General features: G+C 53.2%; 11 protein-coding genes and 1 long non-coding RNA gene across 23 annotated transcripts; 6 read left to right on the top strand and 6 right to left on the bottom strand.

Annotated features, from left to right (window-relative positions):
* Window positions 1-3928: 3928 nt before the first annotated feature.
* Window positions 3929-8260, top strand: GMFG (glia maturation factor gamma). The gene is made up of 7 exons (XM_014860221.3): window positions 3929-4068; window positions 4493-4589; window positions 4676-4725; window positions 5488-5537; window positions 7145-7227; window positions 7724-7797; window positions 8085-8260. The coding sequence occupies exons 1-7, from the start codon at window positions 4066-4068 to the stop codon at window positions 8154-8156; spliced, it is 429 nt and encodes a 142-aa protein (XP_014715707.1). The 5' UTR covers window positions 3929-4065; the 3' UTR covers window positions 8157-8260.
* Window positions 8261-14170: 5910 nt separating this feature from the next.
* On the top strand, window positions 14171-26620 carry LRFN1 (leucine rich repeat and fibronectin type III domain containing 1). Of its 2 annotated transcripts, none has more exons than XM_044759940.2 (5): window positions 14171-14372; window positions 16824-16856; window positions 19043-19097; window positions 19487-20929; window positions 24736-26620. In XM_044759940.2, exons 4-5 carry the CDS (start codon window positions 19524-19526, stop codon window positions 25640-25642), a joined length of 2313 nt encoding a protein of 770 aa, XP_044615875.2. In that variant the 5' UTR covers window positions 14171-14372; window positions 16824-16856; window positions 19043-19097; window positions 19487-19523; the 3' UTR covers window positions 25643-26620. The 2 variants fall into 2 exon arrangements, with proteins under 2 accessions (XP_044615875.2, XP_044615874.2); XM_044759939.2 differs by lacking the exon at window positions 14171-14372 and adding an exon at window positions 14379-14669.
* A 5799-nt stretch (window positions 26621-32419) lies between these two features.
* On the bottom strand, window positions 32420-34131 carry LOC106843266 (interferon lambda-1-like). Its single transcript, XM_014860214.3, has 5 exons — window positions 33961-34131; window positions 33660-33731; window positions 32800-32943; window positions 32614-32697; window positions 32420-32518 (listed from the first exon to the last, which is right to left on the bottom strand). Exons 1-5 carry the CDS (start codon window positions 34129-34131, stop codon window positions 32420-32422), a joined length of 570 nt encoding a protein of 189 aa, XP_014715700.2.
* A 31484-nt stretch (window positions 34132-65615) lies between these two features.
* Window positions 65616-67077, bottom strand: LOC106843265 (interferon lambda-3-like). Its single transcript, XM_014860213.3, has 6 exons — window positions 67068-67077; window positions 66780-66961; window positions 66393-66470; window positions 65988-66122; window positions 65801-65884; window positions 65616-65714 (listed from the first exon to the last, which is right to left on the bottom strand). The coding sequence occupies exons 1-6, from the start codon at window positions 67075-67077 to the stop codon at window positions 65616-65618; spliced, it is 588 nt and encodes a 195-aa protein (XP_014715699.2).
* Window positions 67078-69609: 2532 nt separating this feature from the next.
* On the bottom strand, window positions 69610-71539 carry LOC123281260 (uncharacterized). Its single transcript, XM_044760040.2, has 2 exons — window positions 71359-71539; window positions 69610-70942 (listed from the first exon to the last, which is right to left on the bottom strand). Exons 1-2 carry the CDS (start codon window positions 71497-71499, stop codon window positions 69941-69943), a joined length of 1143 nt encoding a protein of 380 aa, XP_044615975.1. The 5' UTR covers window positions 71500-71539; the 3' UTR covers window positions 69610-69940.
* Window positions 71540-80300: 8761 nt separating this feature from the next.
* On the top strand, window positions 80301-81762 carry LOC123281312 (interferon lambda-3-like). The gene is made up of 6 exons (XM_070499188.1): window positions 80301-80310; window positions 80417-80598; window positions 80908-80985; window positions 81256-81390; window positions 81494-81577; window positions 81664-81762. Exons 1-6 carry the CDS (start codon window positions 80301-80303, stop codon window positions 81760-81762), a joined length of 588 nt encoding a protein of 195 aa, XP_070355289.1.
* A 4764-nt stretch (window positions 81763-86526) lies between these two features.
* Window positions 86527-95970, top strand: LOC106836106 (interferon lambda-3-like). Its single transcript, XM_070499532.1, has 5 exons — window positions 86527-86574; window positions 95133-95210; window positions 95481-95620; window positions 95707-95785; window positions 95872-95970. The coding sequence occupies exons 1-5, from the start codon at window positions 86527-86529 to the stop codon at window positions 95968-95970; spliced, it is 444 nt and encodes a 147-aa protein (XP_070355633.1).
* A 17975-nt stretch (window positions 95971-113945) lies between these two features.
* NCCRP1 (NCCRP1, F-box associated domain containing) lies at window positions 113946-117322 on the bottom strand. The gene is made up of 6 exons (XM_014848716.3): window positions 116956-117322; window positions 116334-116396; window positions 116198-116249; window positions 115502-115597; window positions 114785-114923; window positions 113946-114657 (listed from the first exon to the last, which is right to left on the bottom strand). Exons 1-6 carry the CDS (start codon window positions 117251-117253, stop codon window positions 114517-114519), a joined length of 789 nt encoding a protein of 262 aa, XP_014704202.2. The 5' UTR covers window positions 117254-117322; the 3' UTR covers window positions 113946-114516.
* Window positions 117323-126936: 9614 nt separating this feature from the next.
* Window positions 126937-130088, top strand: LOC123281335 (uncharacterized). The gene is made up of 2 exons (XR_006520771.2): window positions 126937-128341; window positions 128500-130088. It is a non-coding gene; the product is annotated as an uncharacterized lncRNA (long non-coding RNA).
* PAK4 (p21 (RAC1) activated kinase 4) lies at window positions 129611-172880 on the bottom strand. Of its 7 annotated transcripts, XM_070498471.1 has the most exons (11): window positions 172723-172871; window positions 158366-158472; window positions 141126-141199; window positions 139651-139906; window positions 136123-136578; window positions 135478-135906; window positions 134262-134395; window positions 133845-133971; window positions 132593-132718; window positions 131123-131257; window positions 129611-130591 (listed from the first exon to the last, which is right to left on the bottom strand). In XM_070498471.1, exons 4-11 carry the CDS (start codon window positions 139852-139854, stop codon window positions 130436-130438), a joined length of 1767 nt encoding a protein of 588 aa, XP_070354572.1. In that variant the 5' UTR covers window positions 139855-139906; window positions 141126-141199; window positions 158366-158472; window positions 172723-172871; the 3' UTR covers window positions 129611-130435. The 7 variants fall into 7 exon arrangements, with proteins under 7 accessions (XP_070354572.1, XP_044616292.1, XP_070354571.1 ...); XM_044760357.2 differs by lacking the exon at window positions 158366-158472 and having other exon boundaries at window positions 172723-172880; XM_070498470.1 differs by lacking the exons at window positions 158366-158472; window positions 172723-172871 and adding an exon at window positions 150292-150494.
* An 8617-nt stretch (window positions 172881-181497) lies between these two features.
* On the bottom strand, window positions 181498-195599 carry ACP7 (acid phosphatase 7, tartrate resistant (putative)). Of its 2 annotated transcripts, none has more exons than XM_014848697.3 (13): window positions 195378-195599; window positions 193921-194216; window positions 189313-189513; window positions 188819-189001; window positions 187819-187942; window positions 187529-187591; window positions 187317-187431; window positions 187117-187224; window positions 186961-187018; window positions 186804-186871; window positions 186621-186692; window positions 183496-183633; window positions 181498-182433 (listed from the first exon to the last, which is right to left on the bottom strand). In XM_014848697.3, the coding sequence occupies exons 2-13, from the start codon at window positions 194039-194041 to the stop codon at window positions 182368-182370; spliced, it is 1317 nt and encodes a 438-aa protein (XP_014704183.1). In that variant the 5' UTR covers window positions 194042-194216; window positions 195378-195599; the 3' UTR covers window positions 181498-182367. The 2 variants fall into 2 exon arrangements, with proteins under 2 accessions (XP_014704183.1, XP_044616293.1); XM_044760358.2 differs by lacking the exon at window positions 195378-195599 and adding an exon at window positions 194973-195176.
* Window positions 195600-230589: 34990 nt separating this feature from the next.
* FBXO27 (F-box protein 27) lies at window positions 230590-240786 on the top strand. 4 transcript variants are annotated; one of them, XM_044759890.2, is made up of 6 exons: window positions 230590-231094; window positions 231622-231993; window positions 232312-232423; window positions 232507-232602; window positions 235592-235727; window positions 236391-237251. In XM_044759890.2, exons 2-6 carry the CDS (start codon window positions 231642-231644, stop codon window positions 236532-236534), a joined length of 840 nt encoding a protein of 279 aa, XP_044615825.2. In that variant the 5' UTR covers window positions 230590-231094; window positions 231622-231641; the 3' UTR covers window positions 236535-237251. The 4 variants fall into 4 exon arrangements, with proteins under 4 accessions (XP_044615825.2, XP_044615826.2, XP_044615824.2 ...); XM_044759891.2 differs by lacking the exons at window positions 230590-231094; window positions 236391-237251 and adding exons at window positions 231277-231416; window positions 238705-240786; XM_044759889.2 differs by lacking the exon at window positions 230590-231094 and adding an exon at window positions 231277-231416.
* The last annotated feature ends 27200 nt before the right edge of the window (window positions 240787-267986 follow it).

The raw sequence follows: 267986 nt of genomic DNA, 5'->3' as shown, positions 1-267986 counted from the left end.
CGGCGTCCAGGGGGGTGGGGGGGTGCGGGCGGGCGGGGAAGGGGCGGGGCGCACGCGGCGTTGCCACGGGCAACGGGCCCGGCGGAGCCGGCGATTGGGCCTCCGGTCCCGCAGGGGGCAGTCTCGCTCCGTCTACCTTCGCGGCCCCCGGCTAAGTCACAATTCCGGAATCTGGTGGTCAAGGGACCCGTGCCGCCCCGCCTGGTGCTTGGGCCCCGCGGTGCTGCCGGTTCCGAGGCGGCGCTCGGGCTACTGGAGTCGCTGTCTCCGCGCATCCCTCTCCGAGCCCGCGGCTTCGTCTCTCTGATGGGCACAGGATCGGAAGAGACGACGCCTGTAAAGCGCTGGGCCAAAGGAAGCCGTCAATCAGTGGGAGTTGTGGCTGGCACTGTTGTGTGTTCATTCCACAAACTTTCCTGAATCGGGGGCACGAAGCAGAGCGGGGACCCCCACTCAGAAGGCTCTAGAGGGGCAGAGACGTGGCTTGTTAGAGGAACTCAAGGAAATACCGTCGGGTGGGGTGTAGAATTCAAGGCAGGGAGTGGTGAGACATGAGCTGCGGCCCGCTGTCTGGCCGCTTGAGGGAGTTTGGGGTAGTCTCTTGGGCCCTAGGGAGCCATGGAAGGGCTTCAGGCAGGGGAGAGTCTCCATGAGTGGGGGGTTTGGAAAGATGTCTCTGGCTTCCATATGGAGGACAGATTGAAGGAATTCCAGTTGGTGATGGGGAGTCCAGGGAGGCAGCTGGGGTGGGAGGGGGGCGTCTGCACCAGGGTGGGACTGTGGGAAGGGGAGGAGGTGCAGGTGGGAGAGAGGCACAGGAAGTGGAGCGAACTGGCCCCGGGACTGGCTGGCTGCAGAGGGCGAGACAAGGAGAAATCCAAGAGGAGGGCCTCTGGCTGGGAGATTGGGGGTTAATGGGGGAGAAGCAGGTTCAGCAGCCTGGGCCCCCCAGGAGCCAGGTCCAGGAGGCTGCACAGCCCCTGAGTCTGGAGCTTCAGAGAGAAATTGGGGCTGGAGACGGAGATTTGAGGATCATCAGAGATGGTAATAGAAGCTGTGGGAGTTAGTGACCTAGACTGGGGAGGGTATGAAGAATGAATGGAGGCAAGGACCCTCCAGAACCCCGACATAAGGGGACTCGTAAGGTTTGAGCCAAGGAATCGACACTCTCAACAAAGATTGAGAAGGAGCAGCCAGAGAGAGAGAGGGGAGGAAAGCCAGAAAGACATGGCGTCACAGATGCTGTGAGGAAAGGCCATTTGAAGCCAGGTGGGGGGATATCACAACGCCCCACCCCCCCGCCCAATTTAAGCAACAACTTTCACACCATAGAGATTGTTCATGCTCCACAGATGCTGGTTCATTTATTCATTCGGTAATATTTCTTGAGTGCCTACTATGTGCCAGACACTGCTCAAAGAGCTAGAAACTCAACAGTGTGCAAAGCACACAAAAATCCCTGCCTCCATGAAGCTTACATTCTAATGGGGGGACACAAACAAACAATAAATACAATGTAACTTGGTGACAAGTGCTATGGGGAAAAATAAAGCAAGCTAAGGGGATAGAGAGATGGGTCAACACTATTTCAGTTAGGGAAAGGACTCTTTGATGAGGAGAGAGTTGAACAAAAATCTGAAGAAATGAAAGGGTGGACCATGAGGGGGAAAAGGGTTTCAGAAAGAGGGAACAGCAAGTGCAAAGGCCCAGGGGCAGGATCATTCATGAACCACAAAGAGGCTAGCATGGCTGGAGTGGAATGAGCAAAGAGGAGAGTGGAAGTTCCGAGAGATAAGGAGGAGGGGTGGTGGCAGACAGTTTAGAGTTGTAAAAGCCACTGAAAGGACCCAAATAATACAGGAGCCATAGAAGGGTTTTGAGAGAGGAGGTGTGTCATCTGACTTGGGTTTTATTAGGATCCCTCTGGCAGTGCTATGAAGAATAGTGTTGGAGGGCGGGAGCAAGGAACAGTGGGGAGGCTGCTGCGAGAGTTCAGGCAGAAGATGGAGGTGGGAGGACCAGGGTATGGGCTGTGGAGGGGGAGAAGTGGGCAGGTTCTGGTTATACTTTGAGATTCAGAGCTGACAAGTCCTGATGTCTATGGTGAGAGGAAAGAGAAGGGTCGAGGATGACTCTAAGACATCCAGGTGGAGACATCAGGTTGGCAATGGGATGTAGGGTCTAGAGTTCAGGGAGAGGCCCAGGCTGGAGAAATAATTAGGGCATCCCCTGTGACAGCCAACAGACTGAGGAGATCAGGAGGAGAGGGAGGTAGATGGAAAAGAGAAGGGGGAGGGGGCCAGCCCAGTGTCGCAGCGGTTAAGTTCACACATTCCACTTTGGCGGCCTGGGGTTCGCCGGTTCGGACCCTGGGTGTGGACCTATGCACTGCTTGTCAAGCCATGCTGTGGTAGGCGTCCCACATATAAAGTAGAGGAGGATGGGCACAGATATTAGCTCAGGGCCGGTCTTCCTCAGCAAAAAAAAAAAGAGAGAGAGAAGGGGGCCAAGGACTGAGCCCTGGGATGCCCCACGGTTAAAAGGAAGAATCAGGAAGAGAGGCTGAGAAGGAGACACCAGAGGAGTCAGAGGAAAACCAGGCCAGGGCAGCATCCTGAAAGCCAAGTGCAGAATGTGTTTCAGGGCACAGGGAGCAATGGATGGTGTCAGAAGCGGCTGACAGCTTGTCAGATGAAGACTGAGAATTGATGTTAGGTCCAGCACCCTAGGGGCCATTAGTGGCCCCGACAAGGCTGTGTTAGTGGAGAGGGACAGGATTGCCAATCTGCTGGGAGAAAGTTAAAGAGAAAATTTGGAGTTTTTTGTTTTTTTGTTTTTTTTGGTGAGGAAGATTGGCCCTGAGCTAACATCTGTCACCAATCTTCCTCTATTTTGTATGTGGGATGCCACCACAGCATGGCTTGACAAGTGGTGTGTAGGTCCACGCCCGGGATCTGAACCTGCAAACCCCAGGCTGTTGAAGCAGAGCGTGTGAACTTAACCACACCACCACCAGGCCGGTCCCAAGTTTTTAGTTTTTAAGATGGAAGAAATGAGACCATATGTAGGCTGAAGGGAAAGATCCAGTAGAGACAGGAACATCGATGAAGCAGGGGGAGGGGTATGGCTGCAGTGACGTCCTTGCGTGGCTGAGAGGGGGTGGGGCTCAGCGCCCCAGTCGAGGGGGGACGAGAAAGACGATGGAGAGAAGCCAAGAAGCTGGCACAGCAGGCCGGCCACTGCGGGGCTCAGACATCTGAAAATTCTCTTTCGTTTGCTTATATTTTTCTCACCGAAATGCATCGAGTTTTCCCATAAATTACTTCCATTTTATTTCTCCTTTATATGACAGTTAGGACACTATATTGATTTTTGAGGGAATTTATGTGTACGAGTGGCTTACGTTATCTAGGAATTTCATTTCAGAATTGGAAAGCAGGCAATACAGAAGGCTGTTAATAAAAAAGGGGGTACTGGTCCGACAGGCTGGAACCCCCACTGTAGTAGGGCCCATTCTAAGCCCCGTGAGGTTGAACAACTGCAGGAAAGAATTTGCCATTCTGGAGGCTCCTCTCTCATCTCCATTTCCCCATCAACATCATAGGCGGCAGTTTGGCAAACATCTCTAAGTTCCCCCTTTCAGCTCTGGAATTGAAATAGTTCAGTTGGGGGGAAATCCAGGAAGGCTTCCTGGAGGAGGGGAGGAGCTAAAGAGCTCATTATCCTCTACTATGTATTGAGCATGTCCACCATGCTGGGAGACATGTAAAGCTGTTTTCTCCTCACCATAATCCCGAATCAGAGGGGTAAAGTTACTTAGCTAGGGTCACACAGCAAGGCAGCATTTGAACCCCAGCATTTGCAAAGCTGGGAGGTGGTGGCAGATGAGGGGAAGGAAGGAGGGGGAGGAGCCTTCTGTGACAGTTGTCCCAGAATGGGCATAAACAGGATGTGGTGTTGGATGAAACCTTTCCCCTGCCCCACACTCCGCCCCCCACAGCCCTGGTCCCCACCCCTAGAAGACAGCGGAACTGAGAAAAGAAGAGGCTTGTGGACAGAAAAGCCATGGTTAGGGGTCGTATGGGAAGGGCTAAAGGCTGGGATTGGGCTGGGCTGGGAGGGCATCTGGGTAAACGTTGGGGTCTGGGACAGACAGACGGAGGTCAGGGGCTGGGGAGGGGACCCCACCGTAGCAAGGGACCTGGCTGGGGGAAGAAGGTGGTGGTTCCGGGTTTGGCCCCAGGCGAGCAGATCCCTGTGTCTCTTTGACTGTTGCCCAAGGGTACCTGGCGAGAGGGCTGGAGTCCAGCCTCTGCTCTGCAAGGGGGCAGCATCTGCCCCGAGGAACGGGTGCCTTTTCCCCCTGTTCCAAGGGGCTTCATATGGGCTCTCAGGGCCCTCCTCTTCATTAGTCCCCGGGAGAAACTGAGGTGTGGGCAAGGGGCAGGGGCTGAGGCCGGGCCCGCTCAGCTCTTCTGGGCTCCTCTGGCAGTCCGACTCCCTGGTGGTGTGCGAGGTGGACCCCGAGCTAAAGGAAAAGCTGAGGAAATTCCGCTTCCGGAAAGAGACCGACAATGCAGCCATAATCAGTGAGTGTCATCTTCCGCCACGAAAGGATGGGAGGGGGCGAGGACAAGATGGGAGGGCGCCTAACCTGTGTGCCATCCCTCTCCAGTGAAGGTGGACAAGGACCGGCAGATGGTGGTGCTGGAGGAGGAATTCCAGGTGAGGGGCTGGGGTGGGTGGGACCCCCAAGACATGCAGCGGGACTGGGAGACCCAAGGGGCTAGGAGTCTGGCATTGGGGGCCAGAGAGACCTGGAGGTCGAGTCCCAGCTCAGCTGTGACCCTAGGCAAGGAACTTGGCCTGTATGGGTCTCTGTTTCTTCCTCTGTGAAATGGGGTGTCCAGGGCTTTCACGATTTAATCCTTGCAATGCATCAGAAGAAGGCCCAGCACACAGTATATGCTCAATAAAATGATGATGATGACGACGCTATTTTATTGGCGCTTAAATGAAGAGTTTCCAGATAAATTAACAAAAAGCTAGCAGAAATCTTTTATAAAAGGGTCACCCTCCCTCTCCCTGGGCCTCACCATCTTTATCAGTAACATGGGGATGGTAATCATAGTGCTGTGGGAAAAATGTAGAGGGGGTCCATGGAGACTGAGGCTGACAGGAGAGAGGGACTGGCTAGGAGCTGAGCCCCCTCAGGTCCTCTGTAAGGAAGTGTCATGAAGGGGCTGTGATTTGAACCCAGATTCGAATGTGAATTCTGCCGCTCACTCTCTGTGCAACCTTGGGCAAGTTTCTCAACCCCTCTGGGCCTCAGTTTGCTCGCCTGTAAAATGGGGATAATAAAAGGACCTACCCTGCAGGGTTATGGGAGGTAATCCGTGTGCGCTTCTCAGTCCAGCGCCTTAGCACATAGTAAGGGCTTACTCAATGGCAGTCTTTTCTTCTCTCCCTTTTTTTTTTTGGCCCCAGAACATCTCTCCAGAGGAACTAAAAATGGAGTTGCCGGAAAGACAGCCCAGGTATCCTGGGGGCAGGAAGGGGCGGGTCAGGCCACCGGCAGAGAGAGGGGTGAGGGTGGAGGTACAGGCTGAGGGACTGCGTGGCTTCTGGTCCTGGTCCCTGGCTTGGAATCTCCATGTTTGAAGCCAAGAGGTCACCCTCCAGCACTTTTTGTTCACGTACGAATATATTATTGCAGAATTTTACCGATAGTCATACGAGATATTAGAGTTTGCTTTTTTTGTACAAACTTTGTCAGGTTTGGGTTTCAACATTGTACTCACTTCATTTCTTTAAAAAATGACATTTTCCTGCCTTTTCAATGCTTTGGGTAGGAAAGGAATTATTTACTTGACCCGTGTATGAAAACTGGTCTGTTTAGATTTTCCTCTCAACTGGGGTGAATTTGGGGTGCCCGAGGATTTTGAGCCCCAATCACCCCAGGCTCTAGAGCTCAGGCAGGACCCGCTTCCTGGGCATCTGACAGGGGCAGTCACATGGGGTCCCCTACCCAGGAAGGAGCCTTGAGCGTGGGGGTTAATACTCTGCAGCTGCCTGATGTCCCAAAATTCTTTATAGTTCTTTTTTTTTGAGGAAGATTAGCCCTGAGCTAACATCTGCTGCCAATCCTCCTCTTTTTGCTGAGGAAGACTGGCCCTGAGCTAACATCCGTGCCCATCTTCCTCTATTTCATGCATGGGACGCCTACCACAGCATGGCTTGCCAAGCAGTGCCATGTCCGCACCCGGGATGCGAACTGATGAACCCCGGGCCACCGAGAAGCGGAACGTGCACACTTAACCGCTGCACCACTGGGCGGGCCCTTCTTTATAGTTTTATCTTTGAATTTCTGTTTTGTGTGAAGTCCGATGGGACAACGGAGCATGAGGTGGGGGCTGGGAACCTCCCTCCCCACATGGTCCAGGTCCCACTCTCCCCTCGACCCAGTGATGGCTGCTGCCCTCGGGCCCCCCCCCCCAGGCGGTGGTGGGGGGAGCCTGAGTGCAGATTCAGGGAGGGTCAGGGTCAGGGTCAATGCCGGCACACACCCCCTGCACGACAAATTCCAGAGTGTGCCTGTGAGCATCTGCACTTCCCCGTGAGTGTCCTCTTGCCCAAGACAGCGTGACTTTAAATAGCAAATTTAAAAAGACCGTGATCAGTCTGGAGAGAGACTGCAGAAGGAAGAAAAAACTTTTCTCCTGCTTTGGAACAAGCCCCCCATTTCGGTTTGCACTGTGCTTGGCAAATTATGTGGCCGGCCCAGGTCTCCGCCCAGAGCTCCAGAGCCTGGACGGTATGGCCCAGTGCTTGAGCACATACTGTAGCACTGATTTCCTGGGTTCAAACCTTTCCTGTAGCCATAGAGCCTTGGGCAAGTGGCTTCACCTGTCTGGACCTCAGTTTTCCCATCTGTAGTATGGGGATAGTAATAGCACCTACATCAGAGGGTTGTTGGGAGTGAAATAAGTGCGTCCTGTTATTATTATTATTTGTGATCATTTATTGTGTTTGAGGCCAGTTCCTGGGGCTCAGCTGTTAACCCTAGGACTGTGGCCTCAGGTGTCGGGCGCTGGGCCTCGGCCCCAGGATGGCGTCCTGAGCTCGTTGCCTTCCACTGCTGCAGGTTTGTGGTTTACAGCTACAAGTACGTGCACGAGGACGGCCGCGTGTCCTACCCCTTGTGTTTCATCTTCTCCAGCCCCGTGGGTGAGACGCAGCTCTACTTGTCCCGAGAAAAGGGTCTTAGATTTGCTGTGTAAGAGCGTGCATGTGAGTGCGGGTGTGTGTGACCGGTGACTGTGTGAATGCGTGCAGGCACCTGTGCATGAGAGAGTGTGTGACTTGGTGAGTGTGTGCCATGTGCGGTGTGCGTGGCGTGTGCATGCTAGGAGGGGAGCGGGGTGCAGGTGGGGGCTCAGATTCCTCAAGAGCCCACCCATCCTCCTGAGTCCAGAGGCCATAAGCAAACCCACCTCTTCCTTTTACCTAGAACCCCCTGTCTGGCCCCTAAACCTTCTCCAGGGACCCCAGAATAACTTCAAGCCCCCAAGCAAACCTGGACACTCTGAGTATCGCCTCCAGGGACCTCCTTAGAACAATCTCTAGGACTCTTAGAAAACTCCAGGGCCTGCAGGACATACCTGGGGCCTTAGAGAAGCCCCCCGGGGCCCCCCAGTTATGCTCTCTTCTCTTTTCCATGCAGGCTGCAAGCCCGAACAACAGATGATGTATGCAGGGAGTAAAAACAGGCTGGTGCAGACGGCAGAGCTCACAAAGGTCTGGGCCTACAGCCGAGGCTCCCAAGTGTTAAGGAGGAGTCTAGGGGTCTAAGCTCCTGAGTCTAATAGAGGAGCGGCTGGGAGCTGGGCTCCTGGGTCTGAGGGAGGAGGGGCTGGGGGCTGGGCTCCTGGGTCTGAGGGAGGAGGGGCTGGGGGCTGGGCTCCTGGGTCTGAGGGAAGAGCGGGATGGGAATCTGGACTCCTGGTCTGAGGGAGGCGAGGGCTGGAGTTCTCGGTGTCCCAGTTCCTGAGTGGATCCTAATGCTGAGGCCTCTCCCTGCCCAGGTGTTTGAAATCCGCACCACTGATGACCTCACCGAGGCCTGGCTCCAAGAGAAGCTGTCTTTCTTTCGTTGACCTCTGGGCTAAGGACCTGAATTCGTGATGTCTGAGTTGGGAACTCAGACCCCTAGGACCTCAACATCCCAGACCGTGAAGAAATTAAAATGCAAGAACTCAGAGATCCTGGGTTCTGGCTGTTTCTGTTCCTCATGGTGGGCGCTAGCCGACAGTCCCTGCAGTACCAGCCGCGGGCCAGCAGAGGGCAGGCAGACCAAGAGGATGCCCGCTGAGTCCAGGCCGGGATGGAGGGTGGGGGAAGGAGGGTACCCATTTCTCGGAAAGAAAGGGAGGGGCCTATAGGTTTCCTAGACGGAAATGGGGGAGGCCTGGGTCTCCTGGCAGAATTGGGGGAATATCTGAATCTACAGAGGGGCCCTGCCCAACGGGAACGAGGACACCTGGGTCTCAGAGTAAAGGAGGTGGGACGCCTGTCTCCACTCCTCTCCCCTTCCCACCCTAGCTCCAGGAGCTGGCAGGCATTAGCTTGCACCGAATGCTACTTCCCTCAGTGAGCCCCCAGGCAGGAAGGTTTTAAAGGCAGCAAAGTTGTGGAAGAATCAAACGGAATAGCTTCAGGGGCTCCGGAGTTCCTGGGACGGTAGTTGTGTGGTTGGGTTGGCCCGAGGGCCCAGGGCTGGGGGAGGCGAAGAGGATCCAGGACTCTCAGTGGAACCCTGAGGGGTATGAGGTTTAGGAGGCAGGAAAGGGACACCTACCTGCTCCTGTCGGGAGATTCTTTTTTCTTCTGTCATCTCTGGGCATTTGGCTCTCTCAGGCTCGCCATCTCTGTTTCTGAGGGGCATACATACAGTGCCCACCGTGTACCAGGCTCTGAGGATTCTGAGATGGGCATCTTCACAGAGACGAATCACTCTTTCTGTCTCTCCTCCATGTCTCTGATTGTTCCTTCCTCTGTCCCCAGATTCAGGGACCTGGGAGCTCCTTCCCCTCACCCCTTTCCAGGTTCCCTGTAGAGAGGTGGCCGTTGCCATGGTAACAATGACACAGTGACCTTGGGCCCGGGCTGCCTCTCCCCCAGCCCTGGCGTTCCTGGGGGAGGGTCCACCAGCCTGGCTCCAACCCTTCCCCAGCCCTCCCAGCCAGCCCACACCAACCCCTCACCAATCCACTCTGCCCCGACCCTTGCCCCCTTGTCCCCAATCTGGACATCCCCTTTGCAAGAGGATTCAGGATAGAATCCCTTTACACTGGCCCACAGAAAAATTCCCGCTGCCCACCTTTTTGGGGGCAGTGGGGTTGAGCTTCTCTCTGGACACTTGTCCTGGGGCCTGCCCCCCATCTCTCAGCCAGGCACATCTCTGCCCCTCGCTCTGACCACAGCCTCAGTCCCTGGTGGATGGAGATGGAAGAGGAGGAGGGCTGGGCATAGGAGAGGTCACTCAGTTAAGAGGTCGAGCAACTCCTGGACTGCAGAGGTGAGAGAAGCAAAAGGACTTGTCCAAGGTCACCCACTTACATGATCAAACGATTAAGAGCTAACCCTCTGATTGAGGGCTTCCCGTGTGCTAGGCACTTCTAGAAGCACTTTACAGGCGTTAATTCCTTTAATCCTTACAATATCCAATGAAGAAGGTACCGTTATTATCCCCAATTCACAGATGTAGAAACTGAGGCACAGAGGCCAAAAATAGTTGCCCAAAGCCACATGGCTACTGGCCTGTACAGTCAGAAAGTTAACCCAAGGATATCCTGTGGTCAATGGGCACTCTGTCTCTTAGGCAGGGGATTTAGGAAATCATCTCCTTCCTCCTCCTCCTCCACATCCCCCCTCTTCCTCCTCCCCTCTCCTCCTCCCCTCCCGCATAGTTGAGCTCCTGCCTGTATCCAGGCTCATGCCTGCAAACAATCCAATCAGAAAAAGGCATGCACAAAGACTTGCCCAATCAGGAGCAGGGAGTTTGAAGGCAGGGACCAATGAGATGGGTGACTCCGATGGATAACCCAATGCAGAGTAGGTTTGGCTAGAGGGATTGTGGAGGGACCAATCAGAGAGCCCAGAACAAAATATGCCATCCAATGAAGAGTCAGCACGATGGGGCGTGGCCTTAGGTTTGGGGCTCCTCTTTCGAGGGGCGGTACAAACTGGGGACCACCTCCTCTCTTTCCACCCACCTCAATTCTGGGCGCCCACAGATCCAGGCTCCCTAATTTTTGAGTCCAGGTCCTAGGCTTTCCCTGGGGCGCTTCTCCCTGCTAACCTTGAGTGTGAGCAGGACTTACCTTGGAGAGGTGGGGACTGGACTTTAGGGCGGAGCTGAGAATGGAGGACCCAGACTTGGCGTGAGGGGCCAGTGCTGAAGCTGAAAGCTAGACGCCTTTGGGGTGGAGCCTAAAGTGGAAGGGCGGGGCTCGGACTGAGGGCTTAGACCTGGGGGCGGGACCCAGGCTGGAGAAGTCTGAACATTATCAACTGCTCTTTGGGGTGGTGTCTAAGGTAGAAGGGTGGGGCTCAGGCTGCAGGGGTGGGACTTGGGCCTGAGGGGCGTAGCTTAGGTCAGAGAAGGCTGGAGTTTTTGCTTTAGGGCAGAGCCTTAGAGACAGAGGGTGGGGCCTAGATTTTGGGGCGGGGCCTACATTGTGGCAGAATGGATGGGTCGAGAGGCTGTATTGGCAGGTCTGGGGCAGTAATTAGGGCCCGAGGGAAAAACAGTCAGACTATCCGCTTACACCTGGTGCCCTCTTTTCGGGGCCAGCTCACATTCCCTGGCCTCATAGGGCACACCCAGCCGCTGGGGTATACCCTTCCTCTTCCAGTGACCCCAGGCTGGGAGACCACGTTTATTCCTGAGTGCGGCCCCTGTGGTGAGTGCATAGGACCTAGCTCCCAGGCCCTCTCTCCAGGGGCCTCAGAGCTCATGCTTCCTGAGGGCGCCTGGGGGTGTCAATCGCTATTATGGACCCTGGAGAAAATTGAGGCTCATGCCCCTCCCCTCAGGAGGCCTACGTGTCAATGACTGGACAATCAGCAATAAACAAATAAATAAGTACACAATAAACAGGTAAACAAAAGCAAACCAGATCATCGCCAGGAATGAGAACTGCTACGAGGGAAAGAAGATGAGGTGATATGATATATAAAAATGATGGGACCTGTTGGGGCTATTTTTTTTTTTATTGAGTTCAAAATAGTTTACATCAATGTGAGATTTCAGTTGTACCTTATTTCTTGACTGTCACCACGTAAGTGCTCCCCTTCACCCCCTGTGCCCACTCCCCACCCCCTTCCCCTGGTAACCACTGAACTGTTTTCTTCATCCTAGTACTTGTTTATATTCCACATATGAGTGAAATCATCTGGTGTTTGTCTGTCTCAGACTGGTTTATTTCGCTTAGCATAATTCCCTCTAGGGCCTTCCATGTTATTGCAAATGGGGTTATTTTGTCTTTTTCCTGGCTGAGTAGTATTCTATTGTATATGCATATATACCACATCTTCTTTATCCATTCATCGGTTGATGGGCACTTGCATTGCTTCCATGTCAGGGCTATTGTGACTAGTGCTGCAATGAACAGAGGGGAGCATATGTTACTTTGGATTCTTGATTTCAAGTTGTTTGGATAGACACCCAGTAGTGGGATAGCTGGGTCATACGGTATTTCCATTTTTAGTCTTTTGAGGGATCTCCATACTGTTTTCCATAGTGGCTGCACCAGTTTGCGTTGCCACCAGCAGTGTGTGAGGGTTCCTGTTGGGGCTATTTTCTCGTCACCTCTTTAGAGGTGGACTTCTAGAGAGGAGTCTTCCTGCTTCCCCCTGCCCACGTTTATTAGGAAAAATTTCAAATATGCAGCAAAATTGAAATAATTTTCCAGTGCATACATATATCCAGCCCTAGATCTACCATTAACGTTTTACTGTAGTTGCTTTATCACATATCCATCCATCTATCCGTCTTATTTTTTTATAAATGTCAAAGTAATTTGCAGGCATCAGGACAACTGGAGATGGGAAAGGAAGGCCTCACTGAAGAGACTGCATTTGAATTAGACTTGAATGAAAAGAAAGAATCAGCTGTGGAAGGGGAGGAGCCTGCAAAGGCCCAGGGGCTGGGATGAGCTGGTGTGTTGGAGGAATAAAAAAGTCATCATTGGGGCTGGAAGACAGGAGTGGCCAGGGTTAGAGTCAAGAGGCCGGCAGAGCCAGAGCTCCTGGCACCACAGACGCTGTGTGAGCGAGGCCATCTCTGCCTGGGCCCAGGCTCTTTGTTTCTCCATCTCTGTGTATCTCTGTCTCTCTTATTATTGTCTTTCTTCTCACCTTCTCTGTTTCTACTCCTGTCCATCCCAGGCCTGCCCTCCCCTTTTCCCCCTTCACCTCCACCCTGTTCTGCCACTTACTCTCTATGTGACCTTAGGCAAGTGACTAAACCTCTCTGTGGCTCAATTTTCCTCATCTGTAAAATGGGGATAATAATGGGACCGCTCATCTGGCTGCCGTGAAGGCTGCAGGAAGTCATATAGGAGAAGCCCTGAGATTCATTCCTCGGACACAGTAGTGCTGGACGTGTGTTCACTGTTGCTGTTATTCCTTCTGCTACCTCTGTCTGTCCTCTGACCCTGGACCTCCATGACCTGGCAGGGAGCACCAGGAACTGGGGTGGGGGTGGGGGATGGTGCTGGGGTGGTGGTGGTGACGGTGGAATCTGGAGACTGGGGGGGACTGTGAGTGTCCCCGGGGGATATCTAATGGTCATGAGTGGGGTCAAGTTTCACTAGAGGATGCTCTGTAGAGATGCCCTTGATCTGGGGGTGAGGGCAGGCTTCCTGTGGCAAGGAAGAATTTAGGTAAGGGGCTTGGGGGAGGACCCTGATACAGTAGGATCCAGGATGGGACGGGTTTGGGTTTCCAGGGACCTGAGGGATGGCAATAAGACAGATTTGGAGGGGAGGCCTTGCCGAGTTTGGGGCCCAGAGAGTGTCTGAGAAAGAGGTGGAGACTAGCCTGAGAGACCTAGTGGGATTTGGGGGACGGGCCGGGGGGTCAGCTATTGGGTAGGTGACAGCAGAGGGGTGGCAAAGGGGACTGAACAAGGAATCCTGGGCTCCACGGAAGTCATAGGGAGGGGGGAAGGTGCTGTAGGGTCCAAGAAAGAGAATAAGACCAACAAGGAGGAAGGGTGCTTAAGAGAGTAGGACTGGTGGGCAGGATGGGAAAGAATCTGGGGCAAATCAGTGGTTCTGGGAACCAAGGAATGCCTTAGGGGGAGGATGGTCTGGGGTCTAACGGGGGAAATGGGGCAAGTTTAGGGTCTCCCATGGAAACAAGAGACGTATTTGGGCCCTCTAGAAGTTACACATGGTCTAGAGCCCCTATTGGGGGTCAGGGAATGGGTTGCGGCTCTACAGAATAGATGACAGGGCAGAGGGTCCCCAAGAAGGAGTGGGATATGATTTGTGGTTCTGGGTGGCTAGAGAACATGGCCTCGGTCCCCAAGGGGGGTAAGGCATGATCTGGGGTCTTCCTGGATGTTGACCTATGGTCTAGGTCCTCTCTGGATGTTGGGGTATGGTCTGGGGTCCCTGAGGGATGGGGTGTGGTCTGGGGTCCGCCTGAATGTTGGGGTATGATTTAAGGTCCCTGATGGGGGTGCTCTGGATCCCCTTGGATGTTGGAATATGGTCTGGGGTCTCCCTGGATTTGGGGGCATGGTCTGGGGTCCCTGGTGGGGTGTGGGGCAGAGTCTGAGGTCACCAAGGAGAGTAGGACACGGTTTGTGGTCCTGGGTGGCTGTAGAACATGATCTGGATCCTCACAGGAGGCAAGGCATGGTCTGAGGTCCCCCTGGGTATCGGGACACAATCTGATGTCTCTGTCCGGGAGATCCGGGGTCCCCAGGCCAGTCGGGGCGTGGTCTGGGGGGTCTCTGGGGAAGCCGGCAGGGCTGGAGGTGGGGCCGGGGAGAGGTCGGGGGCGGGCCGGCGGCTCCGCAGCGGAGAGGGGTCTGCGGCGGGCCCGGGGCGGGCATCTGGGGGTGCAGCCGCCCCTCCCGCCCCTCCGGTCGGCGCGCCCTCCCCCCTTGCGGCGGCGGCGGCGGGGCCCGGGCGGCGGGCGGCGCGGAGGGCGGAGCTCGGCGGCGGCTCGGGCGGGCGGGAGGCGGGAGGCGGGAGGAGGCGGCCCCGCGGCCCGCGCCCCCTCCCCGGCCCTCCCCCCACCATGGCGCGGAGCGCGGCGGCGGCGGCGGGGCCGGGCCCGGGGCCCCCCCGGGCTGGGTGAGCGCGGCCCGCAGGGGCCCGGGAGGCGGCGGGCGGGGGCGCCGGTGTGAGCGCGGTGTGAGCCGCGAGCGTGCGAGTGTGTCCGCGGCGCTGCGGCGGGCCCGGCGTGCGCTCGCGCGGCCCTGTGTGTGCCCGGCGCGGCGTGTGCGGCGCCCCGCCTGGGTGGCCATCCGGGCGTGTGCCGGGGGTCGAGCCGAGGTGCTGTGGCCGGCCGGGCGTGTGTCCCCCCGAGTGCTGCCCCTCCGGCCGTGGGTCTGGGGGCTGTCGCGCGCCCATCGGAGGGGCTGTGTGCAGGTGTGTGTGCGTGGGTTGTGTGCCCAGGTATGGGTCCCCCCCCCCCCCGCGAGTGTGCGCGCGCGGCCAGCTGCGTTGGGTGTTTGGGTCCGGGTTCCATGTCCATCCAAGGGTCTGTGGGGCCGGGTGTGCCCGCCCGGGTGTCCATTTGTGTGTGTGTGTCTGCGGGTTGTATGTCTCCGAGGGTGTGTGTCTGTGTGTCCACGTCAGGTTCCGGGCCGGGGGCTGGGGCTCGGCGCCCTGTGGCTCCAGGCCTCCCTGTGGGTTTGGGGGAGGGGAGTTAGCCGCTCCCTCGGGCCATGTCAACTGGGGGGGGGGGTCCTCAGCGGTCCTTGGGGGAGACGGCCATGTCTTCCCCTTCCTGGTGGCTGGGTGGGGGGGATGGGCGGCCGGTAGGTGGACAGATGGAGGGATGAGAGGCCGAGGGATGGACAGATGGGCCCGAGGGGAGGGCCGCAGACCCGGCCCTTCTCCACCCACCCGGCCCCAATCCCCCCCACCTGCCAGATCGCCGCAGATGGGGCCAGAGTTGCCTGCATCCAGATGGCCAGGCTGGGGGCCCTTTGGGCTGCTGGTGGGAGGGTCTTGGACTGGTTCTCTAGGGCTCAGCCCCCCAACCCTCTGAGATTCGACCCGCTGAACTCTGACCTCTGGCCCTGGCTTGTGCCCTGGTTGCTGGGAGGGAGGGATGTGAGCATTTCTGTGGCCTCGGAAGTAGGTGGGGTAAGGGTGCCTGGGGGCTGGGAGGCATGTGTGTCCGTGACTGTGTGTGTGAATCTGTGCCTCTCTGTTGACTCTGCCACTGTGGTTCAAAATTTTGTGTGCATTTGTAAGTGTGTAAATCCCTTCCAGGGCTGTTGTGTGAGCATATGTCTCTTATGAGTGAACATCTCGGAGTGTCTCTGCAAAGGTGAATCTTTTTGTGCCTGTGCGTGATCATTTGAGTATGTATCAGCCTGGTGAGTGTGTGTGTATGCTTGTGATTCTGTGTATGTGTGTGAGGTGTGTATCAGCTAGTGTGTGCATTGGAGCAGCTTTTGGTATAGGAATGTATCAGCTTTGTGACCGTGCATCACGAGGCTATGTGAAGTTGTAGGAGTGTGTTTGGGCATTTAAAAGCATGCACCTGTGTACCTTTGATTGTGCAAGTGAGTATCTGTTATATGTGTGTGCACTGTGTTGATGAGTGTGCAAGGGGATGTCTGTTACAGATGCATGTACCTGGTTGTCTGCAAGGGGGCACACGGGTTTCTCTGTTGTATGTGTGCATGTGTGTGTGTGAATTTGCAAGGGGAAGTCAATGTTGTGTATATGTGGTTGTGTGCAGTTGTGTCAACCTTAAGGGCATGTATCTGTCTATGTTGTGAGTCCATTTAAGCATCAGTGTTGGTCTCCAGGGAGTGGTGGTGTGTCTGTTCAAACACATATGTGCAGGGCGATACCCTCACATGGGCTGTGTCCCCAGCACAAGGCCGACCCCAGTCATGGGCCCAGTGAGATTGGGGCCTATGTGGCATGACCTGTGGTATGCTGGGGTCCAGCCTAGGGTCCATGGACAGGAGTGTGTCCACATCCTGGGCCAAGAGCCCATGGAGGGTGGGGGGCACACAGATCATGCTGGTGTGTCTGTGGAAGTCCAGATGTAGAGATTGGGTTGTGGGCCCATGTGGGTTCTGGCATGTCCACACATGTTGTTGTGGCAATGGTGTGATGACAAGGATGGGACCTCTGGCTCTTCCCAGCTCCAGGGACTGCTCAGGTGTTTGGAGTCGGGGGCCTGGGGTGTGAACTCTGGAAGGAGGAGGCTGGGAGCCTCGCATCCGGGGTCTGGAGGAGAAGGAGGCTGGGTCTTCAGAAAGGAATGGACTGAGAGTGGACTCTTGAGTCTGAGGAAGGAGGAGGCTGGGGTCCTGGCCTCTTGAGCTCCCAGAGGACAGAGGGCTAAGGTCCTGGACTCTTAAGTTTTGGAGGAAACAGCCCTGAGGCCCAGACTCCTCGTCTTCCAGAGATGACTTCCTGGGTCCATCCGATACTCTGCAGAGCCTGAAGCAGGAGGGCCAAGAGAGTGATCACACCAGGGACTTCCTTGGCTGAGACGGTCTCCTAGGAGAGGAGCCAGAAGGATGCTAACAGGGTTGTTGTGTTCCTTTGCAGGTACTGGCCCAGGCCCTGACTCCCTGAAGAGAGGTGAGTGGGGTCCCTCGGGCTGGGGACAGAGATGTGGAGTGAGTGGGCTTGTTCTGAGCTGGCAGGAGGCCTGGAGCCCTGCCTCATGTGAATTTCTGTGCAGGACATGGCAGTGTCCCGAGGGGCCAGATGCCCCCTGGGCTGGGGGGTGGTGACAAGGTCAGGAGCATCATGTTTGGGTAAGGGCTTATGGTGGAGACAGGGCATGGGTGGCAGGTGGGGGTCTCAGGCCAGGACAGCGAAGGTGGTAGGGAAGTAGCGGTTTGGGCGCCAGAGTTTCATGACGTGAAATGACCCCTGCATTTGGAGAGTGGCGTGGACCTGCTTTATTATTTGGTGTGTGTGTGTGCCTGCATGTGGGAAGATGCCCTGATAGTCCGATCCGCCGGTGGCTGAGAGGGAGTCAGAGAAAAGGATAAATTAATAATCGGAGCAGCTAACATTTTGGTAGCATTTACTCTGCGGGAACTATTCTGAGCGTGTAACAGTGTATCATCTCATTTAATCCTCACCACGACCCTGTGAGGTAGGTGCTGTCGTATGCCCATTTTTATGGATGCGCACACTGAGGCACAGAGGGGAAGTCACACAGCAGGGAATGGGGGTGTGACCCCGGGGCAGTCGGGTCCAGATTCTGTCCTGCAGTGCTGCACTGCCTCTCTGTAAATGTTAGCTGTTTTCATTGCTATTATTACTCTTTCAACTTGAACCCCACCCCAGCTGTGGGAGGCGAAGCTCTGTACTTCCGTTTCCTAGATGGGGATGCTGAGCCCTAGAGACCCCACAGCCGGGCAGGTGCAGAGCTGGGCCTCCTGGCTCAGGAGTTCCGCCTTCCAGGCCAGGGTGTTCTGGCCAGCACAGAGCAGTGCCCCAGCGGGAGTTCAGGACAAATTAATGTGGGGGTGGGGAACTCAGAGGTGGTGGCACGGCCTGACTCTCTTTTTCTCTCTCTAGCCCAATCAGTGTCTTCCTCCCTCTCTCTCTTTCTTCCTTGTCCTTGTCTCTCTCTCACTCATTCTCTCTTCCTGTTTCTCCCTCTCTCCTCTCTATGTCTCAGCATCTCTTTTCCGAGTGTCTCCTCCACTCTCAGTTTTTCTGTCTCTCTTTGCTTCATTCTTGCTCCCTGTCTCTTCACCTTTCTTTCAGAGTCTTTCTCTTTTTATCTCCTTGTCTCTCTCTCTCTCTGACTCTGTCTCTCTGTTTCTGCCAGTCCATCTCTCCCTCCCCCTTATCTCTCCCTGTCTCTTCACCTCTCTCTCTGACTCTCTTGGCCGCTCTTCTCCGTGTCCACCCCTCCCCTCACGCTGAAGGATCAGGCCCGCATTAGATCACAGCCCCCAAACTGTAGGTTCCTGGGAGGTGGGCCAGCAGGGACTGGGCTGGGGGTGGGGTGAAAACAGTTCCAGGGACGCCCCCTTCCCATCCTTTCCTCTTCTCCCCCCACCCACCCCGTGTTGTGATGGGAACTGACACATCGTGGGCTGCAGCCGCCGCGGGGGAATCCCTGCCGGAAGGTTTTGCCTGGAGCAGAGGCATAGCGTGAGTGTGTGAATGCGTGTGTGAGTGTGTGTGTGTGTAGGCATGGATGGGGCCTTGTGTGTGCCCACTGATGTGAGCGTGAAAGTCTGCCCCCTGCTTGGGAGCTCAGCAGAGCCCAGGATGAAACCAGGCTCAGAGGAGGACCTGCCAAGGCTGAGCAGGGAGGCTGGTCAGGTGTCTCAGCCCCTCCCACCTTCAGTCTCCGGCCCCCCTCCCGAAGGGGGTAGGGAGGTTACCCTTAACATTTATTGGATATTGACTGTGTGCCAGGGCCTCTGCTCAGTGGCCCCATGAATGAGCTCACGGAACCTTTGCAAGAACCCAGTGAAGATGGTACAATTATCATCCCATTTTACAAATCAGGAAATTATGGCCTAGTTAGGGGAAATCATTGGTTTGGGGTCACGGAGCTAGCAAATGAGGCAGCCAGGACTTGAACCTGAGTCCGTTTGATTTCCAAGCCCTGGCTCTTAATACCAGTGCACAATTCTAGGCCTGGCACATATTGGACACTCGATGATGATGGTAATAATTACTAACATGTATTGAACACATTTTATGTGCCAGGCACTGTTCTAAGTACACTATGCATATAAGTCCATTGAATCCTCACCGAGGTAAGGCCTGTTTTTCTCTCCATTTTACAGATGAAGAAACCGAGATTCAGAGAGGTTCAGACACTTGCCGGAGGTCACACAGCTAGTAAGTGTCAGAGCTGGGGTTTGAACCCAGGGAGTATGGCTTTGAAATTCACCTTAAACCCTACTCAGCAGTGATTTTTAAAAATATTTAGCAGGTCCTGGAAGGCCCAAACTGGGCCTCTGGTTGGGAGATTGTGTGAGGTCTGGGAGCTCCTAGGGGAGTGGCAGAGGTGGGGGTAGGACACTCAGGGGTGGGGCAGTGGTAATTTACCAACCAGCATGGAAGTATCATCTATTAACAACAAATGCACGCCAGCTGCTAATCAGTCCTGTCACTGTCCTATAGGACCCGGTTGTCAGGAAGGGAGGGGTCTGGGTCAGGACATCCCGGGGGGGCCAGGCTGGGGGTCAAGCCTGATGCCTGGGGTAACCCTTCTCCTTCCCTTGCAGGTCTCACCTCCCACCCCTCCCACCTGCGCCCTGCACCATGGCTCCGGGCCCCTTGTCCTCCGCGTCCCTCTCACCGCCGCCCGCTGCGCTGCCCTTCCTGCTGCTCCTCTGGGCGGGGGCATCCCATGGCCAGCCCTGCCCCGGCCGCTGCATCTGCCAGAACGTGGCGCCCACGCTGACCATGCTGTGCGCCAAGACCGGCTTGCTGTTCGTGCCACCGGCCATCGACCGGCGCGTGGTGGAGCTGCGCCTCACCGACAACTTCATCGCGGCCGTGCGCCGCCGAGACTTCGCCAACATGACCAGCCTGGTGCACCTCACCCTCTCCCGCAACACCATCGGCCAGGTGGCCGCCGGCGCCTTTGCCGACCTCCGCGCCCTGCGCGCCCTGCACCTCGACAGCAACCGCCTGGCCGAGGTGCGTGGCGACCAGCTGCGCGGCTTGGGCAACCTCCGCCATCTCATCCTTGGCAACAACCAGATCCGCCGGGTGGAGTCGGCAGCCTTCGACGCCTTCCTGTCCACCGTGGAGGACCTGGACCTGTCCTACAACAACCTCGAGGCCCTGCCGTGGGAGGCCGTGGGCCAGATGGTGAACCTCAACACCCTCACCCTGGACCACAATCTCATCGACCACATCGCCGAGGGTACCTTCGTGCAGCTTCACAAACTGGTTCGCCTGGACATGACCTCCAACCGCCTCCATAAACTGCCCCCCGATGGGCTCTTCCTGAGGTCGCAGGGCACTGGGCCGAAGCCGCCCACGCCGCTCACGGTCAGCTTTGGTGGCAACCCGTTGCACTGCAACTGCGAGCTGCTCTGGCTGCGGCGGCTGACCAGAGAGGACGACCTGGAGACGTGCGCCACCCCTGAGCACCTCACCGATCGCTACTTCTGGTCCATCCCGGAGGAGGAATTCCTGTGTGAACCCCCGCTGATCACACGGCAGGCGGGGGGCCGGGCGCTGGTGGTGGAGGGCCAGGCGGTCAGCCTGCGGTGCCGCGCCGTGGGTGACCCTGAGCCGGTGGTGCATTGGGTGGCCCCCGACGGGCGGTTGCTGGGGAACTCGAGCCGGACCCGGGTCCGGGGGGATGGGACCCTGGATGTAACTATTACCACCTTGCGGGACAGCGGCACCTTCACCTGCATCGCTTCCAATGCCGCCGGGGAAGCCACGGCCCCGGTGGAGGTGTGCGTGGTGCCTCTGCCACTGATGGCGCCCCCGCCGGCCGCCCCGCCGCCCCTCACCGAGCCTGGCTCCTCTGACATTGCCACGCCTGGCCGACCTGGTGCCAACGAATCAACCGCGGAACGGCGGCTCGTGGCGGCCGACCTCACCTCGAACTCCGTGCTCATCCGCTGGCCAGCCCAGAGGCCAGTGCCCGGCATCCGCATGTACCAGGTCCAGTACAACAGCTCGGCGGACGACTCCCTGGTCTACAGGTGGGTGCTGCAGGCCCAGGACCTCCTCCCACCCCACGGACCCTCCCTCCCATCTGCCCACTCCCTGGGCCTTCTTGCTCAGTTGGGGTGCTAGATGGGCATACACATCTTGGCCCCTCATTTGCCCTATCCCCTTGTCTCTCTTTCTGTCTCACTGTCTCTTTCTGTTTTTCATGCATTTAGCAAATCTTTGTTGAGCACCCACATGAGCCAGACCAGGGCTGGGCACTGGAGTTACAGCGGGAATGTGCCCACGTGATCCTTGCCCTCAGAGGGATCCAGGTCTAAATCACTGCTCATCCAAGTTATTAGTTAAACACTGGAACGTGAAATATACATGCACATATATATATATATTTACAGTTACATTTATCTTTATAAATTATATACCAGTCCTATTGTATCAACACGTTGGGTACATTATAGAGAGAGAAAACAAAAAGTATGAGAAAAATATATAAATGTAAATTATTTCCACCCTCTACTGGGTTAGAAGCCCCTACCCTGGTATGGACAGGCCTGTATGGTGTAGACAGATATTGAAGAGTTCTTTTCTCCCATCCTCTCTTATTCTCTTGCTCTGGCCTGTGTCCCTGACTGTACCTTCTCTCCCTCCTGCCCTTCACAGGCACTGAGCCCCTGCTCTGTGCCAGGCCTGGAGCTGGGCGCTGGGGACACAAGGAGACCAAGAGACCAGTCCTGCCCTCGGGGAGCTCACAGCCCAGTGGGAGGCAGATGGTACACGAGGAATTCTTGCCTTGGCCTTGCAGGGTCGCTCCATGTCAGCAGGTTTCTGAGTATGGCTCACGGCCACAGACCCGGCACACAGTGGGCACTGGAGAAGGGGTTGCTGGCGCTGTGGACGTCTCTCCTTCTCCCTGGCTCTGCCTCCCTCGTGCACATTGTAGAGCGCCTACTGAATGCTTGGGCCTATGTTTGACTTCATTTGAGGTGCCAGAGGGGGCGGAGCCATTTCCCCACCTGCGGGGAGCCCCAGTTCTTGGAGGTGCTCACACCTGCACCAAGAAGCCTGCCTCTTGGCCTCCGTCTCCACCTGTCCCAGTGTTCTTTGGCCACAGGCCTGGCACATAGTAGGCGCTTTCCCATTGTTGGCCGAATGAGTAAATGCCTCTCTTTCCCCTTGTCTCTGTCATCCTCATTTTCTTCTCTTTTTGAACCTGGTCACCGAACACTGAGGAAATGCCTACAGCATGTGAGATTCCATGCTCGGCCCTGGGCCTCCCGAGATGGATCAGACACTGGCCCAGTTTTATGAACATTAGTGCAAACCAAACAAAACCTTTCTAAGGTGCTTCCAAGGACGCTTCCTCCTTCCATCTTCCCAATTCTGCTCTGGGGCAGCGAGGAGCCCCCCTCCCATTTTATAGTTAGGGAAACTGAGGCTCAGGCTGGGGCGCAGTCTCTTGCCGAAGGTCACACAGACAGTGGCAGGACCAGCACTCCAGCCCTGACCCTTCTGACTCCTGATCCTGCCCTTTTTACGTTGAACACACATTTATTGATCACCTGCTGTTTGCCAGGCAGGGATGGAGGGGAGATGGATAATACATTTCTGGGCACAGTTCTGGGTTCTGTGACTCCCCACCTCTCTGTTCCTTCTCTCTCTGACCCATGGCCACCTCATGGGGGGGCGGGGCAGGCTCACAGGCCCCCAGACCCAGCAGGTATGCAGATGTTGATGGCCCTCCGTCCCCAGTTGGGCGACAGACCCCGGGACTCTTCTCTTCCCCTTAGGGCCACAGTTCCGGTCCTCCTCCACTGGGGGCTGCAGATGCCTGTGCTCCGGCACGGCGGGAGTTAACTTCCTCACTGCTGCCGTGGGCGGAGGTGACATCCAACCAGGAGCCCTCGCTGCTGCCTGCTCGGGTCTTGCAGCCAATTAGAGACACACGGGCCCAAGCTTTCTTAAGGAGCCAGCTCTGTCCTTGCAAAGTGGGGAGCCCCTAGCAACTGGTTATTTTGGGGGATGGAGCAAGAGGAATCAAGGCTCTCTGAGAGGGGAGATGGGAGGAAGAGGAAGGCGGACAGCCAGGGGCCCAAGGCTGGATGGGGAGGGGGGCAGTGGCCTGTGAAATGGCAGGCAGGGGGAGAGTTTGAGAAGTGGGTGGGTCTCTATAAAGGGGGTGGGGCCCTTCCTTGAAGTCTTCCCTTTGGAGGATCGCTCTTGGTGGCAGGAGGAACCTCCTGGAGGTGGGGGAACTGAGATGGGCTTTGGGACCAGAAGGTGGCCTGGCTGGAGGGGAGGGGAGGGTTCTGAGAGTAGGAGGCTTTTGGAGATGGGGCATGGCCTTTGAGAGGTGGTGGCGCCCCGCAGATAAGGAGGTGGTCCTTGTCTCTGGTGGCCCACTGAGAGATTGGCAGGAGAGGAGAACTTGTGAGGTCGAAGTGCAAATCCACAGGGAAGTGGCGGTCCCAGTTAGCCAAGGCTAGACCTGGCCAACAGCATGGAAGGGATGTGCGGGACAGAAGAGAGACAAGGCCTAGCGGGAATGGTCTTATAGATGGGGAGGGTGCAACTGGCAGTAGAGGATGAGTCCCAGCAAGGGTTCCTGGCCAACACTGGGTGGGATGTGAGCTAATAATGATATTATTAAGTGCCAGGCTTGGGGTATGTTAACTCCTTCATACTTGACACCATCACTATGATGTAGAAATTCTTAATATCCCCCTTTGGGGGAAATGAGATACAAAGAGGTTAAGAAACTTGCCTAAGCCCCCAGAGCTAGCAAATAGCAGAGGAGAAACTCAAACACGGGCAGTCTGGGTCCCAGACTTTGTCAGCTTAGTCACTTCTCTGCATTGCCTCTTGTTTGACGGCAGGAACGTGCAGCAAGAAAGGGGCATGCTTGCTTGGCGACATGTGACCCAGTTATGGCTAAAACTTACCTGGGCCGTGTTTTGGTGACTTCTGGCGGTACAGGGCAGTGCATGCACATAAAGAGTGGTTGCCTCTGATATCTGGACAAGGAGCAGGACATGCAAAGAGTAGACATGGTCCTAGGCACGGCAGAGGAATCATCCCAGTGGGCTGTTGTGGGGTGTGGCTTGGAAGCCACCTGTCAATCAGAAGGAGAGTGGCCTGTAACCTTGGCCCCTTCCTGGGTGGGAATATGTAGTTGAGGGGCTTGGAAATTGTCCCCAAAGATAGTCGCAGCTAGGAGACGTGTGTACCCCAAGGTGGGACCAAGATGGGGGGGAGTGGCCTGTATCATGGTTTCCCCTAAAGGGAGGGGACATGTAGAAAATAGGAACTAGAAGAGCATCCGTCGTCCCAGAAGGAGAAAGGGGGGTGGCGTGAGTTGACCTCAGCGTCCACTTGAGTGAGGGTGGGGCATGCAGGTTAAGGGGGCGCGGCCTGCAGCATCGGTCCCCTTAAGGGTTGGGGATATGTAGATCAGAGGGCTTGAATGGCAGTTATCCTAGTGGGAGTGACACTCTGCTAGGGGGCGTGTCCCTTGAAGGCAGCGCTTAAAAACTACAGCACTCCTGCCATCCCCGGGAAGAGGGTATGTGGATGAGGGAACATAGATGGCAGACGCCATCTAGTAGGGGACGAGACCCAGACTGGAGGTGGGTCTGAGGGCGGGGCATGTAGATGAGGGGCGTGGCCTGAGGCAATCGTCCCTAGAGGGTGGGAATTTGTTGCTTGAGTGGCTGCTGTTGTCCCAGTAGAGGGTGAAATACCGGCAGGGACGCATGGTTTGGTCCCCACGGGTGGGCCATGCAATGAAGCGGCGTGGTTCAGAGTAGAGCCACCCCCGCGCTGACCTCGCCCCCTCCCGCAGGATGATCCCTTCCACCAGCCAGACCTTCCTGGTGAATGACCTGGCGGCGGGCCGCGCCTATGACCTGTGCGTGCTGGCTGTCTACGACGACGGGGCCACGGCGCTGCCGGCCACGCGAGTGGTGGGCTGCGTGCAGTTTACCACGGCTGGGGACCCGGCGCCCTGCCGCCCGCTGAGAGCCCATTTCCTGGGCGGCACCATGATCATCGCCATCGGGGGCGTCATCGTCGCCTCGGTCCTGGTCTTCATCGTTTTGCTCATGATCCGCTACAAGGTCTACGGGGACGGAGACGGCCGCCGCGTCAAGGGCACCTCCAGGTCGGCCCCGCGGGTCAGCCACGTGTGCTCGCAGACCAACGGCGCAGGCGCGCCGCAGGCCCCGGCCCCCCCGGCTCAGGACCGCTACGAGGCGCTGCGCGAGGTGGCGCCCCCGGCTGCTGCAGCGCCGGCCGTCGAGGCGAAGGCCACGGCGGCCGAGCCGGCTTCCGCGGAGTCGGAGGCGGCCCTTGGACGCTCCCTGGGCGGCTCGGCCACCTCGCTGTGCCTGCTGCCGTCCGAGGAGACCTCCGGGGAGGAATCTCTGGCCGCGGCGGGCCCTCGGAGGAGCCGTTCAGGGGCTCTGGGGCCGCCAGCTTCGGCGCCCCCGACTCTAGCTCTGGTTCCTGGCGGGGCGCCGGCCCGGCCGAGGCCGCAGCAGCGCTATTCGTTCGACGGGGACTACGGGGCGCTCTTCCAGAGCCACAGTTACCCGCGCCGCGCCCGGCGGACAAAGCGCCACCGGTCCACGCCGCATCTGGACGGGGCCGGCGGGGGCGCGGCCGGGGAGGACGGAGACCTGGGGCTGGGCTCCGCCAGGGCGCGCCTGGCCTTCACCAGCACCGAGTGGATGCTGGAGAGTACCGTGTGAGCGGCGGGCGGGCGCCGGAACCCCTGGGTGCCGCGGAGAAACGCCCGGACGCCCGGACGCTGGGGCGGACTCGGGGGAGAACGCGCAGCGCCCAGACCTCGGCCTGGAGGGGACGCGCCCTGCTCTTCCCGGAGGGGCGGGGCCGCCTCGGGCTGCGGCTCGAGGCCACGCCCCGCGCCCTGGGGGGCTGCCCTCCCCCCGGACTCCCAGCCCCCTCCTGCCCCTCCCCCCGCGCGCTCGCGGACCTCGCTGGAGCCGGTGCCTTACACAGCGAAGCGCGGGGAGGGGCAGGGCCCCCGACACTGCAGCACTGAGACACGAGCCCCCTCCCCCGCCCGGGATCCGGGGCAGGGCGAGGGGCCCATTTCTTGTATCTGGCTGGACTAGATCCTATTCTGTCCCGCGGCGGCCTCCAAAGCCCCCAGCCCCGCTCCACTCACCTACCTGGTCCCGTCGGGTCTGGCTTGGGGTCCCCCTTTCTCTGTCCCCCTCGTTTGTCTCTGTCCCCCTCTCTGTCTGACGTCCCACTCCTTCCCCCTTTGTCTCTCCTCGCTCTCTCCGGTCGTCTCTCCCTCTGCCCTCCCGTGTTTCGTCCCGTCTCCCTGTCTCTCCCGGTGACCTCTCCCCACTACACATTCTCCCGGGCAGGTCCCACTGGAAGGACCAGACTCCCCCCTATTCCTTCCTCTCTCCCCGGATAAATCCCCACAAGAACAAAATCCAAAACCAAATCCTGTCTACCGGAGCCGGGACCCTCCGCCGCAGCAGAATTAAACTTTTTTCTGTGTCTGAGGCCACTCTGCTGACCTCCGTGTGTGTCCATGTGTCTTGGGGTACGGGGTGGCCCAGACGGCAGCACAAGGACTAAGTGAGACTGAAGGACTCACTGGGACCAGGGACCCTTGCAGTTTCCTATCCTCCGAGAGACTTACAGGTGGGGACTCATACAAATAAAATGATGACAGCTAACCTTTAGTGGGTGCCTCCTATGTGCCAAGCACGTAATTGCATCCTCACAACCACCGGAGACATCGATACTCTTATCTTGTTTTGCACGTGAAGAAATAGAGGCCCAGAAAAGTTGTCACTTGCCCAAGGTCACATGACCAGAAGGTGGCAAAATTGGCATTTAAAAGGCAGGCAGCCTGACTTCTGACTGTTTTAACCCTAGCACTCAGCTCTGCTGGTGAGCAGTTGGTGACGTTGGTTCCACGCACTGGTTGTGCTAAGCACAGCCTACCTTTGGGGCCGGCCAACTTTGGTCCCATTTTGCAGACAGGAATCCGAACCAGGGAGAAGGGAAGTCACTTGCTCAAGGCACCCCATTGAAGGAATAGTGGAGCTGGTGGTTTGTGCTGGGTATCTGTTCCTCCCCACTACGCTATGTCGCCCGTGGTGTGTGTGTCTGGAGGCTGGAGAGTGGCCCCAGCGACCTCAGTTAGTTGAGCATGGGCATCCAGAGCCAGCCTGGGGCGGGGGGAGCTCCTTGGTCACAGTCTGGAGTCTGAGGGATCCCAGGTGGAGAAGGAGCGTGTGTGTCCGGGGACCAGGGGATGGTTTTGGGAGGGGAGTTGCTCAGGTGAGGCCGAGGGCTGTGGCAGGCGGAGGGAAGGTGGTTGTGGGGGGGAGGGGGTACCCCGGCCCTTTGCAGTGGGGACCCTGCAATGAAAACTCCTTCCTGATCCTGGGGAAGCAGGAAGAAGGCTTCTTGCCAGCCAGGGGCCCCCTGAGGCCTGGGGAGGAGGAGAGAGAGACAGAAATAGAAGCAGAGCAGGAGGGAGGGGGATGGGTCCGGGCAGACGGGGTGGGAGGCAGCAAGGACAGCGCCAGAGAAGCGCAGGCCAGGAGGCTTCCTCGCCCGGCGGCGCAGCCACGCTCAGCCGGCTCGGTCCTCACGACTCCCGAGTGCAGACGGCTTCCCACGCGCCCGGCACCTGCTCGCAAACCCTCGCCGTGCGTGAGTCGAGAGCGTGCAGCCGGGCGCCCGCGCCCAACGCTGGCAAGATGTAGTTCCTCGGAGAGGGAGCGCGGTCGCGTTTATACTCTGCAACAGGCGTGGAGTGTGTGCGCCCACTCTTCTCGAGAAGGAAACTGAAGTTCAGAGAGGTTGAAGGGCTTGCCCCGGATCACACAGCCGGTAAACGGCAGAGCCGTGATTGGAAGATTTACTGCCTCCCGATCCTGCACGCCTAACCATCTGACTCTATCGTCTGCTTCACCTGATAAAGCTTTACTGAGCCTGTTCCGTGTACCTGGCCCTGCGCAGGGAATACAGCCGTGAAAAGAGACAAATAAAGAAAATCCGAAACTCCTGCCCCGAGCTTATATTCCAGTGGGGGAGACAGTGAATAAGCAAATAAATAATGAGTGTCTGGTGGTAAATAAGTGCCATGTAAAGAGTGAAAACAGGGTGATGGGGAAAGGGAATGACTGAGAGTCCTCTCTTAGATTGGGGGCGGTCAAGGAAGGTTGGAGGTGAAGAAATGCATTGTGGGAAGGGCCAGGGAAAAGCATTCCTGGCAAAGGGACTGGCATGTGCAAAGGCCCTGAGGCAGGAGTGTGCTTGGTGTGTTGGAGGTAGTGTGTCTGGACCAGAGTGAGGGGGAGAGTGGGAGGAGGGCAGCGGGGAGAGGCCAGCAGGGAGCAGATTCTGCAGAGCCTTATGGGCTGTGGTCAAGAGTCCAGATTTTATTCTCAGAGTTATGGGAAGCCCTTGGAGGGTGTTCAGCAGGGGCGTGGTTTATGGTCTGATTTCCGTGGAGACCCCAGCTTTGGAAGGGGGGTGTGCCTGCCTTCAAAAGAAGTCAGGAACTGCCATCAGCACCATATCATCGGCATATTTGGGGGCCATGTGGTCCCTGGGTCAGCCCGTTGGATGACACCCACCACCCTCTTTCCTCTGTGACCCCAAGCCCTCCATTTGCTAGAGAAGTATTTATCAATGCCAATGACGTGCTTGTGTTTTTTCAAAGTTGAGAACTTTAAACGCAAGGATGGATAAGCGTGGCTGGGCCCCCGGGTGAGGAAGCCTCCTGGCCTGCGGTTCTCTGGTGCTGTCCTTGCTGCCTCCAAGGAACAGATCCACCGGGTGAGAGAGGGCGTGGGCCCTTCCAAGGGGAACGTCCGAGCACCTGCTCTGTGCCTGGCCTGTGCTGGGCACTGGGCACCCAGCAGTGACCAAGACAGACCACCCCCCCCCCACCCCCAGCCCTCCTAGAGCTCAGGCAGACAGATGGCCATAGGGCTGCGATGGGACAAACAGGAGACTGGACTCCCGAGGAGCCACCTGACCCCGCCCAGAGGTTCAGGGACCTGTCTTAGTCAGGATCTTTGGGTAACAAGGGACCGGAACTCAGCTTAACTGAGTTAGGCGTAAAAAGTGCACATTTGGAGCTGATAAGGAGACAAGGGAAAATTACGAGGAACTTGACCTTAGAGACTGGAGTCCAGTCTCCCCTCCACCAAGACACTCTTGATTAGGCCTTGGCGTCTCCAAGCAGAGATTTACAACCTTATATCCATTACAGCACTCCTGTTCAAGAGGGTCATATGCCTGAACTCAGATATGTCCTATAGGATTCAAGTTTTTAGGATCAAATATTAATTGACCACCTTCTCTGGGTTCTGTGCTGGGCATGCAGAGGTGGATTTGGGAAGGTACATTTGGCTGCAAGAAACAGACAACCCAATTGCCATGACTTAAAACACTTGGTTATCTCATTTAATAGGAAGTCTGGAGTAAGGGAGTTTGGTGGTTTGCTGCCATGGCTTGTTGATATCACCAATGACCCAGTTTCCTACCCTTTTGTTCCACTTTCCTTAGAAGGATAGCTTCATAGTCTAGGCTGGTTGCCTCCTGGTCACAAAATGGCTGCCACAACTCCAGGTCACACATCCTCATACCAATGAACAAAGCAGGAAGGAAAGGAACAAATGGAAGAGTTTTCTTTGTGTCAGGGAAGAAAAAAATTCTAAAATAATAAGACTAACAGCAATAGACATATATATTGGGCTTAACCTGTGCCAAGAACTGTTTGAAATTATTTACATAAATTACTTCATTTAGGAAGCCCTATGACCACTCCAAACTGCAAGGGAGCCTGGGGAAGCAGATGTCAGGCAAAGGGGGAAAGAAATTCATGCCCCGGGCTGGGCACCTTGCTGTCCCCACCTGTGCTGGGCTTCTGTCACTCACAAACCATCCAGTACAGTGGGAGTGGCTGTGGGGCTGTGTGTGATTTCTAGTGCATGGCTGTATTCCAGCCTTTTGTCTCCTAATTGAGAAAACACTTGAGAAGGCAAAGGAGTGAGGGCTCTAGGATTATGGGGATGCTTCTGACACGGCCACGTATAATGTGACCGAAACTCACCCAATCAGAAACTTCGCTGGGTTCCTCTTGGTAATGAATTTATTCAGACACACCTGACAGTGGATTGTGACGTGCTGGTGGCTGTCACGCTTTTCCATTTATCTACTGCCTCATAAAAAAACAAACGTAGTGGCATAAAACAAAAATTATTTTATTATGCTCCCAGATTCTGTGGGTCAGGAGCTCGATAAGGGCACAGTGGGGATAGGGGACGGCTCATCTCTGCCCCAGCTGGGAGCTGGAATCATCTGGACGTTTCTTTGCTCACACATCTGGCTCCTGAGCTGGGATGACTACAAAGCTGAGCTCAGCTGGGAGTGTCAGCCAGGGTAGGCACATGCGGCCTCTCCACCTCGTTTGGGCTTCTTGAAGGATGGCGGTCGGGTTCCAAGAGGGAGAGTCCAAGAACATGGGTTCCAAGAGAGCCGGGAGGACTTGGCGTTGAGAGTCACATGACTTGACATCCACGGCACCCTAGTGGTTGAAGAAGTCACAAGTCCACTTTGGATGAGAGGGGAGCATTGAACCCCACCTCTTTTTTTTTTTCTTTTTTCTAAGATTGGCACCTGGGCTAACAACTCTTGCCAATCTTTTTTTTTTTCTGCTTTATCTCCCCAACCCGCCCCCCGTACATAGTTGTATATCTTAGTTGCAGGTCCTTCTAGTTGTGGGATGTGGGACACCACCTCAACGTGGCCTGATGAGCGGTGCCATGTCCATGCCCAGGATTTGAACCCTGGGCCGCCGCACCGGAGCACATGAACTTAACCGCTTGGCCACGGAGCCGGCCCCTGACCCCACCTCTTGACCAGGGGAATGCCCAACAATTTGTGGCCATTTTTTGAAAACCACAACACATGCCATGCATGAGCTGGAGATGCCAGCAAATGATTCAACAGCTGGCATTGTCGTCAGAATCAGAATGCACACGGGCTACGCATTGGTGCAAATCCTGGAACAACCACTCCCCTCCTGCCCTCTGTATCGGGTACTAATTCTTTCGTTTCTGAATTACGGGAAAGTCTAGGGGGTCCTGGGGGAGGGCTGGGACAGCATGGGTGGCATGGGTTTGCTTGGGGGGACTTGGGGAAATAGCTATTTGCTAACTGGTATGACAGTATTTCAATGTTTTAATAACAGAAATAGTACTACCTTTGGGAACCCATTGGATATTAGTCCTGCAGGCGATTCACAACCTTGGAACCTCCATGGACTATTTTAGGCATCTACCAGGTCCGTCTCCCACCTTCTTCCTGCTGATAGAACTCGAAGTTTGCTCGGTGTTCACCATCCCTGGGGCATGTTCCCAGGGGAGGGGCTTCTCCCTAACCTCAGGGGAGAATCTTGACTAGTTTCATGCTATCTTTGTAATTACATCTTCCTTGCCAGTGATTGGTTCAGGCTGGGGAAATGACTAAATTCTAGCCCATGAGACAAGCATGCCCATCCAATGAGGAGTTTCTCTGAAAGGTTCGCCTTGCTTTTAAGAACCATGGAAGAAAAATCAGGGCCCCAGACAGACATTGTGGAGCAGAGGCAAGCTACCCACACTAGGCCTTGTCCAAATCCGTCACCCACAGACTCTGTGAGCATAATAAGATGGTGGTTGTTTCACTCTATTACGTTTGAGGTGGTTTGTTCTGATCTGGAGGATATTGTTTGTGTGTGACAGCTGGAGCTGTGGCTGCCCTCTTGAGGCCACGAGGCAGCCAGCATAAGAATCAGCCAAGAGAAATGGAAAGAACTTGGTTCCCCAATGACCTTACTGAATGAATGAATTAATGAGTCCTCAAACTGCCCTGCCAATGGACTTTTTGTTATGTGTGCTAATAAATTCATTTTTGTTTTACCCATTTGTGTTGGGTTTCTGATCCTTGTTATAGGATAAAGCATCCTGATTCATATAGACCTCCACCCATCCTAGGAACACATGGAAAAGACTTCACACAGACAAGGAAAGACAGGGACATATAAACATGTGCGTAAATACACACACATCTGCACACACATGGGTCTGAAGATGCTATTATGCATCCTCAGGTGGACTCAGGTTCTGGCAGGTACTCCCTTGCACACATATACACACGCACACACTCACAGAAACCAGGCACACACAAATGTACACAACCAGTCCTGAATTTGCCTGCACCATACAGACATCCACACTCGGTCACAGACCCACAGTCACACGCACACTCAAGGAATCACTTATTATAGGAGGGTCCAATTGCTTCCTGTTTATTTGTGCATATTGTATAAAAGTAAGAAAAACCCATTTCTTTGGGGTCTGAGCCAGGACTGCAGCTCCATAAATAAGGGGTGAGAGGAAATAACTTAAGGTGGGCGTGGGGCTTAGTGCATAAATAAGGTCTGGGGTCCCAGACAGGCTGGGGGTGGGTCCAGGTTCTCAGAGGCACAGGTCTCCGCTGGCGACACAATTCAGGTCCCGTGTGAGGAGGCGGAAGAGGTTGAATGTGACAGAGGCCTCGAGGCAGCCCCAGGACTCCTGGGAGAGAGAAGAGAAAGTGGTTCCCATTGCCCGGGCCCCAGCCTTCCCCCTTACCCAGGGCTCTGGCGTCCATTCTCCTCCCAGTCACTCACCTTCTTCTGGACCTCGTGGAGCTGGTGCAGCCACTGGTGGAGGCGGCCCCGGGGCCTGGGACCTGCTGTGGGCCGAGCAGGGACCTGTGGGCAGAGGAGGGTGGTGTGTGAGGCGGGGCCTGGGCCAGAGGGGGACAGATGGGGGGTCAGAGCCCACACACACAGCCTGGGCGCCCGAGCACTCACACAGGCTTGGAGTTCAGAGTGGATGTGACGCAGCGTGAGAAGCGGCCGGTCCAGGATGTCCGCCAGGGACGAGTCAGCCACCATCGCCAGGATCTTCAGTGTCAGAGCTAGCTCGGCCTCCAAGGCCACGGGGCGCTCCCACACCTGAGGACAGGTGAGAAAGAACAGGTGAGGGGCAGCTGGGGTGGAGACGTAGGAAGGGTAGGCGAGAAGGCCCAGTTTAGTGGGGACAGGAGGGGAGCACAGGGGAGGAGGGCAGGTGACAAGGGCACTCACGATGGGTCAGGGCAGAGGGAACACATGAGGAAGAGTGGAGATGAAGACGAGAGAGGGGAGGCAGGGGAGAGACAGGTGAGGGGTGAGGGAGAGGCGCATCGTGGGGGTCACAGAGGTTTGCAGAGACAGGAGGAGAAGACAACAGGTGAGGGGGACACTTGGGTGCGTAGGTGAGAAGGGTGAGTGAGGGAGGAGCGTGTGCTGGGAAAAGAACCATGGAAGAGAGTGGCCGAGGGACAGAGGTCAGAGTCAGTGGCAAGGAGGACAGGGAAGAGGGGAAGAGGGAATCGGTGTGGAGAGTGGACAGTGACAAGCTGGGCAGGGCAAGGCGCACGGGTGGGGGACTGACCGAGGGGAGAAAAGAAGGGAGAAGGGAGTACGTAAGCGTAGAGGTGAGCGGGACAGGTGGGGGAGACAGGGAGGTGCAGACAGGCAGGGAGATGATCAAAAGGGACCAGTTGAGGACGGACAGAGGCACAGGACAGGGGAGGAGAGGCCAGAGAGAGGGAAGCAGTTGAGGGGCCACTTAACGATACAGGGAGAGAGGCCAGGGGAGGGTGAGGCGGGCATGACTCCCAGCTCACCTGCAGCTGTCGCAGGTCCCAGGTTGTGGGGAAGACAGGGGAACGGCAGGTCCAGTTCTCCAGCGAGTTTTCCTAGAGAGCGAGAGCAGAGGTTAGCCCACAGTAGGAGTGCTGGAGGCTAGCCCATGGCAGCCAGGATGAAGGTCTAGCAGGAAGGCGTCAGAAAGGATAGAGGTTAGTCACAGCTGAAAGGCTAGAGGCTAGCCCACAGCAGGAGGAGAGAGGTTAGCCCACCATAGCAGGACAGCAGGTCCGCTACAGTAGGAGGGCTCCAGGTTAGCCCACAACAAGAGGGACCCACCAAGGCATCTTTGGCCTTCTTGAAGGCCTCCAGCTCACTCGGAGACAGAGATTTGAACCTGCCGATGTCGCAGCTCCTCTGGGTGGTGGCAGGCTTGGAAGTGGGGACGGGACCTGCCCTGGCCAAGCCCAGCCCCGCGATCACCAGCACCAGGATCCGCACTGCAGCCATGGCCAGATCGCAACAGCTCCCCCGGCTGCATGGCTCGGTTTTTAAGGAGGCCAAATGAGCAATCTGTGTGTGGAACCGAAAAGGCAAATGGAAATTGCAACCTCCACTTTGACTTAAAACGCACGAGTGGGTGGGGCCGGCCGCTGAGCCAGGTGAGCTCACAGGTGTGGGCGGGGCCAGGTGAGAGGAGAAGGAAAGAAACGGAAACCCCAAGAGGGAGCCTGACAAGTCCCTGAGCCTAGTTAGGAGTCCCTGGGACTTTGGAAAGCCCCTGACTGAGGCTGAGGCAGGTAGAGCGACAGGAAGATGTCACAGAAGGGCAGGGCTGGGCCCGGGGTGGGTGGGTGCGGCTGCCTGAGTGACAGACGGAGTTTCCTCCATTGATTGAAGCGTGTTCCACGAACTCACTCGTCTTACGCTCCGAACATTCCCGTGACTAGTTATTTTCGTGATCAGCCCCATTTTACTGGTGAGGAAACTGAGGCACAGAAGCCCAAGTGCCTTGCCTAAGGTCCCTCACCTGGTTAATGGCAGAGCTGGGATTTGAACGGAGTCCCATGTGCTTACCTCTGCTTCTATAAACAGCCAAAGTCACAGACGCCCAGCTCTCCTTTCTCTCTCTCTGGGGAGCGTGAAAGGGGAGGGACCTCCTTACTCGTTGGGGGCAAGAGAACTTGCTGGGGCCGGAGGGGCTGCCTGGGGAGAAGGCAGTGAGGAAGGCTTCCAGAAGGCAGGCAGAGTCTGGCTGCTTTGCCATCATCACCCCCCGCGGTAACAACAACTGTGCAGCGGGTGGGGAATTGTTGGGACGTGCACGGACTTCCTATTTTTCATTCCTTTATTTTTTTCTTGGCCCTTAGGCGCAGAAAGTTATTAATCACACTCTTCAGGTCATAAGAGAGAGTCACGACCCGCCCACGAAAGACCCTCTGAGGGTTTACCCCACCCCATGCCCTGTCCCCACTCCCATCCCTGCCCCTCAAGGCACCCCTTTAATACACTTGATACAGAGCTGCAAAGATGTATCTTTATCATTTGTGATTTCGTGTGCGTATATGTTTCTAATTTACATAAATGAGATTATGCTATAAATCTAGTTGTATCTCCTTTTTTTCTTTTTTAATGTAACAGTCTAGATCTCTCCACATAGGGGTGTATATCAAGTTGGCTGTTTCTGACTGCTACACTGTGTTCCATGGTGTGCCCACAAGTCAGTTGTGCTTACCTAGTCCCCCAGTGATGGACACTTAGGTCGCCTCCAGCTGCCCATCACCACAAGGCTCACGCATTTCCTTTCTAAGCGGTTTTCTAGGACACGCACCCAGCTGGTGTCGCCTCGCACCCCATGCCCCCTCAGCTCATTTTTTCGCTCGCTTGTAGATTTGGTGGGCTGTTCCCGCACGTGGTGACAGTTTCCCACCTTATGTGCCTGTATCTTTCTGCTTCTCCACCTGAGGTCTTTCTCCCGTCTGTGGGCAGAACAGACTGGAAGTGCTGAGATTAATCCCCCAGGGGCCATCTTCAACCAGCCAGGGAATAAATACTTCTGCCTCCCCCTTCCTCAGTGGGTCACTACTGAGGCATGCTCTCCATGATGCCTCAGGGCCTCGGAGGGTCCCCAGGAGGAAGGCGCTCTGGTTGTGCACAGCAGTCACCCTTTCTGGGCTGGGACCAGGGTGAGGAACCAAGGTACCTAGGATGCAAAATTTAAGGAGGCCCTCACGCTCAGCTTCCAGTAAGTGTGCTGGATGCCTCGCTGCCTCGCTCTGGTCCAGACTCTGCACTGCTTATTGGCTTTTTCCTCAAATTTCTCCACTCACTTGTGTTTCTTGGGGGTAGCTCCCAAATAAACCACCTGTACCCTTGGCTCAGAGTGTGCTTTTGGGAGACCTCAAACTGAGACATATCTTCAGGGTCACAGGGCATACCTGTCCTTATATTGTCTAGTCAACACTGTCCAATAGAACTTTCTGCACGGGTGGAAGTGTCCTATGTCTGTCCTATCCAATACCGTAGCCACAAGCCACATGTGGCTGCTGACTGCTTAAAATTTGGCTAGCGCAGGGGCTGGCCCCGTGGCCGAGTGGTTAAGTTCGCGCGCTCCGCTGCAGGCGGCCCAGTGTTTCATTGGTTCGAATCCTGGGCGCGGACATGGCACTGCTCATCAAAACCACGCTGAGGCAGCGTCCCACATGCCACAACTAGAAGAATCCACAACGAAGAATATACAACTATGTACCGGGGGGCTTTGGGGAGAAAAAGGAAATAATAAAATCTTAAAAAAAAAAAAAAATTTGGCTAGCGCAACGGAGGAAATGAATTGTCAGTTTCTTTCTCTTCTCTCTAATTTAAATTTCATTGCTCTACGTGACTAGCAGCGCAGTTCTAAATTCTCGTCTATTGCTCTCCCAAACCGTGGCATCTGCTTCCTTCCCTCCGGAAGTGCTCGAGTATCCCCACAAAGGTGTGGCCTCCTCGACCCCGGGATCTGATTTAGACGACGAGGTCCTGGACTTTGACTATGAGCCTGATGCAAAATAAATGAGACTTTTGAGGTTGTGGAAAGAGAGGAGTGTCTTTTGCATATGGAAAGAATATAAGTAATTTGTGACCAGAGGGCAGACTATAGTGGTTTTAAAATATGTCTTCAAAATCTTCAACCCCTTCCCCACTGAGCAGCGGACCCATCCCTTTCCCTTGCATCTGGGTTGGCCGTAGAAGCCCAAGTCGCCGTCCGTGCTGCGTGACCCCTGAGGCTGTGTCAGAAAAGGCGAGGCAGCTTCTGCTTGGTTCTCTTGAGATTCTCAGCCTGGGGAAGGCCAGCTGCCATGTGAGAAGGATGACTGCCTGGAGACCACCACGCTCCCACCTCACTCGCATCGACTGCCAGCCACGTGCATGCACCATGTCAGACACCCAGTTCGGCTCTCAGATCCCCCAGAGGATGGCTGGGGCTCTATCACCTCTAATCCCCACCCTACCAAGGACCCCACAGAGCCATTTTTACTCTACTGCTCCCATGCCTCTGGCGCCCAGAGAGCAAAAGAATTATATATGCACACAAATATTCCTCTTATATACAAATGTGTGTGTGTGTGTGTGTGTGTGTGTGCCCGCGCCTATGGTTACCATTACTATGTAACTAATATTCCAAAACTCCAAAAATCGTAATTTGGCCACTGTGTATGGTGACCAGCACTGGGAATGTGTAAACAGAGCTCTGATTATTGTCCTGGCAGTAACACTTTAAAAAAGGAATTAGAGTCTCATATTATAATATCCCAAATGTCCAGGATACAAGAGAAAATAATTCATTATACTTGACATCTCAAGAACCAGAAAGGGGCCGGCCAGTGGTGCAGTGGTTAAGTTCGCATGTTCCGTTTTGGCGGCCTGGGGTTCGCTGGTTTGGATCCTGGGTGCGGATGTGGCACCACTTGGCAAAAGCCATGCTGTGGCAGGTATCCTACATATAAAGTAGAGGAAGATGGGTATGGATGTTAGCTCAGGGCCAGTCTTCCTCAGCAAAAAGAGGAGGACTGGCAGCAGATGTTAGCTCAGAGCTAATCTTCCTCAAAACAAAAACAAAAACAAAAACAAACAGGAAAATTTTAGATAGAATGGGAAAAACCAATAAATAGATTCCAATACCAAGAAAACACAGACATTGGAATTACCTGACAAGAATTTTAAAGCAACTGTTGTAAAAATGCTTCAAGGAGAAAGCATGAACACTCTTGCAACAAATTAAAAAAGAACAAGTCTTGGCAAAGAAAGAGAAGACATAAAGAACCGAATGGAAACTTTAGAACTGAAAAATACAAATAACTGGAATAAAACTCATTGGAAGAAGTAAATAGAAGACAAGAGATGAGAGAGGAAATAGTCCATGATCTTGATAATAAAGCAATAGAAATTATCCACCCTAAACAATAGACAGTAAATAGATTGAAGTCCGAACAAAAGAGAAGTAGATTTTAAAAAATTAAAAAAGACTTTTGGGACAAAAGGAGCCTTGGCAACTTTTGGACAATGAAAAAAGTTCTAACATCCACATCATTGACATTCCCAGAAGAAAAGTAGAAAAAAAACTAGGTCTGAAAAAAATATCTGAAGAAATAATGGCTGAAAACATTCCACCTTTGGCAAACTATATAAACTTACAGGTTCAAGAAGCTGAGTGAACCCCAGACAGAGTCAATGCAAAGTCATCCACATGCGGGTGCATCATAATCAAACTTCGACACAGATCAAACCAAGGACAAAGGAAGAATCTTGAAAGGAGCCCGAGAGAAATGGCACATTACAGTTTATAGGGGACAATAATTTGATTGACAGTGGACTTCTCTTCCGAAACCACGGAGGCCAGGAGGAAGGGGCGCATTTTCAAGTGCTGAGAGAAAAGAACTATCAACCCAGACTTCTTTATCAAGCGAAACTATTCTTTGGGAAAGAAGGTCAAATAAAGACATTTTAAATCAAGAAAACTAAGAGAATCTGTTATCAGCAGACCTATGTTAAAAGACTTGCTGAAGTTCTTCAAACAGAAATAAAATGAACACCAGAGGAAACTTAGAACATCAGGAATGAAGAAAAGCTTACGGAACAAATAAGTATGTAATTAAATACAATAGACTATCCCCCTCTCGAGTTTTAAAAATAATATTAGATGTTTGAAAGCAAATTATACTACTGCCTGATGTTATTCTCAATGTATTTAAAAAGATATTTAAGATATTTATGTATTATAAAGAAGAGAGGGTAAAGGGATCTAAATAATGATAAGGTTCCTACATTTCATGTGAGGTGGTAAAATGTCAATACAATTACAGTGTGATCAGTTATATGTGTATTGAAATCACAGAGCAACCAATAAAAAAAAAAACACTTAAACAAAGAGATATACTCAATAACACTATAGAAGGGCAGCCCTGGTGGCCTAGTGGCTGTTTGGCACACTCTGCTTTGGCGGCCCTGGTTCAGTTCCTGGGTGCAGACCTACACCACTCCTCTGTCAGTGGTCATTCTGTGACGGCAGCTCACATACAAAAAGAGAGAGAGGTTGGCAACAGATGTTAGCTCAGGGTGAATCTTCCTCAGTAAAAAAACAAAACAGGGGCCGGCTCTGTGGCCGAGTGGTTAAGTTAACGCGCTCTGCTGCGGCGGCCCACGGTTTGGATCCTGGGCGCACACATGGCACCGCTCATCGGGTCACGTTGAGGCGGCGTCCCACATCCCACAACTAGAAGGACCTGCAACTAAGATATACAACTGTGTACAGGGGGGTTTGGGGAGATAAAGCAGAAAAAAAAAATAGATTGGCAACAGTTGTTAGCCTAGGTGCCAATCTTTAAAAAAAAAAAAAAAAACAAAATGCTATGGATAAAGTGAAACAAAACAGGAAAAATATTCAGGTAATCCACAGGAAGGCGGGAAAAAGGAAACAGAAAAGTGAAAAAAAAAAAGGAACTGAAAGAAAGGATGGCAGACTTAAGTGCCAACATGGCAATAATTACAATAAATGTAAATGGTCTATATGTAGACAGAGATTGGCAGAAAATGTTTTAAAAAATGATGTGTCTACAGGAAATCCATTTCAAATATATGGCGCAGGTAAGTTAAAAGTAAACGGATGGAAAAAGATATAAGAATCAATAGAAAGTTGGAGTGGCTATACAAATAATAGATAAAGTAGGCTTGAGGAAATTCCTAAAGAAAATGATCAGAGACAGAGAAGGACACTACATAAGGATAAAAGATCAATGTACCAAGGAGACAAAATAATCCTAAATGTTATGCACCAAATAACAGAGCTTCAATACACGTTGAGAAAAACCCAACAGAACAGAAAAGAGCAATAGGAAAATGCACAATTATGGTTGGGTACTTCAATATCCCTCTGTCATAATGACTCGACAAAAGATCCACAAGGATTTAGTAGACCGAACAATGCCATCAACTAACAGGATCTGATTGATCTTTGAAAAACATCCCACCCAACCACTCTAGAATATGCATTCTTTTCAAGCGCACATGGAACATTCAACAAGATAGACCATATCCTGGGTTATAAACCCAACCTCTACAAATACAGAAGAATTAATACAGAATGTATTCCCTGACCACAATGGAGTCAAACTAGAAATCCATACAGAAAGACAACAGGAACATCTCCAAACACTTGGAAATTAAACGATGTACTCCTGAACAATCCGTGAGTCAGAGAAGAAATCTCAAGGCAAATTAAAAAAAAAAAAAAAAACACTGAACTAAATGAAAATGAAAATAAACCGTATAAAAATTTGTGAGATAAAGGACAGCAGTGTTTAGAGAGAAATTTATAGCATTAAATGCTTAGGTTGAAAAAGAAGAAAGTTCTCAAATCAACAATCTAAGCATGCACCTCAAAAAACTAGTAAGAAAGAGAATAGGGGCCGGCCCTGTGACCAAGTAGCTAAGTTCAGGCACTCTGCTCTGGCGGCCCAGGGTTTTGGCGGTTTGGATCCTGGGCGCAGACATGGCACCACTCATCAGGCCATGCTGAGGCAACATCCCACATACCACAACTAGAAGGACCCACAACTAAAATATACAACTATGTACTGGGGGGATTTGGGGAGAAAAAGCAGAAAAAAAAAAAGATTGGCAACAGTTAGCTCAGGTGCCAATCTTTAAAAAAAAACCAAAAAAAGCAAAGAATAAACCCAAAGGAAACAGAAGGAAAGAAATAAGAAAGATAAGAGCAGAAATCAATGAAATAACCAGAAAAACAGTAAAGAAGATTAATAAAATAAAAAATGGGTTCTTTGAAAATATTGATGATTGACAAACTTTTAGCAAGACCGAAGGATTAAAAAAGAGAGAAGACACAGATGACCACGATCATGAATGAAAGAGGAGATATCACTACAGACCTCACAGACGTTAAAATGAAATAAATACTACAAGCAATTCTACTTGTACACATTCTATGACTTAGACAAAACGGATAAATTCTTCAAATACCACAAACTACCAAAGCTCACCTTAGATGAAAGAAACAAGGTGAATAATCTTATTAACTGTTAAAGAAATGTAATTAAAAAGTTTCCAGGAAAGAAATCTCTGGGTCCAGATTCACTGTAGAACGCTATCAACCATTAACTGAAGGAAAAATTACCACCAATTCTTTACAACCTCTTCCAGAAAGTAAAAGAGGAGGCAAGACTTCTAATTCATTTTATGAGGCCAGCATTATCCTCATTCCAAAATCAGACAAAGACAGAACAAAAAGAAAGAAAGAAAGGGGAAAAAAAAGGAAATTGTAGGCTAGTATTCCTTGTGAACATAGACAAAAAAAAAAAAAAACACCTAAAAATTTAGCAAATTGCATCCAGCAATAAAAACACATATAAAAAGTCAGTACATACCCAGAAGAATTGAAAACAGGGACTCAAAAAGATACTTGTATGCCTATGTTCATAAACACAGAAAGTAGATTAGCGGTTGCCTAGAGCTGGGAGCACGGGAGAAGGAAGAATTATTGCTTAAGATGTAGAGAGTGACTGTTTGGGGTGTTGAAAAGTTTTGGAAACAGATATGGGGGTGATGGTTGTACAATATTGTGAATGTACTTAGTGCCACTGAATTGCACACTTAAAAATGGTTAAAATGGAAAATCTTACTTTATATATTTGTTATTGCAATTGAGGGGGAAAAAGTTAATCTTACTGGAAGAATAGTCATCCAAAGCAAGTAAAGATGTTTTATATTTTTAAAAAAATCATACACCATGACAAAATGGAGGTTTATTCCGTGAATACAATACTGGTGCCATATTTGAAAATCATTCAGTGGAATCTACCATATTAACAGGCTAAAGAAAAAAAAATCACGTGATTATATCGATCAAGGCAGAAAAGGCATTTGACTAAATCTAACATCCATCTCTGATTAAAAACTCTCAGCAAACTAGGAATAAAAGGAAACTTCAACTCGACAGATTCTATGAAAAACCTTCAGCTAGCTTCATAATGGTGAAATACTGAAACCTGTCACCCTAAAATCAGGAACAAGGTAAGGATGCCCACTCTCACTATTCTTCTTATTTTTATCGTGGTAAAGTACACACATCATAAAATTTACCATCTTAACCATTTTAAGGGTACAGTTCAGTGGCATTAAATACATTCACATTGTTGTGCTATCATTGCCGCCATCCATCCACAGAACTCTTTTCATCTGGCAAAACTGAAACTCTGTACCTAATAAATGGTCACTCCCTATTTGCCTTTCCGCAAGACCCTCGCAACTGCCATTCTTTCTGTCTCTATGAATTTGACCACTCTGGGTACCTCATATAAGTGGAATCACACAGTATTTGTCCTTCTGTGACTGGCTTATTCACTTAGCATAATATTTTCCAGGTTCCTCCATGTTGTAGATGTGTCCGAATTTCCTTTCTTTCTCAGGCTGAATAAAATTCCATTGTATGTGTATACCACATTGTGTTGATCCGTTCATCTGTCGATGAACACTTGGGTTGCTTCCATCTTTCGGCTTTTGTGAATAAGGCTATTATGAACATGAGTGTACAAATATCTGTTTGAATCCCTGCTCTCAATTCTTTTGGGTATGCGCCCGGAAGTGGAATTGTTGGATTATGCAGCATTTTTAATTTTTTGAGGAGTCGCCATACTGTTTTTCCACAGTGGCTGCACCATTTTACATTCCCACCAATAGTGCACAAGGGTCCCAATTTCTCCACATTCTCATCATCACTTGTTACATTCTTTTATTTTTTTACTAGCAGCCATTCTAATGGATGTGAGGTCTCACCACTCTTACTTTGTTAAGTACTATGTTTAGTCCTAGAAGTCCTAGCCAGTGCAATAAGGCTGAATAAATAAACAAACAAAAGGCATAGAGATTGGAAGGAAGAAGCAAAACTCTCTTTGTTGATGGCATGAATGTCTATGCATAAAGCCACCAGGAAACTATAAAATTTCCTGGAAGTAAAGAGTGAGTTTAGCAAGGATGCAAGCTACAAGGTGAACACACAAAATCAATTATATTTCTTTATTCCAGCAGCGAATGATTGAAAACCAAAATTAAAAATGCAATATACCTTCCAATCACTAAACAAACCCCACTTAGGTATAAATCAACAAAATATGAATAGAATCTGCGTGTCAAAAACTACAAAATCCTGATGAAAGGCATCAAAGGAGCTCTAAATAAAGCTGGAGACATACTGTGTTAATGGACCAGAATGCTCAGCCTTGTGAAGATGTTAGTTTTCCCAAACTGCTCTATAATTCATTGCAACTCCTATCAAAAATCCAAGACTGCTTTAGTATATATACACAAACTTGTCTTAAAATTTATATGGAAAAGAAAAGGAACCAGAACAACTAAATTATATTCAAGAAGAAGAAGAATGTTGGAAAAATCACACACCTGATTTCAAGGCTTATTAGATGGTAATCTGGATGGTGTGGGACTGGAGGAAGCAGACACAGAAACTGATGGAAACAGAAGAGGGAACTCATGAATGGAGCCGCATGAGTATGCCCAAAGGAATGTGGACAAAGATGGAAAAGCAATTCAGTAAAAGAAGGAGGACCTTTTAACAAATGGTGCTGGAACAACTGGACATCAACAGGCAAAATATGAACCTTGACCTCAACCTCACACCTTCAATAAAAATCAATCAAAATGGGCCGTAGATCTTCAAGAAAACTGTCAACTTTTAGAAGAGAACACGGGAGCAAACCTATGTGATCTGGGATTAGGCACAGTTCTTAGATTTGACTCCAAAAGCATGACTATTTAAAAAAAACAAAAAGGATCAACTGGACTTCATCACATTAAAAACTCTTACTCTTGGGGCTGGCTAGGTAGTGTAGTGGTTAAGTTCGCACACTTTGCTTTGGTGGCCAGGTGGCCCTGGATTCACAGGTTCGGATCCCAGGCACCCACTTAGCACTGCTCATCAAGCCATGCTGTGGCAGCATCCCACATAAAACAGAGGGAGATTGGCATAGATGTTAGCTCAGCAACAATCTTCCTCACACACACACACTTTTAGTCTCTGAAAGACTCTGTTAAGAGGATGAGAAAATAAGTAACTGATTGGAAGAAACTATTTGCAAACCACATTTCTGACAAGGGCTAGATCTAGAATATATTTAAAAACCCTCAAAATGCATCAATTAAAAAATGCAAAAATCCGATTAGAAAACGGGCAGAAGACATTGACATTCCACCAGAGGGAATATTCAGGTGGCAAATGAACACAAGAAAAGATGTCAGTATCACTCACCACGAGGGAAATGCAAATTAAAATCATGATGAAATACCACGACACACCTATTAGGATGGCTAAAAATAATAAGGCTGATAGGACCAAATGCTGGTGAGGATTCGAAGAAACCAAACTCTGGGAACGTAAAATGGTGCAACCTCTCTAGAAAATACTTGGTACTTTCTTAAAAAGTTAAATGTACACTTATACCCCATGACTCCATAATCACACTCATGGGCGTTGATCCTAGGGAAATAAAAATCTGTGTTCACACACAAATCTGATATGAATGTTCATAGCAGCTTCGATAGCCCATTGAACTATTTAATACTAGCTAAGCTAATTAATATTAGTAGCTTGCAGCACTCAAAACTAGAAATGATCTGCATGCCCTTCAACAGGTGAACAGTTAAATATTCACTGTTGGCACACCCATTCAATGGAATAGTACTCAGCAATAAAAAGGAGGGAACTAGCGACACACACAACAACTCGGGTGGATTTTAAGGGCATTGTGCTGAATGAAAAAAGCCAGTCTCAAAAGGTGACATGCTATGTGAGTCCATTTATATAACATTCTTGAAGTGACAAAATTATAGAGATGGAGAACAGATTAGTAGTTGTCAAGGGCAACGGAAGAAGAGGGAAGTGTGACCATAAAGGGGTGGCATTTGGGCGTTTCTTAGTGGCGAGGAGACAGTTCTGTGTCTGGATTGTGGTATTTATACATGATAAAATGTCACCGAGTTAAACACAAAAACACACAAAAAGAAGGAGTGCATTTGAAAGCCGGTGAAGTCCGTCGGGTCCGCAGTCTAGTTAATGGTTTTGCGACAATGTCAGTTTCCTAGTTTTGAGAATGCGCTACAGTTATGTAATGATGGATACAGAGAACTTCTCCGGAGTATTTTTGCAACTTCTTGTAAGTCTACAGTATATTAAAATAAACTTTTTTTTAAAGTTAAAGTTGATAAAAATGTACTAAAAGAAAAAACCTGATCCCATGCGTATTTTTCCATTCGGCTCATACATTTTTTCCCCTTTCGTTTGTACCTCCCTCTCCACCCCTCCCTCTCCCACTCTAACCCCCTTAGACAACCACTGGGAACTCACAGCTTCTCTGTACACTCATATCAAATGCAGATCCACAGCACACATTTTTATTTTTGGTTTTAGAAAAGTGCTGTCAATTATCCGGAGTACATTTTTCTGCAATTTGCTTTTCTTGCTTTGCAAAGCTACTGGAACCTATCCTGGGATCGGGGTAGGTCTCCTGGGAGGAACGCAAGGCACAGGTTCTCAGGTGGGGGTGGGAGGAGCTGAGTCAGGGGACCCTGCCCCACCTCCCGAGGTGCCTCCTGGGCCACCTTGGGTTCTCTGACGTGTCTCTCAGGACCCCCACTGCAGGGCGGGAGATCCTAGAGGCACACACAGGGGCATGTCCTCAAGGGCAGAGAGTGGGAGATGGGCAGAAAGGGGCTCTTTGGTTCAGCTCGGGGGAGAGGAGTTGGACTGCCCACTGCTGGGATGGACTTCAGATCCCACCCGCAGACCCCACCCCCCGACGACCTCCATCCTATGCTGCCTTCTCGGCAGCTCCTTGCCTGCGCACATCTGAGACGTCCCATTGCCCCCATGTCTCTTCCTGGCCCTGAGAGCCATCGAGGGGTCCCGGGTGGGAAACAGGAAGCCCCTGCTAGCAAAAAGGATACAGAAGAGGGGACAAGAGGAGAATGAGTGAAGGGGGACAGATGAGAAAGACGGAAGGGCAGGATTAGCGGTGGAGGGGGATCTGTGAGGAGCGACTGAGGAGGGGGCAGGTAGGAAGGCAGCTGAGGGGAGGGACCACGGGATAAGGAGAGCTGAGAAGTGGGGGGCCAGGTGTTGGACAGGTGAGGAGAGAGAGTTGGAGGGAAATTGGGGGAGGGAGGGAGGCTGGGGAGGAGAGCCAGGTGAGGGCGCCAGGTGAGGGGGCCAGGTGAGGCAGGAGAGTTAGGACTCCCAAGGGACTCTCTTCCTCCTCTCTGACTTGCTCCTCGCCTGTGCCCACCAACTGCGCCATTCAAGTACGTCTCCTCACAGTCTTTCTTCAACCTGACCTTGTGGGTCTCCTCACTAGTCACCTGTGCCCCTTCACCCAACCCCACTGTCCTGCTTGGCTTTGCCCCTTACACATCCCATCTTTTAAGCCTCTGCTCACCTGTGGCAGCAGGTCCCGGGTTTCAGGTCCTGTGGCGGGGCGGGAAACACGACCCACCGAGTCCCTAAGTATTCTGTCATCAAACATTAATGAGCCCCTGCTGTGTGCCCTATGACCAAGTGTTTACTGTCTCGGTCCCTCAGGCGGGAGTGGGTCTGAGAACAGCAGCAGGAGGAGGTCTCAGCCCACAGCACAAGGGAGGGAGGGTGCACTCAATAGTTAGAGCCACCACTGTTATCTCCCAACCGGGAGAGTGTGAGTTCACGAGGACCAGAGACAGGCGTGCCTGGAGGGGGAGGCTGGAAGTGAGCCTATAGGGGAGGGACCAGTGGGAAATCATGAACCCCGAAGGCTACGTTAGAATGCTTACCCCATACTAGGCACTGTTCTCAACATGTCACTGTGTTATCCCCTGGATCCTCAGAGGAGTCTTAGGAAGTCAGACATCTTTTGTTTCCCATTTTCCAGATGAGGAAACTGAGGCACAGAGAAGTAATTTGCCCCGGGCCACACAGCTGGTAGGTGGTGGAGTCAGAGTCAAACCCTGGTCTGCCTGACTCCAGAGCTTGCCTTCTCGACTCCTGTGGGGGAGACTCACAAAGGTGGTGGCCTCTGTTCTCTCAGATGCCTGGCGACTGGAACCTCACAATGCAGCAGTCTCTTCCAGGTGGTGGGCCTCTGAGGGTGCCACCAGGACCAGGACTGGACCTGTGGTCCTACCTATTGGATGGATGGACTGAAGGGACGAGGACATGGAAGGGAGAGGGGAGTGTCAGGGCTGGGCCATGGATTGGGGTGGATGGATGGATGGATGGGTGGGTGGATGGATGGATGAGTGGATGGATGGATGGATGGATGGGTGGGTGGATGGATGGATGGATGGATGCGTGGATGGATGGGTGGATGGATGTTGGATGGATAGAGGGATGGATGGATGGATGGGTGTGTGGGTGGGTGGATGGATGGATGGATGGATGGATAGAGGGATGGATGGGTGGGTGGGTAGATGGATGGGTGTGTGGGTGGGTGGATGGATGGTTGGATGGATAGAGGGATGGATGGATGGATGGGTGTGTGGGTGGATGGATGGGTGGGTGGGTGGATGGATGGATGGGTGTGTGGATGGATGGATAGAGGAATGGACAGATGGATGGACAGACATTGGTCAGGGGAGGTCGGTCGGCCTCACCTAGCGTTGCCTCTGACTTCTGGTGTGGAAGGCTTGGTGCTCCTTCTCTGTGGCTGTATTTCTCTTGGAGACTGTCTCCCCCATGGGGGACTCTGGGTTCACCTTTTGACTTCTTGGGTCCTGGTCTCTGGCACTTTGCCACTGTCTGTTTTTGTGGCTCTGGCCTCTGTCTTGGTTCTGCATCTCCATTTCAATCTGTTTCAACACCTTATAAACATCTCCATGGCTCCTGGGGCCCCAGCGGGCAGGGTTTAGCCTTGCTCAGTGTTTCCCAGCCTTGGCCGCACATGAGAAACACTGGCAGAGTGGATAATACTATAAGAAAAATAGCGAACATTTATTTGGTGCATTTCCTATGCCAGGCACTGTTATACTTACATTAACTCATTTACTCTCGACTGTGACCTTATGAGGCAGGTATTACTATTGCCCCCATTTTACAGATGAGGAAACTGAGACTTCAAGAAGCTGCTTCCAAATCTCACAGTTAATAATAGGAAGAACCAGGATAGAATTCAGCACTCCTTAAACTTTAACATGGGCTCGAATCACCTGGAGATATTGTTAAAAACATAGATTTCTGAATCAGTAGTTCGAGGATAGGGCCTGAGAGTCTGCATTTCTAATACTCTCCCAAGGTGATGCCAAGGGTCTGTGGCTCACCCTTTAAGGAGCAAGAGTTTTAACCATGACATGTTACCTCTTCTTGGTATGGATCAGCAGTTCTCAAAGTGTGGTCCTTGGACCAGGAGCATCAGCTTCCCCTTGGAACTTGTTAGAAATGCACATTCTCAGAGCTACTGAATCAGAAATTCTGGGTGTGGGGTCCAGGAATCTGGAGCAAGACCTCCAGCTGATTCTGATGCACGTTAAAGTTTGGGAACCACAGATAGAGTGTAAGAATTAAGACCAATCAAATCTCTGGGACTGCAGCCCAGACATCAATATCTCTAGAGTTTGCCAGGTGATTGCAAAGCGAGCAAAGGCCGTGAAACCCTGGACTGGCTGGAGGGACAATCCCAGCTGATGTCAGTAAAGCAAATACGCCAGCTGAATTTGGAATTTGCCATCAGGGTTTGGGCAGCCCTGGGGAAGCCCAGGTGGACGGTGTCCAACAGATGGCAGACGGGAGACTGAATGTGAAAGAGAAACAGAAAGGAGGCTAGAGCCGCGAGCCTGGAATTCTTCTGGAATGAGAACCTTGGACTGACAAATGCTTAGAACCCATTGAGTGGTGGGAGGGGAGGAAGTTACCACGAGTCACCCCTGTTTTCCTAGTGGGGGGCACAAAGTAAGGGGGCTGATGTTCTTAAAAAAATTGGGGCATGATGGAGGCCTTTCTTGGAATCTTGGGGGACACATGTATGGTTTTGGGGTGCCAGAGCAAGGATGATGGGTGTGGATGAGCTGTTCAAACACACCCCATAATAAATAATGACAGTGGCCCAAGAGATGTGCTACATGCATTGTGCCCATGATTGTATAGACACCCCCCCAACCCCCACAACCTGCCCCACCGAGGACCCTGTGCCGGAAGTGTTGTTCTTCTTCTCCTGTTGATGAAACTGAGGCTTCCTTGTAACCCTCAAGTCATCCTTGACCTCTCTCTCTCTCTTTCTCCCACTCTCTGTCTCTGTCTTTGTCTGTCTGTCTCTCTGTCTCACACCCTGGCCCCCCGTACTGTATCGATTCATCTCCAGGTCCTGCTGGCTGACCTACTGCTTCGACCGTTCTATCCCTTTTCCCCGCTTCATGTTTTCCGTGTGGCACTATTCACTGCTTGATGTTATATATTTATTTGTATGTCTGTTTATCCCCTGCGCCCCAACCAGCCTGTGAGCTCTATGAGGGCAGAGACTCTGTTTGTCTTGATCTATGTTGGATCCCCAGGACCTGAAACCGTGCCTTGCTTAATATGTGTTTTTATTCATAATTTCAAATTTTATTTCAACAGAGACTAGCAGCTATTTTTTCCTACTTTCATGTAGAGTTGGTTTCTTTTTTTTTTTTTTGAGGAAGATTAGCCCTGAGCTAACTACTGCCAGTCCGCGTCTTTTTGCTGAGGAAGACTGGCCCTGAGCTAACATCCGTGCCCATCTTCCTCCACTTTATACGTGGGATGCCTACCACAGCATGGCTTGCCAAGAGGTGCCATGTCCGCACTCGGGATCCAAACCGGCGAACCCTGGGCCACCGAGAAGCGGAACATTCATGTAGAGTTTTAAAACTCTTTTTTCTACAACTTTATCAGGTGTATCAGGCGGGGTTCTTCCAGAAAAACAGAATCAGTAGGAGATACACATATCTCTAATAAAATCTATCCATATAGCATCTATCTATATAAACTTTATCTATATATAAACTCTGTCTATAAACTATCTGTCCATAAGCTCCATCTACCTATAAACTCCATCTAGCTATACATAAATTCCATCTACCTGTAAACATTACCTATCTGTACATAAACTCCATCTGTGTGTCAAGTGTCTATCTGTACAGAAGCTTCATCTACCTGTAAACTCTACCTATCTATCCATAAACTCTATCTATAATCAGTCGGCTATGTATCTAAACTCTCCAGCATTTGTTTGTTTGTTTTGCAGGGAAGTTTGGCCCTGAGAAATATCTGTTGCCAATCTTTCCTCTTTTTTTTTTCTCCCCAAAGCCCCAAGCACAGTTGTATGTCCTAATTGTAAGTCCTTCTAGTTCTTCTATGTGAGCTGCCGCCACAGCACGGCAACTGACAGATGCATGGTGTGGATCCATGTCCCGGACCGACCCCTGGCCTCTGAAGCAGAAAGCATGGAACATTAACCACGAGGCCATCAAGGCTGGCTCCCGCACCAGTTATTTTTAATCTTTCTAATTACGGTCATTAGAGTGGATGAGTAATGGTATCTCACTGTGATTTTAATTTGCATTTCCCTAATGACTAATGATGACGAGCATGGTTTCATGTTATTTGCAATCCACGTATGTGCTTTGGTGAAGTGTCTGTTCAAAAGTTTTGCCCATTTTTATTCGGTTCTTTGCCTTATTGAGTTAAGTTTTAAAAAATACATCCTGGAGAAAAGGCCTTTATCAGATAATTGTTTTGCAAATATATTCTCCCCGTCTATGGCTTGTCTTTTGTGTCTTAATTTTGCCTATTTTTTGTATATAGCTTTATTGAGGTATAATTGATATAAAATAAACTGCACATATTTAACTTTACAAGAAGATCAATTTTGACAGATGACTACGTCAGCGAAACTAGCGCCACAATCAAGATAGTAACGTGTCCATCAACCCCTCAAGTGTCCTCGTGCTACTTTGTCATTCTTCTCTCCTGCCCTTCCTCACTTATTAACCCACTCCCAAAGTAAGCCAGGAAGAGGCCACATACTGTATGACTCCATTGATAGAACATTCTGGAAAAGGCAGCGTGACTGGGACAGAGGTCGGCTCAGACTGCAGGGCACGTCCCAGGTTGGCCCACCTTGGCCCCAGAAATCACTCAGGCTGAGCTGATCCTTCCTCTGTGGGTCATGGTGACATGAATGGAGATCATCAGGTGAGGGAAACGCCCATTTTTCTCTTATTTTATTAATTTTCTCTTGCCGCCATAACAAATCACCCCAAATGTAGCAGTTTATTATTTTATTTTACAAATTTATTATTTACAGTTTGTGTAGATCAGAAATCTGGATGTGTTCAACTGGGTCCTCGGCTTAGGGTCTCCCAAGGTCAAAACCAGGGTGATGTCCGGGCTGCCTTCCTTACTGGACGCCCTGGGAAGAGTCCACTTCTCGGTCCCTCCAGGTCGTTGGCCAAATCCTCCTCACAGTGGGGGGACTGAAGCCTCTGTTCCGGGCTGGGTGTCAGGCAGGGATGGGGGTTTGCTCCTGGAGGCTGCCACGTTCCTTCTCGTGCTCTGCCTGTGGCCCTTCCAGCAGCACTGGGTGGACTCCCTCTCACGCTGGGAATCTCTGACTGCTCCTCCTGTCACGTCTCCCTGACCGCAGCCCCAGAAAGGTCTCTGCTCGAAGGGCTCACGTGATAAAATCAGGCCCCCCAGACTCAGGACAGTCTCCCTATTTTATATTATTGTCTGAAACCTTAGTTACATTGACGAAGTCCCTTTTGCCGTGTACCCTGCTTCTGTGTTCTCATCCGCCCACACCCCCTCTGGCCTTCCTTCATTCTTCCAGCCACCCTGGTTTTGCTCCGACCTCCCTCAGCCTCTCCAGGAATCAGCACATGGACGTTTTGGGGGGACATTCTGCCTCCCACCCTTCAGTTCTTTCTCTGCTTTGGATTCGAGCTCTTTATCAGGTCTGTGTGTGCAAATATTTTCTCCTAATCTGTGGCTTTTTACTTTTTAGCTGTATCTTTCAAGAGAAGTCTTTAGTTTTGATGAAGTTCAATTTATCAAGATTTTCTCCTATAGTTTCTGTTTTTTGTGTCCCATCTAAGAAATTTCTGCTCAGCCCAAGATCACAAGGGTTTTCTCCTAGAAGTTTCATAGTTTTAATGTTTATCTTTAAGCCTACGATTCATTTGAGTTAATTTTGTCCTCAGTGTGAAGTATGCTATGAGAGGATTTCTTTGGTTTTTTTGCATATGGATGCTCAATTATTTCAGCACCTTCTGTTTTCCTTTGAATTTCCTCGGCACTTTTTGTGACACTCAATTGACCACATCTGTGTGCATCTGTTTCTGGACTCTAGTCTCCTCCATTGATCTTTACATCTATCTGTCGCCAATGCCACACCACTGTCTTGATAGCTCCAGCTTTGTTGTACGTTTAGAAATCAGATGGTGTGGGTCTTCCAATGTTTTCTTGTTCAAAATTGTTTTCTTAGCTTTTCCGTATAAATTTAGGTATCTGCTTAGCAGTTACTTACGTTAAAAAAAGCCCTCTGTGATTTTGATTGGGATTTCATTGAATCTATAAGTCGATTTAGTAAGACTCGATACTTCACAATTTCGAGTCTTTCAATCCATGAAAATGGTCTATCTCTCTGTTTTTCAGATCTTCTTTGATTTCCTCCTTAATATTTCTTAGTTTTCAGCATACAAATCTTGCATGTATTTTGTTTGATTTATTCCCAAGTGTTTCGTATTTTTGAGGCTATTTTAAGTAGGACTCATACATTTTCAGTGTTTAATTGTTCATTGGTGGCCTATAGAAATATGGTTGATTTTCAAATAATGACCTTGTTTCCTGTGATATTATTAAGCATTAATTCTAACAGCTTTTGTGGTAGATCCTGCAGGATTTTCTATGTAGACAATCATGTTGTTTGTGAATAAAGACAATTTTATTTCTTGCTTTTTGCTATGTATGACTTTTATTTCTTTTTCTTGCCTTCCTGCACTGACTAGAACCTTCTGTACAATGTTGAATAAGACTGGTGAAAGTGGCCATCTTTGCTTTGTTCCCAGGAAGTTTTGAAAAACAGAGGATAAGAGAGGGGTAATTTATGGAGGCATGAGATAGGAGGGGCCAGGGTGAGGCACTGGCCCAAGTTGGGAAGAAAGTCAGCTCGTCCATCACGACAGGAGAACAAGAGGACTGTAGGGGCGGGTAAGAGATTGGTGTAGATGGTGAGGAATTGCTACCTGGCAGCCTCTGTGAGGCAGATGGCAAAGTAATCTATTTGGAGAGAGAGAGAGGATGTGGTGGCATGGTGGCTATGAGGAAGCAGAGAAGATTTGAAAGAGCTGGGGTGAAACCTTCAAGAAATAGAGGTTTGAAGAAACAGTGATGTCACAGATATAGATGGGAATAAGTGGAGGAGCCTGGTTCCCAGATTTCAGCCCCAGAATATTCATCTTCCACTGCCCTCGGTGGATACTGACTAGAAGGACACTTGGCAGCTTCCTACCAATGACCGTCTTGGGAAATGGAGGAGGCGGAGCCGTCCCATGCAACCAGAATTCTTCAACTTTGAGGGGTCACTCCTTTCATGTCCACGGGTATCATTAAGGATGCTTTCTGCTGTGAGTAACAGAAGCCCTACCTCGACGGGCTTAAAAAGTGATCTCACACAAAGGTGCAGACACAAAAATCCTTAACAAAATATTAGCTCATAGAATTCAGCAATAGATCAGAAGAATTATATGCCATGACCTGTTAGGGTTCGTTCCAAGGATTCAAGGTTAGTTCAACATTTGAAAATGAATCCACATAATCCACCAAAACAGGTTCAAGAAGAAAATCACGTGATTATATCAATCAATGCAGAAAAAGCATTTGCTGAACTTCAACAACCATTCATGATTTTCAGAAACTCTTAGAAAGATGGGGATGGAGAGGAGCTTCCTCAACTTGATCGAGAGCAACTACAGAAAGCCTGCAGCTAACACGACACTTCACGGTGGAAGACCGATGCTTTCCGTCTGAGATCGGGAAGGAGGCAAGAACGCCCTCTCTCCCCATCTTATTCAACGTAGCACTGCAGTTCTGCCCAATGCAATACGGCAGGAAAAGGAAATAAAAGGCACAGAGATCGGAAAAGGAGAAATGAAACTGCAGATGACACCATTGTCCACACAAAAGAAAGCCCACAGTGGAACTTCAACAACTTTTTAGGTGACAGCTCTGAGATTCCTCGCATGAGACCTCCACCCTGACATAGTCGCCCCAGGTTTAGAAGCACAGGAGGTTTAGGAGAATGAACCACGGACACGGGTTTGACACGTAGCCTTAGAAATACTCACAGGTACAGAGCCTGGGTCCATGATAAGCCCTTGTCCCGCTGGTCTGACCAGCCACAGCCTCCCTCTGGGCACGTTATTACTTGGTGTAATGACTTCTTGAGATGTTTAAGTCACTGCGATGAAATCTTCCGTTTCTTGTGGCTGAAGGCATCCTTAGGGATCCTTTCACTCCTCATCCTTCCTGTCATATTCCCTCCCTCCCTCTCTCTCCCCTCTCTCCTGTCCCCCTGCTCTCCCCTTCTCTCTCTCTGTGTCCCCCGTTCCCCATTTCTGCCTCCTCCCCTCCACACACACACACTCAGAGGACCACAGGCACGTATGCAGCCCAGCGGTCGTTCATACAGTCACACACAAACAAGGCTAATGTCAAACACAAATTGTTTATTTTCACACATTGTACAAAAAAATACAAGAGTAAACATCTTTTGGGGAACTCACAACAAATAGGGATCTGGAAGCAGCAATCTAGGGTGGGTATTCGGTTCACAAATAAGGTCTAAGATGCTGGGACACGTTGCAGGTGGGTCTCAGGGTTCAGACACACAGGTCTCCACTGGCGACACAGAGTAAAAGAAAATACACCAGACAAAGGAATCCAATTTTTGTTGTAATGCAGTTATCAAAATATTTTTTAAAACTGTGATAAAGTAATTTATGTGCTTCTTCATTAATTCATGAAATAAAAAGTCACTCGTGGAGCTTTAATAGCTACTGTGACTTAAAAGGAGAGAGGAACATAAATGATGTTTCAAGACGCCCGAGCCTCCGATGCTGTGCCGGCAATCCTTGGTGCTCCTCGTCTCGCAGCCGCACGCTCCACTCCCTGCCTCCTTCTTCCCACTGCCCTTTCCCTGTGTCTCTGTCTTCACATGGCCGTCTTCTTATAAGGACAACAGTCGCATAGGACTACGGGGTCCCTCCTACGCCAGCATGGCCCTCGCTTTACTAATTACACCTGCAACAACCTTATTTAAAAAATCAAGTCCATTCTGAGGTCATAGGACTTCAATATATATTTGGGGCGTCGTAGGGGGACACAATTAAACCCATAACAGTTTATCAATACCAGAATATTCCTCTGTGATAAAGCATTTAACATCCCAGCAAGCAGCCTGGGAGATGGGGTTAATATGCTCGGAAAACGTGAAGGCCCACACTCCGTGAGGTAGACATGGTGCCAGTTCCGAAGGCCCAGAGGACCAGCAGGAGGGGATGGGTCACGTGAGGCTGGAGGCCCACCCAGCTGTGTGGTCCACGGGAGACGCTGCATGAATGACGCCTGTTTCCAGAGTGACAGGGAATGCGCCAGCACGGGTGTGCCAGCGTCACCAGGAGACTCCGAGGTGGCTCCCTCCGTGGGCCCGGGCTGACGGCGGGGGATGCTTTCATAAGCTGGAACCCCTGATGATGATGGCGATGGTAGGACCCCTAAATAACACAGACGAGGTGGTGACACAGGCTCCAGAGGAAAACTGGACGCAATGATTGGGACAAGCGGCAAGGTTGGACCGCAGCCAGTGAGCCTGACCCGTGAAGGGCACTGGGGAGCTCGAGGAGAACGTAACCCTCCGAGCGGCAAGGTAGACGGCAGCCACTGTGAGCATGTCCTGATTTATAGCATCCGGGGAAACTGAGGATGGACTACGACGAGGCTGAGGGCCAACGCCCCAATAAGAAGTCGTGGGCCCTCGCCCCGATTGCAGACCTGAGTCGGTTTTCAGATCCCAAACGGCAGGGGAGGCCGGGCCCCTGTGAGGATGGCCCTAGGATGCTGCAGCAAGTGTGCTCACTAGTGACTTCCCCAGGCCTTCCCAGAGGGACCCATGACCGCGGTGCTGGAGCCGGCTTGTCCCACTCACGAGCGCCAACTGTTCAATTTTCAGAAATTTAATAAGTTGACTGTTAAACGAAGCCATTAAAAATTAAATTATATAACCTCATAATTAAAAGTTGTATTAAAACAAAGGTAATAAATGCTCATAAATCACTTCCTAATTATTTTCCTGTTACTATACATTACTATTATCTATGCCCTTGAGGTTATTTATGGGTTGGCGTGTCCCCCTAGGAGATACGTTGAAGGCCTGACCCCTGGTACTTAGAATGCGACTTCATTTGGAAATAGGGTCACTGCAGATGGAATCGGTCAAGATGAGGTCCTCAGGGTGGCCCCAGGCCCCGTGACTGCTCTGCTTCTCAAAGAGGAAGAAGACGCACGAGGAGAGGCCGGCCCGGTGACAGCGAGGGTGAGACGGGAGCGGTGCCTCCGAGGACCCCAAGGAGGGCTGGTGACGCCGGAAGAGGGAAAAGGCGGGAAAGGATCCTGCCTACAGTCCACAGGGACCTGCGTGTCCCGCGGACACCTTGATTGGGGCTTCTGGACGCCAGAAGGGTGAGACAATACATTCCCGACGTTCTAAGGTGCCCAGGTCGCGGTTCTTCGTCTCGACAGCCCTCGGAAAGGACAACAGCATGTCTATCGTGTCTGTATGGAAATGCTCTGTCACGAGGTCCTGCTGCTGCCTCTTCCGAATTCCGTACTCAGGGACGCGTGTTGGCGCCTTGATGTCAGCCGTGGTGGTGGTGTCTACACCAGAGAAGCTGGAAAATGCTACAAATCAGAGCTTTTCTTAAAGAGAGCCAGTTGCTCAACGTTTAGTAGCAAAGCATTGCCAATGGCAACCTCCTTGGGTGTGAACAGCACACCGGTGAAAGGGGGAGACCCAGGCTCTCTAAGTGCTGAGCAGAGGGTCTGGGTTGGTGCTGATGCTGGGGACCCAGGCGCCATCCGGACCCTTCTGCCAGCGGGAGGCATAGGAGGCAGGAAGAAGGGGAGCCCTGACCCAGGTCTGGCTCACGGAGCTGCTAAGTGGGGAAAGGCTACATGGTGAAGCTTCTAAGACTGCTCCCTTCCATCCTGGCCTCCACAAGTTTTTAGAAATCATTACATCCCAGAGGTTACGAGAGGCGAGTGCCATCTTCAAACGCAAAGGACGCAGGAGTGGTGGTCCCTCTCATATCCTGTTTAGTGCATCTGTCCGAGCCACTCAAAGGCTGTATGGATAGGGTGATGACAGTGGGTGGGCAAACTTCCCCCAGTGTAGCTCAGATTGGCTGCAGTGCTGGACACGGTGTCTTTGCTGGAGAAGATGGACACGGTCTCACTCTCTGATCTGTACCCATTGACCCGGCACATGTAATCTTTCTGTCCCTCCCGGAAAGGAGGATCAGAAGCCGCTCACGTTCCCTTAGGAGCCAGGAGGCACACTTGAACTGGGCCCCAGGGGTATGTTCCAGTCCTGCCCTCTGTCATGACGTCAGCTGTCGGGACCCGGCCCATCTGGACCTTCCTCAGTCTTTACATTGGCTGACTCTTCAGTGGCACCATGTTGATCAGAGCGCATGAGGAAGAAGTGACAAGAGCATTGGAAGACATGCTCCAGAGGTGGGAGAGACACTCATCAAAGGTTTAGGAGCCTCCACATGAGCGACGTTTTGGGGGGTCCAGTAGTCTGGGATGTGTCAGGGCACCCCTCTAATAAACTTATTGCAGCTCACACCTCCCACCACAAAGAGAAAGGCACAGGCTTGTAGGCGTCTTTGGGTTCAGCAGACAGCACATTCCACTCTTGGGAATAACGCTCCACGCCATAAACATGGAAAGGTGTTCCCTTGAATGGGATGTGGAAGAGAACTCTGCCGCAGATCCAGGCTGTGGTGTGAGCTCTGCCCCTCGAAACATGTGATCTAACAGACCCTGTGGAACTGGAGGCATCTGGGGAAAGGAAGGAGCCCGTGTGGAGTTTACACGAACCTCAAGAGGAGAATCACACACGGCCCACTAGGATTCTGGAGGCAGGACAGCGCATCGCAGCAAAGCATCCACCGTTTATAAAGCCGAGCCTGGCGGGCTGCTGGGTCGTGCCAGAGAGAAAGCACAGGCCGCGAGACATCGGGTCACCAACTAGGAGCTGTCTGACCCCCCGAGTCGTAAGGTCAGGTGAGCCAGGCAACTGTTCCTTGGAAGATGGAAGTGGCGCCTCTAGGATTGGGCACAGGCAGGACCAGAGGACAAGTCAGCTTCCTGAACAGGTGGCCCAAATTCCATGTCATCCGTCACTGTTGCATCAGTGCCCATTCCTCTGTTCATCCCCATGGCCACATGGCCTGGGTCCTTGATGACTGGCTGATGTTGAACGAAAGAGGCTAAGCTTACTCCATGGGTTGGCTCAGGAGGTGGGGACAAGAAGAAAACAGACTTTTGTTTCACTACAGCCCAGTTCAATGCTGGCCCTGAAAGGTGGTGCTGAGAGGGAACCTCCCCAGTGGGCAGAGCTCCAGGGCACAGAGCAGATGACCCACCATGTGGGAAGAGCAGTAGCCCGAGTCACTGTCCATGAACTTATGAGCAGTGACAATCAGCCCGATGCTTGTCAGCTGCCTGGAATTAGCCTGAAAACGATGAGATGATCACAGATGAGGACATTGGGACAGAGGTATAGGAACGGACATATGAGGTGGACACACAGCATGAAGAGTTTTTTGCACGTCAATGATTAGCAGAAAGTATTGACTACTGAAGTGCCATTAATCAACCAAGGAGAAATAATGACCTGCCCAGCTGGCCTCAAGCTCTGTCATCAGCCTCCCCAGCTCTGACACCCTGGGCACCCCAATGGAGCAGCCATAGTGTCAGGATGAAGGCCACGCATGGGGCCCAACAGCATGAGCTCCCCTTCGTGATAACTGATCTAGCTGCTGCCACTGCTGAGTGTCAAGCTGGCCAGCCAGAAGCTCCAGCCCTGAGGAGACCAGCCTGCTGCTTGGTGGCACGTTGACTACACTGATCCCTTCCACCCTGGACGGGCTGTGGTTTTCTCGGCTGGGATAACCCAGCCATGGGTGTGCCTTTCCTGCCCTCAAGGCCTCGGCCAGAACTAGCTGAGGGGTTTCAGACTCTGATCCACCAACAGAGGATGTTGCGTGCTATTGCCATGGCTCACGGGACTTACGGCAAAGGAAGTGCAGCATGGCCACAACCATGGGATCCACGGGTCCCACTGCAGTCCCCCCCGCCCAGAAGCTTCTCCCTAACAGAGCCGTGAAACGGCCTCTTAAAGATGCAGCGTAGGCCATGCTCGGAACTGGAACGCTGCAAGGAGCGGGGGCATTACTGGGTGAGCAGCGTCCGCCCTACGTCACCATCACTGTATGGTGCTGGGCCCAATAGGTGGAAGAAGGAGTCTGGGAAGCAGGGCTGATGCCAAGACGGCATTGCTTACCACCCTTCCCACTGACCCACCTTAGACATTGGTGCTTCCTACCGGAAAAAGTTTAGGCTCTGCAGAATCAGAGCCCTGGTCCCCAGAGAAGGGTCCTTTCCACCGGGAGCACAGCGAGAATCCACTGAACCTTAAGCTCTGATGGTCACCCAGTCACTGCTCTGCTGCCAGGAGGCCAACAAACAGGAGGAGGAGCCGACATCTTGACAGGGTGACTGACCCGGCGTCAGGAGGAGGTGGGCTCCTGCTGCACAGAGTGGGCAGGAGGAACGTGGTCAGCACCCAGGGCGTCCACGGGGCCGGCTTCCGTTACTCTGTTGACCAGATTGAGTGAAACCGAAATGAAGAAGTAAACAGCAGCCGTAGCCTGGGAAGGTCCCTGTGACGAGGGCCTCAGGCCACTCAGGGATCAGGGTCTGGTCGTTCCATCCCATCAGCCACCTGAACCGGTAGAAGTACCGGGCGAGGGAGAAGGGAATCTGGAAGGTGTGGTGGAGCAGGGAATAACGAGCACCAGGTGCCTCCCTGCGACCAGCCGCAGACGGGGGGTGTCGCTCATCCTCCTAGTCCTCCTTCTGTAAGTTCCTCTGAAGATCAGACCACCCAGAGTCCTGGAGAAGCTGGGACGGACTGAGTGTGTGGACCAGTGATCAGGCTGATGCAAGGGGTGGACTGTAGTGGAGACTGTGGGATCCGAGCCGCTGAGAGCACACAGCCTCGTCCCTCCAAGGGAATTCCCTCACCCATGGGGAGCCGCCTCTCCCACGTCTATGCTTCGATCCAGCGAAGCCCACAGCCAGGAACAGACCCGCGTGGAGACACAAAGGCCGAACCCCTTGCGTCAGTTTGGGACAATTCCGAAGGCCCCCGGCTCCAGAGCTCCCTGCAGGGTGAGGCGAGGCCTTGTTCCCACTGTCTCGTGGGCTAGCTTCTCGCTCTACCCCATCCTGCCTCCCACACTGCCCCAGGGTCTGTCTCCCAAGACCCCTCCCCACCTGACCTTCTGCTCGGAAGTTCCCATCTCACAGTCCGTCTCCAGGAGCCCCATGTAGGAGCAGCTTTACGGCAAACCCCGTTCACCTCCCTGAGGCCTCTCGCCCCATTTCCCTTCTCCAGGATCCTCCCCTCTTTCTCTCTTCTGCATTACCAGCAGCCTGGAAGTGGCTGGGAGGGACGATGAGATCTCAGGAACTTGATGGGGTGAGCGCACGGCCACCCTGCCCATTAAACCACGAAAATCCTAAAGCAGAAAAGTCTCAAACTGCAGGAAATTTGCTAAAACTATCATTACTACATGAGCAGTGTAAATTAAACACAGAAGGGACGGCTTTATTTCTTTTGCCCATTTTTCATCAAGAGAGCAGGGAAGAACAAAGAAAACCTGTGAGTATTGGGTTACTTTTGAAAGTGTTTTTTAAGATTAAAGTCTTTTTGTTTCGATATGGCCTCTCTCTCTTCCACTCCCCTGACTCCACCGTCACCCCCTCCACCCTCCCTCACAGCTCCAGGGAGAGAGTGGACAGGAGTCGGCAACGTCCAAGGCTGGGGAGGAACCACGGGGACCTGCTGAGCAATAGTGCGGAAGAACAGGGAACAGGCGTTGGTTCCCGTCACCCCAGCTGCCTGGCTACTCCTGGGTCTGTTTTACTGGGACAAGACCCAAATGCACAGTTATCAAAAATCTTACCTTTCACACATATTTTTGCTGTCTGTTTGCCTTTAGAGTTCACATATCATGGTGGTTAAGAGGATGGTTCTGAAGCCAAGAATAATTTTATTTCAAATCCTAACTTATTAGCTGTGTGACAGTGGGCAGATCGTTTACCTCTCTGTTCCTCAGTTCTCCTGGCCTTAAAATGTGTGCTGATGATAGCACCTTCATCACAAGGTCATTGTGTGAATTCAAGGAGTTACCCTTGGCCAGCACATGGAATATGACCAGATCCACTGAGATCGTTCACTGACGTTTTGCCATTGTTATCAAACAGGATGGTTCCCCTTGTTTTGTTATCATGTACCACGTTATCAAATTTCGTGTATATTTTGTCAATCGACAATGCAAACAAAGATGTTTGTGTGTGTGCGTGTGAGCAGATTTGATCCGTTCCGCTGCGTGTCTCTGGGAAGGCAGATATCATGCTGGGGCAGCACAGTCAGGACCACGGAGAGTGACACTCATTGGTCCCCTGTCCCCAGCCCTGGGGTTGGACAAAGCCTCTGGAGGCGTCAGGATTCAGGGACTCCCCTGGGCACGCGCAGCCGGGGACCCAGGCAGACACCTTCGCTCACGCAGCATCGTGCACACGCAGGGTGTTGTTTGGAGGGAACAGATGTGTCTATTGTGGCCATATTGTACTTTCCGGCCGTGATCCCCACAATTCCTCCCTCCCACATGCTCTTCTGCGATGGGACATTGCCCCTCCACCCAGAGTGAGCTTATTTTCCACCATCCCCTAGAACTCGGGCAGAGCCTGAGACTGCTCGGACCAATAGAACACAGCACCACTTCTGGGTGTGGCCCTTAACCAGCCTTCAGCTTCCACTTCCTCCCCTGAAACCCTGCTCAGAGGGCAGCCAGTCCCCAGGGAAGAAGTGCAGCCTCGTAGGGACCGCAGTGCTGTGGAAAGTCCGGGTCGCCTGGAGAAGCCACTTGTGGGTGCCCTGGTCAACAACCCCCGCTGACTTTGCAGCCGACAGGCAGCCATGTGAGTGAACTCCAGCCCAGCCCAGCTTCCAGATCAATCGAGTCCCAGCTGACATCTGACTGCAACCACGGGGGACCCCAAGTGAGAATCACTCACCTGAGGGAGAACAGGACTGGGAGACAGGAGGGCACAGGGGAGAGGGACAGACCAAGTTCCCCACGGACAACAGTTTCCAAATCCAGACACGATCGTTTTTTGAAAAAACAACTATTTGAAGGCACTGGAGAGCAGCCAGAAGCAGGCAGAGACTGGAGTGGGTTCAGCCTTTCAAAACACGGAACACACTGTGTGAGATCTACGGTTATGTGGCTTTTCCTCTGGGATAAGCTCTAGGATGCATGGCTTTTCCTCATCCACGTGCCAAGGAACAGCTGGAACTCCAGGAGAAAACCAGCTATTGACTAGACGTGTCAGACGCCAGAGTTTGGGGATGCCAGAGCAATGGGAAATGGAGAGGAGAAATCCCATTATGGAGGGACCCCAGAGGGAGAAGCCCGGAGTCTCTCTATAAATTACCCTTGAATCTTTAGTGCCCTGAGAGAAAAAAGAAAGCCATCAGCACAGACTTCTATATGCACTGAAATCATCCTGGAAAATTGAAGGCTGTATAAGATGACCGTTCCTGTTTTTGTCATTCAACAAGAATGGAGACATGTGGGGCTGCCTGGTGGCGCAGCAGTTAAGTGTGCACGTTCTGCTTTGGCGGCCCGAGGTTCACCGGTTCGGATCCCCGGTGCGGACATGGCACCGCTTGGCACGCCATGCTGTGGTAGGCGTCCCACATATAAAGTACAGAAAGATGGGCACGGATGTTAGCTCAGGGCCAGTCTTCCTCAGGAAAAAGAGGGGTATTGGCAGCAGATATTAACCTAGGGCTAATCTTCCTCAAAAAAAGAAAGAAAAAAGAATGGAGAAATGAGACGAGGTGGGCATGGCCATTTCCTTTAAAAGAATAATCTAGGGGGCTCAGATCACTTTTCCTCATACACCTTGGCCAGAACTTAGTGCCACAGGTCCCGGGAAGGCTGGAAAATGTTCCCTTTGGTAGAGCACTCTCCAATCCACGCTCAGTTCGAGGGTTCTCTGAGTCAAGGAAGAAGGGAGGACAGAGACAGAGACAAGTAGCTGGAGTCTCTGTCGCTCCTGCTTTGTAGACTACTTAGGAAGGAAAAATAAATAAAGGAAATTAATTTTAAATATGCTTTATTTGACCCAATATATCCAAAATCTCATTTTAACATATAATCCATAGAAAAAGTATTAGCTAGATTTTACTCTTTTTTTACAGTAAATAAAAATGCTGTACATACTTCCATCTATTTCCCAGCCCTGTCCACTGAGAGGGCATAGAAGCAGTGGTAACCTTGCAGACGTCGGCCCACCCAGCTCCCAGAGCTTGGTTTCTAAACACTGTTCTCCAATGAAAGGAACAGAGCTTCTTGGGGAAATGGTTGGTTACAGAAATGGATCCAGAAGCTTACAAGATGAGCCTGGAAATCTTACTCCAGAAATCAAGGAAGTGCTCCAAGAATGATGGGGATACGTCAAGAGGACAAGGGAGCCCGCTTGAAAGGGTTCCCCCGGGCCTAATCTGGGATGACTTGAGCATCACATAAATGATAGCAAAGAATTATAATGCATTGAGTAAAATGAGAATTCAAGAGTCCATGTTGATATGTATCAGTTGGTGGATACACACGTGAGGGAGGGGAGAAAAGCTCTTCCGGAGAGTCGAATGTCAACAGACAAATGCAGCAAGATGATGAAATTAGAGAAGCGCTACTCGGTCAGTGACATAATATTAACAGTCAGGCAAACAGCATCAGTGGCAGCTCAAACGAATGGTCAATGTTAAGAAGTCATGGGTATTTACACCGTCTCAAGGTCTCTCCACATGTTGATAACAAAGAGAAAACCAGTGTCTCTGGTTAGGGATAGTAGAGTAATGTGGCAGACAGCATCTGAAAAAAATTTTCTTTAATAAAAATTCTCCCAATTGTGGAGTATATTTTACACTTGGAGCGCAGCTCAGCTTGTCCTAGCTCCATGCCAAGTGCTCATAGCTACGTTCGGCCTGTGGACCACACTGGACGGCACAGCTGGAACAGTCCCTGCCGTTCTAGATGGCTCAGTGTGGACGACGATACATGTTCTAATTATTAAGGCATTTTCAGTACATATTTCTTGACTTAACCAGAATGCGCTCTGAGTATCCCACTCCCACCCTCAGAGGGACCCCTCACACGCGCACAACCACACACACACTGCGGTAGACTGAACAACGGCCCCCCCAAAATGCCCACCCCAACCCCCGGGGCCTGTGAGCATCTTGTTGCGTGCCCAAGGGACTTGGCAGATTCATTAGGATTTATAGACTTTAAAATAGGGAGATTATCCTGAATTACCCGGGGAGGCCCCCTCTGAACACGCGAGTCCTTAAAAGCAGGGAACTTTCTCGGGCTGGATGTGGAAGAGAAACGTGGCGGAAGGAGACGGCAGAGGGATTCCACGCGTGAGAACGATTGGAGACACCGTTGCCGGCTCTGAGACGGAGGGTCCCATGCTCAAGGACCAGACAGAGGCCACCAGGAGCCGAGGATGGAGCCTCACCGCCAGCGAGGAAACGGGGGCCTCAGCCTTCCACCCCGAGGGACAGAGTCCGCCAACGACTTGAAGGAGGCTGGAGCGGACTCTCTCCAGAGCCACGGCGGGGGGGAGTCCAGGGGCCGCACTTGGACTTCAGCCGTGAGACCCTCATCCCAGAGAAACTCAGGGGCCCCCGGGGCTCCGAGCTGCAGAACGTGAGGCCAGAAATGCGTCTGGTTCTGAGATGCTCGGTTTGTGATCACTGGTTACGGCAGCAAAAGAAAATTAACCCACACAAACACTCACATGGTCCCTCACCACAGAGAGCATCCTTTCCTCATTGTTTATTGGCACAAGTTTTATAAAAAGTGGAAATATAAACATTTGACGGGGCGTGAGTTTGAGAATTCACAAACTCATCATAAATACATAAATACATAAATAGTGGTTGGGTGGCAATAAATTAAGAAAGGTGGCTGATGCATAAATCATGTCTAAGGGGATGGGACAGGTTGCCGGCGGGTGTCAGGGGTCAGACACACAGGTGTCCACTGGCCACACACGTCAAGTCCTTGGTGAGGAGACGGAAGAGGTTGAACATGACGGAGGCTTCGAGGCAGCCCCAGGGCTCCTGTGGGGAGGAAGCGCAGGGTCAGTGGCCGCCCATCACCTTGGCTCCCAGTTGCCCCAGACACTGGTCTCTCCCTGGGCGCTCACCTTCTTTGGGGCCTTGTGGAGCCGGTGCAGCCACTGGTGGAGGCGGCCCCGGGGTCTGGGACCCTCTGTGGGCTGAGCAGCCACCTGCAGGCAGAGGAGGGAGGTGAGTGAGGCAGGGCTGGGGCCGGAGGGGGACAGATGGGGGGTCAGAGCCCACACACATGGCCCGGCTCCCCAGGGCACTCACACAGGCCTGTAGTTCAGAGTGGATGTGGCTCAGTGTGCCAAGGGGCCGGTCCAGGACGTCCCCCAGGGACGAGTTAGCCAGCACCCGCAGAGTCAAGGCCAGCTCAGCCTCCAGGGCCACGGGGCGCTCCCACACCTGAGGATGGGGAGAGAAGACAGGTGAGGGCCGCACGTGAGAGAACAGGTGAGCAGGACCGAGGAGGGGACAGTGAAGGTGAAAGACAGGGGACAGGTGGGAGGGCAGAGGCACGGTGGTCAGGTGAGGGCAAGAGGTCCGGGGGACTGGCGGGGGGCGGGCAAGGGGTCAGGGACAGTGAGAAGGAGAGCAGGAGAAGCTGAAGGGGCCGCCTGAGGAGCCAGCCAAGGGGGCCGGGTGAGGGCCGGGGGCCTGACTCCCCCCACTCACCTGCAGCTGCCTCAGGTCCCAGGTCCTGGGGAAGGGGCGGGAGCGGCAGGTGTGGTTCTTCAGCCAGAAGGACTCTTCCTAGAGGGAAAGGGCGGAGGTCAGCCCCCAGCGGGAGGGTTGGAGGCTGGACCAGGCAGTGTGAAGGAGGATGGCTGACAGCGGAGGAAGGGGCCTTAGCTTTGGAAAAGATGGTGGGGGCAGCTCCAGGTCAGGAGGACAGGAGTCACCCACTGCAGGAAGGGCTGGAGATGGCCCGCAGCAGGAGGGGTGGAGGTTAGCCCAGGGAGGGAAGCGTGGGGGTCTACCTGCAGCCGAGTGTAGCAGGGATACCCGCAGAGGGAGGGGTGGAGGTTAGCCCACAGCAGGCGGGGCAGTGGGGAGACTCACGAAGGCATCCGTGGCATTCTTGAAGGCCAGCCGCTCTCCTGGGGACAGAGACTTGTACTGGGCTATGTGGCAGCCCCTTGCACCTGGGAGGACCCTGTGGTGCCTGGGAACAGGACCTGCTCCTGTCCCAGTCAGCACTGCGGTCATCAGCACCAGCACCAGCATGCAGACCCCGGCCACGTCTGTGTCACGCAAGGATGGAAAGATGAGGGGATGGACAGCGAGATCAGGGGCTGAGGATGGGGCTCTGGGGAGGGGAGGGTCTTGGACAGAGACACGGGGACTCACCCAGCTTCATTCCTGGTCTGTGGTCTCCGTCAGCAGGTGGGGCTCCGAGTGTCCACTCTGAGGCTGTCACTGGGGTCCCTCGCTCAGTCTTGTTTGGCGTCTCTGGCCTCAGTCTCCTCCTCTGGATCTCAGCCCGCCGCTCTGTCTGTGTCTGAACTTCCAGGTGCGGGTGGGATGCAGCTGCTGCCTGAGCTCCATGCTGCAGCTTTTAGCCTGGACAGAGGGGCAATCCGGGCTGATGTAGGAAAAGTGAAAACAGAGCCTGAGTTTCCTACCCGCCACTAAGGGCACCAGGCGAGGAAAGCCCAGAGCAGGGCGGGCCAGGAGCCAGGTGAGCCCTGGGGTGAAAGAGAAAATGATTGGCATTCAGTGCTCACCTGCGGGAAGGCGGCCTCAGGGCCAGGGCAGCTGCAGCCCAGAGGAGGTCACAGGGCCCTGACGGGGCTGGATCCAGAACTGGGGTGGGGAGGGACAGAGGGACTCGCCCTTCTGCAGGGTGCCCCAGTGCGGGGAGGGAGGGAAAAGGCCCCCCAGGAAGTGATGCCTTGAAGAACCTCACCTTCCAAGAGGGAGGCTGCTTGGGGGGGGTGCCTAGGGGGAAGGCTGCTGGGGTGGGAGAGAGAGAAGGAAGGGAAAATGTCCACACTCAGAGAGTAGAGGGCTCCTCCCCGCCTGTCCCCACCTGGGACCGAGAAAGATCGAATGGGGAAGGAGGGGCCGTGGCAACAGCGTCCTCTTTAATTGTCCGGGCACAGAAGGCCCGGGGACAGGAGGCTCTGCTAAGGAACCAGGGGGCGGCCAAGGACTTCGGGGGAAGCGGCTGGTTGTGCCCAAGGCCTTCACTCACTCCACACGTATTCATTCAGCCCCCACTTTGTGTCAGGTGCTGTGCAAGGTGCTGGGAACAGAGCATTGGAACAAACCAGAAAACAATCCTGCACGGAGCCTTTCGGCAGACAGGAGTCACAGAAAGCAGAGGGGGAAGTGGGGTCTGCGGTGTGTGTGACGCCAAGTAACGGGAAATGAAAGAGCAAGAAGGCAGGGGTGGGAGCAGGGGCAGGAGGGAGCTGGCAGCAAACCAGATGGCAGTGGCGGTGGGGGGAGAAAATGACATGGGAGCCCTAAGGGAGGTGAGGGAGGGAGCCATGTGACCATGCCAGGGGGGAGCCTTTTAGGCAAAAGGAAAAGGAACAGTGAGTGGAAATGGAAAACAGAAACTCCACCCCTTTTCTCAAGCATATTTATGTCACAGAGGCCTTGCCACAATGTGGTACTGAATACCCGCCACTACACCAAGGGTATAGGGTGCTTTGCCTACATTTTAAATACAGAGTCAACTGCAGGGACTCAGAGAGATTAAGAGACCTGCCCAAGGTCACACAGCAAATGAGTGGCGAGGTCAGGATTTTAATCGAGTTTTGTCTGACATTAGACAGGAACCACTGCAGCCTCCAGCCTCTGTGTAGCTCGATCTCCTGGACCCGGAGGTGATGAGTGTCTTGGAAAGAAGGTGCCGACGTCTTTTTGACACCTGACTGCCACCCTGACCTCTTCTTTGCCTCATTCCTAGTTTCAGGGACAGGGTGACAGAAGTGCTCGGTTGGGAAAATCTTTGAGTGCTGATACACAAAACTGCTTCAGATCCAAGAGCAGGGACGGACCAGAGGCACTCAGGGCCCGCAGGTCAGTTTCTGTCAATTGCAGGGGCCTGAACTCGGGGCAGGTGACATCGCATCAGCAGAGACTTCTCAACACTGGCGCGTTGTCTCAGAATTCCTGACCTTCACGCTGATTTCTCCTAGAATGTTCAGTGGGGTGCTGGAGAGCAGGGACCCTGGAGCTGATGGCGCTGGGCTCAGACCTGGCTCTGACCCTGGCTGGCTTTGTGACCTTGGGAGGGAGGCGCACAGTTAGCGACCAAGGTTCCCAGCCCACAGCTCTGCACAAATGGAACAAGGACAATAATTTGTGTATTTGCATGTGTGGCTATTTCTGGAGACCATTTGTGAAGACTCTCCTGTGAGCTCAGCTGGAAGCTTTACAGACACCGTTTTGTTGTGCATCACTCATTGGAAGGGACGTGCCACAATGCCACTGGACACATGAGAAACTGAGGCTCAGAGAGAAGTGACTGGCCCAGTTCCACCATGATTAAGTGGCAGGGTTCCTGAACTTCAAGTCACCTGATTTTTCTGGCTCAGCATTTCTTTTCTTTTTTTTTTTTTTAAAGATTTTATTTTTTCCTTTTTTCTCCCCAAAGCCCCCCAGTACATAGTTGTGTATTCTTCGTTGTGGGTTCTTCTAGTTGTGGCATGTGGGACGCTGCCTCAGCGTGGTTTGATGAGCAGTGCCATGTCCGCGCCCAGGATTCGAACTAACGAAACACTGGGCCGCCTGCAGCGGAGCGCGCGAACTTAACCACTCGGCCACGGGGCCAGCCCCTGGCTCAGCATTTCTTACTGAAGAAAGAACCTCTAAATGATCACAGGGAACGACGGGTGCAAATGCAATCATGTTTAATATGGGCAATAACTTAGCAGGAGACAAGAGTAAATACAGTTCACAAACACACATACACACAAAAAAACCCGTCAGAATCAGAGTCCCCAAAAACTACAGTAATTTCAGGACCTTGGGCCCCTTCACTACCAAATGGCTCTGGGAGGAGGCCTCCCCAGCGGGAAGATCCAGGAGTCACAGAATCTCTAAGCCACAGCGAAGGGTCAAATCAGGGGCGGGGTCTGTCAGGGGAGAGGGCGTCCTGGGGTTCTGGTAGCCACCAAGGTGGACGCTGGTCCAGGGATGTGGGGGTCAGCGACCAAGGCAGACCCCGTCTCCAGTGTCTTCCTGCCAGATCCGGCCCCTGGAAGGTCTTAGGGCAACACACCCCACGGAAACACCGCTGCATCCTGGAGCTCGTCCTGCTCCCGGGGAAACGTCCCCGCGCCTCTGGCACCCGCGCAGGCAGAGGGAGGTCGGGCCGGGGCAGCAGAGAGGCCCCCGGGGCCCCAGCGCCCACGGGCTGACACCGCTGCTCCCGCGGGGCCACAAGGGCCGCGCCCGCAGCCCCGCCCGCAGAGCTCGGGCCCGCGGAGCCGCGGCGCGTCAGACGCACGGCCCCGTGAGCGGGCGCAGCAGGTGGAAGACGGCGGTGGCTTCTTCCCAGAAAGCCGGTCCAGGTCCCCGCTCCGGCCTCGCCTCCCAGCCCGTCTCAGCCTCCCAGCTCCCCCTGCAGCCTCCCCACCTCTGGCCTCCGCGCCTGCTCCACTCACGGCTCTCCGCTTCTGGGGTCGCCTCCCGGGGGGCCACAGGGATTTCCTCCAGGAGCCTGGCTGGACCACCTCGCGCTGGGAGGGGGGGATCAGGAGGCGCATGAAGAGGCGGAGACCCGAGTGTCCCCTCTGCCCCCGCCCGGGACGCTCCCAGCGCAGATCAGGCTCGGATGTGTGGACACCGAGGGACGCGAAGCGGGTCGGGACGGTTGTGACTCGGTGGGGCTGATGGCACAGCGCGCGTGCGGCTCCGAGGCCGAAGGCGCAGTTGGAGGCGGGAGGGGAGGCCCGGGGCGCCGCCACACTCACGCAGGCCGCCACGTCCCGGCCCGTGGCCGCCAGCAGCTCCAGGGGCCCGCCGAGGCCGGGGAGCAGCTCGGGGCTCCGCAGACTGCTCAGCACGGCCTGGGCATCCGCGAGGCCCCGGGCCACGAGGCGGAGGCGCACGCAGGACTGAGGGGACCGGGCCGGGAGAGAGCGCCGCGCCCCGGGCCGCCCGCCTCCACCCCTCTCGCCCGGGAGCAGGCTCACCGACTGCCGGGGACGGTCCCTCCGGGGCCAGAAGGAGCAGTTGCGCGGCCTCCAGCTCAGCGTTTCTTCCTCCTGCGGGACAAGGGCCGGGGTGAGGCCGTGCCCCCTCCCAGGGCCCCTGAAGCGCTGGGACGTCAGGGATCCCTAGACGTGGAAGGCGGCTGGCCGGGACGCTGGTTCGTGCTGTGGACTGAACCACGGAGCTCTTCGAAAGCCTCAACCAGGCCGACAGGCAGCCATCCCTGCGCCCGGACGTGGAGCCGAGCCCGCCTGGAGGAGACGGCCTTTGGAGACCAGCACTAAGGCCGCCTATGTGCTTAGAGGGGGCGGCCCGGAAGATCTCGTGGTCAGAATCTGGACCCAGTGATACCACCCGCGCCTGCTGAACGCCAGGAAACAAGGGCTCCTCGGGCTTTGGACCGCGTCTCCACACGGAGCGGGCCCAGGGTCCGCAAGGTGGGGGCCGGAGGGGTCTGGGCATCAGTCACATAGCGGTCCCTCAGCGCCTTGGCCGCCGCCAGCGCCCTGGGATCCAGCGAGCGGTAATGCGACAGGAGGCAGCGCCGGGCCGCCGCCACGCCCACCGTCCCCAGGACCCACAGCCCCGCGGCCGCGCCCCTCCGCGCCATCGCTGCTCCTGCAGGAGGCGAAGGACGTCAGCGAGGCCAGGAGCCGCCCCGAGCCCCAGCCCGCGCCTCTGGACAGACTCCCAGAGGGACTGACGCTCAGAGGCAGCGCTGGCGCTGAGCACCGCGCGGCCGAGTCCGCATGGGCCGCCCTCCCGGCCTCACCTCTGCCGCCCGCCCTCCCTCCCACTGCGCTGCGCCCCCGGTGCCCCGGAGCCTCGTGCTGCAGCAGCGCCTGCCTTCCCCGGGCCCTGGGCGGTGCGCCGAGTGGTGTCCGTCTCCGACAGCGGCGCCCGCACCCTTCAGGGTGCCTTTATGGGCTCGACCGAGAAGAGGGGCGCAGCCGGGCTCCCCCGTCCCGGTCAAGCTTTCGGAACGTCAGCGCTGGCCACCGGCCCGGGAGACGCCGGCGGGTGAGGACTTTACCCGCCTGTGGGACAGCGCCAGCCATAGCTCAGCCCCAGCTCTCTCTTCTGAGCCAACTGCTTGTCTGTGCTCTGGACGTATGTTTCTCGTCTAAACCTCTGTTGGTCTTTCCTTGCACTGTAGGAATAAACAGAGACACACCATTCCCTTCTCATGGCAGCTCGGAGTGTGGCAGGGGTCCCAGGCCGCGGGGGCCCTCGGGGGGGTCACCTGGACATCTATCACCACTCTCTCGCCTCATCGCCTTCCTGTCTGTCTCTTCCTGACTTTTTCTTTGTCTTCCTGAATAGCCCCCCTTCTGTCCTCTCTGGTTTTGCCTCACCTGAGACTTTGATAAACTCTCTCTGGCTTCGTTGGTGTTATTAAATATTTATTATAAAAGTACTGTTAGTTTGCTATTGAAAATTGGAATTACAGACATATTTTTCCTCAATCACTTTTTCTTACAAAACTGAACACGCACTGCTAGTCAGCCCAGCAGCTGCTTCCGGGACATTCATTCCAGAACGATGAAAACTCATGTCTACCCCTAATCTGAACGCAAATATTCTCAGCATTATTAGTAATAGCCGAAAACTAGGAACAGCTCGAGCGCTGGGTCCCAAAAATCTTTTCATAAGTTTTTCTAAAGGCTTTACAGGTTTATATTTTGCGTTTAAGTCCGTGATCCATTTAAATGTAATTTTTATCTGAGGTGTGCAGTTCACACCCACTTTCATTGTTTGGCCTACGGCTGTGGACATGGTCCGGCACTGTTTGTTGCAAAAGCTGTTTTTCTCCATTGAATTGCTTTTGCAGGTATGAGTACTTCTAAAGCAAGTAGTGTCACACCATGGGTACGTCCAGCAATTTCCTTGTTTCTCTCTATAATATGACTTGAAGAATTTTCCACTTCAGTACATACAGATCCACTTCATTCATTTAACTGCTGCAGATCTAGCTTAAACTGGGGTCCATGGACCACCTCCACAGCAGAGTTCAGGGGAAGGTGAACTTGCCTGGGAAAAAGGTGCATTTTTATCTTCACCAAACTCTAATTGAAGCAGAGCATTTCTTTCATCATGAATATAAGCAACAAACCACAGTACTATTACCGGAACCTATGACTTTGTACTAAAAGAAGCCTCAGATGTTTTTGTCGCACGTTACAGATGTGGCACATATCTTGAAATATCATTTACTGTCATTATTACCTCAATAGTAGCTATTAGACCTATTGCTACATCCTGTGACAATGCATTAATAAAGAGGCATATATATTACTTATCGCAAAACTGTTTGTGTCTTAATAAAGTTATCTTGACATTTTGTCATTTGTCATCTTGACATCTTTGACATTTCAATATAATCCGTTTTCTTCATAGTCCTGTGTATTTAATATTACACATTTAAAGACACATTTCTGAACCAATAAGTGATTACAGCAAGGTTGTACCATACAAGATTAATGAACAAAAGCCAATTGCTTTCTTGCATAACAGCAATGAATAATTTGAATTTGAAATTAAAAACACCGTTTCCATTAGCACCCCCCAAAATGAAATACTTAGCTACAAATCTAACAAGATGAACGAGACCTACGTGAAGAAAACTCCAGAACTCTGATGAAAGAAATCAAAGTAGCTCTAAAAATGGAGCTATCCCATGTTCATGGATAAGAAGACTCAACACTGTTCTCCTCAACTTAATCTATAGATTCCCCACAATCAAATCAAGATCCCAACCCATATGGGCATATTGACCCAGTGAGAGTCCACGTGGAGATTCAAAAGACCCAGAACAGCCAACACAATATAAATGAAGAGGAACAAAGCTGGAGGACTGATACTGCCTGGCCTCAAGGCTTACTACAAAGTTACAGTAATCCAGACGGTGTGGTGCTGGTGGAAGGATAGACAAATGAATGGAAGAGAGCAAAGAGCCCAGGAACAGACCCCCACAAATATAGTCAACAGAAATTCAAGAGGAGAAAAGGCAATTCGATGGAGAAAGGATAGTCTTTTAAGCAAATGGTGTTGAAACAACTGGACATTCAGAGGCAAAAAGATGAGTCTAGACACAGACCTTATGTGTTTCACAAAAATTAACTCAAATTTATGATATACCTAAAAGTAAAGTGCAAAACTATAAACCTCCTAGAATATAGCACACGAGAAAGCCTAGCGGACTTTGTGCTTTGTGATGGCTTTGTAGATACGTAGAAAGCACAACCCATGAGAGGAAAACATTGGACTTCATTCAAACTAACAACTTCAGCTCCAGGATATACATTGTTATAAGAGGATGGAAACATTTCTCTGCCTCTGCCCTGGTCTTGAGAACCATAGCTGTAACACAACGCTGGAAATAACATCAGTGACCACTCAGAGGGGATTAGTTATTAAATGATCCCGTTAGAAGGGAAGACTCAAAAATGGTGCATGTGGATGTCTTCCATTGCCCTTCTGGGTCCACTCTTCTCACTTCTCCATCTGCTCTGGGCATCAGGAGGCTGAGCCTCCGGCCCCCAGTGGGTGCAGTCAATTGGGAGCCCAGCGGTAGGGCCAGGGAGAAGGGAAAGAGAGTAAAGTCATAGTATTGATTACCCCTGCAGGGCCACCATGCTTGTCTGTTTCCTCGGCCTCAGTACCTGACAATCTCCTCCCAGGTCAGGTAACCACTCCCTCCCCTCTCCCTTCCTTCAGGCCAAGGATGACAGACCCTCCCCAGGGGGCCCCAAGGCCTTGCACTACCCTTGTCCCTTCCCACACTATCAATTCCCTTGTAAATACTCCTGGTAGCAAACCCACCTCAACTTACCCTAAATTGATTGGGTCATCTGTTTCCTGCAGGGGCCCTAAGTGGTACCGGATAATTAAAGATGAGGGAAAATGCAAACGAGAGATAATGGTAAGACACAAAGAAGCAGGTACCAAGCTGTATCCAGTCTGGTGCCAACCGGGGAGAAGTTGCTCACAGAAAGGAAAAAAGGGGAGGAGGGAATTGCTACTAATTGTTACAAACAATCACCTCTGGGAAGTGGATTCAAGGCTGACCCTAATTCTCCAAGTTGTATGTTTCAGTATTGACTGAATCTTTACAACGAATGTGTTCCTTTGGTCATCAGAAAACATACGCACAATTAAATATGTGTAACATTTCTAAACATTGGAAAAATTGTTCAGAGTGGGGGTGAGGTGGGAGGGGTGGAGGTTGAAGTTTTAAGTGGGTTTTTCTTTCTCTTTTGCGTTTCTGTACTTTTCAAGTTTTATCCAATGAACCTGCCTTGCTAATTCTGTCAGAAAAACAAGTCGTAGATTTTATTTTAAAACAAAAACAAAGAGATGGACTGAAACAGACAGGCGCTGGCCGGGATGTTTGCAGGAAAAAGGAAGGAGAGACTGGCGGAGTCAGACAAAGGCAGAGACAGAAAGAGGACCAAGAGACAAGATGAAAAGGGAGGCACCTGCAGGGGGAAGAAAGAGATGGAGTGAAATGAAGACAGAGATGGAGAGAGGGAGACACAGGATCTGGAATTCAGGATCAAGGATGGCAGAGAAAGGAGCCTGGAAGAGGCACAGTGTGCAGGTTCAGATCCCGCCTCTGCCGATTAGTAAGGAAAACTTCCTTCACTTTGCTGTGCCTCAGTTTTCCCATCAATAAATTGGAGGGAAGGGTGGAACATCTCTTGCAGTGCCTTTTTTGAGAGTTAAATGAGATGGTATGTATGTACTGCTGACTTACAACAAGGCCTAGTTTACAAGAAGCACTATGCAAGGGCTGGCTCTTGCAATAGAACAGAGATAAGGACACCAAGGGTGACGAAAAGAAAGAGAGAGAAGAGAAAGGGACAGAGACCGGACCTGGTGGCAGCGAGCTGGGGCTGAGCCATCGCTGGCGCTGTCCCACGGGCGGGTAAAGTCCTCACCCGCCGGCGTCCCCCGGGCCGGTGGCCAGCGCTGACGTTCCGAAAGCTTGACCGGGACGGGGGAGCCCGGCTGCGCCCCTCTTCTCGGCCGAGCCCATAAAAGGCACCCTGGAGGGTGCGGGCGCCGCTGTCGGAGACGGACACCACTCGGCGCACCGCCCAGGGCCCGGGGAAGGCAGGCGCTGCTGCAGCACGAGGCAGCGGGGCACCGGGGGCGCAGCGCGGTGGGAGGGAGGGCGGGCGGCAGAGGTGAGGCCGGGAGGGCGGCCCATGCGGACTCGGCCGCGCGGTGCTCAGCGCCAGCGCTGCCTCTGAGCGTCAGTCCCTCTGCGAGTCTGTCCAGAGGCGCGGGCTGGGGCTCGGGGCGGCTCCTGGCCTCGCTGACGTCCCTCGCCTCCTGCAGGAGCAGCGATGGTGCGGAGGGGCTGTGGGTCCTGGGGACGGTGGGCGTGGCGGCGGCCGGGCGCTGCCTCCCCTCGCGCTACCGCTCGCTGGACCCCAGGGCGCTGGCAGCAGCCAAGGCGCTGAGGGACCGCTACGGCAGTGATGCCCAGACCCCTCCGCTCCCCCGACCCTGGGCCCGCCCCGTGTGGAGACGCCAGTCCAAGGCCCGAGGAGCCCTGGTTTCCTGGAGTTCAGCAGGCGCGCCTCCTATTACCGGGTCCAGATTCTGACCACGAGATCTTCCGGGCCGCCCCCTCAAAGCACATAGGCGGCCTTAGTGCAGGTCTCCAAAGGGCGTCTCCTCCAGGCAGACTCGGCTCCACGTCGGGGCACAGGGATGGCTGCCTGTCGGCCCCATTCACGCCTTCGAAGAGCTCCGTGGTTCAGTCCACAACACGAACCACCGTCCCGGCCAGCCGCCTTCCACGTCTAGGGATCCCCGAAGTCCCAGCGGTTCAGGGGCCCTGGGAGGGGGCGCGGCCTCACCGCAGCGCTTGTCCCGCAGGAGGAAGAAACGCTGAGCTGGAGGCCGAGCAACTGCTCCTTCTGGACCCGGAGGGACCGTCCCCGGCCGTCGGGGAGCCCGCGCCCCGGCGACAGGGGTGAAAGTGGGCGGCCCAGGGCGCGGCGCTCTCTCCCGGCCCGGACCCCCGCAGTCCTCGGCGCGACTCTGGAGCTGCTGGCGGCCTGCGTGAGTGTGGCGGCGCCCCGGGCCTCCCCTCCCGCCTCCCTCTGCGCCCTCGGCCTCGGAGCCGCCCGCGCGCTGTGCCGTCTGCCCCGCGAGCTACACCCGTCCCGACCCGCTTCGCGTCCCTCGGTGTCCACCGATCCGGGCCTGATCTGCGGCTGGGAGGGTCCCGGGCGGGGACAGAGGGGACCCTCGGGTCTCTGCCTCTTCGTGCGCCTTCTGCTCCACCCCCCCCCCCCCCCCCCCCCAGCTCGAGCTGGTCCAGCCTGGCTCCTGGAGGAAGTCCCTGCGGACCTCCAGGAGGCGGCCCCAAACGCAGAGAGCCATGAGTGCAGCAGGCGGGGAGCGGGGAGGCTGAGACGGGCTGGGAGGCGAGGCCGGAGCGGGGACCTGGACCGGCTTTCTGGGAAGAAGCCACTGCCGTCTTCCACCTGCTGCGCCCGCTCAAGGGGCCCTGAGGCTGGAGGCGCCCTCGGGCCGTGCGTCTGACGCGCCGCGGCTCCGCGGGACCCGAGCTCTGCGGGCGGGGCTGCGGGCGCGGCCCTTGTGGCCACGCGGGAGCAGCGGTGTCAGCCCGTGGGCGCTGGGGCTCCGGGGCCTCTCTGCTGCCCCGGCCCGACCTCCCTCCGCCTGCGCTGGTGCTGGAGGCGTGGGGACGTTTCCCCGGGAGCAGGACGAGCTCCAGGATGCAGCGGTGTTTCCGTGGGGTGTGTTGCCCTAAGACCTTCCAGGGGCCGGATCTGGCAGGAAGACACTGGAGACGGGGTCTGCCTTGGTCGCTGACCCCCACATCCCTGGACCAGCGTCCACCTTGGTGGCTACCAGAACCCAAGGACGCCCTCTTCCCTGACAGACCCCGCCCCTGATTTGACCCTTCACTGTGGGGCTTTGAGATTCTGTGACTCCTGGATCTTCCCGCTGGGGAGGCCTCCTCCCCGAGCCATTTGGTAGTGAAGGGGCCCAAGGTCCTGAAATTACTGTAGTTTTTGGGGACTCTGATTCTGACGGGTTTTTTTGTGTGTATGTGTGTTTGTGAACTGTATTTACTCTTGTTTCCTGCTAAGTTATTGCCCGTATTAAACATGATTGCATTTGCACCCGTCGTTCCCTGTGATCATTTTGAGGTTCTTTCTTCAGTAAGAAATGCTGAGCCAGAAAAATCAGGTGACTTGAAGTTCAGGAACCCTGCCACTTAATCATGGTGGAACTGGGCCAGTCACTTCTCTCTGAGCCTCAGTTTCTCATGTGTCCAGTGGCATTGTGGCACGTCCCTTCCAATGAGTGATGCACAATAAAACGGTGTCTGTAAAGCTTCCAGCTGAGCTCACAGGAGAGTCTTCACAAAGGGTCTCCAGAAATAGCCACACACACAAATACACAAACTATTGTCCTTGTTCCATTTGTTCAGGTCTGTGGGCTGGGAACCTTGGTCGCTAACTGTGCGCCTCCCTCCCAAGGTCACACAGCCAGTCTGGGTCAGAGCCAGGTCTGAGCCCAGCGCCATCAGCTCCAGGGCCCCTGCTCTCCAGCACCCCACTGAACATTCTAGGAGAAATCAGCGTGAAGGTCAGGAATTCTGAGACAACGCGCCAGTGTTGAGAAGTCTCTGCTGATGCGATGTCACCTGCCCCGAGTTCAGGCCCCTGCAATTGACAGAAACTGACCTGCGGGCCCTGAGTGCCTCTGGTCCGTCCCTGCTCTTGGATCTGAAGCAGTTTTGTGTATCAGCGCTCAAAGATTTTCCCAACCGAGCACTTCTGTCACCCTGTCCCTGAAACTAGGAATGAGGCAAAGAAGAGGTCAGGGTGGCAGTCAGGTGTCAAAAAGACGTCGGCACCTTCTTTCCAAGACACTCATCACCTCCAGGTCCAGGAGATCGAGCTACACAGAGGCTGGAGGCTGCAGTGGTTCCTGTCTAATGTCAGACAAAACTCGATTAAAATCCTGACCTCGCCACTCATTTGCTGTGTGACCTTGGGCAGGTCTCTTAATCTCTCTGAGTCCCTGCAGTTGACTCTGTATTTAAAATGTAGGCAAAGTACCCTATGCCCTTGGTGTAGTGGCGGGTATTCAGTACCACATTGTGGCAAGGCCTCTGTGACATAAATATGCTTGAGAAAAGGGGTGGAGTTTCTGTTTTCCATTTCCACTCACTGTTCCTTTTCCTTTTGCCTAAAAGGCTCCCCCCTGGCATGGTCACATGGCTCCCTCCCTCACCTCCCTTAGGGCTCCCATGTCATTTTCTCCCCCCACCGCCACTGCCATCTGGTTTGCTGCCAGCTCCCTCCTGCCCCTGCTCCCACCCCTGCCTTCTTGCTCTTTCATTTCCCGTTACTTGGCGTCACACACACCGCAGACCCCACTTCCCCCTCTGCTTTCTGTGACTCCTGTCTGCCGAAAGGCTCCGTGCAGGATTGTTTTCTGGTTTGTTCCAATGCTCTGTTCCCAGCACCTTGCACAGCACCTGACACAAAGTGGGGGCTGAATGAATACGTGTGGAGTGAGTGAAGGCCTTGGGCACAACCAGCCGCTTCCCCCGAAGTCCTTGGCCGCCCCCTGGTTCCTTAGCAGAGCCTCCTGTCCCCGGGCCTTCTGTGCCCGGACAATTAAAGAGGACGCTGGTGCCACCGCCCCTCCTCCCCCATTCCATCTTTCTTGGTCCCAGGTGGGGACAGGCGGGGAGGAGCCCTCTACTCTCTGAGTTCGTGGACATTTTCCCTTCCTTCTCTCTCTCCCACCCCAGCAGCCTTCCCCCTAGGCACCCCCCCCAAGCAGCCTCCCTCTTGGAAGGTGAGGTTCTTCAAGGCATCACTTCCCGGGGGGTCTTTTCCCTCCCTCCCCGCACTGGGGCACCCTGCAGAAGGGCGAGTCCCTCTGTCCCTCCCCACCCCAGTTCTGGATCCAGCCCCGTCAGGGCCCTGTGACCCCCTCTGGGCTGCAGCTGCCCTGGCCCTGAGGCCGCCTTCCCGCAGGTGAGCACTGAATGCCAATCATTTTCTCTTTCACCCCAGGGCTCACCTGGCTCCTGGCCCGCCCTGCTCTGGGCTTTCCTCGCCTGGGGCCCCTAGTGGCGGGTAGGAAACTCAGGCTCTGTTTTCACTTTTCCTACGTCAGCCCGGATTGCCCCTCTGTCCAGGCTAAAAGCTGCAGCATGGAGCTCAGGCAGCAGCTGCATCCCACCCGCAGCTGGAAGTTCAGACACAGACAGAGCGGCGGGCTGAGATCCAGAGGAGGAGACTGAGGCCAGAGACGCCAAACAAGACAGAGCGAGGGACCCCAGTGACAGCCTCAGAGTGGACACTCGGAGCCCCACCTGCTGACGGAGACCACAGACCAGGAATGAAGCTGGGTGAGTCCCCGTGTCTCTGTCCAAGACCCTCCCCTCCCCAGAGCCCCATCCTCAGCCCCTGATCTCGCTGTCCATCCCCTCATCTTTCCATCCTTGCGTGACACAGACGTGGCCGGGGTCTGCATGCTGGTGCTGGTGCTGATGACCGCAGTGCTGACCGGGACAGGAGCAGGTCCTGTTCCCAGGCGCCACAGGGCCCTCCCGGGTGCAAGGGGCTGCCACATAGCCCAGTACAAGTCTCTGTCCCCAGGAGAGCGGCTGGCCTTCAAGAATGCCACGGATGCCTTCGTGAGTCTCCCCACTGCCCCGCCTGCTGTGGGCTAACCTCCACCCCTCCCTCTGCGGGTATCCCTGCTACACTCGGCTGAAGGTAGACCCCCACGCTTCCCTCCCTGGGCTAACCTCCACCCCTCCTGCTGCGGGCCATCTCCAGCCCTTCCTGCAGTGGGTGACTCCTGTCCTCCTGACCTGGAGCTGCCCCCACCATCTTTTCCAAAGCTAAGGCCCCTTCCTCCGCTGTCAGCCATCCTCCATCACACTGCCTGGTCCAGCCTCCAACCCTCCCGCTGGGGGCTGACCTCCGCCCTTTCCCTCTAGGAAGAGTCCTTCTGGCTGAAGAACCACACCTGCCGCTCCCGCCCCTTCCCCAGGACCTGGGACCTGAGGCAGCTGCAGGTGAGTGGGGGGAGTCAGGCCCCCGGCCCTCACCCGGCCCCCTTGGCTGGCTCCTCAGGCGGCCCCTTCAGCTTCTCCTGCTCTCCTTCTCACTGTCGCTGACCCCTTGCCCGCCCCCCGCCAGTCCCCCTGACCTCTTGCCCTCACCTGACCACCGTGCCTCTGCCCTCCCACCTGTCCCCTGTCTTTCACTTTCACTGTCCCCTCCTCGGTCTTGCTCACCTGTTCTCTCACATGTGACTCTCACCTGTCTTTTGTCCCCCTCTTCAGGTGTGGGAGCGCCCCGTGGCCCTAGAGGCTGAGCTGAACCTGACTCTGCAGGTGCTGGCTAACTCGTCCCTGGGGGATGTCCTGGACCAACCCCTTGGCACACTGTGTCACATCCACTCTGTACTGCAGGCCTGTGTGAGTGCCCTGGGGAGCCGGGTCGTGTGTGTGGGCTCTGACCCCCCATCTGTCCCCCTCTGGCCCCAGCCCTGCCTCACACACCACCCTCCTCTGCCTGCAGGTGGCTGCTCAGCCCACAGAGGGTCCCAGACCCCGGGGCCGCCTCCACCAGTGGCTGCGCCGGCTCCTTGAGGCCCAAGAGGAGGTGAGCGTCCAGGGAGAGACCAGTGTCTGGGGTAACTGGGAGCCACGGTGATGGGCGGCCACTGACCCTGCGCTTCCTCCCCACAGGAGCCCTGGGGCTGCCTCGAAGCCTCCGTCATGTTCAACCTCTTCCGTCTCCTCACCAAGGACTTGACGTGTGTGGCCAGTGGACACCTGTGTGTCTGACCCCTGACACCCACCGGCAACCTGTCCCATCCCCTTAGATATTATTTATGCATCAGACACCTTTCTTAATTTATTGCCACCCAACCACTATTTATGTATTTATGTATTTATGATGAGTTTGTGAATTCTCAAACTCACGCCCCGTCAAATGTTTATATTTCCACTTTTTATAAAACTTGTGCCAATAAACAATGAGGAAAGGATGCTCTCTGTGGTGAGGGACCATGTGAGTGTTTGTGTGGGTTAATTTTCTTTTGCTGCCGTAACCAGTGATCACAAACCGAGCATCTCAGAACCAGACGCATTTCTGGCCTCACGTTCTGCAGCTCGGAGCCCCGGGGGCCCCTGAGTTTCTCTGGGATGAGGGTCTCACGGCTGAAGTCCAAGTGCGGCCCCTGGACTCCCCCCCGCCGTGGCTCTGGAGAGAGTCCGCTCCAGCCTCCTTCAAGTCGTTGGCGGACTCTGTCCCTCGGGGTGCAAGGCTGAGGCCCCCGTTTCCTCGCTGGCGGTGAGGCTCCATCCTCGGCTCCTGGTGGCCTCTGTCTGGTCCTTGCGCATGGGACCCTCCGTCTCAGAGCCGGCAACGGTGTCTCCAATCGTTCTCACGCGTGGAATCCCTCTGCCGTCTCCTTCCGCCACGTTTCTCTTCCACATCCAGCCCGAGAAAGTTCCCTGCTTTTAAGGACTTGCGTGTTCAGAGGGGGCCTCCCCGGGTAATTCAGGATAATCTCCCTATTTTAAAGTCTATAAATCCTAATGAATCTGCCAAGTCCCTTGGGCACGCAACAAGATGCTCACAGGCCCCGGGGGTTGGGGTGGGCATTTTGGGGGGGCCGTTGTTCAGTCTACCGCAGTGTGTGTGTGGTTGTGCGCGTGTGAGGGGTCCCTCTGAGGGTGGGAGTGGGATACTCAGAGCGCATTCTGGTTAAGTCAAGAAATATGTACTGAAAATGCCTTAATAATTAGAACATGTATCGTCGTCCACACTGAGCCATCTGGAACGGCAGGGACTGTTCCAGCTGTGCCGTCCAGTGTGGTCCACAGGCCGAACGTAGCTATGAGCACTTGGCATGGAGCTAGGACAAGCTGAGCTGCGCTCCAAGTGTAAAATATACTCACAATTGGGAGAATTTTTATTAAAGAAAATTTTTTTCAGATGCTGTCTGCCACATTACTCTACTATCCCTAACCAGAGACACTGGTTTTCTCTTTGTTATCAACATGTGGAGAGACCTTGAGACGGTGTAAATACCCATGACTTCTTAACATTGACCATTCGTTTGAGCTGCCACTGATGCTGTTTGCCTGACTGTTAATATTATGTCACTGACCGAGTAGCGCTTCTCTAATTTCATCATCTTGCTGCATTTGTCTGTTGACATTCGACTCTCCGGAAGAGCTTTTCTCCCCTCCCTCACGTGTGTATCCACCAACTGATACATATCAACATGGACTCTTGAATTCTCATTTTACTCAATGCATTATAATTCTTTGCTATCATTTATGTGATGCTCAAGTCATCCCAGATTAGGCCCGTGGGAACCCTTTCAAGCGGGCTCCCTTGTCCTCTTGACGTATCCCCATCATTCTTGGAGCACTTCCTTGATTTCTGGAGTAAGATTTCCAGGCTCATCTTGTAAGCTTCTGGATCCATTTCTGTAACCAACCATTTCCCCAAGGAGCTCTGTTCCTTTCATTGGAGAACAGTGTTTAGAAACCAAGCTCTGGGAGCTGGGTGGGCCGACGGCTGCAAGGTTACCACTGCTTCTATGCCCTCTCAGTGGACAGGGCGGGAAATAGATGGAAGTATGTACAGCATTTTTATTTACTGTAAAAAAAGAGTAAAATCTAGCTAATACTTTTTCTATGGATTATATGTTAAAATGAGATTTTGGATATATTGGGTCAAATAAAGCATATTTAAAATTAATTTCCTTTATTTATTTTTCCTTCCTAAGTAGTCTACAAAGCAGGAGCGACAGAGACTCCAGCTACTTGTCTCTGTCTCTGTCCTCCCTTCTTCCTTGACTCAGAGAACCCTCGAACTGAGCGTGGATTGGAGAGTGCTCTACCAAAGGGAACATTTTCCAGCCTTCCCGGGACCTGTGGCACTAAGTTCTGGCCAAGGCATATGAGGAAAAGTGATCTGAGCCCCCTAGATTATTCTTTTAAAGGAAATGGCCATGCCCACCTCATCTCATTTCTCCATTCTTTTTTCTTTCTTTTTTTGAGGAAGATTAGCCCTAGGTTAATATCTGCTGCCAATACCCCTCTTTTTCCTGAGGAAGACTGGCCCTGAGCTAACATCCGTGCCCATCTTTCTGTACTTTATATGTGGGACGCCTACCACAGCATGGCGTGCCAAGCGGTGCCATGTCCGCACCGGGGATCCGAACCGGTGAACCTCGGGCCGCCAAAGCAGAACGTGCACACTTAACTGCTGCGCCACCAGGCAGCCCCACATGTCTCCATTCTTGTTGAATGACAAAAACAGGAACGGTCATCTTATACAGCCTTCAATTTTCCAGGATGATTTCAGTGCATATAGAAGTCTGTGCTGATGGCTTTCTTTTTTCTCTCAGGGCACTAAAGATTCAAGGGTAATTTATAGAGAGACTCCGGGCTTCTCCCTCTGGGGTCCCTCCATAATGGGATTTCTCCTCTCCATTTCCCATTGCTCTGGCATCCCCAAACTCTGGCGTCTGACACGTCTAGTCAATAGCTGGTTTTCTCCTGGAGTTCCAGCTGTTCCTTGGCATGTGGATGAGGAAAAGCCATGCATCCTAGAGCTTATCCCAGAGGAAAAGCCACATAACCGTAGATCTCACACAGTGTGTTCCGTGTTTTGAAAGGCTGAACCCACTCCAGTCTCTGCCTGCTTCTGGCTGCTCTCCAGTGCCTTCAAATAGTTGTTTTTTCAAAAAACGATCGTGTCTGGAGTTGGAAACTGTTGTCTGTGGGGAGCTTGGTCTGTCCCTCTCCCCTGTGCCCTCCTGTCTCCCAGTCCTGTTCTCCCTCAGGTGAGTGATTCTCACTTGGGGTCCCCCGTGGTTGCAGTCAGATGTCAGCTGGGACTCGATTGATCTGGAAGCTGGGCTGGGCTGGAGTTCACTCACATGGCTGCCTGTCGGCTGCAAAGTCAGCAGGGGTTGTTGACCAGGGCACCCACAAGTGGCTTCTCCAGGCGACCCGGACTTTCCACAGCACTGCGGTCCCTACGAGGCTGCACTTCTTCCCTGGGGACTGGCTGCCCTCTGAGCAGGGTTTCAGGGGAGGAAGTGGAAGCTGAAGGCTGGTTAAGGGCCACACCCAGAAGTGGTGCTGTGTTCTATTGGTCCGAGCAGTCTCAGGCTCTGCCCGAGTTCTAGGGGATGGTGGAAAATAAGCTCACTCTGGGTGGAGGGGCAATGTCCCATCGCAGAAGAGCATGTGGGAGGGAGGAATTGTGGGGATCACGGCCGGAAAGTACAATATGGCCACAATAGACACATCTGTTCCCTCCAAACAACACCCTGCGTGTGCACGATGCTGCGTGAGCGAAGGTGTCTGCCTGGGTCCCCGGCTGCGCGTGCCCAGGGGAGTCCCTGAATCCTGACGCCTCCAGAGGCTTTGTCCAACCCCAGGGCTGGGGACAGGGGACCAATGAGTGTCACTCTCCGTGGTCCTGACTGTGCTGCCCCAGCATGATATCTGCCTTCCCAGAGACACGCAGGGGAACGGATCAAATCTACTCACACGCACGCATTACAGGTGCTTTGTTTGCATTGTTGATTGACAAAATATACATGAAATTTGATAACGTGGTACATGATAACAAAACAAGGGGAACCATCCTGTTTGATAACAATGGCAAAAAGTCAGTGAACGATCTCAGTGGATCTGGTCATATTCTATGCGCTGTCCAAGGGTAACTCCTTGAATTCACACAACGACCTTGTGATGAAGGTGCACACACATTTTAAGGCCTGGAGAACTGAGGAACAGAGAGGTAGACCATCTGCCCACTGTCACACAGCCCATGTTAGGATTTGAAATAAAGTTGTTCTTGGCTTCAGAGTCCACACTCTTAACCACCATGGTATGTGCACTCTAAAAGCAAACAGACAGCAAAAATAAGTGTGAAAAGTAAGATTTTTGATAACTGTGCATTTTGGTCTCATCCCAGTAAGACAGACCCAGCAGTAGCCAGGCAGCTGGGGTGACGGGAACCAACGCCTGTTCCCTGTTCTTCCGCACTATTGCTCAGCAGGTCCCCATGGTTCCTCCCCAGCCTGGGACGTTGCCGACTCCTGTCCACTCTCTCCCTGGAGCTGTGAGGGAGGGTGGAGAGGGTGAGGGTGGTGTCAGGGGAGTGGGAGAGAGAGAGGCCATATCGAAACAAAAAGACTTTAATCTTAAATAACATTTTCAAAAGTAACCCAATGCTCTGGGTTTTTCTTTGTTCTTCCCTGCTCTCTTAATGAAAAATGGGCAAAAGAAATAAAGCCGTCCCTTCTGTGTTTAATTTACACTACTCATGTAGTAATGATAGTTTTAGCAAATTTCCTGCAGTTTGAGACTTTTCTGCTTTAGGATTTTCGTGGTTTAATGGGCAGGGTGGCCGTGTGCTCACCCCATCAAGTTCCTGAGATCTCATCGTCCCTCCCAGCCACTTCCAGGCTGCTGGTAATGCAGAAGAGAGAAAGAGGGGAGGATCCTGGAGAAGGGAAATGGGGCGAGAGGCCTCAGGGAGGTGAACGGGGTTTGCCGTAAAGCTGCTCCTACATGGGGCTCCTGGAGACGGACTGTGAGATGGGAACTTCCGAGCAGAAGGTCAGGTGGGGAGGGGTCTTGGGAGACAGACCCTGGGGCAGTGTGGGAGGCAGGATGGGGTAGAGCGAGAAGCTAGCCCACGAGACAGTGGGAACAAGGCCTCGCCTCACCCTGCAGGGAGCTCTGGAGCCGGGGGCCTTCGGAATTGTCCCAAACTGACGCAAGGGGTTCGGCCTTTGTGTCTCCACGCGGGTCTGTTCCTGGCTGTGGGCTTCGCTGGATCGAAGCATAGACGTGGGAGAGGCGGCTCCCCATGGGTGAGGGAATTCCCTTGGAGGGACGAGGCTGTGTGCTCTCAGCGGCTCGGATCCCACAGTCTCCACTACAGTCCACCCCTTGCATCAGCCTGATCACTGGTCCACACACTCAGTCCGTCCCAGCTTCTCCAGGACTCTGGGTGGTCTGATCTTCAGAGGAACTTACAGAAGGAGGACTAGGAGGATGAGCAACACCCCCCGTCTGCGGCTGGTCGCAGGGAGGCACCTGGTGCTCGTTATTCCCTGCTCCACCACACCTTCCAGATTCCCTTCTCCCTTGCCCGGTACTTCTACCGGTTCAGGTGGCTGATGGGATGGAACGACCAGACCCTGATCCCTGAGTGGCCTGAGGCCCTCGTCACAGGGACCTTCCCAGGCTACGGCTGCTGTTTACTTCTTCATTTCGGTTTCACTCAATCTGGTCAACAGAGTAACGGAAGCCGGCCCCGTGGACGCCCTGGGTGCTGACCACGTTCCTCCTGCCCACTCTGTGCAGCAGGAGCCCACCTCCTCCTGACGCCGGGTCAGTCACCCTGTCAAGATGTCGGCTCCTCCTCCTGTTTGTTGGCCTCCTGGCAACAGAGCAGTGACTGGGTGACCATCAGAGCTTAAGGTTCAGTGGATTCTCGCTGTGCTCCCCGTGGAAAGGACCCTTCTCTGGGGACCAGGGCTCTGATTCTGCAGAGCCTAAACTTTTTCCGGTAGGAAGCACCAATGTCTAAGGTGGGTCAGTGGGAAGGGTGGTAAGCAATGCCGTCTTGGCATCAGCCCTGCTTCCCAGACTCCTTCTTCCACCTATTGGGCCCAGCACCATACAGTGATGGTGACGTAGGGCGGACGCTGCTCACCCAGTAATGCCCCCACTCCTTGCAGCGTTCCAGTTCCGAGCATGGCCTACGCTGCATCTTTAAGAGGCCGTTTCACGGCTCTGTTAGGGAGAAGCTTCTGGGCGGGGGGGACTGCAGTGGGACCCGTGGATCCCATGGTTGTGGCCATGCTGCACTTCCTTTGCCGTAAGTCCCGTGAGCCATGGCAATAGCACGCAACATCCTCTGTTGGTGGATCAGAGTCTGAAACCCCTCAGCTAGTTCTGGCCGAGGCCTTGAGGGCAGGAAAGGCACACCCATGGCTGGGTTATCCCAGCCGAGAAAACCACAGCCCGTCCAGGGTGGAAGGGATCAGTGTCGTCAACGTGCCACCAAGCAGCAGGCTGGTCTCCTCAAGGGTGGAGCTTCTGGCTGGCCAGCTTGACACTCAGCAGTGGCAGCAGCTAGATCAGTTATCACGAAGGGGAGCTCATGCTGTTGGGCCCCATGCGTGGCCTTCATCCTGACACTATGGCTGCTCCATTCAGGTGCCCAGGGTGTCAGAGCTGGGGAGGCTGATGACAGAGCTTGAGGGCAGCTGGGCAGGTCATTATTTCTCCTTGGTTGATTAATGGCACTTCAGTAGTCAATACTTTCTGCTGATCATTGACGTGCAAAAAACTCTTCATGCTGTGTGTCCACCTCATATGTCCGTTCCTATACCTCTGTCCCAATGTCCTCATCTGTGATCATTTCATCATTTTCAGGCTGATTCCAGGCAGCTGATGAGTACCAGGCTGATTGCCACTGCTCATAAGTTCATGGACAGTGACCTCGGGCTACTGCTCTTCCCACATGGTGGTCATCTGCTCTGTGCCCTGGAGCTCTGCCCACTGGGGAGATTCCCTCTCAGCACCACCTTTCAGGGTCACCCTTGAATTGAGCTGTAGTGAGACAAAAGCCCCTTTTCTTCTTGTCCCCACCTGCTGAGCCAACCCATGGACTAAGCTTAGCCTCTTTCTTCCAACATCAGCCAGTCATCAAGGACCCCGGCCGTGTGGCCTTGGGGATGAACAGAGGAACGGGCACTGATGCAACAGTGACGGATGACATGGAATTTGGGCCACCTGTTCAGGAAGCTGACTTGTCCTCTGACCCTGCCTGTGCCCAATCCTGGAGGCGCCACTTCCATCTTACAAGGAACAGTTGCCTGGCTCACCTGACCTTACGACTCAGGGGGTCAGACAGCTCCTAGTTGGTGACCCGATGTCTCGTGGGCCTGTGCTTTCTCTCCGCCATGACCCAGCAGCCCGCCAGGCTCGGCTTTATAAATGGTGGATGCTTTGCTGTGGTGCACTGTCCTGCCTCCAGAACCCTAGTGGGCCATGTGTGATTCTCCTCCTGAGGTTCGTGTAAACTCCACACGGGCTCCTTCCTTTCCCCAGATGCCTCCAGTTCCACAGGGTCTGTTAGATCACGTTTCGAGGGGCAGAGCTCACACCACAGCCTGGATCTGCGGCAGAGTTCTCTTCTGCATCCCGTTCAAGGGAACACCTTTCCATGTTTATGGCGTGGAGCGTTATTCCCAAGAGTGGAATGTGCTGTCTGCTGAACCCAAAGACGCCTACAAGCCTGTGCCTTTCTCTTTGTGGTGGGAGGTGTGAGCTGCAATAAGTTTATTAGGGGGGGTGCCCTGACACATCCCAGACTACTGGACCCCCCAAAACGTCGCTCATGTGGAGGCTCATAAACCTTTGACGAGTGTCTCTCCCACCTCTGGAGCACATCTTCCAATGCTCTTGTCACTTCTTCCTCATGCTCTCTGATCAACATGGTGCCACTGAAGAGTCAGCCAATGTAAAGACTGAGGAAGGTCCAGATGGGCCGGGTCCCGACAGCTGACGTCATGACAGAGGGCAGGACTGGAACATACCCCTGGGGCCCAGTTCAAGTGTGCCTCCTGGCTCCTAAGGGAACGTGAGCGGCTTCTGATCCTCCTTTCCGGGAGGGACAGAAAGTTTACATGTGCCGGGTCAATGGGCACAGATCAGAGAGTGAGACCGTGTCCATCTTCTCCAGCAAAGACACCATGTCCAGCACTGCAGCCAATCTGAGCTACACTGGGGGAAGTCTGAATGTCCACTGTCATCCACTCTGATCCATATGGCCTTTGAGGGGCTCAGACAGGTGCACTAAACGGGATATGACAGGGACCACCACTCCTGCGTCCTTTGGGTTTGAAGACGACGCTCACCTCTCGTAACCTCTGGGATGTAATGATTTCTAAAAACTTGTGGATGCCAGGATGGAAGGGAGCAGTCTCAGAAGCTGCGATGTGGCCTCTCCCCACTGAGCAGCTCCGTGAGCCAGACCTGGGTCAGGGCTCCCCTTCTTCCTGTCTCCATGTGTCCCCCACTGGCAGAAGGGACAGATGGCGCCTGGGTCCCCAGCATCAGCACCAACCCAGACCCTCTGCTCAGCACTTAGAGAGCCTGGGTCTTCCCCTTTCACCGGTGTGCTGTTTGCATCCAAGGAGGTTGCCATTGGCAATGCTTTGCTACTAAACGTTGAGCAACCGGCTCTCTTTAAGAAAAGCTCTGATTTGTAGCATTTTCCAGCTTCTCTGGTGTAGACACCACCACCACGGCTGACATCAAGGCGCCAACACGCGTCCCTGAGTACGGAATTCGGAAGAGGCAGCAGCAGGACCTCGTGACAGAGCATTTCCATACAGACACGATAGACACGCTGCTGTCCTTTCCGAGGGCTGTCGAGACAAAGAACCGTGACCTGGGCACCTTAGAACGTCGGGAATGTATTGTCTCACCCTTCTGGCGGCCAGAAGTCCCAATCAAGGTGTCCGCGGGGATGCGCAGGTCCCTGTGAACCTGTAGGCAGGATCCTTTCCCGCCTTTTCCTGCTTCCGGCGTCGCCATCCCTCCTTGGGGCCCTCGGAGGCACCACTCTCGTCTCACCCCCGTTGTCACCGGGCCGGCCTCTCCTTATGCGTCTTCTTCCTCTTTGAGAAGCAGAGCAGTCACGGGGCCTGGGGCCACCCTGAGGACCTCATCTTGACCGATTCCATCTGCAGTGACCCTATTTCCAAATGAAGTCGCATTCTGAGTACCAGGGGTCAGGCCTTCAACGTATCTTTTAGGAGGACACGCCAACCCATAAATAACCTCAAGGGCATAGATAATAGTAATGTATAGTAACAGGAAAATAATTAGGAATTGATTTATGAGCATTTATTACCTTTGTTTTAATACAACTTTTAATCATGAGGTTATGTAATTTAATTTTTAATGGCTTCGTTTAACAGTCAACTTATTAAATTCCTGAAAATTGAACAGTTGGCGCTCGTGAGTGGGACAAGCCGGCTCCAGCACCGCGGTCATGGGTCCCTCTGGGAAGGCCTGGGGAAGTCAATAGTGAGCACACTTGCTGCAGCATCCTAGGGCCATCCTCACAGGGGCCCGGCCTCCCCTGCCGTTTGGGATCTGAAAACCGACTCAGGTCTGCAATCGGGGCGAGGGCCCACGACTTCTTATTGGGGTGTCGGCCCTCAGCCTCGTCGTCGTCCATCCTCAGTTTCCCCGGATGCTATAAATCAGGACATGCTCACAGTGGCTGCCGTCTACCTTGCCGCTCGGAGGGTTACGTTCTCCTCGAGCTCCCCAGTGCCCTTCACGGGTCAGGCTCGCTGGCTGCGGTCCAACCTTGCCACTCGTCCCAATCATTGCGTCCAGCTGTCCTCTGGAGCCTGTGTCACCACCTCGTCTGTGTTATTTAGGGGTCCTACCATCGCCATCATCATCAGGGGGTCCAGCTTATGAAAGCATCCCCCGCCGTCAGCCCGGGCCCACGGAGGGAGCCACCTTGGAGTCTCCTGGTGACGCTGGCACACCCGTGCTGGCGCATTCCCTGTCACTCTGGAAACAGGCGTCATTCATGCAGCGTCTCCTGTAGACCACGCAGCCGGGTGGGCCTCCAGCCTCACGTGACCCATCCCCTCCTGCTGGTCCTCTGGGCCTTCGGAATTGGCACCATGTCTACCTCACGGAGTGTGGGCCTTCACGTTTTCCGAGCATATTAACCCCATCTCCCAGGCTGCTTCCTGGGATGTTAAATCCTTTATACAGGAGAATACTCTGGAATTGGTAAATTCTCCCCAATCCAACCATTGTGGGTTGACTTGTGCCCTCCCAGCTCCATCCCCCAAAAATATGTGTTGCGGTCTGAACCCCCAGGACCTCAGGATGGACCGTATTGGATATAAGGTTGTTGCAGGTGTAATTAGTAAAGCGAGGGCCATGCTGGCGTAGGAGGGGCCCCTAGTCCTATGCGACTGTTGTCCTTATAAGAAGACGGCCATGTGAAGACAGAGACACAGGGAAAGGGCGGTGGGAAGAAGGAGGCAGGGAGTGGAGCGTGCGGCTGCGAGACGAGGAGCACCAAGGATTGCCGGCACAGCATCGCAGGCTCGGAAGAGACAAGGACGGACTTGCCTGTGCCTTTCAGAGGGAGTGTGGCCCTCCCGACACCTTGGTTTTGGACTTCTGGCCTCCAGACCGTGAGACAATAAATTTCTGTGTTAAGTCACCCAATTCATGGCACTTTGTCATGGCCGCCCTGGGAAGGGACACACCAACCTCCCTTCTGTCACCTTCGATGGAGCGCGCTTGGGAGCCAGTCCACGCACACACCGGCTCCTCATGGTGCTTATTCCCATGCCCTGTGACATCCTTGGTGTCTCTTGGCATCCCAGGTGGGGGCAGGGCCTTATCAATGTGTTCACAGAGTCACATGTTTTTGTAAAATGAGCAAAAAAAATGTTTTTCCATTATGTTTCTTTTTTTTATTGAGATACAATTGACATATAACATTATATGAGTTCAGGTGTACAGCATAATGATTCAATATCTGTGTATATTGTGAAATGGTCACTACCATAAGTCTGGTTAACGTTCGTCACCACACATAGTTATAATTTTTTTTCTTGTGATGAGAACATTTAAGATTTACTCTCTCAGAAGGAAACCCTTGTTCACTGCTGGTGGCAGTGCAAACTGGTGCAGCCGCTATGGAAAGCAGTATGGAGTTTCCTCAGAAAATTAAGGGTAGATCTACCATATGATCCAGCTATTCCACTGCTGGGTATTTATCCAAAGAACTTGAAAACACAAACGCATAAAGATACTTGCACCCCTATGTTCATTGTGGCATTATACACAATAACCAAGACATGGAAGCAACCTAGGTGCCCATCAAGGGACGAATGGATAAAGAAGATGTGGTATTTATACACAATGGAATACTACTCAGCCATAAGAAATGATGAAATCCAGCCATTTGTGACAACATGGATGGACCTTGAGGGTATTATGCTGAGTGAAATAAGTCAGAGGGAGAAAGTCAGATACCATATGACCTCACTCATAAGTAGAAGATAAAAACAACTGAAAAAAAACCCCACATAGTATTGAAGATTGGACTGGTGGTTAACATTGGGGAAGAGGGGGAGGGCAAAAGGGGTGATTAGGGTCACCTGTGAGGGGACGCACTATAATTAGTGTTCAGGTGGTGAACATGATGTAATGTATACAGAATTCGAAATATGACGTACATCCGGAAAAAATAAAAATAAAAAAAAATTTACTCTTTCAGCAATTTTCAAATGTACAATATAGTATTATCAACTATAGTCACCACGCTGTACATTACGTCCCTGTGACTTATTTATTTTATAACTGGAAGTTCGTACCTTTTGACCACCCTCACCCATTTCGCCCCCTCCTGGCAACTACCAATCTATTTTCTGCATCTCTGCGTTGTTCTTTTTTTTAGATTCTACAGATGAGTGAGATCGTACAGTATTTGTCTTTCTCTGTCTGACTTATTTCCCTTAACGTAATGCCCTCAAGGTCCATCCACGTTGTCACAAATGGCAAGATTTCCTTCTTTTTATGGCTGAGTAATATTCCATTGTATATATACCACATCTTCTTTATCCATTCGTCTATCGCTGGGCACTTAGGCTGCTTCTATGTCTTGGTTATTGTGAATAATGTTGCAGTGAACATGGGGGTGCATGTATCTTTTTGAATTCGTGTTTTCATCTCCTTTGGTTGCATACCCAGAGGTGGAATTGCTGGATTGTACGGTATTTCTATTTTTAAATTTTTGAGCACTCTCCCCACTGTTTTCCATAGTGGCTGCACCCATTATGTTATTTAAAAGGAGCCCCTAAATTGTGTGAGCTTCAAGCCCCGCTGATCCCGGGTCTGCCCCTGCGAGTGAGAACAGCTCAAACCAGTCAGTCCACACCGAGTAGAGTCCACACACCGGCCGAGCCGCTGTAACACAGAGACCTCCCAAATCAGTGGATGAATCCACAGCCGCGTCATTCTCCACCACCTCCCAGCCCAGTGAGTGGTCCGGTTGGCAGGCTCTGTTCCGTCCTCCGGGGACCCGGTTCTCTGCTTGGCAGCCCCCTAGGGCGGGCATTCTTAAGCATGTTCATTCATCGGACCTCGTGGCAGCCTTGCAAAGCTTCTCAGAATAAAAGAAAGTACGCAGGACAAAGGAATCCAGTTTGTACTGTAATGCAGTCGTCACAATATTGTGTCGAGCTGTGCTATAGTAATTTATGCGCTCTTCATTAATGCATTCATTAAAAAGCCACCCATGGCAGCTTTAATAGCTACTGGAACTTGAAAGTAGAGAGGAGCATAAATGATATTTCAAGATGCCTCAGCAGCCACATTCATTCCCAACTCGGACTTCAGCAGCTGGGGGAGGGGAGAGGAGCCCCGTCCTTGTCTTTACTCTCTGCTGTCCCCCCTTTCTGACTCCTCTTCCCACCCACCGCGGCCCTCTCCCTGGTCATCTCCCCTCGCCTAGCAGCCTCGCTCTGGGAGCCTCCAGCCCCTTCATGGAAATGCTCCCTCACCACCCCCACCCCCCATCACACACCTACCACCGCTCCTTGTGGGTCGAAGCGGCCCCAGCCCTGAGGATGGTGCAGCTGAGGAAGTCACCTTCTGCGTCAGTGACCCTCTCCCTGGGTCCCTGGCTCTCCTGGCCCTGCCCTGCTCCCAGCGTCCCCAGCCTGGGGCTTCCCCTAGGAACACGTGCCACCCTCGGGCTGTGCTCTCCTGCATCAGCCCAACTGCCCGTGTGTCCAGGCTAAACATTGCACCATGGAGCTGAGGCAAGAATTATGTCCCGGATGGAGCAGGAAGTTCAGAGACACAGCTGGGGACAGAGAAGCAGGCTGAGACCCAGGAGGGGAGACTGAGGCCAGACATGCAGACAAGACCGAGGTGGAGCCTGGGCCATGGAGCTGAGGGCAGCGCCTGCGTCCTCCTTCTGTGACAGGGGCTCAGGGGTCAGGAATGGAGCCGGGGAAGGTGCCTTAAGACAGTGAAGGACACCTTCAGGAGTCCCCCACCAACCCTCCTGTTGGGGGCTGACCTCCGCCCTTGCCCTCTAGAGAGGGTCCTTCCGGCTGAAGAACCACACCTGCCGCTCCCGCCCCTTCCCCAGGACCTGGGACCTGAGGCAGCTGCAGGTGAGTGGGGGGAGTCAGGCCCCCGGCCCTCACCCGGCCCCCTTGGCTGGCTCCTCAGGCGGCCCCTTCAGCTTCTCCTTCTCTCCTTCTCACTGTCGCTGACCCCTTGCCCGCCCCCCGCCAGTCCCCCGGACCTCTTGCCCTCACCTGACCACCGTGCCTCTGCCCTCCCACCTGTCCCCTGTCTTTCACCTTCACTGTCCCCTCCTCGGTCCTGCTCACCTGTTCTCTCACGTGCGGCCCTCACCTGTCTTCTCTCCCCATCCTCAGGTGTGGGAGTGCCCCGTGGCCCTGGAGGCTGAGCTGGGCCTGACTCTGTGGGTGCTGGCTAACTCGTCCCTGGGGGACGTCCTGGACTGGCCCCTTGGCACACTGAGCCACATCCACTCTGAACTGCAGGTCTGTGTGAGTGCCCTGGGGAGCCGGGCCGTGTGTGTGTGGGCTCTGACCCCCCATCTGTCCCCCTCCGGCCCTGGCCCCGCCTCACTCACCTCCCTCCTCTGCCCACAGTGGGTCCCAGGCCCCAGGGCCGCCTCCTCCAGTGGCTGCACCGGCTCCACAAGGCCCCAAAGAAGGTGAGCGCCCAGGGAGAGACCAGTGTCTGGGGCAACTGGGAGCCCAGGTGATGGGCGGCCACTGACCCTGCGCTTCCTCCCCACAGGAGCCCTGGGGCTGCCTCGAAGCCTCCGTCATGTTCAACCTCTTCCGTCTCCTCACCAAGGACTTGACGTGTGTGGCCAGTGGACACCTGTGTGTCTGACCCCTGACACCCACCGGCAACCTGTCCCATCCCCTTAGACATGATTTGTGTACCAAATACCTCTCCTAGATTATTGCTTGCAGATCCCTATTTGTCATGCATTTACTCTTGCACTTTTTATACAACGTGTGAAAATAAACGATTTGTCTTTGACATTGACCTTGTTAGTATGTGACTGTATAAATGAATGCTGGGCTGCGTATGTGCCTGTGGTCCTCTGAGGGCGTGTTTTCAGGGGAAGAGCTAAGGAGGGTGCGGGGAACGTACAGATCAAGAAGGGGGAGAACAGGGGGACAGGAGAGAGAGGGAGGGAGGGAATATGACAGGAAGGATGAGGAGTGAAAGGATCCCTAAGGATGCCTTCAGCCACAAGAAACGGAAGATTTCATCGCAGTGACTTAAACATCTCAAGAAGTCATTACACCAAGTAATAAGGTGCTCAGAGGGAGGCTGTGGCTGGTCCAATCAGCGGGACAAGGGCTTATCATGGACCCAGGCTCTGTACCTGTGAGTATTTCTAAGGCTACGAGTCAAACCCGTGTCCGTGGTTCATTCTCCTAAACCTCCTGTGCTTCTAAACCCGGGGCGACTATGTCAGGGTGGAGGTCTCATGCGAGGAATCTCAGAGCTGTCACCTAAAAAGTTGTTGAAGTTCCACTGTGGGCTTCCTTTTGTGTGGACAATGGTGTCATCTGCAGTTTCATTTCTCCTTTTCCGATCTCTGTGCCTTTTATTTCCTTTTCCTGCCGTATTGCATTGGGCAGAACTGCAGTGCTACGTTGAATAAGATGGGGAGAGAGGGCGTTCTTGCCTCCTTCCCGATCTCAGACGGAAAGCATCGGTCTTCCACCGTGAAGTGTCGTGTTAGCTGCAGGCTTTCTGTAGCTGCTCTTGATCAAGTTGAGGAAGCTCCTCTCCATCCCCATCTTTCTAAGAGTTTCTGAAAATGACGAATGGCCGTTGAAGTGCGGCAAATGCTTTTTCTGCATTGATTGATTGATATAATCAAGTGATTTTTCTTCTTGAGCCTGTTTTGGTGGATTATGTGGATTCATTTTCAAATATTCAACTAGCCTTGCGCCATTAGAATGAGCCCAAGTGTGTCATGGTGTATAATTCTTTTGATCTATTGCTGAATTCCATGCGCTAATATTTTGTTAAAGATTTTTGTGTCTGCACCTTTGTGTGAGATCATAAATATACCTCACTTTTTAAGCCCATTGAGGTAGGGCTTCCTGTTACTTACAGTGGAAAGCATCCTTAATGATACCCGTGGACATGAAAGGAGTGACCCCTCAACGCTGAAGAATTCCGGCTGCATGGACGGCTCTGCCTCCACCATTTCCCAAGACGGTCATTGGTAGGAAGCTGCCAAGTGTCCTTCTATTCAGTATCCACGGAGGGCAGTGGAAGATGAATATTCGGGGGCTGAAATCTGGGAACCGGGCTCTTCCACTTATTCCCATCTATCTCTGTGACATCACTGTTTCTTCAAACCTCTGTTTCTTGAAAGTTTCACTTCAGCTCTTTATTTTTTTTTTAAAGATTGGTATCTGAGATAGCCTGTTGCCAATGTTTTTTTTTTCCTCCTTCTTCTCCCCAAAGCCCCCCAGTACATGGTTGCATATTCTAGCTGTAGGTCCTTCTGGCTCGGCTGTGTGGGACGCCGCCTCAGCATGGCTTGATGAGCAGTGCTAGGTCTGTGCCTAGGATCTGAACTTGTGAAACCCTGGGCTGCTGAAGCTCAGCATGCTGACTCACCCACTCGGCCACGGGGCCACCCTCTACTCCAGCTCTTTCAAATCTTCTCTGCTTCCTCATGTGCACTATGCCACCATGTTCTCTCTTTCTCCAAACAGATTACTTTGCCCTGTACCTCATGGAATCTGCCAGGTAGAAACTCCTCATACATCTCCCATCTGCCCCCCACACTCTCCTTGCTCTCCTATCACAATGGGTGAGCTACCTTCTTTCCTAACTTGGGCCAGTGCCCCCTCCTAGCCCCTCCTATCTCCTTCCTCCATAAGGTATCTGCCCATCAGCAGTCTCCCCTTTTATAAAATCCTTTCTTAATCCACGCTCTTTTCCCCAATCACTTCTCCATCTTTCCCTTCCACCGGCTCCATTTCCCGTCCTACTCCAGTCACCGCAGCTGCTACAGTTGGCTTCTGGCTCCAGAGCTCCACTCAAAACCACCAATCTCTTCCTAGCTAAATCCTTTCATTGCTTCTCCAGTCCTCACCCCAGAAGGGCTCTCAGCAGCGTCTGAGCCCCTCCGCACCAACTCCTTCTTGTAATTCCCTCCCACTTTGGCTTTTATGATGTCACGCTCTCCTCGCCTTCCTTCAGCTTCTGGCTGCTCCTTCTCGGTCACACGCCCTGGTTCTCTTTCTTCTTCCCACTTCTTAAACACTCAAGCTCCTCGGGATCCTGTCCTGGTCTCTCGTCTCTCTTCCCTCTTTATAGTCTCTCTGGAGTCGTCCCATATATCCCCGTGGATTCACCAACCGCCTCCTCACTGATGGCTCTTGTATCGGTCCACTCAGGCTGGGTTATGCGGTGATAACAGAGGACTCTCAAATTTCAGCGGCTTATAACAACAAGGGTCTATTGCTCGCTCCTGCAACATGCCCTTCTTGGCAGGCTGAGTCTCAGCTCCTCCCTGGGATCCAGGATGAAGCTGAAACCCTACCTGAGATATTGCTGGTCTTGGAGCAGAGACACAGGAGCATGGGGTGGACTATGCCCCGGCTCTTAGAGCTGATCGAAATGAAATGCACCGCTTCACTTCCACCCGCATTTTGTTGGCCCAAAAAAGTGACATAGCCAGGCCTGAGGTCAACAGAGCAGAGATTTATAATTTCCCCCAAGAAATGGATTCCTCACTTTGAAAGGGAAGAAGATATTTTGAATGATCAGGCAGTCTAACGCATCCTAAATTCGTGTCTCCAATTCTGATTTCAAGGACAGGACAAATTAGTTTTATTCTTGTGCGTAGAAACCAGCTCAAGTTCAGATCCAACCTGACAAGCCAATAGCAGCAAAGACTCTGACCCTAAAGGTCCCGTTGCCTTCTCTGAACAATGACCCTCAGGAAGGGGTTGCCCAGTGGAAATCCCCGGCGAGAAGAGCTGGTCTCCAGGGCTGAGACGGGAGCCCCGCGGGTCTGCTCTCCATGGTTCTGAACACCACTGTGCGCTGGACAGCATGGTTTCTTTCAGCCCTGGGACCTTGCCGGGTGCCTGTTAACTTCCTCAGCACTTAGAGATTTTTAAAAAATGAATATAGTCACATCACATATGGTTGTACAACAAATAGAACGATCCTATTGCGTAAGAAATGTAAACACATTTATCAGGGATTTTTTCTTTTTGCTTATAATGGAACCCCACTAATAATGGAAAAATGGAATCCCGACTCAATTTGCTTAAACAATCAGGGGTTTGTAATCTCATATGACAAGAAGCCTGAGGGTGAGATAGAGCAGGAGGTGGCTAATTCAGGAAATCACACCCTAGTTATCAACAGTCCATATCCTTCCCATCTTTCAGCCTTGCCGTGCTCAGCATTTCAGCCTCACCCTCAAGTTGGATCATCTAATGGTCACAAGGAGGCTACCACAGTTCCAGACATTACGTCCTCTGGGAAACGTATACAGGAAGAAAAGGGACAGCATCTAACCACGTGTTTTCTTATCACTGAGGAAAACCTTTCCCAGGATCCCCCAGCAGCCCTCCCTTCAAGCCCACACTAACATTCCATTAAAAATGACAAACCCCGCTAGTGCTCCTGGATCCCTTACCTTGTTCTACTTTCTTTCCCTATAGCACACATCTCCTTAGAACAAACCATAAACTTGCTTACTGTTGATTACCTGTCTCTCTACTAGCATACGAGCTCCACCAGGGCAAGGATTCTCGTCTGTTCTGTTCACCTCTGTGTCCCCAGCACACATGGCAGGTGCTCGGTCATAGTTATTGAAGGAATGAATGACTTCTCATTGGCCAGCATTGTGTCACATGCCTCAGCCTACATGACTCACTGGCAAGGGACCTGAGACAACTATGTTCGGCTCAGACCCAAGATGGTCCACTTCGTGGAGTGGGGCTGGAGCACACTTCCCCTGGAGGCTCAGGCCACAGCCAGGAGGGTAGATTTCTGATCAAACTGAGGTCCTTCCAGTCCTCCTGGATCTATCACAGCCCTCCAACACCTGTTTCATAGGGTCTCTTCTCTCCTTGGAACTCTGACTCCTCTCCCCCACCCTCGCTCTCACTCCCACTGAAAACATAGAAGCAACAGAAGAGAAATCCCACATGCTCCCACAACCACATCTACTCACCTACCAGCATAAGGGCTGGATCTTCTGCCAGCCTCCTTTCCAAGTCCAGCTCCTCTGCTTGGACCTTAGATCTTACCCCTTTCTCGCCAAGGAGACCCTCCACAATTCTCTCCCCCTCATCCCACGTCATCAGTTTTGTCTGTGTATTCCTATCATTTATATTGTTTAAAGAAATTCTACCTCAACCCTGCATACCCTCCAGCTACTACCCCATTTCTCGGCCTTCCTGGATTAGGTTTCTCCAGAGAAACAGAACCAACCATATAGTATAGATAGATGTAGATATATAGAGGGATTTATTATGGAAAGTTGGCTCATGCAACAATGGAGGCTGGGAAGTGCCAAGACCTTCAGTCAGCAAGCTGGAGACCCAGGACGGCCGCTGTGTCACTCCAGCCCAAGTCTAAAGGCCCGAGACCCAGGAGAGCTGTGCTGTAGGTTCCAGTCTGAAAGCCAAGAAGCTTGAGACCCAAGAAGCCAATGTTTCAACTCAAGTCCAAAGGCCAGAAGAGACCAATGTCCCAGCTCAAACAGTCAGGCAGGAGTCCCTGTGACTCAGTCTTTTTCTTCTATTCAACTGATTAGATGAGGCCCACCCACATCAGGAGAGCCACGTTCTTTACTCACTCTACCAATTCAAATGGTACTCTTGTCCAGAAACGCCCTCACAGACACGCCCAGACTAATGTTTGACCAAACGTCTGGCCACCCCGTGGCCCAATCAACTGGACACGTAAAATTGACCATCGCACTCCCTTTTCAGCAACATTTGTCCAAAGAGTTATCTGTGTCACTCTCTCCGCTTCCTCTTCCTCTGTGTCTCTTTTGATGTGTTCCAATAAGGCTTTCGTCCCAACCACTCCGCAGACTCAGCTCTTGTCCAGACCAGCGACGACCTCCATGTTGCTAAACCCAGCGGTTGATCCTCCGACCACTCTTTCTCTATCTTTCCGTGGTCATTGACACGGCAATCAACCCCATTCTTCAGGCTCCACTTGCCTGGTCGTCCTCCTCTCTCTGACGGCTTCCTCTCCTCTCCCGCTCCAGACGTTGGAGCATACCAGGGCTCATCCCAGCCCTTACCTCTCATCCATCTGTGATGCATTTATTTATTCTCATGGCTCAGAACCCACCCCCATCTCTGCACTCACGGCTCCCGTGGCAGATGGATCTCTTGGTGCAAATTCTTCCCCCTCCTGCACCCAGGCCCCTGCCATGGCCTCACTGCAGGCAGAGGTTACCTCCCTGACCCTTGACATTGGGTCCCACCATGGGACTTTTTTAGCCGATGATATATTTGTCCAGAAGTGACACTGTGCCAGTTCTCAGTCTAAGCCTTAAGAGGGCTCATGGGTGTCCGTTGCCCTCCTGGACTTTGGCCATGGCCATAAGGAGAGCACCCCTGACCTGCTGCTCTCCTTCAGCCCGACCTCAGAAGTGAGCCAGCCAGACTCGCAGCTCAAAGCAGAGCCACCCAGCTGAACCCGGCTGCGTCGGCCAACCCCAGAGACCTGCAGAGCCACCCCTGGCTGATCTGCAGATGCCTGGGCTAAGTGTGTGGTCATTGTCGCGCTTTTGAGATGTTTGTGGTTGTTTATCACGCAGCACAAAGTGACTGATACGACCCCCAAACTTCGATCTTCAGACCTCACCCCTGAACCCCAGGCTCAGACATCATCTGCTGACAACTTCGTATGGATGTCTAACGAGCCTCTCAAACTTACCATGTCCTGCTCCTCCCGTCCTAAACCTGTTCCTTCTGTAATCTTTGTCATCTCAGTGAATGGCAGCTCCTTCTTTCCAGGCGCCCAGGCCAAGACCCTGGAGTCACCCTTGGCCCCTGTCTTTTCTGACACTGTCCACATCCTGTCAGTAAGTCCGGTTGACTCTGCTTCTGAGGAGCTGCTGAATCTGACCATTTCTCAGCCCCTCCAAAGTCCCCACCTCTGTCCTGTCTGTCCTCCCTGCCCCGGACCATGCAGCAGCCTCCGCCCTGAGTTCCCCACTCCTACCCTGAGCTCCCAGTCTGTGCCCTACATGCAGCCAGAGGGACCCTGTGAGCACCTGAGTCAGGTCAGGTCCCTCCCCTGCTTGGAGCCCTCTGCTGGCTCCATCTCCCTCAGGGTAAAGGGCAAAGTCTTTTATAAGGTCCTCCATGACCTGCCCCTGTGACCTCTCTGACCCCATCTCTTCCTCTTTCCTCCTACCTCTCTCTCGCTCTGACCACTCAAGCTCCTTGCGACTCCTCAGGTATTCCTTTGCACTGGCTGTTCCCTCCGGCTGGAATGCTCTCCCTGCAGTATCACTATGGCTCCCTCCTTCCCCTCCTCCAGTCTTTGTTCAAATGCTTCCTCCTGAAGCTGCCCTGCCACTCCATTCAAAATTGCTTCCACGCTCCTCCCTCCTCCCTGCCTGCTTCACTTTTCTCCATAACATGTCCTGCTAGGTGGCATTCAATCATTTCGTTCATTTTATTTTGTTTATTGCTTGTCTCGCCATCTGGACTGTCATCTCCAGAAGGGCAACGTTTTCTGTCTAGTTTGTGGTCACTTATCTCCCCGTAAAATGAGAGTCGTGTGACATGTGTCCTTTCTGGATCGAAGCTTGAAGGGCCCGTGCTGTTCCACCTGCTTCTTCCTATGACCAGAGACTGGCAATGACCCGGGTATTGGCTGCTGTCACCCTGAGTGAGGACAATGACGAGCGGAGCCCCAAACTGAGCTGGGATGAGCCTGTCGGGTGAGAAGGAAATGAACCCGTGCAGCTGTAAGTCCCCGGGGTCGGGGGGGGGGGGGAGCTTGTTACTGCAGGCTTGTGGTCACTATCCCACCAAGTGTCTGTGAGAGTAAATGAGAGCGAGCACGGAAGGCCCCCGCCGGGGATCCAGCACACAGTCAGGGCCCCAGAAGCGGTAGCTGTTATTGGTATTATTTTCGTTATTGCTGCGACTGCTTTCGAGGGTATTGACACCATCATCTAATCCATCCTTTGCCTTCTGGAGGCCCCCTCCCCCAGCTCCCCATAGTCACTTTTTAAAAAATTGAGATTGAATTGACATATAACATGATATTAATTTCAGCTGTACAACTTAATGATTCGATATTTGTGTATATTGTGAAATGGTCACCAAATAACTCTAGTTAACATCTGTCACCCCACATTGTCACGAAACTTTTTTTCCTGTGATGAGGAGTTTTAAGATCTACTTTCTTAGCAACTTTCAAATATGCAATACAGTATTATTAACTATAGTCACTTTGCTATACATTCCATCCCCAGGACTTATTTATTTTATAACTGGAAGTTTGTATCTTTTGACCCCCGTCACCCATTACACCTGGCCCTGAGCCCCTGCCTCTGGCAGCCACCAATCCGTTCTCTGTTTCTATGAGCTCAGTTTTTGTTTTTCAGAGTCCACATATAAGTGAGATCGTATGGTATTTGTCTCTCTCTGTCTGACTTATTTCATTTACTGTAATGTCCTCATGGTCCATCATGTTGTCACAAATAGCAAGATTTCCTCCTTTTTCGTGGCTGAATAATATTCCATTGTCTATAGATACCACATTTTCTTTATCCATTAATGGACACTTGGGTTGCTTCCGTGTCCTGACTATTGTGAATAATGCTACAGTGAACATAGGAGTGCGTACATCTTTTGGCATTTGTGTTTTCATTTCCTTCAGGTAAAGACCCAGAAGTAGAATTGCCAGATCCATAACCACTTTGGTTCCCTGGAAAACTTCAGCCGATACCCAGTTTCTCAGGGGATGTCCCACCCCAGTTACATCTCTGAGGGAATATGGGAGTTTTTTGGCAAAGTCCCTATATTCGTTTCCAATGGCTGCTGTAACAAATCAGCGCCAATTTAGTGCCTTACAACCATACATGTGCATCCTCTTACAGTTCTGGAGTCAGAAGGACAGAATCAAGGTGGTGGCAGGGCTGATCCCTGAGGGAGGACCCAGGGGAGAATTGCTTTCCTTGCCGTTTTCCACATCTAGCAGCTGCCCGTACTCCTGGGCTGTGGCCCCTTCCTCTACCTGCAGAGAACATGACTCCAATCTCTGCTTCCATCTTCCCATCTCCTCTGTAGCCAACTCTCCCTCCTATGAGGACGTGCATTTCCATGCAGGGTCCACCCGGATAATCCAGGACAGTCTCCGCACCTCAAGATCCCTAACCCAATCAGATCTGTAAAGTCCCTTTTGTCAAACAAGGTTGGATTCACAGGTTCCAAGATTAGGACCTGGAGACCTTTGGAATCAGCCATTACAGCCTACCACAGTCAGCCTTCTCTCTACCGTACCAGGGGTGGGAAGGCTGGAATGCCCTTTTTTTCTCCTGGACATCCCTGTCCTGTTTGACTCTTTGTCATCCGTCAACCTGCCTCTTATCCAAGCTTTGAGACCATACCTCAATATCTCCTCTTCTTTCAAGAATAGGAAACTTCATTTTATTTTTCTTCAGGAAGATTAACTCTGAGCTAATATCCGCCGTCAATCCTCCTCATTTTTTGCTGAGGAAGACTGGCCAAGAGCCAACATCCATGCCCATCTTCCTCTATTTTATATGTGGGACACCTACCACAGCATGGCTCATGAGCGGTGTGTAGGTCCACATCTGGGATCTGAACCTGTGAACCCTGGGCCACTGAAGCAGAGTGCATGAACTTAACCACTCTGCCACTGGGCTGGCCCCTAGGAAACTTCATTTTTCACCAGCCATATGGCTAACCTGGGTGAAGACTCAGCTTCTTGTGGCATCGTGTGCCTGCCTGTAGCTAAGTTATGACAGCAGGATGTAGACAGCAGTATCATATGGCACTTCCGGGAAGGGCTCTTAAAGGGTGAGGCATTCCCTTCTTCCTCCCTTACTCCCTCCCATTCTCAGCCTGTTGTCTGGGATGCGGATGTGAAGGATGGAGCTCAAGCAACCATCTTGGACCAAGAAGAGGAAGCCACATGTGGATGATGGTGCAACAATATAAAAGGAGCTTGGGCCCTGACACTGGAGCCCCAGATGGCTTGAGCGGCTCAGCTCGCTCTCTTCATACAAGACAGAAGAATACTCTTCATTTACAGTAAAACTCAATACTAAATTGTGGTAGGCAGAATAATAGCCTCCCGATGTCCATGTCCATCCCCAGTCCCTAGGAACGTGTTATGTTACCTGGCAGGGGGAGTTAAGGCTGCCGATGGAGTTACAGCTGCTAGTCAGCTGACCCCAAAATAGGGAACTTCTCCTGGGCCTCTGGGGGATCCTCTAAAGATCCTCTAAAGTGGCGGAGGGGGGCAGAAGAGGTCAGAGAGAGATTTGAAGATGCTGTGTTGCTAGCTTTGAAGACGGAAGGGGCCACGAGCCAAGGAATGCAAATAGCCTCCAGAAACAAGAAAATTCCAGGAGATGGACTCTCCGTCAGAGCTTCCAGAAGGAAGGCAGCCCTGGGGGCACCTCGATTTTAGCCTGCGAGACCCATTTGGGATTTCCGACCTCCAGAACTGACAGATAATAAATCTGTGTTGTCTTAAACCGGTAAGTTTGCAACTGTTTGTTATGGTAGCAATAGAAAACCGATGCGTAATTGATCCAGCTTCTTCCCCTGAATCTTTCTCTGTCTTAAGGCCCCTGATTAATAATAACAATCAAAGCCAACACCAACGTCAATAGGTAACATACCGAGCAGTTGCCGTGTACCTGACACAACCTCAGCACGCTACGCTTATTATTTTAAGTAAAGCACACACTCCTACCTAGGATGTGCAAAGCCTTAAATACACACGTGGGAAAAGAAAAAAGGCTGAAAATTAGCCAGCTAAACATCCATTTCAAATGTTCAGACAAGAACAGCACAGTAAACTCAAAGAAAGTAGAACGGAAGAAAGAATAAAAGCCAAATGCACAATAGAAACTGATGCTGTTTATTGTTATTAATGAAAGAAGATGAAATTAAAGAAAAAACCAAATATACAGTAGAGAGGATCTACAGAGCTAAATGTTGGTTATCATCGGTAATTTGAAAAGACTAATAAAACTGTTGCAACTATATCTTAAAGCTGATTGTAATAAAGAGAGAGAGGGGCCAGCCGGCAGCATAGTGGTTAAGGTTGCACCGTCCACTTCCTGGCCTGAGGTTCGCAGGTTCGGATCCTGGGGGTGGACCTATATACCGCTCACCAAGCCATGCTGTGGCAGCATCCCATATATAAAGTAGAGGAAGACTGGCACAGATGTTAGCTCAGGGCCAGTCTTCCTCACCCAAAACAAAGAGAGAGAGAAGGTACCAATGATCAATATAGGCAATAAGAAAGGAAACGTCTCTTATAAGCCTCAGAGCGATGAGCAGCTTTGGTGTGTAATTATCCCCACTCCACAGAGGAGGAAGCTGAAATTGACGGAGGTTGAGTAACTGGCCCAAGTTCACGCAACCTGTGAGTGACAGCGTCGGGACTCGAACCCGTGATCCCGTGCGCCCGAGCCGGCGCGATGAATCTCTGTGCTATGGCGCCACCTCGCGAGAGCTCCCCGCCTCCCCCACCCCGCCCGGCGGCAGCGACACCCCGCCCGTCTCGGGGCTTAGTGTAGGGTTTCCGCTGCCCTCCGCGCAGGACACCTGGGCCGGAGCTGTCCCAGCCCCTGGGGTTTCAGCCACCCCGCTTCCCCTACAGGCTTCCCTCTGAAATGTCACTGGAGTTTCTCTTTCTGTCTCAACCGCTGGGACCCCCTGCTGTTGCCCCCAACCTGCCCCCCTGAAGCCCTGCGCCCCTGAAACCCTCCTGGCGGTGGGTTCCCTCCTGGGAGCCGCTTGCTTGCTGTCCGTCTCGGCTGGGACTGTCAGTCTGCGGCGAGCCTGGCGTCGCGGGGGCGCTTGTAGGAAAAGCAGGACCTAAATCTCACCCCAGACCTGCTGGATAGGGATCTGGGTCTCAACAAGACCCTCCCCACCCATCCGCTCCCATGAGATTCGCGGCATAGTGAAGCTTGAGTAGCTCTGGCCCAGACCATGAGCGGCCGCAGGACCCAGGGGGCTTCAAGACAAGGCCCCGGCCTGGGGCAGGTGTATCTGACAGCTGGGTCTCAGCCGTGTTCCGAAGTTGGATGCTGACTGACCTTTGGTCTCTGTTGGAGAAAATTCAAGCTCATTCCTGGCCATTGGGTTCCAGGTACTTCTTATGAGACCCCCTGGGACCCCAAGAGATGTCCTTTTTCTCTTTGACTCATGCAGTTTTTTTAAATCACGAAAATTATGTGAAATAAACTTTATAGGAGCTCAGCAAATTGATGTGTCAATACAGACAATTCTGGATGGAATAAACAATCAGTGACATGTGAAGCCTTGCAAGACCAAAGTTGGGGCCCACCCCCCTGGCGTAGTGGTTAAGTTCCTCGCACTGGGCTTGGGTGCCCCAGGGTCGAGGGTTTGCACCCCAGCATGGACCTAACCACTAGTCAGCATGCTGTGGCAGCAACCACGTAAGAAGCAGAGGAAGACTGGCACAGATGTTAGCTCAGGGCTAATCTTCCTCAGCAAAAAAAAAAGACCCAGGTCCTAACCAAGTGGTTCTCAAACTCCAGCATGCATCAGAATCACCAGGAGAGGGAGTTAAAACTCAAATTGTTGGCCCCACCCCGGGAGTTTGCGATTCGTAGAACTAGGGTGGGGCTGAGAATTTGCATTTCTAACAAGTTCCCAGGGGATGCTGGTCCAGGAACCACACCTTGAGAACCGTGGTTCCCAAACCACACTGTTGTGGCTGCTTTGGACCGTGACGTGAGCCCTTAAGAATGATGTAGAAATAACCCCATTCAGTAACACAGCCTCTCAGAAGCGTAACGAGTTCTGACGATCCAGTGTGAACTTAAGGCCTGATCGGAATAGTTTCTTGCATTTATGCAACAGATTTAGCATTTTCATCTAAATTATGTGCCACCTCTACTGTCGTTTGTGTTCAGGTCCTGCCTTGAGACAAACACTCTTTTTTCCTTTCGCGGCACTTTCGCGTGTATCCCAATCTTCTTTTTTGCGGTCCGGTGAAAAATGTCGAATCAAGGTTGTTGGATCTGAAAAGAAGATTTTTTTCTTATTATACGAATCAAAATATATCAGTAGATTTTTTTTTTTAAAAAAACCTTGCTGTTCTTCCCACTGCATTCCCAGAGTGCTTTGCAGTGCCCTGTGAGATCTCTCACACGGTGTTGGAATTATTGATTTACCGTCTGATTTTCTCAAGGGCTCATGGGCTCCTCAAGGGCAGGCCATTCTTCTATTTGAAGAAAAAAAAAACACGTAAGAAGATGTTTACTTTTCTATTTGTCCAGTTTGTGTCAACAGACGTGAGGAAATTGTTTCTGGATGAAGATGGCAGTGGGTGTTGACATGGGCGTGTCAGATACGCGCAGAAGGTTTTGAGCTTTTAAGATTTCGGGGGGTGTAGGGTGGGAGCGGTTGAGGGCTGGGGGTTGTTGTGGGGGGGGTGTGATTCTGTGGGGGGCGTTGTCTGGGACCGTGTATCACGCGTGTGTCTACACTCCATGCGTGCAGCTCTCTAGAATTCACCACGGAGAATCAGTGGCTGACTGGGAAGGGGTGTCCCTGCCCCTGCCCGTGTGTGTCCCCGCGTTGGGATGCTGCACCCATGCCCTGGGTCTTCATGCCTTCTCTCTGAGGGTGGCCATGTGGCTCCTGTGTTCCTGTCCCCGGGTCTGCCGCCCGCTCAGTCTCCTCGCTCTCCCGTGTCAGAAGCTCAGGGCCCTCCCCGGTGGGTGGTGCGCTAGGTGACTGATCTGACCTCGCCACGCTTCCCTGGCTCATCCTTGGGTCCCCGGGCCCCGGCTGAGCCGGGAGGGTGGGGGCTCTGGGAGGTCAAGGAGCCCACTGGGAAGTTAGCGGCTGGAGCTCAGATTTCATGGGATGAGAGGAGGAAAGGAGGGAGACGGGTCTGACCTGACTCTGGTCTGGGGCAGGGCCGGGCGGGGGCCAGGGTCTCAGAATCATCAGAACAGTCCTAACAGCTCCTGTTTAGGGAGCACCTGCCACGTGCCAGCCACTGTGCTCTGTCCTTTATAGATTTATGTTTAGACTATTGTATTTATTCAATATTACATAGTAAGTATTTATATTTATAAATAATTATGCAGATTAACCTATGTTTATGCATAATATTTTATTATATTAGTTGTAAATTACATCGTAATTTCTTATGATTTTCTATTATCCCATTGAAGGTAGGAGGAAACTGAAGTACAGAGAAGTGAGTTCACTTGCCCAAGGTCACTCAGCAAGGGGACAGAGTCCAAATTGGAACCCACTTCCGAGTGTTTCCAGCCTTTGGCTCATAACCACTGCATCCCCCCACCAAGGCGGAAGACAGCAGCAGGGTGGGGGTGGGGGCGCCAGCAGAGAGCAGGGCTAGCTGAGCAGCCCTGGATAATAGCAAGCTGTTGGTGGTGTTGCGTTGTGCTGGTGTTTGTTTACTGAGGACTTGCTGTGTGCTGGGCGCCGTGCTCAGAGCTTGCATAATGACAGTGACGGGATACGGTCTGTGGCACTTGGAAGGGCCCCAATGTCCATGCCGTTACTGAAGCCAGGGGACCCCAAGGTTACTGTGAACATTCAGTAAGAACACCATTACCCTTCGATCATGTTCCCAACACAGACACGGATGAAAGGAAGTGAATCCTGTCAATTTGCTGTTTTCTTGTTGACTCAAGGCTCACAAGGATTTATGAGCTTGTTTTGCAGAAGAAAAAAGATGCCTTTAGGGAAGTTTCAATCACCAGGTAACGGCCCCAGCTGCCGAGGATGCCCAGAAGTCCAGTTGCCCAAGGGCTTATCTGGAGTGGAAGAAACACAGGCTTCCCCTTCGTTTCTCCACAACTCCTCCTGCCGAGCCCCTCAGGTCTAGAAAACCCCCTGATTTCTTCTTTTGTGAAGATGGATTTGAGAGAACCTATCCTCCCGCCTTCTCATTTGGGCCAATTTGAATAACCCTGTCTCCATCTCCAGGCACAGTGTCTCCATGACGGGCTTATTGTGCACCGGCCACGAACTTGAGATTAAGAGGTAGGTACCATTACTGCCTTGTTCGTCTGCCCCTCACACTGGCATTCCGAGATGGAGACTGTCCCGGTCTCCACAGCGCCCTGAGAGGAAATCATGACAGAAGCTCCTGGAGAAGCAGAGATTTGGCCCCAGTCTGTAGGCTGTTCCTCTAACCCCTGCACTTTCTCTACCCCTTGCAGCCTCCACCGCAACCCTTAGTGCAGGAAGAAATACCACCCATTTTACAGATGAGGGAAACTGAGGCCGAGACTTGGACTCACCCACAGAGCCACCGACTTGACCCGTCGTCTGTCTGATCAGCTTGTCCACACTCTTGACCCTCTTCTCACCTGGCAGGAGGCCGGAGCTTCCACAGGGCCTTGGAAGGGCCTTGGCCAGGCTCCCGGATACGGGGGCCCTGTCCCCCACGAGGTCCCAGCCTCCCTCTCCTTCCTGTGCTGCTTCTTCATTTCTCCTTTGACTTGTGTCATTTCTGCTTGCTGATGGGTGAGTGTCCATTGTATGTTACAAGAATTGCCTATTTTTTCCCCAGATTAGGTTGTTGTTTGTGTTTATTCTTACACAAAAGGTTTAAGTTTTATACGGTTCAACAGGTCCTCTGTTTATCTTATAGATTCAAAATTTCCAGCCTTGGTTAAGAAAGTCTCCAGGCTCCTAGAGAGTGGGAGGGGGCAGTCTCTTCTTCCCTCCCCCTCCCCCTCCTAGGCTTGTCCTTCTTGGGTGGGGGTTGTTTGATATCTTCTTGTCAATTTGCAAGCACTCTTTACGTATTATAGCTATTAACTCTATGCCCTTCTAAGTGTTCCAAATTTTTCCTCAAGCCTTTTGCATATTGCCTTGCAACACTTTTTAAGTGTTATGCAAATATGTTTCTCTCATATTTCCCAGGTTCTGGGTTTCCATCCTTGGTTAGGAAGACCTCCCACTCCTCAGGGGGCACAGGAGAGGGGAGCCCCCTCCTCATCTCCTCTCCTCCTCTCCCTTCCCCTCCAGAGCCCCTCTCTCTCCTTATCTCCAGCTTCTCCTTCCCCAAGGTCCTGCATCCAGGCATGGGGACCCCCCAGCCTGGAGGCCCAGCCCCCTCCCTTGTCCCCTTCCCCAGCCTTTCCTTATCTGGAAGTGGGGTTCCACTCCTTGCCAATTTTTAAGAGTTCTTCCCACCTGTACCCGTTAACCCTATGCTATCCTCTGCATGGCAAGCCACGGGTCCTCGAGTCCTGTAGTTGACTTTCTTTATAATGCCTGCCACACAAAAGCTGAAGCTATTTTATACAAATATGTCCATCTTGTATCCATCGGTGGTGGGTTTCCCACCGGGGTTAAGAAGGTCTCCCTGCTCCCGGGGAAGGGACGTCCTCCCCTTCCCTCCCGAGTCCTTATGTCGCAGCTTCGCGGTCCCCACGGGTCAGGCGCACAGGAGCGCGCATGAGGTGGGGGGGCGGTGCCGCCGGTGTCCAAGGTGCCTGCCCGGTACCCGCCGACCTCAGGAGCGCAAAGGAGCCGCGCGCGTGGACCAGAGCGACTCTGCTGTGAGCACCGCCGCCGGCGCCCACCTGCCTTCCCGCCCTCGGGCTGGGCGGACGCGGCCGCCTGGCTCGTGGTGGCCCCGCGCACGCACACGAGGTCACCGCGTGGTCCCCGCGCCGCGAGGCCGGCAGGACACGCAAGTTCACCTCCGGGCTCTGCTGCGGGTGCTCGCCCCCTAGGGCGCCGCTCAGGACCCAGCCCCCAGACCTTGGGGCTTGTCCACACCCCTGAGGCCCTGCTCCAAATTGGGAGTCCCTGGAAGCAGCCTGGAGGTCCCCCCTTCTCCTGGCCCGCGCCCCCTCCCCCAAGCCCTTGCTCCTTGGATCGCTCAGACCCGAGTCTGGGGTTCCCACACTCAGCTGACGCAACCTCGCAGCCTCGGTTCTGGGAGCAGCCCTGTGACACCCGTGAATCCCCCACCCACCTACCCCCCACAGCTGCCCTTCCCAAGGAGGACTCATGAATTAGCTTGGGGATGGGGAGCCATGAACCCCCTCACCTTGGAGGCCCCAGAACCAAAGTCAGTCCCGGGCCCCCCCCACCCCCCGTCCCCCCTCCCCCATCAGCAGATCTCAGTGCTCCCAGACTCCTCTCTGGGTCTTCCCGACTCTGAATCCAAGCCGGACCTTGAGCCCCCAGACCCAATTCCAGGAACATCCTGTTCGCTCTCATGCTCCCCACCCACCTAGACCCTCTAATCAGCCTCAGCCCCGGAAACCAGGCCCAGAGCCGGTTAAGGTTCTGGAGCCCCCAGACCCCATTTTGCAGGCCCCTGAGCCCGCCCTGCTCTTGCAGATCCAGCTCACAGACCCCGAGACCCCAGATCTAGTTGTAACATCCCCCAAAAAACACTCCCCCACAGCCTCTCTTCCTCAAGGGCTCCAAGTGTCCCCAGCCCCAAACTCCTGGGCCAGGACGCCCGGCTCCTGAACATGGAGCCCAGCTCCCACCCCCACCCCATCTCAGGCTTCTAGAACCCTCCACACCCTGGATCTCTGAGGCCCGGCAACCTCTGGTGATCAGTTTTGATTCTGTTGCAGGTGCTCCTGACGCCTTGGAGGGGCCTCATCTCCACCGCCCCCCCCGGCCCGCGGAGCCCCGCCGTCTGCCCTATCCCGGGGTCCGCTGCAGGCCCCGAGACCCAGGAGGAGAGAGCTTCCTGCCCGCCGCATGCTGCCTGCCCTGCCCTGCAGCCCTTGTGAAGTGTCCCTATCTGCCATCTGCTTGTGCTTGGGCGCCAAGCCCACTCAGAACCGGACAGGATAGGGGAGAGAGCAGGTGGTCAGGCCTGGGTCAGCCCCTACCTGGGACAATGCTGGGGATGGGGACACACCCATAGACTCTGACGTGGATTTAGGGGTGCACAGATGCACACCCACAGGACATGCGTGTGGCTGATGGCTGAACACTGGAACGCGCCCCAGACGTTTGGGTAGGTGGCCCTTCTCTGAATGCCCCCTGCTGTCCTGGCCTCCAGGGACCTCAGGACTCCCTCAGGAAGCGGGAGGTCTTCTGGGACTGGGCCTCTGTGGGGTCTGGCCAGAGCTGAGGACTCAGGGGTTGTTAGCATCTTTCATTCGCCCTCCCTCCAACACAGGAGGACACTTTAGTTCCAATTTGCATATTTCTGCAAATTCGAATTTGCATTCTGTCCCCGTCTCCGCCCATGGATGAGGGCCCTTGATGGGTACTTGGGTTTGGGGGTTCTTGGGGAAGAAGAGAAGAGAAATGAGAGGTCTTGGGGGAGGAGGTGTGGGGTCAGCTCTGGGAGCAGGGGTGGACAACTTGGGGGTGCGGGGAGGCAGGGAATTGGGGGCGATTCTGGCAGTTAAATATGAGCAAAGAGGCGAGTGCAGATCCTAAGAGGCCATAAATTGGGGATATGTGAAGAGGTCAGAGGTCAAGGGAGGTGCAGAAGGTTGGGGGGGTTGTGAGTGCTGGAGAACCACGGATGAGAGGATGTGTGAGTGGGATACGAGCTGCGTGGGGTTCCAGGGGGCAGATACTAGGGAACGGCTCAGCATCCTCGGGCGCAGGTATGTATTCATTCAACCAACAAAAATTTATTGAGTCCTTACTATCTGTCAAGCACTGATCAAGAAGTGGCCCCTGGCTTTGAGCTGCTCAGAGAGTGCACGGGAAATGCCAGAGTTAGACATTCGAGGACACGGGAGGGTGGCAAACGAGAAGCCAAGGGCTGGGCAAGAGGAAGGGGCTTAGGAGGTGGTAAGTGATGGAGAGAAGCTGAGGGATCATGAAGGTGCTAAGGGAACAGGGAGGTGCTAAGAGAACATGATGGAGCTAAAGGGTCAAGGAGGTGCTAAAGGTCAGGGAGGTGCTAAGGGTTAGGGACTTCTAAGGGAGGTGCTATGGGGTCAGAGAAATGCTAAAAGGACAGAAGTGATAAGGAACAAGGGGGTGCTAAGGGTCAGGGCAGTGCTACGGGTCAGGGAGGTGCTAAGGGTCAGGGAAGTGCTAAGGGTCAGGGAGGTGCTAAGGACAGAAATGCCAAGGTGTCAGGGAGGTGCTAAGGGTCAGGGAGGTGCTAAGGGTTAGGGAAGTGTCAAGGGGTGGGTAGATGAGACAAGGGGTCAGAAGGCCTGGAGTCAGCCAGTCACTCCTTGAGCTGCACAGACACAGAGGAGTCAGTCACCCTGGTCCGCCGCAACCCCCCAGGCTCGATCCGGTTCTTGGTCTTGTGCAGAAAGTGGACAAAGCGCACGCCGGGGCCATACTGGCGGAATACGTGGGACACCTGGGGCAGCACCCGGGAAGGAAGAAGTCCTCACTCGTGACTATGAACCCTGCTCTCCTCCCTTCTCCCCGTGAGGTCTTGGGAGACCCCCATGTCTGGGGCCGGGGGCCGGGGCAGAGAGTCTCACCTGGACCCAGCGGCCAGGGGGGCCTCTCCCAGAGGTCCGGGGGGCCACATGGTGCTGTGCGATGACTGTGCGGCGGTCAGCTGCCAGCAGCCAGACATGCAGCTCATAGACACACACGTCCAGCCGGCTGTCCTCGAACCTGGGGGGACGGGGGTGTGGGGGGACATGGGGAGGTCCAGGCCTTCAGCTGCCACCGCAGCCCGAACATCCCGGCCCCAACTCCTGACCCCAGTCAACACATTGGCATCCACTCTGTGCACCTGGGCTGAGTGGTGCTGGCACGCAGTAGTGACCGAGACAGCCCCACGTCTGCCGCCATGGGATTCGTAGTCCAGTGTGGGGGCAGACCTGTCACCAGGCAGTGACAATCGGGAACGGTCAGGGCCAGGATGGGGGAAGTCCAGGGCACTGGAGCATCACGCATGTGACCCAGCTGGGGGCGGTCATGGAGGGCTTCCCAGTGGAGCCCTGTGTAACTGACTCCTGACGGACGCAGGAATTGTCTGGAGAACAGGTAGGCAGCCAAGGAAGAAGGAACAGCCTGGGGCCTGGCAGATTTCAAACACTGGAAGCCTCTGAGAGAAGGGGGCGGAGAGGTTGCGGGAAGGCCTGGTGAGGAGCTGAGACCGCAGGGGAGGATGGGGCGAGGCCTGCGCTTCGGGGAGCCCCGTGTGTGACCTGGCCGGGCAGGCAGGCTGGCAGGGCTGAGGCACGTACCAGTCCATGACCGTGATGTCTGGCTGCTCGTCATCCAGCAGCTCCTCCCACAGGCCCTGGGCCAGGAGGTCCACACACTGTTGCTTCACCGTCCAGCTGGGAGAGAGGACACGGGGGAGGCGGGGTCTGGGACCTGCAGGGACTGTTGGGTGTCTCCCAGGTTGGCTGGGCCCCAGAGAGCAGGAAACCCCGAACGTAGCACCCAATGGGCGCTGAGCATCGCTCAGCCCCTTCCAGTCTCAGGTCCACGAGCTCCCCTGAGAGCGATGCTTGCTCAACCCCGTCTTGCAGAGGGGGAAACTGAGGCTCAAGAAGGGAAGTGACTTGCCCGAGGTCGAGCAGCAAAGATGTGGCAGAGCCGGGATCCCAACCCAGGCGCGTGTGACTCTGGGCCCCTGAGTTACGCCCTCTCGCCCACCGTGCAGAAGCAGGGCCAGGTGTCATGGAGCACAGATGGCGGCCTGGGTGATGTCTCCCTCCCAGGGAAAGAAATTGAGAACAGGAACAATGTTGGCTGCTATTTATTGAACACCTACTACGCGCAAGCCAGATCTAGCCAGACCCTATGCTGTGCGGTACGAGCATTCTCTCTTGGAGACTGAGGCCCAGAGAGGCCAAGACAGTTGCTCCGGGTCCCACAGCGAGGAAGCCTGGAAGGGAGAATCAAAGGCAGGCCACGCAGGCCCAGCCACTCACCTGCGATCCTGCTGGAGCATCTCAGTCCTAATGGTCCACCCGCGGAAATTGCCTGGTGGGTGGAGGGGCAAAGTGTTGGAACCTGCCCATTCTCCAGGACCACCCCCTCCCTCGGGGACAGCCACCAAGAGCTCACCCAGAGTCTCCAGGGGCTGCTGGGTGGGACCAGTAGAGGGTGCTGGTTCATAAATGTTGATGCCTGGAACGAGCAGGTTTGTGGGGCCCCAGGCGGGGGAAGCCGCCCCCTCCACATCCTCCCCCTCCCTGCCCGCCCGGCTCCCGAGGAAGGGCGGGAATCTGGGCCGCGCCAGCCAGGCCAGACCAGCCGGGCAGGGACAGTGAGTCAGGGCCCGGGAGAGCCCTGAGAATGTCCTCAGGGGAGAGGGAGGGCTGCGGAGGGGGAGGGGGAGGACGAGGGCGTGGGGTGAGACCCAGGCAGAGAGACAGAGAGGCACCGAGGGAAAGAGACACAGAATATAGGCAGAGGGAGGCAGGGAGAGAGAGAGGGGGATACAGGGTGAGACAGAGACACAGGGAGGGAGAGAGACAGAGAGAGAGACGGAGATGCGCGGGGGAGGGGACAAAGACAGACGCAAAGAGACAGAGGCACAGAGAAAGAGACAGAGAGGGATGGAGAGAAAGAGAAGGTAGAGAGAACAAGGAAATAGACGGAAAGAAAAAGAGACGGACGGTCTGAGTGGGCCACGCGGGGAAGAAGACAGGCACCGGGCGGCCCCCGCGCTCCGGCCCGGCCGCACCTTCGGGGTTGGGCGAGCGCAGCAGGTTGCGGTAGAGCGGCCGCCGCAGGAAGAGCAGCTTCCAGGTGAGGCGCGGGGGCAGCTCCAGGCCCGCGCCCGGCGGTCCCCACGCCTCCAGCAGCAGCTGCCGCGCGGACGCCTCGGTCGGGGGCTCGGGCACGGGGACCTCGGGGGGCTCGGGGACCGCGGGCGACGGCGGCGACGCGGGTGGGGGCGGCGACGGGGGCTCCCGGGGGCTCGCGGGCTCGTCGGCCTCCATCCCGCCCCCGAGCGGGTGTTCGTCCCGCACCGCCTCCATCCTCGGGTCCGGGAGACTGTCCCCGACTGCTCCGCGGGGCCCAGGGTTAACTGGGGCTGGGAGGGGCGGGGCGCTCCAGCGGGCTTTTGAGAGAGGGGTGTGTTGGGGGAAGGACCTGGGCTCCCAGCGCCTCCTCCCTCAGACCCAGGGGTCCAGCCCCCAGCCCCTCCTCCCTCAGACCCAGAAGCCCAGCCCCCCAGCCCCTCCTCCCTCAGACCCAGGAGTCCAGGCCCCCAGCCCCTCCTCCCTCAGACCCGGGAGCCCAGCCCCCCAGCCCCTCCTCCCTCAGACCCGGGAGCCCAGGCCCCCAGCCCCTCCTCCCTCAGACCCGGGAGCCCAGCCCCCCAGCCCCTCCTCCCTCAGACCCGGGAGCCCAGCCCCCCAGCCCCTCCTCCCTCAGACCCGGGAGCCCAGCCCCTCAGCCCCTCCTGCCTCAGACCTGGGAGTCTGGGTCCCAACCCCTCCTTAGTTTCCCAAGCCTCCTGTTCCAGGGTCCCCAGGGCCAGCCGAGGACCAAGGCACCCACCAACGGGCCCCGGGACCCAGAGTGACAGATGGACTCCAGCCAGTGCTCCCTGCTGTCTAATGAGGCCCATTCCCCTGTCAGGATCAGGGCGGCAGGGTTAAGAGGCTGATTAAGGAGGACCCCATCTTCAGCAGAGGGGTGGGGGTGGGAGGGGCCCTGCCTCTGTTACTTCCTCCTCTGCCCCCACTGGGGACACACCCTTGGGACCCTGACATTTCCTGTTCTGGAAACCAAGGTGTGGGATGGAGGGCAGAGGGAGACCCGGAGCCAGAGATGGGGAGTCACAGAGATGGGGGACCCCAGGGGGACACGGAGGCAGCCGCAGAGGGAAGCAGCAGCCCACGTGGGTTTTGAGGGCGCCCCCACCCTTCTCCGGGCCGGGCGGGCGGCGAGGCCTCCTCCCTCAGAGGTCACAGGCAGGTTGCAGGGAGGGACGGGGGCAGGAGGCTGGGGCGCGGAGGAACCTGCAGGGCCAGATGCCCACGGCCACGGCCTGCCCACGTTGCGGCCCACACGCGGCCCGGGTAAGCCCGGCGCAGAGTCCCACCCGGATGACCAGAACCCCTAGGTGCTTGCCAGGTGCTGTTCTAAGTGCTTCCAAGTTCATCGCATCCTCTGAGGATGAGAAGGAGGCAGGTGCTACTGTTCCTGGCATTTTATAGGTGAAGGAAAGATAACAGCAAAGGCAGGGGAGCCAGGCGCCGTCTCATCCGCACCTCCAGCCTGGGCGCGGCGCTGCGGATGCCCCCACCACACAGATGGGCAAGGAGAGGCCGCCCTCACAGGCCTGGCCCCACACCGCTCCAGTTCACCCGCAAGCTTCCGCGGACGTCTGCTGCCCCAGATTCCTGCAAGATGCCGAGAGACATGCGCCCTGGACCATCCCAGTTGAGCTCACACCCAATGAGGATGCTCCTGTCATCGAGGGCTGCCTGTGTGCCAGGCATTGTTCTGAGTTCTTTAGTGGACTTATTAATTCAGTCTCCACATCCGCCCTAGGAAATAGATACTGTTGTTACACGCATTTAGCAGATGAGGCACAGAGAGGTCTAGTCAGTCATCCTAGGTTGCACAGCTGGCAGGTGGTGAGTTGGAGACACAGACACTCAGATGAGATATATGGGGACACAGATTCAGATCCCTGGCTGACACAGGAGCAGACGGGGGTAATGGCACATTTGTCTTTAACTCACTGTCCCCCACAACGGGCCCCGGAGGTGGGAACTGGTCATGGCACCTCCTCTCACAGATCGGGGTACGGAGGCGCGAGAGGGGAAGTGAGCCGGCCTGGGGAAGCTGGGAACCAGCCAGGGCCCTGGGGGGCGGGGAGGACCCGTGTGAGGGGCAAACCTACTCATGCACCTGAAGGCCGCAGCCCCAAACCGGAGACACACCCCGGCCACCACAAGCACGAACACACACACCCAGGTCTGGCTGCCTGCGCACCCGGCCTCGGAGGAGGAGGAGGAGGAGGAAGAGCAGAGTTGGAGCAGGAGTGCCTGGTGGTTAGAGTCAGAGATGTCCCTGGGTCAGAACCCAGGGCAGGGAGCGGCCGGAGCCAGAGACCCAAACGAAGGGCAGCAAAGAGTCCGCAGAATGGAGGTCTCAGCCATCCTCTTCTGCCCTGGACACACACACACGCGCGTGCGCAGTGGCTGCCAGAGGGGTCTTATGAAAGCCCCAAGCAGTCACTCCCCTACTTAAACCCGCCATGGCTCCCCTGCCCTCAGGGGTGGGGGAGAAGTCCCAGCTCTTGGTCGGCATTCGAGGCCCTGGATTTCTGGTCCCGGCCTCCGTGACCTGTGCTCCCCTGTCTCAGGGATTTTGTTCATGAGTTCTTTCCACCCGGAACATCCTTCCTTCTCACCCACACCCTGTACTCAATGGGTCCCAAACTTTAGGGCTCATCAGAGTCACCCAGGGAGCCGATTAAAAATGTGTATTTTCTTTTCTTTTTTTTTTTTGAGGAAGATTAGCCCTGAGCTAACATCTGCTGCCAATCCTCCTCTTTTTGCTGAGGAAGACTGGCCCTGAGCTAACATCCGTGCCCATCTTCCTCTATATTTTTTATATGTGGGACGCATACCACGGCATGGCTTTTGCCAAGCGGTGCCATGTCCACACCTGGGATCCGAACTGGCAAACCCCAGGCCGCCGAGAAACGGAACACGGGAATTTAACCGTTGCACCGCCAGGCCGGCCCCAAAAGTGTGTATTTTCTAGCCCTGCTCCCAGGAGTCTGATTTGGTCCCTCTGGGCCTGGAATCTAAAATTTAAGAGGCACCTCATCCCCGCTTTCCATACCACAAGCAACCTTTTTCCCTAAAGCCGAGGGATCCAGGGACACGACAGAGGCCCTGCGAAGCCATTAGGTCTCAAACGTCCCCTCTCTCCATGTCCCCACTGGTAAAGTGCCCAGGGTGGGGCCTCAACCTCCAAGAGGCTGTTTCCCAGACAGGCCAAGGCCTGGGTGACCAACATGGCACCCACCCCCAAAAGCCACCTCTCGTGTGTCCTGAAACGTCCAACAGCGTGAGTGATGGTGGGACGACTTTGGCAAACAGGCAACCTCTCGTAAAGCCAAATACGCCCTGAGCCACCGCCCAGCGGTCCCCAAGGTCCGCCCGGGACTCAGCCATCGACAGGTGAGCGGCTGATGCAGCCGCTGTGGACCACTCTCGGTAAGACAAAGGGAGGAACTGTCGAACCACGCAGCTGCATGGATGAAACCAAAAATCGCCATGCAGGGTGACAAAAGCCGGGCAAGAGGGGCACAGACGGTGTGATTCCATTTATACAAAATTCTGGAAAAGGCCCCGTGAGCTAGAACCGGAGAGAGCGGTGGGTGGCGGCCGGGCTAGGGAGCAATTGCAGAGAGGCCCCGAGCAGACGTCCCGGGGGTGATGCAAAAGTCCTGGCTTCGTTGTGGTGGTCGTCACACGGGTGTAGACATTTGTCAGAGATCTCAAACTGGATATTTAAGAGGCGTGTACTTGATGTGTGTCAATTATACCTCGATGAGAAATAAAAAGAATCCAGCACCTCTCTCTGCATACTCACAAGGGAATATCTACAAGCCTAGGAAGTCAAAAAAGCAAGATGTAGAACAGTGGGCCTTGTATGCGACCATGTGTACAAAGAAATAAAATACACGGGGGCTGGCCTGGGGGCTGAGTGGTTAAGTTTGCACACTCTGCTTTGGTGGCCGGGGGGTCACAAGTTTGGATTCCAGGCACGGACCTACTCCACTCATCAGCAATGCTGTGGCAGTGTCCCACGTAAAATAGAGGAAGATTGGCACAGATGTTAGCTCAGAGCCAATCTTCCTCACCAAAAAAAAAAAAGAAGAAAAAAAGAAAGAAAATATACAATGAGTATGTCAGACTGCCCTGGAAGGAGCCCAAGAAAGCAGGGAGGCCTCAGGGCAGTGGTCAGGTGGTGACCGGGACAGACAAGGGGGAAATGACTCTTTCCCTCTATGCCCTTGGTCCCTTTTGGATTTTGTACCACTTCTGTGTAATATCTCTCTAAAAATATATAGTAATTTTTATAAAGGAAACAGGGATCCAGAGCTACCCATGGCCCCTTCTACCTCTCATTCTTTCAACAAATCCTTAGTAAGTAACCACAGCAGCCGAGCCCCGTGCACTGAGAATATGATGGCGAAACGACAGACAGATTCCTGTCCCCGTGGGCTTCTGGCTTCAACAAGTCGAGCCACTAATTAATTGACGAGCAACTAGTTAATTGACAAATAGCACTAAGTGCTTTGAAGGTGACGAAGAGGCTGTGATGACAGAGACGAGGAGCAAGTGGAGGCCTGTTTTAACTGGGGGTCAGGGAGGGCTTCTTGCTGGAGAAACAGAAACCTGAAGAAGGAGAAGGAGCGGGCTGTGCAAAGGGCTGGGGGAGGAGCACGTGCAGGCAGAGGGAACAGCAAGTGCAAAGGCACTGAGGTGGGACCAAGCTTGGTGTGTTCAGAGAACAGCAGGGGGGCTGGAGGGGAGGGATTGAAGGGAGCCGAGGTCATAAGGACTGGGGCGGCTCTGTAGGGCTTATCTGAGTCATAAATTCGGAGAGGAACTGTGGGAAAGGTTTCAGCTGGGAAGTGACGAGATGTAACTGATCTCCAGCTGAGGGTGGGGAGGGGCAGGGAAGCAGCGAGGAGGGAGCTGAGGGTGGACAGGACCAGGGCGGGACCATATCTTTTTGGGGACCGCCATTCAACCCGTAACCAACGGGGATCCCTCAGCGGACGGGAGCAAAGCTTGGGGAGGCGGGAGAGCCGGGCTCAGAGGTTCTTGGATTTGGCTGCGTGTCGGAATCCTCTGGAAGGTTTGCTAAATGCACACTGCTGCCTACCCCCACCATTTTCGTTCCTGATTCCGTAGTTCTGGGGCGGGGCCACGTGGAGGTGATGCTGACGCTGCTGGTCTGGGCTCCCACATTAGGAACCACTATCCTAGTGGTAAAAAGCATATGGTTGCCTGAGCTCAACAGACCCCACCCTTACCCTGTGTGGCCTTGGGCAAAGGACTGTCTTTCTCCAAGCCTTAGTTTCCCATCTCTAAGACAGGGCTATCTCTTCCCCACTGGGCTGCCCGAGGTGGCCCACAGTCTCTCCATCACTCATGGTGTCTCATATTTTTCTGGTCCTTGGTCCTCCAACTTCCTTCCCACCCAAGGGCCTTTGCACATGCTGCCCCTTCTGCCTACAAGGCCTTCCACTCTATGTTTCCGTGGCTGCCTTCCTCTCCATTTGAATGTCCCCTCTTTGTAACACACACGCCCTCTTGCTCTATTCTGCCTGACAGTGTATCTTGGTGGCTGTTCCCCACTGGTCCCTGTGAAGCCACCTGGGCCCTCCCCAGCCCAGGTCTGTGTCCTACCCCCTGCTATTCTCCATCACCACACCCCGCTCTTTCCTTCCTGAACTTGGTGTGATTTGTAAATACCTGCGTCCATGTGGGTATGTTCACTCAGTCATGAACCGTGTCACCCCTTGAGAATGTCAGCCTCACCGGGCAGGGCCCTGGGTGGGTCGTTTGTTTGTTCCCGGCTCAGTGCTGACACGGACTGGTGGCTGAGTTTGCCGAGCAGGGAGGGCAAGAAGGCCAGGCCGGGCGGGAGGACGAGGCTCTGTCCCGCCAAGGAACCACGGCCGGCCCACCAAGTCCAGCTCCCACGGCTCCCACTGCAAAACCAGGACCCCCAGGAGTGTCAGCGCCTCCTAGGCCCGTCCCGCTGGGAGAGAGAGGGGCGGGGGTCCCGGAGGCCGGGCACCTGAAGAAGCAGCTCGTGGGTTCTCCGCCAGGACTGTGGGGGTGGGAGAGCCCAGCCGGGTCAGGGGGGGCTGGGGGTGGGAGGAAGGTGGGGTGGGGAGGGGGCAGCCTCCCCCAGTATAAACCCCGGGGGAGGGGAGGTGGGGGTGCAGTGAGCCAGCTGCCCCCTGGAGGGGGCGACAGAGAGGCAGCTATGAGTTGGGGAAGGTGGGAAATGAGAGAAGGAGGAGGAAGGGTGGTAGGAGGGAGACAAAAACATGGAGACAGACAGACAGACAGACAGACAGAGCCAGAGAGCAAGTGGTAGAGAGATCTAGAGAGCCTGAGCGTAGACGCAGAGAGGGACACTTACAGAACCCGGGCCAGGGTTGACCAGTGCCGGGCAAGGATCCAGAGGGTCCCAGAGACCCAGAAGGCGTTGCCTGGGCTGAGGGCAGGTGGGAGTCCAGTGGCAGGTGGGGGAGGAGGGAGGCGAAGGCATACCCAGGTGCCAAATATCAGCTGTGTGCGACATCTCTCCTGTGGCGTCGCTTCCGACAGCAAACAACCGTGAGCTTCCCAAACGCTGTCGACAGCGGCTGTGTCAGTAACTCACGGTTCCTGTGCTCCGTGGAATACTACACAGCCAGGAACAGAAGCGAGGCTGCTGTCGATGTACCGACCAGGAACAACCACCAAGATCCAGCATCAGGGAGAAAAAAGCAAGGCGGAGAAGGACGCGCATGTGATGGTAAAATCTGTGCAAAGTAGGACGGAGATCTGTGTATGCGTGTAGGTATTTCCTGGCATGTGCATACGTTTCTGGAAGGAGATACAAGAACTTATACCAGTGGCTGCCCTCTGGGGAGGGGGCCTGAGAGGCTTGGAATGGGGAGGGTGGGATGTTGACTTTGCAATTTACTGTCTTTGGAATCTTTTACATTTTGTACCATGGGCTTCGATTACCTGTTCAAATACTAAATAAGATCAAACAGTAGGGGCTGGCCCAGTGGCACAGTGGCTAAGTCCACGTGCTTTGCTTCAGCAGCCCAGGGTTTGTGGGTTTGGATCCTGGGTGTGGACCTACACATTGCTCATCAAGCCATGCTGTGGCGGTGTCCCACATATGAAATAGAGGAAGATGGGCACAGATGTTAGCTCAGGGCCAGTCTTCTTCAGCAAAAAGAGAAGGATTGGTGGCAGATGTTAGCTCAGGGCCAATCTTCTTCAGAAAAAAAAAAAAGAGATTAAACAATAGACCGAGAGAGAGAGATGGAGAAAGGAGAAAGAGATAGCATACAGGGAAGAGAAGGAGGGGGGCAGAAAGGGAGAGAGGTTGACGGTTTACCCAGCGGGCCCCAAGCTTCCGTAGATGCCTTTGGTCTTCCAGGAAAGGCTCTGAGCTGTCCCCACCTCCCCAAACCACAGGGTGGGCCCCTATCTGCTGCCCCGTCTCATCCTCCATCCCAACACCCCTCAGCCCCAAGTCTTCTCCCGGAGCAACCGCCTCTCTTCCTGGGTCCCCTCTGGCGCCTGGCCCTCGTGGCCTTGGCTGGCAGCCCAGCAGACGGAGGTCGATGCTTCTCTGCTCCGGCCTGTGGTCCTTAGGGTGAGGGAGGGGCCTGCCTGGTTCTTCAGGAGCCCGTGGGGTGGTGGTCGTGTGCAGAGGCTCCCAGGCCAGGCGCCTGGGCTCACACCCACCTCCGCCGCTCTCCGGCTGCAGGACCTCGGGCTGTGACCTCATGTCGCTGTTCCTCAGTCTGCCGGCGGTAAAAGGGGACAAGGAAGGGGCTTCCTCAGAGGGCTGGGAGGTTGCATCCGTTTCCCAGAGCTGCCAGATGGTTTGCCACAAACTCGGAGGCTTGAAACAGCAGAAACGTGTTCTCTCACAGTTCCGGAAGCTGAAGCCTGAAACCAAGGTGTCCCAGCGCCCCGCTCCCTCTGAAGACTTTGGGGGTCCTTCTCGCATCTCCCAGCTTCTGGGGGCCGCCGCTGTTGCCTCGTCTTCATGCGGCGTCTCCTCGGGGTGTCTTTCTCCTACAAGGCCATGGGCCCCTGGGCCTCGGGCCCACCCAGATAAGCCAGGATGACCTCATCTCAAGATCCTTAACTCCCTCACATTTGCAAAGACCCTTTTTCCAAATAAGGCGACATTCTCATGTTCCACGCCGACATATCTGTTTGGGGGAGGGGGCACCCTTCCCCCGCCTGCAGGGTTCAACGAGGTTAAACCAGGAGCTTGGTGAAACCCCGGACCCAGTGGTTCTTGAGGAATTGTCACCGTCACCTTGATTTTGCTTGGACCACAGGATATGGTTCAATGTTTTGAATTAGTCGCCTACCCTTAAGATTCAAGATTCACATGAAAATGGGGATTTCTTTAGACAAATCAGAACATTTGGCATCAGGGGGGCTGAATGCTTGCAAGGCCACACTGGCCTGAGAAGCTGCTGTTCTTCAAAGGGGCGTGTGCGTGGCCACTTCTCCGCTCCCCGATGTCATCTGTCTGGCACCGGGGCCGCAGAGTTCCAGCCTCCTGGAGCATGTCTGTCCCGGTCGCTGTTGCAGCCGAGGCCGGACACAGAAAGCCAGTGAGGGACCCAAGACTGCAGGCCTGGCCCTCCGAGGCTGTGTGATCCTGGGCAGGGCCCTTCCCATCCCTGGACCTCAGGCTCGGCATCTGTGGGACGGAGGAAGGCGTGACGTCATTCCCTGGACCCTTCTCCCTGTGGGGCGTTGGCGTGAGGTCTGAGGCCGACAGTGACTTCCTGTGGCAGACACACTGCTGTCCTCCCGTCCTCAAGCCAGGCTGCACATTAGGATCGCCTGGATAATTGTCCTTGTAAATACCTGTGACCAAGCCCCAAGCCACACTGAAGGGGGTCACCCTTTGCTTCTAGAGCAGACCGTCGTCATGGCCTTCAAGGCCTGTATTCCTCCCAAGACCCCTCTCTCCTTCATTCTTCTTTCCCTCCCCCTGCCCTCCCCGCTGGGTGCCATTCTGATACAGAAGTGGTCTCTCTTTTTGGTCTTGCACAATGAGGACCATTTTACATCCATCATTTGTCATTTACACCCCTGGGCTGGTATTATCGATGTTCATTTTCCTTTTCTATGGATCACTGGTCTCCCCTCTGTTTTCCACTCGCTCCCCCTGGGGTGGACCCCCCAGGCCACCTCCAGCCCCCCCGAGAGTGGACATCCGGCTGTACGCTCCCTCATGGCCCTGGATGATAATTTCTTTGGGAAGTCACCCAGCAGCGGAATTATTGTGTACAGTACTTCATTCGACTAAGCCAGACTCGATATGTTTTTACCAGAGTTCTGGTGTCAAAATGACAGCTCACTGCCGGAATTTGCCTTTCTCTTATAACTGTGAGCCTGTGCACACTCTCCTCCGCCTTTTGGATTCTTTTCTTCTGTAAGTTGCCTGTTCACGTCCTTCACCCATTTCTCTGTAAGGGCTGCTCTTTTTCCCGTTGAAAAGCATCCCATCAGTGTTAGACTCTGCAAATATTTCCTCCCATGCTGAAACATGGCCATGCCATTTGCCCATGATGTCATTCCTCGAACAAAAATTTTTAATTGTGATAGAATCAAATTTATTTTTCCTTTATAATTTGTTCCTTTGGAGTTTTAAAAAGTCCTTCTCTCGCACTGATAACCTGTCAGTTTAGATTTATAGAAACCCACGTCAAACTTAAAAAACAAAAAGCCCTTCTCTGCCCCTGGGTCATCCAGTATTTTCCTCTATCAGGTTCACGGTTTATCTGTCACAGTGAGGTTTATTCCGTCTAGAGAAACAGTGTCCAACAGAACGAAGAAAATGGAAGGTTTCATACTTAATCAGTAGCCGCTGGCCAAAAGTGACAGCTGAGTATGTGAAATGTGGCCCATGCAACCGAGGGACTGAACGCTTAATTTTATTTCCTTTTCATTTAAAATCAAGCAGCCACATGTGGCTAGTGGCTACTGCCCAAGGTAGCCGAGGTCTAGGGTTGCCTTTTCTTGTGCTATTTGGTAGGGATTGAGTTTTCTCTTTCTCCACAAAACGAACCCATTTCTCCAACACTGTCATTAAACACCCTGTTTTCCCCCACTGATGTGTGGGGCCACCCTTATCAAACATTAAGCTCCTGCATACACTTGGGTCCGTGGGGAGAAGCCCGGAGGATCTCATGAACAGCAGGAGGGGAGCGCCACTCGTCATTCGATGCTCAAAGAATTTCTAGTGGACACACAGCCGCCCGGAACGAAGACCGCATTTCCAGCCTCCCCTGCGCCAGGTGCAGCCGCGTGACTAAGCTCCGGCCAGTGAGGCAGTGGTGCAACCTCTGGTGGCGTCCTTAAAGGGACGTCCCGTCCTCCCTTGAACCCCCTGAGGGAGGCACTGGTCCCAGAGTGGAGGAGCTGCAAGATGGAAGGAGGCCGGGACGCCGCGGACTGCACGGGGCTGAGGCCCACGCTTCTGGGCCTTTCACACGAGAGAGCGACCGTAGATCTCATGGTTCCCAAACTCAAGCAGCATCAGAATCCCTGGGAGGGCGTGCTGCAATACAGATCGCCGGGCCCCACCCAGAGCCTCTGATTCAGCCTGGGGTGGTGCCTGGGAATCTGCATTTCCAGCCAGTGCTCGGGCACCGTGCTTGAAGAACCACTGGTCTGACTTGTTTCAGTCGCTCCTGTTGGGTGTCTGTAAACACGCCTCTGACCTACAGCCTGAGGCCTCCCTCCTGGCCTCTGGGTGCCCCGGCCCTGCCCCCTCCAGCCCCGTGGGTGGCGGCTTCCTGCCTCTACTGACTACTGGCTGGTCCCTCCCTCTGGCTCCTCCAGCCTTCCCAGCGCCTGTGTACCCCCATCCCAGATCACGCGCCCCGTTTGTAACACTCAGAGGGTTTGACAGGCGCTGTGGGAGTCCCTTCTGCAAGGGTGCCAGCGGGAGGGAAGTAGGGGTCTCCAGGAGCTCCCCCCAAGCCAACCACAACCATTTCAACGCAGTGATGGTGAGTGAAGGCAACATTAACAGCAGCGCCGCCGCGGAGACAGACAGAGCCACCTGCCCGACAGTGTGACATCATGTGACCGGGCAAGCGTCGTGCTGTGTTCGAGCGGCTTCTTCCCCTGGAGGGTGGCGCCTCCTGGAGCTGCCCCAAGACCCTGGCTCCGCACCGCAAGGGCCCGCCGGGGACTCCATAGCTCTGTTCTCGCCTCCCACATCGGTTCTGGAAGCGCGGGCGCACCAGCCTCCCCAGAGCCGGGCAGCCGCCCTCTTGTTCTGTTTTCTGGAACAAGCTGTACAAGGTAGGAATTACCTGAGGCTTCAGTCTAGAACTCATTCGTTAGCAGTCAAGCTTGAAGCTTTTTTCCCCTCTTTTATACACGTGTGTGGGGAGCTGTTATTTTGGTCTTTTCTTATTTTCTATCTCTCCTTATTCCAATTTTGGCATATTTTTCCCCAGAGATATACCCGCTTCACCCAGGCCTCAAACATTCATATGCAGTCACGTGCACTGCACGACATTCCGGTCTACGACGGTGGTCCCGCAGAGCCAGGTGTGAGGTTGGCCGTGCCGCGTAGGTTTGTGCGAGCATGCGCCCTGGCGTTCGCGCAACGACGAAACCACCTACTGACACGGTTCTCAGCGCGCATGCCCGTCGTTAAGCGGTGCGACGCACAGCAGCAGTAGGCGGCGCTGTTACGTCCGCATCTCTGTGATTCTCTCCAGATCCCGCATCTTCTTGGCCCCAGAAGCACAAGCCCAGTTCTTGGGGGAGCTCAGGGCCCGTGGAGAGGGGTGCTGTCGGGCGGGACAGTGTGGGGGTGACGTGCAGAGCAGGGGACGTGGGCTAAGGCAGACGCCCCGCCTGCAACACACGCTTCCGGCCCACGGAGCAGGCGGAGGCCCCTGGTGCCAGTGACACTCGGAGGGCTCGAGGGGGGCTGCACTCCTTGCCCTCCCACCTGCCCCCGAGGCTGCTGTGGCCCCCGACCCCTTTCAGGCGCTGGGGAAGACGCGCCACACTGGCCTGGGCGGTCAGGGCCGAGAAGGCAGAAGCAGTGCTATCACCCCGATGTCCACCAGATTCCTCGTGGAGGGCCAGGCTCAGCCCCCCAGGCCTTGGCCTGGAGAGGACTCGGCCAATGGCAGCTCCAGGTCCATCGGCCTCAGCCAGCCCCCTGAAAGCCCACCTGCCCGCTGACCAGTTTGCCGAATGGCCAGTTTACTAACATCATCTCACCAATGGTCAGTTCCTACCCACTGAAAATGCTCAAGACAAATATCCTTTAAAGTGTGTTTCTAGCAAACTGCAGATTTGGCAAACTGGTCCCCACGGCACACGGACTCTGGTGCACCGGCCCCGTCCTGGCCTTGGGGTGCATCAGTTGTGTCCGGATGGGGCGGGGAGCATCCTCGCCTGCTTTCACCTGGAGCTCCCCATCGCCCACAGACGCGGCCCTTGCCGGAAGCTGGGCTGGGATCCTGGGGGCCAGGCTCCCCCACCCCAGACCCCTTCCCCGAGCCTCACCCCAAGACGGCCTGGACACGGAGGGCCTCCACACACACCACACGAAACAAGAAAATGTTTTAATTGTAAAACTAACTTGAGGGCGGGGAGGCGGGGCTGCACCGGGGGTGGGGGGGGGGGGTGCAGGAACCTGATTCTTCGAGCAGTGGTTTGGTCCCGGTGCCACCCCACAGGACAGGGACCATCTGTCCCCAGGTGGGGGCGGGGGCAAGTGTTATAAAATGACAATATAAATAGACTTCTAGAAAAGAGGCTGTCCAGGTGCAGTAGTCGTTTTCCGCGGAGGCTGGGGTGGGCGGGAAGCCCCAACTCCTGCCTCCCCAGCCAGCCGCAGGGCGGGGTGCAGGGGGGAGAAGGCCACACTTCAGACATTCATGATCGACCCCCGCACCGGCTCAGGGGGAGGGGCTGTATGTCAGGCAAGGTCTCAGAGAGGCCCACGCAGGCCGCAGGACAGAGGAGCTGGGCCTTCCGCATGTGGGCACACGCGCACGCACACACACACACACACACACACACACAGCGTGCAGGCACACACACCTCTTTCCTAGTGTTCTCTGCACCCCCAGCGGCTCCCACTGCAGACTTCCAGTGATGGGAGGGCCGCCCAGCCTTCCTGGGGACAGGAAACAGGGAGGGCCTGTCCCCAGGGTGGGGGGTCCTGGGAGCCTCACTGCTCCCACGAGTCCCTGTGTTTTTTGAAAGGTCACAAAATCCAAACTGGAGTTCAGTAGTAGGGTCTGGCACATCCCCCTGGCAGGAGGGCGGCGCACGGAGTGTCTCCCAGGCTGGAGGACGGTGCCCCCACTGGCCTCCGGCGGGGCAGGGGCCCGCAGGGGCTCTTTGGTTCAGGCCGGGGCGCCGGCCTCATCTGGTGCGGTTCTGGCGCATGAGTGGCACGATGCTGGCGGGCGGGCCCGCTTTGGCCAGGAACGGGTGCTTCAGCAGCTCGGCTGCCGTGGCCCGCTGCGCGGGGTCGCGCACCAGCAGGCGGTCCAGGAAGCCCTTCAGAGACGGCGACACCTGTGAAGGTGGCGGGGACAGGGTCAGAGGAGAGGTCCCGGCTCTGGCCTGAGTGCCAGCTCCTCTGCTCACTCGCCGTGGGCCCCCTTTCTTCCTCTGTCAAACAGGCTGACGTCACCGAAGGCCCAGGGACAAGCAAAGAGGTCCCAGGCGGCTAAAGCTTGGGCCCAAGGGCTCAGTGCCACCCCAGTTTCCAGGTCTGGCAAGAAGCCGGCGGCAGCTGGGCCTAGAGGCACCCCCTTCTCACCCGGTGATTCCGCCCCAGGAAGGCTGTCCCCGGGCCCTGGCCGTGCACCCAGCAGGCCAGCCCAAGCAAAGCTCCGCAGGATGATGAGCACACAGCGGGTCTGCGCTTGCACAGACACTTGAGGCCGGGGGTGGGGGATGACATACACACACGGACCCAGTGCACAGGAAGCGCCAGCCCAGGGCCACCAGCAGCCCAGCTACTCTGCCAGGTGGGAGGCTGCCCGGTGCCCAGCCCCCGCCTGCTGGTGCGCTGTCCCCCTCACACCTGCCCGAGGGGCCCACCTTGTGCAGGTTCTTCAGTCGGGGCGGCAGGTTGTCCCGAATCATCTTCATGGCTTTGAGGGGTGGCTCGTTGAAGTAGGGGGGCTCCCCGTCCACCATCTCAATCACCATCACCCCCAGAGACCAGATGTCCACCTGCAGTGGGGACAGGGGCAGGCCAGTGATGGGGGAGCCCACAGAGGGACAGCCCCCAGTTTGGCCTTCGCCTCCTAGCTCCCGGAGTTCCTGGGGCAAGAACGCTCTCTCGGATGCCAGCCCATTAGCCCCAAGCCCTCCTCGCCCAGGGAGCCTGCGGAAGGGCCTGCCCACCCAGCTTCCAGCACCTTCTGCGAACCACCCCCGGCTTCCCCTGAGGGACCCCCTCCCTCACTGTCTGTCCACGGTGCATCTGCTGGGTCCGTGACCAGGTCCCCATCAGCAGAGTCAGGATGCAGTCATTGGCTCAGGAGCAGCCACATGACCCAAGCAAAGCCAATCAGTCGACCCTGGGACCTTAACCAAAATATCTAGGAAAACGGTGGCACTCAAGGACAGGGAGACGTGTCCCCGAGTGGCCGGGCCATCTCTGCTCCCACGAGGGGTGGGCCTGGCTGAGCGAAGATTGCTGAGAAAACCAGAGCTTGGAGGGACAGAGTGCACAGCCAGCTAGCCAGCCTGAAGCCTGTCACCCCCAAACGTCATGGTTCTAGGGACCCAGAGCTTTCACATTTTGAGAAGTTTGTTTAAGCTGGTTTTGTCGCTTACAGGCCTCCTGATGGAGACATCCCCCCAGAATCACACCAGCCTCCTCTCCCAGAGTGACCCACTCCAGCCTGAGGTCCCACAATACGGTTCCCAGGGTGCCTTTCTCATGGCCAGTCATTGGGTCAAGTCTTGTTGAGTGACTGTGGAGAAATCCTTGGGGCCACAGGCCACAGCTCAGAGGCCTCAGGGCCAGGCAGGTCATGGCAGTGACTGAAGCAGGTTGGTGCAGGTAATAGGGAGGAGTGAGGAGTGTGGCCAAGACGAAGGTGCCCCTGCCCTTTCTAAAGCAGGGTGGCCCCTCGGTGCTTGTTGGTTGCTCACGTGTGGGAATCTGGCCTCCACGGGGCCGGATCTCTTGGTTTCCCGACAGAAAATGGAAATTCAGACTTTTATGTGAGGGCTCTCTTTTGGGAATGCTTCCAAGAGCATCTTCAGACCACACCAGCCAGGAGCCTGCCAGCCTGTGGCCCCCGTACCAGGCTGTCAGGCAGGGCCGTGGCCACCGCTGTTCAGCATTTGGTTCCCGTGGCCAAGCACTGGGCCTGGCTCTGAACTAGTCCCCCATCAGGAATGCACGCGTGCACGCATGCCTGCCTCTCCCACAAAACCGTCCCCAGCGACCCATTCCTAGACTGCGCCCGCCTCGTCCCCAGCACTCAGCTGTTCTGGACTGTCGCCGTGTAAACCGGTGCTGACAGCGTGGCAACTGGGCCGCCGTTGGCTCACCTCTGGCCCGTAGGGAAGGCGGGAGATGAGCTCCGGGGCCATCCAGTAGGGCGTGCCGACCAGTGACTTTCTCCGTGGCACCTCCTTGCTCACCTGGGCACAGAACCCGAAGTCTGACAGCTTCACCTGGAGCAGGGCAGGCCGTGGGGTCAGAGGTGCTGGCGGGGAAGGTGAGCAGAGGTGGCCACTCATGCAAGCCCCTGGCCGCGGACCGCTGCGTCTCCACCATGCAGCCCAGAGGTCAGAGCCAGACCCCTGGGCAGCTCCGCCGTCTCCCGGCAGGGGACCCTCGGGTGTGTCACCTCCTCAATCACTCCAGCTGCCTTCCTCCGCACTGGGCTCAGGGGCAGTGGCCTGCGTCCCACAGGTCCCAAAGGCTGGGCAGGGGCTGAGACCAGGCGGGCTCCCAAAGTCCACATCCACAGTTGACACGAATGAGAGGGACATGGCCCGGCCCGAGGGGTGGATGGGACGCAGCCTGGCAGAGGCGTGGAGGGGACACAGCCTGCCTGAGGGGTGGAGGGGACGCAGCCTGCCTCTGCAACAGCCATGTCCACAGAACCAAGGGTTTCCAGAGTTTCTGGAACCGTGGGCCCTTTTCAGACTCTTGAGGTATCTATGGATCTTCCTGCCCCCAGGAAGCATCCCACATGGTGTGCAGACAAGGCTCACAGATGGCCCCCAAACACATCTGAGGACATCTCCAGGTGCTCAGGGACCCCGGCTGAGATTCCCAATGTGACAGAGCCCCACCCTGCTGACTGGCTTAGCCGGCCTGGGGCATGGCAAGCAAACCACCACCAAGAATTAGTGAAAGGCACGGCTCCCCCCACTGAAAATCAGGGCCACTCTTGGAACATAAATGCAGGTTCCGGGCACGGGGAGCCCCATCCACGGACCTCAGATTCAGAACTTCAGTCCAGAAGATGGGAGACAGGACTGGGGTCCACAGCCCACCCTGGGTGCTCGGCTAGAACAGGTTCTCAGTGGAGGGAGACGCACGTGGCCCAGAGCTGTGGCTGGCCGCCCCCTCTGGGCCCAGGGCTAGACTCCAGCTCCCAGCGTGTGGTGCTGAGGGCAGAGCCCCGGCCAGCCCGAGCCCCTAATGATCACAGGACAGAGACCCCGCCGACCTGGCCCCTGGCCCGGGGCTGCTGCCTGAGGGCGGTAACCTCACTGCTCCTCAAGGTGCTGGACTGTGGTTACGGCCCACCTGACAGCGGAGGGGAGCCCGAACCAGCCCGCTCCTCACCCGGCCGTCGTGGGTCAGCAGAATGGAGTCGCTCTTGATGTCCCGGTGGATGACGCCCTGGGCGTGGAGCACAGACAAGGCCTGCAGCACGGCCAGGCACACGGCGGCGATCTGCTCCTCGTTCATCCTGCAGGGGTGGGGGTGAGGAACTGGGGCAGTCAGGGCCCTGCCCCGGGGTCTGAGGGAAGCACAACACTGCCGCGGTGACGTGAGGGGACAAGGCCCTGCCCCAAGGACCCTGAGGGGGACAAGGCCCTGCCCTGGAGACCCGAGACGACAAGGCCCTGCTGGCTCTGAGACATGGCCCCACCCCAAGGGGCCTGGAGGGGATGAGCCTTGTCATGGGAGAGCGGACCAGGTACCCCCTGGGGAGACAGCAGGCCGGGTGCCTGCCGCAGTCCCGCTGCCCGGTAGTACCTGGTGTGGGTGACGATGTCGGTGAGGGCGCCTCCCTCCAGGAACTCCATCACCACCCAGAGCTCGTCGCCCACCAGGTAGCTGTTGTACATCTCCACCACGTTCTCGTGCTGGTAGTCCCGCATGATCACCACCTGCGCGCGGGGGCCAGGTCAACGCGCTGGAGCGGGCCCGCCAGCCGCACCCTGCCACCCTCTCGGGCCCGGGCTCAGGCCCCGCCACACTGCAGGCCCGGTTCCCCCTGGCACCCTCGGGGTCACCCTGGACTGCCCTCCCCATTGCCAAAGCCCACAGACCTCAGAGGCAGCCTGGGGCCTGAGGCCGGCATGCTGGGTGCCCCCACCCCTGTGCACACATCTCTCATCATGACTTCTGACCAGTCCTGAGCTGAGTGTGCAGCCCTGACGGCCAGGCTGGTGCTGGGACGGGGTAGGAGGAGGGCGTGTAAGCACAAGGCCAGGAGCAGAAGGACAAGCAGGCATCAGCCGGGGTTAGAACCCAGGGGGCCCAGCAAGGCCCAGCCCGGAGGAGGTGGGGACCACGAGGCTCTGACACCTGGGGCCACGTTAACCAGAAGCTCATGGCACCACTGGAGCATTGTCATCTGGGGACGGGGACAGCTTATGGGGCACAGCCGAGGAGTGCCAAGAGATGGGGAGCTCAGACAAGTCCAGGCTGAGTCCTCTGGGACTCCAGCATCAGAGTCTGGGGCTGCTCCTGACACCAGGCGCTCTGGGGAAGAGCCAGAGGCTGCCTCTGTACCAGGGCCCCCCAGAGAGGCCACCAAGCGCCAAGCCGGAGGCAGGACAGGACGAGGGGCCTGGATGGGGCTCTATCTCCACTGCCCGGCACAGGGCCCAGGCCTTTATCCTGAGGGCACCAGGGGGCGCCCCAGGGTCAATGAGGGGGCAGGGCAGGCCTGCGTGTGGGGAATGGGGGGTGCCCAGGAGGGGAGGCGAGGGTGGGGCTGCTCGGGGCTGGCAGGCTGGGGCCTCTCTGAGAAGGGACCAGACGGAGCAGGTTTAGGGGGACAGTTCAGGACTTGATGGCTGTGTGAGGGGCCCGGGCCGGACAGAGACCGTGGGAGATGTCGTGACAGCCCGGGGAGGGCGAGGAGCGAGAGAAAGGATGGGCCGGCACCCAGCCTCACCCCACCAGGCGCCCTGGCGGGAATTCGGGGAGGAGGGTGAGGTGGAGATGGGGGCTCGAGGCCCACCTCATTGAAGAGCAGCTCGCGCCTCTGCTGCTTGCGCAGGTCCATCTTCTTGACGGCCACCAGCCGGCCCGAGCTGCGCACGGTAGCGATGCACACGATGCCCGTGGAGCCCTCGCCGATCTTGATGAAGTTATCCAGGTAGGAGCGAGGGTCCCCAGGGTCCACCACCAGCTGCAGGGCAGCCCGGAACTGCTCGTGGGATACTCGCTGGGGTTCCCGCTGAGGCGAGCGGGGGCCGGGGGGGCCGGGGGCGGCGGCAGGGGCCGCGAGGGTGCGGGCCGCGGGGGCCAGCTGGGGCTCGGAGGCGTGGGGGCCCAGCACCCCAGGGCTGGGGGGGCCGCGGGCTCGGGCGGGAGGCCGGGAGGAGGACTGGGGGACAGCCAGGCTCCCCGCTGAGGGCCCATTGGGGGCCAGGTTGTGAGGGTCCCCCTGAAACAGAAAAGAGAGGCGGCTGTCAGCAGAGGGGCCGGGGGCCAGCTTTGCTCCCAGAGCAAGACAGGGGCCCCGGCTGAGGAACAGACACATGGTGGTCAGGATGGAGACAGACAGTGGGCTGGGCACGGGTTGGAGCTGGAAGGTGGGCCACCCTGGGAAAGCTCTGGGCCCGGGGACGATGGGGGGTCCTGGGGCAGGGGGATGGGTTACCTGGGTGCCCCGGGACGGGTGGTCCGTGTCAGCCCTCGGGTACGTGTTAAAGGGCCGGCCAGCTGCCACTTTCGCCCCACTGGCCAGACCGGCAGGCTGGGGGGCGCTGACGTCGGGCCCGGAGAGGGGGCGTTTGTCCCGGGAAGACTCCTGGGGCGCCCCTGAGCCCTCCCTGGAAGACTTGGGCCTCTTCTCCGGCCCCGCCCGCCGCCTGTCGCCACTGCCGCCACCCCCCTCGCTGCGCCCAGCCACCCGGCCGTGGCCCGCTCTCTCCGGGCCCCCTCCGGCTGTGGTGGCCTGCTCCACGGGCATCCCGTTCTGCTGGCGGGCCCGGGTGGGCGGCGGCGGGCTGTCTCTCCGCAGGGAGTTGGAGCGGGTCACCGACATGTTCTCGAACTCATCAAGCAGCAGGGTGAGGGCCCCATCCTTGGCGCCTTTGCTGCCCCGCACGATGGTCTGGGGTCCGGGGCAATGGCAGGGCGGGGGCCGGGCAAGGAGGGGGACACAGGACGTGGATCCAACACACAAGGACAGGACAACACAGCACACACAGAGACAAGACAGAGACGGAATGAAGAAATGCCATGGGGTGATGATGGGGGCGGGGGGCGGCACCAGGGGGCCCCTGCAGCCCCTCCCCCAGCACCCAGACGTCCATCGAAGGAGAGGAGCTGAAGGAGATCCCTCCTGTCAGTCAGGCTGTCACCCCCCCGGGCTGGTTGCCCCCCTGAGGAGCACCTCCCTGGCTCTCTCCTGCTCTCCAGGCTGGGGGAGGTCCCTGCCCTGTGGGGTGGAGGGGGAGGAAGGCAGAGGCCACGCCACCCCATAATCAGCCCCGGAGAACCGCAAATTACAGGATGCTGGGGCCAGGGCACAGCTTGGCACACGCCCTCTGCAGCCTGCGAGGGTTGTTAACCCCCAGACCACTCTCTGTTCCCCCAGAGGCCAAGGGCGGGGTCCAGGGAAAGTCAGACAGGACTGGCCCCAAAGGAGAGGGCAGGAGGGCCCAGGAGCGGGGACGGCCAATGCAAATGCCCGCATAAAGTGTCCCAAATCCACTCAGTCCTCATCCACCATGGCCACCACCCTGACCCAGGTCATGGCCATCTCTTCCCTCGAGAACTGTAGTCACAGCCTCCAGGGTGCCCCCTGTCCCCTACTCAGCTCCAGGCACACAGGCCTCCTCGCTGCTCCTCAAACACCAGGCATGCTCTCACGTCAGGGCCTTTGCACGGGCTGTTTGCTCTGCCTGGAACACTTCCCCCCAAGTGTGCCCACGGCTCCTCCCTTTCCTCCTTCAGGTCTTTGCTGGAAACAGCTTCTCGGAAGAGTCCTCTGCGGACCAACGCCGTCTAAGATGCCGCCCCGACATGCCTACCCTCTCCCTGCTTTCTTTTTCTTAGAGCTCTTAAAAGCGGCTGACACAAAGCCTGTGTGCAGCCATCCACCACCCGCTCCCCGTGGATGTTCGCGGGGGCAGCCATTCCTTCTCCCTGTCCGCTTCTGCTCTGCTAGAATCTCAGCACCTAGAGCAGTGTCTGGTACGCAGAAGGGGCTCAATAAAAACATGCGCTGAACCAGGGAGCGAGTGAGGCGGGCTGGGCAGAGGCTGCAGGAGCCGAGGAGGCACCCCGTCCCCATCCCTCTGCTATCCATCGCAGGCACGCAGGGGCCCGGGCCCGGGCCCGGGCCGCCGCACATCCTGAAGTCAGAACTGTCTTGAATGTGCAGAAAACTGGATCCTGCAAAACCCGGCTATAGACCGCAGTGCCCAGGAGCTGCCCTGGCCCTGCCTCTCTGGGGCCTCGGCTGCCAGCCTGGAGCCCGGCCCTGCCAGACACCCAGTGAAGAAGGGAGGCCCCGGTCCGACGCTGGTGCTGAAGAAGAGGTTGAGGAGTCCCCAAGGGGTGGGGGACAGCCTGGGAAGACTGGGCAGATTCCCAGCCAAGGGCAGCCTGGGGCCCCAGGACAGCGCTAGCCTGTGGGGCACCTTTGTGTGAATTAAGACAAGGTGGCCCTGGCCAGCCCTGTGGTCCAGTGGTTAAGTTCAGCACGCTCCACTTCGGTGGCCTGGGTTCAGTTCCCGGGCCGGGACCTACACCAGTCGTAGGTGGCCGTGCTGTGGCAGGTCATGTACAAAATAGAGGGAGACTGGCACAGGTGTTAGCTTAGGGCGAATCTTCCTCAGCAAAAAAAAAGACAAGGTGGCCCCTCCCCCTGGTGGACACAGCCCCAGTGAGGGCTCACAGCTGCGAGGCCGAGTGGGGGCTAGATTTTAAGAGGAGCCCCAGTGAGGGCACAGCCAGCACAAGGCAGCCACGGGGCCAGGCAGGGCATGGAGCTGAGGTGGGCCGGGTGGGGCCTGCGGGCAGGAGAGCCAGGGCCCTGCTGGCAAGGCTGCTGCCACTCGGCTCCAGCCCATTTGTCAGGAGAAGCCAGAAAGACCTGGATGTGAAGTCTTGCTTTTTAAGTGGTGGCAAAGAATGGGAAAGAATTCAAACACTCAGAAGCACGGTGCGTGGACACTGCAGCACCCCAGCAGCCGCCAGACTGAGAGCCTGGGGGCAGAGCATCTACACTCGCTGACCTTGGGCCTCCTGCCGCCAGGCCCGGGCTGGGAAAGGATGAGTCAGCCGTGGGCCTACCCCCGGGCACTGAGCCCACGGCCGCACAGCTGTCCCCACCCCTCGGAACAACCCTGGCCAGCTCCCCTGGCCCACGGCCCTTCCGGGTTCCCGCTGCCCTTGGGATAAAGTCCCGGCTCTGGGCTGGCTTCCCAGGCTGGGCGTGGCCTCAGCCCTGCCACCAGGCCAGCCTCCCCGCAGGCCCGGGTGCCTGGACCACGGGGCTGGGAGAGGGGGTGAGAGCAGCGGCCTTGGAAAAAGACCTCGAGGCAAATCTGAGCTCTGCCCTTACGCTTAAGATGGCAGGAAAAAACAACCCCAAACCCCAAAACCCCCAGCGCTTCGACAGGCTATTTCCTCCACTAAAAGCCCTGCCCGCCCCCATCTGCCTCCTCCTCCTCCTCCTCCTCGGCCCTCGGGGCTCAGTGGCTCCCAAGGCTGGGTCAGGCGCCCCTGTGGACTCCCCTGGCCCAGCCTGCCCACTTGGGGCGGTCACCACCTAGGAATGGGGCTGCCCCTCTCCCTGCAACAGGAGCTCTGTGAGGCCCGAGGACAAGTCTGTGGCACTGGGGACAGGAACACAGAGCTCAGGGGGTGAGGCTACAGGAGAGGCGCTCAACTCTGAGGCTGTGGGGGCTGTGGGAGGGGCCGAGGGAAGTGTGGGCTCCTCGGGCCCGGGGGTCAGCGTCGAGGCCAGGGGAGAGGGTCCGTGTGCTGGGGGATGGAAGGCAAGCGCCAGGGGCGAGGGTTAGGGTGCAGGGTTGGGCGTGTCTGTCTGGAAGTCAGGGTCAAGTGTAGGGTGAAGGGCTGGGGCCCCTGGTGGGGGTGGGTGTGTCTGTCTGGAGGTCGGGGTCAAGTGTGCAGTGAAGTGCTGGGGCCCCTGCCGGGGTGGGCACTGCCATACCTTGGGTGCCCCGGGCTGGATGGAGGTGATGCAGCCAGGGTCGACGAGGGGCTTGGGCCGGCGGGCCGACTCCTCGATGAGGCTCTGCCACTGGCGGGGCAGCCCCGTGAACTTCTGCTCGTGCTGGTCGAAGCCCGTGTGCACGCGGTGCTCGAAGTTGGACGGCGCCGAGATCTCCACCCGCTTCTTCTTCTTCCCAAACATGGCTCCGAGGCTCGGGGCACCCGAGGGCGCAGACTCGGCTCCACCAGCAGGCCTGCGGGAGGGGCCGCTCACCGATCTGCCCATCACTCCCACTCCTCTGGCCCTGCCCTGGTTGGGTCCGAGCTCCTCTCCTCCCCGCTCTCCCTGCCCCCACCCCTCCAGTCTGTCCCCCATGTGCAGCCCGAGGGACCCTGTGAACACCTGAGTAGGTCACACCGTCCCCTGCTCACAGCCCTCCTGTGGCTCCATCTCACTGGGGGAAAAGCCAAGCCTTCCCCGTGCCACCCCACATGACCTGCCGCCATCATCTCTCTGCTCCATCTCCCCTTGCTCACACTGCCTTTCAAACCTCAGGGTCTTTGCACTGGCTGTTCCCTCTGTGAGGAACACTTCCCTAGTATCCACACATGCTCCCTCCTTCCCTCCTGTAGGTCTCAGAGTCGTGGTTAATCCTTTCCTGACCACCCCACGGAAAAGGGCCCCCACGTCCCACTGTCCTTCCATCACATCACTTCACGGCATGCTCACTTCTGGAAATTCTGCCGCTCGTGCTTGTGTTCACTAGCTCAGCACCTGCCCCCCATCACTGGAAAGAGCACGGGGCAGGTCGCGCCCGCCCAGGTCCCCCGTCCCACGGCCTGCCCAGCACAGTGCCTGGCACCCCGTGTGTGCTCAGGGACGAAAGGCCGGGCCACAGTCAGCACTGCCTGCCCAGCCTGGACACTGGGCTAGGAGCATCAGATCCGCTCGGCCACCTGCGCAGCCAACGGTCACTGAGCCCCTGGCCTTCGCATGGCCCAGGCGGCCTCACGGCGACAGTCCACTTTACACGCAGAGGCTGAGGCCAGAGCGGGACGCTCCTCACCAAGCTCCCCCAGGGCGGAAGGACCCGCTTCAGAACAGGCACTCACACACCACAGTCTGGGCGTCTGGGGTCTGTAGCCTCCAGCTGGGCACTCCGAACAGCGCCAGGCACAGCGCACGTGCTCAACGACACCAGGTCCAAAAACCAAGGGGGCCGGAGGGGGGACGCGAGGGCGGTGGTGTCCCCAGGGAGCCCAGAGTAGGGATGGGAGGGGAGCCAGAGGGCCAGAGCGCAAATCTCTCTCTGCCACTTATCACGTGTGACTTTGGGGAAGTGACTTAACCTCTGTGTGCCTTGGATCAACCATTTGCCATTCTGACAATTGGGATTACCGCAAGCAGGATCTGAGCGGGAGGGCCCAGGTCCTGTCCCCTGTCCCACACACAGGCCCTGGAGTCCCACACACCTGATTTGATGCTGGCTGTGCTAGAAATGCCCTTGGGCAGGTGACGTCTCCTCTTGGGGCTTCGGGTTACTCATCTGCAAAATGGGAAGAAAATGTCATTTGCCAAGTTGTTCATTCATTTGTTCGTTTGCTCGTTCATTCATTCATTGATTCAGTAATAACTCACCCCTTGGTGCCCAGCCCTGTGCTAGCTGATGCTGGGGACACAGCCGTGACCCAGGCAGCCTCTGTCAGCCCAGAGTGGTCGAGACTGGGGTCAGGGAGGGCAGACCCAGCCTGGGGGGATGGCAGAGAGGGGACAAGGCAAGGCTTCCCAGAAGAGCGGCCGTGTGAGCTGAGGCCCAAAGGACCAGGGGAGATGCACCGGTGGGGGTTCTGTCTGCTTCATGGCTGGCTCCCCAGCACCCGGCACAGGGGTGGCCCGAGCTCACTAAGTCTGTGACCTCGTGAGGACACTCACAGGCATGTCCGCAACATGGCCTCCTGCCTCTCCAGCCCCTGGTTCTCCTCCCAGCTCCTTCTCTGTGGGAGCGGAGACCAGAGGGAGGACCATCCGCCCAGAGGGAGGATCATGATGGGCAGTGATCCAGGAGAACCGGTTTGGCGCGGGAACCCAGTGGGAGGTGGGTGGGGACCCAGCAGCCAACCTGTTTCAACTGGTCCAGGCCTCCCAGCCAGCAGGTGGCCAGAGCCAGGTCTGGCCAGGGCTCCTCCAGCGGCCCAGCTTCCCTGTTTGCTCCGGGCTCCCTGCTGCCTGGATGGGGGGGTGGGACAGCCTGGCCAGGACAGGGCCCCTTTCCTCTGCCTCAGCCCCTTCTCTGACCCCAACCAAGCCAGGAGCCCCCTCGATGTCTCTGCCCTACCTCAGCCCCCTGAACACTGTCCATCCCGCCCTCCCAGACTTCGGCGTGGCCCTGACCTACCCTGTTCTCTCTCTTGAGGCTTCTCTGCCCTCAGCCCTGTCTTTCCAGTGCCAGCTTCCAGCCTTGTCCCTGCCCCCGACCCTCCCCCCACTTCCCTGATGCCCACCCCAGATCTTCACCCCTGTCCTATCACCTTCACTGGCTCCCGGACGTGCCCCCGTCCAGCCCCAGGCCCAGCCTCTCTCCCTCTCTGCCCTGCCCAGCCTCCACCCCAGCCGGCAGCCTGGGGGCACCGAGTCAGCTGGCCTCTGCAGGCCGGGATTAGCCACGTGACCCTTCTGTAAAGCCAGCAGAGGGAGGGGCAGACCCCAGGGAGGAGGCACTCAGGATGAAGATGGGGAAGGCAGGGGCGCCTGGAAGATAGGACAGCCCATAATCCCCCAAGGACCTCTGCACCCTGAAGCCAGCCCCCAGGCCCAGGCACGTGGGACCCTGCAGAGGAAGGGGGTGGGGAGCACACCTCCGGATATCTGCCTGGGGCCACCCCTTCCCTCTGGGCGCACCACACAGAGGGCAGGACAAACAGAGGAACTGACCATGTTTATAATGACCAGGCGGGAGCCCCACCCTGGCAGCTCCCAGCACTGCCGGCTCCCCCACCGGGCCTTCCCTTCCCACCCAGCCCGGACCCCAGGGACCCCCAAAAGGGGAGGGACAGAGCTGCTCCATGAAGGGAGGGGCCTGCCCTAGAGCCGGGGGTGGGTTCCCAGGCAAGCTCTGCAACTCAGGTCTCAGCGGGCCTGGGCCCCAAACCCTGGCCCTGCTGTGCTGCCCTGTGCCACCTTGTTTCCTGCACCCGTGAAGTGGAGCGAGCCAGCCCGCCTTAGGAGTTTGCTGCGTGGCGGGGGACGAGCAGCTAGCTGCCCTGTGCCTCAGTTCCCTCCTGTTCAGCGGGCGATGACAGCCCCTGAGTCCTAGATTTCTCAGGAGTCACAGAGAGCACAGTACTGGCAGCCCGGCCACGAGGTAACAGCACGCAGCAAGGAGGTGCCCGGTAAGTCCTACACGCACGAAGCACCTACTGTGTGCCCCCCATCCAAGCATCCCCGCAGGGCCCCTAGCTTAATCGGCACACCTGTCCCAGGAGGAAGGGCCGTTATGAGGCTCGTGTTACAGATAAGGAAAACGAGGCACAGAGAGGGCAGTCCGCTCGCCCAGGTCACAAAGGTGTGGTAGCAGGGTGGACACGAGACCCCAGGCCTGACTGACCCAGAGCCCGGGCCGACCAGCCCTTGGAATCAACAGCAGCCGCATCCTCAGAGATCCCCGTGGGCGGGCCCCGCTCGGGGCCCTCGGTGTCGAACCCCAGTCCATCCTCACAACTAAGCTGGGAGACAGTACGCTCATCACCCCAATTCACAGATGGGGAGACCGAGGCCCAGACAGGGGAACCCCTTGTCTAGGGCCCCCAGGATTTGAACCTGGGCAGGCGGAGACCAAAGTCCAGCCTCTTCCCTGCCTGTCCCGCCCTGGTGCGCTGCGGCGATGCTACTGTTTTCGTCATTATTATTAAGAATCAGCAGCAGCAGCAGCATCTCCAAGGCTGGTCCTGGCCTCGTCCCTTCCTCCTGCCCTCTCCACCCCTGTCCACGCCCTGGTGGTGAGGGTGCCAACCTCCCATCTGACCTGTCCCGGCCCCTGAGGGGTAGCAGGAGGCAGCACAAGGGGAGTGGCGACCCTGTACAGATGCCAACGCCCGGCTCCCTGAGCCCTGTGACCCCAGCAGAGCCGCTGTTCTCATCCCCATTGTGCAGATGTGGAAACTGAGGCTCAGAGAGGCGACACCTCTCACCAAGGTCACCAAGCAGCACTGGGCCTGGAAGACGGATGGATCCACTCCAGAGTCGACATCCTGGAGCCCCGTGCTGGCCCCCACACCAAGCCAAGGCCAGCCCAAGACTCCTTCCCTGGGGCCCCGAGAGGCCGCCCGGGCTGCCCGCCGCCTCTCTGCCCTCCTCCGTTCTGGCACACCCCTCACTCACTCTGCCCCAGTCACATGGGCCTCCTCGCTGTTCTCCAAACCCTCGGCACGTGCCCACCTCAGGGCCTCTGCACCGGCTACCTGCTCTGCTTGGTGGAACTCTCTTCTCACTGATCTGCACGTGGCTCCCTCCTTCTCTCACCCACGTCTGTGCTCAAACGTCCCAGCTCCCGCCCTGTCACCCTCGATGCCGCTTTCCTTGCTTTCTTTTCCCTCACTGCACTTCCCACATACATTGTGTGTTGTCCGCCTCTCCCGCGAGAACGTCAGCTCCACTGGCAGGGCCTGGCCTCCCTCTTGCTCCCCTGTCCCCCAGGGCCCACGACACTGTCGGGCCTGGAGCAGGCCCCAAAGGAACATTTGGTGAGGGAACGGATGCACGTGTACCCGCCACGCTACACCCCTGCTCAGACACCCAGACTGCCCGGGCAGGATGTGTGAAACTGGCAGAGAAACAGCTGGAACCCTGAGGCGGCGGAGAGCCAGCAACCCCAGGAGAGGGAGCGGAGGAGGGCAGCCCACAGCCACCGGCCCGGGCATGGCCGCCTCGGAAGCCCAGTGTTTGAGCCCAAATGCAGGCACATTGTGTGCCCCGCTCTCAAATGTCCACCTCCGTTCAAGAGCCAGCCTCTGAACCATCGGGCACGTGGGACAGGCAGTCTCCCGCCTGCCCCAGCAGAAGCCTCAAATTCTCCAGGCCCTGCCCCGACCGGCTCCACCCTCTGACCTTTCCGGAGAAGAAAATGGTCCCCCCCGCCCCTCCCCAAGGAAATCAGCCCAGGGGGATGACGAGACCCACCTGTGTGACAAAGCCGTGCGTGTGTGTACGCGCGTGCATGTGTGCGTAACTCTTCCTCGCCTGCCCTCGCCAGCTCTCCATCGAGCGGCTCCCCCGAGGTGGACAGTGGAGGGAACTGACTCCGCCAGAACCCGGGGCCGGGCTGGAGCAGAGGACGTGGCTGGCACAGCTGTCCCTTCCCGTCCCCGGAATGAAACCCGAAAGCAGAAAGCAGGAGAGGGGCTGAGAGGTGCTCCCATCCCAGCCCGCACTTGGCTCCCACTCACCCTTCAGCCAGGATCTTTACCTACCAGCTCCAGGAAACCCTGTCCCTGCCTCAGTTTACCCCATACCTCCCTGGGCTGTGTTCTGCCGACGGAGGGAGAGTCCGGGTTGCCTTCCGGCCCAGGGCAGGCTCCTTGTGGCCCACTGGCCGCCCCACATCACCCCCCACCTCCACCCAGTTCTTGCTGCCCACTGCACGGCCCCCACGCCCCCTCCAAGGCTCCCTGCAGGCCTCCCGCCCTGAGCCACCTTCCTCCAAGGACGCCGCAGGCATGCGGCCCCAGTCCCCCGGCTCTGGGGCTGACACATGTCCCAGCCCAGCCCCAGCAAACCCCTATCTGCCCACAAAGGACCCATCACACCCAGCCACCCAGCCACCCAGCCAGTCATGGCCGTCCGCTGAGGGCTGATCGCCCCCAGGCCCAGGCCCAGAAGAGCCCCAACAGCCCTGCCTACGGAGCTCACATTCTGGGGGCAAGGGGACAGGAAGTAAATGACACATATCTGAAAATAAGGCAAGTCAGATGGTAGGCTGCGGAGAGAAATATGGCAGGATCAGGAGAGTGGAGGGGGAGTCGGAATTTCCCATGAAGGGGTCAAGGAGGGCCTCATTGAGAGGGGGACACTCGAGCAGGGACCTCAGGGGGTAGGGCACAGGGGCCACACGGGCATCTGGAGGAAGAGCACTCAGGCAGCAGGAACAGCCAGTACAAATGTCCTGAGGCGGGAACACGCTGGATGTGGTCAGACTGCAGAGTGGAGGCCGACGGTGTGGGGCCTCATGGGCCATGGGGAGGACTGGCTTCCACCTGAGTGAGAGAGAGCCATGGGGAGGTTCCGGCAGGTGGGGACGTGGCTTGACTCGGTGTTCACAGCTCCCCCTGGCCAGGCGTGGCGCACAGACTTTGGGGGCAGGACGGGAGCTGGGAGACCAGGGAGGAGGATGCGACGGTCCAGCAGGAGGCGAGGTAGACCGAAGGGAGCACATGGGGCTGCAGAGGCGGGCCCTGGGCACGCTGTAAGGTGCAGAGGGCAGGGCTCGCCATGGCCCGTGCCTCCTCCTGTGCGGGCAGCAGTGGGGTCCCTGGGGCAGGGTGTGGCCTGGTCCCGCCCACCAACCAACCCCCTTGAGCGCCGCCAGGTGCAGGAGGCAGCCTCCCCTGACATGGGAGACCGCCACAAGCGGCTGATCACTGTTGCCGCCAAGTCGGGGGCTTGGCACTGTGGGACCCCCTGTCTTGGTAGGTCACAGCCAGACCCCAGCCCAGAATATGCCCCCCCTTTGTGGTGGCCGAGCACACAGAGGGCACGCGCACGTGTCTCACGCTGCCTCTGCTGGGGCCTGTGTTGGGCGCACAGACAAGGCCATGCCGAACCCTCCCACCAGTTCCTGGGGAGGGGATGGGCACAGGGTCCTCTTCCTTCTCATCTCCCAAACCAGGAAACCGAGGCCCAGGGAGGAAGTCACTGCCCAGGGCCACCCAGGGCCAGGTCACAAAAGCATCCACTCTGACCCACAGAGAAGGCCCTTTTTTTTATGTGAGGAAGATTGGCCTTGAGATAACATCTGTGCCCATCTTCTGTTTTATGTGGGACACTACCATAGCATGGCCTGATGAGCCGTGCTAGGTCCATACCCAAGATCTGAACCAGCGAACCCCAGGCTTCTGAAGTGGACTATGCGAACTTGACCACTACTGCAACCGGGCCAGCCCCAAGCCACGAAGAAGGCCTTCTGACACCCCCTCAGCCTCCTCTTCCGAGCAGCCCCAGCCCAGGCCTCCACTCCAGATTACAGACCCTAGAGGTTTATGGGACAAGAACAAGGACAGAGATAATTCCACTGCCAACGACCAGACCCACGATCAGGAAGGTGGCCTTGGTTAGGAGGGAATCGGAAGAAATGTGAGGGCTTCCCGCTCAGATGAAACTCCCCACTGGATTCAACAAGGCCCTGCCAATGTCGGGACTCATCTCCTCCCCTCACTTCACTCCAGCCACGCTGGCCTCCTCCCCTGTAGTCTTGGACACTTTAAGCTTGTTCCAGCCTCAGGACCTTTGCACCTACTGTTCCCTCTGCCCAGAGCTGCATGGCTCCCCCTTTTCAGATATTCAGGCCTTGGGGCAAATAAAACCTCCTCACAGAGGCCTTCCCCAACCCCCTGAGCAAATTTGCACCCCTGCTTTGTATTCCCCATGGCATTTATGACCACCTGGCACCATACACCTGTCTACCGTCAGTCCCCCTCCTCCCCTCTCCCCAGTGGAGTGTCAGCTCCGGAGAGCAGGGGGCTTGTCTGTGCTGCGTCCCTGCATCTAGCATGGGGCCTGGCACACAGCAGGCACTCAGTACATGTCTGTGGAACAGACAGTGATGCCAGGGCCGAAGTGGTGAGTCTGGAGCCTGAAAAGGTGAGGTGGTGGGGCAGAGGGCAGACGGGGGCCCCGAGACCCATCCCACACTGTCTGGAAGTCTGACCCTGACACCCGAGAACTAGGGCCCAAGTCTTCAGAGATGGAACCTGGGTATTTTGTGAATAATCTGGTGCATGATCCAAACACCACAAGAGGGGCCCCACTGGGAGCCCACACCAGGCCCCGCCCACCCAGGGAGGGACCCCCCCAGGCCCCTGCCCACCCCAAGGAGGCCCCCCCAGGCCCCGCCCACCCAGGGAGGCCCCCCCCCCAGGCCCCTGCCCACCCCAAGGAGGCCCCCCAGGCCCCGCCCACCCAGGGAGGCCCACTCCAGCCACGTGGCCCAGGCTGGAAATGTGAGGAAGTGGCAGCATGTTTTGGCTACAGGCAAATTCTACAGCAGGGGACGCTGCTGGAAATCTGTGAGTCCCCCCACAGGTGGAATTTCATAAAGACCCACAGATCTGGGGTCACCCTGGCCTTGGGAAGCAGGGCCTGGAGTTGTTCTGGCCAGATGCTATGCCATGCTCCCCCCGCAGGCCTTGGCGATGGCCGTGCCAGCACAAGGACTCCACAGGCAGCTGGTGGTTAAGAGCAGATTGCCCAGGCTCAGGTCAGCTCCACCACTTCCAAGCTGTCCGCCTTTGAGCAAGTCACTCAACTTCTCCGGGCCTCAGTTGTCCGCATCTGCAAACTGGGGATAATAAGAGTCCCAATCTCCTGGGAATGTCTGGATGATCAAATGAGATGACACGTCGCAAAGCATTTACAACAGTGCCTGGCGCCCAGTGGGTCCTCACCACAGGTTAGCTACTGTTATTATTATTGCCCCTGTCGTTGCTGCTGCTCCATGAATAAAGGAAGGAACAAATACATGAAAGAGGATGTTGGGCCTGGTCTTCTCCCAGCCAGAGCAAAACTGTTAAGTGTTCCCTTCTCCCGGGCTGGGATGGGGGAGCATAGCGGCTGCCACTGTCTGAGGTTTGCCCTGCCTGCTGGACTGGGAGCCCGGAGAGGACAAGGCCTGAGGCCATCTCAGCCACATGTGTCCCCAGCCGTGCCCAGCACAGTGGGGGTGCAGCTAGCAAGTGTGGCTAAAGGAAGAGTCACTGCTTCCTTTACCAGCCGGGCCCAGGCCGGTGCTCGGAGCCCCCAGGGAGGCTGGGAGGCTCCCCAGGCTTGGGCGCCCCCTCCCTACCTGGCCAGCACAACAGGGCCTGGACATAAAGGGCACTGTTGGCGCCCCTCACCCCCCAGAGGCGCCCAGGGTGGGGACGGAGGCCACACAAACCTGAGATGTGGGTGAGCCCATAGGGACTGGGAAATCGGAGTAGACTTCATTCATGCCTCCTGAGGCAGGCGGGAAGGGGGGAGGGGGCACCAGGCAGAAAAGAGGCTCCGGACCCCTCCCAAGTCCCCTGGAACCCAGTACGCGCGTGTGCACACACACACAGCCACCAATGCCCACAACACACATTGCCCTCTCCTCCGTGGGTCCAAAACCTAGCAAGGAGCACAGAGACACGCACCAACACACACACACACACACACACACACACACACACACACACGAGCCCCAGCACAGAAGCATCACAGACGGCGCTCCACGGTGCCCAGGTTGTCCACAGGGACCAGGACACAGACACTCAGCCACACAACTGCAGATGCACAGCAACACACACAGCGGTCCCACAGAAAAGCCCCTGAGCAGCCAGACAGCAGCAGCTGCCCCAAGCCCACAGCACGTGGACACCCTGTCAGTGGCCGAAGACAGGACCCTGGGCACGGGAAAGGCTATCCTGCCCAGAGCAGGGCATGCAGACGAGCTGTGAGGCATGAGAGAGAGAATGTGGGGGAGGCAGCTTAAAGAGGGGCCGGCCTGTGGTGTAGGGGTTAAGTTCGCACACTCCGCTTTGACGGCCCGGGGTTTGTGGGTTCGGATCCAGGGTGCAGACCTGCACACTGCTCATCAAGCCACATTGTGGTGGCGTCTCACACACAAAATAGAGGAAGATGTGCACAGATGTTAGCTCAGCGACAATCTTCCTCAGCAAAAAAAAATAATAATAATAATAAAATAAAGAGAGGCCAGGCTCAGAGGAAGCTCTCAGAATGGAAAGGCCAGGACAATCGGAGAGCCCATGCTGCAACCCCGAAGAAGCCCCAGCCCCAGGATCCATCCACGAACCCTGCAAAGAGCCACACAGCCCTAGAGACGCAGGGGCTCCAGAAAGAGACACACACAGTACAGACCTCAGCCCCTACCTGGACACACAGGCACACATGTGCACACATCATCCCAGATGCTCCAAAACCGCCGGACTGATGGACAAAGGTGTCCCCCAGGGCCCCACGCTCCCAGGAGTGCACCCCGAGACACAGAGGCAGACCACAGGACCCCACCACCCCGGACCCACACAGTAGGTGATGAGACCCCTGATGGTCCCCCACACACCCACGGCCACTCCCAGGGTCACCCAGAGAGACCCAGTGAGGCAGAGTCCCTGCGAACCTGCCCCATGCCCACCAGACCCCAGGAAGGCGCTCCCTGAGACTCTCGGGCCCTGTGCTAAGGCACGGGTGAGCCCCGGCAGACACCTGCCACGGGAACACCCGGTGACACGGTGACCTCGCCCCGGCCCAAGGAAGGTGTGGCCCCCGGCACACATGCTTCCACTGGCTTGGGTGGCTCAGGTGGCCAGGAGGCAGGACTGTCCTCCCCACACCCAATCAGCCCTCCCCTCCCCTCCCCTCCACTCCCGCCTGAGGCCCGGGCCAGCTCACCTCCACTATCGTCTTCCCTCCGTCCTGGACCCCCCTCAGTGGGGGCCAGTGGACGAGGGGCTACCAGCTGGGAGCAGGGAGTGGGGAGCAAGGGGCTCCACCAGCCCTCGATGAGGGTGCCCACCAAGGAAAGCTGGCTGGGCTCTTCGTCCCAGCCTCCCTGGCAGCGGGTGGTGACGCGGCCCTGCCCTGGCAAGAGTAGAGCTTGGCTGTGGCTCCAGCCCACGGGAGGGCGGAGAGTGGAGGCTGGGAGGGAGGGATGGAGGAGGTGGGGCTAAGCCTGGAGAGCTGGGGCCACATGGCCCACGACTGCCCCACAGAGGGAGGGGCAGGGACACTGGAGCAGGGACCCCAACTACAGCCCTTGCTTCAGCAGGGTCAGACCCTACATGCACACGCATGCACACCTCACTCCCCATGCCACACGAGGCTAGGGGCCAGGGAAGCCACATGGCGTGGGGCTGAGGGCCTGGGAGCAGCTGGCTGGGCGGCTGGTGGGGCAGCCAGGTTTGAAATGACACCAGGGCTGGGGGCTGGACAGAGGGGCGGGGGTGAGTGGACTCTCATCTGGAGGGGTGGCTGGAGACCCAGGGCTTGCTGCTGTCCCCTCTCCCCCGCTCCCAGGCTGTGATCCCAGCAAGAGCTCCAAGAGGGCCTCCCCACTCACCCACTAGGACGAACCTGAGACTCTCAGCCTAACCGGGGAGGGGGCAGGATGCAGGGGGGAGCGTGGCGAACCCCCACATCACCACCTCTAGGCGTGAGAGGGGGCCTGGGAGATGTGGCTGGCAGGAACAGGGAGAGGTGGGGAGGGGTGGGCCTTCCGAATGCCATGTCTGGCCAGGATGCTCTAACCCTTCAGAAAATAAGTGGTCCAACTTTCTGGAGAACTTCCTTCGGGCCAGGCCGTGCTCTCAGCATCGACACACACGAAGCTGTTTTACGTCACCACTGCTCTAAATGGACAGGTCCTGTATCAGGCCTGTTTTACAACAGAGGAATCAGGCCCAGAGAAGCTGAGTGACTTGCCCAAGGCACCCAGCAGGGAGCTCAGGCCATCTGTCCTGACACCTGTGCCCTTAACCAGCTGCTCTGAGCATGAGGCTGGCTTGCTTGGAACCCCCACCCCAGAACAGGGGAAGAAGATGCTCAGAGAGCGGGAAGCCAGAGGGGCTGCGCTGGCCTCGCCCGTCTCGGCCTTGCACCTCGCTCCTCCTGCAGACCTTTGCTGCTCAGGTCAGAGCTCCCTGCGTGAAACTGGTTCTTGTGTGATGGTCTGTCTGTCTCCCCCACGACAGGGGCGGGGGACACGACTTGGGGGGCAGGGGTGGGGCTGCCTGGCTCAGCCCTCTCCAGCCTTTGGTCCCTCCCTCAGGCACCTTCTCCTGCAGGAAGCCTCCCTCAGCCCCTGGCGGGGTCCGGTCCCTCCTCTGGGCTCCATCCCAGCACTGCCCCCTCCAGGCTGTCACTATCCCTGTCACGTCTTTCCCCCCCACCCCACAGGCTCCCAGCACACACCCGCAGGTCTGCTGGAGGCCCTGAGAATTCAGCAGTGGACACACCAGACAAAACTCCCCTCCCGGGGGTGGCACCCGAGCAGGGCTGCGCCCTCACTGGAGGGCGGGTCCTGTGAGTGGCAAGGACCCGGGTTGTGCAGGGGGCCAGGCCCAGGGCAGGGGCCGAGTGAGCCAGTGGCTCAGGTAGGCAGGTGGACAGAGAAGCCTTGTCCTTCCTGCTCCCCAGCTTGGCACCCGCAGCTGCTCCCTCATCAGCCAGCTCCCCAAGGACTTGATGGCTCCGACCAGGAGCACTGCACCAGCTCCCAGGGCCGGACTCCCAGCCGCCCACCACACCAGGGGCCACAGCAGGGCAGGTCATCCCCTCCCCCACTGGGTGGAGCACCTGTTGGGCAGCCACCCAGAGAGGAGCCAAGGAGGGCGGGCTCCCCAAACCTCCCCAAACCGGACAGGCTGGTTTGGGCTCCGCAGGGGAGAAGGTCAGGATCGGGCAGTTCTGGCCAGCCAGGGAAACTAGGTCCAGCGGGAGGGAGGGAGAGGCAGGGGAGGGAGGGAATGGCCCTCCTCCAGAAGTCTCACTGGAGACAAGGGGTCCTCCTGGGCCAGCCCGTAGGGGCAAGGGGAGGGCAGTCCAAGGTCTCGCACCTGGAACAGACCTTTGTTTATCATAAAACTTTTAAAACACACCCCAAATAGAGACTGAGCCAATGAACCCTCATGAAACCTGTCACTCGGATCCCCCAGTGTCAGCCATCCGCCACCTCGGGGCTTGGTCTGTGCCCGTCTTCTCCTCTCCTTTCTCTAGCTCAGCTCTGTGTCTCTCAGACGGCACAGGGTTCGGAAGCCAATGGCACCGCCAGCACGCGCCTGCCCCAGCTCAGCCCCGGGGGCAGCCTCTAGTGCACGTTCCTCTGTCTTCTTTCAGAGAGAGCCTTCACATGTGTGTGTGCCTGTGCACACATGCTTGCACACTTTTTAGAAACACCATACACCACACAGGCACGGAGGCTCCTCGGCTCTCCTACGCTGCGGGCCCAGCGGAGGTGCAGACGCACACTTGGCATCTGGCAGCACTCTCCTGGGTCTGTCCCCAAGCAACTGTGGCTGCGGGCCCCGGGGATGGGCGTGGGAAGGTAGGCGTGGGAAGGTTGACACGGCATAGTCTGAACGGGCCGGAGAGTGGGGACACGGCGAATGCCTGACTGCTGGTGATGGACAATGACCTGCGATCTCCGGGCTCCAGGGAAGAGCACATGACAGCGAGAAGGGCTGGCCCACGGCCACATGCGGACGCACATCGAAGGTGATGCTAAACAGAAGCAGCGAAGAGTAAGATGATACATCCTACACTTTGTTTAGAAAAAGTTCAAAACCAGACAAAATGAAATACGCTGTTGAGGGGCGCATGCAGGGGTCGCAAAACCAAGAGAGAAGCAGGCAGCGACTGCCACCACAGTGGGGGAGGGGCTGCCTCTGGGGTGGACCCGGCTTCCTCGCCTGCAGGGGCGCTGTGGGGGTCTTTCCTCCGTGGTAACAGCAGGGGCGCTGTGGGGGTCTTTCCTCCGTGGTAACCGGTTATGCTCTACTTTTACGCTTTATGCACTTTCCAGAGTCTATGAAACTATTTTAAATTATAATTTTAAAGAAAAATATCTCCCTCTCATATCCGCGCCTTGAGCTCTGCAAAGCACAGCCTCGTGGCAGCCGCGTGGAAGGGTCCCGATGCCCTGAGCCAGTCCCCACGGGGCCAGGTCGGGGGTCCAGGCTTTTGCTCTTACAGATGGTAGGCAATGACGAGCACGTGCAGTGCAGATGTCACATCACAGGTGTGCCAGGGCACCTGTGGGCCAAATGCCCAGGAGTGGAACTGCGGGGGCGGGAGGGGGTCCCTGCCCCTGGGGCTTACACTCTAGGGTCACACAAATGAAACGTGAAATTCCAGCCGAGATGGGCTGGTTGGAGGAACGAGAGTGTGGCTGTGGTGGAGCCCAGCCAGGGAGGGGCAGGAGCCAGGCCACTGGGTGGGGGGCTGGGGGGGCCAAGGCAGGATAGGGGAGATGAGGATGGGCCTACATTTGAAAGATGTACCTGTGGCCACCTTGTCTGTGGAGGACAGGACACGGGGCCTGAGTGGGTGTGGGGACAAGTGACAAGACCATAGCACTGCTCCAGGCAATGGATGAAGACACCCTGATGGCTGGACATGGAGACGCGGGGACAGACTGAACCGACATCTGCTGAGAAAAAGCAACGCCTGCTATGAGTCAGACACAGGGGCTGAGGACGAGGCAGGGGCCTAGGAAAACCACAGTGCCATCAGCCACACGGGTAGCCCGACTGGAGCTCCCCAAATGCCAGGCCCAGCCCCTAGATGAGGAATAAAGTGGGGCGACTCCCTCTCCCCGATATCAAGGCCTGCTACACAGCTACAGTACTCGAGACAATGTGGATAAACACACAGATCAGTGAACAGAACAGAGAACCCGAAACACACCCACATGGATACACCCAGCTGGTTTCCAAAACACTGATTTTTTCATTGTGGTAAAATATACATAATATTTGTCCCTTTTACCATTTGTAAAGCGCATAATTCAGTGGCATTAAAGACATTCACGATGTTGTGTAACCACCATCACTGTCTGTACCCAAAACTTTTTCATCATTCCCAACAAAAACCGTGTGCCCATCAACCACACTCCCCATGCCCCTCCCCCGGCCCCTGGTACCCGCCATCCTACTTCTGGTCTCTCTGAGTTTGCCTCTTCTAGGAACCTCATATAAGTGGAATCTTACAATATTTCTCCCACGCCTGGCTTATTCCACTAAGCCTAGTTTTCAAGGTCCCTCCATATTGTAGCATATATCAAGATTTCACTCCTTTTTTATGGCTGAATACTACTCCACTGTGTATATACACCACATTTTGTTTATCCATTCGTCTGTCGATAGACACTTGGGCTGTTTCCTCCTTTTGGCTGTTGTGAACAAGGCAACTATGATTGCCGGTGTACAAGTAGCTGTTCAACCCTCTGTTTTCAATTTCTTTTGGATATACACCCAGGAGCAGAATTGCTGCGTCACATGGTAACTCTGTATTTAACTTTTTTTTTTTAAAGATTTGATTTTTCCTTCTTCTCCCCAAAGCCCCCCGGTACATAGTTGTATATATTTTTTTAGTTGTGGGTCCTTCTAGTTGTGGCATATGGGACGCCACCTCAGCATGGCTTTATGAGCGGTGCCATGTCCGCCCCCAGGATCCGAACCGGTGAAACCCTGGGCCGCCGAAGCAGAGCGCGAACTGAACCACTGGGCCACAGGGCCGGCCCCTGTATTTAACTCTTGAGAAACTACCAAACTGTTTTCCACAGCGGCTGCACCACTGTGGTACACATCCACCAGCAACGTACGAGGGTCCGAGTTCTCCACATCTTCACCAACGCTTGCTATTTTCCATTTTTTTGACAATAGCCATCCTGGTAGGTGTGCAGTGGTATCTCATTGTGGTAAGTGATTTTTGACAAAGAAACATAAGCAAATTCAGTGGAGGAAAGACTGCATTTTCAACAAATGTTGCTGGAACAACGGGACATCCATACACCAAAAAATGAAACTTGATCTAAACCTCACTTTGCACATTAACTTATGACGGATCACAGGCTTAAACGTAAAATGTACAACTATAACACTTTTAGAAAACAAACAAATCTTCGGGATCTGGGGCTGGGGCAGAGTTCTTAGATTTGACACCAAAAGCACGATCCATAAAAGGAAAAATTAATATTGTAGACCTCCACAAAATCGAAACCTTTTGCCCTACACAAGTCCATGTGAAGAGGATAAAAAGCTACAGATCTGGAGAAAATATCTGCAAACCGATATCTGATGACGAACTAGTATCTAGAAGAGAGAAAGAACTCTCAAAATGCAACAGCAAAAAAATCAAACAAGCCAATTAGAAAATGAGCAGAAGACATGAAGACATTTCACCGAAGAGGACGCGCAGACGGCAGAGGAGCCCGTGAAAGGATGCTCCACATCGTTAGCCACTGGAGAACTGCAAATTAAAGCCACAATGAGGTATCACGACACGCCTATTAAAACAGCTCAAACAAAAAATCGTGACAGCACGAAATGCTGGTGGGGACACAGAGAAACTGGATCTTCCATCCACTGCTGGGGGATGCGAAATGGGACAGCCACTCTGGAAAGCCGCCGTTTAGCAGCTTCTTTTTTTTGAGGAAGATTAGCCCTGAGCTAACTGCTGCCAATCCTCCTGTTTTTGCTGAGGAAGACTGGTCCTGAGCTAACATCGTGCCCATCTTCCTTTGCTTTATACGTAGGATGCCTACCACAGCACGGCGTGCCAAGCGGTGCCATGTCCGCACCCGGGATCCGAACCAGTGAACCCTGGGCCGCCAAGAAGCAGAACGTATGCACTTAACCGCTGCGCCACCGGGCCAGCCCCTTGGCAGATTCTTTAACCAGGCAGCTGCCACAGTGCCCAGCACCTGCACTTCTGGATACTTGCCCCAGACAAGCAGGAGTTTATGTTCACACAAAAACCTGTCCTTGACTGTTTGTGAAAGCTTTATTTCCAATAGCCAAGGAGTAGAAACAACCCTGATAGCCTTCAGCGTGGCGAATGATTAAACACCTGTGGTCCATCCACACCGTGAAATACTACGCAGCAATAAAAAGCAGCGAACTGTTCACATAGGTGACAACCTGGATGAATCTCCAGAGACCCACGCCGAGCAGAAAAAAGCCAGCCCCAGGGGGCCACATACGGTGTGACTCTATACACAACATTCTTGAAAGGACAGAATTACAAAACTGGGGACGAGGGATGAGCAGCTGCCAGGAGTCAGGGACAGGCCAGGGAGGGGAAGTGGCTATAAAAGGCATGTGGAGGGATCCTTGTGCTGGAATGTTCTGTATCTTGACTGTATCAGTGTCAGTATGCCAGTTGTGGTCTTGTACTAACTTTAGTTTTGCAAGCTGTCACCAATGGGAAAACTGGGTGAGGGATACAGGCGTGCTCTCTGTGTTATTTTTTATAACTGTAACTGCTTAGCTGTCTTCCCCCTCCAGGAAGCCTTCCCTGATTTCCTGGGCTGGAGCCAGGGCCTCCCACAGTCCTCTGGGCCTCCCCCACCACAGCCGTGACACTCTGGCCTGTGCTTTTCCTAAGGTCACTCTGGGCTGTCAGTGCCCAGAGCTGTGTCTGTCTCCCTCACTGGACCACAAGTTCCACGAGGGCAGGGTCTTGGGCTGACACACAGCATCAGCCAGCACAGGGTTGGACTCAGAGGAGGAACACAGTGAATACTACAAAATGAACGAGTGAAGGGCAATAAGGACAATGACAATGACGGCTAGTACCCACTAAGAGGCTTCTACGTGCCCGCTCTCCTTTACATGGATAAAATAACCTTTACACAACTCCATTTCACAAACGGGGAAATTGAGGCTGATGGGGGGAGTGCTGCCCTGTGCCCAAGGTCACCAGCTGGTAGGTGGCAGAGCAGGTGGCAAATGCAGTTCTGCTGGACCCAGAGCCTCAGGTAGCGATCCCCACCCAAGGGCCTCTGCACGGAAGGCTGGCTGAGACTGGCTAACAGGGCTGCCCCGGAGCGGAGGGGCCGGGGTGGGGGGGGAAGAGAAGAGGAGGGGCCCCCAGCCCCAATCCCTTTGCACAGGGAGGGGGTCCCACCCTCTCCAGGGAAGGCCCTCCGTGGCACAGACAGACCCGGGATGGGGCCAGAGCCCCCAGCCAACCTTACAGGGGCTCAGGCACGGCCCGGACACGTCAAGGGCCTGTCACTGAAGCCCATTTCTCTGTGGACAGGAAACGTCCACTCCCACTTGGGGCGGTGGCTCAACCGTGGCTGGAGGAGGGGCTGCCGGCCTGGGGTGAGGGGAGTCTGGAGCGCCCCGGGGCTCCCCCAGGACAGGGCTGCTCTCATCGGGCCATGGGAAGGGTGGGGGGAGGGGGGTGTCTGACCCATGCTGGGGGGCATTCCTCTCCAGCAGAGAAATCTCAAGAGCCATCCGCTGAGAGCAAGCTGCAGCCCAGGGCCCGCGGCCTCGGCCACAGTCGCGCAGTTGACAAGCCTGCAGAGCAGTGCCCGAGCCCCCTAGGGAAGCGATGGGGCATAGAGGCGGCTTCACGGCCTGTCGTCCTGACCTGGGGGTCGGGAGGTGGGTGTTTGCTTTATGACTGTTCATTAAACGGAACAAGAGGGTATCAGCAGCTCTCTGTACACGTGCCATATTTTACACTCTGTGCAGGAGACACCAGGGACAGCAATTCCGACATCTGGAAGCTTCCAAGAGACATGCACGTGCCTGCAGACAGTCTCCTTCTCTGTGCCAAGGCTGGAGCCGTGAGCGTAATCAGAGCCCAGACCTCCACGGCCCCTCGCAGAGGCCTGGAAGCAGGAGCCCCAGACACGGCAGCCCCGACACCCAGGTCCCTCCACATCCAGGCACTCTCGTGTCCTGCATGAATCACACCCCCCAGGGTGCCCTTCTGGCCACAGGGACATACTCACCCACAGCATCCCTGCCCTGGGGCACCACGGTCAGTCCCACAGAGCGGAAGGAGTGGATTTGGTCGAGTCCCCAGGGCAGGCACAGCCCTGGCTGGTTCATCTGTGCCCTGTGTTGGAGACACAGGAAGGCAGAGAGGCCAGTGACAAAGGGTTATGTGTGGGCACTGTGCTGGTGCACAAGCAGGCAATGAGCAGGGTGCTGTTACCGCCTCCATGGTGCAGAGGAAGAAAGCGAGGCTCAGAGAGGGGAGGTGCCCACCCAAGGTCGCACAGCGGGTATCAGAGCCAGGTTTCCACAGCAGGTCTGACCCAGGCCAAAGTCCAGTCACTCAAGCAAGTTCGTTCTCACATTTGTTCCTACACTCCACAATCATTAGACACTCGGTGCATGCAAGGCTCCAGGGACACAGCAAGGAACAGGACAGCCCCTGCTTCCTGGAGCTCACATTCTAGTGGGGGAGACAAGACAACACGCAAGTCAACAAAAAAGTACATAGCAGGTGGGAGAGGGGACAGAGAGCGGTCAGGGAGGTCTCAGAGGGGGTCATCTGAATGGGACCCAAGGGAAGGGAGGGAGCCCCGTGGGGATCCGGGGAGGAGCGCTCCGGGTGGAGGGAATGGCCACTCCACTGACGCCTGGAGCCTGCCTGGTACCTGCCAGGAGGTGCGAGGAGGCAGTGTGGCAGGGAGGGGGCGGGCGGGTGGGGAGGCCGGCAGCTGAGGTCAGAGGTCTACAGTGAATGGAGAACGCAGCTCCCAGCACAGCTGTGCGCCACACCCTCTGCTGCGGGTCTCTGAGTCCTGACCACAGCCCGCGAGGGAGGCGTCGCTCCCCTCCTGTTCCAGGGCAGGAAGCAGGCGGGGACGGGAAAGCTCCCCAGGGCGCCCAGCTGGCCAAGGGCAGAGCCGGGCTGGAGTCCAGCTCTGTCCCTTCAGCTTAACCAGCAGGCCAGGCTGCAGGGGGCAGTGGAGGATGAGGATGGGGCCTGGGGGCCTAAAGTCCCAGCGAAGCAGGAGCCCAAAGCTGTGCACTATGTCAAGGGTTCCTGGAGACTGGAGGCCAACACGCAGCCCTTTGCTCCCGGGCCCCAGCCATTCCCAAGCCTCAGGCCTGCAGGACCCTCCTGCCCCATTTCTGATGTATCCAGGTACCGGCCTTCCTAGGAGCGACTGAAAAATTTTCTTTACAGTCTACTCACTTTTTAAAAAATCTTAATTAAAGTTATTTAAAAAGTGCCCCAGACAGTAACGTTGACCTGATAGCACCACCCATGAAAGAAGCAGACCCTGAATACCATTGAGACCTAAACCTCAATTTACAGGAAGCACAGGGGACAGAGGAGCACGTTAAATGACGCCACAAGGATGCACCAGCCAGCCCCAGAGTGGAAAACTCTAGAGGACGAAAGACCAGGGTCTGTGATAGATAAACGACCCAAACCCCAAGTGCACGAAGGCACTGAGGGGGAATCCCACAGACGACAGAGGACTGGAGGGCCTGTCAACCAAGTGCAAGCACAGACCTGGTCTGGATTCCAAGTCAAACAAGCACACTGGAGAAGGATGATAAGACAATCAGGGAAAGGTGAGGCTACGGTGTTCTTTTCTTCCTGCGACAATGGTACTGCGGCTTTTTTTTAAGACTCCTTATCTCTTACAGGAGAAAAATATGAAACATTTCTGGCTAAAGTATACGATGCTGGGGAATTGCTTCGAGATCATCAGTGAGGTAGGGTGGGATACGAATGACAGAGCCGGGTCATGGCTGGTACGTGTGGGAGCCGGTGATGGGCTCGTGCGGCGGGCATCGACCATCCTTCTGAGCATCTGTGAACACTGCCATACGCAAAGCTGTGAAACTTTTTCCGAAACGAAACGTGGCCTAACCACAACAGCAGAGCATGACAGATCGCTCGCCCCGTAAATCTTAATTACTAAATCCAGATGCGCATCCTGCCCTAATAACTGTCCCGGCCATCGCGGCAACAGCAACCCTAACGCCTAGTGACACGATGATGGTGGCCCCGTGCGGGTGCCACACACGCACGCTGACTCACTTCACCCTCCCAGCGCCCGGTAGGCATCTGCTCCAGATGCAGGAACCAATGCAGAGCTCTGGGGGCTCCGGGCCTGGCCCCAGGGGAGCTTGGAGGGGTGGGAGAGCAGGCAAGGGAGCCCTCGGTGAGCGGGGACACACAGGGACACTGAACTCTCAGTCCCCCTCATTCCTACCAGACAGTAAAGGCACCTGCAATGTGATCGTCACCTCTGCTGAAATGAAACCATGGGCCACCCACAGGAGCCTGAAGTGGTGAACTGGCAACAGATGACACCACCAGATTTTTGGGCCCACAGAGGGGTGTGGGGTCAGAGGATGTCAGGCTCTGCCCGCCTAGACAGTCCTCCCTGCCTCAGGCCTCGACCGTCAGTGGGATGCGTGCCCTCCCCGCCCCCAGGTGCCAAGAGCGTCCTTCCCATGGGTCCTGGGCCTGCAGAAGCTGTCTCCCCACTGCGGCTTCAGCGAGATCCCGGCTCTAAACAGGGAGGCCTGGAAGCGCCTTCCAGGGCGGGAGGGAGGCAGACATGAAGGTGGAAGGAGGGAGAGAGGCAGAGGCAGAGGAGAGAAGCAGAGGAGAAGCAGGGAGCGGGGTAGACAGCCGGTCACCCAGCCAGGGGCCTGAGGCCCGGGCACGGAGGCCTCCCCGGCTCGGGTGCCTCGTCTGTAGCACGGGAACAGCGGTCACATCTTCCCACAGGGAGTGTGGCTGTGGGGGTGACATGACTTCATCCCACCACGTCAGAAGCCTAGAAAAAGTGCCGGAACGTCACAGAAGCGAACGCGTTCACCATCATTTCTGTAGGCGAGCGGCTCTCATCCCAGCTCAGAATCCTACTAGGGTCACCCAGGGAGTTACAAAAACCCCAATGTCAGGTCCCACAGCCAGAGATCTGGACTCAAATGGTCTAGGCCTGGGCCCTGCATGGACGCCCCCACCAGGTGACGACTGTGCCGCCAGGAGTGAACACGGGTTGGGGGTGCCCCCCCCAGGCCCGTGGCTGAGCCCTGGGGCAGGGGGTTGTAAATTGAGAGACTGATGAGGCAGCGGCGGGGGCGTGGAGAGGGCAGGGCAGTGCCCAGGAGGCTCCTCTCTGCCGCTCCACCCTCCCCCACCTTGGGCCACCGGGAGTCTGGGGCCGGCTGAGGAATTTGAGGAATGAAGCCAGGCCTGGCACAGCTATCTCGGTCCCCTCCCCCTTCACAAACTCCCAGGAGCCCATCCTCTGTCCAGTCCAGCCTGTTGCCTCCCCTGGGAAGGCCTCAGCCATCGCTCAGTTCCCAGGGCCTGAACACCCCCTCCCAGCCTTCTCCCCCGAACCCCTTCTCCTCTCGGGTCCCCCCAACTCAAATGCTGGACCACAGGGCCCAGCCCAGGCGTCCCCCTAAGAAGCGCTTATCCGGGGTGACGAGTGACCCTGACAGCCAGCAAGGGGCGGGCAGTGCTTATCATCTGCTCTGGACCTGCTGTGGCGGGTGGGGGGGGTGAGCTTCAGGCCACGCCCCAAAGGACACGTGACGTGGGAGCAGCGCACGGAGGCGGAGGCCGGCAGGCTGCAGGGCAGCTGGCAAGCAGAAGGGGGCAGGCCTGACCGGGAGGCCCCAGGGCTCGACCCCTCCCGGGCAGTGGGAGCCTCGGAGAGATTTCAAAACCAGGGAAGGGACCCACTCCTCCCTCCCCCGCCTCTGCCAGCCTCCCCGGCTGCTCTCCCACAGGGATGCCCGGGTAGCCCCCGACTCCGCCCCCGGGGAAGGGCTGGGCCGAGGCTCCTTCCTGCCACGCCAGGAGACCTCCCAGAGCTGCTTCCCGCATCTCTGAGCCTGTTCCCCGATAATTAAACCGTAAGCTGATTAGTCAAGGAAAACCTTTAATTAGCCCTTGAAATCATTCAGGAAAATTACAACCTCCTCTCCGGGCGTCCTGCCCACCCTCTGCCCAGGCCCAGGGCGGTGCCGGGGAGGAAGCAGGGGACGGGGAGGTGGCCCTGCCGATGCTGAGGGCCTCACTCAGCGAGGCCAACCCAGGGACGGGGAGGGGGCACAGGCTCCCGCCACGTCACAGGGGACCTCAGAATAAACCCAGCCAGAGGCGGTGGAGGCCTCTGCTGGCAAGGATGACACCTTCCGGGGAGCCCAAGGAAGCATGAATAAATGGAGGGATATACCACGTTCATGGACTGGGAGACTCCAGGTCACGTCTGCTTGTGTGACCAAGGCTTGTCTGATATTTCCATGGAATTATAAAGAGCCAAGAATGGCCGAGACACTCTAAAGAAGAACAAGTGGGAGGGTGTGTTCACCCCACGATCAAGACTTACTGTGAACTCCAGACATTCGGACAGCACGGTGCTGATGCAGGAATAAACAGAGAGAGTGAGAGAAAGGACGAGATCACCCAGAAACAGACCCGGGGATACGGAGCCGTGGCGTCCCACGGGGTGGCAGGGAGAGAAGTCAGCCCGTTGTAAGAAATGGGATTTGGATGACAGGGGATCCAGGAGGAAAATACGAGACTGATGTCCCCTTACGTCATACACACGCACGCATAATTCCAGAACAAATAAGACTATACGTGAGAAGCAGAACGATCGAACTATAAAGGAAATCAGCGATAAATGCGACTACACTAAAATGAAGCGCTTCTGTCCATCAAAAGACACAACAAGAAAAGGGAAAAGGGAAGCCGCAGACTGGGGGAAGATCGTGTGACATCTTAGAAAGAATCCAGGATTTGACGCAAAGAATCAAAAATAAAAATGCAGGCAGCCCAATGGGAAAACAGGCAAGTGACCTGCATGGGCTCTCCGCAGGGGCGCAGCACAGCACTCCACAGGTTCCAAACGGTCGAGGAACACGGGAAAGTCTGCTCCACCTGACCGGCCACCAGGGAAACGCAAATGAGCCCCACTCGAGGCCGCAGTGGATCTGCTCGCTGGGCTGGCCAGCCCTCACACTGGTGCCACCCCCACACTCCTCATCTGTGAAATGGGTTGAATGGTCGTGGCCACCTCCTGGATTCCAGGAAGGACGGGGCAGGAGCGGGGGAGCGCCGCGCAGGAACAGGGCCAGCGTGCGCGCAAACCCACCGCGAGTTTCCCTGTTCATCAGCCTGGGTTGGGGGGGGGGGGGGGAAGGACACTCCAGGCAAGGTCACTGCAGGCCTTCCCTGCCTCCGGGTGGAGGTGCCCCAGAAGGTGAGAGGCAAGGGACACGCTCCAGGTGGAGAGCAACAGGGTCCATTTATCCACCCACCAGGTGTCCGTGGAGGCCACAAAGGGCCAGGCACTCCAGCGTATTTGCAGGAGAAAAAATGAAACAATCCCATTCATATGTATACGCCAGGCTCCGGGGTGAGTAGGTCAGGAGCAGAGCTTCAGAGAGGCCCCGGGACCCCAGGGCAGCCTCAGCCCTGGAGCAGAAGAAACAGGCACGGAGAGGCCCAAGTGGCTGCCAAGATTCGAACCCAGACCGACGGGAGAGCGGACGCTGCCATCAGTCTTGCTTCAGGTCCTCAACGGCCCCTTGCTCTCCGGCCCGGGGAACTCTGCACAGGCAGCTCCCTCAGCTGCAAGCGCCCACACCCCGCCTCCCTTAGTCTACACTTGTTTGCCCTTCAGGTGGCATTTCCTCCTCTGCCAAGCCTGCCCCGGGCTCCCCGCCCAGGGTGGATCCCCCATCATACACTCTGACGACGCCACTCGCAGCTTATTACAGCCCATTCATTCATTCATTCAGTCAGTCCACCAGCGTTTATTGAGCGACTAGTACATATCAAGCCAAGGACCTCCCCTTCCCCCACCATGATGCCAAGTTAGGGGGTGGGGAGGACAATAAATCATGATGCGATGTGAGCAGCAAGGATGAGCACTACAAAGAAAACCAAGCAGGCGAAGGAGGGGAGAGAGAGTAAGAGGTTGCAGAGGGAGCAGCATGAACAAAGGCCCTGAGGCAGGACCCAGCCTGGAATGTTCCAGGAACAGCGCTGCAGGAGAGGAGTGAAGGCTGCCAGGAAAGGGATGTCATCTGCCCCAGGCTCCCTCTGGCTTCAAGTGGGACAGCCTATGGGGGGCTAGCAAGGGCGGGGGGAGTAGGAGGCTGCGGAACCGTCCAGGCAGGAGAGGAGGGTGGCTTGAACCAGGCGACAATGAAGAAGAATGAGAGGCGCCAGGTCCTGTTCTGAAGGCAGAGCAACAGGCCTTCCCGACACAGTGGACGTAGAGGAAAAGGACGAGGGGAGAGACCATCGAGGCAATGGGTGGGGTGCCCATTAACGAGATAGGGTCACCGGGGCAAGACAGGGGCTCAGGAGTCTGGTCCATTTTACCTGTTGCGTGTCGCTCTCTGGTCAAGTCCGTGTCCCCCTCTCTGAGCTTGGTGCGGGCCACCGGCTGCGCTCCCCTCTGTGTCTTGCAGCCCCAGCACAGGGCTTCTCAAAGAATGAGCCCTTGACTCCCCTGGCAGGACAGGGCAGAGCTGCAGGGACGGGTGCACGGGGAGGAGGAAGCAACCAGAGGGACTGTCTTGGTGATAACAAGCACGGCCACTTCTGCAGCAGCAAGACTACGAAACGGCCAAGGTCAAGCAAACGGTCTGACAGAGCCAGTGTGGTGAGGACGCGGGGCAGCTGCTGGACGCGGATGCAGGCACACCACCCGGGAGGCTGCGCAGCGTCTACAGTGTCTATTAAAGGTGACATACCCGACCCTCTGATGGAACAACGCCCCGGCCGTGTGCCCTGGAGCAGAGCGTGCACACACACCCAGCAGACACGTGCAAAGAGGACACTCACACTCGCCCAGCAGGAGATGGAGAAAGACGCTGTGGTTTGTTCACACAACGGAACCATCACCAGCAATGAGGATGAGCGGAGCACTGACACGAGCGACCACAGCGATGGAGCCCGCGGCCTAGGATGGGAGCAGGCAGACGCACGGACACGCCGGGGACCCACAGACGGGAGCGCGAGCGCAGGCAAGGCGCACTCTCTCATTCAGGGACGTGCACCCACTCAAAACTCTCCAGGAAAGGGGCTGGCTCCATGGCCGAGTGGTTAAGTTTGCATGCTGCGCTGCAGGCGGCCCAGTGTTTCGTTGGTTCAAATCCTGGGCACGGACATGGCACTGCTCATCACACCACACTGAGGCAGCGTCCCACATACCACAACTAGAAGGACCCACAACGAAGAATATACAACTATGTACCGGGGGGCTTTGGGGAGAAAAAGGAAAAAATAAAAAAAAAATCTAAAAAAAAAAAAAAAAAAAAAAACTCTCCAGGAAAGCGGGGACGTGCTGCCGCCCAAGGTCAGCGGAGTGGCCAGTCCCGGGGTCGTCAGGAGAGCGATGGGGGCTTCTGGGGTGCCGGGCTCTCAGCCCCGACCTGGGAGTGGAGCAGCGTCCGTGCCCCTGACCGTCATTGGCTGAGCTGCCACTCGCGCTTCCACACTCTCTGCAGGCGTGTTGCACTTCCTGGTCGCTGCAGGTTCACGGCAGTGGGACTACAAACGTACAAAAGTATATATACACATATCACACACACACACACACACACACACATACACGGCATGTCAGAGAGAACGGATGGATCCGGGGCCAGGCTGCTGTGGGAGCTGTGGGGGAAGGGAGGCCGCCGTGGGCAGCAGAGGAGGGGTCCCTAGGGAGACGGGGCAGGACTGCCCGGGGGGCCTCAGTGGGGGGACCATCTATGGATGAGCCTGGCCCTCCCGCAATGTCCTTTCTCCCCCTCCCAGCACTGGCCGTGGAGAGGGGGCAGAGGAGGGCAGGAGGAGGGCAGGAGGGGCAGGAGGGGCAGGAGGCCCAGGACGGCAGCGCCTCCCGTCGTGAGGGCGTGCCTGAAACCAGCCTGGGCAACCGCCGCCAAAACCACAGCACAAGGCCACTTTATCAGGCGCTTCCAGGGACCGGCCGGGCACCTTGGCGGGACGCAGGAGGCCAGGGAGGGAGGTGCTATCTGGGGGTCCCCTGCCCGGCACCCCCACCTGTCATGCTGTTCCCCTCAAATCTGTGCAGCCCGCCTGCAATGAAGACCAACAGGGGCCCTGGGGAGGGAGAGCCTGCTCCGCCTTGGGCTCAGCTATGGGGTGGCGGGCAGGGGCCACAGTGGGTAGGGGCTGGACTCTGCACTAGCCACCTGGGGCCATCCCAGCCCTGCTGGCTCGGTGACCCCAGGCAAGTGTCCCAGGCTCTCTTCTTCCTGCCCTGTGAAAGGGGAAGGATAGGAACACCCACCTCCTCGGGGCGCAGGGAGGACCCAGTGAGCGAGTTCAGAGCGCTCAGCACAGCACCTGCTCACACTCAGAACAAGAGTACCACCCTGAGGACCAACAGCCCCACGCAGTCCTTGAGCACTCATCCGCATTCTGTCCGACGATTATGCACTTACATCCTCAAAACAAGCCCACGAGGAGCTACCATTATCAGCCCCACTTTACAGATGAAGACACCTGGGCACAGAGAGATGAAGTGACTTGTCTGGGATCACACAGCTAGCTGTGGTGAAGCTGCCTCCAGAGTCCATGCCCTCAGCCTCCATGTGTCCCGCAGGTCAAGAGCTCCAGAATGGAGCCTGGGTTTGAGGCCTGGATCTGCCCCTTACTTGCTATGGCGGTTTCCAGCCTGTGCCTCAGTTTCCCCTTCTCAGGGAAAGTAAAAATATCATGAACAGACAGCTCCCAGAAAAGGAGGCCCAGACGGCTGTCACCAACAGTCTTGGTGCTGAGACGGAACTTCAGGGAGAAAAACGCAGGACAGGGCAGAGACAAACATGGGCAGCCGGCTCCCTGTTCCCTGCGATACAGAAGCGGGGAGAGGGTGCAGGAGCGAATGCGGCGAGAAGGAGGAGAAGCAGGAGAGGTGGCTGTCTCTGGGAAGGGGACCTCCTCGTCCCCGTCGACGCTTCTGGGGAGCAGGACACACACAGTCGGAGCAAAACGTGCCTTCTTAAATGAAAATGCAGGACAAGAGAACCGAGGTTACTAAGCCCTCCTCGGGGTCTCCAGGCAGAGCCACTGCGACGACGCCCATAACGCACAGACTCAGCGCGCGGCCCGCAGGAGCTGCGGTCAGCACAGCATCGGGGGGCGGGGCGCGGGCGAGGAGGCTGCCGCCAGAGGGACACCCACCACGAGCTGGTGTGCCCGGCAAGGGGCTAAGCGCTGTACAGCACGGGCTCCTCCAACCCTCCCGCCAGCCTCAACGGGGGGAACTCGACGCTCCGCTCTCCCCAGGGGCCCACCAGGGGGTCAGGGGCCTGAGTGGACTGTGTGGCCCTGGCAGGGAAGCTGTCATTGCCCCTGAGGTCGCCAGCAGGTCACCTCGCACCCCAGGGAAGGTCAGGCCAGGGCCAGAGGGCCCCAGGGGACAGGCTGCAGCGAGTGGTGGCTTCCGTGGCATCCGGCACAGCTGGCTCCCCTGGGACCTGGGGAAACCCCCCTACTGACCCTTCTCACCCCTCCTTCCTGTGGGCCAAGGCAACCGTCAGACAATAAGCCCCAACCCCGGATGGGTGGCTGGGGCGGGAAGGGTCCCATTTCCCTGGCCGTGATCCGAGAGGAGGCTGCTTCCTGCTGGCGGCATCTGTGGCCGCGCAGCCGGGTGATGGGAGAAACAGCTGCTGGGGACACCCTGACCGGTGTCTGGCCAGGAAGTCTGGCTCACTGTGGGCCAGCAGGACAAGCAGGGAGAGGCAGCGGACAAGAAAGGGAAGGGGGATGTGGGGGCCCTGAGGGAGATGGGGACCCAGTCCCCAGAAACGACTCAGCGTGAACAGGCCCCCAGGTGCTTCCATCTAAGAAGAAGCCTGGGGAAGAACCAACTGGACAGGAAGCGGCCTTGTCTTATCAGAACCACTTCCACGTCACAGAGGGCAGCCGCGACAAGCAGTGACTGGAACCTGAAGGCCTGGAGTGCGGGTCCTGCCTCCGGCACTTGCCTGCTGTGTGACCTTGGGCAAGTCACGCACCTCCCTGGGTCTCAGTTTGCTCATCTCTAAAATGGGGCTGATGACAGTAGCAACCTCGTAGGTTGCTGTGAAGATCCAATGAGTTAATATGGACAAAGTACTCACCATCTTGGCCAGCACACAGGCCCCTCCTCTGTCACCGATACCCTGGTCCTGTGCCCCTTCTCCTCCTGCTCGGACTATCACAGCAGCCGCCCAGGGGTGTCCCTGACTGCCTCATGAGCTATTCCCCACGTGGCAGCCTGCGCAATCTTTATCAAAGAGAAACCAGATGTTCAAAGCTCTCTGGTGACTCCCCATGACACACAGAAGAAATCCCCGCTCCTTACTCAGCCTGTCAGCTGCTGCTGCAGCTCCACATCCTCCCCACCCACCTGCCTCATCGCCCACTCTGCCACACTGGCCTCCTGGATGGTACCTGACCATCCCAAGCTCATGCGGACCTCAGGCCCTTTGCACTTGCCACATCCACTACCTGTTCTATTCTTTCCACCTCCTTCCTAGGCCTGGCTCACTCTTTCTCATTGGTCAGCTGTCTCCTCCTCCAGCAAGCGCTCGCTGACCCCTCAGGCTGGGTCAGATGCCTCCTCTGGATTCCTACAGTCTGTGCCCTCCCCATCTCAGCCCAGACTCCTCTGCTGTGCTTCCCCATCCCGGCCCTGACCACTCTGAGCTGTCACTGTCTGGGGACAGGTCTGCCTCCTTCACTGGACTATAACCATGAGGGCAGGGCCGCGGCTGTGTTGGTCGCCATGGGGACCGATGGTCAGACCACAAGTGTGACAAGGCCTTGCTCGGCCCTTCCCAAACTTCCTCTCCCTCCTTGCCTCCTTCCTGAGGAGGCTCAAGTCACTATAATTTCCTTTCCCAACTTTGAGCCCTGGGGGATGACCCCCTGGTGCCCCAGAGGGCAAAGGTCAAAGACCTCCCCAGCTTGCCTCCCTTCTGGGTGTGGGGGCTCGGGGTGGGGGGTCCGGCCCAGCTAAGCCTATCATGGGAGCCACCTCCCCAGCTGTGCCCCAGCAGCCTGGGGACCACACACCTACCATCGCACAGCTGAGGACATCGTCTTGGCGAGGGCCACCAACCCACGGGCACCCTCCAGCCCCGCGGGGAAGCCACTGGGACAATCGCTCAGGAGGGCAACTGGGAAGGTCCCACAGTCCCAGCGCGAGGCATACGCCCAAGAGAGACTCCGGCCACAGCATATAGTTCTAGAATGTTCACTGCGGCACTGTTTGTTCCAGTCCCAATGGGAAACCACCTAAATGGCCACCAAGAGGTAAATGGCTAACTCCTGTGTGATACAATCACAAAAAAGAAACACCTGACAGCAGGGAACCGAACGTCCCGCCTAGACCTATACGCATGCACCCGAAGAAATATCCAAACTCTAAGGTTCGGCAGAGAGAGCAACGTTTCTGTCTCCGTGACCCCATTTACATGATCTGTACAACTGTGCAGCCGTGTGGGTCCGCCTGGCCAGCCATGAGAACACGCGCTGATGCCGGATGGCCCCGGACCCAGTGAGGCCAAGTGAGAGTCTCCATGGCAGGCCCGGGCGACAGTGTTTTGGCAAGCTCTCCAGGTGGCTGCGTGGGGCAGCGACGTGTGGCCAGGGCGGAGAGCCACTGCCCTCCCGCTGGTGAACGCGTCCAAGGACAGCAGAAGTACGCAAACCTGCGGAGGAAGGCTGGACACCAAACCCAGCACGGTGCCACCACGGGCAGAGCGGGGGTGGGTGGGGGGCCCTTCACTGGATCCTCGGCATGTTCTGTCCCAGGCCGACGTGGGAGGCGTGGGTGTCTGTTATACTGAAAGCTCCACTTTTGTCACTCGTCTAAAATGTATCACAAGGAACAAAATTGGCAAACGAGAAATCACTCGCCCAAGGTCGCAGGGCTGGGAAGTGACAGGGCAGGCACCTTAACGTGGGCCTCCAACGGCAAAGCCCTCTTCCCCCTTATCTGTGCCGGGTCCCAAGATGCCGAGGGAGCTGGCGCCCCGAGGTCCTGAGGCTGGGCCGGCCTCACGGGGCTGCCTGGCGCTGTGCCCACTCAGTGACCCTGCTGGAGCCAGGTCAGGGTGGGGCGGCTGCTGGAGAGAGCCGGGAGGCTAGGGAGAGAGGCCCCTCCAGCAGCCCGGGGGCCCTCCCCAGGTGGCAGCAGCAGCTGCAGCATCGAGACTGGTGCTTACACAGCATGTACCGGGTGCCAGGCCTCGGGCCAGGCGCTTGACACTGGGCATCCTCACGACAATTCTATGAGGTGGGCACGATCGTTCTTCCCATTGGGCAGAGGAAGAAACTGAGGCCCAGAACCGTTAAGCGACTTGCCCATGGTCACACAGCCCGTGAGTGATGGAGCTGGGTGTGAGCCAGGCATCCCTGCTCTAGCAGCGGCCGTCTGAACCACTCCCCAGTACCGCTCAGGCTCCAGAGCCACAGCGCGGCTACGCTTCACCCCTGCTCCATGCCCCTGCAGGCCAGGTACCCTCGGGGGACAGATGCAGAGATGAAGCCATTATCACTGGCTGGGGGTCTCGTTCCAGTATGCTCCCACCAAGGGACACTGAGGGCCCGCGGAGGCCAGGGGCTCTGTGCGGCCTGGCCACTGCTGCAGTCCCCCACCCAGCGCAGGGCCACACATTCAACCACCACCCACCAGCATCCTCGGTCGGCCAGGCAGTGCGTCAGGTGGGCAGTTGGAGAAGGAACAAGGCGGAATTCCTGCCCGTGAGGGACCCACATTCTAGGGGGGAGCAGACAACGAATGGGGCCCTGGTAACCGAGGTGAGGCCAGAGCGGAGCGGGGGCGGAAGCAAGACAGTGAGATAAAGAGTATCTGAGGGCGGGAGCCAGGGTGGTCCTGCGGGGCTGTGGGTGAGCCACACGTGAGCGAGCGGGGGCAGGGCGGGGAAAGGATTCCAAGCAGAGGGAACAGGAAGGTCAGAGACCCGGAGGGAGGCACAAACCTAGACAGATGAGGAACGGCAAACAGGCCAGTGTGGTTGGACTGCCCGGCGGGACGGGGAGGGAAGCAGGAATGAGGTGGGAGCGACTGGGGACCACGCCGAGAGCCTGGGGTTTTAGTACAGACAACACCCAACTTTGTTCAGGGTACCACCCAAGGACGCCCTCCCCAGCCAGAAGCCCATCCGACTCACTCGGCCTCTGGGCCACCCACAAACACGCCATCCCATCGGCCCGTGGGAGCCTCTCCTCCCCGATCACACCCTTCCACCAGGCCAAACAGACAATCTATTCCCGCCCAGGGAGTGGCCTGGCCCTGCCCGGCCCCCTGCTTCCAGGAACAGACCTCCGCCGTCCATAGTGTGGCAGGAGCTCCGGAATCCTCCAGACCCAGCGTGGGACCTGCCTCTGTCACTCAGCAGCAGGCTGCTGAGCCCCCTTTTCCCTGGCCGGAAAGTGGGTCTGTCTAGCACCCACTCCACGAGACAGTGCGATGACCAGACCAGGCACACAGGGCGCAGTCAGCCCTCATTAAATATTAACCAACATCACGATGACTTGAGAAGCAGCGGGTGACAGAACTTGGGGCTCAGAACCCCCGAGTTCGAAGCCCAGCTGCGCAACCTACTCATGAGGTGACCGTGGGTACATCGTTTACCCTCTTAACAGTGGCACCAACCCCATAAGGCTGGGGTCGGGATTAAACCCAGGTAACACGTTTAGAACAGGGCCTGACACACAGTCAGGGCTTTTTATGAGTGTCTGCTACGACTTTTGATACTTGTCGGAAGGGGGCTCCCACTCTCCCACCAGGAAGCACCTTTGACCTCTCTCGGATGTCCCACTTGGGTTCTAACTTTTGACCCTTGGGTGCATCATCTGTGCAGCCACCAGATTCTGATCTTTGCCCCCTCTGGCCACGCCCCACCTTTGAGCCCATAAAAGGTGTCCCCCAACCTAAATCTCATTCATCTGCTCCGCTGGGGGCTGCCTTCAACCTCCAACCCGCCGCCCTCATGGTTGTGACCTCTGACCCTCGTAGGCGCGCTCCCCTCAAATGATTAATTCTGAGCCCCCTCTTTGGGACACTCGTCCCGACCCCCTCGAACGCGCCCCGACTTCAAATTTCGAACTTTGCGCTCCCCTTCGCCACGCCCCCTTTGCGAGTATGACCTTCGACCTCCTCTACACCTCCTTCCTCCCCAACGTTGACCCCCGACCCCTCGGACGCGACCCTTCCCTCCACGAGTGAACTTTGACCCCAGCGGCCCCGCCCCCGACTTGCGTAAAAACTCTCTTAACGCCGTCGCCCGGCCCACCCCAAGCCCCCGGCCAGACCGCTCGTCCTACCGGCTCGGCGCCGCAGTCGCTCGCGGCCTCGCCGCTCGGCCCGGAACCCGGCGCCCTCGCGCCGCCCTCAGCTCTCCGGCGCCGCGGCCACCGCGGCCACTGCCGCCGCCATGTTGAATCCCCAACGAACATCCGGGGCTTTCCCCCTCGCCGCCCACCCGTCCCCATGGCAACGGGCCTGCCGGGCGGGGGGCAGGGCCGGTCCAGGGGCGGAGCTGGGCGCCCAGCCGCGCCCGCTCCCGCCTCTGATTGGTGGAGCTTGTCCAATCGGAGCCCTCCGGGCGGAAAATGCCAGGCCGGGATTGGAAAATTTGGAAAGGATGCCCGGAGGCTGGCTGGCTCCCCGCCCGCTCGGATTCTTAAAGGGGAAAGAACTGTTCTCTCGCGACTGTCTTTCCCACCTTCGCGCGAAAGGAGTTGGCGGTGGAAGGCAATAAATGGGTGATAAAGGCCGGAAACAGTTCTTAAGCCTTACTATGTGCCAGACACCCGGCCGAGCGCCGTACTTGCATGGTCTCCCTGAATACTCACCACAGCCCTATTGTATTAATACCCATTTTTCAGACAAAGACACTGAGGCTCAGAGGGGAGAAGTAGCTGGCTCAGGATCACTGGAAGTCGATAATGAGTTTTTGAAATTCGGTATGTCTGCATTCGGGAACTTGACCCGGAACCAAGACACTGTTTGATCTTAATCTTTTTTTATGAGTTTAAGTAATTAATTTGTCCCCCCAAAATTGGGAAATTAAAAACAAAACAATAAAAACTAGACTATTGGTGGTGAACATGATGCTGTGTATCCAGAAACTGGTATATAGTAATGTACACCTGAAATGACACAATTTATAACGCGAGTTATAAGTCCATGTGACCTCCATAAAATAAACAAAGAAAAAGAAACAAAGAAAAAAGACGCGAGCATAAACTAAACTCGGCCATCCTGGTCCGTGATTTCACTCCCTGGGCTCCAGCCACCTTGCTCTTGCAGAAAAACGTCAGGTGCTCTCCCGCCTCAGGGTCTCCGCATTGGCTGTTCCTTCTGTCTGGAGTAGCCTCTTCTCCCAGGTGCCCCCAGGGCTCCCTCCCTCCCCTCCTTCAGGCCTCTCCTCGGTCGACTGTTGCTGCCCACCCAAACTAAAGCGGCTAACGTCCCTCTCACGTGCAACCGAACCCTCTCCCTGATCTGCTTTGTCTTATTTTCAGTTGCTCGAGTCACCTTCTAACAGACTAGATAACTAGCTAATCGCAGTCACTGGTTTTGGTTGTCTCCCTGCAGGAATGTCAGCTCCCCGGGACCACGGATTTGAGTCTGATTTGTTCAGTGCGCATGCCCAGGGTCTGGGCGCTGTTGGCCTGTGGATGCTTCATGAGATCCGCTGAATGGATGGTTGGATGAGCCGTAACTCCGTCCCCTCAGAGACACTCTTAAATATTTAGAGCGCCTCCCCTGCCCCAGCACAGCGTCCGGCACGTAGTAGGCATTGAATTAATGCCTGTGGACACCAATGAAGAAATTATTGCATGATGGGTAATTTTTTCTGTCCATTTCCTTACCTTTTTTTTTTTTTTTAAACAGAATCGGGGGCACACATGTATAAAGGATTTTGTATCTTTTTAAAACAAGATTATAAATATCATGAGTATCTTTCCAGGTCATTAAGTATTCTTCGAGAACATTAGTTTTAATGGCTGCATAAGATGCCACCCTGTCCAAGAACACCGCTTTGTTTAAACATTCTTTCTTCTCGGACATCGAAGCTGGGATAAATATTTTGCTATTATAAATCATTCCCTTCTCCCCCACAAAAAACCCAAGCAGCTAAATATTCGTGCACATCTCTAATTATTTTCCTTTAAACAGATGACCGCAAATGGAACCGCCGGGTCAAAGGAAATGTACATCAAGGTTTAAAAATAGTAGCCGTTCCCACGTGTCAGGCGTCTCTACGCACCCTGCGTGGCGCTAAGCAGGGAGGTTTTAATAAAACCGCAGGGGCTGAGGATCCGCGCTTCGCAGAGGGGGGAACTGAGGCTCAGGGAAGGACCTGCGTTTGCACGAAGTCGCACACACGATGCGCAGTCAGGGCTCGTCCCCTGCGCGGCCCCGGGCCCGGCTCCCGCTGACCGCCGTCTGCCGCCTCCCCACGGCCGGGCCGCGCATCGCCCGCGCTCGGAGGGAACAGGCCCTTCATAGCATCCTCGCATCCTCCCCAGCATCGAGCATCCTTGTTTTATGGGCTCTTTTGAAATCTTGGTGCCTTACAGGGTCTCCGTTTAAACAAAAAGCAAGTCCAGTAGCTGAGGGGATGGCACTTTATTCGGGTCACACTGGTGGAAGGAGGGCCAGAAGCAGCCTGTCGCTTTAGGGCCGGGCACACACTGCAAAGCGTTAGGTTCTAGGGCCATGTCTGGGGAAGGCCTTTTGTGGCTTTATTGGGGGTCTTAGTCAGAGATCAGAGCCTGGAACAAGCCCAGTGGCATACCTGCTCCAAGGGCTTCCGAATTCGGGGCACTGGGAGAGGAAATCAGCCTCAAAAGAGCTCCCTACAGAGGGCTTCCTGGAGGAGGTGGTGAGACGGTGACCACCACGGAGTGGAAACAGCTGAGGAGGATTTGGCCTCATAAAAATGATAAATTTAAGTACATTAAGGAAAAAGATAAATGGCAATATATAGATGGCAAGCAAAGCTTTCTGTCCTTCATATGTAAAGAGCATTTACAAATCAATTTGAAGGTGAACATAGAACAGAAAAACAGGCAAAAGACATGAACAAAAATTAAAGATACAGACAACGAATAAAAAGTGGAATTGGCAAACAAGAAATTAATGAAATGGATATTAAACTATTAAAAAAAACCTTCCCCTTTTTTCGATCTCTCAGAAAAATATTTTTTTAGTGTTCTAATCAGTGGTGATGAGACTGCAAGATAACGGCCACTCTCCTACGCCACTTGTAGAACTGTGACCTGGGGCAGGGTTTTGGCAATGTCCACCAAGAGACCTAACAGTGCTGTCCACCCTCTGATACACCAATTCTACTTCTAGGAGTTGTTCTTGAAGGGAAAGAAAGAAGTCTGATCTTGTCTCTTTCTCACCACTTATCTAGAAGATGGGGTCCTTAGCCCCATTTAACAGATGAGGAAACTGAGGCACGGGAGGAGGGTAGGAAGAGGGAGGGCGTCCCACCGCTTGTAAGCAGCTTTGCTGGAATTTTAAGCAGGAAGTCTGACTTCAAAGCTGGTGCTCTTAAAGACTGCTCAAACTCGTTCGCTAAATATATTCAGCTGTGTGCCAAGCACGTTGAATGACGATAACCTCACTTATTGAGCATTTTCTATATAACATGCAGGCCTTGGGCGAAGCACGTTAGGTCTACCACCTCTTTTAAGCCCCACAACCACTCTATGCACTATCATTATCCTCATTCTACAAATGTGCAAACAGAGGCACAGAGAGGTTAAGTAACTTCTCCAAAGTCACACAAGTAGCCTGCCTTCAGAGTCTAGGCTTCTAACCATTTTCTCCTCTTTTTCAGAGAACCAGGTTTGAGAGGTAGATAATAAACACAGGAACAAATAAATACTATAACATAAAATAAGGTGATGAGCAGAGCTCGAAACGTGTCGCAGAATACATCCACTCAGCTATAAAAAGAATGCAGAAGATGCAAGACCCACCCGTCCCACTCCTAGGGTTTTACTCAAGAGAAATGAAAACACATATTCACAAAACGATTGTACAGGAATGTTCAAAGCAGTGGTTTTCATAACCACCCAAACCTGGAAACAACCCAAAATGTCTATCAAGTGGCGAAAAGATAAATACGTTGCGGTCCATCCCCCGTGGACCACTCTGGGCGATAAGGAAGGAGTTCTTGACAAGCAGGACAATGTGAGTGGATCGAGAATGTCTCGGGCTGGCGGACAGGAGCCAGACTCGAAAGGCTGCGTACAATGTGGCTTCATCAACACCGCGCTGGGAAAGGTAAACCTAACCTGTCGTGACCAGGAGCAGACTGGGCGTCGCCCGAAGCTGGGGATGGAGGGGAGGATGGCCAGGGGACGGCGGAAGCTGCGAGGGGCGGAAACGTTCTGTGTCTTGATTGCGGTGGCAGTTTCATGGGACGACATCTCTGTCAAAACTCATCAAAATGGTCCACTTTAAAAGGGTCCAGTTAGTTGTACGAAGTTGTATTTCAATGGAATTATATCAAAAGGTTTTTAAAAGGCAGTAGAATAAAGTATGGGCTTTCGTCAATAATAATGTATCAGCATTGGTTCATTAGTGGTAATGTACCATATTAAAGTGAGATCTTAATAATAGGGGAAACTGGGAGTGGGCTTTATAAGAAGTCTGTGTTATCTTTGCAGTTTTTCTGTAAATCTAAAATTCTTCCCAAAAATAAAGTTTATTTTTAAAAATGAAAAAAAAGGGGCATCGAGATGATATTATGCCCATGTTAATTTCTGCAAGAAAGAAAGGTTACGAACCCATCCATATCCTATGATAGTATTTTCATTAAAAGAAAAATCAAGGGCTATGAGGAAAAATATTAAAATGTTAGAAGTTTGAAGCTGTTAGGAACGGGACAGCCGGGAAGTTTCCGGTTCTACTTTATTTCCTTTTGCTTGGTTTGAATTTATTTTTTTTAACAACGAGTATGTTACTTTCTTCCCTGAAGTCAAATAAAGATAGTATCATTTTTTAAATTTGCTGAAAAGCAGCAGCAAAGATGGGGAGGGTGGTCTGGAAAGGGAGGAAGGGGCCGCTGCCCACGGAGCAAGGACCCCATAGGACAGAGGCCCATGCGGAGGTCAGAGAGCATCCTGTCTCTTCACACAAACGTGCAGGATCCGAGAGGAACTTGGGGCTCCCTGTGTCCTCTGTCCTCATCTCCCTCCACATTCCCCCTTGTTTATTCCTAGGGTTGCAATAAAAATTTAGCCAATAAAAATATAGGATACCCACTTAAAATCGAATTTCAGACAAACCTCAAGTCATTTTTTAGTATTTTTAGTAGCCATATTTGTGACATATTAAAAATGTATTTATTATTCATCTGATTAATATTATTCAAATTTAACTGTGCATCCTGGATTCTATCTGGCAATTGTACTCACTCCACACCAGCCACCCTGGACTCCTGGCTGTTTCTCAAACACACAGGCTCAGCCCTGCCTCAGGGCCTTTGCACCTGCTGGTCCCGCTGCCTGGATCACTCTTCTAGGTCTTTAGTTTGACTAATTCCCTGTCCTTTGGCTCAAATGTCACCTCCTCAGAGAGGCCTTCCCTGGAACCATATCTAAAGCAACTTTACCATCCCACACTCTAATTCCAGTGTATTTTCTTCACAGTGCTTATCACCATCTGGAATTATCATGTGATAGCATTTTTGTCTTCATAGTTTCTTCTCTACCTGCCCCAGTAGAATTTAAGCTTCACAAGGGCCAAAACGTCATCTTGGCTGCCACAGCATCCCCAGCAGGCGGATCATAGTAGGCACGTGCTTCCTTCATGCTTCTCGGTTGCAATCAACAGAAACCATTTCTGGCTGATTTGAGCCATGAAGGACTTTAGTAAATAAATTTTTTTTTTTTTTTGGTGAGGAAGATTGGCCTTGAGCTAACCTCTGTTGCCAATCTTCCTCTTTTGGCTTGAGGAAGATTGGCCCTGAGCTAACATCTGTACCAATCTTCTTCTATTTTGTATGTGGGATGCCACCACAGGGTGGCTTGATGAGCCGTGCTAGGTCCGCACCCAGGATCCGAACCCATGAACCCTGGGCCACCGAAGTGGAGCCCGTGCTTAATGACTACACCACCAGGCCGGCCCCTAAAGAAACGTTGGTTAATGAATGGAACCCAGAAATCTGCAGCTTCCCCCTTCTGGTCTCTCCACCAACCCCCAGCCAGCCCACAAGCTCTCCCCCGGGCCCCGCCACCCTTTCTGGGAGCACTCACCCCTGGCCTGCCAGGCAGGTGTCTGTGTAGCCCCCAAAAGCCTCGCTCAGCTTCGCCTCCCAGAAGCCGCAGGGTCTCCGTGCAACCTGTCACTTCCTGTGCTTGTGACACGTCACGGGTGTGGCAATCGGCCCTACGTGCCTGTCTCCTGTGTCCCCAGCAGTGGGAGCCCCGGGGGCTGGGCCTTGCCTTATCTGATTCACCTGATGGCTGTCATTCCTACTGTCTGTCACCTGCTCCCTCGGCCCCAGAAGCTGTGCTAAGCATTTTCCCTGCCTTTCCTCATTCATCCGACCAACGTTTATTGAGTAACTACTACGTATCCAGTACCGGGGCTGCCAGGTGAACAGAACTGGGGGAAACCCTGTGCCCTGGGAGCTCCCTTTCTCTGGGAGAAGATAAAGAATAAACAGTGGAACGTGTCTATATAGTAGGTCACAAAGTCAAAGTGCTCTTGAGGAAAATAAAGCAGAGAGAGGGGATGGGAGCTGGGGATGGGGAGGTGGGGATGCTGTTTTCAACAAAGTGGTCAGGGAAGGCCTCCCGGAAAGGTGAGATTTGAGCGAAGAGCTGAAGGAGGAGAGGAAGGAGCCGCGTGGGTACCTGGGGGCAGCATCTCCGGTGAAGGGACGGCCGGTGCCAACGTGGGAGGGTGGCCTGGTGGCGTGGAGGCCAGCGGGGCTGCGGTGGAGTGGGCGAGGGCGGGGAGGTGACAGGGCAGCGGGTGTGGGGTGGGCCACTGGGAGGACGATGGCTTTTATTCCGAGCGAGATGGAGCCACAGGAGGGCTCGAGCGGAGGAGGGACACGATCTGACTGACGCGGGTGTCCACCATCCCTTTGGCTGCGTGTGGGGAACAGACGGTGGGGCGGGGATAGGAGCAGCGGGGGGACCAGGCAGGAGGCCAGAGGCCAAGCGGACAGGACCAGGGTGGGGGCCTCACAGGTGGGAAGAGGGGACAAATTCTAGACAGATTTTAAAGATGAAGCCGACAGAGACCGGCCTGGTGGCGCAGTGGTTAAGTGCGCACGTTCCGCTTCAGGGGCCCAGGTTTCACCAGTTTGGATCCCAGGTGCGGACATGGCACCGCTTGCCAAGCCATGCTGTGGCAGGTGTCCCACATATAAAGTAGAGGAAGATGGGCACAGATGTTAGCTCAGGGCCAGTCTTCCTCAGCAAAAAGAGGAGGACTGGCAGTAGTTAGCTCAGGGCTAATCTTCCTCAAAAAAAAAAAAAAAAGATGAAGCCGACAGAATTTGCCAGTTCCCTGGATGTGGGACGTGAGAAAAAGAGATGTCGAGGACCACACCAACGCTCCCAACCTCCTCTAACCCCAAGGCAACCCCACAAAGGACAATCGTGCTTTTGTTACAGAGGAAGAAACAGAGGTTCAGAGAGGGCCAGCGGCTCCCCATCACACAGGAAGCGGCAGAGCTGAGAGAGGAGCCCGGTTTCTGTCTGGCTCCAGCACCCGCCGGCCTTTGCCCTCCAAGGACCCCACCGCCCAGGTTTGTTCACAGCCCCGTCCAGCCTGGGACAGGACATGCCGGGCTCGCACGGCGCCAGCTCCGTCTTTGGCCGCAGCACACGATGCATGACTTCCTGGCTGGTGACATCCCGGGCTTGATTCAGTCTCCAGGTCATTCCTTCATTCCTTGTCACCGTGTTGGGTAACTGTTGTGTTTCCCGGCCTGCCGTGAGCACCCACAGAGCCTGCCCGGGGCTGATTCCTCGCTGTCCCTGGTGTCGCCCGGCCAGAGCCTGGCACGTGCAACAAGTAGCCATTAAGCATCCGTCTCGGGCTGGAGCCAGGCCTGGGCACCGCCCTCCTGGGCTGATAGTCGGTCCAGTGGGGGAGCCAGTCCTGCCCCTAGACGGTGCCGGCCCAGAAGGGGCACCGGGAGGATGTGGGGGGAGCCTGGGCCCCAACCCAGCGCCAGAAGGGGTCTGGGAGGGCTCCATGGAGGTGGCAGACGGTGGATGAACAAGACGGCCTTGGTCTCCATCCTCACGCCGGCCCAGGGGGCACACTGACAATGAGCACGTTAACAAATCAATCCCGAGAGGATGGCAGGAGGCTGAGAGCTGGGAGTGAAGTGACAGAGGATGAGACGGAGGGCGGCTGGGGTCATTTCAGCTGGGGCCGGCAGGAAAGGCTGAGACCCGAGGCCGAGGAGGTACCAGCCCTGGGGAGCGGGGGAGAGGGCACAGGCCCTACAGGGGGAAAGCTGGTGTGTTCGAGGAACTGCAAGGAGCCGTGTGCCTTGGGTGGGGTGGGGGTGGGAACAGACGTGAGGAGCGGAAACTGCGCAGCACGATGGGGGCCTAGAGGCGAGGCCAGCCTCAGAGCTGCGACCTCACGGGCTTCCCCTGGGGAGCCCTCAGCCCTGGGGCCAGAGCCCCAGCCTTTGCCTAGGAGTCCAGGAGTCAGGTCATGGCCGCCACCAGCTCAGAGCCCTCCTGGGTCTCCACGTCACTCAGGATGAAGGGCAAGTCCTCCCTGTGGCCCACGAGGTCCCACACCATCCGCCCCCCGTCACCTCTCTGCCCTCATCCCGCTCCGCCTCTCACTCTCTGCTCCTGCTGCACGGGCCTCCTCATCAGCATCTGACTGGGCAGGTGTGTTTCTGTCTCAGGGCCTTTGCACGGGCTGTTCCTCTGCCTGGACCCCTCGGCCCATGTGGCTCCTCCCTCAGATCAAATGGCATCCTCTCCGTGAGGTCTCCCTGCCCATCCTCGTGAAAAGTGCAGCTGCCCCCTGGTTCTCCATCCCTCTTCCTTGCTGTTTCTGCGCGCAGATCACTATTTACGTTGTTATACATTTTATTGATTTATTGTGGTTGCTCTCTGATACTCTGGTTGGAACGTCAGCGCCACAAGGTCGGGGATCTCCGTCTTGTTCATGGCTGTCTCCCCGGTACCGAGCACAGGGCCTGGCACACAGTAGGTGCGCAATAAATAATCTTCGAGCCAATGAAAGGCGGAAGGCAGAGAGCGAGCTGGGAGGAAGAAAGGAAGGGGATAAGGGAAGAAAATGGCAGGTCTGGGAGCTCCTGAGGCTGGGCAGCCACCCCAGCTGGGAGGCAGGAGTGTTAACACTTCCCCGCTTCCAGGATAAGTCCGTGCCGAGCTGGGAAACTGAGGCACAAAGCTGGGACACTGGTTAGCACTCCTTAGGCCACTGGAGCCAGGCCTTGGGGTGGCACTGGGGGCTGGCCTAGGAGGAGAAAGTCACCGATGCCATCTGCTGGAGAGCGGTGTCGTGACGGCCGGGCCCACCCGAGACGCGGGGCTGGTGACGCCCCTGCCCCGGCAGCCGGAGGGGAGGCTGCCGGCAGCATCCCCAGCAGATGTGTGGAGTCCATGGAGCCACGGCAGAACCTTCTTTATTCCCGAGGCCCCCACGGGCATCCCGCCCAGGAGCACCGCGTGGGAGGGCGGCACCGGGCCACCCCAGACCTGCCCGGTGTCACTGTGCCTGCACCTTGTCCTCCCGGCACAGCCAGCCGGGACCCCCGCCTCTCCGGACACAGCTCCTTCAGGGCTGCCTCCACCCCACATGGGGCCTGCGGAGGGCAGAGGAGTCGAGGCCCGCCCCGACTTGCCACCCAGGCCCCAGCAGTGTCCAGTCACCCCAGCCAAGGTGGCGAGGCCCACGGTTCCTGATGAGAGCTGCGCCCATCCCTACAGGTACATCATCCGGCCAAGCAAAGGTCTCACCACCCAGATGTCATCCACGATCTTCCCGTCCTGCAAGGGACAAACACAGAGGCGGTAGGGAAGGCTGGAAACCCAGACTCTGGGGCTAGGTGGCCTGGGTTCAAATCCCAGCTCGGCCTCTGATGTGCTGTGTAACCTTGGGCAAATTGCTAGACCTCTCTGAGCCTTAGTTTTCCTCATCCGAAAAGTGGGGATGATAGTAATAGGACCTACATCCTAGACATTGTGGGAATTAAATGAGATATTTGGAAAGGGCTTAAAAGGGAGCCAAGCACATGGCAAAGACTGGGTCACTCTCCATGTGGCCTTAAGCTTGTGATGGGACTCTGAGCCTGCCTTCCATGTTCTGCAAACCAGGAAGAACTGAAGGAGATCGTACACACACAAGCCTGCCCCTGCTGCATGCACCACTCCATTAATGCTGGTTATTTATAAGAAAAAGAACACAGTTCTTTAGGGTCCGATCCCTGCTCTGCCACCCTCTGCCTGTGTGACCCTGGGAAAATTACTTCCCCTCTCTGAGCCTCAGTTCTCTCATCTGTAAAACGGAAAGAAAATCTGCCCCATGGGATTGTCATGGGGATTAAAGAGCTACTGAGTATAAAGCATCTTGCCCAGGGTCTGGGACACAACAGATGCTCAGTAAATCATAGTTACTGTCATCATTTTAAAATTACCAAAGGCCAAAATAAAGAAGGTGAGCCTTGATTATTTGGGTCCACAGAACCTCGAGCCACCCCTACCGCATACACATCATATTGTTTCCTTCTATCTGCCACCACCTGTGTTTTTCTTCTGCTTCATGTTGCCAAACACCTATAAAATCTGCCACGTTTTAGAAACTGTTCTAAGTGCTTTATATATAAGTCATTCAACTGCCATTTGATCCTGTGAGGTAGAAACTATTAACATCCCCATTTCACAGATGGGAAAACTGTGGCTCAGAGAGGTTGAGTAAGTTGCTCAAGGTCATCCAGCTGGTAAGCCGCAGAGGCAGGATTGGAACCCAGGATTCTGGCTCCAGAGCCCATGTTTGTAACCAGAATGCGCTGGGCCTGGTGACTCGGGCGGGTGACGGGGCCCCTCACTGACCTGGTCGTCGGACACCTGCTGGAGGTGGATGTGGGTCCCGTTGAGGATGTGGAGACGCGTGTACCCGTACTCTTTCACACGCAAGGCGCTCCAGGGCCGGGGGAAGAGGCTGAAGGGGGTGAGCCGCTCCTCACAGCCCTGCCGGGGAGAGTCACTCAGACACACGGCCAGCAGGGGCAGGGGCAGGACCCACGGGGGAGCAGAAGCGACCCGCCAGGCCAGGACCCGCCGCCTCCACTGAAGAGAAAGTCAGTTACGGCTTGAACTCCAGAATACTCACAATCCAGCGTTTTGACCCCACCAAGCTTCCTGTGCCCCGGGCCTTTGACTTCTAGAAAAGGGCACGGCTGTACCAGACTGTCCGTAAAAGCCCTGAGCTGGAAGCCCCCCGAATGCCCATCAGTGGGGTCGGGTAAATCAATCCTAGCGTAGGCAGCACGCTATACAGCAAGCAGGGAGACACAGAGAGACAGCAATCCACAGGACAGAAGACACCGGTGGGTGTCTATGCTGCTGCACAGCGGACCCTCCAAGAAAGCTTTTTACAATCACCCACGCCTGGCAGGAGAGAGAGGGCTCATCCTGGCGGCAGAAAGCCAGGCAACGTAAGCAGAGAGGCCAAGGGAGCCGGGAAATCAGCATTTTGCAGCCGCCACTGTAATGATGGACTGAAGCAAGAGTCGTCAACGGATGGGACAGCTCGTGGTGAAGGTTCGAGGAGAAGGACACTTGCATAGTCTCAAAGCATCTCTCCAGGGGACACTTGTTACTTCAAAGGAGAAGGGAGTAACCCAGGATGGAGAGGCCGGCAGACGCCACCCTGTAAGGGACCAACGTGGACATCCTCAGGAATGAGACGGACCCGCACCACATGACACGACGGGAAGCCGAGGGTTACAGGGGTTCAGAGAGCCCACGGGCCTGCTGGTCGGAGGCCCTGAGAAGAACACAGCCTCACTTCCGTGTGTTCTCACCAAAGATGAGCAACTTCAACCTAATCACGAGCAGACCTCAGACAAACCCAAACTGAGAGATACTCTTCAAAACGACTTTGCTGGACCCCTCAAAGTTTTCGAGGTCATGAAAAATGAAGAAAGAGTGGGGAAAGGTCTCTGACTCGAGGAAGCTGAAGAGACAAGACCTCGAAATAGAGTGTGTGATCTGAGACGAGCCTGGGCCGGGATGGAAAAGTTCTTTGATTTGATGTAAAGGACACGAATGGGACACCCGGCTGAACCCGAATGAACCTGCAGGTTAGATAACACTAGATGGTTAGTGTTAACTACTTGAATTCGATTCTTAAACTGTCGTGATTTTTGCAACTTTTCCATAAGTCTAAAATAATCTTAAAATTTAAAATTAAAGAAAAAAACCTGAATCTGGCCTGGCCCACTGGTGTACTGGTTAAGTTCATGCACTCTGCTTCAGCAGCCCAGGGTCCGCAAGTTCAGATCCCGGGCACAGACCTACACCACTCATCAGCCAGGCTGCGGTGGTAACCCACACACAAAATAGAGGAAGACTGGCACAGATGTTAGCTCAGGACCAATCTTCCTCACCAAAAAAAAAAAAAAAAAGAGAGAGAGAGAGAGAAAAGAAAAAAAACAAATCTGTGCTGAAGAAGTTCAGACTAGCCATCCGCTATGGGCCTGAGAAGCCATCTGGTACTGACGACAGTCTATTTCCTGCCGTGGGTGGTGGCTTCACAAGGGCACGCAATGCCAGGGCCCAGCCCTCAGAGATTCTGGGGTGTGTTCCAGGGAGAGCCCAGGTGTTGGAGTTTTAAAACCTCCCCAGGTGATTCTAACAGGCACCAAAGTTGAGAATCGCTAGGGTCAGAAGCACGATCCGAGTTCTTTTTTAAAAGTGGATGATACAGTAACACAGCTCTCTGGAGCCAGTTCCTTGTTTGTGTATGCAGACAACGTTCTCAAATGCCCCCAGAGCCATCCCAGCGGAAGCCCGCTCTCCTTGCAGAAGTGACTGAAGCCAAGGCCGCAGCAGGGAGCACAACAGGGTGATCCCAGAGCGCCTCGTGGCGCCCCGAAAAGTGAGGCGCTCACAAAATGACAGGGACACATCGAAGGGATGCAAGGGCCAAAGCCGCAGCAATCTGAGAGGCCACATAAACAACAGTACTGGATTACAGCCCAGAGAACAAAATCGCTGCCCATGTGGCCATCCTGGTATAAATCAACGACTAACTAACCAAATAAATGGGGCAGAAGGGACGACCCCCCCGCCCCCCGCAGGACGATTCTAATGAGTAAATCTAGGAGGAACGAGGGAAATAGAAAGCCCCCATTCCAGCCCCACAGTCACCACTGTCGCGGGCAAGACCCGCTGCAGAATCAAAAATGAGCAGGCAGAAGCTTGAGGGGAAATAGGACATTTGCATGATCGAAAAGTATCTCCCCCAAGATATTTATCAACTATATAGAGAAATATGATAATTGTGTCGGAGGAACCCAGCAGACACCTCTGTAATAGGTGATTCAGAGAAACATCCAGAGACACATCAACGTCACGCACCCCTGACGCCCTGAGTAGGGTGCCCAGAGAGGGACACCACTGCAGCGATTGTCTTGCCCTAAATGCATAACCCGAAGGTCAGCGTGGGAAAACTCGAGGCAAACCCAGATTGAGGGGTATTCTATAAAGCAGTTGGCCTGGAGTCTTCAGAAGTCTGAAGGAGGAAGGACAAGGAGAGACTGAGGAGGTGCCACGGGTCGGAGGGGATCGAGCAGAAACAAAACTGAACACGATGCCGGAACCCGAGCAGAGAGCGGTCCTTAGCGAGAAGGCTGGTGGCGCGACAATAAAGGCTGGAGTTCAGTTGCCAGTGTCATCATCATCGGCCGTCTGCCCCCGGACCCATCCCGGGGACCTGGGCAAGCCCCCGACCCCTGCCACGTGTCAAACCTGAGATTCTGAACGAGTATCTCACGGTCTGAGACTCTGTTTCCGCATCTGTACAATGGGCTCATTACTAGGGGACCTAAGCTTTAGGGTCGAGAGTCAGGGGGAGCAACTGTCTAAGGCAGGCGGCTCCCAGGCTGGTACCAGTTCAGCCCCAGTAAATAGCAAGAGGAGAGAAGCTGGAGGCCCCTTCCCGCCCTGCTCACGGCAGATCCTGTGATGATGTGGACGGGGCCTCGAGGGTTGGTGTAGGGCTTCTCTTGGCTCCCGTTAAATACCTGGAGAAGGGACAAGGGCGAGGGGGGGCGTCACACCAGGCCACGCCCTCGGTTCTGACCGGGGGTCCACGGACACCAGCCAGCAGGCCCTCCACCCGCCCTGAGCCTCACCTGGTAGTTGTAAATCGGCCACAGCCGCTCGTACGAGTGCTCGTGAGCCCACAGCTGCAGGTCGACCCCTGAGACAGAGCAAGTGGGGGTCAGGCCCCTGAATCCAGGAGAGATGGGGGTGGACCTGGGGCTGGGGCGTGCCCCCCGGGCCACTCACCGTATTTGTAGAAAAGATCCTCCAGCCCGTAGAACCGGCCGCGGAGGCCCTTGCGAACCTGGGCAGGGCGAGCAAGGGGGGGCAGGGTGACTCGGGCCGGCCCCTCACGTGGCTGTCAGCACCCCCCCCCCCCCCGCCCAGGGCCGGGGTCCTCACCTTGCTCTCGTGCCACGTGCAGTCATCCAAATCAGCGTTGGAGCAGTACATCGGCCGGTGGCCCATGGTGATGATCCATGGCCGGGCCGCCCGGTTCTGGTTGGCCTTCTAGAGAGGAGGGCCCAGAGTGAGGGGCAGGGTGGAGGGAAGGGGAGGGGAGGCGGGTCCAAGAGACGGAAGGGGCCCTCCACCCAGGTTACCTGGAGGTCGCTCTCCAGCCAGTGAAACTGTTTTTCTACCAGGTGGCGGCCGTAATGGAGGAAGAAATAGACCTCGGTGGAGAAGGAGATGATGTGGGCGGGGCCCAGATCCCAGCTGGAGGGGTCAAAGGGCAGGGGTCAGAGATGAGGTCTCCTCTGCATCTCCCATCCTTCAGGGGAGGGAGGCCGGGCCTCCAGGTCCCCCAGATTACCTGTACCACAGGCCTTCGCTGTCCCCCGGCATATTGAAGCGAGCCTTGTAGTTAGAGAAGTTGCTGGATAAAAGGAAGGAAAAGGTCAGGGGAGGGTCTGGGTGCCTGGGTCCCACCCCCGCCTCCCCACTGCCTGGCAGAGTCCGACTCCCGGCCCTCCCCTCCCCTCCCCTCCTCTCACTGTCATGCATGAGCTGCTGCAGCATGAGGGAGTAAGGCAGGACACTGAGCAGGACACGTCTGTCCTCAAGGGCCTGGCTCCCGCCCACCCTGAAGCCCTCAGCCCTCACTAGCGTTCCTCGTGATTCCCGGGGCACGTCATATACGGCAGGCTGGCGGCCACGGGTTCGATGAGCCGCATGAACCTGTCCCCGATGCGGGCGTTGTCCTGATCCATGTTGTAGGCAAAGTCTCCTGGGGGGCGGGGGGCAGGGAGACAGTGAGGACCCAGACCCGGCTCTGCTCTCACCAGATTTGAGAGACCCGGTGGCTCAGGTGTGCGCTGTGCCAGCCCCGGCTCCTGATCTGTCCCGGTTCTCTGATCCCTACCTCACATCCACCATGTGTGCACTTGGAACGGTCTCCTGAACCTCTGGTCCCCGAGACCCCCGCAGGACCATGCTGGGCTCCTGTGCTCTCATCACACCAGCCCCCACCTCCCCCGCCACCTTGTCCCCTCCCAGAGCAGGACCACGTTAAGACTGACAGGTCTGGTACTGGTTTTGTACCAGGCACAGTTCCAAATGCTCTCCATGCTTGACCGCCTGAATCTTTAAAACACCCTTCTGAGCTGGATGCGATTACTGTCTCCATTTCAGATGGGGAAACTGAAGCTCAGAGAGGGTGAGTGCTTGCTCAAGGTCACAGAGCCCGTCAGTGAAGATCTAGGAGTCAAACTCTGGGAGTCCGATTCCAGAGTCAGCTTAATCCCCAGCCCCCCTCTGGCTCCCTGTGCACTCAGACCGTGACAGTCATGATACCAACTGACACTTGGGGAGCACGGACGGCATGCCAGGCAATGTCAACCTGTAGATCATCATAGCAGTCTTGTGAATTCAGAACTAGTCTTAGCTCCGATAATAATCATATAGAAAGCCCACGCCCATCGCTCCAGGGGTCGCAGTTAGGATTTTAACCAGAGCGGGCACAGACACCGTCTCCACGGCCAGTCTCAGCCCCCGTCCCTCCAGAACCACGCCAGCCCCAGCCCCATCCCCTCCACGGTCTTAGTGTTGCCGCCCCCCCCAGCCCCCTCCCATCCCTCCAGGCGCACCCTTGCCGATGCCTCACCCACATGGAGAACAGCATCGTACATGCCCTGCTGGGTGTCCCTGCGCAGACGGGGTAGGGCCTTTGGGTTGTCAGCCCCCAGGTCCCCATACACAGCCAGACGGGGGCTCCAGTGAGGCCCATTCTTTAGGGCCCTGAAGCGGAACCGACGGCTCCAGCCCTGAGCGCTGCCACAGCGGTAAACTGAGGGAGAAGGAAACGGCTGTGGTCAGCGGGGGGCCCCTCAGGATGTCTCCTCCACCCTCGTCCATCTTCAGTGGGCTGGGGGAGGGGGTGGGAATCGAGTGGGTCTGACCCATGCTCCCTCTGTCCACCTCGCCCCTGGGCCCCAGTGCCTTCCGTTCTCCTCCCGGGGTCTCCTACAATAGGCTTGCAGATAAGCAGAGGCCTTACCAGCCCAGCCTGAGCCACCTGCAGGTGGGAGCTTCCTGCCCATATGCTGCTCCTCTTCCCGCTCCCCCCTTGACACCACCTCAGCCCCGGACCCTGCTCACCATACTGGACCCCGGGCAGCAGCCCCCGCAGCGTCACTCGGTGTATGTAGAGCTTCCGCCGGAGAATGCCCCCGTCCACAAAGGGGCTGAAGGTGCCCTGGGCCCGGAGGGGCAGGGGCCCCGAGGGCTGCAGCCCGAACTGCACTTCAGAGGGCGTGGGGACCCATGTGGTCCAGGTGACAGTCATGGAGCCCGGCTCATCTGGGGAGACAGGAACACAGGGGGCCACGCAGTGAGGGCTGGGCAGGGCAGGGCAGGGAGGGATGTGTAGGGACAGGGAGGGGCTCTTGAACATGGAGGAGCTAAGGATGCAGGTTCTGGAGCTTCCCAAGTTCAACCCAGCTCTGCCACTTCCAAGCTGTGCTTTCCTTGGGCAAGTTGCTTCACCTCTCTGAGCCTCAGTTTCCTCATCTGTAAAACGGAGTAATAATATCTACCCCATGGGGTCCTTATGAGGCTTAGATGAATAAACTACTTGAGACAGCGCCTAGTACAGTGAAGGTTATATGAGTGAATGAGTATTATTATGAATTCATGATTTACCGTGCACAGGCCCTGTGCCGAACATTTTACAGGCATACTGTTTATGGGTTGTAAACTCAGGTGTCCAGAGGCCAGCTAGAGCGTATAAACGGGGACAAGGGCCGGCTGTAAGGAGTAAGGCAGCAAGAAGTTGTGGAGTGTGTGCAGACGGCAGACCCTGCCCTATCTAAACAGGACAGCCAGCACTCAGCCCCGGTGACAGCTGCCATGCAGGAGGCGGGCCCAGTGCCACCAAATCTGTCAATTTCTAAGGTAACATTTTCCACCATGGTTTTTATGTCCCAGGAGCACATATAGATATACAAATCCAGACTTTTAAGCAATAGCTCCAAATTTGTAAATGTGAGCAACAAAATCAAAGTTTTAAAAATCCCATGTGGGCTTGTGTAATGTGAAGAGCATGACTGCTTCCTCCAGCAGCGTGAGGATGCAGGTGCACACAGTTACCCATTGCAGCGCTGTTTGTAACTGCAAAATATCGAAAACAATCGAAATGCATAGGAGAGTGACCGAGTAAGTTATATAGCATCCGTACAATGGAGCACCATACAGCTGTGACAAAGAAAGAGGACAAGCTCTAGGAACTGGTAGAGAACGATGTCCGGGACGTACAGGTAAATAGAAAAGGCAAGGACACAAGAGTATCCAGAGTCAGCTGCTCTTCATTAAGAGGATATAAGAAAATATCCCGGCATCACTCATTCGCACAAAAGAAACGCAAGCAGGATACACCAGAAACTAAAGAGATGGATTACTGACATGCCGTGGACGGGAAAGGAGTAGAAAAGAGGGAATGGGGATGGAGCAGCAGGAATTAGGAGGGAGAGCACCGCTCTGAGTCTTTTCTGTATAAATCTGACTCTTAGAACTATGGTCGTATTTCATATTTCCTTCACACACCCCCAAAAATAAACTAACAAGCAAAACCACCCAGGATATGGGAGAAGCCACTGTGGAATAGAAACACTAACAAATGAATGTCACTGTATCAAAAGATGAATAATGTAACACACTGAAGGGGTGAGGAAGAAAAGTAACCGCGGGGGAAGCCGAATCTCGACTCAGCATGGCTGTACAGGAATACCATCTCTAGAAAGTGTCCCTCGCAGGGAGACGACAGACAGTTCTGACGCTGCTTTATGCCTCTGCGAGCACTGAACAGATAAGTAAGTACATTGTAGACCGTGCGAGCTAGGTTTCTCAATGTTGGAGAAAGAAGCTACAAATAAGGAAAGAAGAAGGTCAAAATAAACCTTTGCTGTTGGACTGAAATTGGAGATATCATTATGACCTCGTGGTATTTCATATGTATGCACGCAGACGCAGAAATAGAGATGTGTGCATATGTGTGTCAACACACACACGCATATTGCTAAGCTCTGGTTGTGAGCAGACCTAGAAGCAATGACACCTCAGTAGCCATGAGCGCAGCTAGAGGTCAGATCTTGTTGTCTAAACACCCATCCGCCTGTGAAAGGAACCAGGGCTCCCGGGAGGAGTGGTTGATTCCAGACACGGGGCAAGAGATACACAAGAGGAGCCTGGGGTAATTTGTGGTGCCAGAAAGTGCAGAAGTGCTCAAAAAAAGGATAGGGGTTTGTTGGAACAACAAGAAGCCAGTCTGAATGAATTCCAAAAGATCAAATGTGGGATGATTTGAGCCATAAAATACATAACAATTGTATCGGATTTTAACCCATGGAATAAAAGAAATATCCGTGAGTCCGTAGCGATATAAATAAATAATTGAACAAATAAACAAGTGGAAGGGGGAGGGACAGCCCTTCCTTACAGTAAAATTTTCGATCAGACGGAGAGAGGGAATTACAAACTTACAAAATTACAATTAGGCAAACACCACGCTAATAATTGTTGCAGACGAGATCCACCAATGGATGCTAAAATTAGTGGGCAAAAGTTTCAGGAGAAACATGATTTGCATAGTCTCAAGGAGTCTCCCCCAAGGTATTTACTAACTGCAAAGGAAAGAATAATGACTTTACAGTGGGGAAACCCAGGAGGCACCGTTTGAACCAAGCAACGAAGGTCAACATCACCAGTAACAGCAACAAGCCACGTCAGCATCGGAAACTCCATACCACGCACTGAGGAGGAAACAACAGCGCATCTGCGACAGTCTGGCCGGAAAAATATGTAACTTAATTCCAATCATGAGAAAAAGTCAGACAAACCCAAAAGGAGGGATAGCCTACGAAATAACCATTCAGTCCTCAAAAATGTCAAGATCATGAAAGAGAAGGAAAGCCTGAGAACCTGGCCGATTGGAGGAGACGGAGGAGACACGAGCAGTAAACGCAAGACTGGATCCTGGAACAGAAAAAGGACATTATGGAAAACTGGTGCAATTCAGGTGAAGTCTGTAGGTTGGCTCAGAGCATTGCACCAATGTTAATCTCCTTGTTTCAGTACTTGGACCAGGGTCACATAAGATGCTAACGCGAGGGGAAACAGGGGGAGGGGGGACGTGAGAATTTTGTCATATTTTTGCAAATTTTCTGTTAAATCTAAAATTAGGACAAAATTTAACATTTTGAAAACAAATATCATGGGCTCTTGAGCCAGCCTGCCTGGGTTCAGATTCCAGACTGTGGGACCTGGGGTCAGACTCTTCTTCACTAGGGGCCTCAGTTTACTCTTTTCATAAAATGGGAGGAGCAATAGTGCTGACAGCTGAGGGTCCAATATGGTTTAAGTGGGTCATCCATCTGAAACACTTAGTAAGAGCATATTTGCTAATATTACTGTGTAGGCCAAACAAGGGGCAGCTGTGACACAATGGATTTTCACAGCAGCACCAAGAGGTGGTTTTGGTGTTTTTTTTTTTTTTTTTTTTTGGTGAGGAGGATTTGCCCTGAGCTAACATCTGTGCCAATCTTCCTCTACTTTGTATGTGGGGTACCACCACAGCATGGCTTGATGAGCAGTGTGTAGGTCCACGCCAGGGACCCTAACATAAGAACCCCAGGCCCCCAAAGCAGAGTGTGGGAACTTAACCACTACGACACCTGGCTGGCTCAGGGCCAATCTTCCTCACCAAAAAAGAAAAGAAAGGAAAAGGAATGGCCACAATTACCTGAAACTCCTATTAAAATCCTCCTCCTTGTTTCAACCACACGTCTGTGTGAGACCAAACTTTCTTCACACACATCATCCAAAGCAACAAATCAAAACAGATGGAAGCAGAGCAGATGTGCTGAGAAGCCGGCTGTCTCCTATTCAGCCAGACATTAGAGACTTAAAAAGATGTAAATCCATGCCACTCTTCTTACTGAATTCCTTTTCTTCTGTAAAGTATAATTATTTTTCATGAAAAATGTCATTTACTTTAATACAGAATGAGTTCCTTATTGTTCATTTTAAATGACAGTATTTTTAAAGGCCTCAGTCTTAATTTCTAACACGGCAAATATTGATGGATGGAACTCACAGAAACCAAAGCCCGTGGAGGCTCTCGATAATTTTCCGCAGCACAAAAGGGTCCCAAGACAAAAAAACGTGTTAGAACCAACTGCTACACACCAAGCTCCATTTTGCCACTTCACGGGTAATGTCTCATTTACTCCTCAGCAGGTCACACTAACATTACCCCATTGTCCAGACGAGGAGGATGGGGCCAGAGAGGTTAAGCCACTTGCCCAAGGTCACACAGCAGGGAAGTAGCAAAGCAGGGATTCAAGCCCAGGAAGCCTGGGTGCAGGGGGTCCAGAGTCTGAGGTCTCACCCCCGCAGTGCACCACGCCTTCTTGATCCAGGATCAGGAGGCCGCCTTGTGGGGCTACAATGAGCAGCGACACATGAGCAAGGGCAACAGCAGCCCCCTCTGGAGAGTGCTTACGATGGGCTGGGCACCGGAATCATTTCCCACACAGCCAGACGCACCGCTGCCTATCATCCCCATTTAACAGAGGTGGCCAGCTGAGGCCCAGGAAGAACAAGGCACCGGCCTAGGGCCCCAAGGCCATGGGGGGTGGGGGGCGGATTCCTGAGACCCCGGCCAACTGGGCCTCGCTGGGAAACAGCCCAGCAGGGGTCACAGACACTTACCTAGGTAGGACAGGTGGACTTGCTCGGGGGCAGCGCTGGGAGCCTTCGGGGTACCCTGGATTCCCAGGGAGCAGAAGAGGAGCAGACAGCAGCAGGACCAGCAGGGACGAAGGACGTGCATGGTAAGGGGATGGCGGGGGCAGAGAGGGGAAGGGGAGGGGTCCGGAGAAGGTCAGATTCCCTCAGGAGCAGCAGGAGCAGCAGGAGCGGCTGGGAGGATGGGGAATGCAGGGGGATGAGGCAGTGCCACGAGGTGGGATAGCAGGGAGGTCTTCGAGGGGCTGGTTATGCGGATGCTGGAGAGAAAAATCTGACGATCACCACGGAGCGGCAGATGCCGTCTGAGGCTCACTGGGCGCTCAGCGCTCTGCAGAGATGAATTCACAGGAGCCTCCCAGCATTCCTGTGTGCGGTGGCCGCTGTGATCATCACCCCAAATCACCCATGAGGAAAATGAGCAACCCAGTGATTCAGCCGCACAGCTGGCATGTGATGGAGCCAGGATTGGTACCCAGGGGTCCCAACTCCAGAGTCCTTGCTCTTAACGATGCTCACTCGCAGTGAAAGAGGTTTGGGAGTGGGGAGGGGGGAGTTGGGGGGGGGGGCTCCGTGTACAAACTTGCCTTTAGCAACCCCGTCCCCGGCATTCCATTCTGCTCTTAGTAACCCCCGTTTCTTCTGCCTTTTTCCCTAGATCCCCAGCATTCCATTCTGCCCTCAGAGACCTCATCACTGTACTCCATCCTCCAGATTTCCATTTGGTCTTAGTGACTCCAGTCCCCAGAATTCCATCCTACCTGGAGATGCCCTCTCTCCCCTTCGCCCCCCCCGTCCCCTCCCCAGGATCCCATCCTGCCTTTAGTAACTCCAACCCCGCCCCAATCTCCACCTGTCTCCCCCAGCCCTGCACCTGCATACCATTCCCCTTCTCCCTGGCCCTTCCCGCCCGCTCCAGCTCCCCGAGGACCTGCTGGGGAGCAGAGCCGGGCCGGGATCGTCAGCCCGGAGGTCGGGAGCTGGGGCGGGGGGCGCCCTCCCGGTCCCCGGCTCACCCTCGGGGGCGCCACCTGCCCGCGCGCGTCTCCGGCCACCGCTGCGGCGGCGGTATTTATGAGCTTGCAGGTGCCAGGCATCCCGCCGCCCACAGCCGTCCCAGCCCCGGAATAGCCTGCCTTCTCCAGGTGACGGGCTCCCCAGACAGCCGGGGCCCCGGGTCCCACAGGTCCGGCCGGTCTTGGCCGCCCCACGCGCCCCCCCCCACCCCCACCCCCACCCCCAGGGCGGAGCCTGAGCAGGGGGACCCAGGAAGGTCGGTGCGCCGCCGCCGCCGCCATCTCCAAGCTGGCCACCAGGTGAGCGCCTGGACAGGTGAGTCTGCGCTCGTCCCCCAGGCGCCCCACCCCGCAGCTGCGAAGCCCCCAGGCCACGGACGCCGGCCCCCAGGGATCCCGCGGTACCCAGGTGTGCTGGCGCCAGCGCCCGCGACCCGGGGAATCCCCCGTCTCTTCCCGCCAAGCCGGCTGCATCTGCCTCGCAAGTCCTTCCGCCTTCTTCTGTCTCCAAGCTTAGCCCACCGCGTCCTCCCCTGACTCCCGGGCACGCTGTAAACAAAATCAAAATCCACGGCTGCCAGTGCCGCTTCTGAGCTGTGCGCCGTAGGCGGGTCACTTGACCTCGCTGGGCCTCGGTTTTTTCACCTGCCAAAAGAAGGTGGTAATAGTACGAACCTATGGGCCGTTGTGAGGATTAAACAAGTTGATGCAGGAAATGTCGTGCTGAGAACACAGCCTGGCCAGAGTGAGGGCTGGGTAAGTATCAGCTGTTATTTTGTTTGTTATTAATGCCCGAGCTCCAGAAATGGCCCTGGGGTCTAGGTGGGAGCAAGTGAGAAGTTCCCCTGGAACCCTCATGAGCTGTTTGAAGGTGGTGAGTGGCTTGCCACAAAATGTGCTGGGGGCTTCCCGGAGCAGCAGGAAAAGTCTGCAGGTCCAGATTTTCAGTTGTTCCCCCTTCCTGTCTGCAAAGAAAGTGACTCGCTGACTTGACTTTGTAAATTCGAAGGACAGCGGTGTCTGCAGGCTCGGGACACTGATTCAGAGACGGATCCTGAGGGTGAGGGGGTTCAAGAGGGGTCTTGCAGTGTTTGGACTTTTCCCCACATTCCCGAGTCTCTGTCACAGCTTAAAATGTAATAGAAAGCAACGCTCTTAGCCAGACTCAAACGCCTTCCAGACTGCCCCACCCTCACCCACCAGCATCGATTGTAACGTCTCCTTAGTTTTAGTTTTTCTGGTGATCTTCCAGAATCTGAGGTTCTTAACCGTTTTTATGCTAAAGATACCTATGGGAGGCTGGTGAAGCCCATCTCAAAATCCTATTTTAACATGCGTAAAATAAATACACAGGATTATGAAGGAACCAATGCTATTGAATTATAGATATACAAATTTGTGTGTGTGTTTGTGTGAGAAAGATTGGCCCTGAGCTAACATCTGTGCCGGTCTTCCTCCATTTTGTATGTGGGTCGCCGCCTCAGTGTGGCTGGCAGTGGTGTACGTCCACGCCCGGGATCCGAACCTGCGAACCCGGGCTGCCAAAGTGGAGCACGCTGAACTTAACCACTATGCCACTGGGCTGGCCCCACAGATATTTTTCGTTTTGAAGGATAATTGACATATGACATCCTATTAGTTTCAGGTGTGCATCATAGTGATTTGATATTTATGTACATTACAAAATGATTGCCACAATGTCTCCGGTTACCATCTGTCACCATACGAAGTTATTACAGTATTAGTGACTATATTCCCTATGCTGTACATTACATCCTTGTGACTCAGTAATTTTGTAACTGGAAGTTTGTATACAAATATTTTAAAAACAAATATGTGATACGGTAATATATGTGCTTCTTTATTAATGCATTAAACTCCAAGATCTAGTGGCAGGTCCAAAAATTACGGTAACTGAGAAGTCGGGGTGAACGGATAGCAGAGGTCTGAGAGTCCGCAAGGACCGCTGTGGGATCTGAAACCAGCTGCAATTTCTCCTGGCAAAGCTGGAAACCTGCTCACGGTCCTGTGGTGTGTTGCCCCCACTGCGTCATGGCCGAAGGACATGCCGAATTTCAATTACAGAAGCAATTCTTAAACTTTACCATCTTAAAAATTATTCAGGACCCCAAAGAGCTTTTGTACATGTGGGTTATATCTATTAATATCTATCATGTAAGGAAATAAAGCTGGAAAGCTTTGACAATGCAAGAATACACACACGTACGTTCCACGAGCCGTCAGGGCGATGACGCCGTCCCCTGGCAGGTAGACCTGGGAAAGTGAAAAGGACAAACACAGCTTAGTATTGTTATGAAAATAGTTTTGACCTCCTTAACCCCCTGAGAAAGGTCTTGGGGACTCGCAGGGGTTCCCGAACCATGTTTTGAGGACTGCTGAGTGAAATCAAAGAGGTCATTGATTTCCCACCCAAGTTCGTGCAGCCTCTGAAGTCCATCCACCAACTCGGGTGAAGAAGCCCCAGTGGGACTGGACCTGTTGGCCCCTGATGTGGTGGCTGAGGGCTCACAGCTCACTTAGGGCCCCTCCCCTCCCCCCAGGACAGCCATCGAACTATTTCTAGTTTCTCTTTTTAGATCCCCTTGTGTTTTGAGAAATCTCCTTCCACTCCTCTATTTCTTATTTCATTCCTTGGAGAGAAGACCTCGGAGGGGTGGACAGAGCATCTTCTCTGGGGCCAGGTGGCCTGTGTTTCGATCTAGCGCGAGCATTGACCAGCTGAGGCAAGTTATTGAACGTTACTGTGCCTCAGTTTCCCCATCTGTTAAATGGGGGAAGTAATAGTAACTGTCTCACAGGGTTGTCGTCAGGATTAACTAAGGTCGTAGATATAAGCCACTCAGAGCAACTCCTAGCACGGGGCAGGTGCCTGACACACCCCTTCCAATCGTTATTATACCCAGGACATCCAGTCTGCCCGGTTTGCAAGATAAGGCTATGAAGAACCTGTCTTTCAAAATGATTTTTAAATTATTGAAACCTTTTCGATTGTGAAATAGGACACATACAGAAAAGTATGTGAAAAATAAACCTTCCGGTTAATGAATTATGATAAAGGAGGCACACCTGTGTAACCATCACCCAGGTGAAGAAACAGTGTCACCAGCTTTCCAGAAGCCCTCTCCTGCCTCGTCCCAGACACCACTTTCTCCCTCCCCATGAAGGTCCCCACTTTCCTGATTTTTACCTGGTTTGGATTTCAACACTTAAGTATGCCTCCCTAGACACGGTAGTTTTGTTTTGCCCATTTTCCACATTATATAAATAGAATTATACAGTGTGAACTCTTGCGGCTGGGTTCTTCCACTCACCCTTACGATTGTGACATTCGTCGAGGTTGGGTGCATAAGTGCCATCTATTCCTTTGTGTGATGATATCACGATTTATTTATATACGAACTGGCGATGGAAATTTGCATTGTTTCCATTTTTTTGGCTCTTGCAATTAGTACTGCTCTTCACATTCTAGCATTTCCATTGCTCCACATCCTCACCAACACTTGGCCGTGTCAGGCATTTTATTTCTAGCCATTCTATTGGATGTGTAGTGATAGCTCATTGTAGTTTTGGGGCGTGTTTTTTTTTCCTTTTTGCTGAGGAAGATTCACCCTGGGCTTACATCCATTGCCAATCTTCCTCGTTTTTTTGCTTGAGGAAGATTAGCCTTGAGCTAACATCTGTGCCAGTCTTTCCTCTATTTTGTATGTGGGTCACTGCCACAGCATGGCATGATGAGTAGTCCACGGCCAGGATCTGAACCCACAAAACCAGGCCACCGAAGTGGAGCGTGCCGAACGTAACCACTAATCTACAGGGCCAGCCCTCTCACTGCAGTTTTAATTTGCATTTCCCTGATGAGTAATAATATGGAACATCTTTTCATTTATATATTGGCCTTTTGGATATCCTTTTTGTGAGGTGCTTGTTCAAGCGTCTCACTCAGTTTTCTATCGGGTTGTCCATTTTTTAAATGGATTCATTCCTTATATATTCTGGACACCAGCCATTTGTTGGTTGTCTGTACTGTGAACATCTCCCACTCTGTGGCTTGGTCTTTCACTCTCTTAATGGCAATTTTTAATAAGCAGAAAGTCACCGCTTTAGCACAGCCCAATTTCTAAATCTTTTCCTCTGGATGCTTATTTTTACGTCATTTAAAAAAATATGTCCATGCCTCCAAAACATGGTGATGTTCTCTTCTGTTCTTTTCCCAAAGCTTTGTCATTTTGCATTACGTTTAGGTTGGCAATCTATCTGGAACTGATTTTCGTGTATGGTGTGAGGCAGGATTTTAAATTTTACTAAAGTAATACACATGGCTAATAAAGTAAAGATCAATGAGTCTACTTTCTTAAGGAGACTTCTTTTTTTCTTTTTTAAATCTTTTTCTCCTTATGAAAACAAATTGTCTTATTATTGAAAAATAAGTAGAAAGAGCCAGAAAGCTTTAACAGCTCAGGAAACTGACAAACTGGGTTTGAATCCTGGTTCTGCCACTTCATGGCTGGGTAACCTTGGGCGAGTCCTGCCCTGCTCTTAGCCTTAGTGACCTCATCTCTGAAATGGGTTTAGCGGTGCCTACCTCACCAGTCATCGGAAAGGTGCGGCATGTAAAGCCAGTCAGACAGGGTGGGGCACAAAGAAAGAGCTCAACAAATAATGGCTGCAATTACGAACAAAGGACTTTATAATCTCTCAGTGTCCATTTACCCCTAAGCTACCACTGGTAACAATGAATTTTGTCTTAGGAACCAGAGCATTTTTTCCTAGATGCTGGATCTGAGTTCATTCACAAACATACCATAGTCCAATATTATTTTTACTGGACTCTCCGAAACATTCTTTTGTGCCGGCTGCACGATATCCCATTGAATGGCACACTTTACTCATCCTGAGGAGAAGAGAGATGGCGTTAATGGGGAACAACCCAGGCTTTGGAGCCAGTTGGCCTGCGTTCAACTCCAGCTCCGACATTGAGTAGCTAAAAGTCCTGTGCATCTCTGTGCCTCTCTGTGCCTCAGTTTCCTCATCTGTAAAATGGGGATCGTACACCACACTGCATACTTGACATATTTTGAGTCGCTGTGAGAATTAGATGAGTGAATGGATGTAGTGAAAACCCGGAACAGTAATGAAAATAGTGCTTGGTGTAAATCTATCTGTAAGTTCTTTCTGTTTTCCCGTGTGTTTGAAATTTTTCGTAATAAAATGTTGGGGAAAATACTTGAGGAGGCCCGCGTAGCTGCTGTTGTCGAGGGTCATGGTGAAAACAGAGCAATCGATTCCTGAGCGCCTGGTGTGTGCCGGGCGCCCTGTGTATGACACGGTCATTTAATGGCCCTGACCGCCTGTAATGTAGACTTGAGGAGGCCCGTTTGGCAGAGAAGGAAACTGAGGCTCAGCAAGGCTTAGCACTTCACGGTGCGGCCTTCAGGTCACAGACGTGTCGGGGGGCAGAGGAGGAGTGTGAGATCCAGGGGAGGGGAGGGGCGGAGGGCCAGCTCCCTTCCAGGAGGGTGGTACACACCTCCAGGACAGTGACCTGGGGTCCCAGCCGGGGAGAGACCCTCATTCTCACTGCTGCCTGGTCTGGAGCGCTCTCCAGGTGCTGGGCAGAATTCTGTGTGCTTTGCATGGATGATCTCATTGATGCTGCACCCTGATGGGGAAACTGAGGCTAGAAGAGACTGAACAACTTAGCTACGATCACACAGCTGGTATGTAGTCAAGCTGGGGCTAGAACCCTGGTGTGTATGACTGGAAAGCCGGGGATGTGAACACTTTTAGAAAAGACTTCCCCAGTGAGGATATTATCTATGGAGAAATTCTGTCAGCTCCACCCTTAAATTTACCCGGAATCTTCCCGCCTCCCTCCCTTCCTGAGCATCTTCCCATTATCCCCTTCCTGGACTGTCTCAGCAGCCTCTCCCTGGACTCACCGCTCCCATCCTGCTCCCACAGTCTTCCCCACGTGCAGCCAGAGGGACCCTGTGAACACCTCAGTCACCATTCCGTCCTCATCTCCCCCTGCTCACCCCCTGCTCACTACTCCACACACAGGGGCCTCCACACTGTCCCTTGAACACAGCAGACACGTTCTTACCCCAGGGCCTTTGCACTGGCTGTTCCCTCTACTGAAACCTTCTTTCTTGATGCTACATAGCTCTGTCCTTCTCTCCTTCAGGCTTTACCCAAATGTCACTTTCTCCGTGAGGATCTCCTTGACCTTCTCATATAAGATCACAATCCACCTCCCCATACCACTCCCCATCCCCTAAGCTGGGGATCAGCAAACTTTTTCTGTAAAGCGCAAGATATTAAATAGGGCTTTGCCAGCCACATGATCTCTGTCATCGCTACTCAACTCTGTGGTTTTAACACAAAAGCAGCCAGAGACCGTATGTAACCCAGTGAACACGGCTGTGTTCCAATGGAACTTAATTTACGGACACTGAAGTGTGAATTCCATGCAAATTTTATGTGTCACAAAATCTTCTCTTGATTACCTCTTCCCAACCATTAAGAGATGTAAAAGCTTGGGAACCGTACAAAAGCAAATAATGGGCCAGACGTGAGCTGCAGGCTACAGTTTCCGACCCCCGCCCTTGGCTCCCTCTGCCCAGTATTTTCACAGGGCGCTTGTCGCCTTCTAACAGACCATAATGTTTATTTCTGTGTTGTTTATTGTCTGACTTCCCCACTAGACTGTCAACTTCAGGAAGGCAGAGATTCTGTCTGTCTGACATATGGTAAGTGCACAGTAAAGATTTGTTAAATGATTGAATACATGAATGAATCTTAATGACCCTTGGAAGCATGAACCCACGCTTTATTTCCGTGCCACCTTCCTCACCGGGGGTAAGCACGACCAGGGCCCACGTCTGAAGGCCCTGCCACTCCAGGAGGAGCCTGGCTAAGTGCTCGGTCCGAGAATTTGAGATTGGGAGACAGATGTGAGCCGACAACCGTTGCCTCTCATCCCAACCTTTGGGCTCCATGATTTCATCTTGACTGTGACGTCATGTGTCAGGGGACCCGTGAGCCACCGGAGGTGAGGGGCATACCCAGGGCACAGCTCACCTCCTGGGAGATGCCACCCTGCCCTCAAATTAGGGCAGGAAGGAGGAGTGACTTACCCTTTCAGATATGGCAGCTTCCTGTGACAGACCTGGGGCAGTCCCCCTGGATACTCCATGTCCCACCCAGCTGAGGCTTCCTCCTTGTCATCCTGACCACAGCCACAGGCGCGCACGTTGTGTCAGGTACCACGCGTGTGATTGTGTGGCTTCCACAACCATCCTCATAGCCCCGTTTTCTAGAAGAGGAAACTGAGGCTCAGAGAAGTGAGCTCACTTACCTGAGATCACAGTGTTAGGAAAAGAGCTGGGATTGGTTCCCAGGGCGGCTCTGCCTCCGGGGCCCTAGCCATTGGGCTCCACTGTCTCTGATTCCACCCGCCACCCAGAGGCACTGGCCATCACATCCTGGATTTCGGGCCTCAAGTGCAGTGGCATCTCCTAACACTGTCCAATCACGGGGTGGGAGTGCTGGTTCCACAAGATCCACAATTGAGGGCTGGGCCAGAGGAAACCCTCAACAATGTGAGCTCTCACGAGTATTTGCCCAACTATTTACTGTGTTGCTGTTTGGCCACATTTTCCATTGGTGTTGCGTTGAGGGCTGAGGGAGGATTTTAAAGTCAATATATAAGGGTTAAAAGCAGATGTTATTTAAAATTGCCTTTTAAAAAACTCTTCCTAGTGTCTGGCCCTGTGGCCTAGTGATTAAGTTGGGCGCACTCCACTTCAGCGGCCCAGATTCACTTTCTGTGTACGGACGTATGCTGCTCATCGACAGCCATACTGTGGTGGCATCCCGCATACAAAATAGAGGAGGATTGGCACAGATGTTAGCTCAGGGCCAATCTTCCTCAGCAAAAATAAATAAATAAATAAAAACCCTCTTCCTATATCTTTTTTTAAAAAGAGCATTTCCAGTGGGTGCCAGGGCACCACTGTAAGTGCTTTACACATCCTCCTAACAAGGCTGTGAGGTAGGGATTTTATTATACCCATTTCACAGATGAGGAAAGTCCAGCGTGAATTTCCTGTCTCTGGGTAAACTGCCACGAACAAAGACATCTTGTTCTTCCTCGAATATTGGAGTCGATCACTCAACAGTGGTTTGGCTAAAGCTTGAATTGTGGTTAAAATTTGAGAACAATGACAGAACATCACTGAACATAGTTGGCTTGCATTCAAGATCCACTATATCTTAGAAATGCATATTGCTGGGGCCGGCTCGGTGGTGCAACAGTTAAGCGCTCACATTCCATTTTGGTGGCCTGGGGTTCGCAGGTTCGCATCCTGGGTGTGGACATGGCGCCACTTGGCACGCCATGCTGTGGTAGGCGTCCCACATAGAAAGTAGAGGAAGATGGGCATAGATGTTAGCTCAGGGCCAGTCTTCCTCAGCAAAAAAAGAGGAGGATTGGCAGCAGTTAGCTCAGGGCTAATCTTCCTCCAAAAAAAAAAAAGAAAGAAATACATATTACTATAAATGAGGGTCACAGTTACCTTGAGAAAGACGTTTGCCCTATGGGAAGGAATAACGAAATCGTGGAATAGCCTTTAGGGAGCTGGTTTTGTTTTGGAGGGGAAGATTTCCCCTGAGAACACAGAACTGAAAGCCTGGGATGTGTGTGTTCACACTGGCTGGATGTATCATTGGCGGGAGTAGATTACAATTAGGTGTTGTGTGAGACATTGCCCAAATGTTGTATTCTGTTTCATACAACACAGATCAGAGTACAAAACCCAAATGTACAGCTAAAGAGCAACGATTTAAAAACCTGTGCACTTTCCATCTGGGTAAGGAGCCAACTCATGATCAGTGCCTTAGCTCCAGCTGTGTGTCCCACCCAAGGCCCTGTAACCATTATCATGGCTTGTGTGTTAATTATTCTCTTGCTTTTCTTTATAGTTTATCACGTATGCGTGAATTCCCCCAACAACATAATGGTTGAGATTTCCTTTTCATCTTTTATTTTGGAATCATTTTAGATTTACAGAAAAGTTGCGAAGATAGTACAGAGTTCCAGCATTTCCCCTAATGTTAGCATCTTACAAAACCATGGCGCAGTTGTCAAAACTAAGAAATTCATGTTGGTTCAATAGTACTAATTAGACACAGACTTTATTTAGATTTTAGCCATTTTTCCACTGTATGGTTGAGTTTTTAAAAACTGATTAGAGAGCAAGGACCATCTCTGTGTGTAAGGACAGGGCAGACTGGCCAGTCTCGAGTGGAGACCCCCGGGAGGGGTGAGCTGGACCGTGTCCAGGTCATAATCTGTGTCAGCTTCCCTGAGAGTCCACACAAACCCCTTCTGGAGAATTCAGTGGGCGAGGGCATGAGTGAATCTCAGAAAGTGTATGGATCACCAAAAAAGAGGGTAGCTGTCAGGGCCGAAACGTGAGCCACGTGCACGGCAGGAATGTGGTCAGCTCTGTTTTCCTCTTCTGAGAACACTCCAGCCTTCCAGAAGCTCTCACAAGTGGGAGCCAAACAGCACGTTTATTAGGGGAAAAACGAACATCCTGAGTGGATCCAGCAGCGATCATGGAGAGCAGCATGTCCATCATGGCCAAGATGAGTCAAATACAGACAAGAATGTGGTTACGTTCACCCAGCTGTCCCCTCCTCACGTTTAAAAGCAAAACAGTAGGGGGCAGCCCTGTGGCCGAGTGTTTAAGTTCACGTGCTCCATTTCGGCGGCCCAGGGTTTGCGCACTTTGGATCCTGGTCGTGGACATGGCACCACTCATCAAGCCGTGCTGAGGAGGCGTCACACACAGCAGAACTAGATGGACCCACAACTAGAATATACGACTATGTACTGGGGGGATTTGGGGAGAAGAAGAAGAAGAAGAAGAAGAAGAAGAAGAAAAGCTTGGCAATGGGTGTTAGCTCAGGGCCAATCTTTAAAAAAAAAAATAAAAGCAAAACAGTGCAATGGCAGTTGACATGCTGATGATGACAACCCTCAATATGAGTGTCCCCTGAGTCACATGGTCCTATTTGAACTGGTTGACCTCTAACCTTGATACCCAGCTGCCGTGCTGGGATTTTCCCTCACTTCCTCCAGTGTTGGGTCCCCTGTGTCTTGGATTCCAATTCTTCCTCTTTCTTGGTGACACTCTCCTTTCGGTGGAACACATCCTGTAGCTTCTTCTTTTTATTTCCCCCCTGTAGCTTCTTGAGGAAAGTTTCTCAGGAGGTAAAGTTTTTTTTTTTTTTTAAAGATTTTTATTATTTCCTTTTTCTCCCCAAAGCCCCCCGGTACATAGTTGTATATTCTTCGTTGTGGGTTCTTCTAGTTGTGGTATGTGGGATGCTGCCTCAGCGTGGTCTGATGAACAGTGCCATGTCCGCGCCCAGGATTTGAACCAATGAAACACTGGGCCGCCTGCAGCCGAGCGCGCGAACTTAACCACTCGGCCACGGGGCCAACCCCTCAGGAGGTAAACTTTTGAAAGCTTGCAAATCAGAAAATATCTTCAACTTCCCCTCTTACTTGATTGACAGCTTGGCTGGCTATAGAATTAGGGACAGAAAGTAGTTTCCTTCAGAATTTTGAGGGTGTTGCCCCCTTGTCTTCTTGTCGGCAGTATTGTTCTTGAGGAGTCTAAAGTCATTCTGTTTCTTGATCCTTTGATGATGACGATGATGATGATGATGATGGTGATGATGATAATGATGCTGATGATCTGTCATGCCACTCCCCAAACTCATTAAATCTTTCTGTCCCCAGAGTTCTGAAATTTCACAATGACATATCCTAGGAAGGTTCTATTTTTATCAGCTCTGGTGGGTACAAAGAGGAGGCAAGTAGAAGCAGCGAACCCGGTGAGGTGGCTGCTGAGATGGTCCAGGCAGGAGACAAGGGCGGATGGGACCAGGTATGGGGGGAGCACCGAGGGGGTGAAAAGTGATCCTGTTTTGGATAGATTTTGACGGTAGAGCTGACAGAAATTGATGTCAGATTTTAGAGGATGAAAGAGAAAAAGGAGAATCAAGGACCAACTCAAAGACTGGAAGGGCGAATTGCCTTTCTCTGAGATGGGGAAGAGAGAAAAGATTTGGGCAAGAAAACCAGAAGTTCAATTTTCAGTGTGTTAACCTGGAGATGCCTATTGGTCCTGCAGATGGAGATATCACATAGGCAGTTGGGTAATGAGTCGAGTTCAGGGGAGAGATCAGGCTGGGAAGAGAAATTTGCAAGCCAATAGCTTATCAGTGGTATTTGAGGCCATGAGGCTGGCTGTGAACACCAACGGGAAGAGGAGAGGACCAAGAATGGAGTCTTGGGAGACTGAGAAAGAACAGCCAACGGACGTGGTATCATGGGAGCCAAAGGAAGAAGGAAGGATGGAGTGCCTAAACGTGTCAAACACTGCTGATGGACCAAGGATATTGAAAGAACTGACCTCTGGATTTAGCAACCATATGGAGGTCATTGGTGACTGTGACGAGCTGGTGACAGATTGGTTTTCCGTGGCTGCACGTCCAGCTGTATTCGGAATACCAGGACGAATTTACCCAACGCCCTCCTGAGGGATATTTGGATTGTGCCTTATCTTCTGCTATTCCAAACAGTGTTGCAATGAAGTACCAGTGGCTCCCCTTCCTCCCTGTAACAAAAAGCTTCCTCTCAGACTCCCCCTGGAGCTGACAGAGCCGCGGCGCCTGATTTCAGCTCCCCTTCCTGCTCACCACCAGGCCCCCTTGTTCCTCCTGTAGCCCCTTACTGCAGGTTCTGGGACAGGGCTCCTTCTTGCTCTCCCAGGGTCAACAGCTTCCAAGACAAGGTCCATCTTTGGGAAATTTGTTGACACTTCTATCCCTTTGCATCGTCTTCCTCCGCGTTCCTTTCCTCTCCCGCTGGGAACTTCCCTCCTTTTATTCCTTTACAGGCCTTTTGGTGGAATCTCCAGATGGTCCAGGGATGCAGGCTGCAGACCTCTGGGCCAAAGCCAACCCACAGCCATGTTTTCTGTGGTCCAGAGAGTGGGTCCAGCGGTGTGGCCAACTTGAAAGGGGACATTTGAAGCAGTCACGCCAAGGAGTTAAGAGCTCCCCTATTTATTAGGGTGGCTTTGGGCACATTTCTCTGGACCTCCATTCCCTCAAAGGAAAAAATGAGGGTGATGATCATGCTTGTGGAGAAGAGAGTTAACTCCCCAGGCCTGAGTTGCTCAAACCCTGGACATTCCCAACAAGAGCCCGTTGCCGTGCCTGGTCCTTGACCAGCCTGGGAATTGAGCTCTTCGAATGTTCTGATAACGTTTTGCATGGCTGGGCTCTTGAACCACACTGTACCAGTTTGTCCAGATAGGTCGTGCAAACAACGTAATTTGTGGCTGAACACCTGCTTTCCTTCTGGGGGTCTGGAGCGTCGGGAACTGTCGTCAGTCATTCAAGTCCTGTGTGCCTATGTGATGGGCCCCCAATAAAAACCCTGGACTCCTAGGCTGAAGTGAGTTTCCCAGGTAGACAGCAGTTCACGTGTGTTGTCACACATCATGGCTGGAGGAGTTCAGGGCATCCTGTGACTCCACTGGGAGAGGACTCGGAAGCTTGCCCCGGTTTCCTCTGGATTTCTCCCGTGCACCCTTTCCCTTTGCTGATTCTGCTTCATATCCTTTCACTGTAATGAACTATAACTGTGCGTATTACAGCTTCCGAGTCCTGTGAGCCCTTCTAGTGAATCACCAAACCCAAGGGTGGTCTTGGAGACCCCCAACACAATACCCAAGATGCTGTGGGATATAGTAAGAGGAATTTCAGTTCCATGAAGCTTTGAAGATAAGGACATTTATTCTCCCTCAGAATCAGGAGGGCTGAGGCAGGGCCACACCTGTGTTGTGCAGTGGCTCAGCGATGGCGGCAAGGGACATCTCTGTCCGTTTTTCTCCTCCATCATCCTCAGCATGTCGGCATCCATCTTGGGACTTGTCGCCTCATTGTCCTAAGATGGCCACCAGTGCTTCCTGTGTGATTGTTTCTTCACTCGATTTCTGCTACAGAAAGGAAAGAAAACATTTTATATACATACACACACCCTGTAACATACACACCAAAAAGTATAGACAGCATAAGTGAATGATTATAGCGCAAACACACATATAACCACCCACCAGATCAAGAACATTGTCTCACCCCAAAGTTCACCTCATCATGCTCCCTCCCAATCACAGACCCCCCCCCCGACAACTCTGGGGGGAGGTGGTGTATACACCTCATGGCTTTATCAAGCAGGATAAACTCCCCAATGTCCCCTCATCATTCTTCCCACAGACCTGGGCATCTCTACCGCAAGTGAAACCAGTTCCCTGAGAATATTGCTGAAAGGGTGCTGGACACAATTCCAAAGTGTGTGTGTGTGTGTGTGTGTGTGTGTGTGTAGCCTTCCCCTCACCAAGAAGCAGTTCTCGGACACCAGCGGGATGTCCTACAATTCAGCTCGATTCTGACGCTACCTACCTGGAGATAGAATCAGATTCCACAAGTAAAGGGCTCAGTCCCACAAGACTGGCCTTCACTTCAGACGCCAGTTGCAAACCCAGGTTGTTACCTGTGCTTCTGACCGACCGGCTACAAATTGGAGGTTCCAGTGACCCCCTCCAACTCAGGATGTAACAACCTGGACTTCTGATCAACTGGCTATAAATCAGAGGTTCCCATGACCCAAATCCTGTGTTCAACTACTTTGCTAGAATGGCTCACAGAAAACCTGTTTACTCACTAGATTAACAATTTATTACAAAGGATATAAATCAACCACCAGATGAAGAGATACATGGGGCCAGGTCCTGAACAAAGGAGCTTCCGTCCTTGTGAAGCTTGGGGTCCATCCAGCATGGTGGCACATGGAAGCGTTCTGATTCCTCAGCGTGGAAGCTCTCCAAACCCCCTCCTTTTGGGTGTTTATGGAGGCTCATTACATAGACATGATTGATTAACTCACTGGCCATTGGCGGTTGATTCAATCCTCAGCTCCTCTCCCTTCCCCAGAAATCAGGGGGTGGGACTGAAATTCCCCCCATCTATTCATGGTTGGTTCCCCTGGCAACCAGCCCCATCCTTAGGTGCTTTGCAAAAGTCACCTCATTAACATAAACCCAGTTGTGGTGGAAAGGGGCTTGTTACGAATAACAAGACATTCACTTCACCCTCATGGCTCTGAAGTATTTTCAGGAACTGAGGGCCAGAGACCAAACGTTATGATAAAAGGTGCTTCTGTTGGTCTTATGGCTCAGGAAATTCCAAGGGTTTTGGGAGCTGTAAGCCAGGGACTGTGATCAAGACCAAATATGTCTGAGAAGTATATTTTGATCATCTGAATGACCAGTTATACATCTTTCTTATAAATCACAATATTGCAACTGCCTTGTGGTACCTGAACAAAATTGGGGCAGGGGAGCAGGTCTACCATCTGCCATAATGTTGAGCACCAAGCGAACCCCATCTCTTCTGAACCCGCCAGTGGTTTCCAGCCCTGCCTTGGATCAGGAGAATCCCATATCATAATGGGTGTTTTGTTTGCCAAAACCCTTTTTACTAAAAAGTTTCAAACGTACGCAAAAGTGGAGAAAATAGCATAATAAACACTACTGATAAATAAACAAAAAGCAATGGTATATATTGGAGTATATGAGGAAAGCATTTGGTGTAAAACTAATTTGGCCTGACCTTGTTTTTTCCAAAAGGGCCAGAGGTGGCCTGTTGAACATGCATTGTCCATCTGCTTTAAGTATTCACAATGTCCCAAAGACAAGAATGATGCCCCTAAAGACAAGGATGTAACCTGTCCCATATTGGCATTTCCTTTAGGATAAGCATCTCTCCCTAAACTAAGGATTAATTACTGACCTGCTATGCTCACCCTGTGACCACTCACCTTGTGACCACCCATATGCTGTGCCAGCAAAGCAATCTCGTGACTATTGCAGGAGGAACATTCCTATCATATGTGACGTATGCTCTTTGTTCCAAGATGGTATGTGACCATTCTGTACACATCTTCCCTGGGGAAGGAAGGCCCTGGGCTACAGTCCTCAGACCTGGCTCATAATAAACTCACCCCAGTTTTGATTTACAGATTGATTATAGGTTATTTGCATCAACATCACCTATGGCTTCCATCCAGATTTAATAATTGTTAATAATTGACCATGTTTGCTTTGCCCTTATTTTTTCCAGAGCCATCTGAGGGTAAGTTGCAGACATGGAGACTATTCACCCTACATACTTAAGCACACCTCTCCTAAGAACCCAGTCATTCTCCTATCGACTGAGCTCCTATTATTGCACCTAAGTCCATAATATTTTCTATGTTGTCGATCTCAAATTTCCCTGACAGTCTTGTTACCAAACCAGATTTGTTTTGCCCACTGCACGATGATGCCGCTGAGATGACGAGTTTGCAAAGAGAAAGGATTTAATCACAAGGCCGCTGAGCGAGGAGGTGGAGGAATCAGTCTCAGATCCACCTCCCTGAAAATGGAGACTCAGGGATATTTATGGGATGGGGCAAGGTGGTCTGAATGTGGGGATAGATGATGAGAAGGGAGGTCATTGATGATCTGCACAAGCATAGTCCAGCTTCATACCTCTTCATCGGATGCATGTTCACAAAATGGTGGCATGACCATGCTCTGAGGGTGAAGTTTTCAGCTCCTTGACGTCAAAAAGGTCACTTGTTGAGCGTTTGCACAGGCCCACTTGGTGGGTTGGTGGTCTCAACCAGCCTGAACCAGTCAAGGGGTCTCAGTTCCTGAAAAACCACTTCAATCACCCTGCTGGTAAGATGAGGTCCGTTGAGCTGGTCCTGGAGGGCCCACGGTTACATCTCTATCCCCAGCTTATCTGACAAGCAATTGGATATATTGCAGAATGTGAGGAAGCCATTTGGTTTAAAACTAATTCAGCCCGACCTTGTTTTTCCGGAAAGGCCTGCTGTGGCCTCTTGAGCATGCGTTGTCCATCTGCTTTAACATTTACAATGTCCCAAAGCCAAGAATGATGCCATTAAAGATAGGGATGTACCTTCCCTCAGCATTGGCATTTCTCTAAAGATAAGCATCTCTTCCTGGAACCTAAGCCTAAGGATTGATTAACAACCTGCTGTGCTCACTTTGTGACCACCAACCTGCTGTGTTGAGTGATCCCATGACTACTGTAAAAGGGACATTCCTGTCGTATGTGATGTGTGCTCTTTGTTCCAAGACGGGATATAACCACTCTGTACACCTGCTTCTTTGGTGCACTTCCTTCCTTGTGGAAGGAAGCCACCAGCGCTATAGTCCTCAGACCTGGCTCATATCATAAACTCACCCCAAATTGTGATATATATATTGATTATGGATTATTTGCATTGACAAGTAGCTTGTCATATCACATGGCTAGTATGTGGTGAAGCCTGGACTTGAACTCAGGTCTCTCCCTTTCCACAGCTTAACCCAACCCTCCATAGCCCCTGGCCCCAACCCCACCCACCCAGGAGCATTAAGAAACACGAGTGCGGGGCCCAGCCCAGTGGTGTAGTGGTTATGTTCGCGTGCTCCACTTCAGCGGCTTGGAGTTCACAGATCCCAGGCACAGACCTGCACACTGCTCATCAAGCCATGCTGTGGCAGCGTCCCACATACAAAATAGAGGAAGGTTGGCACAGATGTTAGCTCAGGGACAACCTTCCTCAAGCAAAAAGAGGAAGATTGACAACAGATGTTAGCTTGGGGCCAATCTTCCTCACCAGAAAAAAAAAAAGAAAGAAACATGAGTGTGGGCATTACCCACTCTGCCACTTCAGCAGAGGTTTCCTAAGAGTCTCAGCTTACCTTGCATCATTGTAAATGTAATCTCTCTGAAGGCTTCTAACAGAGAGATACGGGGGCTTGGTGACAACCATTATCCCTCACTTTGGCCAGCTAGGTGCTGGACACCATGCATATGACCAGAAGACCCAAGAAAGAAGAAGGGTGGATCTCAGGCCCAAGCCACACAAACTGGGGGCCGTCACCTGAAGGAGAAACAGTGCTGGGTTTCTCTGAGACCAAGTTTTCCAAACCAAACCTCAGTGGCTTGTGTACCAGTTGAGATTTTTAGCCATATTCAAGGACTACTTGGACCATTATTCACTTAATATTTTTCTTTAAATCATTTTTAGACTAATTTAGTTTAAAAGGTAACTATCACTACTTTCAAGGGAAAATCAATATTGCTTAATACTTTTTCAAAGAGATATGGAGCTGTTTACATAACAAAGGTTCATTCTGTGCCACCTAAAATCTCGGTAGCATGTTCAACTCTTTGGGAGATGCTGTTCTGAGAGGAAACGAATGCGTTTCCAGAGAGATTGTTTTGTCAAGGGTGGGAAACTGGCCCCAAGATGGAGGAGAGAAGACAGGGGTGATTGGCTGGGTGTCTCAGGGGAGGTAACAAGATGGGAGACAGAAGTGTTTGCTCTTGTGTCAATGGTGTTGGGGAGATGGGGCATTGGGCACCTCGGAGCATCTTTGAACAACATCTTGGAGCCACCCATCCATCAGGGTCTTGAGCTGAGCTTCCCAGACCTCTGCAGCGTAGGGTGGGGAAAGAGATCTGCTGAAGAGGATGCTCTCTTAGGGGCTCAGGAGCGGGAGAGAGGTCAAAAAAACCACTAGTAAAAACAGCCTGTATTCAGAACTCTCAGAACCCACCAATCCTTTGGGGAAACATTTACACACACACACACACACACGAACTCCATATGTGAATGTTTTGGGCTGCAAGTAACAGGAAACACACAGAGATTTGTTGGTCCGTCCAGATGGTCAGCAATGTCCTTGGGGTCCCAGGTTCCTGTTTCTCTGCCCTGTGGTCTCTACCTTCAGCTTCATCCTCACATGGCGGGAAGGCTGCCAGTGCCAATGCAACATGCCTCCTTGTTTGAGTTCAGTAGGAGAGAGGGAGGGAGACAGACAGACAGAGACAGACATAGTGACAGAGAGAGAACTGGTGTCTTCCTGGGGAACCCTCCCTCAAGAGTGGGGAGGGTGCTGTTGGGGTGTTCAGGAGGAGCTAAAGGAGTAATACTGAGGGGCCGGCCCAGTGGCATAGTAGTTAAATTTGCACTCCGCTTCAGTGGCCCGGGATTCACAGGTTTGGATCCTGGGCACGGACCTAGCACCAATCATCAAGCTACTCTGTGGTAGCGTCCCACATAAAATAGAGGAAGACTGGCACAGATATTAGCTCAAGGCCAATCTTCCTCATAAAAAGAAAAACAAGAAAAAAGAAATAATACGATTAACAGTTATCTGGCACTTTCTGTGCTACAGGCACTATTCTTAGCCTTTCCGTACACCTTATTTCAACCCTAAGATGCTCTGTGTGTAAGAGGCATCTTAGAAAAAATGCTTCTAATTAAACCATGACAGAACATTTATTTTAACTCCCATCCCAATCCCTTAGGTCAATGAAACACCCCATATTAGCTCATTTGCTCCTCACCACAACACTATGAGGTAGGTAGTGTAGCCGGGAAGAATTTTCCTCTACCCTTCTAGGCTCTTTGGCTGGCCCAATAATTAAATTGACATAAGACAGATTAACAGGAGAAAAACAAACAAGTTTAACAACATTGTGAGGGATCAGAATTTGCCACCCCAAAATGTGTCTCTCTAACTTGATTGTTTTTTTTTAAGATAGTCACCTGAGCTAACATCTGTTGCTAATCCTTTTTTTTTCTTTCTTCTCCCCAAAGCCGCCCAATACGTAGCTGTATATTCTAGTTGTAGGTCCTTCTAGTTGTGGCATGTGGGACACCACCTCAGCATTGCCTGATGAGCGGTGCCATGTCAACGCCCAGGATCCAAATCGGTGAAACCCTGGGCCGCTGAAGCTGAGCATGCGAACTTAACCACTCAGCCGTGGGGTTGGCCCCTTGACTTGATTATTTTTAATGAAAGACTCAAAAAGAAACTATGACTTTTCCCCTAACTGCCTAAAATAATTTAAAATTGAAGGCCTGCTCCAGGAGGAGCTATTGCCATAGATAACTCTGGGTATGATAGACTGGGAACATCTTTGCTAAGTCCATTTTTATCAAAGTTCTGTCTCTCAGGTCGCATTGTCTATAGATGGCCCAGCAAACATTTGTTACCAAACATTTGCCTTTCTATCTCCATGGGAATTGCCCTCTTCCCCTGTGAAGTCCCAAACCACTACCTCCAACATCCTCCTTTGTCTTTAGCTGAAGACGGTATTTAAGGTAGTGGCTTCCGCCATTTTGGTGAGTTACTCAGTTTTCCCAGGTTTCTCTCATATATACATGTTATTAAACTTTGTTTGATTTTTCTCCTGTTATCCTGTCTCATGTCAATTTAATTCTTAGGCGGAACAGAATAGTTTTTCCTCCCCTGCAACATGTGTACCTAGGAAAACTGGATAACTCTCCAAAACGGCCAAGCCACCACCTTAAATACCACCTTCAGCTAAAGATGGAAGAAGTTGGTGGCAGTGGGGAGTCAGTTATGGGAGTTTACCAAGAAAAGCACAGTAAACAAGAACAAGGTTATTATGCAGATTTAAAATCATCGTCTACTCCATTGATAAGAGTTTTAGAGACTGAGTCATCTCCTCTTCCTGGTACAGTGAGTGAGACACCCTTACAAATGGAAATTTCTCTTATACGTGTAAATGTTTCTTATAAAGGGTAACTTCTGCTGGGTTTTCAGAGCTTCTCCCATTGTTACTGCCCAAGGGTAACTCTCACTGCAAGGGTGTCTGCTCACTGCAAGACATGACAATAGTCAGGAGGCATGGTGGTAGGAGGGAAAGGACTTTATTACAGCTTGCTAGCAAGGGGGAAGATGGCTGAGTAATGTCCGAAAGAACCATCTCCCAGAACAAAGACTACAGGCCAGTTATATACGGGGCCAGTCTCCAGGTAGGGGAGGCGGCTGGTCTCTGGGAGGGGCAGACATCTGGTCCCAGTTCCTGATAGTCCTTTGTTTTACTGGATATGCATCAGAGAATGGAGCAGTGCCCTGTACCCTGATCTTTCAGTTGTCATTGATGATGGCTATCAGTACAGGCTCTCTGCCCAGAGGTCATCACATTCCTAAGGAACTCAAAAGAACAAAGCTATCATCTTAAAGCAGCTGGGAAGGACCACACAATCTACAGAGCATGCCTGGGTTAGTTAGTCAGAGGTCATTCAAAGTTACAATATGGTTTCTTTTCTACAATATGGCTTCCTTTATGTCAACCTTGTGTTCAGCCGGTATCACTATGTCTACTGTTTCTTAAAAAATAACCAGCCTAAAATAATCCTTATGCCAAAGAGACTTATTTTGGGGCAGCAAATTCTGCCCCCTATAGTAGTGTCACCATCCCCATTATAGACATGGAGAAACTGAGGTCACAGACTGAATGGCATGAATATCTGGTCTCCCAGCTAGTCAGTGGTGGAGGCTGGATTTGAACCCAGGCAGTCGGGCTACAGAGCACTAGCTCTCCTCCATTCGCCACCCTGCCACCCTGTTTCCCAGCTGAGTTTGATAAGTAGACCCAGGAACCACACAGACAGAAATCAAAAGATCTGCTTGTGGGCACGGCTTAGACGGGTGTCCATAGTGGGCTTCCCAACGCTCCCCAAATTGAACTTACTCTCCAAAATGCAGGCTTCTCTCTGGCAGGATTAGAAGCACACGGATGAGCTTCAATGAACCCTTCTTCCTCCTCCTGTAACCAGGGGCCTCTAGGACTGGTTCAACTGACCCCATCTTATCAACAGAGTAATTAAGAATGCTTCCTCGGGGGCCAGCCCTGCGGCCGAATGGTTAAGTTCATGCACTCCGCTTCAATGGCCCAGGGTTCGCTGGTTCGGGCACAGACCTACACATTGCTCACCAAGCCATGCTGTGGAGGCATCCCACATAGAAGAACTAGAATGACTTACAGCTAGGATATACAGCTATGTACTGGGGCTTTGAGGAGAAAAAAAAAGGGGGGGAAATTGGCAACAGATGTTAGCTCAGGGCCAATCTTCCTCACCGAAAAAAAAAAGAGTGGTTTCTCAGGAACTGAGAAACAAATCCTTGTCCAGTTCAGTCTGGTTGAGACCACCAACCCATCCACTGAGCCTGTGCAAATGCCCAATAAGTGACTCTTTTGACATCAAGGGGCGGAAAACTCCACCCTTGTATCATGGTAATGTCACCATTTTGTGAACGTGCATCCTATGAAGAGCCATGAAGTGTGCCTACCCTAGCACAGATCATCAACTACCTCTCTTCTCCTCACCTCCAATCATCTGTCTCCACACTGCAGACCACTCTACCCTTCATCCCATAAATTTTGCCCCAAGTTCTGGATCAAGGAGACAGATCTGAGAGCATACGCCCGTCTCCTTGCAGATCCTTGCAGGCTCCTCCAAAGAAAAGGAATTGAATGGATATGGGGAGGCCTCACAGTGTGACCACACTTACATCCGGGGGTCAATGTCCATGTCCGCAGCAGGCTTTTCCATATGCCGGTAGGTTACATCGGGTCCCCGCTGAGGTGGACGTGTCAGGGCTCCTCAGTACCCACTCTGCCATCTAGCCCGGGAGGGACCAGGAGCATTTGCTCTGTGATGAAGAGGCCCCTGCACTTCAGAGGAGCCTCAGGGAGACAATAGGAATAAGAACCAGGAAGCAGACAGCCCCAGTTGACAATGGCCACCATCCTTGATCAACAAGGAGACCGATGTGGGATGGAGCTGACCCTGTGAATAGGTGACCGCAGGTGACAATTTAAGTAACTGTTTTGCTTGTGTGTGGTGAACTGCCAGCACCCCTTTACCACGGCAATAGGGTCGATGACGTCTTTAAACCCAACAGATCGGAGAATCAGTTCCAGATCCCCATCCCTAAGGGTCCGTTCTCCCGGAACCACTTTCAGCACCAATAGCCATCAGTCAGGATCCAAACACATCCAGGTCCCAAACCCATGAATGTCACCCTCTGTGTGAAGGGGAGCAGAAAGCGCCACCCAAAACATGCCTCTTTGGCAGAAGGGTTATTTGAGCCGACGACTTCTAAGAACGCAGGAAGCTCTGTTACCCTTTCGTGAGGGACATTTACGCTCGTGAAGGAAATCTCCTTTGCTAAGAGCATCTCCCTCTCTGTTCCAGGACGAGAAGGGAGACTCTCAATCGTAAGAGAATCTTATCAATGGGAACGGCAGCGACGTAAATCTACAAACAATTTTTCAGTTGTTTACTCTGCTTTTCCTGGTCACCTCCTTTAACTGGCATTCCCCTAACATCCTTCTTTAGTCTTTACCTGAAGATTTAAGGTGGTGGCTTGGGCCATTTCCGGGAGTTACTCAGTTTCCCTGGGTCTCTCCCGCATATGCATGTTAATAAGCTTCTGTTTGGTTTTCTCTGGTTAATCTGTCTTTTATTACAGGGGGTCTTAGCTAAGAACTGAGAAAGGTAGGGGAACCGTATTTTTCTTTCCCTACCAAGGGAAAAAGGACATGATGAAGATGAGGGTTGTGTGATGGGGCGATTATCTTGGATTACCCTGGTGGGCCCTAAATGCCATCACAGATGTCCTTATAAATGAGAGGCAGAGGGAGGTCACACACAGAGGGGAGGAGGCAATGCGACCATGGAGGCAGAGATGAGAGTGATGCGGCCATGAGCCGAGGAGTGCTGGCAGCCCCCAGAAGCTGGAATGAATTCTCCCTTAGATGCTCCGGAAGGAATGCAGCCCCGATTCCTTGACTCTCGCGCAGTCATGCCAATTTTGGACTTCTGGCCTCCAGAACAGTGAGAGAATAAATTTCTGTTTTAAGTCACCAAGTTGACCGGCTGTCCTGGAGCACTGGCCAGGGTGCAGGTCGGAACGCCCAGGGAAGTCTGGGAAGGTGGCTGTCCAGTAGCTGGATGAGTGAGACCATGAAGGGGAGGTGGTGGAGAAGCCTATGGAAGGCTTCCAAGAAAACCAGAGCAGGGTCAGGGGCATAGAAAGGGTGGGGTGGGAATATAGTGTGGTGGGCAGGGGAGGTCTGGCTGAGAAGGTGACAGCTGAGCAAAGACTGGAAGGAGAGGAGAGAGGGAGCCATGGGGAAACCTGGCGGAGAGTATTCCACCAGAGGGAACAACCAGTACCAAGGTCCTGAGGTAGAATACGCTTGATGTGGTCATGGAATAGCAAGAAGGCGTGAGGGGTGGAGCAGGGTGAGGAAGGGGGCAGGTGGGAGGCCACGGGGTCAGAGAGGTGATGGGGGCAGGTCATGTGGGGCCTCGGGGGCCACGGTGAGGGCTCTGCCCTTTACTCAGAGCAGGGTGGCACCCCCGAAGGGCTCTGAGCAGACGATGGACGTGGTCCGATGCAGGTGTTCACAGCGTCCCTCTGGCTGTGGGAACAGACGGAGGGCGGGGGGGGTGGGGAGCAGGAGACCGTGGAGGGGTTACTTCAGTGGTCCAGGCAGGAGATGAGGGTGGACGGGACCAGGGTGGGAGAGAAGGGGGCAGGTTCTGGATGGATTTCATGAAGTTGGAGCCCGCACAGTTAGCTGAGAGCCTGGATGTGGGTGTGAGAGAATGCAGAGTGGAATACTTGCCCTGGGCCCCTGGCAGGTCTGGGGTGTGGTCCACAGGGAGGTCGCCTGTGCCGGCACGGCAGGGACCATGCTTCCGGGTGCTCCCGAGTCCCGGACTGAGGACAGGCCCACCATGACTGTTTCTCAGCGTCCCAGGCTGAATGGTGCCTTCCTTTGAGCACCTCTCCCACCAGCCCCTGCCTGGGGCCCTTGCTGAGCCAGCGACACCCAGGCTGCATGGCGCCAGCTGGGTCCAAACAATGCAAATAAAACAGCAGGAATGAGGCGCTGTGGCCCCTGGGAGGCAAAGATGAGGCCCCTCAGCTCCTCGATTCCCTGAGGGAGGACGGACAGGGGAGGAGGGGGCCTGGGGAAAACCTGGCCCCGGACGGGAGGGAGAGAAATGTTCTGTGAGCACATGCATGGGCTTGGACTCAAGGCCGACAGAGCTCTGCCGCCTCCTCAGTCTGAGGCCTTGCGCAAGGTGTCTCTGAGCCTCCTTTTGTTACCCCTAAAAGGGATCAGAATGCCCATTGTTGGGAAGACTCACTGGGATCATTCACGAGCCCAGCCGGGAGCAGCATTAAGCTTGGTGCATCGTAAATGCTTTGAAACTGTTCCTCCCGTGGGGCTGGGGTAGGCGGTGTCGCCAGGGGTGACGAGACACGATAGTTCACACCCTCACTCTGCACCTTTGGGTTAACTTTTCTGAGCCTCAGTTTCCCCAAAATTGAGTCCTGATTTCCCCACCAGCTTCCTCCCATCTCTGTAAAGAGCAGCACAGTCTCTTTCGTTCTTGGACCAGAAACTGTGGAGTCCGCTTGGATTTTCTGTTTCTCTCACACCCCATCAGGAGCATCCTCCCACCAGGAAGTGGGGGCACTGCCATTTGTAATACTGTCCCGGAAATTCTCGAAGCCAGGGCTGCCGTGCTGTCTGGACAGGGGACCCTGGCTTTAGATCAGGACCCGTGTTGGTCCCATCCTGTTTCTCCCCTTTAGGGCGCTCTCCAAAGCTCTTTCTCCACCCAGACCACCACTCCTGTGTGCATGGGGCCGGCCGGAACTCCAAGACGCCGGCCCTAATGGGGTCATCCCTCCCCCGGTTGGACCCCAGTTCCAGGAGAGCAGCCTGGCAGCGGGTGGCTCCCACTGGCTGGCCGCCAGGACAGCACTGGAGTGCTGACTTGAGACGCCTCGGACTTGCTTCCTGAGACACAGGACAAGTCCAGGGCTCTGGGTCGTCAACTGCCCACCACCCCTTGGGCTGGAGCCGAGGAGTTGGGTCCGTGCATCAGTTCTCATGGCCCTGCTCCCTCCTGTCCACAGCACCCCGGGGCGGGGTGGGAACAGCAGCCACTCCCTCCCACTTCTAGGCCAAGAGTCAGCTAGTCTTCGCTCTCTCCTCCAAGGGCTTTTTTTTAAAACCACACAGAGGAGGGTTAAATTTTATTACTTAAAACACAATAACGTACAGTCCGTGAGATAATAGAAAACATATATTGGTCTCTGCCCACAGTTCCCGACACGGGGCTCCTGAAACCCTTGTAAATTCCTACGTGATAGGAGCACTGGGAGCATCAGGTGGCTCTGGGTGGCTCCTGGAGGGACTCTGGTCACCAGGGAGACCAGCCAGGATTACAAGCTTGGAATTTTCAGCCCCACCCTCGTCCTCCAGGGAGGGGAGAGGGGCTGGAATGCAGTGAATAACTGCTCATGCCTACGTGAGGAAGCCTCCGGGAAATCCCCAGAGTCCAGCGTCCAGGGAGCTTCCAGGATGGCGGCACAGCGACACTTGGAGGGTGACGCATCCCCGCTCCATGGGGACAAAAGCTCCTGTGCTGGGGACCCTCCCCACCTCGCCCTGTGTATCTCTTCATCTGGCTGTTCATCTGTATCCTTTATCATAACCTTTAATAAACTGGTAAACATCAGTGTTTCCCTGAGTTCTGTGAGCCACGCTAGCCAATTAATTGAACCTAAGGTCATGGGACCCTCTGATTTGTAGCCAATTCAGACAGAATTGTGGGTAACCTGGGGACCCACTACTTGCCATTGGCATCTGAAGTAGGGTAGGAGCAGCCCCGTGGGACTGAGCCCTTTACCTGTGGCATCTGGCACTGTCTCCAGGTGGGACACCCAGCTAGTGTGGCAGAGAATTGCTTGCTGTGGGGAAAACCTCCACACACTTGGTGACGAGAAGTGTTGTGAGTGTTCTGTGTGAGAAGTACAGGAGGAACACGGGAGAGACACAGGAGAGAGAACTGGGTTGACATAGGAAAGAAAAATCTGCGTTCTTCCTTTACAAGTCTAAATAAAGCATCATCGAAATCCGCCAGATGCTTCTTGATCAAAATATGGATCATAAACATTCAGGATATATTTTGCTTCTTCTGACCTAAGTAGCCTATTATCCAAGAAGTGTGTTTTCCCCTATTTTCTTTCTTTCTTTCTTTCTTTCTTTCTTTCTTTCTTTCTTTCTTTCTTTCTTTCTTTCTTTCTTTCTTTCTTTCTTTCTTTCTTTCTTTCTTTCTTTCTCTCTCTCTCTCTTTCTCTCTTTCTTTCTTTCTTTCTTTCTTTCTGAGGAAGATTAGCCCTGAGCTAACATCTGCTGACAATCCTCCCCTTTTTATTGAGAAAGACTGGCCCTGAGCTAACATCCGTGCCCATCTTCCTCTACTTTATATGTGGGATGTCTGCCACAGCATGGCATGCCAAGCGGTGCCATGTCCACACCCGGGATCCAAACCGGTGAACCCCAGGCAGCCAAAGCGGAACTTGCGCACTTAACCGCTGCACCACTGGGCCGGCCCCTTTCCCATTTTCAAGACTGAGGTTAACTAGTGAGTAAATTTGCATTTACGATAAGTCCATGTCTCTTCAGAGGGGAGTTCCCTACTTCCTCTGCTGTCTGTGAAGATCCTCTTATTTCTATCACAGAAACTATTACTCATGGCCTGTAACTCCAGCTGCCAGGGGGAGGCACAAGGCTCTTAAAGGACTGGCCAGTCCCTTCTCCTTAATCAGCAAGTGGTCAGACCTCTTTCCTCCCGGGGCCATCGAGACCATGACCCCACTACGCCATGGTCCCTTCCAGCGACGGGCGACAAGAAGCTCCCCTAGGTCAGCCATGCCAGAGGTGGGGCGGACGCGAGGCCACTTCATCCTCAGTGGGGGCGGCGTGTGGAAGGCAAAGGCGAGGTCAAGGTTGAAGACTGTAGGAAGGCAAAGATTATGGCCTAAAGAGTGTGAGAAAGACCTGGTCGCAAGATGGGTTCCACATTCGCGCTACGAAATTCCAAACACGACCATTTAACACGACCAGAAAAATTCTCGCTCACATTTTCCTGCATTCTCTGGTTAAGATTTGCATTTGTGGTCAGCGTCAATGAAGCCCAGTAAAATCTTTGAGCGAGTCACCAGAGGCCAGTGTCCGTGATGGCACGATGGATGGGACAGTGTCCCAAGTAACAATGTAGCTGGAGTTAGATAAATGGCATCAGGGATCAGGAGAGAAAAAGAGGACAGTGAGTAATCATGGCATTGCTGCCTGTTTCTTGTGATGAGAGCTATGAAATGAGCCAGAAATGGCACATCTGGTGATAAAGAGCCTGAAGAGACGGCCCTGGACTGTAGGGGGTGGGGGGCCGAATGATAAGCGAATCCGTAAGTACCTCTTTTCTACCCATCACTATAAATCTTCTTTGGTAAATCACTGTGGCTCACTCGGGTCTATGAATTTTGTAACCTATTTTTCAATCAATCATGTCCATAGACAGGGACTCCAGCAAAAAATATTTGCCTGGGGCTCTGCACCCCACACCCAATTCTCCAGCAGATCTCGTCAGCCTCACTTGCAAATGTGTCTAGAACGAGTCCACTTTTCCCCACTCCCATGCCCCGGCCCTGGTCCAGCCATGGGCCTCTCTCGACACCTGTAGCATGGCAGCATCCTTCTTCCTGTGCTCCCTGCCTCTTCCTGTTCCCACATGCAGCAGAGGGCGCCTACGAGCACCTGAGTCAGGTCACATCCCTCCCCTGCTCAGAGTCCTCCCGTGGCTCCAACTCACTCAGGGGAAAAGACACAGTCTGCTCCCATCACCTCCCCAAGTGCATTTTCTATCACTCTCCTCTTTGCTCCCTGCGCTCCAGCCACACAGGCCTTCTCCTGGCTCTTTGCTCCTGCCACAGGGCCTTTGCACCTGCCATTCCCCCTTCCAGGAGTGCTCCTTCTCACATTCTGTTATGACTTAATCCCTTATCCCCTTCAGCCTTCAGCTCAAATGTCACCTTCTCAGTGAGGCCTCTGACTGCCCTGCCTGAGGCTGTCACCTCGTCCCCTGTACCTTCTATCCCACTTCCCTGCTTTATTTTTTAATTTTTTTCCCCATAATACTTACCACCCTCCTATATTCCATTTATTTACATCTTTACTTATTTACTGTCTGGTTTCGGCTCCAGGAGGGTAAACGCTTTGCCTGTCACATTCCCTGCTGTGTCCCCAGTGCCCAGCCCAGGACCTGGAAAACAGTCAGTGCTCAATAAATGCTTGCGGAATCCGCGAGTGAGTCGCGGCCCTTCCTTACAGCGTCGCAGTTCCATTTTAACTAGATTCTGTGTGGGGCTGCTGAGTGATGACAGTTACGGGCCATGCAGGAAATCATCGCCCAACTCAGGGAACAGAGGTGACAGCCTACATTTAATCTGGGAAGAAGCTGAGAGCTTTTGACAGAAGACAAATGACCTGCCCGGCTCAGGAGGGGGCTTCTGGGTGCGTCCGACTCTAGATCTGCACTCTGACCCCCAGCACTGCCCCGCCTCAGTGGGGGGTGGTGTCCGTGTGGATGTTGTCGTCATCGCCCTGGAGAAGTAGGTTTCGGGGGGGCTTCTCTCTCCCGCGAGGGAATGGGAGGCCAAGGGTGGCCTGGACTGCCCTTGGATGATGGCCGAGCTTTCTCGAGCCCTTCCACCCAGGGAGCGCGGTAGCAATAACAACACCAGTAATAATAGTGTCCTCTCCCATCCCAGCCGCTGTACTGGAAGTCGCAGCACCATTGAAACCAGGGGCCGACCTGCTTTCACTGCACTCAGTTAGTTGTCTGTTTGCAAAAGTGGTTGGATAATGTATTACTGAAACCTACCCTTTGGATAACATCGCTGATGCATGGGTCACCATGGTAACGGGGGCTTACGTTGTTTTTCTAGAATGGAGATTCGACTCTTTGCCCAGTTCAGGCCGGTTAAGAGGTTCAGACCACCAAATGCCCAATAGGTGACCCTTTGATGTCAGGGGCCGAACACTCCACCCTCAGATCATGCAAAGGCCACCATTTTGTGAACATGCGCCTTATGAAGAGCCATGTAGCTTGACTGTGCTCGTGCGGACCACCAGTTACCTTGCTCTCCTCACCTCCAATCATCTACTCCACACTTCAGACCGCCCTGCCCCTTTATCCCAGAAATACCCCTAATCCCCGTTTTCGGGGAGGCAGATTTGAGACTTGTTTTCCCGTCTCCTCGCTTGGCTGCCTTGTGAATAAATCCCTTTCTACGTTGCAAACTCATCATCTCGGTGACTGGCATCCCACGTGGCAGGCAAAACCAGCCTGGTTCGGTGACACTATTTCATCGGCTCCTCTGAGCTCCCCTTTGATTTGTGTTTGGCTACCATCCCGTTTTATAAGATGAGAAACTGAAGCTTAGAGAGGGTCGCAGGCTGCCCAAAGTCACACCGCTCACCCCGGGTCCATGGCCGGCTGGCTCCTGATGCAGGGCATCCGGTCAGGGCAGTGACTGGATGAAGGAGTCAGTCTCAGCCAGGAGCTGTTTCTCTGGGCCAAGTGAAGGCAGGTGCCCTGAGCCCCTGGCCCTTCTCCTGCGGGAACCCATGACCTTGGTATAGCGCTGGAGTGGGGATTCCGAAGCCAAGATGGCCGGACTTCCAATCCTGACTCTGACAAACCCAACACTCCGTATCTACCCCTCCCTCCTACCCCATCCCCCACCCCCAGCCACTCTCCTGGGAAGGATGCACGCTTTGGGTTATTTCCTCCTTTTTCTACATATGTTTGTCCCACAATTATGATAGAGCATTGCTTTATGTGTTTTTAAGTTCCATCTAAAGGGTACATTGTAGTCACCCACCTGCAGCTTATTTGCCCTGAGGATGCACTTCTGGAACAGTCCTTGTGGCTGTGTATACATCTTCCCTTGTGTGTCACTATTCCACTCTTCTTCAATGCCCTTCAATAAAGTTTTATAAATTTTCTTGTAAAATATTGCCTATCTTTTTTTGGAGTTATTCTGAGCCCCCTTAAGGTTTTCATTGCTTTTGGAAATAGAATTAGAAATTTTTTTAATTAAAAAAATTCCTAATTGTGGTAAAATGTCAGCTTTACCATCTTAACCATTTTTGAATCTACAGTTCAGTAATGTTCAGTGCGTTCACGTTGTTGGGCGACCAATTTCCAGCACTCTTTTCCTCTTGTAAAACTGAGACTCTGTACCCGTTGATGAATAACTCCCACTCACCCACCCGACCTCACCCCACAGCAACCACATCCTACTTCGTCTCTATGAAATTTGCCTCCTCTAGGTACATCATAGGAGGGAAATCATACAGTTTTTGTCTTTTTGTGACTGGCTTATTTCCCTTAGCATAATGTCCTCAAGGTCTTTATTGTAGCAGGTGTCAGAATTTCCTCCCTTTTCAAGGCTGAATAATATTCCCCTGTATGTGTACATCACATTTTGTTCATCCATCCACCTGTCAGCGGACACTTGGGTTGCCTCTGCCTTTTGGCTATTGTGAATAATGCTGCTATGAACACGGGTGTACTAACATCTCTTTGAGATCTTTTGGGTATATATTCAGAAGTGGAATTGCTGGATCACATATGAAATTTAAAATTTTTTTAACTTTAAACTTTCACACGCACAAAAGTAGAGAGAACAGCATGATAAACCTTCATATCCCCATGGCCCAGATTCAACAATGATCAGCTCAGGGCCAATCTCATTTTTTTGTTTATATGTTTGTTTTAACTCTCGATTGAAGTATAATATACACACAAGAACGTCAACCTGAGCCCATCGATAACGAGCCACCAGGTGGAGAAACAAGTCGGATCTGGCGTCTCGCGCCCCGAGGCTGATTACTATCCTTACTTCTCGCTTCTCACATCGCTGCCGGGTTCTTCTTTCCTGAACTGTATTAAACGGAGTCACACTGTGCTTAGTCCTCCGTGTCTGGCTTATTTCCCTTAACCTTAGGCTGCTGCAGTCCATCCACGTTGTTGCAAGTGGCTGAAGCTTCTCACTGCTGCACACTATTGATTGATCTGTCTGCCGGGGGCAGACTCTGGTTGGTTCCTGGTTTGAGCCTGTGATACATAAAGCTGCAACGAACATTCTGAAGCTGGGGGCCAACTTGCTTTAACCATACTGAGTTGTCCGTTTCCAAAAGTAGTCGGATAATGTGTTACCAAAGCCCATGGTACAGATGACATCTCTGATGACGGGCGGGTCGCCACGGTAACGGGCAAGTCACTTCTTGTCCAGTTCAGGCCGGTTAAGAGCACCAACTCATCAACTGGGCCTGCGAGAAATGTCCAATAGCTGACCCTTTGACTTCAAGGGGGCCGGAAACTCCACCCTCGGATCATGGTAACACCGCCATTTTGTGAACATGCATCCTATGAAGAGCCATGAAGCTTCACTACACTTGCGCAGACCATCAAGGGACCTCACTGCTCCTCATCTCCAATCATCTATCCCCTCACTTCAGACCACCCTGCCCCTTCATCCCATAAATATCCCTGAATCCCCATTTTTGGGGAGGTGGATTTGAGACTTGTTCTTTCGTCTCCTCGCTGGGCTGCCTTGGGAATAAACACATTCTCTGCTGCAAACTCGTCATCTCGGTGACTGGCCTCCCAGGTGGTGGGCAAAACGAGTCTGGTTTGGTAACAATTCTAGTATCTATTTTTACATGCACACATTTCTTACGCTGAGGCGTGCAATTACACATCACGGCGTAGGCGTCCATTCACCTCTAGTAGGCACTGCCAAGCATGGGGGTACCCTATCTCCACTCCACCAGCCGTGGAGCAGAGCTCTGATCAATTGCTCCACATTCTCAGTAACACTGGGTTTTTCTTGGTTTTTGTTTTGGGGTTTGTTTGGTTTTTCAGTCATTCTGGTGGGTGCATAGTGGTTTGAATTTGCATTTCCCTGATGATTAAGGGGGTTGAGCAACATTTCATGTGTTTAATGCAATTCACGGTCAATCTATTTTTAATCTATTCTTCCACCCCATTCCCCACTGGATTCTTTTAAAGCAATTCCAGACATCATGCCATTCCCTCCAAAAATGCTTCAGTATGGATCTCTAAAAGATAAAGACTCTCTGTTGCTTTTTTAACAAAGCCATAATCCCATTGTTATACTTAAGGAATTATCAATTTCTTTTGTAATATATGGAGTTACCTTTTAATTACATTTTCTCAACAGGCAGTTGCCCACATGTGGTAATGCTACTGGTTATTATACACTAGAGATATAAGAAACTCCAGCAGACCCCCTGTTAAGAAGCTTCACTTGGTCTGTTATTTTGGATTTTCTGGCTCGACAATCCCATGGGCTGCAGGTTGGTGGGTTCCTCTGGGAGGAGGCAGCCCTGCCCCCTCCAGGCCCAGCGCCCCCTCCTGGCCCTCCCACTCCTCACTCTCCCCTCCCCTCCCTGCAGACCTTTCCTACCCACCGGTCACCCTCCACCCCATTCCCACCCCTCCACCTCCTTGCCTGGCCCAGTTCTTTCTTTTCAAAGCCTGCTGGGTGTGTCCCTCCTCCAGGTAGGTCAGTGTGGTGATCTTTAAAGCCTCTTATTTTGCTGTTTTGTTTAACCTTGAAAAAGTGGCTCTCTGGGGTTGTGGGGTTTTTTTTTCTTTTGTGAGGAAGATTAGCCCCGAGCTAAGATCTGTGCCAGTCTTCCTCGATTTTGTACGTGGGTCGCTGCCACAGCATGGCTGACGAGTGGTGTAGGTCTGCACCCGGGATCCGCACCCGCAAACCGGGGCAGCCGAAGTGGAGCGAGTGGAACTTTAACCACTCAGCCGAGGGGCTGGCCCCTGGGGAATTTTGGTTAAGGTCTGGATTACTTCTACTTGTGGCTTCAGTAGGAGGAATTACTTCTTTAGGGCAAAGGAGTCTTGTGGGTTTTGTGGCTCTTTTGTTTTTTCCCCTGACCCCCTGGAGGCTGGGTCGGGTGGGGAGCTGAGAGGGTTTACACTGATATCCTCAGGTCCTCCCCCAGGAAAGGTGGCGTTCCAGGGCTGTCACCGTGGGGAAGGGGCTGGGTTACCCTCACCCAGGGCTGCCCAACTAAGTCCTACCTCTGGGGAGTCAGCCTCTTTCCAAATTCCTCCCAGCCTTCTGAGAGCGGAGATTTAACTATTTCAACCTTCTCCCTCCAAGCTTCCCCCCGAACAAAGTGCCCGTCTGCGGTCAAGTTCAACTTCCTGGAATTGAAATACAGCCACGCAGCCCTCTCCACTCCACTCCTGTGAACAGCGGCCCCTGGTAGGAGAGCTGGGGTGGGAGGACAAGCTGGCGGAACCTCTGGTGCCCTTGGAATTATTTGTGCGGCTCACTTCCCACTGCCCTGAGGTTCAGGAATTTTCTACTTCTGCAACCGGACTGGCAGGTTTTCCCCCAACTGCCCAATTATACCGCCAGCAAAGAGATGCACCTGCGAGGCCCACTCAGCCCTTCCCTCGCCATCCTTGTCGCTCCACCTCACAGAGTCGGCCCCTCCATTTACAGCAAATCATTTCTCACACTGTTTACTATCTTGAAATGCTTAGATGTTAATAAAATGTTAATAAATGCCCTATGCATATGTATAATGTAAAGCTGAAATAAAAGGAGAGAAATTTATAATTGAAAGAATATGTGTTTCAATATGCAAATAATGCTTGGGCTTGATCCCTCTCAGATTCAGCTGCTCCAAGCGTGGTCCACGGAGGGTGGCCATCAGCATCCCTAGGGAATTTGCTACCAGTGCAGGCCTGATTCAGAGTCTGCATTTTAAAAATCTCCCCGGGGGATCTGATACATGCCCAGGATGCTCGTCTCTCTGTGGGGCTCCCTGAAGCTTGGTAAAACCCGCAGCTGGCACTGCCAAGATGAAGAGATTTTGTAGAGATTTTCTGAATTGGAGCACAATTGGCAATGTGCCAAGGACAATCTCCCAGTTGACCCGGCAGTCGAACTCCTGGACAATTTTGTTTGTTCACACATGGTGCATTTCCATGCAAACTGGAATTGGGTTCTAGGCTCCGACTAACAGGCTCTCCTCTCACATGAAAATGCACAGGACAGTGCTGTGCTGGGTAGCACTGTCCTGTGCATGGCTTTCCAATGGCATTCCCATTACTGTGACACCAACATGCCCCGATAACTTTCCCAAAAGGCCCTTGGAGTGCTCTGCACAGCCCCCTCTCGTGGGAGCCATTCTCTAACCATTATCTTCTAGGTGGTAAGCCCTTCTGGAACCCATTCATATTTCTTTTTCTTTTTTTTGGGGGGGGGGGTGAGGAAGATTGGCCCTGAGCCAACATCTGTTCCCAATCTTCCTTTTTTTTTTCTTTCCCAAAGCCCCAGTACGTAGTTGTCTATCCTCGTTGTAAGTCCTTCTAGTTCTACGTGGGATGCTGCCACAGCATGGCCTGACGAGTGGTGCGCAGGTCCACGCCCAGGATCCAAACTGGCGAACCCCGAGCCAATGAAGCAGAGTGCGCGAACACAACCACCACGCCACCGGGAGGCCCCTGTTTATTTTTCTTTTTAATCAGAGTGCAGCGTGGGATGTCATTCCAGGAGTTGCCAGAGATTGCCTCTGACGGGGAGAATTGAGGGACGGGAAAGGAAACTGACTTGTCAGGGTCTGCCCTTTTATCCCACTTGAAGTTTTTAAACCTTTTTTTCTTTTTTTTCATTTTTTGAACTCATATAGTTGGGTCATAATCAGTTTTCATCATCTCATCAAAAAGATTCCCACAGCTTACACATTACATCAAAAAACAATGTATTTCTATGCACAGAAGGCCGTGATGTCTAAGATTTGCTTCCAATTATCTTGAGGACCAAGTCGGTGGGAGCAGAGATGAACCCAGACTGGCCAGGACTGAACTGTTGGAGGCGGGTCCCCCTTGTGGCTGTTTGAAAACCTCAGCAGTAAAAAGTGTATTGAAAATGCATGTATTAAAAAGCAATCAGGGGCTGCCCCGTGGTGTAGCAGTTAAGTTTGGTGTGCTTCGCTCAGGCCGCCCAGATTCACAAGTTTGGATTCTGGGTGTGGGCCTACCCCACTCATTAGGCATGCTCTGGTGGCGACCCACATACAAAATAGAGGAAGAGTGGCACAGATGTTAGCTCAGGGCTAATCTTCCTCAAGCAAAAAAAGAGGAGGATTGGCAACAGAAGTTAGCTCAGGGACAATCTTCCTCAGCAAAAAAAAAGGAAAGAAATTAGGCCAGTATAATACTCAACCCATCTCTCCAAATTAGGGGTCTCCCCACTCAGACTGCTTATGCCCACACCCCTTCTCTGCTCTTTTTCCATAGCATTAGTCACTTTCTAACATACTATAGAATTTGCACGTTATGTCTGCTGTTCATCATGGCCCATGCACATTACAGTCTGGTCCCTGCCTGTTCAATAATAAAACTCTTTCCTTCTTGTCTGCATTTGTGGAGAGGACTGTTTGGGGTCGGCAGATTTTATTTTTAATTATTTCCCCAGCACTATGTAATTTGCTTATTATGTCTCCTGTCCATGTGTCTCCCCCCTCTAGAAGTCCAGTTCCATGTGGGCAAGAATCCACGTCTGGTTTTACTTGTTATTATTTAAAATTCTGCTTGTGGCTCCGTTTGATTTTTATTGCATAGAGTTGGCATAGAGGTTAAAAGCCGAGATTCTGGACCCAGCCTGGCCGACCTGGGTTCAGATCTCAGCTCTGTCACCTACTGGCTGTGTGACCATGGCAAGTCACTGAGCCTCTGGCGGCCTCAGTTTCCCCTCTGTGAAGGGGGGCACAGCAGTACCAGCCTCAGGGGCTGCCTACCCGGACTGGGAATAAACCGCTCCAGGAAGCCTGGCTCGTGTGACGACAGGTCAGAGCGCTCGCGTATGGACTCAAACAGAATCGCGTCTGGCTCCTACCGGCGCCGGTTTTCCCTGTGACACGGGGCTACCCCCGCCTTCAAACGGATGGGGATTTTTACGGGAGTTCACGGACGTGAGGCCTCCCGCCCGGACGCCTGACCAAAATAACAGCAGTTGTCCGGCGCCAGGCGCCTTCCAGCCGGCTTAGAGCCACTCCAAGGGGCCGGCCGTGCAGACGACGAGTGACAGACCCTGCAAGCCGGCGGCCTCCGCCCCCTCCCTCGTCTGCGGCATCAGGTCGGGTTCCGTAGTTACTCTGCATCCCAAGACAGCCGGAAGTGGGCCTGGCGAGAATGGGGTCGCGGGGCGGCCGGTAGGGGCTGGCTTGTAAGAGGCGGCCCGGCGGGGGAGGTGGGGGTTAAGAACTGAGCGGGCGGAGGCGGGGTCGGGGGTGGGTGGAGAATGCCGGTTATTAATAAGGGAGGGGCCGCCGAGTGACAGGCGGGGGAGGGGATGGGGGCGCGACGGCGGGCGAGGGCCCGCCGGAGGGGCACTGGCCGGGATCCAGGGTCGGATGCGTTGGCGAGGCCACAGATGGGGGCTGGCTGGAGGCCCTGTGGTGAGTCTGAGCGGGGCTGAGATGCGCAGCTGGCAAGGACGGGTTGGAGGACTGGGGACTTGGGGACGGGGCTGGCGGGTGGCTGATGGGATCTGGGGCCCGGCAGTCTTGGGGTGCTGCTGGCAGGGGCGGGGCGGGCGCAGGCTGCGCGCCGCGGAGGCTGCCGGGCCCTGAAGCCTTGACACTTTCTTTCCCGCGATCGCAGCCGGGCCTGGCGGAGGGACCATGGGCGCCTCGGCCTCCAGGGGCCGGCCCGCCCGGGTCCCCGCGCCGGAACCCGAACCCGAGGAGACGCTGGACCTGAGCCAACTGCCGCCGGAGCTGCTCCTGGTGGTGCTGAGCCACGTGCCCCCGCGCTCGCTGCTCGCGCGCTGCCGCCGGGTGTGCCGGGCCTGGCGCGCCCTGGTGGACGGTCAGGCCCTGTGGCTGCTCATCCTGGCCCGCGACCACGGTGCCCTGCTGCCGCTCGCCCGCAGCTGCCTGCCCCCGGCCCACGACGCGGGGCCCTGCCTCCTGGGCCGCTTCTGCGAGCGCGCCCCGATCGGCCGCAACCTCATCCGCAACCCGTGCGGCCAGGGTGGGGAGCCCGGGGCGGGGGGGGCGACCTCCTGGGAGCCGGTGGGAGGGGCCGGGGGCGGGGCCGCAAGGAGCCAATGGGCGGGGCCTGGGCGGAGCCTGACGGGAGCCAGCGGAAGGGGTTGGGGCGGGGCCGCACAGGAGCCAATGGGAGGGGCGGGGCGGAGCCTTACGGGAGCCAGTGGGCGGGGATAGGGGCGGGGCCGCACCAGAGCCAATAGGAAGGGCCGAGGGCGGGGCCGCACAGGAGCCAGTCGGAGGCGTCCGCAGGCCCACGGGCGGGCGAGGAACTTGGGCGCAAGCCTTTCTTATTTAACAGAAGGTCTCCAGAAATGGATGGTGCAGCACGGTGGGGACGGCTGGGTGGTGGAAGAAAACAAGTCCACCGTGCCTGGGGCCGCTTCGCAGACCTGTTTCGTGTCTTCCTTCAGGTGAATGCCCTAACCACGCAACGGGCTGGCCCATTTTGAGGAAGATCTACCTGTTCTTATTGACCCTTCTGCCTCTTTCCCAGATGGTGTCGCAAGAAGCAGGTCTTGGACCTGGAGGAGGAGGGTTTGTGGCCAGAATTGCTGGATAGTGGGAAGATTGAGATTTGTATCTCCGACTGGTGAGTGTGGTGAAAAAAACAGCGCTTTGCTAAGCACTGACCACCTGCACTGTGACCTTTGCATGGCTGACTTCGTTTACGCCTCCCGGCAACAGATGAAGAAACTGAATCTCATGGGAGGTGAATGGCTTAACCAGGAGCGTAACCCTAGTAATTAGCAGAGTACACACCCTCAACACCCCTCTCCCCACCTTCAAAGGGAACTGGATTGAAAGATGCCAGATTGGATCCAATACAGAGGGCTTGGACCCAGCTCAGTCTTGTCTGTGAATGAAATGCTCCTTGTCTTAGGAGGAGGCAATATGGTAGAGTTGGCTAAGTGTTCAGATTCTGGAGCCAGCCCTCACAGATTCAAACCCTGGCTCTGCAGCTTTGTGGTGTTGGGCAAGTCAGTGTGTCTCCGTTTCCCCATCTTTATAAGACAGGGTTACATGTCAAGCACATAGCCAGTGCTTTATAAGTGTGGGCTGTTTTAGTACACTTTTTGAACCTTGATCCTGAGGGAAAGTGTATTCAAGACCTCAGATCTTTCGGAGCTTCACAGGAAATTGAGAGGTTCAGAAAGGGGAGGTGACTTGCCCTGGTGGCACAGCTGGGGCTTGGCAGGACCTGGCATTAGACTCAGACTCGTCTGACTACAAATCTTGTGCTCGGTAGTGATGGTCTTGAAACGGGGGTGCATGAAGACTTTCCAAGGGATGCACAACCGAGATCATTTTAAGGGAGGCAAATTCCAGATTCTCCACAGCTATGTGTTCCCTATTCTAAAATTAGTCAGATCACATGATTTATGGTGAGAGGATGAGTATCATATGGTTGTCCTTTCCCAGTCCCTTTCTCACAGTCCTCCAGTTTCACAGGAAAAGCAAGCCCCTCCTTATGGTGTGTGGTGCCCAGATGTAAAGACTAATGTGACTTTCTACAAAGTCACCATTTAAAATTTGGGCCTTACTAAATTCACTTTAAATCAAGGCACCATAATCTTCCCCCCTCTGCAAATCCATCTCGTAAAGTTTTTTTAAATTTAATCATTATTTATCAAACTATCGTAACATATTTGTGTTGCTTTGATCAATGGTATATCATCTGATTGTAATAATCAGTGGTTCCCAAATTTTGCTGCATATCACCCAGGAACATTTAAAACTCCCAATGCCCAGGTCACACTCCATCCCAATTAAATCAGTGTCTGAGTGTGAGAGCCAGGCATGAATGTCTGTGAGAAGTTTAGAGCTTATTACAAAGTTAGAGGGCACAATCCCCGAGACCACCCTCACCTCTGACACCAACTGCAAGTTTGGGGGATTCTCAAAACCACCCTCACGTTCAGTAACTCACTAGAAAGACTCACAGAACTCACTGAAAACTATTATACAATTATAGCTTATTACAAGGAAAAGATGCAGATTAAAATCAGCCAAGGGAAGAAGAGCATAGGGCAGCATCCAGGGGAAGTACCAAATGTGGAGCTTCCATTGTCTTCTACCTGGGGCATCAGGATGTATTATTGTCCTGGCATCCATGGGTGACAATATGCATGGAATATTGCCAACCAGGGAAGCTCACCAGAGTTTTTATGGGGGCTTCATCATGTGGTTAATCTCAGCTTCCAGGTTAACTGATATCATGTGACCCGTCCTAAGTCACATCATGGGTCTTTCTGGAGTGGCTGGCCCCTACCATAAGACTATGTGGATGCAGCCAGCTCCCAAACAAACCACACTGGTAGGTTATTCAGTATGACCCAAGGTCCCCAGGCAAACAAAGATACTCCTGTCAGGTGTAATATTCCAAGGGTCCAGAAATTACCTTCCAGAAGCTGGGGGCAAAGACCATACCTTTGGACAAGGCTAAATTCTTCTCTACGCAGTATCTTTTCAATATTCCGGATGACTCCAACCTGTAGCAAAGTCTGGAAACCACTAGTGGGTAATAATTCAATCCAAGAGAAAAATGTTAACACTTAGAGCTTTATGGTCACAGGAAACATTTTAAATTTCTATTTATATTCTTTGTGTGTGTGTGGTTGGCACAGAGCAGTACGAACGGATAATCAATAGAAGTCAGAAGAACATAAAAATATATTAATATTACATTAGGACAAAATTCTGTGGGAGAAGTGGAATGGACATCTAATTCTAAGAAGTGGAATCATGTGAAGTCTCTGTAAAAGGACGTATTTGTTCATGTATTTTTACTGCCCATTACTCTTAGGTTTTTAAATGTTAGCTTCTAACTCAATGAATTGTCATGGGTGAAGACATTCACATTACCAGCCCCCAGGTCAAGAAGAGAATGTTGCCAGCAAACCCTGCCTTATGCCCCTTTCCCATCACTACTCACCCAAGGGCAGCCACCATGCTGAATTTTGTGACCATAGATAAGTTTTGTTCATTTTTGTACTATATATATATATATATCCAGGGTCATACAGAATATATTTTGTATCTGGCTTCTTTCACTCAATAACGTGTTTTGTGAATTCATCCATAATTGTATGTAGCTGCAATTTACTTTCATTGCTATATAGTATTGCATTATGTGAATATACCGTAATTTATCCATTACCACTGATAGCCCTTGGATGTTGTTTTTTTAATGTTGCTGGGTATCCCACCACCAATTGATTTAGATTCCCCTGGATCTTTTTAAAGGATTGATATGAAAGTTGTGTTTTAAAAACATCAACCTTATGCACATCACATATGACACCTGTTGTCACCTTAATAATATGGAGGAAGTACCATAAAGAGCACTGCTCTAGGTCATTGCTTCTAAAATGAGTGTCCGTGCAGCCCAGCTGAGGAGCTTGTTACATGCAGACTCTGATTCGCTGGGTATGCAGTGGGACCAAGCTCCCAGGTGATGCTGATGGTGCTAGTCTGAGGACCAAACTTGCATACGCAGGGAGGCCATTCAGGTGGGGTCGGCAGACACTCAAAGAGATGGAGTGGCAAGTCCAGCCGTCAAGGACTCCCTCCTCCCATAGGTGGGGAGCCCGGCACGACAGTGGCTGTATGTATCGCCTCCTTGTCCAACTTCTAGATGCCAATCAGACCGTCCTGGATAAATTCTCTGCTATGCCTGACCCCATCCAGCAGTGGAACAACAATGTCTGCCATCAGGTGAGCCTCTGACAGGGGCGTGGGGAAAGGATGCTGGGGGCCTGTAAAGGTTCTCTATTGCTGCATAACAAATCACCCCAAAACTTGGTGGTTTACCATCAACAGCAGTCATGTTAGAGCCTCTCTCTGTGGTTTGTATGAGAAAGGCCCGGCTCTGGTCTCTTATGTAGTTGCCTTCAGACAATGGCTGGAGCTGAATGGCAGGGTGTGTGTGTGTACAGCACCTGGTGGCTGGCCAAGCATCTCTTTCTTCATTTAGTCTCAGAGCTTGACCATGGGATCTCTACTTAGCCGGCTCTGGGCTGCCGCACAGCATGGTGGCCTCAGGGCAGTCACACTACTTGTGTGGTGGTGCCACCATGAACGTTCTAGAGAAACTTTTGGAAGCTGTATTGCCTTTTCTGATGTAGCCTTGGAAGTCACTTGGTGAAAGTCACTCAGCGTCACTTCCACTGCTCTCTTGGTAGCAAGCAAACCCGCTCAGATTGGGTGGGAATTAGGCTCTGCCTCTGGATGAGGAGTGGCATGATTCTAGAAGCATCTGTGGACTGGAGACATTGTTGCAGCCATCCTTGGAAGACACCATCTGCCAGAAAGCCCCAACCTCAGCTTTTGAGGGGAAGGCTGTGGCACAACGGGGCTGACCCCTTCCTCTACCTACAGGTCACCCATGTGTTCTCCGACATCAAGATGGGCGTCCGCTTTGTGTCTTTTGAACACTGGGGCCAGGACACGCAGTTCTGGGCTGGCCACTATGGAGCCCGTGTGACCAACTCCAGTGTGATCGTGCGAGTCCGTCTGTCCTAGTCGAGGGCTGTCCTTGCACAAGCACCTGACTGTGCCTTCCAGGAGCTGGAACCTTTGGCCGGGACTTCTCATTCACCAAGGGCTTGTACCTCCCCAGCGTCCTGGGAACCTTGGGTCCAGTCTGGGGTCCTGCTAGGTCCCCTCTTCAGGTTCTAGAAACTACTAGAAGAAAGTTCCTCTGTCATATCTACCTACTGTTGCTGCTCTAGATCAGCCCCTGTTCTACTGGGGGGAGACCCATAGGTGAGCACAGGGGAACTCTGGCCCCGCAGAGTGCTCCTCGCCTCCCCCTGCAGGCCCTCTGTTCAGCCCCAGTCCCCTCTGCCCTTGTGTCCTATTTCTGCTCCAGGGGCTTTGTAGGTCCCTTCAGGGAAGCCCTCTCCTCATCTCTGAACTAGCATCTCATCTGTATGGCTGGGAAAATTCTAGCCCCCTTGGGTGGTGAACTCAACCTCCTGAGCCTCAAGGCTGGGACCAATTCTTGCAGCTGAAAGTCCACGAGCTCAAAAAATGTTTGGAGATCGATGCTTCTGCCCACTCTGACTTCTCTGAAAAGTGGGCTGGTCCCCCCGGGCCCAATCCTGATCCTCACGGACTCCTGTAATGGTGTGGTGTATAAGACTATTTTATTTTGATTTTTTTTCAAACATTGAGAAATTATTTATTAGCAACGTCTGTCTGCCAATCATATGCAATAAATTTATTATTTTGCCAAAAGTGCCTCAGGTCCTTTTAATAGAAATGCGGTGTGACTGCCTTGGTTACTACTTGGGTCAGAGGAACCAGTGGTCTCAGTGGAGGAGGGAAAACTCTACAGGAGGAAACAGCAATAGGGGGTGGTTTACCGTAGAAAGAGTGGAAGAGTCAGGACAGTATTTCCCAAGCCCTGAGGAAATCATCGATTCAGATAAAGATGACCAATTGGGCTTAGAAGCATGAGGCAGACGGTGGATGTGGGTACGCATCACAGTGATGCCACACTCATGACTTTCTGGTCATAAGGGTGAGATGGAGTCATGCGATGGCAGGGTCAGGCCATCTTCACCCCACTTGGGGGTCGTGGCCAGCCTCACTGCTGGTGGACCAACGGGATGCTCTAGGGCTCCTGAGGGATGCAAGTGAAGTGTGCCCTTGCCTTTAATGTACGGTCCCCGGAGCGGCCTCACTCAGACGTTCGGCCTTCAGCCTGCCTTGCAGGGTACGGGGAGCACGGGAGACGGGCCCAGCGCCAGCAGAGGGGCAGCCAGACCACCAGAGGTGGCAGGTTTCGTCAGCATCAATGAAGGCGATTGTGGCGGGTTGAAACAGACCTGAGAGGCGTGTGCGGTCCTGGAGGAGATACTGGTTTGGACAATTCAGCTCTAGAGGATATTTTTGGGTCAACTGGGGGAATTTGGATATGAGGAATATGAGATAAGCATTTACAGGAAGGGAAAGATGGAGACCACTTCCTGAAAGAAAAGCAGGCATATAATTTAGTTTTGTCATATATATACACATGTATGTTATGTTGTATGTTTATGTACATACATATGTGTATATATACTGTGTATGTCAAAATTATATTGTACTGCTTTAGGCACACACAGATATATATACGCATACTCGTATATGTGTATATATATTATATTTATATATATACATATGCATTGTATTATTGTATTTATATCCCGGATTACCTTCTGGATATATGTATTTATATATATACATATATAGCCATGTGCTGCATAACGACATTTCAGTCAATGACAGACTGCAAATACAATGGTGGTCCCATGAGATTACAACGGACCTGAAAAATTCCTATCGCCTCGTGATGTCATGGCTGTTGTAACGTCACAGTGCAACGCGTCACTCCTGTGTTTGTGGTGATGCTGGTGCAGACAGACCTACCACCCTGGTTTAAAAGTTTAAAAGTATTGCCCATATAATTATGTACAGTACATAATACTTGATAATGATAACAATTATGTTACTGGTTTATGTCTTTACTATGCTATACTTTTTATCATTAGAGTGTACTCTTTCTACTTATATAAAAAAGTTTACTGTGAAACAATATGCTTTGTTATGCCAGCAGCAGCCTCATACATCTCGTGTTTACTGTGTCTCTTGACTGCACCATTTTCTCTTGCGCTTGATTTGATCTCGTTTGTTTTGTTCTTCACAGCCCCTAAGCTTACCAAATCCACTCCTAATGTCATCAGTAAGAGGCCACGCTGAGTGATGGACCCGGAAACAAAATTGAAAGTGATTAAGGGCTACGAAGGTGGAAAATCAGTGACGGTTATTGCTCACGAGTCAGGCAGGCACCCTTTCACGACAAGTACGATCTTGAAAAACAAGAACATAGTGACAGAAGCTGTTCGAGGATCTGCTCCATCGAAGGCAGTGAGACTAAGGAAAATTTGAGAAGGGCCCATATCAGACATGGAGAGACTTCCAGTGATGTGGATTGAGACCAGACACAGAAGCGTATCCTCAGCACGTTGACGACCACGGAGAAAGCAAAAAGTTTGTTTGCGATGTTGAAAGAAGAGGCTGGACCCGACTACGATGTTGCCTTTACTGCCAGCTCTGGGTGGTTTAAACGATTCAGGAATTGTTGTTCATCATGTGATGGGAAAGTGAGCGGTGGGTCTGCAAGTGCTGGCGTGAAGGCAGCTGGAGAATTTCTGGAAACTCTAGATAAGCTGATTGTGGGGGAAGATTACTTGCCAGAGCAAATATTCAAAAAGGATGAAATCTCCCTATGCTGGGAATGGATGCCTGAAAGGACTTTCATCCATGAGGAGGCCAGGTTCCAAGGCTTGAAGGACAGGGTAACAGTTTGCATGGGGGCAATGTTGCAGGCTACAAATGGAAACCCTTTGTGCTCTGGCACAGTGAGAACCCAGGGCCTTGAAGCATGTCAATAAGCACACACTGCCAGTGTCTACAGGAGCAGTAAGAAGTCATGGATGACCCAGTTCCTCTTTCAAGATGCCCCCCTGAAGTGCTGTGCCAGCGAAACAGAGAAGTACTGTTTGGAAAATAACATCCCTTTCAAGATTTTGCTTGTTGTGGATAATGCTCTGGGACATCCTTGTTTTACTGGTGGTCTTCATCCCAATTTCAAAGCAGTGTTTATCCCTCCAAACACCACGTCTTAGATCCAACCAATGGATCAAGGAGTTATAGCAGCTTTTAAGGCCTACGACCTGAGGAGGACCTTTGCCCAGGCTCTTGCGCAACTGAGGACAACACTGAGAAGATGCTGATGCAGTTACATCTATAACTGCATCAAGGACCTTGCTTGGGCTTGGGGTACTGTCACCAAGGAGCGTATGAATGGCACCTGGAAGAAGACACTCACGAGGTTCGTCCATGACTTCAAAGGATTCGCTAAGGATGAAGAGGTTGCCAAAATCAACAAAGCTGTGGCTGAGATGGCAATCAGCTCTAACCTGGGTGTGGATGAGGATGACGCTGAGGAGCTCCCAGAGCGGGTTCCTGAGGAACTGACCAATGAGGAGTTGGGGGAACTGGAAGAGGAGTGCATAGCTGAAGAAGAGGCAAGAGAAAAGGAAACAGCAAGAGAAGAAGAACCCCCAAGAAAATTCACAGCAGAGGGTTTAGCAGAAGCTTTTGCAGCCCTCAACAGGCTCCTTAAAAAGTTTCAAAACAGGGACCCCAACACTGAAAGGTTATCATTGATAGAAAGGAATGGTCATGGTGAATGCAGCATATATCTATGACAAAAAAAGAAACAAACCAAGCAAAGAACCATGGCCATATTTCTGAAAAGAGTGACATCTCCTCAAGAAGAGCCTCAGGCAGGCCCTTCAGGAGGTGTTCCAGAAGAAGGCACTGTTATTGTAGGAGATGACAGCTCCATGTGTGTTATTGCCCCTGAAGACCTTCCAGTGGGACAAGATGTGAAGGTGGAAGACGGTATAAGCCTAGGGTAATGTATGTGTCTGTGTCTTAGGGGGTTTTCTTGGTTATTTTTTGTTTTTTGCTGAGGAGGATTCGCCCTGAGCTAGCATCTGTTGTCAATCTCCTCTTTTTGCTTGAGGAAGATTTCTTGGAGGTTCATCTGTGCCAGTCTTCCTCTCTTTTGTATGTGAGTCACCATCACAGCATGGCCACCAATGAATGGTGTAGGTCCACACCTGGGAACTGAACCCAGGCTGCTGAAGTGGAGCGTGCTGAACTTAACCACTAGGCCATGGGGCTGGACCCTGTGTCTTAGTTTTTAACAAACAAGTTTAAAAAGTAAAAAAAATAAATAAATAAAAAATAGAAAAATAGACAAAAGCTCGTAGACTAAGGATGTAGAGAAAGAAAATATTTCATACAGCTGTGCAATGTGTTTGTGTTTTAAGCTAAGTGTTGTTACAAAAGAGTCAAAACGTTTTCAAAAAAATGTATGAAGTAAAAAGTTACAGTAAGCTAAGGTTAATTTATTATTCAAGAAAGAAAAATATTTTTTATAAATTTAAGTGTATGGTGTTTATAAAGTCTACAGTAGCATATACCGATGACCTAGGCCCCCACATTCACTCACCACTCACCCACTGACTCACTGAGTCACTCACTCCCAGTCCTGCAGGCTCCATTCATAGTAAGCACCCTATACGGTGTACCATTTTTGACTTTTATATCGTATTTTTACTGTACCTTTTCTGTGTTTAGATACACAAATACCTACCATTGTGTTACAGTTGCCTGCAGCATTCAGTGCGGGAACATGCTGTACAGGTTTGTAGCCAGGAGCAATGGGCTATCCCATATAGTCCAGGTGTGTAGTAGGCTAGACCATCTAGTTTTGTGTGAGGACAGTTACACGTCCCTTAAAGATGGGAAGCCATTTGAGAAACGTGTCCGTAAGTGATTTTGTCCTTGTGTGAATATCATAGAGTAGACTGAAGGGGAACAAAATTTTCCACCCCAAAATGTGTCTCTTTAACATGAGGCTTGTTTTAGATCCATTATTTTTAAGAAACGAAAGACTCAGAAAGTTTTTCTTGTTACTTCCCTCTTAACTGCCTAAAAGAATTCAGATAGAAAAGCCTGTCTCAGGAAGCAAGCGATCACCTTAGCATCACGCGAACCAAGTGGTAAACACGGAGGAACCTAGAAAAGCCTGTTTGTCGGGCTCCCCTCTGTGTTCTTCTGTCTCTGTGTGGCCAAAAACACTCGTCTTCCAAAGTTTGCTCCTCGTCACCTGCCTGTGAATGGCCTTCCTTCTCTTTAAAGTCCCTGACCCTCCCCACCCCCAGCATCTTCTTTTGTCTTTAGCTGATGATGGTATTTAAGGTGGTGGCTTTGGCCACTTTGGTGAGTTACTCAGTTTTCCTGGGTTTCTCCCGTGCACACGTGTTATTAAACTTTTGTTTCTCTCCTGTTAATCTGTCTCATGTCAATTTAATTCTTAGATCAGCCAGAAGAACCTAGAAGGGTGGGGGAAAATTTATCCCTCCTCTACAGTACTTACAGAAACCTAGATGGTACAGCCTGCTACACACCTAGGTTATATGGTACTAATCTTATGGGACCACCGTCTTCTATGTGGTCTGTTGTTGACTGACACATCATTACGCAGTGCACAGCTGTACACTCTAAAATGTTCACACAGTGACGAAACAGCTTAAGGGTGCATTTCTCAGAATGTGTCCCCATCATTAAGCGATGCCTGACTGTATATGTGTATATTCAAAAGAATAAGAATATGAACTAAATTGTTACAGGTTACTGCAATGCTGATCTCTGGGTAGTGGTGATTTTTCTACTTATTGATTTTGCTTATCTGTATTTCTCATTTTCTGTGCGTGTGTGTGTGTGTGTGTGTAGAAATGCAATGTTATAGACGAATATAAAGGATCCTCCAATGTCATCTCCCTCCCCTTCCAGAAATAACTACATTTAGAAGACATCTTTGCTCACAGGGGTTTGTTGCTTTTGTTGTTGTTGTGGAGAATTCTAAATATAAACAAAAGTAGAGAGAAGAGTATTGTAACCTCCGTGTCTCTGTTGCCCGGCAACAGTTATCGACTTATGGCCAGTCCTCAGTCCACATCCCCGTCGATTCTCCCCTCTTCCATATTATTTTTTTCTAATATATTTTGATTTTGAAACAATCTCAAACTTACAGAAAAGTTGTAGGTATGGTTCCTCTGAAACATTTAGGGGTATGTTTCCAATCGGATGCACCATTAACACCACTGCAAAATTCTTTACTGTGTATTTTCTCCAAACAAGGACAATCTCCTATGCAACCACAAGACAGCCATCACTGTCACGACTGTCACTTTGATTCAGTAACTGTCTGTGCAGAAAAGGGTTTAACAGAGTGGGCCTCTCTCCATAGAAAGGCCTGTTTGCAAGGTTGGCCCTTGGCTGGCATCTGGGAACCTGAATTTTGGAAGTTTTCCCTCTATTTCCTAACTGATAAGGGGGGGGGGGCGCTCCTTGTGCTTAGACTGTTTGTGCAAACAATATGGTTTATGCTGACTGCCTGCCTTCATCCTGGGAGTCTGGCATGTTGGTATGTGCCAGGCAGAGGTTGCTGAGTCTGCTCTAATGAGCTTCCTGACCATCACCCACATGTGGCTGCATTTTCATTGCTTCGGGGGGCGGGGGGGGGGGAGTACACTCTGCATGACCACTCAGGGAAGGGAGAGGACAGAGGAACCTGCCCTTGGAGTCTTCCAGTCTCTGCCTGTGTCTTTTTCCCTTGTGATCCAACTGTGCGTCCTTACTGCACCATTGTAGTAAATGTCAGCAGTGAGCATGTTACTGGCACATTGAGTTCTTATTGTCCCCCAGGATGGAAATCAAGAGAGACAACAAACAGGAGTAGAAAAGTAAACGTTTATTAGCTTGTGCACAGGAGAGGCACAAGGGAGGCAGTGCAGAAAGGAAAGGGGCAGGTGACCAGCTCATTAGGGAATGGGATTATGGGGCTTTTATTAGGTAGAGGCTGGGGAGAAGTGCCTTATCATGGCATGGAGAGGTGGGGTTGTGCTTGTGCTTGCACTGTTGTTCAACATGCCACCACATGCATTGCATGGATCATTAGCATGCTAGCTCTCCACCCCTGGGTGTGATTTTTACTATGCTAATGGGGCTAGGGTCACCTTCAGTGGACTGCTTAGTGCCTGGGTGCATGCGTAAGCTCAGAAGCATCCAGAGCTGTGGAATGTAGATCTTGGTGGCCTCTACCTGGTTCTCCTGGCTTGCCAAATGGTTAGGGGCCATATCTTGTTAGGCCAGGGGACTTGCAGATGGCCCTGTCTCATTAGGTTGCTTCCTGTCTCATTCCCCCCAGAGAGATTCTATCCTCCTTAATCTTAAGGATCATGGGCTAAGGTCTCTTCTTCTGAAGCTACTTCCTGCTGACAGGGATTGAGAAGGGAGCCCTATATCTGGAAGGAGTAAAAATCTTTTTCAGCTTGTCGCAGGGTCCAGCAGGAATGAGAATGAGGACCAGGTGAGTTGGCCATTGGAAGTGCCTGGAATCCTTGCATGACCATCAGTCTAACGTGGAATTGTTGGAGCCTAGAGGACACAAACTTGACAAGAAGATTAAAAAGACAGGAACCAAAAATTAATAGGAGTACAATGATTTCCAGGGGGTCCCAAAAAGGGAAGGAACCAACTGAGGGATGGGAAAGCACCCTTGATCAGTGACCACGCCTGATTGGGGTCTATCTATCCTTGGTTATGTCAGTGATGCCAGGACGCTTGTTCATAGATTTCCCAGATGTTGGTCTCACTCTTTCCTGAGTTATTAACATTAGTCATTTTTAGAGAAACAAAAAGAAAAATAAGGTTAATGGTAGGAGCAAATTATAAACCAGTCTCTGAGTCCAGGGAGCAGCCAGCCAAAAAAATTTTTAGGTGTCAAAGTCGAAGCATCTTTTGTAGTTTGAAATATCTCTGATGATGTCATTGGTGTTCTAGTGTCTTATGAGTGGCTTACATGACAGCAGACATGAATCTCCCTTAAGTTTATATCAAGCTGTCCATCTTCAGTCTACAGAGCTTCAGAAAAATGGCAGGTCCAGTTTTCAATGATTCCAAATGAAAATGATGGAAAGGAAAGTTGAAAAAATTAGTTTGCAGATTTGTAGCCAGATATTTCAGGAGACTAGAAGAATTCAGGGTCTGATCCAGCTCACAGATTGAAAACAAAACCCTCAAAATAATTATCAGAACTAGAACCTAATATCCATGAATGTGTACTATAGTTTCGATTGAAACATAATTTTTCTCTCTAAAATCACCCTCATTTTTACCAAAGATAGCCAATTAAGACTCACTGGTTTGCAAACTAAGTCTAGTTTCAACAAACTTTGCCCAAGAATTTACACAAGTACAGGAAGAATAGCCATCGGTTATATAGGCTCTTTCAAATCTGCTTTGCTGGAACTTTTTATAAGGACTCTCAGATTGAACTTTAAACACCTCTTGAGGTTAGGAAAGCCAAGCCAAGGACTTGTCATCAGGCTTTGCCTGCAATACCATAGATTTGGAGGAATTCCTCTCTTCTCTTGAAGTTCCCTAAAATATTGAGGTTCCTTTCACCTGCTAGATAAGTTACCTTCTTTCCTTACCCAGTAAGGTTGCTAGGAACTCTGTAAACAAGGTACCAGGCCAATATTTCCAAGCGGCTTTGTTCCAGAAAGTCAACCTTTATTCCTCAAAAACTGTCTTGTAATATCTGAGTCTGTATGTTTCTCTCAAATATGACATTCCAATCAAAGCCTTGGTAATATAACCAATGTTTCCAATTGTGTCCTGTTATAAGGAGAACAGATTCTTATTGAACTTATGCAAATAACTATATGGCCATGAAAACAATACTCACTCACTAGGAGTTTCCAAATTCTTGAGGGATCACGTAGGGAGAAAAAGATAAATGTTTCAATTCTGCTTACAAAGGTATAATTTAACAAATTGTTATAAGTCATAGTTAGCATGAGAGAAAAGAAAAAGAGATTTCCTTAAATCTGGAAAAAGAAAACATCAAAATAAATCAGCAACATCTCAAATGAAAAGTCATATAAATTATAGTCATTGTCATCAGTTCATTCAGTCCTGTGTAATATATACTTGATCTGAATCTTCTGTTAGCAGTTTTATGAAGCCATCAGTTTCTCCCTTAGAGTTCTGTGATTTCTTACCCAGTTCAGTTTTATGATCTGAAAGTTTTTCAGAAACCTGTATTTCTAGAGTAAGTGTCAGATTCTTTTCCATGAATCTCTCTGAAGACAAAACATATTTGCAAAAGCAAAAAGCATCAGAGTAAAACAGCAACTATCTGGAAATGACAAAAGACTCAAAAGGGCAATTGACAAAGAAACTTGACTATTTCTCTGACATACAACATTTCAAGATAATAACTAGAATTATGGCTGACAATCAGGACAGATGAGAATTTTAGGAATGTTATGCAATTTCAAAACACCTATATCAATAGCATTCACCCACATAATACCACCTAAGAAGGCTTATCATCACTCATTTGACAATGTTTCCCATGTAATTTAACAGACCAAATAAGCCTAATTAGTTTAGTATCTTCCTCCTTGTAGGAACACAGAGCAAATTTCTTTGAGAAGTCTCAGGGGCCCTCTGAAAATCCTCAGAGAAATTTTCTTCCTTCTTCCAGGTCAAAAGAAAGCCTTTATTCAGTATTTGAATATATTTTTGAGGGGAAGCTTGTCAAAAATATCAAAAGATTTTAAAACCCTTGTTCAAATACGAAACAATGCTCAGTTATCCATTCAATCAAAGTGACAACAGAAACAGTCAGAAGCAAACAGAGAGTTAAAACAGTCAAGAAACCTTGATAGAGAGACCTCAGTCTTTTTGAACATAGGAAATTATTTTAACAAAACATAGATTTTCTGTCTTTTTAGGTAGACTTACTCAAAAATAAAGAAAAACCTTTTGTAACCTCTTTACCAAGAGCAGACTAAAAGTCCAAGAAAATTATCCTTTTAAGAGAGAAAGAAACTTTCATTTTTGCACCAGTTTATTTTTGACACTAAAGCTACCTACTTAATGAGATTTATTTCAATCTTAACCAACTTGACCATCCATAAAACTCTTTTTAGGGTTCCTCTTCCACAAACCTCCCATAGCTTTCTTTCTATGTTCAGAATTTGTCCCCTGCTTTCTTTCTTCTCTTCTGGTACTTTAGGACAAATTTATCTTTCTTAACAAAACAAAAATATTTCCATTCTTTATACTGTCTTTACTGAAAACATACATTTTACTTTCCTTGAATACAAACATGTTTTCCTTATTAATTTTTAGTAGCTTTAATTACATGTATTAATTAAAATTTTTAACCCTCACAGACCTTAATGAAAACTAAAAAGCGAGCAATTATGAACTGTCCTCTACATTAGCATTCTGTGGCTTGACAAATTTATAAATACTTTCCATAATTTCTAGAAACATCCTACTTCATAGTACAGTCTTAATAAAATACAAGACATGCTTACCAATAGACCCAAACATCTTTTAGTTTCTCTGTAATAAGAAGCCAAAAGTAGATAAACTTAGATGTGTTTAGCAATAATGTATCAGTATATTATCTTATTTGAAAATGGCCCAGATATCCAATGAGTTTTTTATCTCTTAATTTCACCTAATGAAACCTCAAAGCTTCAAGTTACAAGAAAGATTTTGAAAGTTATTTTAAATACACATGGCATAACACATAATTACTGTTAAAAAGTTCACCCAACATTTTTATCTTGTTCACTTCTATTCAGTTTACTCATTCCCAATAATTATTTAGATTGCCTGCAAAACTTCATGAGACATTACACAAAATTAGCCATCATTTTAAGTTGTTATTTTTGTTGCCATTTTTGTAACAGAGATTACATCAGCTTGTTTGACCAATAAACGTAGAATAAAGCCTGCACGTCTGCATCATATCCGGTGCTAACTCTGGAGGACATGTCCATTTTAATCAAACCAACAAACATAAATAAGCTTTCATTTACCAAATATTAACTTTATCACGTTAATGAAAGACATTTGGGTTAGTTTCTTTTACATTTAGAAGTAATTTAGGTAAGTGTTTACTTTGAGCCAATTAAAGAGGGCTCTTAATTTTAGCCATCCATCCAGAGGTAAAATATCACACATGTATAATATACATGAAGATACACATGCACAGAGTCTCCACATCTATTGTTTTAAAATGACTAGCATGAATCAGGTACAGTAATACACTAGTTATGAATCCAAATTTTGTTTTAAGACTTTTCACTAGGGGCCTGCCTGGTGGTGCAGTGGTTAATTTCACACATTCTGCTTCGGTGGCCCGGGGTTCACTGGTTCGGATCCCGGGTGCAAACATGGCATCGCTTGGCGGGACATGCTGTGGTGGACGTACCACGTGTGAGGTGGAGGAAGACAGGCACGATGTTGGCTCAGGCCAGTCTTCCTCGGCAGAGGGAGGATTGGTGGCAGATGTTAGCTCAGGGCTAATCTTCCTCAAAAACAAACAAAAAAAAGACTTTTTACTAATATTTGTGGAGAAGACATTCAAGATGCTAGATTTTTGGCAGGAGCACTCTTTTGGCCTTTTTTTTTTTCTTTTTTCCTTTTTTTCCCCCTTTCAGTCTTAAGAATTTGTGATGGGCTAGATATTCCCTGGAGGGTTGGCAAGCTCTTTGAGATAAAGGAAATGGGTGGAACTTGACCTGCCTCTAGAGCTGCATTTCCAGTCTTGCAAGGATTTTTTTAAGGATCATTGCTCTTGATTTCTCAGAAATTGGGTTATGAATTCATCTACCTGTCCAATTGCTTCATAAAGGCACAGAGAAACCACTCAAGTTTTCTCCCAGATGGAGTTTCTGGGGCATAACCCATCCAGTTGAAACTGTTCTCAATTAGTTAAAATGCACTCGAGGGGTGAGTCTCTGGGGATGCTTTGGGCGTTCCCCATGGTGGTAAAGCACCATCAGTGTCTGGCTGTCAGCAGCCGGAGTAGCGTGCAGAGCCCAACTGCAGGTGTCAACATAGTTATAAGATTTAGTCAAGTCCCATTCAGCCCAGGCACTTAGTCCCTGAGCCAGAACAAGGCAAGCCCAGGAGGCAAGAGGCAAAGGCCTGGGGCAGGCCGGAGGCTGAGGCTCTCAATGCCAGGGTTGAGAGTTAAGTCCCTGGCAGAAAGTTTTTCAAGTTTTTGATTTTATAGAAGATCCAGGTTCTGCTCAGGTCCAGCTCAAACTTAACGTCAACTTGGTGACAACAGAGGAGGTGATGAATGAGACAGACAAAGAAGGGAAAGAGGGGCCGGCTCCATGGCCAAGTGGGTAAGTTCATGCGCTCCGCTGTGGCGGCCCAGTGTTCGGATCCTGGGTGCAGACATGGCACTGCTCCTTAGGACATGTTGAGGTGGCGTCCCACGTCCCACAACTGGAAGGACCTGCAACTAAGATATACAACTACGTATGGGGGGGGTTGGAGAGATAAAGCAGAAAAAAAAAAAAAGATTGGCAACAGTTGTTAGCTCAGGTGCCAATCTAAAAAAAAAAAAAAAAAAAAGAAGGGAAAGAGGTGATCAGGCCTCGCCCTCATGGCCTCTTTCCAAGGGTTATCAAGATAAAGGTCACACAAACAACAGTTCCCGGAAGGACAGTTTGCAGAATAAATTACAGGTCTCCTGTCCCCAGAACCGACTCAGTAGGCACCTAAAATACTCACCGGGTTCTTGACAGGAGACAAAACAGAGTTCCGGAGAGCTCCCAGGGGTGGAACGCAGACTCAATGAGACAGAAAAATCAGATTGTCAGGCTAATGACTGACCCAGGGGCTCACGGTGCCCCTGAAACCAGGAGAGGAGATCCTCCTAAAGAGGATAAAAGAGGGAGAGAGAGAGAGAGAGGGGAAAGAGGGAGACTTTAAGAAGTTGGTTGGACTAGAGGGCGTTGGCTCCCAGACCTCAACCTGACTTACCAAATGCTGGAGTCTGAAACGAAGGTTTGGCTGGGGCCATTTATGTCCACATCCGGGCGGCCAGGCCAGTCCAACACAGGCCCGTCTAATCTTCGACTGGGTCTCAAGAAAGCCCCACCCCGTCCCATCCCTTTGTGGTCACCCATATATTCCTGGCACATTGGGTTCTTGTTGTCCCCTAGGATGGAAGTCAAGATCAACAACAAATGGGAGTAGAAAAGTAGAAGTTCATTAGCTTGTGCACAGGAGAGGCACAAGGGAGATGGTGCAAAAGGAAAGGGGCAGGTGACCGGCTCCTTAGGGAGTGAGATTGTGGGGCTTTTATTAGGCAGAGGCTGGGGAGGAGTGCCTTGTCATGGCATGGAGAGGTGGGGTTGTGCTTGTGTTTGCACTGTTGTTCAACATGCCACCACATGCGTTGCCTGTATCATTAGCATGCTAGCTCTCCACCCAGGTGTGATTTCTACAGTACTAATGGGGCTAGGGTCACCTTCAGTGGACTCCTGGGTGCTAGGGTGCATGTGTAAGCCCAAGAAAGTCCAGAGGCTGCTGAATGTAGATCTTGGTGGCCTCTATCTGATTCTCCTAGCTTGCCAATTGGTTAGGGGCATTATCTTGTTAGGCCAGGGGCCTTGCAGATGGTCCTGTCTCGCTAGGCTGCTTCCTGTCTCAAGTACAGCTATATGCTGAGTCTCTCCCACATACACACACACACAAACACACGTAGTGGTGGCAGAAGTGGGATTTACTAGAATGACCCTAAGTAAAATGTGGTTACAACATTATGTAGGGAAAAGGGAGAGGGGTGGGGCATGATGAAGCCCTGGTTCCTGGGCACCATGAAGTTACCCCTGGTGTGTGTCGCCAAAAATAATCCATAACCAATCTATAAATGAAAATTTGGGTGAGTTTATTCTGAGTTGAAATCTGAGGACCATGGCCTGGGGCCTTTCTTCCCGAAGGAAGAAAGGGCACCAAAGAAGTGAGGTATACAGAGTGGTTATATACCCCTATACAGGACGTTTCACATATGATTGAAATGTCCCTCCCATAATAGTCACAAGATTGCCCTGTCCACACAGCACTTGATGGACACAGCAGGTAGTGGGTCTGCTCTCTCGGTGGGCGTAGCAGGAGGCAAGTCTATTGTCTTGAGCTGGGTGGTCACAGGTGAGCGCAGCAATCAGTTCCTAGCCTAAGGAAAGATGCTTAATCCTTAAAGAAATGCCAACATTGGGAGGGGGAGGGAAGTTGCACCTTTATCTCAAGGGCCTTTGCCCTTGCCATAGGGAATGTCTAAAGCAGATACACAATGCATGCTCAAGGGCCACGGTCAGGCCCTTTTGGGAAGACAAGGTTTACGCCAAATGGCTTCCTCATATTCTCCAATATATCCTATTGCTTGCCATTTTTATTTGTCATGTCAAACAGCTGCTGAGCTGTTGTCTGTTGTGAGGTAAAAGTTACCTATGGGGGGCCGGCCCGGTGGGGCAGCAGTTGAGTTCACACGCTCCGCTTCGGCAGCGTGGGGTTCACTGGTCCCAATCCTGGGTGCAGACCTATGCATCACTCATCAAGCCATACTGTGGTGGCATGCCACATATAAAATAGAGGAAGATGGGCACAGATGTTAGCTCGGGGCTAATCTTCCTCAAAAAAAAAAGTTACCTATGGAATTTAAAATGCTAGGTCCAATCCCTGGGGTGTTGGCTCAGGGACCCCCTAGCTGACTTCAGCCAGTGCTGGCGAAAGTGGGGAAAAACACAGGCTGGCGATACCTCTCGGTTTTTTTCTCTTTCCTCCAGGCAGGAAGAGAAAGGGCCCAAACATTCCCCAAAATGAGTTTGAGGGGAGTCAAAGGCCATCAACCTCAGTTTGTAGTTGTTCCATACTCCTGGTGGGAGGAGAAAGGGGCCAAATTTCCCAAAGACGGGCCTGAAGTGAACCAAAAATGTTAAGAATTTGCATTGTTCTCTCCTCCCAGTGGGAGGAAAAAAGGTTAAATCCATTCCCAGGGCTGGATCAAAGCCTTAGATAAGCCTGAGGGAAAAAAAAGAAGAAAAACAACATTCCAGCGTCCAGCCTGGAGGCTGCCCACCGATCCCAGCTGGCGTCACCAGGCCGCTGTGAGGCCGGCCCTGTAAATGCTGAACGCACTTCTAGGGAGTTGAGTAAACTTGGAATGAGGAAAAGAAAAAGGGAATTTTATAATACAATGTTATATGTCAGTGATGTCTCAACTTAAAAAAAAGGAAATCTGAGAAATGGCTTTTTATTTTCTGGCCATTTCATCTGGATGTATGATAAAAAAAATCAATGATCAATGTATGTATTCTATATGTATATATATATATATATATAGTATACACACACACACACACACACACATTGGTTTGTTTGTTTTCTGTATATTATGACATTTTGACATCTTAAAATACTTTTCTGGCTGGGGAGAGACAGCCCCTCCAGGGCAAGCCAATTCTTAGAGATAGCAAAGGACCCCAGCATGACTTTGACATGCAAATGAGGCATTCCAGAGCCCCACCTCCTCTGTCAGGCCCCTGCACCCTGGAAAGGAATATTCCTCTGCCTTCATCATACAGGGACCAGGCAACCAGGGACCACCTCCATAATCCTAAACCCTCCACAATTATTCCAACTGGCCAGTCCTCAACTGTGCACCCTGCCCCACCTTTCCCGCAGAAACCCCAATAAGGGCCATGGCCCAAGCCTCCGTCCTGTCTTCTCTTGACCGCTCTGCCTCTTTCCCCTGTAGCCCTGCATGGGCACCGCCCATCTCTAGGTGAGCATATCCTCTGTTTCCTCTCCCGGCCACACCTGACTGACCATCTCATGAAGGAACACAAGACAATAAAATGCTGTGCGTTTACTGATGAGGATCAAGGCTGCCCCACGGAGAGAGGCCCAAGGCGTCCTGTCCCACATACCAATCTACGTCATCCTCAGGGAAGCATAGGACAGACGTCCTGACCTGATTCAACCTGATTCTTATCCAAAGTTATAGGAGCACCCGATAACCAGAACCCACCTGCACTGACATCATTTTAATGACTTTTTTTTTAACATAATCTTTCCTTTGTTTGTAAAGAAATAACTCACATACCTATGCCTTATCAATTCAGCCCTACCCTCAACACATTGCAGCCCTTCACTGCCCATGGATCCTGTCCCCATGCTGCAGCTCTTCACTGCCCATGGGCCTGTCCCCATGCTGCAGCTCTTCACTGCCCATGGGCCTGTCCCCATGCTATTCTCTGAATAAAGGAGCACTACTACCGACCTTGAGAGCCCAAAAATCTTTCTTTCAACTCCCGGGCTCACCGAGCCCACATCATTTATAATGTACACTAGAGAGATCGTCTGGATTAGGGGATGCAACAGAAACAAGTGTGTGTGCACACGTGCAAGCACACGCCACACTCCCTTGTCCTTTGCCACCAGTGGGAGGGTTGGAATTTAAACCCTTTGAGTATTGGAGACAGAACAAGAGTAAGTCGCTGTACGATGATGATTTTTGCTATGATTTGGCCTCTTGGAGCCTTTGGGAAAAAAGGAGCAAGATGAAAAGAGAGGCACACTCCGGATGGAGATGGACATTTGGAGTTGTGAACCAATTTTCAGTTTGCTGATGAGGCCTTGTTAAAACCAAATGGCTGACCCCTAGAGGCTGTTGGTTTTCCAGACTGGTGTGCATATATTTTTTGAATGTGTTTGAAAAAATCTTTCTTTTGCCTTTGATTGTTAGTTTTTTTTAATACACTTTATTTTTTGGAGCAGTTTTAGGTTCACAGTAAAACTGAGTGGCAAGTACAAAGAATTCCCATATACCCCCTCCCTACACACAGGCACAGCCTCCCCCACCGTCAACATCACCCTCTAGAGTGGGGCATTTGTGACAACGCATGAATCAACATCAACATCGTTACAACCCAGAGTTCACGGTTGACATTGGGGTTCACCCTTGGTGGTGTACATTCTATGGGTTGGACACAGGTGTGATGACACGTGTCCATCATTATAGCGTCATGCAGAATAGCTTCACTAAAAATCCACCGTGCTCTGCCTGGTCACCCCTCCCTCCCCCCAACCCCTGGCAACCACTGATCTTTTTACTGTCTCCATAGTTTTGTCTTTTCCATCATGTCATATGGTTGGAATCATAAAAGTATGCAGCCTTTCCTGATTGGCTTCTTTCACTTAGTAATGTGCACTTAAGGTTCACTCATGTCTTTTCATGACTCAATAGATCCTTTCTTTTTAGTGCTGAATAATATTCGTGGTCTGGATGTGCCCTAGTTTACGTCTCCATCCACCTACTGGAGGCCATCTTAGTCGCTTCCCAGTTTTGGCAATTTGCTGCTGTAAAGCTGATTTTAAAGCTGACTATAAAGCTGCTATAAATATTCATGTGCAGGTTTTCGTGTGGACATAAGTTTTCAACTCATTTAAGGAAATACCAAGGAATGCTGGATGCTATGCTAAGAGAATGTCTATCTTTGTAGGAAACTGCCCAAGTGTCTTCCAAAGTGGCTGCACCATTTTGCGTTCCCACCAGCAATGAAGGAGAGTTCCTGTTTCTCCACATCCTTGCTGGCATTTCGTGCCGTCCGTGTTCTGGATTTGGGCCATTCTAATAGGTGTGTACTGGTATCCCATTAATGTCTTAATTTGCGTTTCCCTAAGAATATATGATGTGGGGCATCTTTTCATATGCTTATTTGCCATTGGTATATCCTCTTTGGTGAGGCGTCTGTTCAAGTCTTTTAACCATCAGATTGTTTAATTTTTTATCGTTGAGTTTTAAGTGTTCTTTGTATATTTTGGATAACAGTCCTCTTTCAGATACGTCTTTTGCAAATATTTTCTCCCAGTCTGTGGCTTGTCTTCTCATTCTCTTGCGAGGGTCAATTGGGGCTCTAAGACAGACATGGCAATAAGGGCTCGCGAAAGCCTGTCTTAACGTGTGGACTTGGAACACAGTCTTCAGGCCCAGCCGCGTCTGGGCTTTGCTGCTGCTGAAGAAAAGCCACTGGCTTTTCTGGACTCCTGAACTCACAGATCCTGATTGCCTGGACTGACTCTAAGCCCAAACCTGATCCTGTCTGCCCCAGGCTGATTCGCTCTCAGTGTGCACTGTGCTCAGTGGAAAGCAGGCATATGCTCAGTGAACAGGACTTTGGCTCTGGGATGTCGGCAGATTGAGGACACCCTCTGTGGGACCATAAACTGTGAAAACATCATGGATGCTGGCGCGACCATCTGGGTCACATAAAAACGCCCACAGGAAGAGGCTTCTTTGATGGAACTCTCTGAAATCAAGCTACTGTTCAGCTCTATGTTTCTGAGGCAGATGCTAATTTCTGACGTTTTCTAACTCATGATTCCTGCCAAAAGCTGCAAGTTAGGGGAGGGCGCATCACAGATGGTGACCCCTCTGGTCACTCCTAATAGACAGACTCTTGACCCCCTCGGGCAGCTGTCCTCAGAAATGGATTGATCTGCCGCAGGCTGCTCATTGGATAAATGATCAGGACAAATGGAAGGGGTCGGGGGTTGTAAAAATTATTCTAAAAGTTCAAGATTTCATCCTGACCAGTTCCTGGATATGATGTGTCTTTCAGGTAAGTTGTATAAAAATGTTATGCTTTTGTGCCTCATTGCATCCAACTCTTCTGCACAGAAAGTTTGAATGAGAATTTTTAAATGATTGGGAATTCTAGGGCCGGCTGGGTGGCACAGCGGTTAAGTGTGCACATTCCGCTTCTCGGCAGCCCAGGGTTCTCCGGTTTCGATCCCCGGTGCAGACATGGAACTGCTTGGCAAGCCATGCTGTGGTAGGCGTCCCACATAGAAAGTAGAGGAAGATGGGCAGTATGTTAGCTCAGGGCCAATCTTCTCAGCAAAAAGAGGAGGATTGGTAGCAGTTAGCTCAGAGCTAATCTTCCTCAAAAAAAAAAAAAAATAAAATGAAATAAAATAAAATGATCGGGAATTCTAAAGTATCAACCAAAAAAGCAATTAGAGCTAATAAACAAATTCAGAAAAGTTACTGAACAAGGTCAACATATGAAAGTCATTTGAATTTCTGTATGCTGGCAATGACCATCTGAAAATGAAATTAAGAAAACAATTCCACTTACGATAGCTTTGAAATGAATAAAATACTTAGGAATAAATTTAACCATGGAATTGTATGACTTGTACACTGAAAACTACAAAACATTGTTGAGAGAAATTAAAGACTTAAATAAATGGAAAGATACCCCATGTTTATCGATTGGAAGTCTTTATATTGCTAAGACGGCAATACTCCCCAAATTGATCTACAGAGTCAATGCAATTTCTATCAAAATTGCAACTATCGTTTTTTCAGAAATGGACAAGCTTATCCTAAAATTCCTAGGTAATTGCAAGGGGTCTCGAACAGCCAAAACAATCCCGAAAAAGAACAAATTTGGAAGACTCACACTTCCTGATTTCAAAAGTTACTACAAAGCTACAGTAATCAACACAGTTGTACCGGCTTAAGGACAGACATATAGATCGACGGAAGAGAATTGAGAGTCCAGGAATAAACTTATACATCCACAGATTTTCAACAAGGGTATCAAGACCATTTGACAGGGAAAGAATGGTCTTTTCAACAAATGGTGTGAGACAACTGGATATGCAAAAGAATGAAGTCAGATCCTGACCTCACACCATATACAAAAATTAACTCAAAATGGATCAAAGACTTAAATATAAGAGCTTAAATTATAATCCTTAGAAGAAAACATAGGAATAAATCTTCCTGACCTTGGATTTGGCAGTTGATTCTTAGATATGACACCAAAAGCATAAGCAACAAAAGAAAATAGATAAATTGGGTTTCATCAAAATTAAAAACTTTTGTGTATCAAAGGATATTGAGGTAGTGAAAAGACAACCTACAGAATGGGAGAGAATATTTGTAAATCATATATCTGATAAGAGTCTAGTATCCAGAATATATAAAGAGTTCTTACAACTCAATGACAAAAAAATAATTTTTAAATAGGCAAAGAACTTGAATAGACACTTCTCCAAAGAAGGGATACAAATGGCTAGTAAGTGCACAAAAAGATGTTCAACATGATTAGTCACTAGGGAAATACAAATCAAAACCACAATGAGATACCACGTCACACCCACTAGGGTGACTGTCAGCAAAAACACAGAAAATAACAAGGTTGGGCAAGGATGTGGAGAAATTGGAGCCCTCATGCATTGCAGGTGGGAATGCAAAATGGTGCAGCCACTCTGGAAAGCAGTCCAGCTGTTCTTCAAAAACCTAAACACAGAGTGACCACGTGACCCAGCCATTCCGCTCCTACCTGTATACTGCATCCAAGAGGATTGAAAACAGGTGTTCAAACAAAACCTTGTACATGAATGTTCGTAGCAGCGTTATTCATAATAGCAAAAAAGTGGGAATAACCCAAATGTCCACCACCTGATGAATGGGTAAACAAAATGAGATATACCCATACAATGGAACAGTATTCAGCCATAACAGAATGGGGATGATGGGGTACTGATCCGTGCTACAACATGGATGAAACTTAAAAACATTATGCTCAGCGAAAGAGAGCTACACACTGTATGATTCCAACTATAGGAAATGCCCAGAATAGGCAAATCCATAGAGACAGAAAATAGATTAGTGATTGGCAGGGAATGAGGAAATGGGGGAATGGATGGTGACCCCTCACAGGTACAGAGTTTCTCCATAGAGTGATGAGAATGTTCTGGAACTAGACAATGGAGATGCTTGCACGACATTGTGGATGTACTAAAAACCAGTGAATTGTATATTTTAAAACGGTGAATTATATATTATATGAATTTTACCTCGACAAAAAAAATGTTGGGGAAAAACATATAAAGTTATGATTACTGGCTGAGCCACACGAATTTTGTAACAAAAAAGGAAAAACACAAACTCGGCCCCTGGGGAGGCACGAGAATCGGAGGAGAGACACGCATGATCTTTGTCTTTCCGAACTACCCCTGGGAGCTCCCCGCGCCTCCCCAAAGAAGAAAACAAGAGGAAGGCCCAGTGTCACCTTTCCCAGTGGTTGGACTGCTTTGAGTTCAAACTGCGAGTTTAGCCCCCATGTCTGTCCCTCCAGCTGCTCACACCTGGCAGAGCTGACCAGGAGAGAGCAGGAGGGGGCCCCAGCCCTGAATATGTCCAGGTATTCTGTTAATGGGATTTGCTTTAACTGGCTGAATCCAGGACCCTGGAGGACATCACTGCGTCCAGTCCTGCAGGTTGGTCTCCCTCTGGGGGCTCCTACTGATGATAATTTTTCTGCAGAGACGCCTTGGCCAAGGGTCGATGGAGGGGACTGCCGAAGAGAGTCAGCATGGCAGGCCTGGGGCAGCTGTCTTTAGAAGGGCTGCTTACAAGGTTGGCCGGTGGCTGGCGTCCAGGGCTTTCCCATCATTCCCTAATTGCTGAGGGGGTACACAGAGCTTGGACTGTGCAAACGTGTGGTTTACGCTGAGCACTAGTGTTCCTTCTTGGAGTCTGGAATTTTGGTCCCTGCTGGGCAGAGGGGGCCTATGTGACTGGTCCCCAGTGAAAACCTGGATGTTAGCATTCTAAGGGGCTTCCCTGGGCAGAAACGTCACACACGCCTTGCTGCCTTTCTGTCACACTCTGTGACCCCTCGTGGGAGGGAGAGAGCACAAAAAATCCTGGAGTGATTCCTCCAGACCCCACCTGTGTCTCATTCCCTTCTGATCTGGCTGTGTATCCTCAGAACATTGCCGCAATAAATCTTAGCCGAGTTCAACTGCATGCTGAGTCCCATGGGTCCTTCCAGAAAATCACCGAACGTGGGAGCGGTCTTGGGGACTCCCAACACTGGACCTTGAATCTTTCAGTTCCATTCAAATGTTGCCAAATGTCCCAGTAATATTTTTGTATAGCAAAAGGATCCAGGTCAGAATCATGTGTGATGGCTTCCAGTTGTCCCGTCTCCTAGACTCCTCGATCTGGAACATTTCTGCCGTCTCTTTTCCACTTCTATCATCTTGACAGATTTGAACATTATAGGCCAGTTTTGCTATGTAGAATGTCCCTCAATTTAGTTCTGTCTGGTGGTTCCTTGTAAATTCAGATTGTGCATCTTTGACAAGAATATCACAGCAGTGACTTTTTTGTCCTCATTCGATCCCAACAGGTGGCCCATGATTTCAATTTGTCCTGTTACTGACAGTGCTCACCTTGATCACTGACTTAAGGTGGTGTCTGCCGGCCTTCACTGTCAACCTAATCTTTTCTCTCCCTAAATAGTGTCTGTAGGAAGCATCTTTCAAGGGCGGGCTTGCAAGTTTGGCCCTTGGCTGGCCTCTGGAATCTCGGATTTGGGGAGTGATAAGGGATGATGAGGATCGAGTGCCTGGATTGTGTGAATAATACGGTTTATGCTATTTTCCTTCTTAAATTCCGGTACATGTTAGGAATTAGGTCCACGCTGTATTCAGCATAAGCCACGGTGTTTACACAAATAGTCCAGCCACAGTAAACCACTCTTATCAGTTGGGGAATGGTGAGAACACTTCCAAAAGCCAGGTTTCCAGATGCCAGCCAAGGGCCAAACTTGAAAGCAGGCCCTCCTAAAGATAAAAGCCCCAGGCCGGCTATGTTGACTCTTTTCTTCACAGTCCCCAGCTCAGCCCCACGTGAATGTAGCCACAATCCAAACTCTCTTTTAGTTGCTCTTCTGAAATATGTGGAACCTCCTATTTCATCTGTCTTCCTCTTTGAGCGGCCCAACCCTCTCTCCCTCCCCTGACGGGTGGCGACCTTGAAGCCATCGGAATCAATAGCTTGGGTGGGATACCAGCATCTTCCATATGATGTTTGCAGCTGGGGTGCCTTCCGCTGTGTCATGGAGACATTGTGGGGGAGCTTTTGAGGAGTCTGAATGACAGGTGCACAGAGTGTTAGCTTTGCCAGCTCTCCCAGGTGTGCAGTGTCTGGAGTCTAGTTATTTCAGACTACAGCCCACAGGCAGAGAAGAACCCCTTAGCAGAGTTCAGTTCCTTCCATCTCTGCTTACAAACTCATCAGTTCTTGTCTGAGCTCATCTCTCTTATAAGGATATTGCAAAAAGCAAAAAGGTGCAGGATACACGCCTGGGTTTTCCAACCAGTTCCCTAGGACCACAAGCTCAGGTGACCAATGGCCGGCTGATCTAGTTACCAAAGCAGATGGTTCTACAAAATATTTTCTTGGGACATAAAAAAAAGTCACCAACTTCTCGTCCTGCAGTAGCTGGCCTTTGCCACCTGCTGCATGATCACTAAGACAATGTCACATGTCTTAGAGTTTTATTTTTTACATCAGCACGCTTCTGGTGTCAGTTTCTATATTAGTTAAGACACAGGCTAATCAATGTCTGTATTAACCCACGGATTCTAAAATGCGCTGCCTCAGGGAGCGGGGAAGCTCATCTCTCATTTCATATCTTACAGGTTGGTGGGCAGCATGGGGCAGGTCGGTGGCTCTGACCCTTGACCCATCAACTCTACCACCTTCAACATGTGCCTTCCATCTCTAGGTCCAAGGAAGCTACCTAAAATGCTATTTCCCACCCAGTGGGGAGGGGAAGAAGGGAAATTGGCTTTGTTTTTAAGGAGATGAACTAGAAGTTGCACATAATTTCTGCTCACATCTCATTGGCCTGAACTTAGTCACATGGCCATGAAGCTGCAAAGGAGACTGGGAAATGTAGTCTGTGGCTGAGCGATCAGCTAAAACTTAGGGGCTTTTGTTACTAAGAGGAAGAAAGGGAAAATGGATATTGAGGAAACTGATGAAGTTAGCAGTCTCTGTCACAGATGGTGTGGGGTTAACTACTCCATGTCCTTCAGTGTCCATTCTCCCCATAATATCTCTGATCATAAGCCTTCCTGAAATAAAAACTACATTTCCCATACGTGGCCATGTGACTAAGTTCCAGTTGGTGGTATGTAAGGAAAACTGATGTGTGCAACTTGTGAGATGTGACATTAAGGTGGGAAGAAGCATGCCCTTTCTAGCCTCTCTTCAGCATTCCTGCTTCTCGGAAGGCGGATGTGATGGCTGGAGCCACATTGTGGGCCATGAGGACAAGAGCCACATCCTAAGGTTGACAGAATAAGCCAGAAGCAGCCTAGATCCTAGACAGTGGTAGAGCCACCCAAATAGCCTACATTTGAATTTTACCTGAGAGAGAAATAAGCTATATCTTGTTGAAGTTACTATGATCTTCAGTGTCTTTACACAAAGCCAAATTCAAGTCCTAATTAATACAGAGAATGTCATACTTCATGAGCCTTTTCACTCAGTATTACATTTTTTTATGTGTATCCATATTGACTTATGTATATCTAATTCTTTCTTTCTTTCTTTCTTTGGCACAGTTCCTTCATGGGTCATTGACCTAAGGCTCTTTATTTTATCGTGGTAAAATAAACATAGCATAAAATTGACCATTTTGACCATTCCTAAGTGTACCATTCAGCGGCATTAAGTACCTTTCAATGTTGGACAACTGCCACTATCCATTTCCAGAACTTTGTCATCATCCCAAATAGAAACTTTGTCCCCATTAAGCAGTAACCCCCCATCCGCCCTCCCTCAGCCCCTGGTAACCTCTACTTTACTTTCTGTCTCTATAAATTTGCCTATTCCTGGCACTTTTTTGAAGTGGAATCTTGCAGTATTTGTCCTTTCGTGTCTGCTGTAATTCATTCATTTTAACAACTGTGCAACATAGTTTCCATCTCTTCCTTTCGGTCACCTTTGTCATCCTTTAATGAAGTCTCATAATTTATCCCAAAATGAACTGGGACATCCCTTCTTGGCATGTGGGCTATGCACCTTGCTTCTTTTTTGCATGAGAGCATAGAGTCTTTTTTAAAGACTTATATATTCTAATTGGTCATTACTGCTGTTATAGAGTGCTGTTGGTTTTTTTGTACGTTGATCTGATATCCAGCTGACTTGCTGACATTTCTTCGTAGTTCTGTTACCGCCCAAGGGGGCTCGTAGTTCTGTTACCGCCCAAGGGGGCTCGTCTGTCTGCTCACCGCAAGGCATGCTGATAGTCAGGAGGCAGGGGGGTAGGAGGGAAAGGACTTTATTACAGCTTGCTAGCAAGAGGGAAGATGGCTGACTCATGTCTGAAAGAACCATCTCCCAGAACAAAGACTACAGGCCAGTTATATATGGGGCCAATCTCCAGGTGGGGGAGGTAGCTGGTCTCTGGGAGGGGCAGACATCTGGTCCCAGTTCCTGACAGTCCTTTGTTTTACTGGATATGCAGTAAATCAGAGAATGGAGCAGCTGCCATATACCCTGATCTTTCAGTTGTCATTGATGATGGCTATCAATACAGGCTCTCTGCCCGGGGCTCATCACATTCCTAAGGAACTTAAGAGAACAAAGTTATCAAGTTATGGCAGCTGAGAAGGGCCATAAAGTCCACAGAGCGTGTCTGGGTTAGTTGGTCAGAGGTCATTTAAAGTTACAATATGGCTTCCTTTCCACAATATGGCTTCCCTTATGTCAACCTGTGTTGAGCTGGTATCAGTTCTTTACAGGAAATGTTTCAAATTAACTCGCATATTTATTACAGGTTTCCAGTAGCCTCCCAATAGCAGGCTGACGATTCCCTTTTATGTATAATTGGCCACAAAACTTTTACTCTAATTGAGTGTTGAATTCCATCCAGTGGTTTTTCTCTTCTAATTTGTTAATATGGTGTCTTCCATTAATAGATTTTCTTTTAAATTTTTGCTGTGGAATTGTCACAGGTGGGAAAGTGGAGCAGATGCTATCATGTGCCCCGCTAGATCCCTTCCTGGTGGGGAGGCATCCTTTCTACCAGCTCCAGGAGTGCTGGTGGCTGCTGGCTTCCAGCTGAGAGATGCACTCGGCTCAAGAGACCCTCCCTCTCAAGCTTGTGCCCCTTTCCGCAGGGCAGCCCACGTTCTTTGTCTGCTCAATAAGGGGGACAAAAACCTGGCTCGTGCCTCAGTTAGGGACAACCCAGAAGGGCCGTCCTGGTCCCCTGGAGGACGGCTGAGCTCTTGTTGCAACCACATCAACTTCTCCCCGAGCCCCTCCCGCCTCCCCTCTTCCTTACAAATGTCGCCCCAGAGAGCACGCCCCAGAAAGCATCTGCTCACCGCAGATCTCCAACCCAGAGGCTCTTTCCTGGGAAATTCTCCATGCCAAAAACCGCACGTACACATGTGTGTTTATTTTTAAACAAAAATAAAATAAATACTTAAGTGTCTGCCAATGAAGTTCTGGAATAGAATATTCCTAGCACGTTAGAAGCCACCTGTGGGTGCTCCCCATCTCCTTCTGCTCTCCTCGAAGATCATGGATATCCTGATTTTTGTAATAATCTCTTGTTCCTTTGTTTTTTTAGTGTTTTGTACGTATGTATCTATGTATTTCATATATGTAAATATAGCTGTGTCTGTTTTGACCTTTGTATAAATGGAAGCCTACAACTGTGTTCTCCTGGGACTTGCTTCTTTCATTCAACATCGATGTGAGATTCACCCATTTTGAGGAGATAGCAGTTGTTTGTTACTTTGGTCCATTCTGTGAATAAACTGCAATGTGTGTGTCCCTTCCCTCCTTAGCGGACATGTGCGTCGCCTCCAGTTGCTATCAACCTTCTCGAACGTGCCTCTTGGGCCGATGGGCTGAGTGTCTCTCCGGCAGGGTTTCTCAATGTCCCCACTACTGACACTTTGGGCCGGGTCATTCCAGGTTGGGAGGGGCCGTCCTGGGGACTGTAGGACGTTTAGCAGCGCTCCTGGCCTCTACCCCCTAGATGCCACTAGCATCCCCTCCCCCGAGTTGTGACAACCAAAAATGTCTCCAGATACTGCCAGATGTCCCCTAGGGGGCAAAATCGCCCAGTTGAGTGCTACTGCCCTGGGGGAACCACTTAATTTCTAAGAGCTTCCTCCTCTACGTAATGGAGCCAATGACAGCATCTCCCTGTTAGACCATGTCTACGCTGTGTACCGTATCTACCTGCATAGCAGTATGTGTCTGCACAGTAAACCATATGTCAATACGTGTGATGTGCTGAGGACCAGTTGTCCCCAGAGGGACAACTGTTAGATTATTGTAATTATCGTTGTTGTTGTTATTATTATTTGCAAAGTAGGGGCCCATGCTTCTGCTAAGAAGCTAGATGGCTCCTCTCTAGCATCTGGAATCAGTTTCGTCTCCGGGACTCCTTCCTCCTGTGCAAGCTGAGGATGCTCTGCCTTCTTGAGCATCCCCAGGGGGTCTCATAGCAAACAAGGAGGTCTGGGCTCCTGATCCACTTCTGGGGGTTCTGGAGCAGGGCCCCTCTGTCAGCCAAATGGGTTGTTTAAATATTAAACTACTTCATCCAGGTTGGTGACTGTCCCTGCCAGGGGCCCTGCCCTGCTTTGCCCTCCTCAGGACGTCCTCACCCCCCTGCCCTCCTCCCATAATCAAAGGGGCACACAGGGCGCTTCTGAGACTCTTTGCAAGTGCCGGTAATGACTGGGCACCGCCATACCACGCCGTTATTAAAGACTGCGGCTGTCACCCCTGGACCCACTGTGGCAGATCTGTTACTTATCAACCATTCCTCCTTCCTGGATGACAGAACCCCGTATTTTTTTCAGTGTGGCCACGGGCCCAGCCTCAGGAGGTGAATTAGAATCCGGTCCCCTTTGCCAATGCTTGCTCTCGTAGCCTCCTTTGCACAAAAGGTGGCCACGGGACCGTTCTGGGCAGGGGCGGTCCTCTGCACGGCCTACCCCTCCCGCTTCTTCCTGCCTCTGTGTGGCTGTGATACCTGCGGCTGAGGCCGCCATCTTGGAGGACAAAAGCCAAGATGCTGAGGATGGTGGGGGGGAAGAGAGACAGCCAGGCTCCTTGCTGACATAACAGAGCTGCTGGACCCCCCCAGGGGCTGGTGGGGGCAGGGGGCGAGCACTCCTTCATGGCAGGTCACAGAGCAGGTCCTGGCTGCGGCTGAGCAGTGTCTGCCCTCATCCGTGTGTCGTTCCCACTGTGCCACAGATCTAGGGCTTCCCCTGTAGCATGGGAGCTGGAGAGGTGGCCGCCCAGCCACCCCGCAGCCTCCTCACCCCTTTCCCACGCTGGGTCATCAGCCTTGTCCCTGATTCCCGGAGGGATCCTCAACTCCTGCCTCCCACCTCCCCAGGGTCTCCCCGGCCATCACCATCCCCCCCGCTCCGGTCCCCCAGGCCGTCCCTGACTGCCCCATGGTCAGCCCTGTGGTCAGCCCAGCCCAGGCTCCCTGCCGTCCCCAGGGCAGTGAAAACACCGAGCTAAGTCTTGAGGAGGAAGAACCCCTAACACTGGTTTTCACACTTCAGGCCATGACTCACTGCCAAGTCTCAATGAGCACTTTTTCTTTAAGGAAATACAATGGAAAATTGATTTATCAGAGTCCATCGCACATAATGACGGCAAATACTGCTACAAGAAATTCTTTCTACTTATATGTATAATGATTGTATGGAAGTGTATTTCCAACTCAGATTATGGTTACAACATTTAGAAACACGCTGTGCCTTGATGTCCCTACCACGTGCCCGGAAAGAACTCGTCTCACCCCCTCGGAACCCCTTCCTCACGCCATTCCCAGGAAAAGGCCCCTTTGTTTAACCAGTTGCTGAGATCCAAGACCCTGGCCTCAGCCTGGACCCCCTCTCTCCCCCTCTCTCGCTGCACATCCAATCCGAGAGCAAATCCTGTTTCTTTCCTTCAAAATATGTGCAGAATCCTCCCCACTTCTGCTGCCATCAGCTCTGGTCCCGGGCAGGATCTCTCTCACCTCGGTTACGACTCATCCAGCTCCCTGACCGCAGGACCCTGGAAGAGCCCCCCACACATCACAGATGCTGCACACAGTAGGTGCTGGTCTCTGGGCTGACGGAACGGCCTCCCCAGGCCCCTCTCTGTGCTGGTGGAAGGGGCCGGGCTTGGCTAGTCTCCTTCATCGTCCTCCTCCAGGCCCCCCTCCCAGAGCCTGTTATCTGCTTTCCCAATAAGTGGGCCTCTTGCGTCCCCTCCTCCAGGCCATGCGGCCTCTGGGGTTTTTAAGAAGTTGAACCCAGCAGCCCCACACTCTGCTGCGCCCCCCCCCCCCCCCACAGGCTGGTCAATTCCAGGCTGGTAGCACCCTCCCCATGTTCGCTTGACACAGTTGTGAGAGCTGATCCATCCCAGGGACAATCTCCAGATCCCCATCTCCCATCCCCGAGGGAACCCCCGAGACCTCCCTGTTCATCTTTGGGTCACGACCCCGACTTCAGCCTGGCCAGGAGCAGAGCCAGGCAAAGTGATGATGAGCAATTCCGTCAACACACAGGACATCATTAACTCTCTTCAGGGGTCGTGGCCAGGCCAGACAGCGAGACTCCAGAAAGAATGCAGAACAGAGCTGGGCAGTAGACAGACCAGCTGATGCCGGTCCAGCTGTGAGCAGCCCCGGGGGTCAGCGTGGCCTCCCCCTGCCATCGCTGGCTGTGAAATGGTACCCATGTGAGGGAATGATGCACTCCCACCTGGGATGCAGGCCCGAGGGCCAGAACTTTGTAGCCCGTGAAGGCCCGTTGTTCTGGTACCTACTTAAAAAGGGCCCCTCAAGAAAATGACAGTCCCAGATCTCTGGCCAAGAATTGACCTCACCTTACCAGTAAAATTTTCCTTACTAGTGTCTTTTAATGCCCAATTGTAAGAAAGGCTTACAATTGAATAGACAGAGTCAATCAAACCCACAGAATTAATACTATTGTGTTATGTTTAAGAATCATCTGCAGGGGCCGGCCCCGTGGCCAAGTGGTTAAATTCGCGAGCTCCACTTCAGCGGCCCAGGGTTTCGCTGGTTCCAATCCTGGGCGTGGACGTGGCACCACTCATCAGGCCATGCTGAGGTGGCGTCCCACATGCCACAACTAGAAGGACCCACAACTAAAAATACACAACTATGTACTGGGGGGATTTGGGGAGAAGAAGAAGAAGAAAAAAGAAGATTGGCAACAGATGTTAGCTCAGGTGCCAATCTTTAAAAAAAAAAAAAAGAAGAATCATGTGGGATGCTTGGTATTTTAAAGTATTTGTAATTTTAAGAGCCTCTGGCCTAGGAGAAAATGTGACAAATTTGTCCTGTAAATCTAAATCTTCCAACACAAAATGTGTAATTGAGTAATTCTTTATTTTAGACTTGTAGTTTTTATAAGAGAATTATCCTGAGTTAATGGCACTGGAATGTTTAAAAGATCTTGATATTCTTATAACTTATCACAAGAGTTAAGTATTTGGGAAGGTTTTGCTTCTTGGAAGCTTCTGTTTCGCTTCCAAAGAAAATCTGAACAGTTTAAATTGGTGAAAGCAGAACATTTAAGGGGATTTAATGAACTGAGATTCTAAACAGGACGTGAAGCAGTTGAAAGGGGAGTTGGTTGAATATTAATGAAAGACTTTCCCTGAGTGACTGTTAAAATTGACTAGATTTAGAAGTAGAATAATAAATAGAATAATATTTGGAAGTAGAACTTTGAAGCTTAAGGAAGATAATGCTTTGTGTGTGTGTTGGGTTTTTTGTTTTGTTTTTGTTTTTGTTTTTTGCTGAGGAAGATTCACCCTGAGCTAACATCTGCGCCAATCTTCCTCTATTTTCTGTGTGAGCCACCACCACAGCATGGCCACTGACAGATAAGTGGTGTAGGTCTGCACCTGGGAACTGAACCCAGGCTGCCGAAGTGGAGCACTGAACTTAACCACTAGGCCAGCCCAAGATAATTGGTAGCTTTTAATTGGTAGCTTCAATACATTGACGATTAACCTAAAACATAAATTAATCAGTCTTTTCTATGCACCAATGTCTCCCCCACTGACACTAGAGAGCTGGCACAGATGCTGTGTCCTCTGTTGATGTCTAGAAGTCAGCCCCTCGTCAATATAAGTTACTGCCCTTCCCTGAGAGAAACAGTGCTAGACGCAGCTAAGTGTCCGCCAGTCCATCTCCCCTGGTCCACCGTCGTGGAGGCAGCCTCTGAGATGGCCCCCCATGACCCCCCTCCTGGCATTCGTGCCCTGCACAGTCCCCTCCTCTTGCGGGTGGGCCAGACCTAGTGACTCGCTTCTAAAAAACAGAAAATGACAAAAGTGGTGGGATGTCACTTCTGAGATTGGTCTCCAAAAGGATGGTGCTCTTTTTCATCCACTCACTTGCTCCCTGGTTCAGAGGGAAGCCACACTGTGAGCTGCCCTGGGGAGGGGCCCCTGTGGTGAGGACCTGAGGTCTCTGGCCAACAGCCAGCAAGAACCTGAGGCCAGCCAAGAAGCGTGCCAGGAAGCTTGGAAAAGGGTCCTCCCCGGGTTGCCTTAAGTGGACTGCAGCC

Source organism: Equus asinus, chromosome 26 (assembly GCF_041296235.1).
Source record: "Equus asinus isolate D_3611 breed Donkey chromosome 26, EquAss-T2T_v2, whole genome shotgun sequence".
In the NCBI taxonomy this organism is placed as follows: Eukaryota; Metazoa; Chordata; class Mammalia; order Perissodactyla; family Equidae; genus Equus; species Equus asinus.
This window is presented reverse-complemented; position numbering and strand designations above follow the sequence as displayed.

Coding starts and splice junctions, on each gene's coding strand:
- GMFG (XM_014860221.3), top strand. Junction 4,590..4,675: donor CGACAATGCAGCCATAATCA/GTGAGTGTCATC, acceptor ATCCCTCTCCAG/TGAAGGTGGACAAGGACCGG. Junction 5,538..7,144: donor TTGCCGGAAAGACAGCCCAG/GTATCCTGGGGG, acceptor CCACTGCTGCAG/GTTTGTGGTTTACAGCTACA.
- LRFN1 (XM_044759940.2), top strand. CDS start 19,524: ATGGCTCCGGGCCCCTTGTCCTCCGCGTCCCTCTCACCGCCGCCCGCT. Junction 20,930..24,735: donor GACGACTCCCTGGTCTACAG/GTGGGTGCTGCA, acceptor CCCCTCCCGCAG/GATGATCCCTTCCACCAGCC.
- LOC106843266 (XM_014860214.3), bottom strand. CDS start 34,131: ATGGCTGCAGTGCGGATCCTGGTGCTGGTGATCGCGGGGCTGGGCTTG. Junction 33,732..33,960: donor AGAAGGCCAAAGATGCCTTG/GTGGGTCCCTCT, acceptor CTCGCTCTCTAG/GAAAACTCGCTGGAGAACTG. Junction 32,698..32,799: donor ACTCTGAACTCCAAGCCTGT/GTGAGTGCTCGG, acceptor CTCTGCCCACAG/GTCCCTGCTCGGCCCACAGC.
- LOC106843265 (XM_014860213.3), bottom strand. Junction 66,471..66,779: donor AGAATGCCACGGATGCCTTC/GTGAGTCTCCCC, acceptor CTTTCCCTCTAG/GAAGAGTCCTTCTGGCTGAA. Junction 65,715..65,800: donor TCCACAAGGCCCCAAAGAAG/GTGAGCGCCCAG, acceptor TCCTCCCCACAG/GAGCCCTGGGGCTGCCTCGA.
- LOC123281260 (XM_044760040.2), bottom strand. CDS start 71,499: ATGGCGCGGAGGGGCGCGGCCGCGGGGCTGTGGGTCCTGGGGACGGTG. Junction 70,943..71,358: donor AGGCGCTGAGGGACCGCTAT/GTGACTGATGCC, acceptor CTTGTCCCGCAG/GAGGAAGAAACGCTGAGCTG.
- LOC123281312 (XM_070499188.1), top strand. Junction 81,391..81,493: donor ACTCTGTACTGCAGGCCTGT/GTGAGTGCCCTG, acceptor CTCTGCCTGCAG/GTGGCTGCTCAGCCCACAGA. Junction 81,578..81,663: donor TCCTTGAGGCCCAAGAGGAG/GTGAGCGTCCAG, acceptor TCCTCCCCACAG/GAGCCCTGGGGCTGCCTCGA.
- LOC106836106 (XM_070499532.1), top strand. CDS start 86,527: ATGGGGCTCCTGGAGACGGACTGTGAGATGGGAACTTCCGAGCAGAAG. Junction 95,211..95,480: donor GGGACCTGAGGCAGCTGCAG/GTGAGTGGGGGG, acceptor CCCCATCCTCAG/GTGTGGGAGTGCCCCGTGGC. Junction 95,621..95,706: donor GAACTGCAGGTCTGTGTGAG/TGCCCTGGGGAG, acceptor CACTCACCTCCC/TCCTCTGCCCACAGTGGGTC.
- NCCRP1 (XM_014848716.3), bottom strand. CDS start 117,253: ATGGAGGCGGTGCGGGACGAACACCCGCTCGGGGGCGGGATGGAGGCC. Junction 116,250..116,333: donor GCAGCCCCTGGAGACTCTGG/GTGAGCTCTTGG, acceptor TCCACCCACCAG/GCAATTTCCGCGGGTGGACC. Junction 114,658..114,784: donor CCCCTGGCCGCTGGGTCCAG/GTGAGACTCTCT, acceptor GTGCTGCCCCAG/GTGTCCCACGTATTCCGCCA.
- PAK4 (XM_044760357.2), bottom strand. CDS start 139,854: ATGTTTGGGAAGAAGAAGAAGCGGGTGGAGATCTCGGCGCCGTCCAAC. Junction 133,972..134,261: donor GACATCGTCACCCACACCAG/GTACTACCGGGC, acceptor CCACCCCTGCAG/GATGAACGAGGAGCAGATCG. Junction 130,592..131,122: donor GACTGAAGAACCTGCACAAG/GTGGGCCCCTCG, acceptor CCACCTTCACAG/GTGTCGCCGTCTCTGAAGGG.
- ACP7 (XM_014848697.3), bottom strand. CDS start 194,041: ATGCACGTCCTTCGTCCCTGCTGGTCCTGCTGCTGTCTGCTCCTCTTC. Junction 189,514..193,920: donor AGTCCACCTGTCCTACCTAG/GTAAGTGTCTGT, acceptor CTGTCTCCCCAG/ATGAGCCGGGCTCCATGACT. Junction 187,432..187,528: donor AGCGAAGGCCTGTGGTACAG/GTAATCTGGGGG, acceptor TGACCCCTCCAG/CTGGGATCTGGGCCCCGCCC.
- FBXO27 (XM_044759889.2), top strand. CDS start 231,311: ATGGGGGCGCGACGGCGGGCGAGGGCCCGCCGGAGGGGCACTGGCCGG. Junction 231,994..232,311: donor CCGCAACCCGTGCGGCCAGG/GTGGGGAGCCCG, acceptor CTTATTTAACAG/AAGGTCTCCAGAAATGGATG. Junction 235,728..236,390: donor ACAACAATGTCTGCCATCAG/GTGAGCCTCTGA, acceptor CTCTACCTACAG/GTCACCCATGTGTTCTCCGA.